The 284,452-nt window shown below is 42.5% G+C and overlaps 23 protein-coding genes across 30 annotated transcripts in view; 10 read left to right on the forward strand and 13 right to left on the reverse strand.

The window, feature by feature from the left end:
- Positions 1–8,951, reverse strand: part of sv2ca (synaptic vesicle glycoprotein 2Ca) — a 31,872-nt gene extending 22,921 nt beyond the window's left edge. Inside the window, exons 1-2 of the mRNA XM_079269898.1 lie at positions 8,852–8,951; positions 2,821–3,622 (exon numbers count right to left, since the gene is read on the reverse strand). Of these exons, the coding sequence (XP_079126024.1) occupies positions 2,821–3,406 (586 nt within the window). The 5' untranslated portion in view covers positions 3,407–3,622; positions 8,852–8,951. The remainder of the gene's footprint in view (positions 1–2,820; positions 3,623–8,851) is intronic.
- A 5,865-nt stretch (positions 8,952–14,816) lies between these two features.
- On the forward strand, positions 14,817–19,749 carry poc5 (POC5 centriolar protein homolog (Chlamydomonas); the record flags this gene model as incomplete). Its single annotated transcript, XM_079270771.1, has 7 exons — positions 14,817–14,874; positions 15,309–15,392; positions 15,787–15,937; positions 17,650–17,757; positions 17,906–18,105; positions 19,168–19,344; positions 19,636–19,749. Exons 2-7 carry the CDS (start codon positions 15,309–15,311, stop codon positions 19,747–19,749), a joined length of 834 nt encoding a protein of 277 aa, XP_079126897.1. The 5' UTR covers positions 14,817–14,874.
- A 662-nt stretch (positions 19,750–20,411) lies between these two features.
- ankdd1b (ankyrin repeat and death domain containing 1B) lies at positions 20,412–29,202 on the reverse strand (the record flags this gene model as incomplete). The annotated part of the gene is given in 18 exon segments (XM_079269638.1): positions 20,412–20,448; positions 20,450–20,553; positions 20,557–20,627; positions 23,984–24,016; positions 24,138–24,269; positions 24,522–24,723; positions 25,119–25,214; positions 25,313–25,411; positions 25,504–25,602; positions 25,796–25,894; positions 26,298–26,396; positions 27,196–27,294; positions 27,518–27,619; positions 27,734–27,838; positions 28,074–28,172; positions 28,271–28,369; positions 28,519–28,619; positions 29,028–29,202. Coding segments are annotated over 18 exon segments (1,851 nt in total).
- LOC306778203 (centrosomal protein POC5-like) lies at positions 22,259–23,955 on the forward strand. Its single transcript, XM_079269639.1, has 4 exons — positions 22,259–22,419; positions 22,722–22,823; positions 23,025–23,195; positions 23,319–23,955. The coding sequence occupies exons 2-4, from the start codon at positions 22,722–22,724 to the stop codon at positions 23,451–23,453; spliced, it is 408 nt and encodes a 135-aa protein (XP_079125765.1). The 5' UTR covers positions 22,259–22,419; the 3' UTR covers positions 23,454–23,955.
- Positions 29,203–30,031: 829 nt separating the features above from the next.
- Positions 30,032–36,225, reverse strand: polk (polymerase (DNA directed) kappa). The gene is made up of 15 exons (XM_079269923.1): positions 36,150–36,225; positions 35,861–36,004; positions 35,435–35,554; positions 35,148–35,300; positions 34,713–34,844; positions 34,418–34,568; positions 34,010–34,231; positions 33,731–33,855; positions 33,339–33,505; positions 33,202–33,234; positions 33,016–33,112; positions 32,099–32,270; positions 30,962–31,948; positions 30,510–30,558; positions 30,032–30,420 (listed from the first exon to the last, which is right to left on the reverse strand). Exons 2-15 carry the CDS (start codon positions 35,987–35,989, stop codon positions 30,339–30,341), a joined length of 2,619 nt encoding a protein of 872 aa, XP_079126049.1. The 5' UTR covers positions 35,990–36,004; positions 36,150–36,225; the 3' UTR covers positions 30,032–30,338.
- Positions 36,226–38,277: 2,052 nt separating this feature from the next.
- LOC306778268 (ceramide transfer protein-like) lies at positions 38,278–55,356 on the forward strand. The gene is given in 19 exon segments (XM_079269721.1): positions 38,278–38,908; positions 39,094–39,228; positions 41,391–41,507; positions 45,644–45,751; positions 46,004–46,142; positions 47,111–47,172; positions 47,174–47,195; positions 47,302–47,459; positions 49,480–49,572; positions 49,741–49,827; positions 49,987–50,079; positions 50,335–50,412; positions 51,080–51,175; positions 51,537–51,669; positions 51,764–51,834; positions 51,911–52,039; positions 52,301–52,430; positions 53,370–53,507; positions 53,697–55,356. Coding segments are annotated over 18 exon segments (1,869 nt in total). The 5' UTR covers positions 38,278–38,818; the 3' UTR covers positions 53,498–53,507; positions 53,697–55,356.
- Positions 55,357–55,621: 265 nt separating this feature from the next.
- pip5k1bb (phosphatidylinositol-4-phosphate 5-kinase, type I, beta b) lies at positions 55,622–86,848 on the reverse strand. The gene is made up of 15 exons (XM_079269604.1): positions 86,694–86,848; positions 76,293–76,391; positions 76,122–76,190; positions 75,188–75,318; positions 72,803–72,920; positions 70,045–70,197; positions 69,328–69,627; positions 63,068–63,270; positions 62,655–62,738; positions 61,782–61,830; positions 61,569–61,653; positions 60,964–61,122; positions 59,452–59,578; positions 57,052–57,175; positions 55,622–56,903 (listed from the first exon to the last, which is right to left on the reverse strand). Exons 3-15 carry the CDS (start codon positions 76,188–76,190, stop codon positions 56,901–56,903), a joined length of 1,605 nt encoding a protein of 534 aa, XP_079125730.1. The 5' UTR covers positions 76,293–76,391; positions 86,694–86,848; the 3' UTR covers positions 55,622–56,900.
- A 1,158-nt stretch (positions 86,849–88,006) lies between these two features.
- LOC306778102 (uncharacterized protein) lies at positions 88,007–90,752 on the reverse strand. The gene is made up of 9 exons (XM_079269484.1): positions 90,658–90,752; positions 90,099–90,147; positions 89,937–90,008; positions 89,612–89,851; positions 89,279–89,308; positions 89,132–89,197; positions 88,733–88,829; positions 88,561–88,629; positions 88,007–88,469 (listed from the first exon to the last, which is right to left on the reverse strand). Exons 2-9 carry the CDS (start codon positions 90,103–90,105, stop codon positions 88,412–88,414), a joined length of 639 nt encoding a protein of 212 aa, XP_079125610.1. The 5' UTR covers positions 90,106–90,147; positions 90,658–90,752; the 3' UTR covers positions 88,007–88,411.
- Positions 90,753–95,623: 4,871 nt separating this feature from the next.
- Positions 95,624–103,517, reverse strand: unc45b (unc-45 myosin chaperone B). Its single transcript, XM_079270640.1, has 20 exons — positions 103,431–103,517; positions 102,799–102,960; positions 102,651–102,687; positions 102,386–102,561; positions 101,998–102,087; positions 101,711–101,878; positions 101,333–101,498; positions 100,993–101,163; positions 100,690–100,861; positions 100,253–100,553; positions 99,970–100,064; positions 99,557–99,698; positions 99,326–99,466; positions 99,090–99,217; positions 98,693–98,759; positions 98,094–98,207; positions 97,860–97,975; positions 97,614–97,731; positions 97,347–97,502; positions 95,624–96,638 (listed from the first exon to the last, which is right to left on the reverse strand). Exons 2-20 carry the CDS (start codon positions 102,958–102,960, stop codon positions 96,366–96,368), a joined length of 2,793 nt encoding a protein of 930 aa, XP_079126766.1. The 5' UTR covers positions 103,431–103,517; the 3' UTR covers positions 95,624–96,365.
- Positions 103,518–105,533: 2,016 nt separating this feature from the next.
- Positions 105,534–118,890, forward strand: kif2a (kinesin family member 2a). Of its 2 annotated transcripts, XM_079269490.1 has the most exons (21): positions 105,534–105,703; positions 109,330–109,424; positions 111,098–111,220; positions 111,411–111,465; positions 111,756–111,878; positions 113,379–113,479; positions 113,638–113,733; positions 114,273–114,327; positions 114,419–114,581; positions 114,763–114,853; positions 114,970–115,033; positions 115,142–115,233; positions 115,316–115,458; positions 115,726–115,930; positions 116,034–116,144; positions 116,241–116,308; positions 116,565–116,690; positions 117,157–117,304; positions 117,423–117,524; positions 117,767–117,902; positions 117,996–118,890. In XM_079269490.1, the coding sequence occupies exons 1-21, from the start codon at positions 105,643–105,645 to the stop codon at positions 118,079–118,081; spliced, it is 2,244 nt and encodes a 747-aa protein (XP_079125616.1). In that variant the 5' UTR covers positions 105,534–105,642; the 3' UTR covers positions 118,082–118,890. The 2 variants fall into 2 exon arrangements, with proteins under 2 accessions (XP_079125616.1, XP_079125617.1); XM_079269491.1 differs by lacking the exon at positions 116,565–116,690.
- Positions 118,891–119,703: 813 nt separating this feature from the next.
- Positions 119,704–123,033, reverse strand: dimt1l (DIM1 dimethyladenosine transferase 1-like). The gene is made up of 12 exons (XM_079271131.1): positions 122,897–123,033; positions 122,138–122,211; positions 121,906–121,992; positions 121,538–121,599; positions 121,355–121,448; positions 121,223–121,272; positions 121,004–121,127; positions 120,780–120,872; positions 120,620–120,684; positions 120,466–120,529; positions 120,243–120,349; positions 119,704–120,129 (listed from the first exon to the last, which is right to left on the reverse strand). Exons 1-12 carry the CDS (start codon positions 122,952–122,954, stop codon positions 120,087–120,089), a joined length of 921 nt encoding a protein of 306 aa, XP_079127257.1. The 5' UTR covers positions 122,955–123,033; the 3' UTR covers positions 119,704–120,086.
- A 134-nt stretch (positions 123,034–123,167) lies between these two features.
- cenph (centromere protein H) lies at positions 123,168–125,932 on the reverse strand. 2 transcript variants are annotated; one of them, XM_079271065.1, is made up of 10 exons: positions 125,649–125,932; positions 124,985–125,112; positions 124,787–124,842; positions 124,660–124,705; positions 124,507–124,575; positions 124,339–124,395; positions 124,183–124,246; positions 123,728–123,779; positions 123,464–123,624; positions 123,168–123,338 (listed from the first exon to the last, which is right to left on the reverse strand). In XM_079271065.1, exons 2-10 carry the CDS (start codon positions 125,104–125,106, stop codon positions 123,246–123,248), a joined length of 720 nt encoding a protein of 239 aa, XP_079127191.1. In that variant the 5' UTR covers positions 125,107–125,112; positions 125,649–125,932; the 3' UTR covers positions 123,168–123,245. The 2 variants fall into 2 exon arrangements, with proteins under 2 accessions (XP_079127191.1, XP_079127192.1); XM_079271066.1 differs by lacking the exon at positions 125,649–125,932 and adding an exon at positions 125,515–125,549.
- Positions 125,933–127,218: 1,286 nt separating this feature from the next.
- Positions 127,219–130,519, forward strand: LOC306778905 (betaine--homocysteine S-methyltransferase 1-like). Its single transcript, XM_079270641.1, has 8 exons — positions 127,219–127,321; positions 127,931–128,063; positions 128,436–128,548; positions 128,659–128,850; positions 129,343–129,490; positions 129,580–129,762; positions 129,963–130,191; positions 130,387–130,519. The coding sequence occupies exons 1-8, from the start codon at positions 127,304–127,306 to the stop codon at positions 130,469–130,471; spliced, it is 1,101 nt and encodes a 366-aa protein (XP_079126767.1). The 5' UTR covers positions 127,219–127,303; the 3' UTR covers positions 130,472–130,519.
- A 2,427-nt stretch (positions 130,520–132,946) lies between these two features.
- Positions 132,947–145,720, forward strand: LOC306778574 (junction-mediating and -regulatory protein-like). Its single transcript, XM_079270145.1, has 10 exons — positions 132,947–133,889; positions 137,173–137,346; positions 140,998–141,148; positions 141,670–141,839; positions 141,931–142,096; positions 142,297–142,466; positions 142,751–142,825; positions 142,914–143,009; positions 143,103–143,637; positions 143,738–145,720. Exons 1-10 carry the CDS (start codon positions 133,065–133,067, stop codon positions 144,043–144,045), a joined length of 2,670 nt encoding a protein of 889 aa, XP_079126271.1. The 5' UTR covers positions 132,947–133,064; the 3' UTR covers positions 144,046–145,720.
- Positions 145,721–147,076: 1,356 nt separating this feature from the next.
- Positions 147,077–168,213, reverse strand: homer1b (homer scaffold protein 1b). 3 transcript variants are annotated; one of them, XM_079270148.1, is made up of 9 exons: positions 168,106–168,213; positions 162,760–162,916; positions 160,232–160,363; positions 158,263–158,355; positions 155,342–155,490; positions 150,230–150,386; positions 149,902–150,012; positions 149,697–149,777; positions 147,077–149,579 (listed from the first exon to the last, which is right to left on the reverse strand). In XM_079270148.1, exons 1-9 carry the CDS (start codon positions 168,123–168,125, stop codon positions 149,388–149,390), a joined length of 1,092 nt encoding a protein of 363 aa, XP_079126274.1. In that variant the 5' UTR covers positions 168,126–168,213; the 3' UTR covers positions 147,077–149,387. The 3 variants fall into 3 exon arrangements, with proteins under 3 accessions (XP_079126274.1, XP_079126273.1, XP_079126272.1); XM_079270147.1 differs by lacking the exon at positions 168,106–168,213 and adding an exon at positions 163,053–163,313; XM_079270146.1 differs by lacking the exon at positions 168,106–168,213 and having other exon boundaries at positions 162,760–163,313.
- Positions 168,214–169,963: 1,750 nt separating this feature from the next.
- On the forward strand, positions 169,964–175,680 carry tent2 (terminal nucleotidyltransferase 2). Its single transcript, XM_079271041.1, has 15 exons — positions 169,964–170,025; positions 170,356–170,524; positions 170,650–170,763; positions 171,410–171,638; positions 171,747–171,861; positions 171,936–172,024; positions 172,133–172,190; positions 172,373–172,439; positions 172,543–172,619; positions 172,800–172,928; positions 173,008–173,051; positions 173,291–173,427; positions 174,182–174,273; positions 174,377–174,456; positions 174,575–175,680. Exons 2-15 carry the CDS (start codon positions 170,400–170,402, stop codon positions 174,656–174,658), a joined length of 1,440 nt encoding a protein of 479 aa, XP_079127167.1. The 5' UTR covers positions 169,964–170,025; positions 170,356–170,399; the 3' UTR covers positions 174,659–175,680.
- Positions 175,681–176,727: 1,047 nt separating this feature from the next.
- On the forward strand, positions 176,728–188,300 carry cmya5 (cardiomyopathy associated 5). Its single transcript, XM_079270451.1, has 14 exons — positions 176,728–176,922; positions 177,811–178,453; positions 178,647–181,496; positions 184,392–184,487; positions 184,640–184,858; positions 184,961–184,983; positions 185,144–185,268; positions 185,384–185,518; positions 185,801–185,947; positions 186,105–186,252; positions 186,492–186,625; positions 186,748–186,847; positions 186,917–187,093; positions 187,184–188,300. Exons 1-14 carry the CDS (start codon positions 176,816–176,818, stop codon positions 187,434–187,436), a joined length of 5,157 nt encoding a protein of 1,718 aa, XP_079126577.1. The 5' UTR covers positions 176,728–176,815; the 3' UTR covers positions 187,437–188,300.
- A 755-nt stretch (positions 188,301–189,055) lies between these two features.
- mtx3 (metaxin 3) lies at positions 189,056–194,860 on the reverse strand (the record flags this gene model as incomplete). Its single annotated transcript, XM_079269519.1, has 9 exons — positions 189,056–191,190; positions 191,304–191,449; positions 191,728–191,885; positions 192,400–192,476; positions 192,561–192,743; positions 192,832–192,924; positions 193,044–193,120; positions 193,573–193,642; positions 194,768–194,860. 9 exons carry the CDS (start codon positions 194,858–194,860, stop codon positions 191,095–191,097), a joined length of 993 nt encoding a protein of 330 aa, XP_079125645.1. The 3' UTR covers positions 189,056–191,094.
- A 1,903-nt stretch (positions 194,861–196,763) lies between these two features.
- On the forward strand, positions 196,764–205,189 carry thbs4a (thrombospondin 4a). Of its 3 annotated transcripts, XM_079270299.1 has the most exons (23): positions 196,764–196,972; positions 197,864–198,061; positions 198,202–198,449; positions 198,617–198,719; positions 198,833–198,924; positions 199,742–199,793; positions 199,899–200,101; positions 200,193–200,330; positions 200,438–200,518; positions 200,604–200,756; positions 200,905–201,009; positions 201,096–201,203; positions 201,331–201,490; positions 202,496–202,614; positions 202,695–202,747; positions 202,824–202,908; positions 203,041–203,137; positions 203,238–203,416; positions 203,659–203,707; positions 203,798–203,994; positions 204,251–204,423; positions 204,519–204,658; positions 204,742–205,189. In XM_079270299.1, exons 1-23 carry the CDS (start codon positions 196,891–196,893, stop codon positions 204,789–204,791), a joined length of 2,865 nt encoding a protein of 954 aa, XP_079126425.1. In that variant the 5' UTR covers positions 196,764–196,890; the 3' UTR covers positions 204,792–205,189. The 3 variants fall into 3 exon arrangements, with proteins under 3 accessions (XP_079126425.1, XP_079126426.1, XP_079126427.1); XM_079270300.1 differs by lacking the exon at positions 200,438–200,518 and having other exon boundaries at positions 200,565–200,756; XM_079270301.1 differs by lacking the exon at positions 200,438–200,518.
- Positions 205,182–227,098, reverse strand: serinc5 (serine incorporator 5). Its single transcript, XM_079270302.1, has 12 exons — positions 226,974–227,098; positions 217,062–217,229; positions 213,312–213,490; positions 212,699–212,781; positions 212,214–212,307; positions 211,401–211,606; positions 211,017–211,109; positions 209,370–209,496; positions 208,782–208,851; positions 208,590–208,626; positions 207,982–208,126; positions 205,182–207,019 (listed from the first exon to the last, which is right to left on the reverse strand). The coding sequence occupies exons 1-12, from the start codon at positions 226,998–227,000 to the stop codon at positions 206,875–206,877; spliced, it is 1,374 nt and encodes a 457-aa protein (XP_079126428.1). The 5' UTR covers positions 227,001–227,098; the 3' UTR covers positions 205,182–206,874.
- A 217-nt stretch (positions 227,099–227,315) lies between these two features.
- cdk7 (cyclin-dependent kinase 7) lies at positions 227,316–234,503 on the reverse strand. The gene is made up of 12 exons (XM_079269585.1): positions 234,401–234,503; positions 234,108–234,167; positions 233,978–234,011; positions 233,815–233,882; positions 233,604–233,672; positions 232,000–232,110; positions 231,804–231,922; positions 231,287–231,386; positions 231,099–231,185; positions 230,854–231,003; positions 230,211–230,349; positions 227,316–229,212 (listed from the first exon to the last, which is right to left on the reverse strand). The coding sequence occupies exons 1-12, from the start codon at positions 234,464–234,466 to the stop codon at positions 229,184–229,186; spliced, it is 1,032 nt and encodes a 343-aa protein (XP_079125711.1). The 5' UTR covers positions 234,467–234,503; the 3' UTR covers positions 227,316–229,183.
- A 9,289-nt stretch (positions 234,504–243,792) lies between these two features.
- Positions 243,793–246,191, reverse strand: LOC306779034 (uncharacterized protein; the record flags this gene model as incomplete). The annotated part of the gene is made up of 3 exons (XM_079270772.1): positions 245,662–246,191; positions 244,244–244,341; positions 243,793–243,933 (listed from the first exon to the last, which is right to left on the reverse strand). The coding sequence occupies exons 1-3, from the start codon at positions 245,879–245,881 to the stop codon at positions 243,793–243,795; spliced, it is 459 nt and encodes a 152-aa protein (XP_079126898.1). The 5' UTR covers positions 245,882–246,191.
- A 6,430-nt stretch (positions 246,192–252,621) lies between these two features.
- On the forward strand, positions 252,622–278,898 carry setbp1 (SET binding protein 1; the record flags this gene model as incomplete). 2 transcript variants are annotated; one of them, XR_013772026.1, is made up of 7 exons in its annotated part: positions 252,622–253,050; positions 266,138–266,547; positions 266,960–268,888; positions 268,999–269,206; positions 269,315–270,380; positions 273,169–273,304; positions 274,015–274,024. XR_013772026.1 is itself a non-coding variant. In XM_079269584.1 (6 exons), 6 exons carry the CDS (start codon positions 252,622–252,624, stop codon positions 274,518–274,520), a joined length of 4,548 nt encoding a protein of 1,515 aa, XP_079125710.1. In that variant the 3' UTR covers positions 274,521–278,898. The 2 variants fall into 2 exon arrangements, 1 of the variants encoding a protein (XP_079125710.1); XM_079269584.1 differs by lacking the exon at positions 273,169–273,304 and having other exon boundaries at positions 274,015–278,898.
- Positions 278,899–284,452: the final 5,554 nt, after the last annotated feature.

The raw sequence follows: 284,452 nt of genomic DNA on the forward strand, positions 1-284,452 counted from the left end.
CAGAGGTCGAGATGTCCTGACTTTAAGGCCCCAGCATGGATTAAGCAGCAAAAACAAATTATCCTACATTTCCTACAATGCAACGTGTAAACCAACATCTTTCAAATTCCGCACCACCAGTTTGTAGTGCGGACTATCTGATAAAAATATTTTATATAAAACCCTGATAGCATTAGAAAAGCGTCATCAGGGTTATTTTCTCCTCCAGAGCCACAGAAGACAGTGGAGTGCCCCTTCATGATTTCAGTTCATGTTGTAAGCATACCCTTTCCTTTTCCATATCAAAGTTGCATTGTAAAAGAATGTTGCAGGAAGTTGTCCAATAACCCAGAAATAAGTCAGCATTTTTGCACTTCTGGTCCCCTTGTCTCGAAGTCAATGATTTTTTTGAATGGGTTTATGGTTAGATGCATACAGTCTGTATTTCACACAAGCTAAGAGATTTTAACATTTTGTTCTAAGATATAAAATAAGTCGGAAATACTTTCATGTATTTTGACTGACAAGTGGCTAAATGAAACTTAAAAATGTCATCACACCCATATATCCGCCTTCATAGCCTTATTGTGTATATAAACGCTCATGCAATCGTGGTTTAGTTTGTTTATAGCCCAGCATTAGATTTTACTTCTGACAATTGAATTAACGCTTAAAAAAACACTTTTATGGTTGTGTAGATTATCTTGCCGAACAAAACGTGCCAGTATCATAAACTACCATTTGTCACAGAGCTTATTATTAAAAACGGGGCAAAAATACCATTGGCTTTTTGTCGCGGGAACCAGTGCAATGCTAACTTCCAGGTTTGGCCTACAAATATCTATTTATCCCTGCAGCGCTATATAGTGTAAGCAGTGGTGTATAAAGTACCCAAAAGCCATACTTGAGTAAAAGTAAAGATACCTTCCTGGAAAATGACTCCAGTAAAAGTAAAAGTCACCTATTAGAATACTACCGGTACTTGAGTAAAAGTCTTAAAGTATCTGATATTTATTGTACTTAAGTATCAAAAGTAATTTTCTGATATTAAATGTACTTAAGTATTGAAAGTAAAAGTACATGTAAATGCTGTTAATAAAAAAGCAAAGGGTCAGAATTGTGAGAATGATGAAGTTTATTCTTTTAAGTGCTGTGGCACCATGACCAAGGACATGGAGCTGTGTTGAACATAATTGGGTTGGCTGTGATCCATCCAGGAGCAACAATGTTCAACATAATATATTGTACATAAGTATACTTTTGCATATACTATGAACTTATCATCATAATTCTCCGAAAAGCAACATGACACTATGAAGGAGTTGTAACAGTGCGTTTATAAGTATGCTCATTCCGACTAGAGGATGTAGAGGGCCAATGCATAATATTATGTTCAGCAAAACATATCCACTTGATGCAGCAGGTCAGTGTTTTGAGAAAGGACACCTGCCAAATGGGCCTGATTTGTACAATAGGCAAAGGTTTTGCTCAAGCTGAATCTGCAATTGGGCGACTGCTGCCATCATAACTCCATCTGATCATCCACAACATGACTCAAATATCAAAACATGATCAATACTAAAGCAGCACCGAAAGGAACAACCCAGTCATTACTTGAAACTGAAACATGTGCTGTTCGTCTTCAAACGACAATTCTATTAGAATGTAAAGAAGCTACAGTGTATAGAATGATTCCATTGAAGTTATTCCTGTTTTAAATGTTTTAGACGAGTCACTAATCACTTTAAAAGAGTGATTATAGCTGATTTAACTTACAGACATGAGATTGATCTTCTCATGTCGTTCTTTATACAATGATATAAATTCATCCCCGTTTTATTGATATCTTACGATAAGTTACTCCTCATTTTTCGTGCGTTTTTCGTGCAAAAGTCCAGCAACATGAGTCTGTTTTGGCTTGTTACATGGATACTGTCTTTTCAAAATAAACTTCCATCTTCACAGGAAACAACTAACGTTAAGGTTTAGGCGATGAAACTACTGAGTTAGGTTCAGGAAAAGATCGTGGTTTGCGTTAAAATATCTACGGAAGTGGCGTTGCTTAAGTACGGAAGTCACGTCACAAATAAATCAACATTGACTTCTCGTTTCACACACGGCACAAACTGCTGCCTCCTGGAGGAAACACCAGTGTTTGTTTGACCCATCCACCTCTCCTCATCCCACCCGTCCTGTGTGGAATGCTACTCATGTAGTCGCCCGCTAGCTTATAGCATGTAGCATCCTGGACATCACTGGGAATCAAACCACCGCGGCTTTGAGAGTACTTGTTTGCAATTGCGCATTAACGTGATTAACCAATGATTTAACGTGCTGCTAGGACCACTGATTCACCAAACCTGCTTGCTTGCAGTCTGTGTTCCACCACAGTCCCCGACGTCGGTCTCATGATTCATTTTGTTCCTAAAGATAGATTTGATTTTGTAGCGAGTAACGAAGGTTTCAGGGGAAATGTATCGGAGTCAAAGTATCAGTTTTCTTTGCAAAATGTAGTGAAGTAAAAGTAAAAGTCAACAGAAATATAAGTAGTAAAGTAAAGTACAGATACCCAAAAAAACTACTTAAGTACAGTAACGAAGTATTTCTACTTCGTTACTATACACCACTGATTGTAAGTATGAAGTGTTTGGGCACTTTATTGTCCCACAATGCAATATACAGTAGAATGAAAGAATAGAGAATCAAGCCATTGGAAAACACTAATTGAAGTAATGAAGATTAATCAAACAATTTAAATTAAATAGGAAGGATTGAATATTTCCCTGTTAGCACGTAGATGCATGCACACTGTGCAATACTCAGACACGAAGGGTCCCTTACCTAGCCATCCCGAGCTGGAGTTGGGCACACACATGTCTGTCTCTGCGCTGGGCAGCACAAAGCCCACCACGAACACCTCCACCCCATCGGACATGAGTGCCAGCCCGAGCACCAGGAACAGCTGCCACTGGAATCTCCCATGACCACACTCCTGGATGATCAGCTCGTACTGTTGGGCCAGCTCCTCCTCGTCCGCCTGTCTCTCCTGCTCCAGTCCCTTACGGTCCCTTGTTGCATCTGACATCGGTTGCCCCAGTGCCACTTGGCCCTCCTTTTGCTTGCTATCTCCTGCCGAGGGGATCCCCTGGTACTCGCCCTCATAGATCTCATCCTCATCATCGTGGCCTTCTGTTGCATCGCTGGAGCCCTCCTCGTTGTCTCCGTCCGGCCTCGGAGGGTTCCGGTAGAAATCCTCATCTTCGTCCCCCTCATCCTGGAATCGGCTGTAGTTGTGGTGGGATGTGTACTCATCTGTGGCGCGGTCCACCACCTTGTTGACTTTCTTTTTTGCATGCCGCTTGGCCTCCTTGACCATGTCCTTGGCCCCCTTAGCCAGGGAAGTCCTGTTATTGTAAGTGTCCTCCATTCTGGCTCCACCAGTAGGTCTTCACGGGGGGTTCAGAGGATACTTAGAAGTAGAAGAAAGAGGGGCAAGAGGGGCAAGAGGGGTGCCGTACACTGACGGGGGAATTGTAGAAATGGTGAGATCAGTGGGTCTTGAGATGCAGCAGGGAAGAAAACTCTTGAGTCAGCTGTCACCACAGGAGATAAACCACAATGACGGTGGCAATCATCGGCCAGGCTGAGAGGGATGGGGGAAGAGTATACGAGACAGACAGATAAATAAGAGAGAACAAGAAGGAGGAAGGGAAAGGGAGAGAAAAGAGGGAGATGTTCATCAGATACTGCTCATAGCTCATCTCTCCCGTTCTATATTCATAGCTATCCCAGACTAACAGGTGACACCCCATAAACAGCACATACCCTCTTTAATCATTCCCTCCCAGGTTTTTTAATCATTTGGAGTGATGTGAGAAAAAAGGGTTTTGCTGTATCGCATTCAGTTTTTATTTAAAATGAATATGACATTTTTAGGGGCGTTTTATGTTTCATAAGTTGGACTTAGTGTTTTAGAGGTTAGTATTTTATACAGTGATGCTGAAACTGCCGACTCATGATCAGCTCTGTGGAGCAGAGGCTAATAAACAAGGCTCTGCCTGAAATCAATTTGCCTCCAATAAAGAGTTGGTTTATTATAATGAGAGTGACGATCCAACCAGAACGGCACTGTCATATTTAATCCGTTCAAAGAAAGGCGGTAAGGAGAAATGGTCATGAGTGGATATGTAGATAAATGCACACTCAGACACAGACTCTTATTAGAAACCCCCACATATGCAATAGCTGTTCTCCAAGGCCTCTGAGTTTGTGTAGGCAGGTGTTTAACACACAAAATGAGTCACACATACTTGTAAGAAGCACACGTAAATAAATACAGAGAGACTCCCTCACACACTTAAACATGCCATGCAGATATGTGAGTGTGTGCTCACAGCATGGATGGGGAAGCCCTTTGCTATCTTGGCAGGCCAGTGCTGATGGGAGGGAGACCTCAGAATAGCAGCGCAAATGATGTACCATGGTTTCATGTGAGTGTCAGAACTGCGATTCACAGTTCATCATCGCATTGCCTCCACATGTTCACTCTGGCTTGGTTATTCTAAAGTGTGTCATAAGACAGAGACACAACCATTATTAAAAAACATTACAAATGATGAAGAATGTAGTCAGATAAATGAGAGGAATCCTATTTCAACTATGTCAAACATTTCAAGACAAGATAGAGTAAATACTTTAAGTAGGGTAGAGATGGTCATAGATGTCCAGTATATGTGTGTGTGTGTGTGTGTGTGTGTGTGTGTGTGTGTGTGTGTGTGTGTGTGTGTGTGTGTGTGTGTGTGTGTGTGTGTGTGTGTGTGTGTGTGTGTGTGTGTGTGTGTGTGTGTGTGTGTGTGTGGTCAGAGCTGTCCAGTGTGTGCGGTTCCCGTGTGTCTAGGAGCTGCTCACCACAGCCTCTAATGAACACTGAAGCTTTGTCAGGAGGACACAAATCACAGGGCCGGCTCCAGCTCCCATAATGCAATTTTACTTGGCAAAATGACACTGCTGATTCAAGGTGACTCTCTTAATCCCTTTTGGCTCATTGGGTGACTTCTGGGGTTATGAGCACACCCTTTGACACATGGACTGATCTTTGTTTAATACCTTAATTGACACCGGTGGTGCCTAAGACACCCTTTACTCCTAAGGATGATTAATAATGACTGCTTATTAGAAATCTGTTTGTTTCCTTTGTCCAAATGCAATTGCTCATTGCTGAGGTACACATTACAAGAGGTTAACTTATGATTAGTGGCATGATTGTTTCTTTTTTTCTCTTGGCCCTGTACAACAATATCTACTGCATAAGATTGCTATCATGCATAAATCCTAGATACATATTGTAGGGTTTCTCAAAACAGTTCTTCTTGAGCGTGGAACATTGTAGCTTCTTGTTACGTGAGGAACTCAGCCATCGACTGCATCTTTGAAAAAAATGAATTGTAATGCTAACACCCTGTTAGTAGCATAGCAGAGTTCAGTGGTGTCACCTAACTAATGCTATTTATTGTCTCAGGATCAGGTCATGTTAGCTATCGCACATCATTTTTCTTTAAAATGAGCAGACACACATACACACATCGGCAAAAGAGGATACATCCTGCCTGTCAGAGAATCAATAGAGTGTATGTTGAGTCACTGTCACTGGTGATGAAGCTCAGAGGACACCCGAGCACACAGACAACCAACCTCACCTGACTGCAGCTGACGAGGGCAATGGGAGCATTCACAACCAAACTGGGTAACCACCATCACTGCCAAACAAGCCAATCTCTGTTTTATTCCATGATGTCTCTAAGCCACTCCATTTCTACTGCAGCTTCTTTATGTTTTGCTTCCCATTCAGGCTTCCTCTTCAGCTCCAACGAATGCATGTTTGTCAGAAAATCGTAATTTTTCCATTTAAAACCCTATGTACACTTTTAAAGTTATTTGGGAGAAGTTAAATGCTTCATGTTAATATCCAGAGTATGTGTGTTTGACCCGCTCAGCCCATTTCAACTCACTCTTTCATTGCTTATCATGAACTCATTAGCCAAAAGCGGAACAGTAATGAAGCTGTTAATGACCTTTCTGAAAGAAAAAAAACATTGTGATAATGACAGTGGTTATGAACACCCTCGGTCTGAAGAATGTAAACCGTAACTCAGTAATTATCAGCGTATAAAGACTTTGTACAAGCAATACACTGTCAAAAGGATGGATGTCATTGTTGCTGGCAATCTACCTTGAGTCCAGCAGTCACCAAACTGATTGCTATGGGCAAGCAGGTTGTTAGAATAGGAAGTAAACAATCAATGCTGGTCCCAGAATTTCAGGTTGCTTGACCCATAAATGCTGAAGGAGACAAATACTTTATATTTTTCATGAGAACTTGAAGGAAAATCGACAGCGCCTTTTTGGCTGAGTGCAGTCCTGTAGTCCAGACCTCGATCCTTACACAATAAAAAAAAATGAATGATGCAAAATAATGAGAGCAGCTTCGGGCTTTCTATCTCTCTCTCTATATATATATATGTACATATATATATATTATTTTATTTAATCTTTTTACAATTTTTGCTGCAATACAATTTTGAAATACGTCGACCGTTTTCTGCCTGATGCTTATTTTAAAGGGTCTGTGCACTGTACATTGAAACAGTCCCGTGTCGTGACAGTGTCCTGCCTTTCAATGACATGCGCAAGCACAGTGGCTTGGCGGCTGGTTTGTTCTATTAGCATCAGAAAGAGCACGTCCAATCTCTTAAGTGGGCAGAGCCGCATGTAATCCCATCAAAACGGGAACCCGTGACCTCATCTGGAAGGCAGAGGCACAACCAGCCCGGGACGTCTTCCGTTTCATCAAGCTTTGATTTGAGTGCTTGATTTCATCAAGCACTGATGCCATTACTGACTGAGTGGTGGGGCAGGGAGAGGTGGGGGGGTATGAGAAGTATAGAATAAATGGAGGCAGGGCAAAAGAATGTCAAAAGAGAGGACAAAATGAGTTGCTTCTGCAAATGGAGACTAGAATATAATGATTTCGAAAAATCTTTCAAAGCACACAAACCTTTCACGTCTCTTCAACCGTCAGAGCTCCACCACCCGTGACAAAAACTTCAAAGCAAAGCTGATTGCACATCATGCTAATGTTACATCATTCAGATTCAAAACAGCTACAGCAAGCTGGCGTCTGCCTTTCCTACCTTGAGGAGCTAGCATTGTTAATATTGACTTCAGTCACTTCTATGCACATCCTATAGCCAAGGAAAAGGGAATTCCCCTGTTTGTATTAATATTGTCAATATCCAAACTTAGATTGAAATCCTAGAGGACACCGAATCTGGATACTGGATACTGGATCCACTGAAATCATGAAAAGGCTGGTGTCTATTTGATCTTTTTGGTAAACATATGGTCTCCCTGCCTTGCCAGACCTCACTGCTGACAGAATACAGGGCCTACAGATACAAAACACAATGTGCCACCACCACAGGCTGGTGCAGACCTTACTCCTTGTGTTGCAATGACGCAATAACACCGATTAGGCAAGGCGTGCAAGGTGCGGCACATTCTGTCAAAAATTGTGTCTGCAATTCCCAAATTCTGGCAGACATGAGGATGACAAGAAGGTTCTTGAATGCAATGTTAACTATAATTTTGGATTTAACTTGCCCCTAATCTGTTAATTCCCTATTTGCCTGTGCATGTCAACAAAATGTGCAGACGGAATCTTTTTCTGAAACTCTTATATTCTGTACATTGTCACTGGAACAGCGTACTTTGTATTTGAAACAATAGAATATGAATTGTCATCCTCTCAGAATAGCCTGTGAGCTGCATACACTTTAGGAAAACGAACAAAATTCCAGATCAGTGGATGCTCGAGATGGAGATGTTGTTGAATGCAAATAAGAGGCATTCTGAATTACAATAAGATTCTTGTTTACGGTGGCAGAAGAAAACTAGAAATCAATGAGAAGTGAGCAAAAGGAATGGATTCTGCAAACTGCAATCACTTACCACACTTTTTCATTGGGTCACATTGAGTGTTAACACAGCAGGACTACTACAGCAGTCTTCAGATTGCAAACAAAGCACTTCGCCATAGATTTCCAGTTCAACGGCTGTGTGCCTGTCAATCGCTCACTGCCTCATGAGGTGCAATTCACGGATGAGTCAGTTGCCTGCTCCGGCATCCTCTCCTCTTTTTGGCGGCAGTATACAGAGTGCTTTAACTGCCCCAGGGCAGGTGGCTGGATTGCACTACGAAACTATGCCAAGGATTTCACTATACATCCTTGTTGATAAAAAGTAAACTATGAGCTTCAATCAGTGATCATCATACACAAAATAACCACTTAAAGGTTACAATTCAAGTAAGAAAATGCAATGATGGACCATATTCATGTAGCCTGTAGCTTAAATCACTAAGTTAAACCCAGATTTACATCAATAATTCAGAGAAGCGTTCCTGTTACCCTAAAATACTGAATGAATTGAATTCCACAGCATAAAAGGTAGCCTAAGGAAACTGGAACTGAAACATGTATTCGTAATATAAGGCAATTATTGTGCCTGCTTTCACTTAATCGTACCAATTTCTCTACTTTTGCAGGAGGAAAATAGTGCACGCTCAGAAAAAACAAAATGCCTGGAAACCATCCCAACTTTTAACAAATGACACACAAACTTGTGAATAAATAATGATGTGTCCCAGTTTCACTCATGTTAGTTGGATATAGCTGGAAATACATGAACAACATGACTTGTAAGTCCTAAGACAGCTAATCATAAAATAGTTTACTGAAAATAAAAAACAATTCGAACTCGGAGGTGTTACAAAGTCAGCATGTTTCAGGGGGAAAGTAGTAATTAGGCTACTTACCGTCATTTATGGCGAGGAGAGTGAACTGGGCTGATAGTTACCCATTGCATCAGACTCCACCTTCGCTTTAGGGGAAAAAAATCTTGTGTTGGGTTTTTTTTTCACTGTAGAATAAGATCAGAGGTAATTGCCAGCGCACGACAGTGAGGGTTTTTTTTCGATGCAGTCCTCCGTCGCTGCAGTACTCCAGGAAAGGAGAGAGCGAAAGAGAGAGAGAGAGACGGTGGTGGGAGGAAGGGAGGGAGGGAGAGAGAGAGAGAGAGGGAGGGAGGAAGAGAGGGAGGAAGAGAGGGGCAGTGTAATCAATGCTTGTATTTCATTGAGTGATGCGGGTAATTCCATCTGATGGAACAATCTAGTTCGGTGACGGAATGACGTGAAACGCTGCAACGCATGAACGCTAAACAGAGAAGAAATGTCGAAATGTAAACAGGCTTCAGCCGGGGAGTCGATGTTTGCGCCCGTTCACCACGAGTGAAAACCCCACTGAATGTATGAATGTGACGGATTATCAAAGCAGGAGAATGCTTAGTACATCTTTTTTTTTTAAAGACCTGGTCTTGCGGTTGGGGGGAAAGTTGTCCGTTTAGGAAACAACTGCTGCTCACTCGGAAAGTTTGTCACAGCTTCTCATGTGAGAGAGAGCGATGTAAGGCTCAAATTAAGATAATGGATCAGAAATTAAAAAGCTTGCCATAAATCACATTGAACCCCAACCCATAATTAGAAAAAAAAATGTGTATTAAAAAAAGAATGCCACCAGACATGTTATTCACTTTACAGTAGATGTACGCACTGCTCCCCTTGCATGTTGTTCACATCTGGATAAATGGTCTCTACTTGAACCCCTAGTGGGGCAAGAACAGGAGGACAGACTATTCAATCAAAGTACAGAGCTACTTCATCCTAGGCCACAGGTGAAATTGTTGGTTTAATGACTAAAACCTGAACATGTGCAATATGCAGTGCTATTACGCCACCTATTCTGAATTTATGAAATCACATTCACAACTCATTTTACACAATAAAACCAGCATAAGTGCTTACATCTGTTTACAGCTTGTGGTCCACATTTACAGTTCAGGAATTATGTTTTAATTTAATTCACACATCACTGAGTTTAATTTGGATACATGCCTGTGCAGTAAGTAAAGCCCTTGATTTCTTGATGCTGTTTTAGCACACCAAAACACTTAGATTCGTTCTATGCCCAAAAATAAAGACCTCAGGGGGAATGATACGATTGAGGAACACCACACAAAGATTATACAATCCTGTTACAATTATTGCATAACCTAACACAGGCTCTCAGAGATAAGTAGGCTTTTTAGATCATGTGTGAGACATTGACTGCCTGTGTGCCTGCTATGTCAGATCCTAACGCCTCTGCAACCTGCGAGTGGTTCCTGGAGAAAGTGAGGGAGGGAAAAGGGAGATGACGGTCTGATTCAAGCACGGGGACATTCAGCCTTTCAGTATTCACATCATTAAAGCCTGCAAAGTATACCAGCGCTACCAGTGAGACTAGTTCTGCTGCAGAAATGACGACCAGCAAACGCTTTGATATATTGCACTCTGTCCACCTGATTCCTTTTTCGCGTTTCGAAAAAAATAAATCTCAATAGCTTCGTGTTATAATGCTTAACATGTAGGACATGCAGTGAACAGTGCAGCCTGGTTGTGCATTTGCTTACAGAGTTTAAACACCAAGACATGGCTCTGACACTGGTAGTGAATCACTGCAAAGGATACTGAATAGGATTGTAAATGTCGCATACAGTGTGCACAGAGAAACACAAAAGCGTGCAATGGCACACACACACACACACACACACACACACACACACACACAAACAAAAGGAAAGGCATCTATCTTTATCCTCTGAAGTTGATGATTCACAGAAGCAGTGACCTAGGGGCTTGGGACACACGCTTTTGATTCAGAGTTCGGAGACAAACCCCCCTCAAGCCTTAAGACTCCATTTACTACTGCTGGAGAGCTGAGGAGCACTTAGCTTAATGTACGGGACAGTAGAATGACCCTCTCACACACACACACACACACACACACACAGTCCACTGCCCATGCAAATGCTTTCTTTTTCTCTTTTCTTGTAAGACTTATACTATTTGTCACATAAACATGCACACAAGCATCAGAGCTGTTCATGAATTTCATTGGCTTTTTATTACCGTGAAAATACAGTAAATGTGATATTCATATATCTCCGAGAATAGCAGTCTAGTTGATGAATCCCCATGGCACAGTAAATGTAGCCTGATATTGGTGGGAGGTAATAAGACAGTGACCATGTTGAAGTGGCATAAAGTCCTGCAAAGCGAGCAACTCAGACCCCTCAATGCCTCGCTAGGTATCCCTCTCATCTTCTCTGTATGAACTGGGTGATGTAAGATGTAAAATATCGATAAGAACATACAAGATTGCATCTCTTACAGCATTTTGCTTTCTTCACATAGATTTGAATCTGCTTTTTTAATATGTATCCTACTGCCTTGAGATCTAAAATGGAGGTAGTACCTGCAGTGCCAGCTTTCCTTAAGAAATGACTCGGGAGGTGAAGGTAGACTGGAACAACTGTCTGCTGCTTATCGTCATCCAGATTATAAGAAACGGATGTGGACACTGATGGTAATTGTTTTTGCCTTGTGGAGATAGAGGCTCAGGCTAACTGATTTAGTCTCTATCTTTCCTCTCAGCCTCCACTGTTCAGCTGCACTCATATGACCACTTTATGCTGGAGTCAGCTTTTATTACACATGGATATGTTACGTAATAATGACATAAATTATGCGCCTTGTCGTCTCTTACCTGGTTGTTAATATTATCTTATCTCACTGTGAACAACGCGGCCGTGATTTTTTTATAAGTGCTGGCAAATTCTGTACCCAGGCATTCTTAAAAGAAAAACAAAAAGACGCTGGTGTCTCCGACAGAGAGATGTGATGGATTAGAGTGGCCCATGGGGGAAGTCCTGGTCCATCAACATGTAATGAAAACTAATTTGAAAACAGCAGGCAGCCATGAATAACTCTAAGATGAGTTCTGGCACTACTGTTTTCAGTGAGAGGTCATCATTGTCTCATATGTGAGAAACACGGGTTGATAACATCACGATTGATGATGGCACATTAGTTGTTGTCTTCAGGAGTTATGGCTGTCTGTAAATACGTCTGACTGAAAATCGATGAAGGGCAGAAACAATTTTACACCAAGTTTGCAATCTGGTTTCACAACTGGGATGCAAAAAGATGAAATGACACATGCACAAAATAATACAACGGGGTACCATATTTTGGACTCTGTTAAAATCAAAATACAGTGTACGAAAAAGTTCCCGAACAAAGTCAACTTGTATAAGCACATTATTTCCAAATTTCTGTTCTGTCTACCATTGCAAGGTCCTGAACAGTCTAACGTACCTGCTAAAATACCAGGGGGAAGAAAGTCAAATGGATTGTGATTATTGTCCTGGAACAGATTGAACAGGCTATGAGAGAAGAATGTGAGCTGAATCCCATTTCAACACACAAGCCCAGGTGCATTTATTTTGCTGAAAGCAAGGGGAAATTTACAAAAGGGATCTACAGAAGGGTTAGAGGCAGCAATACTGCCTTTAATCGAACCACTATCAACAGCTTATTACCTTTGTCTGCAAAAAAAGGAAAACATTATACAGAGTGGGTACAGAATACAGGCCTGTCTCGTCTGTCTGTATCTTAAACTCAGTTCTAAGCTATTGTTTATTATTTCATCTATTGGTGTATACCAGATGAACAGTTGTTATTATGTATTGTGCTGTTAAAGTACTCTCATAAAGCATACATGAACCCCAGTTGTCTGTGCCGAACCAGTTATTGTTACAATAACTTAATAAAAGCAGACAAGCATAGGAAATTTGCAGTTCAGCATCAATGGCACAATAAAAAAGCAGAGGACCGAACAAGCCAAGAAAATCAACCTAAAAGAGAAACTGTGATGAACACATCACCAAAACCTTTCAAAACATGCATCATCTGCTCTGAAATGGAAATAAGTAATCTGTGGGAGCTATGGCTTCCTGGCATTCAACAGGAAACCTCCACTCCCCACAGAGCAGCAAGGATTATCCTCTGTGCCTCACGATGATTCTGGTTCAAATTCCTAGCCTGCGTCAACTGTCAAGACATGTATATTAAAAGGTGTGTGCACTGAGGGGTGTCTCAGCCAGGATTTGCTTGCACTAAATGATCATTCTCAGTTTATTTATAATATATTTGATATGAAATGAATAGTTCAGATCTCTATACTGTGTGATTAGCTGGCCAGCTGTCAAACTGATGTTTTGGGGGAAATCACTGCACTGTCACCACTGTCATGACCATGCATTGCTTATTTTCAAAGTCAGCCTGCAGGTCTTATGACCATGCTGACAGTGAAGTACTCTCAGCACTCAGCCAGGTGGCGAGGAGGCTCCAGTCCAACAGTACTGCTTGCAGCTCTGCCATGGAGGGACCATATGTCTCTTCTCTCTAGAGCAGGGGTCTCAAACTCCCGGCCCGCGGGCCGAATCCGGCCCGCCACGTCATTTTATGCGGCCCGCGAATCCGCCAGCAAAAAAAAAAAAAAAAAGTAAAAAAAAAAAAATGTATTTCTTTTTTTTTTTAAGTTAGACTTGACAATAAAAATATCCCCATAGTCGAAATTATGAGATATAAAGTTGAAGTTATGAGATAGAAAGTCATAATGATGAGATACTTAAACATAGAAGCAGCTCTTTGGCTGGTTACTGTACATTTGAAATGGAAATGTATTGTGAGTACATTGAAGACTACTTTAAACGTGGCTTTAAAACACATGAAATACTTCACGTGGGATTGTGCAAAACGCACCCTTGAAAGGATTTTAAGCTTTGAACAAAGTTATTGTAATAACTTGTTTGATATTTGTCTTTGATATTTTCTTTAATAGTTTGATCTTTGATAGAGTCATGTGGGTTTCTTAACCCTCAATTAAAAGGATTTAAGTTATAATAACAGAAATGTGCTTAAATATATGTTTACATTTATATAACTGCATATACAATATTTTAACACTTGAATAAACAATAATCAAATGCAGAGACAGTTATTTACCAATATGTTAGGAGTAGTTACATTTACACAGTCTTACATTTACAACCGGCCCTTTGAGGGCGACCGTGATGCTGATGTGGCCCGGAGTGAAGATGAGTTTGAGAGCCCTGCTCTAGAGCCTGTCCCAGCACAGCACTGCCACACGGTCAGGCCTATATCCCACATTATGTGTCTTAATATTAAGCACAGGGTCTTCAGGGGGTTGAGACATTGCTGTAAATCAGTTTGTGAACCATTTTCTCCTCTGAGTTTGTCTAAGACTCGAAGTGAACAACAGAAGATGTGGCCCTGGCGTATAGTTTCACAGGGTGGTGGTATTCCCCAAGGACTAATCCTGCCTCTTGGGATCATTTTAATCAGTTAATCTCTATGCATAATGCCAACCTATTGATGAGACACGGTTTGTGAACCATGTTTGCTCCCTAAATGGTCACAACTGACAACTGAAGATTTTCCTGATTGATTTGTTTCATACGTCCTTTATTGATTATAAAACTAATAAATGAATAACTACAAGTTCTCCTTTTATGACTCCTCGAGCTTGAAATGTAGCATATGACACTGATAACTGGTTCTGCCACTGGCAGTCAGACTAATTGTGTGCTCTGTGAACTATTACTACTAACGTAAAGCGGAGACTATTGTTTGTAGTTTGCTGTAGTCGCTTCACACCAGCAGCACCGCTGGTCAGCTGATCTCCGCGTTGTTCCGCTTACCGTTACCACGGAAACATTGTACCCAATCAGAAACGATTTAGCAAGGAGCTCAGGAAGCAGTAGCCAATCACAGAGCATGTTGTTTAACAGTCAATCGGTTTGAAACGGAGAAGCAAGCGTTTTCTAACTGACGGAGTAACTTGGTACGGTGGCCTGCATATCAATATAAAACAGGTAAATATGTGCGCACCGTTTGGCCTGCTGCACATCTGTTGTCTGTGTCAGGCTGGGTACGTTATCTCATAGTTATATTTTACTCCTAGGACTGTAAAACAGCACTAACGCCACTTGCTCCAATGAGTTGTGTATTTTCGTCAGCGTTGCATTCAAAAAGGAAGCGTGTGTCTCTCTTTTGTAATGTTATGTTAACTTACGTTAGCTAGATATTCGTTTATGCGTATGTCCACCAGAAACAGCGTACGTTAACCGTAGAGAAAGTTACACGAGCATATAGTGTCGTCTTGTTTCAATCTGATGTTTTGTAGGTTGATTTAAATACTTTGTTTAGTGTGTTTAAAGAATAATACTTGTGAGAATTTACATTTTGCCTGCCAAATAACTGGCAAATATGTTGTAAAATGTAGTTGTGATTTATTTATTTCGTCTAGATGTCCTCAGACGAAGAGGAACCGACCAGTCCTGTTCTTCCCAAGGACTCTGATCCGGGCAGCTCTGTCTCCTCTGATCTTCAGGTAACTAAAGATAAACACTTATGCACTCTTCATATCGCTCAGATCTGGGAACACGGGGGCAGTGTGTAGCACATCTTCACAGTGAAGTCGGTTTTGGCAAGCAGCGCATGCAATCAGACACGTTTTAAACATGTAGTTTCAATCAACAATTCAAATTTGGAGGTGAAAACAAAGGTAGGCATGCCAGAAATGTACATTTGAACTGCCCTTTGCATTGTAAAACGAAATGTTTTTTAGTATGGTAGATCATTGAAGCTGACGCCAGAGGTAGCTCTGACAAATGAAATGGATGTTTGCAACAGGCAGTTTGAGTACTAACTTTAACAATCACTCTAGTTTTCCCTTCCCAGTAAGTGATGTGGAGCTGACGATCTTTTTGTTTATGGATCAACAGGATGAGTATGAGGAGCTGCTCCGCTATGCTGTTGTCACCCCTAAGCTTGACAGACTCACCAGTGCTCACTTGCAGCAGCGGAGCACCTCACATCTGTCTGCAGAGGGTCGTACTCAGAGAAAAGAGGACACAACATCACTGCGCCCAGCAGGTATTTTGGTATTTTATCTCTGTTGTATGCAAGACACACACTGAAACTGAAATGACAGAATCTGAACTCATAAACTTCATCGAGAGACTGCCCTCAGGAACCTATAGGTCACTTCGTGGTTGAACTCTGAGTTTACCATGTGCCTGGACATACTCAGAGCAGATAAGACTCTTGACACTCAAACCATTCAGGTTGAGTCTACCATGTTTTATTACCGCACCTTTCAGATTTTTACGAGCAGCTACATTCCTGAGGGACACAGAGACATATCCAATTGTTAATAAACAACTTAAAGAAACTTCTGCCCATCGGAACCCTGAGGTGAAACAATACAATTTCCAAATGACTTTGATGTTTTAAGGCAAAATAACTAAGTCAGGTAATATAATAATCTTAGATAGAAATATCTTAGACCTCAAGATTTAAATAAAATTTAAATTAGAACCAATATAAAATGTCCTCACAATCTTCCCTGGTGCTTCTCAAACTCTCAACTGCTGACGATGCATAAATCTTCTGAGCTAAATTTCTTGTAAAAACTTCAATCGTTGGATTTATTTGATAGACGTCAATCAATTATATGAGTCACTGATTCTACCTGGTCACATGCAATCCTTTTCACTTGTTTGTGGTCCATCGTTATTCATTGTACCCTTCATAATATTCATTATTAATTTCATTCATTTTGTTTATTTTGTTGTTTATTCATTTGATTGTGTGCACATAAAATAATAGGTCCCTGTACACCATGAGAAGAACTCCGTAGCAATCCTGAGATTAAGATTTACTTGATTAATATAACATTTTAAAGTTTTCCCTATTTTTTTAAAATTGGGTGGCGTCCTAAATTTAATCTTATGTTAAATTCTGTTAGTTAAGCTAATGGTGTCGTATCGTGGAAGCTGAGTACCATGATTCTTTTATGATAATTTATGGGTTTATGATTAATCATTTTGTTATTGATAATATTTACATATTTTGACATGAATTCATTATTATTTATTAAAACTGCTGCAAGCAACGACGCTACACACTTTTCATGATAAGCCTTTTTGACAGAAACACAACTTGAGCCCTTCCAGAGACTGCCCCCATCAAATGATCAGCTGTCAAAAGAGATTTGGAATCACAACATGGAAGAATGTGGTGTGTGTTTATCAGCCTCATATTTTCAGCTTGTAAACCAGTCTAGTCGAGATGCATATGATACGAGTGTGTGAGATTGTATGCCCTATCTCTTTCCCCTACGATACCCACATCTTAAACAGACACACACACACACACACACACACACACACACACACACACACACACACACACACACGCACACACACACAGCTGCAGCTGTCACTGGAGGGTTTAGTGCTTTAACTGCCATGGAGTAGTGCACAGGGATGTGGAAAGCAGACGGCCGTTGGTAATGATCTCCTGGCTCTCTGCCCGTACTGCTCTTTAGATTGAAGGCTTTCTCGTCCCCCTGCAGGATTTCATTAAGATATTGACATAAATGCATTCCTCGACGAGAAGCCGCGCTCGTCTTATTCAGCATTCTCGCCATCACCTTTTCTGTTCTTAAACCATCTTTTGTTTTAGCTTTTATTTTACCTTTAATTGTACTCACTTATTCCAGGTAAAATGTATTGAAGCAACATTTCCTTTCAGATCTATTTACCATTGTGCCATCTCTCTCTGTATTCCCCGTCTTCTGTCAGATACTGCCACTGAAGCTAAAGATGGGAGGCCATCCAGCAGGAGTGTGAGATCATCACAGGTCTCCCCCTTGATTGTTGAGCCCTCAACACGTTTAAGAGCTTCTCATGGTAAATTGCATTCAAAATACAAAGAAACAATATGGTTAGGTTGCTCTGATATCTGACAGTATATATATATATATATATAGCTGATATGCTTTTCCTGTTTTCTTGTGACATTGTTTCTGCCTGTGTTTCTTTTCTCTTTGCGTTCTAGCTGAGGAGATGGCAGGTCAGTCATCTGGCAGGGTGTCAATGCTCTCAAACACTCCCTCGGACAGGTTACAGGTAGTGTCGGAGAGGTCCAGGCCAAGCAGCCCACACCCACTCGAGTCCGATGTGACAGAGATGTTTATCTCGGAGGAAAACATAAGCAAGATGGAGAACATTCTGGACATGTGGAGCAACAACCTGAAGGTGAATCTGCTTCCTGATACTGTAGAACTGTCCTTTCACAATCAATCAATTAAATGACTCTTTTTGACTGCCTGCTTAAGACCTGACCATAGATAATGTTGCATGGCTATATATAGAGCTCTGACATATCGGAATTATAATAATAGGAGCGGTTTGTTTCAGCAGTTAGAAGCAAAATAGAAGCAAGCTGGCAGGTTTGTGCTCGATAAATGCAAGATGGTTTTACATAAGTGGACAAATCTGTGGAACAATGTCAACAGAGCATTACTTGAGCCTTTGAAGAGCAATCTAAAAGGTAAGTTCTGCTGTTTCTAACACACTTGCATCATTTGCAAAACCTTAAATAGTGCATCGTGGAAAATACTCAAATTGAACTGACTGATATATATAATGATTAGTAATGCATACTTTACATGTACGAACAACTGAAATCTGCATCGGTTTATTTTGACTTCTCCCATTCTCATGCAACAGTTAGACTGAGATGGATTAAATGTAGGAAATACTGTAGGAAATGACAATATACATAGGCAATGGTGAGGAAGAGGTCAGGGATTTAAAGAGAATGTAAAGTCACAGGAAGGCTTATTGAATAGGATGACAGCTCTTCTCTTCATGGAACCAGTGACCTTTTTACCATGTCTCCCAGTGGAATGATTTTGGAGGAGGTGAGTGGCTGGACATGGTCGTCCTTCCTGCCCTTTTCCTCTAATATTGTACACTTCATTCTTACTATTAAGCTTCATTAAGACTCTTTCAGTTCTCTTCTTTTACCTTTCAAATAAGCTAAACATGTTTACTTTTGTAGATGTTGGTTGTGGTTGACCCTGTAGGAATTTAGCTTGGTTCACAAATAAACCTCTAAAGCCATATTTACTCTATAATTACACATCAGGTTGTTGTGGTAGCCCAATTTTAGACCTCTGAAACCCTCAGAGACTTGTTCACACACTTGTTCGTTTAATTTTAAAAATAACTGACGATATGTGTACATATGTTCCTATTTACTAAAGCAGTGTAATTAACACAGTGTGACTGTCCTGCCCTCTATTTGTTAATTAGTCAAATGTGCTGACTGAGCTCAGGAAGTGGAAGCTGGCCTTCATGGAGCAACACAAGCTGGAGATGAGGAAAGAGAGGGAGAGGTATGCAGCCCAGACGGCTGACCTGAGGTCAGAGCTAGACAGCCTGAAGGGGCTGCTGCACACCTACGAGACCTCCAACCAGAGAAAAGATGAGGTGACATCATGTGTATTTATTTGCTGGCTCCTTTACATAATGTGCTGGTAGGTTGGACATGGGTTAAATACCAGACTGAGATTTAATTTCCAGTCATTTTCATTATTGTGAAATTTTAGTGTAGGACTGGGTGGGCTTAATCCATGTCTAAGCTATCTCTCTATCTAATGCTCATTTGTTCATTATGATCCTCATTATTTTGTACATTTAGAACCTGAAAGACAAAGATGAGGAACGCCTTTGTCTGCTTTTCAGATTGACAAGCTTATTGTGTGACGTGTCCTTCCTCAGGTGATTGTGAACCTGAACCAGGTGCTGGACAGACAAAAAGAAAAGCATGAAAAAATGAGGGCCTTCACCCACTGGAGAATCCAGCACACTGAGGCCAAGGAGGAGGTACACTGACGGCATTGTGGTGTTTCCTATTTCCAGTGGGAGATGGAGTCCTCACAGGCTCTTGTATAGATTGGAAAGATTTAGATTTAGCTTTCTTGAGAGGCTAAACTGCATCGTCATTTTAATGCAAGGAGCATATTTACACGACCCTTTGCACATCATCAGTATTTGCTTATTAAAGTAATGTGTGTTAAACATCACACGAGCATCACATGTAATCATCTCATTGATAAACCTCTTATGATCGTCTTTGAATCATCAGTTCGCCATTTAACTAAGGCTGGTGTCTGTGGTCTCATAGTGGTCTCAGAGTATAATTTATGTTTGTTTTGTTTTTTGGAAATGGATGTGAAATTACTGGTTGTGAATGTTTCTGAACATTGCTAGATTACAGTCAGTGCAGTGTAATGGTTTATGCAAATAATCACTCTCTGCATGAGTTACCGACCCACACATCACAATGTCACTGCACACTGAACATGCATTATATGCCATATTTTCTACACAAATATCCCCTCTTACAAAATGTGCATGTGTGAAATGTTGTCAGTGCACCGGTGATCTTTTCATACCATAATGCTTATCAAACTAGCAAGTGCATTTATTTTTTGTCCAAACCGCTCACACAGAGAAAATGTACTGCACCTGCACAAGAACGATCAAGGGTGTAATTACTTCCTTGTGAATATTTTCATGGTGTTGTGGTTCCCCGCTAGGCTCATGCTGCTCAGGTCGCACGGCAGCACTACAACCTGCAGCTGAAGAAGAAGGTGTGGTTAGGCTGGCACTCTCTGATCCAGAAACACTGGAAGGTCAAGGTGGAGCGGGCTTGCCGTGCAAGGGCTGAAGAGGTCTGCACCCGTCTGTCTGCAGAGTATGAGGCCAAGCTGGCAGAGGTAAACAAGCAAGTGAAGGACCTGCATATAAACTGTGTGTGTATGCGGATGCTGCGTTGCTGGATTCATACTTTTCTAATAAATGTAATAAATACATCGAATTTGAACATTTCGGTGAATAACAGCCACACCGCTCTTGAATAGGAAAAACGGTTGTTGTTGGTGTAACAACTATATATTAAAAGTGCAACACAAAGGCATAAGAAATAAACACGTGTTTTTGTCAGAATCGTATAAACTGATAAATTAATTCCTTCTGTCTCCACAGCACTGTGAGGCTATAGAGAAGGCCCAGGCAGAGATTCAGAGACTGCGACTAGAGCGAGAGCGCTATGAAGAATCTATGAAGAAAGCCTTCATGAGGGGCGTGTGCGCTCTCAACATAGAGGCTCTCGGCATGTTTAACACCACAGAGGGACGGCCAGGGCAACCTTCAGTCCATCATCAGCATGGTCTGTAATAGAATAGCCACACAAAGCTTTTTACACAGCTTGCGCATTAAAGGTGCACTGTTATCCTTATCACAAGCCTTATAACTACATAAATAGACGCCTGTTCTATACAACAAAGCATAAAAGCAATAGAGTGCAGGCGTGTGCTATTGACTATTGTGTAGATTTATGAATGAGTAGGGTTCTAGAAGTCATTCACTGGTTCATCTAATGGAGGGATGAGTCAGTGGATATGCTAACTGAGGCATACTTTGCACCGGTTATAATCTTGATGTGGTGCTGAAAGATCATTAGCCCTTTGCAACATTTATTAAATCATGTAATTACTGTTATATAGTAGCATGTTAGGGCTTGTACCAATACAGGATATTTGAGTATACAACTAATATGACTAACAATGAATGTCCAATAGTACTAATCAGCATAGTACTTGCCCTGAAAACTCAAGGCGTTACATGATTATCAGGGTACATTCCTATGGACGCCAGCAAAGGAAAGATTTATGGTTTCATGCTGTTAACACCGAATATTCACACCCTGCGATCAGGGTGTGAATATTCTGTTGTTCTCTGTGCTAGTTTTGGTGAGCACGTGGCTGCTGAAGCTGGATCTCACTGCTTTTAGTTTGTGCAAATGAACCCTAACCTAATGAGTCTTGCAACCTGATATGTGTTTCATTATGTGGCTGTCAAACTGGGGCTGGGCTGCTCGTTGAATACTCGTTTGCTACTCTTTTTGCCAACCAGACTAACACAAAATAAATGTATATGAAGTGCTATTTAGCCTTTTTAAGTTCAGTCTTCTTTTATTTTGTGTGCTGTTGGTTTTGGCTTCTCTGTGATATGTTGTTTAAAAAGTGTTCTCTTAACATGTCTTCAAAGAATTAAGAGAGTATAAAGGTATTAACATTCTGGCAGATATATAACATCGCCATGTTGTAATCATTAGTACTGAGAGCTGTGAAGAAATTGTTCAACCAAAAATAAATGTAAGATGGGAAGGCTTTTTATTCACAGTATGTCATCCAGGTTTCCAAATCAGTTCAATAGGAAAGATTCATCATGTTTGTGAACTCCAGTCCAACATTTAGCACTAAAATTAGTGCTTTTCTGTAATAATAACAAACTTTAATTAAGAAAATATTGTGTTATGTTGTGAGTCTGACTAAATTCATATATGTCTTTCTTTTTGTAGATATTCTGCCTCCCCAGGATGAGTCTGGCTCTGCTACATTGGCTCAACTTCAACCATATCCCGGCGTCTCTTCCACACAGTTTAGTGCAGTCCGCTTCGACCGCCCGGACCCTTCACACAGCCAAGTAGAGGATACGGTGAGACGAGGACAATTTCTAATGAAACCATACATTTATTCACGCACCATAGTTCTTCTACATACCATTGTTTCACTTCCATCTCAAATCTGGGATTGGATCAATCAACCCATCAGTCTTTCACATAGAAAGTCAGTTTTTCAATTTTTAATATGCCGTTGTATTTGCACAATGTTCTTTATCTTTCATTTCGAAATTTTCTTTGTTGTTACTTTAAATCAACTTTTCTTGTAGATTCCACTGAAACTGAAACATGCATATACAGTAGTGGTGTTACAATTGTGTAATTCCATTCTCCTCAGATGGGCTCAGGTGCCCCTGTGTCGAGGGCAGAAGTGATCCCTCCCACTACTGTACTGCACAGCTCCCTCCCACTTGGGGGCACTGCAAGTTCCCACAAACAGGTTTGCATAATACAGACTGATCGGTTGAGTCATTACTAGTGATGATAATGTTCACCTTCACAACAGCCATGTGCAACTATGACTGTAATTATATAATCAATGAAATAGTTATAAACCCAGAATGTCTCAAGTTTAGCACAAAAGAAGTCTCTACGACAGTAAACACAATGATATATGACGCAATAATATTTGCTGTTTCAGGTGAGCGGTCGTGTCATCACAGCCAGTCAACAAAAACCCTCAAAGACTGTCACGGCTCGCATCACTGCACGCACTGACGTCGGTAAGGCGGCACGCAGCAACCTCCAGGTGATGGGTGTGGCTCCGCCCATGAGCTCTGTGATTGTTGAACGCCATCATCCTGTCACACAGGTATGGGACAGAATGCATCACTACTGTATTACTATCTATGCGCTATTATGTGTATACCTTCAGTTGTGTCAAGCTGAAAAACCATGATGAACATTTTCTTCTGTTTCTCTTTCGTTCTTTCAGCTCACTATCGGTCAGGCCACGGCTTCGAAGTTTCCTCGCTCCTCCCAACAGGGCCAAAGCTCCACCGGAGGCAGAAGCTCCTCCAGGACACACACCACCACGTGCCATGTACACTCCATCAAAGTAGTTGACTAACCACACAGAAAGTGTTGCTCAACAAGTATATGCAACTGTCCAAGAAATAGTTACCATGGCATTAGTTTCAAGTCTATTTTATTTTTGGAATGATTCTTTTTTTTTTTTTTTTTTCAGCTTTCTTACATAAATGTGCAGGATTTCTTGAGCAATAGGATTTTTCTCATGAAAGTGCTTCATAGACTCCGGTAAACGTACAAGTAACTGGTTTTGATTATTACCAGCTGGAGTTTAGAGTTTAGAATTACAAAATGGACATTTATTTCTATGAAATAATGTTTTAACAGAATAGTTTCACCTGTGCATGACTTAAAATTGCGAGTATTTATTTTATCGGGTTTTTTTCTATTGTGTGCAACCGTCCAAAACCACAGGTTGATTGTTTTAATAAACCAAAGCCATATGTTACTGATCAAAATAAATTATTTTAACTTCCTGTACAAATTAGTAGTTGAAAATGATGTAAACATGACATTTTTGTCAGTCCATATGTTGCAGTGTTCATCCTCATGAAATGCTGCAGCTCTTACTGCTGGAGTTGTCTGCCTCCATCCGAATCGTATCTGTAAGACAAATTTACAATTTCCACAATCACATTTTGGCACACATCCCCAGGCAGCACACCTATATGGTTATAGACGCCTCAGGATATTTGTTTGGAAACAAATTGTTCACTGAATGTACCTGCAGCTTTCTTGTTCCCTGTGAGCATGAGGCCCTGGTAGAGTTCTTTAGCAGGGTTCTTCTGAGCCAACTCCTCCCTGTGGAGCCAGATCAGCAGCATCCTGTTCCCATGCTCCTGATAGCTCTGCTGACCTGTGGACAAACACACACACACACATCACTGTACATCCAGGAAAACAATTCAACTAGCCTCTGTGCATTGGAAGATAAAATAGAAAAACATAAAGCTGTCCAAAAGATATTCCTTACATTGCAAAATGTTACTCATTCATTTAGGGATTTGAATGCATAACATTTTGGCTACAAGAAGCTCATGTTTTACATTTTCAGAGAGTTGCCAAATGCACAGTCAAAAGTCTGTCCAGGCAGTGTGATTCATGGCACCTGTCCATTGCTCCTCGATGGCCGACACTTGCTCCTTTGTGAAGCCCCAGTGTTCTGCAAGTCTCTTCCAGTCTCCTGCTTTCAGAAGCTTGTACGCCAGGTGCCAGGCCATGGAACGGAGCTGCTTGGTCGAGTTGCGGTGGTCGAGTTTAAACGTCAGCGGATTCTCGCTGTGAATGCTCTCATTAAGTTCTGGGTCTGCCTGAAAGGGCAATTAAATCATGTAAAGGCCACACGCCTCAGAGTCAGAGAGCACAGGGGTATTTGGAGAGATTAATGGAAAGACACGCACATGATTAGCAATATGAATGCCAGAGTTAAACATTTTTTTTAATAATAACAGAATAGGAAAGGATTCAGACAAACTATTATTAAATTAATGATAAATTGCCTGTCAAATGCTTCTGGGTTGCGAGTACTTTTTTTTAAACTTTGGATGCTTTAATGGTATTAGAGGGGATTCAACGAATCTAGATTTTGACATTGGGAAATTAATCATTTCTGATGAATGTAATTATTGATTTCAAGGCCTCAAGAATGGATTGTGGCACACATGAAAACAGTACAAGTTTCAAGTCTCATTTCAGCTTCTCTCACCATCCTCCAGGCGTAGTATCTTTCTGCTTTGACGATCATGTCCACAATAATCACCTCGTCTGCCCTGACTGCCACACCCAGAGCCGTCTTACCCTGCTACTCCGAATCCAACATGCACAACAAAATACAAAAACTTTGTACGAGAGCACAAGTTAACATGCAACTCCAGAAATGGTGTTTGTTAGAGTTCTTACCCTGTCCTGGAGGGTCAGATCCACCCTGGCTTTAAGAAGCATTTCCACGACTTCTATTCTGGCCAGCTCTGCAGCAACATGCATAGCAGTCTGGCACCTCTAACAGTTCATAGGACAGGACAACACAATGCAGAAATCATTTTCTCATATACAGTTTGACTTAAATCTCATTTGACTAGGGACTAGCACACCTCATCAGCGACATTAATGTTGCAGCCAGCCGCCAGTAGAGAATGGATGACAGGGATGTGACTGTTCTTCACTGCCAGGTGGATAGGAGCCTCTAGGTGCTGAGAGCAAAAATGTTCTGTTACACAACATGAGCCTAAAAAATGAACTGTTAGCTCAGGAGAAAATATGTGAAACCACAATGATATGCATCCAGGCCGAGTGTCCGCAGCACAGCTGATGTGTGCATCATCTGTGTTACTAAAAAAACTTTACTGAGAGAGTACTACTGCCACCTAGCTTGTGTTTGCTTACCTGATTCTGGAAGTCCGTATGGGCTTTGTAATCTAAGAGGAGTTGGACAAGAGACGTGTCTCCTCTTTCTGAAACTGGATGGAGAGCGCTGCATTTGGCCTTGAAGAGAGGCAAGAGAGGGAGATTTAGCTGTAGGCCTACTTTAAGTACAAAAACATTATTTACCTTTGATGCTGCCTATCGGATGAACCAAATTAAATACTTTTACACTCATACATTATCAACCACAGGGCACCAAGTCAGCGATTTTAATATTAAGATACAACTTCATTTATCCTGAGGGAAATTACTGTGCAGCAGTTGCATTACAAAATAAGAAGAGCTTAAATATGATGAGTGCAAATGTAAAAGTCTAAGATAACAATAAGGTGCAAACACATTGTATATCTATATCTCAGATTAACAACAGGGATTCGTCAAGGTGGGGTTGCATATAGATATGTACGTTCAATATCAAAGGAATATCTGAAGTATAAGAAGTGTGAATAGTTGCCTATTGTACCATTGTAAGGATGTTTGGGTCACAGTCAGCCTCCAGCAGGATCAGGACACATTCTTCATGGCTTTTTTCTGTAGCCTGGTACAGAGCTGTCTCACCGTCCTGCGAGACAAAAACAAAACCAAAAAATATAGACGTGGTGCTAGATAACCAACAGACACAGAAAAATGGTTGTCAGGTGGACCACAATTTAAATGTGTCTTACTATACTCGCAAAATGTAAACAATGTTTTCAGGCCTATAACCAATTAGGAACCAGAAATGAACCACCCCTGGACCATGAACACACATCTGTAACTTCATAGCCCAAACATTTTTTACATTTGTTTATGTTGAAGTCTTTTTAACATTTGAAATGATTTATTAACGGGTAATAACTCAGTCATCGTTATTCAGATGATATCCATCATTGAACTCCAATCCCAGTTGGAAGAACCTTTGTCCAGAAACATCAACTATAATGTACAATATAATATCATGTAATGGGGGCGACCGTGGCGCACTGGGTTAAGAGGGTCGTCTGGGAACCGGTTCGATCCCCGACTGGGACGTGTCACGTGTCGAAGTGTACCTGAGCAATACACCGAACCCCCGGCTCCCCGGGCGCCGATCAATGGCAGCCCACTGCTCCCTATATACAGGGATGGGTCAAATGCAGTCGTCAAATTTCATGTATGTGTAAATGTATATGACAATAAAAATGGTTTCTTCTTTCTTCTACCAGTCCGAACTGAAGTTCAAGCCAGAACACAGTTTGTTGTTATATGATAGTAGCCAGTACATGTTTGATACATCTTAATTCATCCAAAGTGGAGGCACCATCCAGCAGTGGATTAGCCACTGAGCACACACTGTCACAAGCCAAACCGTGATAGAGATGATGTTTACATTGATTGTGTACCATATTGACTTCATCCAGTGTATCAAACCTCTGCAGCAGCGATTGTACGGCATCCGAGTGGCCGTTCCTGGCAGCTAAGTGCAGGGGCGTGTCCCCGCTCTGGCAGAAGGGAGGGAGGGAGACAACTGGCATCAAAGAGTGTTGAGCGAATCTGAAGTTGCAACACACAAATGTGCACTCAGACACGTGAGCATAAATGGCACACAAACCAAAAACAAGTCCACACACACACACACACACACACACACACACACACCTACACACACACACACACACACACACACACACACACACACACACACACACACACACACACACACACCTTGTTGGCCTTCATGCTGGCCATGTCGTATGGCACAATCAGCATATCCATCATTTCAACACATCCATGCTCTGCCGCCAATGCAAATGCCCGTTGTCCTAACTGAAAAAAAGAATTGATGTACAAACATTTACTTCTTGTACTTTGGTCGTCCTAAATAACGTATCAATAGCGAATGATATGGTTGAGTCATGCAAATGAGTGTCAAGTAGATACCTGGTCATCTTTGTCTAGTTCTTTCATCTGCAGGTCATTAACTATATACTCCACAATGTCAGTGTGGTTGTTGATAGCAGCGCAGTGCATGATGTTCAGTCCTTCCTTCGGTGGAAAAAAGCAAGTTAATGTTGAATCAAGCAGTGTGCATGAGGACTGTGCATTAGGAAATAGAGGGATGTATAACATGGACAAGAGCATCTGAGCTGAGACAAGCATACAAATGTTAGGTTTGTAATCCATTATAATGGAAACGAATTGCCTTAGGGGGGAGTATCCAAGTATTTTTCTCCATCACTTACTGAGAAAAAGTAAAACAAAAATCCTTCTGCTTCTTTACCTTGTTCTCAACCTTCTGTTCAGCCCCGGCCTTCACTAAATATTTCAGGATGTCCAAACTGCCAAACCAGGCAGCCAAATGAATGGGTGCCACACCGTACTGTCAGACGCAACACAACAACAAAATGGGAAGAAGTATTACATAAGCAATTGTCAGTGTCTCAAGTTTTCAGATGCAGGTAATCGAAACCCTCTCACCTTGTCCTGTTGGTCCACCTTGACTCTCCGCTGTAGAAGAAGCAGCACAGCTTCCTTGTTTTTGCCAGCTACTGCATAGTGAAGGGCAGTCCTGTGATCCTGAGTCAAACAACGGCATCAGTATATTGTCAATTAAATATAGTTTTTTCCAAAATCCAAGAAAAGACCAGCCTTTCAATCTGTTTGTGTGGTATTATACAATGCAGCATACTGAGATGCAGATAGAGGGTTTGTCTATTTAGACCCACCACATTCTTTGCATTGGCGTTCAGTCCTCTTGCAAGCGTCTTCATGGTCACAACATCATTCGTCTTAGCTGCTTCCATAAACTGCTTCTCTGTATCAAGCACTGCACAACACAGCAGACGGGAATGCTTTGCATATGGGTTTTTAATATGTAATATACAGAGCAGCATGTTCTTGATACACAACCAGATGATGTGTGAGGAATATCTAATGGCATCTGTGAAACCTCAGCAGGAGCATATACTGGCTGGGCAATGGAGATGAGTGTTTCATGTGCTGTGGTGAAGATTGCCTTGGTTTCAGCCTTGTGCAAATATTGTGTTTCTTATGAAGAAATAGAGCATACAGTGAATAACTAATCATTAACTCCAGCTTCAACAATGTAAACTCAAGGGCTCAGTCTTGAACAAGAGAAGCTTTCTTCAAAATATTGCTCCGTAATCGTACTCATTTTTACATTCTGTTTATTTATTTTCCACCTTTACTAAATCTGTTGTACTTGCATACTCACACATCTCTTTGTTGTCGAAGCTGTTATCCGTCTCTGTTTCGGAGTGCTTGTTCAATATGAAGTCAGCAAAACCCCTCACAGTCTCCTCTCTCATCCACTTCCGAGGGTCCAACTTTTCTGTCTTAGGTTGATGCTTCTTGATCATCGCCCTCACAGCCAAAGCTCTTCTCTCCATTGGGAAGTCGCTTAAATTACCTCTTTATGTGACCAAGACGGATTTGGTTCAATTTAATTAACAGTCCACCAAAAGTAAACCAAACCAGATACCTGAGGAAACGGATCCCACCGAAAATGAGAATATATCCTGTGCAGTTCCTGTCTCCAAATAGACAACAGCAAGCCTTGAAGTGGAGTTCTGCTATTCTCTCAACGCCGCGGGGCTGATCCGTGTTTGCTTTAGCGGCTCACACCCTTGAGAGACTGCTAATGATAACAGAAACTATTGATCAAGTCACACTTCACACTTGTTATACGACTAGTATGGGGCATAACTGTGGCTTCATTGAGATCATACTTTGAGAATGTTGTGCAATGTTTACACAAGATTTACATGAAGCTCTAATAGAAGTTTAACTGGTTTGTAGAGGGATGTTTCACTCGTTACCCATTGCTCTTTAAGAGCAATGTTTCACATTCACACCCGAGGCAATACAGTCTGTTGCTGCTGGTCATTGTGCAGCATGTGTTTTTCAGTTTTTAGAGCAACACTCGTGTTAACCCTACTGTAAACCATTTCTTCAGTAAGCCAACCCTTTAGTAGAGAATAATAATAATAATAATAATAATAAACTGTGGAAAAGCCACCAACCAAAGTGAAATTTCAGCAGAAAAGTAATTTATTTCTTATATAACTTTGATATACACGATAGAAGGATTCTCTTATCTTCATTATTAGACATACACAGTGTTATCATTGGAAAACACAATAAATACAACTGTAAATTACTGCAAATATCTGAATAAAATAACTTCATGAAGATAAATTAAAAAACTCACAGGCACCTCAGTGTCTAATAAATACTCTTATGATCCAGTACGCATACAGTTAAATAAAAACATTATCTTCAGTGAGTAACAGAAACAAGAAATAACTCTGCTTTCCCATCTAGTGTCTGCCTTAAAAAAACAAACAAGGCATATTAGTGCAAATACTGTATAAATGACAGATTTCTGAAGACTTTTTTTTTTATATGGCTTTGTGTGCAATTTAAAACTGCTCAGTGGAGCGGGAGGGGAGAGGTGTTTTCCACTTCCTGACGGAAACTTTCCCAGTTCCTCCAGACGAGGATGGACGTTCTTCGTGCACGACCGTCACCGGAAGAACTTGTCAATGGTGTTGCGAGAACCGAGGCATTTAGCCTTTTTAGAAGGAGGAGAGGAAGGCGAGTCCCGTCTGAAAGTCATTAAAAGACTATTTTACCTACAGTACATGGAATATTAAGAGACAACATGCAGCAACAGTCTGTCGTCAAGCTGTCTCACCTTTTGGTTTTGCCTTTAGTTGCTTGCATTGGCAGGAGACGGCTTCTGTCTGTGAACAGAAACGGACACTCGTGAACATAGAAAGAAAAAACACTCTCCGACGATAACAATGGCATCTACCAAGGAGGTGCACAATTGCGGCACCTCTTCAGGGATATAAAGAATGCAATTTCAGAGGCAGGCTTGTGTAAGAGGAAACTGGGGTGCAGTTCATTGTAGAAAATGAAGAGGTGAGAAAGTGATTTAGCCATTTCCAAAAGCAGGGCAAACGTCTTTTTCTCAGCGGGAATCGATACAAACTTCTCACACAATGTCACTGACAATAGACAACACCGACATCCTCCCAAATAGACATTCCTTCTGTTAACTCCGAATATGTCACACAGCCACAGTTCATAGGCTTTACTAGCAGGGTCGTATCCGTCCTCAGCACAGATTAGATCCACACTCACCTATGGCCTTGCTATTTATCACTGAAGGTGGATTCATGGACGATGATGTCTGCCCCCCCAGCTCATGTAGGACCTCCTGGTTCAGGCAGAGGTCAACGTGGTGGTTGAAGATCGTGAGGTCATCACTGTCCTGGGTCAGCTGACATACTGGGCAGATGAGGACGGGGCCTTTATCATGGCATGACTGAGGCTGTCCCGAGGTGACCGTTGTATTGTCGCCATTGATCAACAAAACCGTTCGAAGAGAATCGTTTTCCAAGTTGTGCTGGTCTTCTTGAGGATCAACTCTGTTCGACTCAAACTCTTCACATTCCTTCTGGACATTCTCGAGGTCCAGGTCTGACTCCGTGTCAGATATTGTGCATTGGCTTGGATTTCTAGAGGCATCACTGAGGCACTGGTCTATGTGTCTGTTGAAGACGTTCAAATCAGTGGTCTCCACCTGCTGGAAACACACCGGACAGGTGAGGCTCTCCGACAGTGTGCCGCCACAGCCTGATGTGGATGTGTGGGCCTCTACGGGGGAAACAAAGTCCTTTTCTGAGGGATCGGAGGCTGTCTTGTGTGCTTCTGTTGAGGACTCTACACCCTTTTCAGCACACGGGCCAGTGGAAGCAACCACAGAAGCATTCTCCCCATCTACTCCCTTTTGTGTGCTTGCATTCGCTGCCTGGAGTTGCAGTCGTTTGGCATGAGCCCTTTGGAAGAAAGACAGTTTGGGTTCCTCGCTAGTCTGACCCCCCTCAAACCCCCTCTGCTTACTCCCCCAGGGTACTTCATCCTGTCTCTGGCACTTCTGCGCAAGCGGAAGACAAGCAAGGGGCCCAGTTTGGAAGGATTGATTGGAGAGATTCTTTTTCTCAAGCTTTTGATTCATTCCTTGGGAAGAGCCACCAGAGTCTGTCTTGCCTGGCTTTAGAAAGCCAACGATGCTCCTCTGCAGGGGCTGTTTATCATCCCAACCGACAAAGGCGGATATTCTTACACCTATGAGCAGAAAAACAAATCGAGAGAAAACTTCAAAATGAATGCCAACTGTGTTATTATTTTCACAGGCAGCGTGTCACGGATCATTTCGATTTATTTCAAGATAGTTAGAGTAATTGATATGCAAGTCATATTGCTGTATCTAATTACCCATGAGTCTCAGTCTGAGAGGCTGGGGGCTTTCATTCTCGATTTCCGTTTTCAGTAGGTCCTTAGCAACAGCAAAAATCTCATCCACTGTAGCAACAGCATACGACAGCGTCAGCGCCCTGCTTTTTACCTCAAAGTTCACGTTCTTCAGCTTCAGTGTTACCGTTTTACCCTGAAGGAAAAGGAAGAAAATGCACAGTCAAATTGATATCAGGGAAAACAGTTGCGGTCATTTCTGTCTGCTGTCAAACAACCTCTTAATTATAAGCATGATCAACGACACTGTGTGGAAAGGCCATACACGACAAACAGACATCTGTGTACTCTGTCATGTCACTTGTCAGAATGCATTTTGTGAGTAAAACGCCACAAAGCGCTTTCATAGTAATGTGATCATCTCTCCCGGGGGGACATTTCCAAGGATGATAGTAACCCTGTCTCCTTAATGGCCCTCCATTTCCTCCAGCTATCAAGGCCACATCAGGGCCCCGGCAGGGGGGTGATGGTCGTGCCAAGCCAACCAGACCTTTCTCCATCGATTCGAAAAGGAACGAACAGGTTGAGGTAATTGTATGAGATTCTGTCTGGAGTAAGGGTGATTCTAGGGAGGCCAAGAATACGTTTTTCTAATGTTACCCTTTTCTCTTGATCCTTTTTGTGGTGTCTATTTGTGTGGAAATATCCCCAGTGCTTGTTTTATTTAGCTTCTATTTGCTCAGTCTGAGCCAATCAACTGGGAGTGTTGAGGCTAGATCCACCCAAGCAATGTCTCAGCAGTGTACAGCGTAACCCCATGTATCGTTGATGTTACCACGACAGGTGACCAAATATGTCTTCAAGACAGCCCACTTGTTCATAAGATATGCACAGAGGTATAGTCATGTTGCAAAATACATACAGCGACCCTGGTTCTCTACCTTAAGACCTTCTTTCTTCATGTCTTCTGCTAAGTCTTCACAGAGCTCCCTGCAAAAGGACAACTGCTCCTCAACGTTACTCAGTTCTTTGAATGTCCTGTCAAGATTCAGTGGGACAAAGAGGAAATGAGGGAGAAGTAAGAGGATGGACACTAATTGTCACTTTATGCTTCATTAAAACCAAACCTTTCTGTGCTCATGCTTTTCCTTTCTTCATGCCTGTATAAAAGCAAAGACAGTGAGCATTATCTCCTCTCTCTCAACTGGACTGTTTTATTTCTTGATCAGTTGTGTTGAGTTTTATCAAACAGACAGTGAAGTACCTAGGTATACATGTGGAGCCCAGACCCAAGGAAACCTGCATGAGATGATGCCAGGCTGTCTCCGAGAACAACAGCGACAGCAGCTCCATCTGCTGGCCAAGATGAGAACAGCTGCTGATGCCAAGAGCATTCAGCATCTTCTCACTCACTTTCCCGATGCCAGACACCTGGAAAGGATACAGAAACACGTGTTTTTTACGGTCTTTAAATATTGATGATTTACTTTCAAACATCTTTACTCCATCTGCCGTACATCATTAGTCACTTTACATCTGTCAGCCTTCAATAATACAAAAACACATGACCGCATTCTAACATCTTTCCATAATTATTCACCAACTCCACTCCAAGACTCTCTGTACACGGTTTACTTTGAGAAATGTGGACCGTACTTTGCGAACTGAGAGATTCTGGACAAAGTCCATGACGGCCTCTCTGGTGGAGGAGAGTCTGTATTGGCCGTTGGGCTTGTTCTTGTCACTGCACACCTTGGCAAGCATCGTGTTTGGAGCAATTCCTGGAAGAGTGAATTGCATGATTGAACAGTGTGTTTTAAAATGAACGGATGTTCTGCTGTCAAACCCAAACGTAAAATGTTTAACAACAGCAAGACACACTGACGAAAAGGGATAGCGTTTCATTAATCCCTTGAGAATAGTTGTTACGCTCACCTGCACTGGCAGTCAGCGTGGTCTTCTGCTCAATGCGGAAGCGCATCTCTCTCACGGCCTCCTCAACGGACGTACCAAACACCTCGAACGCACTACCAGCGGCACCGACGCCTTCAGAGTCCAACAGGCACGGAGAGGTGCTCGGGCTGTCCTCGAACAGGAGCGGAGAGAGGTCTTTTTCCTCTGGCACTGCCACCTGGGGAAGCTCAATCTGCTCTTCACCTTTACAGAAAACAAATGACGTCTCACAACAGCCTGATGGATTTCTAGTGCATGAAACGTTGATCGTGCAACAGTGTTCCCTGTCATATTATGTACACAGCAAATGTGGCAAAAGTTGCAGGAAGAAAACACAACAAGCCATCACAGCATGTAATCATTCAACGTTTCTGCGTCATTAAGTCCTGCCTGTAGCGTCGCTGCTGGCGCGGAAGCGATGTGTACGTGAGGATTCTGGCCAGCTCCGTCTCTGTTCCAGGTGTTCTGTAAAATCCAGATAGGCTTCATCCAGGCTCATGGGCTGGAAGTGAGGGTCATAGTGTGCAAAAACCTCCCGGATCTAACAAGAGTGACACAAATCCATGAGCACCTGTTGGTTTAAGAAAGAGCCACAAAACAGTTGCATGGCATTTGTTTTTTAATGCAAGTTTCAAGAGCTATTCATCTCTTTGTTTGTGTGCGTGTGCTTTGCCATCGATCGTACCTCTTCACTCACAGCTCTGTATTTAGCAAAGTTGTTTGGAACAATAACTAAGTTGGGGCAGAGTTTCTTTGCAATGAAGCCAGGCATGGCAGCTCGAACCCCGTACTTCCTGGCGTGGTAGTTCGATGTTGACTGCAAGAGAAAGGGTGAGATCCAAATAAAACATTTTGAATTTGTCTTGAAGTCATGAAACATTGGCACCGGTTTAAACAGCCATGATTTCTAATATTACAGTAAAGTACAGTTCAATGAATTTAAAATGTAATGTATAAAATACACAGATGAAGACTCATTCCTCTACTGTGATTTGTAAAGATGTAGTTTTGCTGCATTATACTGGGAGGATCGTGGTTAGAGATTTACAATGATCCAGTATGTCATGAATATTTAATTGTTTCAAGAAACTGTGTCCATTTGTTCGATATTTTAACCCACCAGCATGCTCATGGATCCTACAGCCATGGGCTTGTCCTTCAGCTCAGGACAGTCTCTCATCTCCACAGCAGCGTAGAAAGCGTCCATGTCCACATGCACAATCACACGGCTGAGATCACGGCTCTTTTCAAGCTCAGCGGACATCCTCCCCACCTATAAAGAGATTTAATTGAAAAACCGCTTGAGTCGTGTGACATTTAAAATGCAGCCTTTTCATTTCATAAGCACATCAAATTTGTTTTTGAATGACCCGATGCCGACCATGCCCAGGTGAATGCATGCGTTACCTGAGCTTGTGCTTTCTTTAACTGCTGTTCTGTGATCTGGGCCTTTTGTAGCATCATCTTCTCAATGCGGTGGTTCACCTGCTGCTCTTTCTTCACCTCACTCTCATAAAACCTCGATCCCTGCAGGGAAGACGACAAGGACAATCAAGAGTTACAGATTCTGGAGCACATCTATCATGAAAAGCTATGACAGCAATATCTATTTTAGGACTGTGTATGTGATGACACAGGGGATATGGGACTTTCACACAAGGCTGGACACAGCCAGTAAAACTGGACCTCACAGTTCATCTCGTGCACAGCAGCTGTAGAGCCTTGTCCTTTCCAACACATCAGTTATCTTAGTTTAGATTCCTATGTATGGGAGAGTCTTGGTATGCCATACAGGACGAGCAGAACAAGTCTATTTAAGTTATTAGTTCATACCTTGGATGACTCCATGATGATTTTGTTGATCTTGTCCCTGTCAAGACCCTCCATGCCAGCCTTGTTGTCATTGAGGGCCATCCTGGAGAGGAAGCCCTCTCCTTTGGTGGATGAAACCCCATTCTCCATCCTGAAGAATGGATCCTGAATGGGAAAACAGTCTGGTTTTTTTTGGCAACTATGCTCTAAAGTTAGTTGACAAACCTGTAAGATATCGTAGCTGTGTATTCCATTATGTGTGTGCCGTTTCTATCTAAATCAGAATATCAACAGCAAGTCAGATACGAACCTTTTCACTCTGCGCGGGATCAATCACACAGAATCAAGATCGCTCAGCTGTCCAACGTTTATGTCTGTACATGTTTTGAAAACGAAGACGGTTTTGGCGGAACTTCCGCGTACATGCGTCATCACCGAAAAGGGCGGGACTTAGCCTGAATAAATAGATTCGGTAAGATCACATTGCATTCTGAGAACCTTTACGACTACGTTAAATACAGGTTCCATCATGTGCTGGCTTTCAAGCTGTGGACAATGATGGCGGATTTTTACCCCCGTGGACCAGATACAATTTCCTTTTACATTTTATGTCTGAAAATAGTTTTCAGTTTTTCTAAAAGTATTCAAACAGAGCATGTGTAAACTACTGTTAAAGTAGCCTTAGCATCGTTTGAAACACGTCGTTCAATCAATTCATTTACAACCCATCAAATTAAAAATAAAATCTATGGAAGATTCAAAGTTAGCCAAAATAAAACTTATACTTCCGATTTTTTTCAGTAAACATCTTAAACGACTTTCCTGTCATAGTATATCGTAATTTACAGTCTATGGGAGGAATCTCTCGTCAAAGAAAATAATATTCAATTCAATTCAATTTATTTTTGTATAGCCCAAAATTACAAATTAGCCTCAGAGGGCTTTACAATATGTACACGTTTGACATCCTCTTGTCCCGGAACCCTCACATCAGAACAGCAAAAACTCCCCAAAAACCCTTTAACGGGGAGGAAAGAGGAAGAAACCTGTGGGAGAGCAATAGAGGAGGGATCCCTCTCCCAGGATGGACAGAAGTGCAATGATGTCATGTGTAGAACAGGATAGTGAATTACAACACATTCAATGTAGTTACAGCACATTCAATGTATGACACAACCACGACAGGAGGCAACACCTGGTCCAGGTAAACCCGGATACACAGGAACCTGTGAGGCGAGAAAGCACAGAGACTCTGGTGAAGAAGCAGGTCAATAATGTGCATTAATGGTATCGGTAGTATGAAATAGTAATGAGAGTAATAATAAAAGTGATATTAGCAGTTGGAGTCAGCAGGGTCATGGTAGGAGGAAGGACCAGGGTCCAGATGAAACCATGCTCCATGGAAACCTGTGAGGAGAGGAAGCACAAGGACTCCGGGGAAGAGACAAAATCAGTACTGTGCATTAATGGTATCGGTAATAGGATTAATAATGAATATCGTAGTAGGTGTCAGCAGGGCCATGGCTGGTTGAAGAACCAGTGTCCAGATAAAACTGCGGCCATCCTGTGAGGCGAGAAAGCACAAATACTCCGGGGAAGAAGTAAAGTTAGTAATGAGCATTAATGGGACATCAATGCATACAGACGGAGGTGAAGAAGAGGAGGAGAGAGGTGCTCAGTGTAGGAAGTCCCCCTGTAGTTTTTGCCTCTACCAGTTTGTCCATGGGCCGGTCCAAGGCAAGCCAGAGCCAGCCCTAACTATAAGCACTATCAAAGAGGAAAGTCTTGAGCCTACTCTTAAATGTGGTGAGTGTGTCTGCCCCCCGGACTGAAACGGGAAGATGGTTCCACAGAAGAGGAGCTTGATAACTGAAGGCTCTGGCTCCCATCCTGCTTTTTAAGACTCTAGGAACCACAAGTAACCCTGAATCACTGGATCACAGCTCTCTAGTAGGGCAGTATGGTACTATCAGCTCTTTAAGATATGATGGAGCCTGACCAATTCGGGCTTTGTAGGTAAGTAAAAGGATTTTAAATTCTATTCTAGATTTTACAGGGAGCCAGTGCAGAGAAGCTAATACAGGAGTAATATGATCTCTCCTCTTAGTTCTTGTTAGTACATGAGCTGCAGCATTCTGGATCAGCTGGAGAGATTTAAGAGACTTATTAGAGCAGCCTGAAAATAAGGAATTGCAGTAATCTAGTCTAGAGGTAACAAATGCATGAACTAATATTGCCCCCACTGCCCAATTGATTTTGTTACGGTTTATGTTGCACTGCAATCCCTATGACAAAAAACATGGCTTTTAATTTGAAGGTTAATGTGTGTAACTTCCGGTGTCACTGTCGAGCTTGCCGCCGCGCTGTAAGGTACACAGTAAAGCGTGGCTGCAGCTCCTCCCCCAACCAGCTAGTCAGACCCCCGCTATATTGCTAACTAAGCTGCGGAACTACAGCAGCGACACAGATCGTTGCTCGTCAGTTGCAGCGTGAAGTTGGGGTCCTGCGTTAACACGGAGGTCTTCCTTATTAATCACTCTTTTGAGTGGCTTATCACCTGCAGCTAAGAACGCTAACGAGAGCAGTCACACCGTGTTAGTTCAGTTTATGTAAGCTAAGCTAGTTGCGTCGTTTGACAGCTAACGCTAACTAGCTAGTCCCATTAGTATTCGAAGTCAGTTTCAAAACAAAGCCCGCAAAACGGAGAAGTTGAGACACGGCTGTCACCTCCAGAACAGCTTGATACAAAAACAAGCCTGCTACGTTTAAGTCCGTCTACCGACCAAAGATAAAGTGCTCAGAGGATGTTTGATACACTCGGTCAATGCTCAGATAACGGTATTTAGCTGACGTTAAGCTTCAGTTAAATAAGCTGTCAGCTGGTCTGGCTGTGACGAACTTAAAACGAAGGTACGCTTTTACGGGACGAGTTCTGTCAACACATTCAGGTTCAGGTTTTCTTTGAGGCGTTGGATTTAAATGTCCGAGAAGAGTTCATCGTCCGGTTCGGATGAGGATGTGGACCCGGAGTCCGCGCAGCATGTGGAGCTCGGTGGCGTTTTAAGCAAGGTAACGTGAGGTGAACCAGTTTTCATGTTTCATACTGGACAATATCAATAACTTCTAGTGCAGTTGTCTTAATCACGCACAACTAGTCTGAATACATAGTGAACATTACTAGGTCGAATGAATCCCTGCATGCAGATCTAGTGACCGCATAGCTGTCTGTCTTGTCACCTCCCGTGTGTTTACAGTGGACAAACTACATACACGGGTGGCAGGACCGATGGGTCGTGTTGAAAAACAACACTTTGAGCTACTACAAGTCGGAGGATGAACGGGAATACGGCTGCAGGGGGTCTCTGTGCCTCAGCAAGGCTGTTATCACAGTAAGTATATATCCTGGTAGGTACTGCAGAATGAGTTTAGCACCTGTCCAACAATTCAGGGAATAAGACCTCATAAAATGGGCCACCGTGAAGGGCTTCATTTTCTGCAACAGTGCTCCTGGAGTCGGGTTACCTCTCTAGAATGTCTCAAATGTTTTGATCCCGTCCGTCTCTGCCTGCCATTAGCATGGAGTTGAACTTTAAATCATTCAGTCCACGTTCCTCAAAGATAGAAAGGTAAACATTAACTAGTAATGACGCTGCTATTAAGATCACATTGGTAGGGAACTGCGTTTCAGCAGACCGAGGGATATTCTTGCTCCAGCAGTCATTTGAGATGTCACGCCTTCCTCCGTGGCAGTTATAAAAGCGACTACTTGAAGTTGCTGTTCCCATGTGGTTAAAATGTAAGATTCAAACACACACTGTAGAGATCAGACCTGCATTGTCCCAATGCAGTCATCCTGTGGGTGAGATAAGTAGGAATCCCACACCCTGGTTAAATATTCACTGGTCTCTCGAGCGTACCGCCACCAAGTACAGAGGCCAAACAAAAGGCTTTAGTGTGATTTGTGCAATAGGATTGTTTGACTTCAAAACGGGATTAAGGCTACAGTTAGTTTCCTCTGCTGACAGCGGTCACTTGTGTGAGCATTATGCCAATTCCTGTGTTTGTGCAGACCTGAATGGAGCTCCACAAGACGTCCGTAGTGCTTTTGTAATTGTGTTATAGTAGGCTAACTAAGAGTGTACACACTTTAATTACGCACAATCGCTAGTAATTAGAGTAGTGTGACCCACACAGTCACCTCTTACTGCCTTTCCCTTCTTCCTAAATAGAGCCAGTGCTGTCTACATGAGACTGTGGCACGAGGACTCAGGAATGCAGAAACAAGCCTCTGCTTCTCTTCGTGCCTCCACGCTGCGTAGCTGCAGACGCACCACACTGTTGTCACGCAGGATCAAAATGTGCAGGAAATGTTACTGTCTGAACATTCCTACCGTAGGCCTATAAAGTTCACATCAGTTCCACCTCTTGTCAGGGCATTGCTGTTTTTTTTGGTGTCAGTTACGTGTTTTTAATACAGAGTAAACGCATATAAAATGTAAATGATTCTATTTATTGTGTTAAATATGTTTTATTTAAAAATACAAGCATGTTTGCACACACACACACACACCTGTTTAAAGGCAGCTCGTAGAGGAAAAACCTTGAGTCTTTCGATGTCCCTTTTGGGAGGAGGTTATCAGGGGGGGGGGGAATATATTCAGCAATGCTTATGCAAGTGGAAGGAGATTGTTCGAGGCAGAGGTATAAACCGGGTTGTAAAGCAGAGGTTTATGGGCTGCGTCTGATACAGCACAGTAAGGATTTCTCTGACCGGTAATGGTGTGCAGGCTGGATGCACTTGAACTCACCATCACACCTCCTTCTGGTGAAATGTACAAACTGGATGTTAACGGCTGCGTCTAAGGACGTTGTCTCGGTGTCAAAGTGTAAAGACAATGTTTGCATAACGTTATGCAGGCGTGGTTCAGAGTATATGTTGCTGTTGAATTGAATTCAGCGTGAGGTTGTGTCAGCTGACAGAGCAGCAGTAGTCTTGGCTCTACTCAGGAGAAAAACGGGAAGGAGATTAAAGTCAACCGTGTCTCATTTCTTTGCAGAACAGATACCTCCTCGGTGGAGTGCTGTGGTCAAATTCCAATCTCAGAGGAAACAGGAATTCTCTGGTGTGCGGGTGGGGTGCATTGTAGGATGGGGGAGTGAAATAGTTGAACGATTCGGCCGAATAGTAGCAGGAAAAGTTGTGATGACCCAGGTCCAGGCTGAAAGACTGTCTGTTTTTACACAGTTCTGTAGGGTTGCGCCTGCAGACATAAGACATCAGTTCCTAATTAAAATTCCCGTTTTTTTGTGCGTCAGAGGCTTTTCTGTGACTGATGGAAACCATGTGTGTCTAGAATGTGTCATCACTCGTCAGCCAGTGTCACAAACGGACTGTACAGGCTTTATAGTGGGATGTTTGCTCTAAATCCAAGGGGAAAAGTTGCATTGAGTTTTTTTTGTGTTTTGGAATATAGATCTTTTGTTTTGGTGAGTATTCTCTGACGTGCTCTGCCTAATAAGCATTCATGAGCCCTCTCCTCTCTCTTTACAGCCTCATGAGTTTGACGAGTGTCGCATTGACATCAGCGTGAACGACAGCGTTTGGTACCTCAGAGCTGAAGACCCCGAGCACAGACTCCAGTGGATCGAGTCGATAGAGCTGCACAAGGTGAGTGGAACGGCTTCTCTTCCTCCGTAGAGTTTCTGGATCTTTCTCGCTGGCTTCCTTTTGCACCGTCAGACTGCCTTGTGATAAAGTTCTTCATGGGAATGTTGCCTACCTGCAAGCAAGTCAGCGGCATCGTCCTGATCTACTAGTTTATACTACAGATACTCAGTTTGCCTGAATCCAGTCCCTGTTGTTCTGAAGGGTTCTTTGTTATTTTTGTGGTGAATCGGAACAAGTTTCATCTTATGTCAGTTCCTTCGGCTGTAATTAACACCGAGTCATTTTTTGGCAAGTCATCCGCTAAAACCATCGTATTATTCACATTTTTCAGGTATTTCAGTTACATTTTGTGTCAGTTTTGTTTTTTTACAGAACATACAGGGAGTTCTATGTTTTGTTCAGTGAGCTGGGTGTGGCAGGATTGGGATGGACACACACACACACACACACACAGACAGCCCTTCACCCTGGGAATGTGAAGAATCTGTGGAGTGAGGTGCAGGGGGGGGGGGGTGGGATCTCCTGTTATCAAATAGCAGGCAGCTGCTCACTCCATGACATCAAGTGAACATGAACATCAGTGAAGTGTGTAAAGCACAGCAGATAAAACGTGAAAATAATCAGTTCACATAATGCTGTGATACAGCTGGCTGTACACGTTTAGTTTGTGTAAGTCTGCTCTAAAGATAAGATAGCTATACATTTCTTCAGTGTAGTTGTTGTCATTGTGTTCTACTCTACAGATAAACTTAAGTAACCTCAATCAGTACGTTTGTACTGTGACCTTTGGTGAAGTGCAGTTCTTTGTTATCTGTGTTATCTGGTGAAATGTGTGTGTGAGGGAGTAAGAGACAAACGTATATCAGCAGTGCATCTGCCACATAAAAGCGCTGTAGTTGAGAGACCACCAAAGAAAAGAATCACTGTCCTGTGAATTCTCTTCAGGCCGGCTTCTCCACTGAAGGATGGTGTCGTTAGTGCTGCTGGGTGTTGGCAGTTGAGTGTGATTGACCGCCGGTCTCCCGTCCGTTAACGGCAGCGTGAGAGTATTTCAGGTTTCTGTCTGGAGTGTGACCTACAGTGACCTCGGTACGCCTCGTGCAGCCCTACCTGCAGCCTTGTTCTAGGTGAGCGTGTCTGCACTCCTCCCAGCTGGCAAGAGAGGAAGTTGCACCATTGCAACCGTTTTCTGCTCTTAATCTCCATGTTAAGACGGCATGAAACCAAATGTTAGGTCTGTGACTTCTGTCATGAGTTTGTCAGAAGCGAATGACTGTCTTTGTGCTTTAACATGGGTCGAACAGGCAGTGATTTCAGCTTTTGAAAGTGTTGTTTAAGCCACTTGTATAAGCATATTCATATTACCAAATAAGGCTGATATTGTGCGGGGAAAGAAAAGATTCTTTTGCGAGGCCATTTGTGTTTTTATGTGTGTGGGTGTGTTTGTGTTGGTGGTGGAAAAAGTAGTGCTGAGTGTAGAGACGTTAAGTGCAGCTCTTGATGAATAATGAATTTATATATATTTCTTTTACCGCCCATTCTCACAGCAACAAAAATCAAGAGGGACACGTAAAACTCTCCATCAGACTGTTGACTCTTCCATTCTGTCACCGTCAGAGGGGTGATCTGGGAGGAAACCCCTGAATTCACCACTTCGTCAGGCTGCTTGTTGGCACAGTCTGAACAGTATTGACCTCGATCACACTTCACCACGAGATATCAATCAATCAAAAAAAGATGAAAGGAGAGCCAGCTGGATATAATTATGCAGACGATTCAAATGTTCTTCCCTGCCTCCCACTCTCTCTTTCTCCCACTCTCTCTCTTTCTCACTCTCTCTTTCTCACTCTCTCTTTCTCACTCTCTCTCTCTGTCGCTCTCGCTCTCGCTCTCGCTCTCTCTCTCTCTCTCTCTCTCTCTCTCTCTCTCTCTCTCTCTCTCTTCTCTCTCTCTCTCTCTCTCTCTCTCTCTCTCTCTCTCTCTCTCTCTCTCTCTCTCTCTCTCTCTCTCTCATAATATAAATGAGACTCACCCACCCATTTGGTACTTAAGTGGTTTATCACACAGCCGGCTCTGGACAGCCCTCGTCTCTCTCTCTCTCTAATACATCAATCCATGCAGCCTTTCTTTATCCCTCTCTCTTACATGCAAACACACACACACAGTCCCGGGTTGTTTGCTCAGTGATGGACGCTGGACATAAAGATGGACCCGGTGGAAAGGTTTCACATATCAGGGTGTGTGTGGTCCGTTGAGTGGAGAGCATGTTCGTGTGTGTCTTTGAGTCCATGTGTGTTCCTGCGGAAGACCCGCTTCGCTCTGCTGGCGATTTTCTAAGACTCGTCCTTTTGGCTCAGCCTGTCTGTCCAGCGAGCGTCTGCCACTCCTCTGGCTGCTTCGGAGAAAATTACTTTTCCCTCTCTTGTAGCTGCTTTCTTTTTCTTGATGAGCTAAGTTGAGCCTGTGTGGCTTTTCTTCCCCACCTCCTCCTCTTCCCTTTTGTTCCTCAGTGAGGTGTGTCCAGAGAAACCGGACTACTGGATTTAAGCCTCTGAATTGTCAGTGTTGAGGGAGCGTCTGTGCCATGTTGGGGCCGGCAACCCGTCGGGACTGCAGCGGTGTCCTTCTCTGCTTTGGGTGTTGGAATGGTGGAATGGTGGGCTTATAGCACGTTGCCATGGCTTGCTCACTGTCACTCATCACTAAAGTCTGTAGTTAGTATGCCAGTGTTGGGATATAAATGATAAACATGGCCCGTCTTTGCCTTCCTACATTAGCTTGTATACATTAGAATAACTGATGCTTATTAATTGTACTCCACGGCATGTCCGTCATTGAAAGAGATCACTATTACACTCGTCTCACTACCATCACAGCGCTGTGGGTATGAGTGTCGCTTCATGTGTTGTGTTTGGGTGTTTGATCGGCTGTGTCATGCAGCTGAGCAGAAGAGTCTCTGGAGTCTGACAGATTGGTCTTATTGTTGTAATACCCAAAGGCTCTGTTTGTTTAAGGAATTTAAATGTAATAGCAGGACATGTATGTTGTATGTCCTGTTTTTTAGACTAGGTATTTTTAGGGCAGGAGTTTTCTCGTTATATTATTGAGTTTCATTTTATTTTACAATATTCATGCTAAATGTCCCTTTGTGTGTGTTTTGTATTTTTTCTGGTCTGGTTAGTTTGAATTATTTAAATGATTTAATTTATGAACGATAAGACTCGTCCGGTGACTGGTAGGATGGGTGCTGGATCACATAAATATCTAGTGGGATTAAAATAATGAATTGATGATTAATGCTTACATTTATCACATTACTCTTAATATCACAGCAATCATGGGATTGTAAGAATGTAAACAAACTCTTTGACCGCAAACATTGAGACTTTATTTTCTGTTGGCCTGGTCTTCAACAGTCTAATATATGTGTGCTCTCGCTCTAGTTTATCACCTGACTTTGCTCACTGCTCAAGAAATACCTCTGCTTTACTAAACAGGACTAGCACACAGTCCTTTGTTATTTCAACATCAAGAGGAAAGTACACACAAAGGAATGACTAAACCTCAGCAAACATAAATGTAGGCTCATAAGAAATACAAGCGTGTTAAGATCCTGACTCGCACGTAAAACATATATTCAGACTTTAGCTTGTTCCACTATTTCTACCGGTTCAGTAAATGTGTGAAGTTTAAGTACGGGACATATATTGGGTCATGAATTTGCTGTCCCTCTCTCTAGTGTAGTGGCTAATAGTCAACAGCTGCATGTGGGACAAACACAAATATTTAGCTTTGGTTGGATTGGCTGGGTGTGCCTGCACTACGTGCACTGTATGTAAAATAACATTCTGACACTTTGCTGAGTTGGCAGTCTCAGGGATTGCCCAGTCATCATTTGATGGAACGGATGCAGTCGCTGCCTCTCCCTCCCTCCCTCCCTCCCTCCCTCCCTCCCGTTATCTGTGTAGGTGTCGGCCCTGCTGTGGTCGGGCTCAGCATTACTCAGTACTGCTGACAGCTAGGAGTGATCTCTGTCTGGTATATTTATTAGAAGCAGACTTTTATTTATTTATTAATTTGCGATTGTTTCATGTGTTTTGTGCACATACTGATCTTCTGTTCCCTCTGGATTTCAGGCCGAGTCTGGTTATGGGTCAGAAACCAGTCTCAGGCGTCATGGTTCCATGCTGTCTCTTACCTCAGCAGCCAGTGCCTTGTCTGCCACGTCCACATCCTCCTTCAAGGTAAAGACACGAGAGTCTGAAGATGCTCTGCGCTGTCGGATCATGTCAGACTCTCAGTCCCTCACTGAACTATGTCTATCGATACACAAAAGCCCCTTCTGAAAATACCTGAAGCCGAGCTGCGAGATCTGTTGTTTCTTTTCTCAGTTGTCAAATGTTTTGTACTGATGTACAGATGTTTTGTGTGATGACCGTGCCTCGTGGTTAAAACAAGAGAACCACTGCCCTCTACTTCTGTTTCTCTCTGCTCAGAAGGGGCACAGGTTGCGTGAGAAACTATCGGAAATGGAAACCTTCCGGGACATTCTGTGCAGACAAGTGGACACGCTGCAGAAATACTTTGACTCCTGTGCTGATGTTGTCTCCAAAGATGAATTCCAAAGGGACAGAGGTAACCTGTGGCATAAATACACGATTTATTTGGTATAAATACACTATTTGTTTTTTTTAGGAGTTTGTAAACATGTAGTGATTCACTGTGAATAAAGGAGAATTAGTCTTCTCATCATATCCACACAGTCTGCAGATAATTCATAATAATTTTGGGTGACATATTTCCTCTCTCTTTTCTTTTATATTGATATTCTTCCGCACCGATGGGCAGTTTACTGACAGGATAACCAAAATATAAGCCACGGATAAAATGTATGATGTGGAGGAAGGTATAAAGCCGAGTTGATCATATATATTACTGCAGGAAGTTGCATCATGTTTTATTTTTTAAACACAATTTTGGGTATCTGACATTAGTTTGCATAATTGGTCAATGGCACAAAAACGTTCTCGGACATTTTAAACTGAAATGTACAGTTGTAAAACAAAAACACACAAACCGACCGTGTGGGGGCGGGACTTGTACAAACGGGACCGTTTCTCTATCATCATGTTTGCATTGTTTTGAACTCCAGTGGCCGTAAAATGTTCACGCAATCTCAGTATTTTTGAATCAAGATCATTTTACGAGAATCAAGATTACTATAATAAAGTACGGTAGCTGGACGTGAAGTCGGCTGTTTGGCCGGCAGCCGGTGTTTGTGGCACTTGTGTCGTTTAGTTCAGGATATTTAGAGCAGTGTGGACAAAAGGAATTAGTCTTGATGTTCACCTGGCCAAGGAAAGATTTCCTAGATGGAGCTTTCCTTGGCTCATGCAGTATGAAAGTTGAAGGAGCGTGTTTGGCTCATTGAGGAAACAAAAATTAAGAAATTAAGAAAAGTATTAACTCTGGAGGTGTTGATAGGAATGCTTAATCAGCTGTACGTATGTCCAGGTTAAGGTATTTCTGCCGTTTAGTAGTTTGGTTAACTGGACAGATGGATAGTAGATGCATCTTAAACAATGTTGCTCTCTTATTGGTAGTAGAAGAGGACGAGGAAGACTTTCCTTCAACTGCAAGAGCCGAGGGGGAACATAATCAAAACAAACAATGGCAGCAAAGAGAAATGTGAGTTTAACCTGCAGATCATTGCTTCATTTGAGAATATCTGTGAAATGTGGGGCCTTGAAATGACTGATTTCACTTTGAAAAACTTTGTTCTTGTCTGTGCCAGTGTTTCCCCCCGCCAGTCCCAAAAGTATGAATGGAATAGACTTCAAGGGGGAGGCCATCACCTTCAAGGCCACCACAGCAGGGATCCTCTCTACGCTGTCGCACTGCATCGAACTGATGGTCAAACGAGAGGACAGCTGGCAGAAGAGGCTGGACAAGGTGCGGTACACAGTTAGTGAATAAAATGAATCTCACCCGCAGTGTGCTAAATGTCCTGTGACTAATGTGCAGTTTACTGAGTAAGCGTGTCCGCAGCAGTGCTAATTGCGGCCTTCCTTTGTCTTTGAGGAGTGGTTATCTGCCGTCCAATGTTGCAATGGTTGCAGAATGTGAGAACAGTCAATTATTCATGGTGAAAGGGAAGTTGATGGAAAAAGTTACTAAAATACAATTTTAAAGCAACAGAGTGCTGAGTCAGCAGTCAAAGACTGGGGGAAAACTGTTAGTGCCTCAAATTACAAAGTCCGTAACTTGTTTTTATTGGACGTAGCGGGTTTACAGGTAGTTACTGAAAACCAGCCTAAATCAACTGTAACATTAATCGCTACAATGAACATGAACATTTCAAAACAGTCAGACTCCCTTACCACAAGCTCAAATGCACCTGTTGCCCATAATGAGCTTTAATCCTTTTGCTATTTGACCGTTTTGTTTTTGGTTGCGGTTGAAGTTCCCATTACACTCCATTCCATCAATTGATTTATCTTCATCCAGAGAGCGGTCTGTGTGTGTAAATGTTTGCTCTCCAGAGCTCCAGGTACGTACATCCTGATCCGCTCCGCTGATGTTGTCAAACCAGTTCTGTGTGTGAAGGCATGCTGCCCCAACCCTAAAACCTACAAAAGCAGGGAAGTGCCTCAGTTGGTTGGACTACTCGAGTGAAACTACCTCAATCTTATCTGTGTTTGGTTATATATATATATATGTGTGTGTGTGTGTGTGTGTGAGTGTGTGAGAAGTTTAGCTGCCAATGTGAGCAGGGAAATAGAAGTAGTTCAGAATACGATCTCTCAAAGGAACAAGACGCGCCTGCCTCGGACTCATACAGAGAGAGAAGGTCAAAATAAAATGAGCGCTAAGACTTCATGGATCAGTTTGTTGAGCCGTCGCTACAAAGGAGGACAGAGCAGCTCAAATACCAGACGCAGAGATGGATACCTCTACAGACGTGCAGCCTCTTCTTTAAAGTAGGTCTCTGTCTGTGTCTACATGCTGCTGACAACCGGATCCCCTCCTGTTCATTTGAACGTGTTGCATGTCCACAACTTTTACCACACGTTGTCTGTGTCAATGTCTCTTTGTGATTCCTCCAGTGACGGGACACTATTGTTGCCATTGTACTTTTAATCATACTTTGGTTTACTTGCTATCTCGTCTTGCAGTGTGGATAGACTGTCTGTTTCTTGGGCAGAGGTAGTTGGTTTCAGTCTACGTAAAACATTTGATTGTATTTTGATTAACTTGCTGTCACAGAGAGACCAAAAACAAGTTGTATTGCTTTTAAGTAATAGACTGTGAGGAAACGGTAGATAATCCAATATTTGTAGTTCTTCATTGCACAGCAGTGGCCTGTTCCAGTTCACTCGGATGAAGTGTGTTTATTAATGTGTGGTAGGGACTGAGACATTAGGTAAAACCAGTTTGGGAGCACACAGCTGAATGATGTGATTGTTTGTGACCGGTAGACCTCTCTTCTTCCCTCTTTATCAACTGACATCTGATGCGAAGAGCCTTGTCACTGCGACTGAGATGTTAGTTGACTCTGTAACACTGAAGTCCTGCTGTCTGTTGTCTAAATTAGAGGATCAGCTATCTCTTTTAAATGCTGTGCAGGTGTTTTAATGGGCGTTTCTATTTGCACATTATTTGTTGTTTAGTAGAGTTGCACTAACTAACACTACTAGGTCTGCCCCGGCTTAGTCAATGATCAATCAACTCATCATTGGGTCCAAGTCGACTCCGAATTCTTTGTTCATTCGTCATTTTGTGCTTTTTTTATACTGAATGACTTATTTCCAAGAAACGTATGAAAACATCTCCTGTCAACACAAGATTTTAAGTTTTTGATTTTACTGATCTGTCTCTTAAATAAACGTATTGATTAGTCGACTAAGACTGTCTTTGGTCCAGGGTCCTTAACGCTACACCTCTCGCGCTCTCTCTCTCTCTCTGTGTTCAGGAGCTAGACAAGAGGAGGTGGGTAGAAGATGCCTACAAGTCTGCTATGAATGAGATGAAGAAAAAGTCCCACTACGGAGGCCCAGACTACGAGGCAAGATGAAGTTAGATCAGACGAATGGATTTGAAACTGCCAGACACACATCAGAAAGATGTCTTGACTCTGTCCCATGGCTCTTACCATGTGCATGCTTATCTTTCTGCACGCTCTTCACAGCTGTCCTCACAGAGTGCTCATGTTGCTGACATTTGCTTTTCACAGGAGGGGCCCAACAGTCTGATCAATGAGGATGAGTTCTTCGACGCGGTGGAAGCTGCTCTAGACAGACAGGACAAGATAGAGGAGCAGGTCTGGTGAAGATGTAGAAAACAATTACACGTTTAGTTTGGACGACACATTATAGATCTCCTTGTACACACATTACACATACTGTAGGAATGTGGCCTTTCTCTGTCGTCTCTCCTTTATCTTCACCCTCGTACTAATGTCCTTCCGTCTGTCCCTCAGTGCCAGTCAGAGAAGGTCAGGATACCACGAATAACTCCAGTTCCTCCAGGAGACGCCTACTCCACCATCGGTACTCACCGATTTGCCGCCAAGGTGCTCAACACATTTCTCTTGAATGCGCATCTTATTACCATTCTGCTTTTGTTCTAATTCATGACTAGAGGGTGCTACTGTTTGCAATGTCTCGTCTTTTCTGTCTGAAGCTCAGTCCTCTTCCAACCAGTGTGCCCTTTGACATGAAATACTACCTGAGCAGGTTGTGATTGCATCCTTAGGACTGCCACAGGGTGCCTCCTTCTGTTTCGTTCCTTATTCCTTTCTCTTTCATTCTTCCTCTCTGCCGCACAGCCCCATAGCCATTCTTCCTCCCTGTCTTCCGTTGAGCTAGTCAGTGCTTCAGATGACATTCACAGATTCAGCGCTAAGGTACTGTATTGGGTCAACAGCGAGCACCTGTATCTGCACGGGGGATGCAATCTACAGTCAGAGAGAGCATGAGAGTGTCTACCAACAAGTCTCTCCAGGCTTTCACAAACACTTCCTCTGAACCAAAGTCTTTAAAGTATTATGTGATGCACTCAGACCAAAAAAAACCCCAACTGGACAACATTGATATTCCTGGAGGGACTGACCGTCGTCACACCACTGAAGAGAATGATGTTAGTCTAATGCTGCATGACTGGAATGTAGTGAAAGGTCTTCATCTCCTCCTCCTTTCTTCACATCACTCTGACTAGCATACGCAGGCATGAATTCACTGACTAATGCATGGTTAGGATGTTGAACAACACCCCCAAGCAGGATCAAGTGCCGTGTGTTTATTTGGTTCCAGCTCAGTGGTTAATGCCTGAGATTCTGAAAGGGACGTCGTTTTACTCTTTGCCCCTCCCCTACGATGTTATCAAAACCTCAAATACAAGACCTGCACTGGGGCTCGGAGCGTTGGTCACTCAAGATTATAATTCATTGAAGTGGAGCGAAGCAGCCCTGAGACAATGCCTTCTCCTTCTCCCCACGCTGTGTCCTGTTTCAGAGCATGTCCTCAGATGCAAAGAACAGTGACACACTTAATCAATACCCGTCTGTCTTTTAGGTGGAGGAGATGGTGCAGAATCATATGACCTACTCTCTTCAGGATGTAGGCGGAGATGCCAACTGGCAGCTTGTAATAGAAGAAGGAGAGATGAAGGTGAGTACGCTTGTTATGAATCATTTCCCTTGATTCCTGCCTGTGAATATTTAAGTCTCATTCACTTTTTAAAAGCTACTGTCGTTGCAGTAGAAGCACTGATAACTAATGTATCAGCTAGCGGAGGTGGACGAGCGACACAAACACTTTAAAGTAAAGGTATTCATGCCACAGTGTAAAAAGATAATCCCTTCAATCCGTAAAATGAGTTATCAGTACTATAGGGATGCTTTAGTAATCAGTCAGTGGTAGAATCAAGAGGCTCCTTCAAGATGTGTTTTCAGTGAGGTTGCGAATATGTTCGTCGTGATAACATGACTTTCCATTTGTTCTGTCTCACGCTCTGCACGTTGTGAAACAGGTTTACAGGAGAGAGGTGGAGGAGAACGGCATCGTGCTGGATCCTCTCAAAGCGACACACGCTGTGAAGGGGGTGACGGGACACGAGGTCTGCCACTACTTCTGGGACACGGCGGTCCGAATGGACTGGGAGAGTACGTTCACTATTTCAGAAGTCGCCATCGTACCGACACCGTTTGGCTCTCTTTGTTTTAATGTCGTGACCTGACTGAATTCTTCCTCCCTCAGCCACCATTGAAAATTTCAACGTTGTGGAAACGATCTCTGACAATGCCGTCATTGTTTACCAGACGCACAAGGTGAATGAACTTCTTTGATCAGTAATATTCTGCGGACTGCTCGATTGCCGGCTGAACGCGTCTGGTTGTGTTTCAGAGAGTGTGGCCGGCCTCTCAGAGAGATGTGCTCTATCTGTCGGCCATCAGGAAGATCTTGGCAACAAATGAAAACGATCCCGACACGTGGCTGGTCTGCAACTTCTCTGTGGACCACGACAAAGCCCTTGTAAGATTACCACACTACACCTGTCCCTATCATGCAGTAGAGTGAGTGTGGTGCATCAGGCATCTGCTATTAGAGTACAAATATGTTTGATTAATGTCAGCATATACTAACAAATATCCCAGTGTCAAACGAGAGGTTGTTATTGGGCCTTTTCTTCATGTGTAAATGGTAGAAAGAATAGTTTTAGACCCTTTAAGCCCAGTCTCAAAATTAACTGATGTGGCAGCTTGGGAGTTCATTTACATTTTATTTTACTTCCAGCCCACAAACCGCTGCGTTCGTGCCAAAATCGATGTCGCCATGATCTGCCAAACCCTGGTGAGCCCACCAGAGGGCGATAAAGAGATCAGCAGAGACAACATCCTTTGTAAGATCACCTATGTTGCCAATGGTAAGTGCCTCTCCAGCCTCATAGGGGTTTGATCTCCTGTATATGCCCAAGGCAAGATCAGCAGCCAACAGAACAAAGCCTTTCCCTCTTCGTCATTCTAACTTAAATTTGCATACAAGTTCCTCAACATTAACATCCAACACACTGTAAATGCCAGAAGGAAGTGTTGAGCTGACACCTAATCCATTTGGGTCACGCTGTTGATTTATGTCTACAGATAGTCTTAAACTAATATCAGTAAAATCCACCAAATGATCAAACCTTCAGAGGAGAAATGAGAGACAACATTGAAGCAAGGGCTGGCAGGTGGCTTGAGTTTATCCAGTGTGACTGGAACCATTGCAGCAATCTCTTATTACTGCTTGAAGTATAGTTTTATGAATGACGCTCTATGATACTGCTGAGCTCGTATTGTTTTTATTACGTAGTTTTACTCAAATAATTCAGAACAAGCTCAACAGTTATGCTCATCGATCTTTTGTCCAGCTGGTAGCTGGCACGAGAGTTAGACTGCGTGCTTGTGTCTTTGAAACGTCAGTCCAGACTTGCACTTCTCCTGACTTCCTGTAAGTTTATTGTGACGTAGAGCAGCACTGCAGAAGGAATCCTGTGCCAGTTCACTTATAGAGACTATAGGCAGGTCACATGAGTTCATTTGAAAATATACCATACCAGTAGAGGGCACCCTAGACCTCTGGTTGTGTGCTGCATATGAATGCTGTTGGCACATGGGAGAAGGGTGCGTTCAGGGTAAATCTCCTTTGGTTTAGATAACAAACGTACTTGGTTAGGTTTAATAAAATACCTTCTCTGGCAGACGGCCCCGGAGGCAACCTTCACCCATGTGCACACTGTTGCACTGTGAGATTATGACTAATAGTTTTATCATAACTTAGAACTTCTACAGTTTCCTGATCATTTCCCTCTATGTGGCTGCAGTAAACCCAGGAGGTTGGGCTCCGGCCTCGGTCCTCAGAGCCGTGGCCAAGAGAGAGTATCCAAAGTTCCTCAAACGCTTCACCTCCTTCGTCCAGGAGAAAACAGCTGGAAAGCCCATCCTCTTCTGAACACAAAGAGGTAACCAGCAAGCCAAACATTTTAGAACTAAAAGAGACTCAACTGATGGGTAGAACATGTATTACACTGTTAATGGATACCTCTTGAGTGGCACTTACGCTATAAAGAAAAACACGGCAGATGTACAGAATCTATTTCAGTTTTGTTCATTTCTGGGATATTGATTTTTCGTCTCCCTTTTTGTTTCAGGCTTGCGAAGGTTCCACTGGAGAGACTACGTTGTTCACCGTTGGTCCGGCTCTCAATGACTACATGACTCATTCACCTGTCGATTAGAATGTGTTTTCCAGCTACTACGTTCAGGACACTATATCATTCAGGACGTCCCACGGGACCCCTGCTTGTAGAGGAGACTGGTTTTACAGCTTTAATCAATCAGTAGTTGTCATCCCAGCCACGTTAACATGTAACACCATCTGTTGGTCATGGGTACATTTGTATGTAGATTTAAGAGTTTCCTAAGTGGTTTTTGAATTGTTGTTACCAATTATTAGCTTTTTTTTTGTAAATTGTTTTGTACATTTCTTATGATTACATACTTTTTGACTTTTTTGGGTTTGCTTTAATCACTAGTATTACAGCTACTTGTTTTGCTGCTGCTAAAGTTACTACCGTGAGAGAGGGAAGCAGATGTTGACAGGAAGAGCAGTGATCAGGTGTGGACCTCTTCTTTGCCTTCTCCTGTCACTCTAGTGATCACTCTCTTTGCAGTTTGATGGGAGGGCCAGAGCCTAAAGCTTTGTAATCTTTATGTTTCTAGATTGTTATAAAGTAGCTTTCGGGGAGCACCAGGGACACAATGTATTGTACAGAGAAAACCCAAAATGTTTTCAGTTAGTTTAGCGATGTGAGAAATGTGAATTGACTGTTAAATGCTTGAATTTGGTGACAGTAATGGGCTATGGAAACCTGGAGTAGGACCTAAAGAGCATTCGCTAAGTCTAAGGTCACGTTGGACAATGTTTTAGACACGGTTGATCGTGATAATCAAAAATTGCATGTCAATAATGGAGTTGACTGCCGTCTAGAGATGCTAAGTTGCGGCCTATTGTAAGTGGGTATCTGTATGTAATCTCTGCGTAACGCGGTTTCTGACTGATAGTTGCAGATGGCCAGCCATAGCGTCTGATGTACAGACTCCTCTTTCATTGAGAGAAGAGTACATTTTGTACACCCTGGGTAGTTTTTCACCACCTGGAGGCCCCTGACAGGGCAGAAATAATTCAGTATGTGCATTCATGAGTGTCAGGTTTGTAAATTAGTCCCGCTGCTATCGTAAGGATAAGGTAGAATTGTAAAATGTCGAGTAGGATATCTTCTATACCTTAGACTCTTAGTTATATTCTAACATTACATTTCACATGCCACACTACAGTGGCCTCCTGCCCGTTGACTGATAAACTATCCCCAGAACGCCTTAGACACCAGGACCAATCCTAAAGTTCCTGGATATCTTTACTGTACAGCCACCAGATGTGCATTTATCAACAATGAAGTGGGGGAGGGGGAAGGTTTAGCATTTCATATCATCTTACCTCAAGATGTACATTTACATCAATGTTTGATGCCGTCATAGGTTGGGAGTTTTGCAATCAGTTGATCTGCATGGTTGAAAATTTCGCCATCAGATTTTCAGTCCATGGGGTCATTGGTTACAAAGGATCTGGATAATTGTTTTGCTGATGATTACAAAAGCTAGATCTATGAGCAATGTCAGCTTAACAATGTGTTTTTAATTTTGATATTGTCAGTAATCTACACACTTTGTATATTTCTAAGTTGTACATCAGAAGTGTTATTATTTGCACTAAATGACAATGTTCTGTCAATTAAAATTGTTATAAAAGTACTGTTTTAGTGGCACTGCTGTGAAGGTATGCATGTATCCATCCATCACCACTTATCCAGTTCAGGGTCCATAATGGTCAGGTTGACACATTAACACACTAAGCTGCATGTCTTTGGACTGTGGCAGGAAGCCAGAGAACCGATGCTGACGGGGAAAGAACATACATAGTGGGCATATATATGAGACGCTCTCGAATGTTGGGATTACAGAAGCCTTCTTTAGGAGCTAAAGTAGCTAAACAGTAGACACTGAAATTTTAGCAGTTTATTTATAGGAGTCTCTAAATATAAATATGCATTGTCTTTACATTCAGCGATCAAACAATTATTTTCAGCAAATGGTAAAATATTGAGATTTACACAATAAATTGTGTTTTCAACCAACGCTTTATCGTAGAATTCGACATTTATAGTTGGATACGGTCTCGATGAAGAGGTATTGACAGCTGAGGCATGTCTCCTCACTTCTTGAAGAGGACACAAGTATTCAGTATCAAAGGATATCCTGAGTGAAAGCATCTTCAGTCATGACAAAAGCCCCACAAAACTAGTTGCTCCACATCAAAAATAATCTACAATGTTCCTTCACTGTCTATGTGTAGTATCAAGGACTTACAGAGGTGTGCATTTATAGAGTAAAAAGAGAAAAAACAAAAAGTGCTATCACATGTTCAAATCTGTGCTTATATCAGGTAGCCCACCCACCTAAGCAACATCTCCAGTGAAGAAATATTTCTTACAGTAATAACCAATGTCAAAAGTGCCTTTTGATCAAGAGCGAGTCCATCGTCCCTCTGCTTTGTGCTTCATCCACGATCCAGTAACGGTCCTTCTTCACGTCACAGCAGCACAAATAACAGCCCAGTCCGGATGAGGTGGGCTCTTTAACCACGTCACAGTCTGTTTGGCCTCGGGAGCTTCAGAATCCATCACGTCTGTTCATGAGTCTTTTCTCGTCGGTGTTGGCTGTGAGCTGGCTTGTGTCTGCTGTGTGACAGTGTCACATCCCTTTTAAATCAGGGACAAAGATGCCATCATGAATTCACTGTAAACATTTCTCTTCGATCCACAACGTGTGCGGTTGCGAACTTTGAAATGCTATTTTATTTCTTTCTGGTCAGCAGAAAAAAAAACATTTAAATAAATGTATCTACCCTCTCCCTCTTATGCGATATAGTAAATATTTAGATCTTTGTGTAGGCCATGAAAACAGTAGACATATATAAAACTTAATGGCACTGCGTTGACGCACGCTCTGAAAAGCAACACTCAGTTCAGCCTGATGTTCATCACATTACATGATGTCACATGGTTCCTGCAGATGTCCATCACTGGGACTCTGTTGGTGTCTTCTTTTAGTCCATCAAAAGAAGACACCAGTGGAGAATCTAAGAATTTAAGAATTTGTATGTGTTGGCAATATAAGTGGCAACATGGATCTAGCAGCACTGGAAGTGAAGTCAAGGGCCAGCCTGGCCAGTCCAATGGAGTGTGGCGATTGTCTTGAATTGGCAGGAAAAGACGAAGGTTATAAAGCTGCTCTTTTCACTGTCGGGGAGGAGAGAGGAAAAAGGTGATTGTCAATGTGGGTTAAGCCGAAATATGAACAAGCTAAGATAACCAAGCACCAACATCTGAACACCTTATGAGAACGACCCCAACGTGACCTGAAATGACAAACTGAGAAACAACTCACAAAGTAGACATCCAGAACAGATCCGTCATCACGGTCTATGGCCACGTCCATGGTGCTCTGCTCTGAAGTGAGGCAGATAGCACTGTCTTCCAGGGTAAACGTGGAGCTGGATGCAGCGTCCTCTCTGAAACAGAACAAATATATTTTCATATTAACCTGTAGAAGACCCCCCCCTGGGAGTTTATTGTCTGGGTCACAGGCAGTTAAAGTAAAGCAGGTGTCTAAGCAGTGCTTGGAAACTGATGGGAAACATACTCTCCAGAATCAAACCACACACTATTGCAGAGACATCAAAGAGACAAAGAGATGAACCGACCGCGAGCGGAATGGGAAACCTGTCTGCTGTCGGGCCTGAGGCGGCCGAAACTGAGTCTCAGAAATGTCTCTCAGGAAATGAACGAAATCTCCTGAAGATTGACCAGATTTGACCACAGTGGTCTGTCAAAATGAGACCGTTGCTGGGAGAGTATTCACCACGAATGGGAATATGTTGCATAAGAGATACAAACAAACTATTATTCTAGAAAAATGCACAAGTTAAATTCAAGTAATTTTGGTTTCAGCTTATGCAGCAGAAAATGTATTAAAAGTGATGAGTAGGAAGTGTCACGTTTGTATTAAAATATGTCACATTTGTACGACAGAGTGGAGCAAACTCAGCCATCACCTTCTGCAAGAGCAGAAAGGAGCCCTCCAAGCAGCCAATTCAAACGCATGTTAACATCTCTTAAAGTCAATCAGAAAGCTGCAGGTCTGCTGAGACCCTCAGCTCATTTAAATCAAGATTGAAGACTTTTCTGTTTGCTGCTGCCTTTAATTGAACCACATTCAATTCATATATTAATCAATTTCACTACTGTATTCTATTTCTTACACTGCTTTTTAGTGTTTTAATGAATGTTCCTAACTGTTTTTAAATCTCCTTTTCTTTTGCCTTGTGTTTTGATGCTTTTAATGGTTTTATGTGAAGCACTTTGAATTACCTTGTTGTTGAAATGTGCTATACAAATAAACTTGCCTTGCCTAAAATCCTGGAGGTAATTTGATTTGAACTAAATAAGCACCATACAACTTGCAACTTACAAATACTTCAAGTAGGAAATACAGAGAAATCACATGTGTATCTTTAAATATAACTTGACCATCGGGAGACTTGATTGCAATATTGCTCTTCAGCCCTTATTACATTTCACCCACCAGGGGGCAGCTTGAGAGCTGTTTTCCTTGTTTGTACATCAGGTGACTCCCTGATAAAGCAATATGTTTTTACTCTTTTATGACATAACTACTTTTTCAAGCCAGGTAGAGAGGGTAGCAGAGGAGTACAGTGAAGGAGACATAAGAATGGATAAAGCGACGCATGTAAATAACAGCTTTGCTTTAAAACAACCCTAACCTGACTCAACACAAGGTGTTACACTGTAACAGGCAGACCAGCTGTCAGACAGGGATTGTTGTGGGCGGCTATATAGTCGCCACTGCACCGCTTGTCCTCTTTTGTCACAGTCTTTCTGCAGCATAATGGCACGGAGTAAAGCCATGTCAAAGCCGCTGTTTAAATATGTATGAAAACAGTTGACAGAACAATGTCAGCGCAACAGCAGGTGACCGATGAAGAGACGGGACCGGGCAAGTCGCACAATGAAGCCTCAGAGAGCAAGCTCAACCTGACACTGCTGCAGCAGGAGAGGTGAAAGATGGGAAACCCCCAGGACGAAGTGCGCTTCTAGCAAGAGACTAAATGAAACTCGCTTTTACAGCCAGATGATATAGTGTCATAAAATGAGTGTGTGCCGTAGGTGTAATAGAGCCTGTTTTTGTAATACGCTGATTATTATTTCATAATGTACGGTAACATTTCTATCAGATTTTACAATATGATATCAGGTTCTAACATATAAAGGTCTTCAACTGTAAAAACACGATAAATAGATGAGTTGGACAATGAAATAAAGTCAAGCCAACAAAGGCTTTCCAAGTAAAAGCAGATTTCCTGAAAATATTTCTGTACTTCTGGAATCTTTGTTTTTTCCTTGTCAATGAAAGAGACTGACAGTAAACAGCATCACGCACGTCATCCTTTGACTTTAGTGTCTGTATGTAGGCTGTTTATTGAATGCATGTTGCCAAGCCAGCTGAGTCACCTGCTCCATGACGCACGTCACCAATAAGACCATGTGACGTAAGAGGTCTGTGTGTGTTTGACGTGTGTGTTTGTTTTGGGCGTGGCAAATTCACACGTCTTCCTTCTCGTCCTGAAGGCCGTAATGTGTACAGCAGCCTTTCATCGTGGTTTTAAGGTGAAACAGTACACGGTACACCCCTAAAACGACACAGAGTGTCACGATTTCATGAAAGCAACCAGAAATAGTGAAAGAGGAAAACTAGTAGACACCGTACCTCTCGTCTGTTTGCTTTTCCACGTTGACAAAGATGGAGGAGGTGGAGATGGTTCCCATGGAGGAGCCCTCGTAGAAGGATGGGTTGGCAGGGACCAGATCTGGACGCAGGTACGAACCAAACACAGCTGAGGGTAAAAACATTCACATGCATGTGATGTCAGTGAAGCAAAACAAGTACTTTCCTAATTTCCCATTTCCGTCTGTTTTCTGCTGCCTGGTAAACGCGAAGATATTTCCAACGCCATGCGTCCAGTTTGGACCGCAGGTTCTGTTTTTATTTATTTGTCGTCTCCGTTCTCAGACTGTTGAAAGCTCCTACAGATCCACATAGTCATGAAACATCTTTTACGCAGGCTGAGTAGTACTACTCACGATGCGCAAACTGAACTTTTTTTGGATACTCTGTTCTCCTTTTGTTGAGAAGACACACATCGACCAACACTGACATCCACAGCCATAATTTCCTGGAAGACCAAAAATGCCCCATTCGTCAATCAATACGATCAATACAGCACATAGCTGTGGATCGTCCACCAGTAGAAAGGAGAAAGACTTATTCTTGTTATTTCTATGTGCTTTCTGTTGTGGAAAGTTTAAACAAGCCTAATGACTGAGACAAGGCAAGGCATGAGGATTTGATTTAAGTTAATTGATTAAATGGTCCCAATAAAACGGACATATTTCCAAGTATCAACCTCACGCTTCAGAGGAAATCTGATTTTCTCTGCCCTCTTTGAGACTGATTTAGTAACCGTAAAGAGAGAGTCAGGAAGTGAAACTATCCAAGTTGCTTTATAGTATGCTGCGTCACAGCTGGAGACACTGGCGGGAGAGTGCTTGGTTGTACAGAGGACACATGACCCCATGAGTTCTCTGTCTGCTCCACACCCTTTGTTTCTTCCGGCGTGGCGTTGGCTAACACTCCTTCATCATATCAAACACAAAGGTCAGACGCTGTTGCTGATCATGTTCGTCGTTGCAGACACTTTCTTTCACCCCGTCTCAAACAGCTGATTCATAGACCTTCTTGTACTGGCGTCAGATTATGATTATGAGAGCGTGCCTCTTCTTTTACACATACCCTATGGACACACACGCATGCAAATTCTGTTACGGATGGGCTACTACTAACAAGGTGGCCTCGGTTTTCTTTCCATCAAGGCCAAACACTGTATCAACCAGTGACAGCTGGCTCCCCGGGACAAGAGGACAACATTTTTATGGCCGAATGAAAGTCCCTGTTTATGGGCTTAATTGTCTCTAAAAAAGCTCTAATAAGCCATAAAAACTAGGGAATGATTAAGGTCATCACAGACTAGACTAGACACGTGGAGGATAATGGTAAAATGGCAAGTGCATTCATGATAATCATTCAGGTTTTACAAACAACCTCCTAATAATTCAGGCACTTCCATGAACATCCCTGAATGTTGTCAAATATCCAAGATGTGAACTATTAAACTGTCACGGTCGGAGTGAGTTTTTCCTAAAAAGTTGTTGTTTTCTGTACCTTGTCCGTCCATACTGGCCAGGCTGCAGGCTCCTGCCAGCCTGTCCCTCCTGTCGTCCTTGCTCCTCTCATCTGCCTGCAATGAAAGGATCTCCTGTGAGGACGACTTCAGAGCCGGGATGGACGTCCGAGTCCTCTTTGAAGGGGAGAACCGCAGTGCTGCAGAGCAAAAAAGAGCCATTGAGGGGGAAAAAAAAGGGAAACAGAGACACATTCAGGGCAGCAGAGGCAGAAAGAGTAAGAGGAGCAGATAATTGGAGGAGAAAGTGAAAAGAGACGATTATGAAATGAAATCCTTTCCCGTCATCTCCCCCGGACGGGACTTGGCGACAGTTAATAGCACGGCTAAATCCCCAAATCTTTGCCTCAGCCATGTTCATTTCCACAGGGGGGTCCCGCATGGTTGCATAACATTGTTACTATATTTGATGGTAAAGGGAAGTTCCAAAACTACTTCCTGGCTTTAACTACAACCAGGCCCATTACCAGATCAGCTGCTTTTAACTGTGTACTTTTGTTTCTGAATTGCCAAACAACACTCACGTTGTTTTGAATGACCTAGCCACGTGCACACAAATGCGACGGCGATCAACCTGCAGACTTACGCTGAGTCTTTCTGAAGACCCGTGTGCTCATGAACTTGAGGAAGCGGCTGGCATAAAACCCGGGCCGGTGCACCGAGATGGAGTCCTGAGGACAGTCAGAGAAGATGCAGGGCTTTTATTAGAGAGCCACTAGTACACGTAAGAGTATGTTACCAAATAAAAGGCCCATTCATAAAAGCAGCAGTGTCAGATTTGAGCAGGCTATCAACTCACGCCATCGTACACCAGGGCTTTCCATGAGTGTTCCAACTTTTTAATGAACCTGGGGAGAAACAAAACAAGAAGAAGCCTCGTCACAAACATATCCGCTTACCCAACAGCTTCCTCTTTATGCTTGATCAAACTTCAGACTCTTGCGCCTTGGCACAAAACAAACTCAGGTCATTTTTTTGTTAGCATTTAAGCAGAAAATACATCAAAGTTTAATGTTATGTAACGATGTCTTTGAGGGAAGCAAGCTACCAGAAGTAAGGCAGGATTAGCGGAGACAAATTGGCCTATTCATCCCTTATTCCTCAAAGACCCGATCTCACCTCGCCCACTCTGTGTGCATTTAATGCCTCGACCAACCAGACTGACGTACATTGATGCGAATGCTTTTAAATTTCCACGAGTTTGAAAAGCTGATGTGCCAAAAGACTTCCTCCTCTGTCACTCGCCGCTTGTGCTCTCAGGGAAAGGCAAAAATCTATTTGTAAATAAAGAAGACTTATAGGCCGGTGTGTCCATTTAAATCATGTTGAAAGGGGGAAAAAGTCCTTTTAGGATTGCGGAAGTGGATTCCCATCGATGCAGGGTGATAATTCAACATTAAGAGGGCTTGTCATAGGGCAAGCATCAATCGCAGCCTTGGTCAGTCCTCAACTATTCATGCACATTTTCTATTAATTGTCACATCTTTATTGGCCATTGATGAGACATTTTACGACTCAGAAACTGAGTCAAACATTTCTGCAGATCATACAGTCAGATATAAATGTGTTTCATGGCCCCAAAAGTCAACAGAGCCAATCAGTAATCATAAGAAATCACCCGCATTAGAAACAAAATGACAGCAGGTTTATATAATGCCTTAAAGATCGGTACCTGTATGACTGCAGGATATCAATGATACCAAGGAAGATGAGCAGCTTTTCTTCTTTGTGTGTTTTGGCAGGGATGCCACCCATCCTACAACATAGAAAAAACAATCCAGCAGTCAGAGAATACCTACTGTTCTTCTGCAATGCTTGAAACACTGCGCAGATATTTATAAAAGAGGCACTTGCAGTATTTACATTCATATGTCTTGCTGTTAGTACGTGGAGCAGTGGCTGTGTTTGTATTCGTGTCGCTATGGTTATATGAGAGCCTGACTGTGTGTACACTGTCTGAGTGTCCTGTGCGAGGTATGAGCACGGTTGTATAACTGTGTGTGAGGAAAAAAGGTGGCGATTAAGCGACAAACAGAGGCAAAGAGTGGTTGCCCAAATATGCGCGCATAATATGTGCATACTCACGTGTCGTCTGTGGTGAGGGCTTCTGCAGCCTTGCCGTCTCCCTGGATGGACTCCATGGCAGTGGAGTAAAGCACCCTCTGACCCACAGGTCTCCTCCCGTCGCCCCCTGCCTGGCCCAGCTCACCCCCCTCTCGCTGGCTCTGGTCCAGGACATGCACACCCAGCAGCAGGCTGTAGTCCATGATCTTAAAACTCTCCAGCACCTGTAGCAAATTACAAGACGAATCCTTTGATCATGAATGGCACACGTCTGATTGAAATAACAGGATATTTCCCATTTTCTAAGAGCTGTGTGGACCCTGAACAGATTACTCAAAGACGGTAAGTATAGTGATATTATGAAATGTTTTGAAAAGCACTCCCAAAACACTTTCACAGCCTTTGAGGCACTGAAGCCTCAAAAGCTGTACGCTATTAAAAGGAAGTCTCCTGTTGAAACCACTTTTGCGCAAAATAAACAAGGTGTTTCTCCAGAGTGAGCCAAGTGTTACACATTGACCTTCAGGAGCCTTTGCCCAGTTTCCCAGAGACTCTGCGACTTAATGTTTGCTTCAGTGCTCCAGTAAAGCAGCCATGGCCAGTCAAGGGTAGAGCGAGAGAGAGAGGCAAGAGCTTGATCTGGGAACAGGGTCACTGTCAGGTAGCAGTCTTATCTTATAATCGAGACTGGAAAAGTACTGGTTTATAATTCCTGACGTTAATACAAGGGTGAGGCAGAGAAAGAGAGATTGCGTGACTTATCAGAAATAGAGAGGTGAAAGCAACGGGCTTTTGCAAATATCGCTTACTTTCCTTTCAATCCCTTCAGTCAGAGAGAAAAATAATCACATATCATATACCGGTAGCTCTTTATAACTCCTCAGTCGTAAATCTCTCTGTATCAACTGCTTCAATGTGTGAATCAGTTCATGAAAAGCCACAAAGAGGAAGTTGAGCGGTTAGTGAAAAACAAGCTTGAGAAGAAACTGCCAAAACACACTCCACTATCATCTTGGTCTTATCTTGGACATTCTCACTTACACGCCATAAATAACACAATATAAACCAAACAGGATTAGAGGCAATACAAAATACTAATAAAAAAAAAGAATCAAAGAGAGCCTTGACCCAGAATCCAGAGAGCACTGGCCTGCTTTTGTTAAAGAATGCAAGACCAATGTTTTCAACTACAACTTCCTCTTATCTCTCCCTAGATAGTTGCATGGTCAAAGACGATATCATCATTATTAGTAGTCCAGTTTGCTTCTGTCATAGAAACGGCTGGTGTACAAAGTCATAGTCACACACATTCATCCTCAAACACACAAACACAAACTCGACTGAATGACCGACTCAAACAAACACTGGGGCTTTTGTCGGAGCTTTGCCTTTTCCATGTCACAGATTTGCATCCCTTCAGTCAAACTCCCCCAGCATATTCAAACTACGGCCATTCTGAAACACCAGACTGCCTACAGAAGGCCATTACTGTGCATCCTGGCCCCGGCTTCTCCAGGCAAACAATCAAACCATCACAGCAGAAAGAAACAGCTGCATTTCTGTGATTCTGGAAAAGTACTGTGTATATCTACAGGCAAAGTAAAAGAGTCAATAGTCAGTTAGTGGAGTGGAATACTACTGATTCTTAGGGATGGCAGCTAAGTGTTTGGGTCCCTCTGCTCTCGTTTCTTTTCACAGTGAATGGGAAAGGCTAATCCTCGCACTTCTGTTGGGATTGAGCTTCGTCACAGCATCCCCTGATCTTCAACAAATCTCTGATGTTTCTCAGTATATTCCCCTGAAGCAGTCCTCCACCTGTCTATCTCTGTGCCATTGGGGATGTCGAGCTCCCCATAGTGTTCACTGGTGTGCCCCACTTTGCAGTGACACTAATACACAGCAAGCTTTCCTAAAGCTGTGGCTGTCTGTGGAAAAGAACACAGAGCGTCTTATACTCCTTTTGTGAGCTTGCTGGATCACTCACCCCGGGTATATATCACAGGAATGTCTCTGCTACAGTGTGCATCTACAGTTCATGAATGTTGTATTACTTAATTATAGATGTTGTTCCTACCTAAAACCTCATTACAACTCTAAAAATGTAGTTTTAAAACAATTTAAAATGCACTCTCTTTCTGTGTCTGTTCATTCTCTCTGACACTGTGAACATAAACCGAGGACAATAAATTAGTTTTTGGATAAGATTAAATTAGATTATACATGAATGAAAGTATACAATAAGTCACATTACAAGGTGGTATGAAGATCTTTAAAGAGCTGCAATGCTCATTTAAACAATTGATTAATCAATCGACAGAAAACTAATAGGCAACAATTTCGATAATCAAGTTATTTAAGACAATTCCTCAGCGCAAATGCAAAAATCATCTGCTTTTTCTTTTTTGTCTGTTTTTTTCTCTGATGGTAAACTTAATATCTTTTGCTTTTCATTTGTAACAAGAAAGCTAAACTTTTGGCTGCAGTTTTTCACTATCTGCTTACATTTTATAGACCAAGGAATTAGTTGATTAATAGAGAAAATAATCAGCAGGTTAAGCAATTATGAAATTGATTATTAGTTGAAGACCTGTGTAATTAACAGCCATGTTTATGAACATGGTTAAGGATCCTGTTGAAGCCTTACTTACTTCTGACTACAAGGCCAGGGCCTTGGTTTTCTGCTGCTGAGATTGAGAGAAGCCATTGTTGTGACAGGATCCCAAGGTTGAGAAGAGGGGGAGCCATACAGTAAATGATTGTTTATGATTGGCTACACTGGCTGCTATGCAACCATTATTGTCCAAGAATGCATGCCTTCATTGTCTGAATCATTACTTCTGCACTTTTTCGTGCATGCAATGAAAGGACTCCTGTTTCATGAATTCTCAAACAGAGTTATGACGGTACGTAGATGTCATTTGGCCTGGGTTTTCCCCAAACATGACGAGGTCTCAACATGCTGTTAACATCAGTGTCTCAGCAGCTTGACATCATCAGAAGCAGCAATACCACCCTGATGTCCGTCTCGTCAAATCACACACGCACAGCAACGGCACAAACACACACTCACTCAACAATAAACCCTCTCTCTGTCTCGCTCTCTCTGTACAGTAGAGTCCAACATGAATTATGAATGCCTTGTGTTGTTTTGGCATTTGGGGAGTATCAGGGGAGCTGCAGAGTAATGGAGAGAGTAGACTTAAGGGAAGAAAATGTACCCCGTGTTTCCCTAGCAGTGTCCCACATAACAGAAATGTCTGATTCCCTCAAACACATTACTCATCCTCCTCTTTGTCTCATCCCTTTCTGCTTCAACTCAACTCAACTCTGACCCCCCACACTCCTATGAAACAGAATTCCCAACACTCCAAGCTCTGGAAAAATAGCAAAAAGAAACATGTTTCAGAGGCCTCACCACATGTACTTTTATTGGACAACCGTCCACTTCCTCATTCCCCCACACCCTTCACCCCCCTGTTGCTTAGCTTGTGCCGCCCCCTCCTCTGTGTTTTGGTCCGCAGCCTCAACTGGGGTGACGGGGGTTAGCTGCTTACTCATGGAAATGGACAGCGATTCTGCTTAGAGGGCACTTTGCTTCCCGCTCAGGAGGCGAAAGCAGGAAGCCATGACAATAACAAGCTGTACAGCACAGCAGCTGCTTAACAGCCTCACTTACATACAGATATACATGCCATACCATGTACGTTATCCATGCAATATGTGGCACATAGAGGCCTTAGTGCAGACATGTCAAACTAAAGGCCCGCCACGTCATTTTATGTGGCCCACGAATCCGCCAGCAAAAAAAGACATATATATATATATTTTTTTTTTGTCTGTGTGCCGACATTAAAACTATCACAACAGGTGGACAGGAGAGGCAACAGCCCGTAAAGCGGTTTTCCAACAAGTGATTGAGTTGAAAATGATTGACAAATAATCCCAAAATGTCCACGAAGAGAAGAATTGATGCAGAGGGAAGAAAATGTAACGAAAGATGGGAAAGCGAATACATGTTTGTGCTTCAAGGAGAAAAAACGGTCTGTCTTCTGTGTTATGAGGCGTGTCGGTGATGAAGGATACAATTCACATCGACATTTTGACACCAAACACTGAATTTAGCCTCCAAGAAAAACATAAAGTTGTCCAGGAATTAAAAGGCAGACTGCAATCGCAGCAGACTATATTTGCAAAAGTCACAGCCCAGCATGCTTCAAGGTATGTGAGCAGGTGTGCTCCGACCAGATACAGACTTTTACAAATGTCAGTTTGTTAGTTCACGGAAATACTGACTTAGCAAGAGTAGAGAATGTCACTTAAAAAGAAAATAGAGGACATGGACAAAGTCAGCATATTGGCTAACGATGATGAGAGAGCCTTCACCCGAGGAGATCACTTAAAATTCCTCTCTATTTCTGGTAATCTTTCTCGAACCCAACATCACAAGACCCATGTTTGTGATCAAGATACTGTTAAAGGGCTGGAACAGCAACAAGTTGTTGACACACCTTTCCTGGAAGGATACTCCACTTTCCCCAAGAAGAAACACTAAACTACAAACAAGTGTGGCAGAACCAGAAGATTTACTGAAACGAAAGTCATCTCATGTAGAGTTACATTTTCTATCTGATAACACACAAAGAAAAGTAGCGCTGAGAACAGAATAGAAGAGAGCTCTGTTGCCTAACAGGCAAATCTCAATGGACCTACAGCAACACACTGTTCATTGCCGCTAACTCCGTTCCATGCTCCATCAATCACGGTTGTTGATAACACCGAATAATTTAAACATTTAACCTGAGGCTGGTTTAATGGAAGCAATTAAGTTATCTAAATGGTGCTATGCAGGGTTGCCAGGTCTGTCAGGTTGGACGAGCCCAGCAGGACGTCTCTGGGCCTCATCTGTAAGATCTTGGTCAGATTCCACGTTAAATATCACAGCGTTGACCCTACGGAGAAGCCGTGTGTATAATTTGTGTTTGTGTGTGTGTGTGTGTGTGTGCAGTTACTGTATGTCAAGCAGAACAAATGGGATTACAACACGAGGGGCTTTAGGCTGTAAAGCCAATGATAAACCAGCCACCATGAGGGTAAAACACATTAAATCAGTGTCTGGAAGTAACATTGGCATCAGCCATAAAGCTATCCCAAGAGGTTATCCACCTTGTCTACACTAAGAACAACAGAGTAGGAATGTCACTGCACAAACATGCACCAGCCCAAGAGAATTATTCCACAGTTTGACGAGCCAATCAGCAATTCAGCTCTTCTGTTCTGGTTCCTTTGCCTTTTAAAGCTTGGAGGCTTATTCCTTGCCTACAATTGTGGTCCACAAACACGTCAGCAAAACCTGAAAATGTATTGTACATGGTCCTTTAGTCTCTACTGCTGGGCTGTTTTCACAAACAATTTCTCTCACACTGATGCAATGTAGAAAGACAGAAATTAAGTCTGGGCTATTTTCAGATATTTGATTTTGAACGCTGTTTATATTCATGCCTCTAAAAGCAGGGAGGTACTGGTGGATCACACACATTATGTCTCCTATTAAACTCCAAATATCCCCCTCCAGCAGACAGGTCTCCTGCCTCTGCATTAAATTAGGGAAGAATGAAAGCCTTTAGACCGGAGGACTATCTTTGGCTCGAGCTCTGAGTCTCTCACGCTACCAGGATCATGTCTTAATCACATTCAGTGTTTGGAGAGCTGTCATGTACTGAAACATTGCAGCGTAGAGATGGCAGAACAAAGCCCAGTGCAAACTGAGAGCTTAGACTGAACACACAGTGGAAACACACAGCAGTCCTACTGACAAACACATGGGAAATAAAAAATGACATTTTGTGCCATCTAAGATGTGCACACACTGTCCCGAACTGGAACACGATGTAAATAATTCATAGAGGGTTTAAGCTTCCATACTCTGTTACAAGAAGAGGTCAGTGACATCCTTTCCACAGCTATCGCCCTTCACTTCAGTGGATCCCAGGTTTAAAGCAATCTGCTCTAAGCTCTGATACACAGGTCAAAATGTTTAACAAAGGAAAGAGAGGCATGAGAATTCAACAGAAATGGCCTTTTGAGGAAAATATTCTGATAATGAAACAAAAATGACTTGATCCTAGACTTCCTTGTTTGTTGTACACCATCCTCTTATGGAATAACAGTGGCATTCCTGTTGCAGTCCAATGAAAGAAAAGTCCAATGAGCAGAGAGAGAGAGACAAGAATGAGCATGCATATAGAAAATCACTTGCTCCACACACTGCTAAAACCACCTACCCGACAGTCTCTCTGCAGGGTCTTCATCAGGTTGTTGTATGTCTCTGCATCAAAGTAAAGCCCTTCTTCATGCATGTCCTGGAAGTCCAGGTCTTTGTAGGTCGGACAGGCCTTTTCTCTCTCTTTCCTGGACGCTCGTCTCTTGTAGGTGGATCCCTTCAGGTCGTATTTGTAGTGCATTTTGACGGAGCGCGGCAACATATTGTTCATTACCACCAGTCGGATGTTGATGCCTCCAGACTGGATGCAGTACAGTCCGTAGAATTTGGGCAGCAGTGTGCGTGGATTCTGGTTCAGATTCTGTGATGTGAAAGACAGCTCGACTTTTATTACGATCATATTTCACTGATGCTTCTTGGATAATTTATCTTCTACAGTCTAAAGAATTGTGAAGTGACAGCCAATATGAGCGCAGGTGGTCTTAGAATATATTTAAGTGATATGAATGAGTGAGCAAAATGATCAAATGTCTGACTTCTGTGCATGCATCCAGCTTGTCCTCCATCCCCTTGACTGAGATGCTTTTCAATCTGATGGTGCCCTACAGCTTGAGCTCATGAAAACGTTCACTGCATCTGATTTATGCCACCTAAGCATCTGACGAGTGATCTACTCAAATTCAAGCCTCGGAGTGTTCTAGACTTCAACATTCAGACGTGTAGTTCTGCCACCTCACTAAGTGCTGGAGACCTCATGAATCAACTGGAAGTGACTCACCATATAGTATCCAGGCAGTAACCTCTGGAGAAACTTGGCCTCTTTGTGCTGGACGGTTTTAATGATGAACTCGTCATCGCTGGTTAGGTAGAAGAGAGAGCCGCTGGCCCCCGGGTTGGTCAGCTCAATCAGAGGCTCATTTACGAGAGAGTACTGAGGAAGAAAAAACATACACAAAACAGTTGAATAGTTTACATGAAACAGTTGTCAAACTTCAAGAAAACAGCTCCACTTGGAACATATCCAGACATAAACAGCTCTAAACACACAAGACTATAATAAGATGAGACACAACAGACATCTTTTGGTTTTTTTTGTGGTGGAAGAAAAACATCTCTTGGGGTACAAAAGCACCAGGTTTCTGATCAGATACATGTTTCTTTTTTAGTGTCTGCTTACACTATGCGGCCAACAAAACCAACATAATTTGAAAAACATCAATATGCAGCTATAATAGCTGGGAAGGCTTTCTACCCATTTTGGAGCCTGGCCACAAGCGCATCAATGAGGTAAGACACTGATGTTGGGCGATCAAGCCTGGCCTGTTGGAATTAACCATTAAGGTGAGAGAAGGGTATTAGGTCAAGGCTCTGTGCAGGCCAGTCAAGTTCTTCCACATCAAACTCAGAAAACCATTTCTACACGCATCTGACTCTGTTCATAGAGGCGCTGTGATGTTGAAACAGGAATGGGTTTGCCCAAAACGATTGCCACAAATTGGGAAACACATTGTTGTCTAAAATGTAGTTACATGCTGTAGCATTGACATTTCCTTTAGTTAAAACTAATGGGCCAACTCATAAAAACAGCCCCAGAGCAAATCCACACAAAAGTGCATGATTGTCCTCATACCGTTGGCTGTGTAATGTCCAGTGTGTCAATGAAAGAGAGTCTCTGTCAATTTTATTTTTATCGTGCCAACACACTGATGAGTTGCAATGAGAACTGCAGAATAACCAGATCTCTGTCACATCTGGATGACTAATCTGCCAAATGTTTACAAGATCTCCTGACATTTGACTCTTGCTGCTAACAAACAGGCAAACTGTCTAACACGGACATGAACAGAAGCCGAGCGGTAATAAGGAGCAATTACTGCTTGTGCTGCTTCTCAATACAACAGCAGAACAGATCCAGGGCCTTCATCCCACTGTGGCAATCAACTTGTGAGGGAGAGACTGTGAGAGCAGCCAACTGAAGAGCAATGTTGGATGTAAATCAGTGCGTTATGAGAGCAACATGTTCAGCGGAGCAACACTGGAGGCACCCGCTTACCTCTCCAGAGACCCCTCCACTGATGACCGTTTGCAGTCACGTTGAGTTACTAGCACAAACACATCCGTGGTTTGTTGCATTTGCATTCAGGATACTGTGCGTGTGTGTGTTCTCTCTTTCAATTAGACTCTGCTGTAGCCTCTGTCTGAACGAATCATCATCATCTCAAGGAGATCAATCTTTAGCACATCCTCTCTAAGCTACTGTGCCTCCTGCCATCCTCCCTCTGCTGCCTTTAAGTTACATTTCGCCTTGGTCTCGCTTCCAGAGCCCTTTGTCTTTCACTTATGCAGAAATTAATTTGGCATTCAAAAACAAGAATGTAGCTTGTGGGGTTTTGAAAGGCTTACGAAAGGAAAACGGCAACATAACATGATGAAGCCCAAACAAGATTACACAAACTCTAATTTTGTTTGGTTTGTAAGGATGAATAGGCAACAAGGTACAGTATACTCTTTGATGAGGAGCACATTACGCCAACATAAAGTATGGCATGTAGAGCACATAAATGAAGGACTTGACAGGGGTGTTTGAACATCTTTAATAAACAATCTTGCTATTTCTCGGCCCGCGTTTGTGTCTTTGATTGAGCAGGGAAATCACAGAATCAACTGATTTCATTCAGCTCTGGGAGCTGGTTAAATCGTAATGAGGACACACTCTGTTAGGTCAGTCATTACCTCCAATATCTCCACCACCCCAATGGTTTGCCTTGACTTTATCCTCCCATCCTGTCTCTCCCCTGCACAGCTGGTGTGCGGCATTACCCGCCCACTACTCGATCAAATACACGTTGAATTTGATGGCTATTAAGTACGCACTGAGGTGGAAGATTAGTGTTCAGTCAATGGGAAGTAATTCAATAGAAATGTCTCTCGTTTCTGGGTGCAATGGTCAATTTACGTTTTGTATTTACTTACTTGCACACATAGAAACAATGGAACAAAATCAGATTCAACTACTCATGTGGACCGAGCAGAAATAAAGTGTGTGTGGTTCAGTATAGCGTACGCTTGAACCAGACACGTTTTCAACAATGTTAAATGTGTTGTTTTTGGCACAGTGATAAATAGAACTACTTAAAGCAATAGGGAGGGAACTATGCATATTCACTTGCTTGTCGAGAGATAAGATTGATACCACTCACATGTTTCTCCACTAATTATGAAGCTACAGCGAGCTGGCAGCTACAATTTGTGATTTTACGTGGGGTTATTTGTGGGACAATTTCTTGGAAGTGATTTCCTGGCCAGACAACGAGTGGAGAGTTCACTTTCCCAAAACATCAAACTATTGCTTTGAGTCATTTGTCCTGGGTAAAACTCATAAAGGGTACGGTTCTCTAATGTTTCATTGTGTCTCACTCAAGCTGTACGATGTGAATGCTTCTTTTGGGACATGAGGACTGGATTATGAGTTTATGACTGGTGTGAAGGTGGAATAAACAATAACCAGTTACGTCTCAGCTAGGTTTTAGTCTTACCAGGTAGTCGTCTGGTTTGATGCCGAACAGATCCCTGAAGTAGCGGAAGGCCAGCGGGGCATAGGTCTTGAAGCGAAAGTCAGGATAGTGATGTGCTGGGGTCAAGTTGCTTCCCTCACTGGGATGTGAAATGAACAAACAACCACGGCAGGAAACAAGAGCATATATTGTTTCATTAGATACATCATTCCAACACTCATTCAAAAAAGGTGGGGTTAAGAAAACCTTTAAGTCATTCTCCAACCAAGGCAGCACCAGGCGGGAAAGTGAACCCCAACACCTAATCTTTGCACGCGGGCAATTGACTCCAATAAGTGTATCAGTGGGCCCTTGTAATGTGCTCCACTCATGCATGAACAGGCTTCAGTAAAGTCATCTCTGGGAACCCAGATTCACCAGTATTGTGGTGACAATCTGGCCCGTCTAGAGTTCTTTGCCTGGAGACTGAAGGTGGCTCCGATGACTGATGTAAACAATACCACACAACACATGAGCCTTGACTCTGAGAGGGAGAGAGGGAAAAGGTGGAAATAGAAAGCAGCAAACACACAAAATAACCTACATTTTTTGGTTGATTTGACTGGACCTTAAAACCTGACATTCTGAAACGGGCTTTGACAAAGACATGTGTCCTAGGGGAACACAACGACACAGGAGTAAGCATGTCTGATAAGGTTAAAATGAGTCAGCCGTCGAGTCTTTCATGACGTAAAGCAACCGCACTGAGCCTAAAGCTACAAGAAGTGGGTTAATAAAGAGATGTATTTTCCAGGGCACATCTCAATCTGGTTAATATTCAAAGGACTTGGATGGGTTTCTGGGTAAAGAGGCTGCTGCTTTGCTGTTTTATGCTGGTGCTATATTCAGTACTGCGATACAGGGAACAGTCAGGCTCTGCTGTGTAACACGATACCTGTGATTACTCCACAATGAAATCCGACTGCTCTGTTTAGTGTGTGAAGGATACAACAATTATCTTTCATCAATGACTGACAGTGCGTGATGGTAACATACGCCTCGCATGGAAACCATTTAACAAGACAGATCACCTGGAAATATTTCACGCAATCTAATCAGAGAGCCATCTGTAGGTGTGTGTGTGTGTGTTTTGTTTGTTGCGTCTTGTGTAATTATCTTTTTTCTCTAACCATCTAACCTTGATTTTTTTTAATTCAGTTGGCTTTCCCTATGAAAAGCTGGCGCTGAAGATATCTACAACTTTAGTTGTATTTCACAGACATGTGAAAAGGCTTGACGTTGGGTGCAGATTGAGGATGATATAAGAAGCAAGCTTTGAACGATTGATACTCATCTCTGTCGGGCAGACGCAGAAACCAAGAGCAATGTTTTGGTTTGGTTGATGAGCAGTAAAATGTCTGTGTGCGTGCCAAGGCCAGGTTTGCATGAACCATTATGAGTTTGCATATCCGGGTGCAGCATCTCAAAAGGTAAACCACAAAGTATTTCCTTGTTAGACTCCAATCCTCTTCCTGCAGCTTTAGAGTAAACAGTCTGGGATGATCCATTTATTTGGCCACAGACAGAAAAACAACCAAAGAACACACGTTGCTTGATTCTCACCCATTTGTTTTTGCAGGAATCATTGCATGTTTTTCAGGATAAAACATACAAAGCATGTTTTTGAATAGAAAAGAATTAACCCATTCAGGTAACATGAAATTAAACTGTATTTTCTACTGTGAGACTGGTGCTGGTAGGTGACTGATAACTGCAGTATGTGTCCGAGCATCAACCCTGCACTAATGTATGTGTGAATACATGAGTCACACTCTCAAAGAATTCCTGGGTCTGTTTTGGATTGTGTCAAATGTCTCTATAAGCTGATGATGTGATTGTGAAGACAGCCTGAGATGACCACACACACTGACATATGTTTCGCACTGTGGCAGTAAGAGGTAAGCGGATTTCACAGTTATCATCACGACTTATACTACCAGAATTCACTTTGTTGATAAATGATGACGGTTGCAGTTTGTGGTAGCAGCAATAATTTATTTGGACTAGATGTACAGTGCTTGCAGTTTCCACTGAGCAAGATTAATAATAGTTTTAAATGTCTTTGGTGCAAGACCAAGACATATATTTGAGCGGGCAGACAGACAAAAAAGCTTAGTCGTAAGTTGCTTTCCACTCATTCACTTTGCAGTGTCAGGAAATTGTCTCAGCAAAAGAGCCGCCTGTTTCCACCTACACATAATCTGTTTTTATGTCCTCCGATTCACTGGCTCTTGTAGACCAAATAAACTTGAGCTTATGTCTGGCTGCCATTTTGAACGACAATGAGCCAATCAATTAACTCACACGTTTAAACGTATAACTAGTACAAACGTACGTCTGTGTGGGTTGACACTACACAGCACTGACCTGGGCAGAAAGACACTCTCCACCACATAGAAGTCTTGCATAAGCACATCTCTGTCAGGCTTGGAGGTGAGGTTGCCCACTGTGTAGCCAATACCGAGCTGAATGGCCCCCTTCAAGGCCGATGACGGAGTCTAAATGGGAACATAGAAGAGAAAACAACCCATTAGTCAGGCTGTTATATCATACTGTCACTGTTATCCTCATTGAATTCACTAATGGTTGTAAATGTGAAGCTTGAGAGTGATAACGAGGGTTGCAAATGTCTGGCAAGATTCAAGGTGGAAACTTTCCATAGGAATTAATGAGAAATAATGGGAGTACAACGGAAATATAGGAGTTCTTTGCTCCGGCAAATGTCATATGCAGGTAGAAACAAACCTTTTTACCATATTATTAGCAGAAATAATCCATTCATTTGCCAAACTCCTAAATTAGCATGCATATTCTGTACAAGCCATGAAAGAGTGTGCTGCTGTATAGTACAGTTTTGTGGAATGTATTCCACACTAACACCTTAAAACCCTAAAAAGGCTGGGTCATAAACACACAAAAAGACCTGCTAAGTCCCAAACTGAAACAGCAGTAGCCGTTGTGTACAGTCCTTTAATGGTGACGTCTTAAGAAATGCTGCCATGAGCAGTGACGTCTGAATCTGGGTTTTTTTTTTTTTAAAGGAAAGGAAACAAGTGTGACCAGCACTTTACTGATCTCTGGCAGCCGGCCCTGGCAGGGGTCAGGACATTATGTGCTGGAAAAGGACATTTATAAGGACTCATGTGACTCTCAGGCTCAGAAGTAAAATCATTTTGGTCTTTTTGGCTCTAAACAGCAGCATTCCAAATTAAATGTTGTGGAGGCAGATTGACGTTCATCTTAAGAGGAAAATAAAACCATACGCAGTTAAGCTCTTGTATGAACAGTCATACTTATTTACCTTTTTGTATGTTTTCTCTCTGCTTGTGCTCCAAGGCCCTCCCATCCCATTTTCTGTAGAGGTAGACATCTGAAAGGGAAAGTAAAAAGTGAAATTGCTGGTGCTAATGTGACAACTTAAAATCGCTATTTCCATCATAAATTACTGAAAAAGTAAAAAGCATAAACTTACCTTGCCGAATGTAAAGCTGTGCCCGACAAAACAGCAATCAGGGAAACATCTCTTGATTGTCAGCCAACATCAGCAGGCTCGGATCTGCCAGGGGACCCTCTGCAAGAGAACAGACGCACGGGTTATTATTACATAATAATAATAAAAAAACAGGGCAAAAAAACGCCCACAGCCTCTGCATTGAACGAAGCTGATCCAAGTCAAGATGGGACTGAGGATGGGATGGAACATGTCCAGCAGCAAAAAGACCTTGATTAACTGTGATAAGTTTGAGGCCACTTAAATGCAATCACTCTTCTGTTAATCTCTGCCTGAAAGCAAAGGCAATTCATTTCTACTATTTCTAAACTTTCACTGTTAAACTGGCCTCCATATGTGTGTGTGTGTGTGTGTGTGTGTGTGTGTGTGTGTGTGTGTGTGTGTGTGTGTGTTTAGTAACCATCCCAACTCTTCTTATTAGCCTTGCTCTGGAGAACAATACAATCCTGAAATCGAACTGTACAGACGTAGAAAGCACACTATAATTTACTGGCACCTTCTTCCTCCTTCCTTCTAATCTCTGACTTCTTTATTTTGGTAATTCCTTCCATATTCCAGGCCGTGTGTGTGTGTGCGTGTGTGTGTGTGTGTGTGTGGAAGGGTGGTGATAAATAACACCTCATAAAGAAGCAGAGCTGCAGAGTGTGTATGAATGAGGTGTAGCCCTGGGCTGAAAGTGATCCATGTCCTTACAGAGACACAAAAAAACAGACTGTATCATTTCCTCATATGTTCTCCATGAATTTTACTGTACCACTCCCTGTCACGCTCTTGTCACCTGCAGGTCTCAAAGCCAAAAATCGCTCTGCTTCATCTGCGCTTGCGCCGCCATGTCCTCCTGTCACCTGCTCTGTGACCAGCAATCACATCCCCATCAAATCAGAATCTATTGCAAATCTAAAACAAATGCACCAAATATGTTGTAGCCATGATTAGAAATAGTCTTCAAAATGAGAAGTGTGTCTTCAGATACTACGAGGACACACACAAACACACACAAACACACACTGATTCAGATATTAAAGGAATGTACCAGACACGGAACTCTTATCTCCAGACTGGGTCCTAATCTGTGCACCAGCTCTTCTGTTGCTATAAACAAGAGACAACACCAATGCGGATCCATTTTAGCTGGAAGCACAACTCCCAACTACAGATATTTGTTTTTGTTTTTTTGGGTCAATGCATAATTCAAACCTTCTCTATCACCTGTCAAATAATAGTATCCAGTATAGCTTTGTGTTTCCATATTTGGAAGGTACATATGGTCACACAAAACATCAGAGATCATTTTTGTCGTATGATTTTGTGTGACTGGAACTGGAAAATCCTATTATCAACCTTTAGCTGTGTAGCTAGAAATTAATGAGATTATTTATCTTCACCACTGTGCAATGAGGTGTTGGTCCACCTGAGCCATCATACTGTAGGACTGGCTGAGTGCTCTGAACCTGAGGAATGTTAATGAGCCTCCCGGCCTCTCTGGCTCTCTGCTCAGTACTGGCCTGAGCGTCAGTGTTAAAAGGGATTGTTTGGACCTCTCCCTCCCTCTCTCCCTCTCTCCCTCTCTCCCTCTCTCCCTTTCCCTCTCTCCCTCTCTCACCTGACCCCACAACCCAGCCGGTGCGCCAACTGACTGTTTCTAGAACAATCCATGATGGGCCCGCAGCTGCAGTGAGCAACAGCAGATCTGTTGTTCACCTCTCAACAAAACAGAGGCAGACAGATGGTTGGACATGAGGATGAAAATGGATGGATGGATGATCAATAATCAGCCGTGTCTTACCACTGTCAAACACCCTCCCTGCACATACCATCTTACAGGACAACACTGTTACACATATGTAAAACGATGCTGTGTTGCGAGTCACAATTACATTACTGAGAGCCGTAAAATTGCATCTTTGCATGCATTTTCAATGTCAAATCAACACCTCTGGTAGATTGTGAATGTTTTGTGGTCTGGGTGAGGACCAAAACAGTAAAATTACACAACTGATCAATAACAAGGAAACTCTGTACATCAAAGTCTAAATCTGAATGAAAACCATCTAGACCTGGCCTGTGTAGAGGGGTTGAGTTATGCGACTTTGTGAAAGTATAACGAGATCCTAAAGACTCCACACGTTGTGTGTTTAAACTACGTCTGCACAATGTAGACTAGAGAAAAAAAATGGATTGAATGAGAACAAATATTTCCATTTCCATTTCACACAGTTTGGAATTCACGCACAAACACATACACTGTACACAGAAGAAGCAACTGTCCAGTAAAAATGTTTCTTAAAAACACAAAAAACTCACCCCAGCTCTTCCTGTGACTGTGTCTTTGACAAAACCCAGACTTGGACAACACTTTTCAAATCACTTCATCTTTCCTTGTAAAGAGCTTTGTGACTTCTTCTATGAAATAAACTTTGCTCTTCTCTACGTTAGTCTCTCTGTCCTCAAGAAACTCTCTTCCCGCTCGTCCACACGCTATTGTCAGAAACTCTACCACCCTTCAAACAAACACACTTAAGTGCAGATCAAACACTGGCTCTCATGCCATATCTCCTCCATGGTTTCAGGGATGTTGCCAAGGGTGCTATTAAGCTCCTGTGCAAGTCAAATAGCCACACTGTAGCCAAGCAGTCCCGGCTATATGCGTTGCTGAGAGCAGACATAGGCCGTCTGGTATGATAAAAATGCAGCTCCAATGCATCTGAACTGTCGAAAAACGTGTAAGTAGCCGTGGTAACACTCCCTCCCTGGTCTCAGGAGGCAAGGTAACGATAGTACAATTAAAGCAGTAATCAGGCAGCCTACTCAACGATGCCACATATCTGTTTACATACATACAAATAATGATCTCTTCCTATAGGGAGACCTGGTTCTTTGCAATAAGTGACAAAAGTGGAACAGAAATATCCACAGTAGAGCACAACCAGTTTCAAAAAAGATCATGACACCACGGCTGAGAGGCATTCAGTCAAGGAGGCTCCCACACAGTTTCTTTCACCAGGACACAGATACTACACATCGGTTCCTCTTTGCTCTGCTTACTTCAGATACTATTAGATTACAGCAGCAGATTGGAGACATAATGGAGAATCAATAGCAGACCAGCAATGCAGAGCGCTGAGGGCTGGTCTGCTGGGCTTCCATGACCTTCACAATCCCCGACTGTGAGACGTTAGATCAGCACAGATATCTGGATTTGGATGGATACAATCAAGAAGATGCACGGGGAGTCAGCTTAGCTCGGCCTACGGGGGATCGGCTTCATTGACTTAACTGCTCTGATGCTTAACTACAGCTCACAGAAACTCCACCCAAGCAACAATTGACTCAGAAAACTTGTTCAGCTGCATTGTTGTTCATATTTTAGGAACTCGGTCAACATGATAAAAAAAAAAAAAAAGTTAAACTAACAGATGAAATAACTGATTGATGAAGTATAACTGAATTATATTTAAATAAATCCATGAAAATACAAAATTTCCCAAAAAGTACTGTACATGACAAGGCTGAATGGTGTGGAGCAGGAGTCTTTCTGCGGCCTTGTGTAAACACTTTGGTGTGTCAGTGGGAGTACATAAGTGGCTTAGTTACCCCAACCGTGTAAAATAGTTGCTTCTCCGAAATGTGTCATGTTCTTCTATGACTCATATGGCTGGGACGCAAACATCTAACGTGTGGACTCCCCTCCACCAGCCAAGCAGAAACAATCAGTCGTACAAAATAAACAACATGTAGTACTTTACCACCTTAACCTTTACCCTGGCCTTTGTACATATTTCAACAATGAACTGTGTTTTGCTCACAGACAAAAAGTGTGACAGGCAGAGGAGTGAAAAAATGCTTGGTGGGGGGGGGGGGGCAAACAGATTGAGGGGGATAGAGAAGAGACTAACACTTTCATTGTGAAATGTTCAGTCAAGCAGAAATACCTGCTCATCAATGACAAAGATATAAAACAGGCAATCAAAAAACACAAACACACACAAAGCAAATGTGCACATTGTAATGTCCCCACAGTAAATGAGGCAGTAAAACAGCAAGCAGGTATATTTTGGACTTTTTTTTGGTGCGTTCTTCTGTTCCATATTTCCCCGTATCCTCTGGGGTTGTGTTTGTTTTCATCATTCCTCTGAGAGAGACAAGCTGTGCTGCAGAGTAGTCTGCCTGCATGCACCAGGCACCATGCAGCACTGCAGCTGTGTGAGTGTATGAGGAGACTATATGTATATAAACAAGACAAACTGTTTAGCCACACAGGCAGCCCATGTGGGTGTTTGATTGATTCGATTCACAATGTGGAGACAACTTCGCTGTTACTACTAGAGGGGCAAAAATGTAAGTTTGGCCAAAGGGCAGCACCAAATGAAAAGACTGTTTTTGGTCAAACGTTTTAGCTGCATCAGAACATGATGCTGCAAGGTGAAGCATATTATAAGTGCAAGGAATGGGAATTCTTTACAAGCATCATCACACACAGCACAGTGTGTACTGATAATACTCAATCTGAGTTCTTGTTTTAGTGTGAGATATACCACTGGCCAAACAACTATCACCAACTAAATGTACATTTCAAATATTGATGGTATTTGACCTTTTAGCAGCGGCAAATACAGAGAAACAATAGGTGGGATGGGGGGGGAAGAGAGAGAGAGAGAGAGAGAGAGAGAGAGAGAGAGAGAGAGAGAGAGCGATAGTTTTTAAATAGTTAGTTACCTGGTAATATTGACGTGCAAGACTAAGTCAAGGCACGTAGTTTTCTAAGCAGAACAGAAAAGAAAAAAAGCACTATCACTGTAAACACAAGTACATAATCAGAGGATAAAGAGCAAGAAAATGTATATATTGTGTTCTCTAAGACAATATGAATGCAAGAAACCCAGGGAGAGGACTCGGCCTGTGTATTTGTAATTCAGAGCGCGTCTCACTCTAGTTCCACTCTGCATGAAAATCAGTGAGGAGGAGGTCACCCACTGTGTCCAGAGAGTCACATGATTCAACTGAGGGAATGGAGCTGGGTGAGAGAAACATAGAGATGAGTATATTGAGGGAAAACAGAGACGATGTTCTCTTACGACACAGAGGAAGAGAGAGGCAGCCCTGATGGAGCGATACACTACAGCTACACTCTCTGAGCGTGAGACAAGGACTTATTACAGCAGGCTTATTATATTCAACCACCAGTGATATCTACGTAAACTAGCCTCAGCCACTGGAAAACATGACAATGAAGAGAAGAAAAGCGAGTTGAAGCCCAGCTTCATTTACATGGCCCTGAAGTCCAAAGGTCCTCTACTCTACTTTAAGCCACAAGGGTCACAGGCAGGTTTATTGCCTGCATATCGCTTTGGTAGCAACTGACAGTGTTTATTATTCTCATAAGTGGTATATCGTGACGGTAAAATGGAATTAGATCACCCTGTCTTTATTGATCGAAGGTCACAGCCTGCGTAAGAAAAAGACGTGGAATTTCATTCACACTTGTTTGCTTTCATCCGCCTATGTCTTGCTGTCATTTCTCGTACACATTCTCTCACTCTAGCACCCTTGGGTCCCCTGAGTGGACCTCTGCAAGCCATGTCTTTACCCGGGCAGGGAAGTAGGAGGGGTACCATGGGGGGCTCGGCAGAGCCAAAACAACAACAACAAACACCACAACCTCCAAATAATTTGAATTCCTGCAGGGCTGCCAGCCTATTGCTCCGCCTGCTACCCTCCAACACAATTCTCAGCCAATTACTGCTGCAGGCCTTCTTTGGGACATGTTTTCACCCTCTCAAAAGCTAGTGCTAATATGTTACGGGGGCCAAGTAGGGAGGGAATTCCCCTTCGGAGGTCATTAAGATCACAGCGATAATACTGGGAAACTCTGCATCCAGATTCACCTGCTGCAAAGTACAGGAAATGAAGGGCATTTTTAACAGACCCTGACACTTGCATTTGTTGACAGACTTCCCAAGATTAACATATCTGTGAACAAACATGAAGTTAGGGAAGCCAGTGTTGCAAAAACATGGCTTTGACTGACTAATAATGGTCAGATCACATCATCAAGAATTACATGAGGTGCTGTGAATGAGGATTGTTGAGACAATTTCACTTAAAGGTGCATTTATAAAGGTTTTGTTATAAACTCCTGTACCAATGTGAGGGTCCTGGGACAGACGATGTCGTATGTGTACAGATTGTAAAGCCCTCTGAGGCAAATTTCTGATTTGTGATTTTGGGCTATATAAAATAAATTGAATTGAATAAAGCTGTAGTCTCAAAGCCCAAGCAAAGATTTATTTTTAAGATAGCTATAGAAGACATTAAACAAACTCATTTACTCGAAATCGGTGGAGTGGCCCTTTAATTACTCACTTGACTTTTTTTACTTTCAGCATGAGCAAAGCCAAAAACATTGACAGCGATAGCTTATAATGGCAACGTAATACCTCTTTGTAAGGAGGGCCACTGACTGATTCTAAGAAAAGCTGAGGTTACATAAAAGCTGTTTTCAAGGAGTTAACATTAAAATAACAATCATGCTTTGTTTCATCTACACTATCAATGAACCGGTTTATACGCTTTTATTTAAGCTTTTTTATATTCTATCTTTTTACAGATAGACAATTTCATGAGAAGCTATTACAAACTTGAAATTACTTCAATGACCCAGTTACATAATACTTCTTCTGAATCATTTCAACAAATAACATAAAGGGGTGACTTTAAATTAAGGAAATCATTTCCTATTTGTAACAACTGGCGTATCGTTTACGTACTTTCCATTGTTATGGACAATAATATCGGGAAGCTTTCATTTTCTAACCGATTTCATGTCGTCTGGGTGAACATTGATCACAGTACTGTAATCAAAAACAGTTATTATGAAGTCCTGAATGAGTATATGGTATGTGCTGACATGAGTGAAGCCTGGACAATGAAAGGAAAGGACAATAAAAAAGATAACAGAGAAAGAGCAGCCCATGCTGTGCTTAGGTAGTGGTGCAACACAACTTTACAGAGGTGTGGAGGCTGAACCTCATCCATTCAATAGCGTATGTGGGTCAAACTGCCCACTGACCTGTCTCTGTATTATGCTACAACGCACCTTCTTATTCAGCACTGCTTCACACTAAATTCCAATTTTGATGACAAAACTGATCATTTAATTCATCGAGTAAAAACACCAAACATACAGGTTAATGCTTCACAAATGTGGATCCTGGTCGATGATATGATGTGGCCAATATATCGGGCTATATTAGCTTAACCCAGATTCATCAGTATATCTGTCACTATCATCATGTGTCGGACAAGTAACAAGACGTTGAATCAGGTCGATTGACACGATAGCCATGTGGTTAGGATGCACCTCATCAGTGTAAATATCCTGAGCAGTGCGTCCATGGTTTAATTCCAGGGTGGCTTGACCATTCTGTCCACTATCGCTATTAAATAAACTCATTAAAGGTCCCAAAAATTTATGTTTAAAGAAAACAAGACCTTGCATTACAGAAATATCTAAATTACAAATCCTGTAGAGCCAGTGTCCCCATTCATTTTTCCACTGCAGACTAGAGTAATTTTCAACGTACAAAATGTGCTGAGTACATATCTTGAAGACAATTCTTCATCACAAATGTTTGTGTTGAGTGTTTATGTTAAAAAATATCCAATATATCAGATTTGTTTTTATTCACAAATGATATCTGCCACAAAATCCATGATAGACAGACCATAAATCCTTGCTTTTTTATTTCATTAGTATGAATTGAATATTTGCTGGTTTGACATTGTAAAGGCTCAATGACTTATTTAGTAATAGATTAACCAATAAGAGAAGTAATCATTAGTATAAACCCCTAAAGGCCTGGCACTGACTTACTGTTGAAATGACAGAACAGCAGAACACACAACAGAACAGAAACTACAAAACAAACCACTTGTTGTATTGTTGGACAACTCATAACTGCTACTAGTGAAATCACAGAAAACTGAAATTCAATAACTAATGTCCACTACAGGAATTAAAACCAAGTCCTTACAAAGTTGGACGCCACATTTTGTTTTTATATAATGTGTTATACAATCTGTATGGAAACCACCGGCAAAATAATCTCACATCTCATTCTTCAACAAAATGTCTCTCGCTAAAGTGATCTGATTCAAGGTTGCCACAAGTGAGCTGAGACAGGCAACAAGAAAAGAATGGCATGGTGCTGAATAACCTGATATGACGAAGTCTGGAAAGAAAACAAACACTCCTGTCATGCTTTCATTACATTGCAACTGGGACGTAGCCCATCAGCACTTCGAGCCAGAGTACAGCACTGTAGACAGGACAATCAGAGTGGGTGTAGTAAGAAGAGAGGTCAAACTAAACACACACAAACATTATGAGGTGCCGGATTTCATTATCACAACATTTCTTTTATCAGAACATCTCGAATGTAACAAGACCCAACATAAGGCCACACCCGTGTGTGTGGACACAAAGCACATCGGTCAGTCAGACCATTATCAGGAATGAGGGCGAGAGAGCTGAGAACTACTGTTCAGGGCACTGACTTATGTAACCGGCTCTTAATGAGCCTCATAAGCCTGATGTTTTGGTCCTATGAGATCCCATGGAAGAGTGCTCTTTGACCCAAAATCACAAGACTATACCTTACAGATTGTAACTGCTTACCTCTTCACAGGAAAACAATAAACTGCTTGCTTTAAAAAAGCACCCCTCTGCTTTGAATCAGTGCTATCGATTAATGCTCACAGTAACAGTCCAATTCATATAATGACCAGTTTAAGAAAGTCTGGTCCACTGCAGCAAAAGCCCAACAAGAGCGTCAAGAGAGTCACAGAAAAAAATATAATTTGTGTTGACAAGGTTTTGGCTGTACAGTGCTGTGCCGCCACTCGGATGTAAAATATTATATAATGCACAGATGCAGCTCACTCTGACAAGCGACATATCAGTGTCAGGAGAGCAGGCAGCACAGCACAGGAGCTCAGGTGTTGGTCTCAAGGAGAGAGCAGGGGATTTGCATGAGCTGTTTTCCCTTTCAAACATCCTCTGCGGCAAAGCTGACCATCCTGGCTGTTTTGCATGCCTCTCGAAACAGAGAGAAAACCACATCATAACGTGTCAAAACTTCCTTTTGCACAAAGCAATACCCTCTGACCCCCCCCAGACACACACATCCATAACTGTGTCTACTAAAATTCAGTATCTTGTAAATTACATAAATACACACAAGCTCAACAGTTGAATTATAACAATTGCTGGACACTGTTGAGTGTCTAAGCATTTCTCAAAAATCCCAGCATTGCATACAAGAACACCAGTTAGCACTTTGTCTCTTTGGACTGGCGAAGCTATTTCACAGTTGCAGCATGGCTGCCAACTACCAGGGGGAGAAATGTAGCACTTCACTGTCAAGAGCAGTGATAATGCCGTAGGTACTGAGGCTCAGGCCAGTTAACGAAAGGTCCAATTACATCTGGTACGAACACAAAAAACCTGTCACCTGGCCTAAACAGCTGATATTGTGTCAAAGGGATTTAGCAGCTGTATGTCTGCAGACTCTGCACACATGCAGTCTATCATTAGCTTTCAAAAGGTTGACCTGAGACTTTGAGGGATCTTAACACTATCTTTATTAGCGACACTGATACACATCAAGGTTTTAGTTTTTCAGATTTCCATTACTTTTTAAGTTTTGAACATGCTTTCCTCATTTCCCATCAACCTGAACAGACTTCCAGTTTTTCATTAAAAGTGCAAGAGTTGCTGACACACAAAAAAAAAAAATCCTTCCTCATTATTTTAGGAAACAGCAAAAAGTAAATGTTGATACAGCAAACAACAAACACTACTGTGAAGCAGTTACACTGGTTGTGCGAAAGGCTTTACCCAAACAGCAGCAAGAAGAATTGAACAAATGTAGAGTTTAAGGATTATATTCTAATTTGCTAACTCCTAAAACCACACATTTATTTCCACGCCTTAACTTACATTGTGTCGTTTAAATTCGGTCAAATATGAAAACATAACCGTACTCACCTCCTGACCTCTAAACAATAACACAAAGCATATTCTGTGAAGGGAAAAGGAGGCTAGTTGGATAAATTAAGTCTAAATGGTCAAGTCAGTTGTACTGCTTTAAGAGAGTAACACTTTGATGTCCGACCAGAAACAGTTTAAGCGCACCTGCAGTGTTTCACCTGTCGTAACGCTTGAGGACTTACGTACCATATGTACACCTGGACACGTAAAAACACGAACCGTAATGAAGGCTATGTTGAGTAATGGCCTGTCAGTCGAGTTAACTTGAATCTGAACCAGATATCTCGATGTCAAACTCATAGAAACCTTACCAGCAAATCGTCTTCTTATGCGTAGTCGTGTTGAAATATGTTCCCTGAGTGTCTCAGTGGCTGCTGCAGCCTCACAGAAAGCTCCTTCCTCAAGCACTCGATCCCCAACGAATGAATAAATGCGGATAAGAAAAAAGGACCTTCTATGTGGTGTGTTTCCAACACAAGGTGACTGTGAACTGAAGAGTCACTCCTCTGAGAACAGCGAGAAGACCTGCGTGCCTCTGTGTTCCTGCCCCTGCCTCTCTACATACAACCGTTCAGTGCACCACTGGAACCGAACAGCGACTCCAACACGCCCCCTGCTGTCTTCAATTTGTAACATCTTTAAAAGTCAAAAGTCAAAGTCAAAGTAGCTTTTATTGTCAATTTCTTGCATGTCAGGACATATAAGGAATCGAAATTACGTTTCCCACTCTCCCACGGTGGAACATAAAGTGCAAGCACGACACATAAAACACTTCCTAGGCTAGGTAAAGACAGATATCCTAGTTAAAACATATACTATACTACAATAAAACATTCAATACACATAGGAACGTTAAAATTCACGTTTTAGTTCCTAGTGCGTGATATTAAAATGATGGCAGTCTTGTGATACTGAGTGGGACATAATAATGTTCAGTAACTTGTGGTGGAGGCTTGCACAACAATGAAATAAAAGGAAGACTGTTTCATACTTTAATACCTGTAAATAAAGAAAATAAACAAACATACCGCGGGAATGCCTCCGCCAACCAGTCAAGTTGCAGTTTACATCCATGTCATTACGTCATCATTTTATTATATTATACATTTTTAAAAATGATCATTATTTGCACATCAATTATTGACTTGTGCCAAAACCTTGTATGTTGATGTCACATTAACCTTTGACCATGAGTTCATCCTTTAGTCCAGATGGACCTTTGTGCCGAATTTGAAGAAATTCCCTGAAGGTGTTCCTGAGATATTGCGTTTGCCTGGATGGGGCTGACGTGATTTCACATTGACCTGAACCTTTGAGCACCAAAATCGGATCAGTCCATCCTTGAGTTCAAGTGGACGTTTGTGCAACATTTGAAGGAATTATGTTGTGGAATATTTCTATGAAAAGTCGGGAGAAGAGTCAAAGTGTTTCTTATCAATGTCAAATGAAACAGAGTCTGGATGAATGATCAAAGTTGTAATAGTCAATTTATTTGCTTGCAAGCAAAGAGAGCAGTCTCACAGATACATCACGTCATCTGCAAGAGGTGTTCTGACAACACAGTCAGATACATGGACATTTATACTCCTTCCTTTGATTTGGTCACTGTGACCTAATCAAAGAGTTCAGTCACAAGAAATACAGAGTCTGAATAAGCCTGTTTTACCATCACACATCACATATACATACAGAGGGTCATGCTCTTCAGCTGATGCTCAGCAGGAAGTACCGTAATCTAGACCTCTGTGTGTCGCCGTCTTTGAAGACAGAACCAATGCACAGGAAAACAGATAACAAGATAACAGATAACAAATAACAAGACACCTGGATGCAAAACTGATAGAATCATCTACTCAAATAGGTTTTGTGCCTGCACTTTTAAAGACTTACATTCTTCAATCCTAAAGCATAAGACCATGACATATTTTCCCATAACAATTAAGTCAAGGCGTCCCTTATATATAGATGACAAAATAAAACTGCACAACAACAAAGCTAAAATATCAGGAAGAAATGTGGCTGCTGCAGTTTAAGCTCCACGGTCAGGGTGAGAAGGAGAGCAGCCATCAGCCGATCCAGGAGTATCACTAAAGATGTAAAAAGTCAGAATGAGCATATTTAAATCTACATTTACACATTATATGGGTTATATAAGCTGCCTATTTAATGTGCACTAACCTGTCACTGGTTTCAGTCACTGTCACTGGTCCCTCTACAAGCGGTATAGTCACACCACGGTCCCTGAGACTAATTCATATTAAACATGACGACATGTTGGTATTATAATATCACAACAGATAAACAGATGAATGAAAGAGCATTGTAACTGACAATAATATATTTGAACTACCTTGCTGCTTGCTGTTGATTTCTCGCTCTTTGTGCAATCCGACGTGAGCGTATATACCCAAAGGTACTGATGAGTATTATTAGTAGAGCTGAACCACCTGTGGAATCAAGAGATGGATATTTAAGATAATTGCAAAAGAATAATTGTATGAATCAATGAATGCAACACACCATACAATTTTCTCACCTCATGTTAGCATTTGAAAGGCAAACATTTCAACCCTGACCGAAAGCAAGAAGCCCGAGGATGGGAGAGCAAAAGCAAGTTGGATTAATAGCAAAAAGCGTTATTTTATTGAATTCAACAAATAACTTGAATGGTGAGAGAAAGATTTAAAGTTTCTTGTTAAAAAGTAAAAGCAACATGGCCTAAGCAGCATCAGTGAAGCTCAGAACTTACAAACTCCAGCAGCAATGTATCCAGGTCTTGCATGGTCCTCTGTGGTGACTTGTGATGAAGTGGTAGCTAGAGGAAAGAGGACAAACTACAGTCACTGTCAAAACAGTGAGTAACATGATGTAAAGTGTATCTGCAGGAAAGACTTACCACTGATAAAAACACAGATGTTGCTGTGGTCTAGTTGAGAAAACAAGAGAAGTGTTACTATGTGTTATTAGACAGAAGCCTAACCCTACACATTAATCTCATAGGCCTACATGACAGTGAAAACAAAATAGGGTTTTACACGATATCTCCATCTCAATCAAAGTACACAGGTATAGAATATTCAGGTTTATCAAAATTAGCATCAGGGTTTAAACAGGTTTGTGAAACCAATATTTGAGGCTTACACATAAAAACAGGGATACTAATGTGCAGTTTCAAATTGAAAGAACATGACAATGTATATTACGGGCTTTAGAAAGTAAAAGTAAGCACCTGTACATTTTTCGGTCACAATGTAACCGAATTTCCCTTCAAATTCACAGACACCATCTGTATCGATGGAAAGGAATGCCCGACCGTCATGTCGGCAGACAGTGTTGGGGGGTGGAGGGCCTGTACAATCTGTGATGCGAGTGCAATTCATGAGATATTCGTCGTTGCAAAAGATATAAGTCACGTCATCGGCACATCCAGACATATTGCAGAAAAACAGCTGTGCAGATCTGTTTCCACCTGTAAAATAGGGTACACACCTATGAAATATCTCACATGAACTTGTTTTTTTAATCATGAGTGGTGGAAACAAACGAAGACGTACCTTGACTTGCTGTGACTGGAAAGCACTGAGCGAGTCCAGCAGCAAACAGCACCAGAAAGAGGAGGGTCACTTCTGTCAAGACAAAAACACAAACTAAACTGAAGGCTCTCTAATGGTAGACACTTGAAATAGTGTGGATTTGGTCAATTGTCAGAAACTTACGATTCATGTTTAGAGATCAGTGCTGAAAAACCTTTCTGGATCACAATTCCTGTTGGAGAAAAGGTTTCCCATCAGAAACACAACCTCATTACAAACATTAATCTCGACGCGCGTCAAAAAATCAACGCGACCGGTGTGAACGCAGCATCACACTTTGATGTCCGACCAGAAACAGTTTAAGCGCACCTGCAGTGTTTCATCTGTCGTAACACTTGAGGACTTACGTACCATATGTACACCTGGACACGTAAAAATAGGGACATCAGATCCAGAGCGGATCCGAGTAGATTCTAGAATATCAGCGTACACACTATCCTGGCGCGGTAACTCTGCTGCTGTGAATTTATTTTTCGGGCTAGAACAAAACGGTTTGTATCTATGGAAAGGTTATAAAATGTAGATTAATAATATCAAAACATCTGTATTCATTGCTCGCATACATTGTGACGAACTAGCCCGAGAAGGCGAGTAACGGGGGTTCCACCGCCGCCTCGCTGCACGGCACGGAGTTTCCGGAAATGGAGCGGGTGCACAAAACCATTTACGGTTGTTACCGAACCTTATTTGGAACAGCCAAGTAGTCACGATTGAAGCAGACGATCGCAGCTCCATGCAGGTGGGTCAACGAAATTTCTAAGTACACGAGAAGTTTGTTGACTTTCAGTTTTGAGCTTTCAGTTAGCAAAATCATGCGTCTATCATCACTTTCAGAAAATCGATTTCACTGTATCTTGTAGCAAAACGTACATAGAATATGTTGGTAAGTAACAGAAATCCCTATAAATTGATTAATCGGCCATAAATTAATGTTTTTCTGACCCACCCTTCCCGCCGCAAACGCCGGCAGCCTAGGGCGATGCCATTAAAGCCATAACCCCTTTCTGTGACGTCACGCGCTCCTCCTTGGACTATGTGGAGGGTGACCTAAAGCTCATCGACTAGACTGAGCAACTCTTTTCCAATGCTGACCATGTCTCCTGTAGTAACAGAGCAAACACATTCATAAAAATAAAATTTGTCGCTGTCATCTTGAAGATCGGCTTTTGTTTGTGCCAAGATCCAAATTTCATGCCTGCAAGTATAATTTAGAGCAAATGGTTACATTTTGTTTGCCAAATTTGTGATAATCCTCCACATTACGGTGCCATTGCCTATAATACAGATACATGGAAATCTAGTATTCATTAATCCACACGTTTCTACCATATTCACAGTGGAATAACTTTGTAACGCCTTGACCGAATTACATGATATTTGTATTATTTTATTCAGACAAGGCATAGCTATCTAAATAACAGAACCAAACAACTGAAAGATGGATATAAGATTTTGACCTGATGTAGCTAGTAAAAACACGAACCGTAATGAAGGCTATGTTGGGCAATGGCCTGTCAGTCGAGTTAACTTGAATCTGAACCAGATATCTCGATGTCAAACTCATAGAAACCTTACCAGCAAATCGTCTTCTTATGCGTAGTCGTGTTGAAATATGTTCCCTGAGTGTCTCAGTGGCTGCTGCAGCCTCACAGAAAGCTCCTTCCTCAAGCACTCGATCCCCAACGAATGAATAAATGCGGATAAGAAAAAAGGACCTTCTATGTGGTGTGTTTCCACCACAAGCTGTGGTGTCACTCCTCTGAGAACAGCGAGAAGACCTGCGTGCCTCTGTGTTCCTGCATTCAGTGCACCACTGGAACCGAACAGCGACTCCAACACGCCCCCTGCTGTCTTCAATTTGTAACTTCTTCTAATGTAACTTGTAACTTCTTCTAATGGTAGACACTTGAAATAGTGTGGATTTGGTAAATTGTCAGAAACTTACGATTCATGTTTAGAGATCAGTGCTGAAAAACCTTTCTGGATCACAATTACTGTTGGAGAAAAGGTTTCCCATCAGAAACACAACACAGTATTCCTGATTATTCTGTTCCATGACACCCTCTTGTCTTTTCTTTTTTCCATGTTCATTGTCGTTGATACTTTCTCATACATCTTAAATGTTGCCCAACACATACTTAATAGTCTTCTTACTTCCTGCACCCCACCACACCAGTGACTACCTTCCCCTTGAACAAACAACTGTTTCCCGTAAAGTTAATTGATGACGTTTGTCTTCGAAACATTTAAATATAGGCTGACAGTGGACCTCTCCTGGGCAAAGGTTAGAGGACTGTATTCCTATAAATTAAAGAAGATGTATTGTTACTGTCGTGAATATGGCAATTTCAATAACTGGAGGAAATCAAATATGTTTGTACTACTTTTAGAAATACACACAGTTGGCAGTTTATTGTTAAAATATCCGTGATCTAATACAACAGTAAATGAATGGGTTGGACAACAACCTCCTAACAGCCTAACACAATACATTGCATGATAAACTGCAGCCGTCAGACTGTCCCTAAAACACCTGTAACATGTCAGGACTGTTAGACTGCGTCACAATTAGCTAACGTCAGCTTATCTGTGACTTAATAAACTCGCAACTAAGTGTAAAAACACCAAATCTAAACTTCTTCATTGTCACTTTTAAACATTGGGTATAACATCGCGGTCTCCGATGAGGACTGACATAGCCTCTCCTCTCTGCTTCGCCCTCAGCCGGTGGGGTGAGGGCGGAGCAGCAATGACTGCCTCCCTGATGTAAAGTTACGTGTTTGCAAAAAGGTTATGCGATATATTTTTGATATGACGACAAAAGCAGTCTGGTAGACATATCTTTGCATCAACGTACCTGAACAGGTCCACGCTGTCTGACGGAAAGAACAGAGCTGTCCCGTTACACCGCCCGTTTCAAGAAAGCCACATCCCGAGGAGGTAGTGTGATGTTAGATGTGCCGACGCTTCGAAGCGTGTGTCGAGTAATGGAGGGGGCGTTTCCTTGAAGCGCGTATCGAGGCTTGCTTCATTTAGGGGAGGAGCCAATAATGATCACGTCCGAAGCCTCGCTGCCCGGCTGTACCACGTGACTGCTTCGGGAAGTGGTTCAGATTTTGCCGGGAGGTTTGACAGCAATATAAACCCCTCAGGCTCCATTCAAAATGTGGGTTGTTGGTGGAGAGTTGCGGTCAGTTGAGAGTTTGGATAGTTTGGAGAGTTTAGAGAGAGAGAGATAGTTTGGAGAGTTAGGAGAGTGAGGAGAGAAGGATAGGTGATAAGATGGAGCCAGCTCGGAAGAGGAGGATTTCCCCTGTGTGGGAACACTTTGATTTGATAACTCCTAATAAGGTAAGCTACATCTAACTCTATTTCAGACACATTAGGTTTGCTAATCAAGAACAAAAATTCCTGTATCAAAATGTATATAGACTTGCTCTTGCGTTTTTGTGCACGCCAGCATCTTCTGTAGCCTGTGAAAGGGTGTTTTCAAAGGCCGGAGAGGTTGTGTCAAAAAAAAGGAATTGTTTAAAACCAAAAACTGTTGAGAAACTGTTATTTCTGAATAAAAATGAATAAAATGTCCCCTGTCCTGTACATCACTGTCCAAGTTACACAAGCATATTCAGTCCCCTCTTCCTAGTTCCACAAGCACTTTCACTGTCCTCTGCCTGCTTAAGCCCATGCCATTTTCCTAAAGTGACATAATAACATTAATACACAACCTGCCATATCATATGATACTACCATTTTGGGAAAATGTACACACACAGAATACATTAAAAAAATATTTTATTATGCACATATGTCATAATTTATGTACAGAAATTATTTGGTGATCACTACGAGGAGGCTTCGAGGAGGCTTCATTGCGGTATTCCGTGGCAACTTGCAACAGGAAGTGCCTGTACTAGCTGCCGCTGCCACGATTTGAGCCAACTCCTACTGTGCGGTTTTGAGATGTGGGCGGCGCGGCGCGGCGCATCTTCCTCCTTTGTGTGTCTCTGCGACATACTCTCGGACAAACCTACTCACCTCGTGCGTTTAATCGCTGGCGATAGATTTATGGACCATCAGTAAATTAGCCTGCCTGATTCAGATATCAGACAGAAGTGTCAAGAAAGAGGGACAGTGATAAACCAACAAAGACGCCACGGAAAAAGAAACTGTGCCAGTTCTCCACCTGGAACTGTAGCAGATTACTCAGGTGGACCCAGACAATAAATTAGCTTGTTTACTCTACATGAAACAATTATTCAATGACATGTATGCTAAGTTGTACTATAAGTGAAGGGAAAGCTTATGACCTGTTTGGCAACTATAATGTCTAGCATTGATTTTGAATAACAAGGTTATTACTTCATTTGCTGCATCTGTTAGAGCTGTTACTGAATAATAACACTGACCCCTCCACTGATATGATGATATATATAAACTACCACCAAAATTCAGATTGAACAGATAAAATAAACCATAAAATAAGCCATTAAAGAGAATAAGATTAAAAAAGCTTTTAGTCCCCCATCTAACATTTGAATTAGGCCTACAATCTGTTATAATTTCATTCAAGTGTAATCATTATTTACTCATGTCCAAATCCACAAGCACACATGGCAAACACAATCAATTATTCACAAAGCAGTTCTATGTTAATACCCAAACCACATGCTGTAGAATGCTGTATGATATATAGATATGAATGTGAATTATGGACTGAACACTGTCATTTTTAAGGCAACACCTGAGATCCCAGCATGCATTTAGTTAAGATAATGCCACCCGATACTAAGCTCGCTCATAAGATATGAACCGGTTTGCCACAGTTGTCTTTTTAACACCATCAAGAAATTGAGGTCTAAACTGAGTTTAACAAAGATGGAAATAGTAGCCTATGACTGCTATAAATGGTGAGGTCAAATGCTGTAAGGAACCTTTCATTCTTCTGGCTTTACAGCGAATGGCTTGGCTACCAAGGTATGGAATCATAGAACCACTGTGGGGTTAAGATGTAGGTTACGTGTGGAAATGTGAAACAGGAAATGAGAGAGGTTGTGTCGATGTTGCCATCAGTGATAGAGAGAGCAAGATGCTGTTCTTCAGAAAATGTATCAAAAATTACACCTGAGATTCTAACATTTACTTTTGAGTTACATATCTCTCCACTCAAAGTTTATGTATGTGTATATGAAATGGATTTCCAGAGAGTAGTCTTTTTATCACACTCTGTATGTCTACTTTTTACGGTCGGTTGGTCTACAAAAAAAATGTTGTAGCCCTATTAGGCTACAGTAAGATGTTTCTATTGTTATTATGTAATTAATGTATTTATTTACTTGGGTTAAGGCGTAATTTTTGTTTGTTTCAAACTCTGTTTATGCTTTGTTATAGCTCATACAAAATGCTACAATGTCCTTTCGTTTTGTAATTTCTATCAACTGCAGAGTCGGCCACAACCTGAACAGCTACAGATCCAAACTCATATGTCTGGAATGTGGAAAGACAGGCCGACCTGTCGCAAGAAAGAAAGGCCGACCTGTCCCGTTACGCCTCAGGACGTAACGGGAGGCGACTGATTTGATCTGTTATGGCTGTTTTTTGAAATAGCTTCAATGGTAAGAGTCACAGTCACTCCAAATCAACACACCTCATCATATTGGATTTATTTTTATTTTATTTCCAAAGCAGTTATACATTTAGGTATTTGCATCACTGGGTCACATTGCATTGAAGCTATTGAGAAAAGACGTGAATTTTCTATGAATATATTTATATAAAATAGAACAAGCACTAAAATCTATCAGAATAAAACCTAACTTCATATCAGAGAAGCGGCCAAATGTACCCAACTAATCGACCAAATGACGGATGCATGTATGTGCTTTAACATTTAAAGGGTATATATTTTGTCATCTAACCACACAAATGCCAAACTTTGAACATTCATTCACAGTGACAGCTCAGCACAAAATCGAAATAATACTTTTTTTGCATCCTGATGGGAAATCCCCCATGTGCTTATTGTACTGCCCAAGCTCCAAATAAACTGTAAACATCACTGATTTATATTGTGACAGTTTATCTTTAGTTTGGAGCAGGTTGGAGAATCCTTTCATATTGTTTTTTTTTTCATATCATCTTTGTGTCTTTGTTAGAGGGCAGCTGAAGATAGAAGGGGGAGAGCGAGGGGACGACATGCCGCAAAAGGCAACATGTCAAATGTGAACCCATGCAGTAGGACTCAGCCTACATGGGCACATGCTCTGCAGGTGAGCCAGGGAGCCCCATGCTTTCATATCTTTGACGTGAGAAAAACATTTAGAAAACAAGTATTGTATTTCAAGGAAATAAAGAAGATTGTCCATGGTTGTCGTTTGTCTTGTTGCCAGCATTTTAAGGAGGGCTAGTGAATGGTTTGATGAGACTAAGATCCATAGCTTTGACCAGACAGTCGCGTGCAACATCGATGGCATCCTGCCTCTTGGGATTGTCCTCCGCCTTGCCAATCACTGAGAGGATTTCCAGCAGCTCACTCTCCATCAACTTCTTGGCCAGCTCACTGTCGTCCGAGTGGAGCATGTTGTAGACAATCACAAGGCCACGATGTTGTATAGAAGGGTTGGTATGGATACACAACCTCTGCAGGATCTCAAGCCATTGGGTGGTCTGTTGGGAGAGGTCAATCAGTAAAATGTGTGAATGCTGAATCAAAAACGTCAGAAGCTGCTTTTCAGACTTATTTTTGAACACTTGTAATTCCAAACAGTGGAATCCATGAGTAAGTTAGTGTGTGTACAACTGATTGAGTTGTTTTATTAAGTGTAGGAGCCATTGTTTTTGGAGGTTGACCAACAGGGACTCAAAGTCAGGACATTGCAACCTTTGATGGTTCCATTTTGACCATTCCTTTTTGTTAATGTGTCTCTCACAAGTCCCCTCTCACAACGTTATAGACGTTTAATACCAAATCATTGCAGAACTAAACAGCTGTAATGGTAATGTATTGCAATTTGAAAACCAAACGTAGTCTGCAGTAACATAGGTCTGTGTTCAAACAAGCTAAAAATATTAGGCTGCATTGTGAGACCCCAAAAAAGTGCATGACATGCTCCCAAGTGTTATAGAAGTTCATTTTGTTAAAGTATTAAAGAGCAAGAACATAAGGCTTTTGCAATCTCATACAAAGAGAGTGTGAGTTGACCGTGTGTTGACCAGGTTATTTGCTGCAGTGGATTCAGGATCAGCTCCTGAGGGAAAGCTAAGATTTCTGGGCATTTTTCATAGTGGGGCAGACATGCTTTCAAAACAGACTCTGATGTGACACTATCATTTATATTCTACAGTAAAAGCACTACTGAACGCTGTTGTACATACCACCAGGGACAGTTTGTGGCAGAGCTTCTTCTGAGCAGCAGTCAGCATGGCAAGAGCTCCAGCTGCAGCAACCTGAAGGTTGTCTTCTTCCTCGCCACACAGCAGTACTATCAGCTTCAGCTTATCGTTGCCATCCTCCAGATAACGATCTTGGACCTAATACACATAGAGTTGACATTTTCAACGCACTCACACCTGTTGGACACATGTTTCTCACATTAACTATGCATCATCAGGTGAGGTTTCTAGCTGTTGGTCTGTTCTCACCTCTTTACATGTGACAAGGTTGCACATGCATTCAGTGGCAGCCTGTCGGATCTGGTCATTCTCTTCAAACATGTAGTTCTCAATCTCTGGCAGAGCTTTCTCTTTCACAATCTTTACTCTACAAAACAGATGAAGGTGAGAACTCATAATAATGGCAAAATCTGTAAGTTGCAGTGCAAGTCACTTGAAGGAAATAAGCTATTAGGCATCACAGTGACCAGGTTATTAAATGGTGAGAAATGTTACCGTAGTTTGTTACTGTAACCAGCCAAGTTAGTGAGGCCTCTCAGAGCTTCATAGTTCTGAACTCCGTCTTTGTCTGTTTGAAGGAGGCTAACTAAAGGTCGCACCACCTCGTACACCTGTCAAGCAAAAACGACAGACAATTACAATTTTTTAAAGCAAATGTCCATTCCCCTACCATTGCGTCAAAGGGGACTGGCATAGAAATAAACAAAATCACTACGTTGTATGGCTTACCCTCTCACCAGGGAAGGCAATTTCTGGGCTGGAAATAGATGCAATCTTGGCGAGGGCGTGGCTGGCCTTCGTTTTCCCAGCCTCTGTCCCCTCCAGTGCAAGTGGTATTAAAGCCTGCGGGAAGAGCCAGAATAATGGTGGTTATCCAGTTAGACTTAATATTGGGAAAATGGAACTTGTTATGAAACAGTCTCAATTGAATGCCTTGTCAATGACCTGCATACAGTAAGTAGACAAGACCATCAGTGAGAAGATTGGCTATTTCTTTATAGTTATTCTAAATGCTTGACATATTGCTGAGTCTGCTGGAGGGAAGGGAGGCATAGGAGAAGCAGGACTGAGCGGGCAGACTGTCAGACCTCAATACAGTAAAATGAGAGCTTTTCTTAAGGGTCTCTGGTGCTTGGAAACTCCACCTCTTTCGTGCACAGCCACCGCCGAAATAAACACAAAATCACAGTTCTTTGTAATAGCCCTAATGTATTCAGTTAGCCGGGGATTCGGTTGGGGAACACTTGAAAACTATTTTAATTTAATTGTGACTTTGTGGAGTGTCATAGAGCCACACGTGTGCATTGCTTTCCAAACCTTTCACTCACCTTTCCCCCACCTTGGGCTACAATAGTACCACGATCTTTGGCATCCATTGACAATGCCAAGAAAACTCTAAAGATAAAACAAATAGAAAATAGGTTTAACATTCATATAATGTTGCAATTTAAGTTTTGCAACATTTAAGTTTTTAATAAACAAGAAATAAACAAGAACTGATGTATACATTTGTGCTGTAGCTTGCATTCCCTAATCTTTGTCATGGAACATTTGGAAATAAACGAAAGTCACTCTGTGAGTTGTGACTTCAGACAAAAGCTATTTTCTTGGCATCAGCTTGAAGAAAAGCTGGCATGATTCATGATATGTTGTGCCGAGTCATGATGAGATTCCAGTAATTTGTACGACAAGTTTGTTGGCGCATCAAAATGTTTCCCCTCCCACCTCGACAGCAACTCTTTGGTCTGGTTGGTCAGGATGGAGCTGTCTGCTTTGACCATGACAGCAAGAGCTGAAATGATTCCAGCCTTCAGCAGCCTTTTCACTCTCTTCTCAATAAAGTCCTTCTTGTCCTGAGAAAAGAAAGTATACAAAGTGGGTATATGTATGCACATGAGTAACATAAACCTGCTTTACCCATGTCAATTTATAGATTGTGATCTCCTCTCTTCCTCTTTTACCTTGGGGTGTTGCTCGGGCACATGTTGCTTTGAAAACTTGGCTAGTTGAACCAGCTCAGGCAGGATTTCCTTCTTTTCATAGCAGTTGGTGCAGTTAACCAAGGTGCAAGCTACTGCATATATGATTGTCTTATCTTTAGACTAAAACACAGAGAAAGAAGAGAGATGATTTCTAACAAACCGTATTATCAGACATACTCTATTGTTTCTTCCTGTCTGTTTCTTTCATACCTTGGCCAGTTCAAACATGGCTTTCAGGGCAGTCTCGTCCTCAACAAAGTCATCTTTCACGTCGGCATCATTCGTCAGATAAGCTAGACCCTCAATAGCCCACTTCCTTGTTTTTGTATCAATCTTGGGATTACAGAGCCACCTAGAAGAGTAAAAAAGAAAGCAATGATGTGAAGTGGTATGCTGAAATGTACAATGACATTCTGGTGCTGTATACATATTGTAAGGAACTATATCCATTTAGCATCAACATTTGAAAATAACTAATTCAGTGTTTAGCATGTATTAAAAACATACTGATGCAAGTATTTGTTTTCTCACAGATTTTCTACGTATACTACCATTGTTTTTCTATCATCATGGATTATAACCTGCTTGATTCAGTCACTTTAACAGGCTATGTGAGTACTCACTTTCTGCACTGCTTGGCCAGCTTCTCTGTGGAGCCCTCAGCAAACTGCCTTAAACCATAATCATCACCTCCAGCTGAACCCAGTTTACAGAGACCCTGGAGATGACATGGAAATAAGTATGCATACTCACACAAAATCTAGAAGTTATGCTGTCCAATTCATTGTCTAATATGTTCATACTTTCAACTGTGATGTTTTCATAATTCTTTATTGTGCATGGGCTGTGGCCCAACATCATAAAGTTCTATATTCTATTCCATTCTTTCCTTGCTTGCACACTCACCACCAACGAACGTATTTTAATCTTCTCATTAGTGGTCTTCTTGTAGATGTCCTTTAGGAGTGAAACACCGTTGGTGATGATAAATGAGGCGCGGCTCATCTTAGAGGAGGAATGGATCAGCGCCTCTACAGCAACCATCTGGTCCACTTCACGTTCGGAGGCACACAGTGCTACCATCATCTCCATTATGCCTTGCTGTCCAACCAGGGTGTTACCAACATCAAAGGGACCCTGAAGCAGCCCTGAGATGGTGTTGATAGCATGAATGGTCTTGTCCATGTTGTTGGGGTCAATTTTGGATCTGTGGAAAAGGAAGGGAGGACAAGGAAGGAAAAAAAGCATAGAAGATAAGACGTAACTTATGTTGGCTTTGTCTAAATTTAGAAACTCTTAACTTCAATACTGGTAAATGGTGAATCTGTATTTTACGGACGTACTTGATATATTCATTACAAATGTCCCTGAAGTTATCTCTCTCTGGGTCACATGTGAGGTCGTCATAGATCTTGTTGAGTAGCACACTGGCAATCAGCTGTGTGTTGTCTGTCATGGGAAGCTGGTCTGGCAGTTCGGGAACCTGACCACACACTTTGAGGATCTTCTTCAGACCTGCAGAACAAACACATGCATATGCGTATATAGATGTGATCTGGCAAATGCACTTTGTCAGGGCGTCTGGGAAGGAGAAATGGACTTTTGCTCAAACCAAATAAATGACCCGATGCATCTGTCTGGCTCACCATGGTCAATAGTGAAGAGGCTCTTGGAGTTGTCTTTGTTTTTCATGTCAGTGCGCGGTACATTCTTGCTCAGAAGGTTCAGTGCCTGGTCTCTGCCATGGCCAGACACCTTCTTACTTGTAACCATCTCCAACAGAGAGAGGAGAATGGTTTTCAGGTCTTTAGATGTATCTACAGATGATAACAAAGAAAGTATGTCTCAGTCAGTAGTAGCAAGCACCATAGCCACAGCCGCAGCCGTCTTGGGTTTAGTTGAAGATTACAAATTAAGCTTTGAATAAGTCTCTGTGATAGAATCTACTTTTTGGTACAGATGCAGATAGTTTTTATTCTGTCTCACCTAAAACCAAGGCCTCTTCTTTCCCATATTCCCTTTTATCTCCACCAGTGAGGGAGTCGTTGATGCACTGGAAGAGGTTGCATGTTGCCAGTGCAATCTCCTCATTGTCAACAGCCATGATGCTGCACATCTTATCAACGCCCACCATGTGAATAATGGCCATGGCCTGTTTAGGGGTATGAAAAGAGTACATTTTGTGAAAAAAATGAATGCAAATAATAATAAATAATATTATTTCTAATGGCATTTGTGGAAGTTGTACTTTTGAAGTATGATTGTGTTTGGTAAGCTTCACAGTTGTCTCGTTGTCTTCCCAACTCTTTGATTTTCACTTTCACTTTGCTCCTGCCTTGACTCATTTTCTATGAGCATGCTCACCCGAGCTTTGTGTCCTGTGCATATTCCAGACAAAGTGCGAACAGCAGCCAGTACCATCTCTGGTTTGCCTGTCTCTATCATGTTGAGCAGCAGAGGCACTCCGTTATTCTGGAATATCCTCTCTGCTCCGGCATCCTCTCTTGACAGCACAATCAGGTTGTTGGCAGCCTAGACACAAAATAATGTGTTGCACAAGTGAAACCTAAACTACGCGCAAACATGCCACCAAACAATAAAAACAGAAAAGTCCTTAAATGTTTTTAATTCACACAACAGAAAATACCCACTTTTTCCCTCTTGTCCTTTTCCATTTCGTCATCAAGGAGAATGTCAAACATGTTCTGTACCCTCGAATCTGTGGAGAATGTAGACTTAAGCTGTGGAGAATCAAATGAAACATTGAGTCATTTCCAGATGCTGACAGGTCCAAATCATACACATGAATTTTGTTTGTGCTTCAGCATAAGTCCATCTTTCAAATTTCCTTAGCTTCAAAAAAACATGTATTTCTAATGCCACAACCAAAGCAATCTAATCTGATTTTTAAGCCAAAAGATTATTGTTGAATATATGTAGCATTGCTGATTTAGTGTTGCTTAATGCATTCATGTAAAGTAACGAGTGCAGTCTGTAGATGTACTTCTGTGTGTGGGTTTTATTGATTTTAATGCTGACCTTGGCCTGGATGTCTGCTCCCAGCCTGCGGAGTGTCTCCACGAAGGTATTATTCTTTGGTTCAAGGGTGGCACATCTCTGCACATCTTTGAAAGCCATATCCAGTTTTCCTAGTTTCTCAAGAGCTTGGCAACGTCGGTACAAGGCTTTAATATCTGCTGCATCAACATCAATTGCTGTATAAGAGGAAAAAAAGATTATAATAAACATGTTTTTGGTGCCATTGCTGATATTATTTGGTTTGATTCTGTGTTTATTACTCTACCTTTGGATGCATCAGATGCTGCATTGGCAAAGTTTTCCTAAAGAAAAACAGAAACATCCAAATAAAAGTATACATTTGACAAAGAACTTGCAAATATGTTCTAATTGTAATCGGCTTGTTTTTGTGCTGTATGCTTTACAAAACTTACCTTTTTTAGGTAGCATGCAGATCTGTTCCTGTAAATGACAGCAAGCTCTTTTTTGTCCTTGCAGAGCTTTATGGCTTTACTGTAGCACTCAATAGCTTTGTCAGCATCACCTGACTGGAAGTGTTTGTTTCCCTCATCTTTTAACTGGATCGAGTCTCCCATCTGGTAGAAATAGAGTGTATGAGTTATGAAATAAAATCTACAGATCCATTAACTATGGGTTTTCATGTACACTTAATGTTTCATTATAACAATGTCAGTGTCATCAGTCAATCAAATGTAAATGCCTAGAAATCATCAGCAAACTATTATCTTTAATTTAAATCTTCTTTAGCATTAGAAATATTTCTATTCTTACCATTGTTTGTAATCAGTGTCTTGCTGACCCGGGTCGCTCTTTGCAAATGGCCATGCACATGTTATCTCTGACTTTAAATGGCCTCCCTTCAGGCCTTATTTGGGCATGATATTGGACCCCAGTTGGAGCCTTACAACAAATGCCACTATCCCAATGGACAGATACCATCTCCTATCATCTAGGCACAGTCTATACCCCTTATCACAAGTAACCTCTGCATACCTGAATGTAACTCAAATGAAAAAACAACACATCTGTGAAAGTTGTACAGTACCTTTAGGATTGTGTGTTGTCTCTCTTGCTCTGCGTAGATGGTCCGGACCTGTAGTCCCTGTCACAAACTTGTTCTGTCTCATGTAACCTGCCCCCACCAACACCTCGTTTATATTTGTAGTGGATCTCAATGAGGTGGGACGAACTGAGATGAACCATTCATCACACATAGGGGTTCACTGCAAGCACACTAAAACCCCAATATGCAACTTTGTACCAGAGGTCAACATAGACCATGATTTCTTGTATTTCAAAAAATATCCTTACAGTGTCTTTGAATTATTCAAGACTCTATGAATAAAACCTTTTTTTAATTCAAGGATGTCTGTCAGAGTGACTACCGCAAAGATGGTCTGCTCCTGATAAGGTCTATTTAGGGCACAGACAGCTGAGAACTGACAGGGGGTTGGGGGGTGGACAGCTGCAGGACCAGGACCAGAGGAACCTAGTAGCTTCTAGAAAAAGAATGATCTCGAGCCCCATGAGTTGGGGTTAGGCATTTTCTTGTTGTTGTCTGTTGTTTGTGTGTGAAATAGTAAATAATACAAGAAAATAAACTAAAATGTGTTGAACTGGTGGTCGGCTCAGGGTGTTTGTCTGTCTTCTACCCAGTGCATGCAGGGACATCCCACAGTGATGGAAATGGAATAAGCATGCAGACATAAATGTATACATACATTAGTCCAATAATTGATGAGAATATAACCGAATGAAGAGTTACGGCAGGGTGTCATCTCAGTTGAGTAGTTTTACTTTCTACACCAGTCATATTGTCATTTGGCACTTTCTGAGGGTAACAATTGAAGAGGTTTTGATTGGGCAAAGTCAGGCTAGGTCAGGCTACTCTGCTGGTTAAGTGTCATCACCTATCTTGTTATGTTTGACTGGTTGAAACAAGAAAGAGGAAAACAAAACTTTGGTTAGCTGAGGACATATTTTAGTTGAGTTGTTATCCTTGAAAATATACTTCTTTAAAGAACAAAGCAGCTCATGTGGTCCAAGAAAGAAATTGATAAGCGTCATTAGAGATAGGTGTATAGGCTAAATTCCAAAACGGCCCAAATTAAATGTATGACAATTATATGAACATACAATGTTTTTGTCTTACATGCCTGTGGCCAATTTGAATTCATACACATTTTATTCATTCTACGTATTCTATATATGAGCTTAAAGCCAGTGTCAGTGGATGCCTGTCTTCAGATAATATATCTAGGTGATATTCAATTTTTTCAAATATGATGCACCAGTCCTCAGTGGAATAATTTGGGGGTATTTCTCCGGCTACCACTCTTAACATGAAGTTAGGAGCAATTGGGATGGAGACAACGTGAGAAAGTACAGACCATTTGGAACGTTTTCTTTGCTACCCAATTCTTATTGCAGCAGTGTATGGCACCATTCCCGGAGTAAATATAAAAACATATTTTGTCAATGATGTCACACGCTGCAATGCCACAATGCAAACACACTCTTTAACTAAAAGTCCTGCATTCAAACTGTTGTTCAAGTAGAAGTATTATCAGAAAATTGTACTTTAGTACCACAAATATAATTACTTGTTTTGCAGGAGAATTGGTAGTGGTATTACATTAGTGCTGTATTAAGACCCATCATATAATTGCATTAATAATTGTGTGTTCATTTGTAAGCAGACTTTTAATTATGCAGTTGGTTAAGCTGAAGCTAACTTTTCCATTATTTTGGGTAGTTTACGATACAACAATGCATCATATTTATAGGTTGAATGTACAGTGTTAATCTACAAAGTATAGTTGCTAGACCTGAAAGTGTAAAAACAGTAAAAAAAAAAAAGTGCAATATTCCACCTACAGTGTAAAATAAGTATACGGTAACACAAACTGGAAAGAAAATAAATACTTAAAGTACAAGTACGTTTTGCACATACGTTTTGCACATCTCTTACAAGACAGACAAAACTAAAAGACCCACTCAGTTTGCAAATACTACATAGGAGGCAACCTATCTCATATTTTAGTACAAGCAGGAACTCAAGAGTGAATTTAGCCTGATTTTATTTTGAAAACGGACCGGAAGTTATTTGCTATTCTTCATCGCTAACGTAATGCTAGCTCATTCTATTGCCTGCATCTTCCACCTCGACCAAAGACTACCAAACACAAGAAGCTGCATCTACTCGGCACATAATAAGTCTTTAATTCCGTTTTTGTTAATTGTTTAAGTAATGTAGAATGGCGTTGTGTTTTGGGAAGATTGTCGTTGGTACTTATGTGGAGATAAAGCGCAGTGATGGTAAGTTTCACCCTGTAATATGTTCCCGTCGCACTGTGCAAGTTGTCAGAGGATCTTTGTTGCTGTTGAATACAGCAACCGTTGTTCTGGCTGCAGAGCGTAACGTTCACGTTAGCTGCACGAAGTCTGTACTGTTAGCTGTCAGGGCGGAGTAACGCAACATGGCCAGAGCCTTTGAATGAGCTCTCACCTTTTGTTAGCAGGCTTCTCTGCGATTCAGGAGACCTTTGTTGTTAAGCTCTTAATTCATAACGTACGACAACACCAAATGCTTTCAATTGGGAATGAACGACGCTAAAACACTAACGTTACCTAAATGGGTTATTCTGTCATGGAGTTGACATTTAATATTAGCTAAGCTAGCTAAATTGCTAGCCAAAGCTAACGTTGGCTCGTTCAATAGATCGGCACCAACATTAGCTTGTGGTTAGCTAAACGGCTAGCACCGGCTAATGTTACCGGCCGGTGTTAGTACAGCAGTAAGATAACATAGATATATAAAATAATAGATAATAGAGCCACCATCCATTTAGCTAGCTAGTTGACCAGTTCGTTTACCTTTTGGTCTGTAACGTTAGTTTATACAAAATATAATCCATTTGTTCAGGTTATTAATTGTTTACTAAACTAACACCAATTGGTATGGAAACTAACTGTCCAAACATTTTTAAACAAATGGCATGCTATGTATCGATAATGACACCATATACAGACATATCCCAAGATCTTAGTTACTACATTGATTATGTAAATAACTGTGCTTTTAGAAATCTCTTATAACAAGGAAACTTATTTTAAATAATGTACATTTAGCTCATTCAACATTACAATGAAGTGCAGCAAACAGTAGCTAGTGTAAGAAACACTTATGACAGCTCTGTGCTTACTTCCTTACACAAGTACTGCACATTGTAACCTGTGATTACAGTCGTCACTTCAGCCTCATCTGTTTTTAAGGGTTAACAGTCAGAGAAGAAGAGAGGCTGCTGATTGTATTGCTCTTGTGAATGTAAGCTTTATTCTGCCGACCCTGTGTAGTTGTAGAGCTTTGCTTCAGGGAGCCAAAGGTGACTGAAATGTTTGAGTCATCCCTGCTCGTCCTTCCAGGATTAGACTACACCCAGTTTTGCAGTAAACCCTAAAACAACTGATTTGGTTTTGAACAAAGCAATTGATTGAAAATAAACCGTTCAACGCTAGTGGCAAGGGTGTGTGTTTAACGTCATGTAGTTGTTGATGATGATGTCCTCAACTCTATCATCCCTGGGTGAGATGTGAAAGAGGGAGAGAGAGGGAGGTGGTTCCATTTCCCTGCTGGTTGGTGTTTCCTCCAGAGCAGGGATTGCCCTCTCTGGGGGGTTTCTGGCGGGGCTGGTTCAGATTCAGGCCACCGCTCCATCTGTTACAGCCAGCTTCCTAGATTCTGCCATTTATTATCATTGATTTAATAATTTTATAAACTGCATGATAAGTAGAAACCTTTTTGATAGTAGTTTAATCAATAATAAGAAATATAATCTTCAGCCCTGTCACATTATGACACCCTGACTTCTCTATAGAGGGAGAAAGTTACTCTTACCGTAAATAAATGTTGTCTTGGTGATGGCAAGAAGCGATCTTTTGCGTCCCTGGGTCTCACAGCCTCCAACTGCAACAGGTTAGATACTGTGACTGTGACCTCCAATCAGGTTATAAATAGTCTGTTCCATTGATCACCGCACATTTCTACACATTGTCTGGGTCATTGTATTAAAACACACTGTATTACAAAGTATTTGTATTGCACTTTAACATATAAATACTGCCTTCACTTCCGTGTTGTTACGTTCCTCCTAATGTACAAATGCATCAAAATAAAACTGGTCCTTTTTCAGTGCATCTCGTAGAAGCAAAGTCTAATTGTCACAAAGGTATTTGCCCAACATTGAATCGGACTTACCAAAATAAGACTTAAAATAGGTTCATCTTCACCTGAGTTCAGTACGTTTTCATTTTTTGCTTTGTTAAAACGAGTAATATACAATATACCACTCTTCTGGCTGCTGCTGTTGGGTGCGCATGCATGTGTGCTGGTTGATACAACAAACATCTTTTCTAATTCAGCAGAGAAAGAAACTGATCACTTCGTTACATTTCATTCTTTCAAGCTTTGAAAAAGAAAGATTTGACCACTGACTTTAGCCAAAGGAAGTAGCAATGATTTGGAGGGCCCTCTGTTGTCACCGTGAATCCTCTTGAGTGCTGCAGTCACTGCAGCATGGCGTGCTCTCAACACTCCTTAAGTAGAGGCGTGAAACTAAGCAATGCGTGTCCGTTCCAGCCACATTTACTGTTACCAAGGTTTGCTTTGCAACCTACTGTGCCAGGTAACCGAACAAAAATTGATTATTTGCAATAAATGATGCCTGGCTGTCTTTCCACTGTGCAGACCTGGCCGATGTTGGCATAGTTGTTACTGAAGTACACTCAAAAATGTTGCATGCACAGTCAAACAGGTGCCCCCAAGGAGTGACTGAATGGTACCCAACATAATAGTTTATGGGGACCACAGTCATTTCTGATGAAGGGTAGGCTTGGATTGTCAGGTTGACATCATTATTGTTCATTAAATCTGTATGCCAGTATTATACAGGATATCACTGAATGCCTTATGTATGCAAAATTACCAAACTGATGTTGCATTTAAATGTGTAGCAATGTCCGTTCAGATCATGTCACTTGTCATTTTTTGGGTTGCATGTATTATTTTTAACACAGTATGTGTCATACAACAGTGCTGTCTTCTCATCTTCAATCAATGTTGATGGATGAAATGTATGCATATCGAAACTACAGTTGATTTAGTAAGTGTATGAATTACTTTTGATTTGCTTTTTTACGTTTTTCCAAATGAAACTCAAAAAAATCAAAGATGTTGAGCAGTTAGGAACACTAAAAGCATCTTTGCTGGCTAGCTTCCTGTGTCTCTGAATAATAGATACAGGAACATTCTGTTTCCCTGGATCATGCTGGGAATTTACAGCATACAGTCAGATTCACGTGGACAAAGATGGGAGGACTGAGCCGATTCTTTCTAGCAAGTATCATTACACTGCAGAGAAAAGCATGCAGGCTCGCTGCAGCAGCTGTGCTCGTCTCTATTATCAGTGATTCATTAAGCCCTCATTTTGCAGTGACAATGCAATGAGAAAATATTAAATATAATGTACTACATTCTCAAAAACATAACCCCTCTCAGGTTTTTACAACCTTGTTGCATTTCCAAATATAATTGGTTCTAATTTCACAGACTGAGGCACAGATCTGATCAGGCTTGCAGGTGGTAATTAGGACCTTTGTAATTTACCCTACTAAATACATTACCTTGCTAATGCCCAAAGTGAGGTATTAGCGAAATCCATTAAATGCTAACGTGTGTGTGTCAGAGAAAAAGAGATGGAACAAAACTACATTTATATTTACTTATAATTCTTCCCTTATTTCATGACTAATACATGCGGTGTTGAGTAGGACATCTATGGCTTTTAGCTCTATACTTCTAAACATAACAATATTTCCACCATTGTTGCTCCCTGAATGCTGACATTGACATTTGTGTTTCCCCCCCGTCTGTGACACCTTTACAGGACGAATACACCAGGCGATGGTGACCTCGCTGAATGAGGACAACGAGAGTGTCACGGTGGAGTGGATAGAAAATGGAGACACAAAAGGGAAAGAGGTAAATTACCACGTAAAGCACCAGCATGTGCTTCTTTTCATCCACAGCAATAAATAATTCATGCAAAGATGCTTAGGAGCTGTGGTGATTACACTAGCAGCTTGAATGTCCGACACTGGAATGTCCCATAATATGTGGCTTATGGGTCCAAAATTTACTTTGGTGAATATGGGGCGAAAGAATTGGTCAAAATCTTTGTTGATGTTTACTTCTCCCATTGGCGTTAATTGACTGACTCTAGTCTAGAGACCATCTTCACTCTGAACTGTCTCTGACCCAACACAGCCTGTAACTCTAGACATGTGTCCCACATAGTGTGTATCCCACTAGAGATATATATATATATATATATATATATATATATATATATATATATATATATATATATATATATAGTTTCTATAGTCCCACTAATATATTGTTCAAGTGTATTGAGATGTTGTAAACTTACATTCTGTTTTTGCAGTAATTTGGACAGTGACACTGATAAATCAGTGTCTTCTATCACCAGAAGCTCTTTTTCTCTGGTTGACAGATGGCTAACATTAGATGTTGCTGACATAAAGTTAATGCATTTGCAAGACAACATTAAGGCTACCAAATTTGTCATGCATAAATCAGCTTGAATACTGGTCAGTTACAATGTATTTGTGACAAAACTACGGATCACAGATCAACTTCAGTCCGTTACACCACGACCTGCAGCGCCTATAGAAATAGTGATGCGCTCACTTTCCCGTCCTTTACAGCAGTGAATGGTGGATTCAGCTTCTTTGACACGTTAGCAAAGTGAAATCAAATCTCTACAATGTATCTAGAATATGTACAAATCAAGTAAAGGTCTTTCTGGTATTAAGAATACTTTTTATGTTGGATGTTTTTGTTGAAGTTAATATGTGAGAATTTCCTAGAAAACAATGTTAAGAGTGATACAAAAAGAATCCCTCGTGACCCTCTAGCAGTGTGTGCTGGTGTCTGTATCTACAGACATCCGGCCCTCTGCCTGTATTGTCTCTCTTCGTCTTATTTTTCTGTGGACGGTAACTTTCCCCACGTGGGGTCGTAACTCCCGGCCAATAACTGCATGCAGGGTGTGAGGTCATCGGATACTGTTGCTTTGTCCCGCCACTCGGCGTCTTGATACCGAGGCACAAGCATTGCATTCATAAGCAGAAGCTCTCGCGCTCTCTCTCTCTCTCCTCTAATGTTTGCAGAGTGTCTGTCTGTCTGTTTACCGAGGCACACACAACCGCAGAGAGGACAGGATGAAGGGTGCCCTTTGGCTGTATTCATTTAAAATCTTTTTGCAAATTATTAAATATATTCATGAGTGTTACAACATGAACAAACATCACCACAAAACTGCACAGAATGATTATGTGATTTTCCATCACGTATTTACCAAAGAAATTGATTTGGTGAAACTGTTCATATGATTGTTTTGGACTATTTGGACCCACACTATTTTAGCAATAATTTGCATATATCTCTCTCGTACATGGTCACATAGTTTAGTGATTAATGTTACACATCAACGTTTGTACTGCAGTGTGTTTCAAGAACAAAACATGAGACGCTACTTTGCTAAAAGTCTATAAGTCTATTATGCCAAAGATCAGTTAGTTGTCATTCACGTAATCTGTTGGAATCAATACTTCTGTGTTTTTGGACAGATCGACTTGGAGAGTATATTTGCACTTAACACAGATGTGGCTCCAGATGAGGAAATCGCCCCGAGTCCAGAGACTCCGCCCCCACCTACACCCACATGTGTGAAGGTCAACAAAATTGCCAAGGTGAGTACCTCTATGCCTCTGATCCCTCTATTGCAGGAGGAAAAGGTTAAAAACTGAATATAAACAAGATGTATTGTTTCCTTCTTCAGGTCCAGGACAGCTAGATGATGTAAAAGTGAAATTAGGACTCACTGAACCTCATACCTCTTATCTTAGAATATATTAATGTCGCTTTTGTTTTTTCTTGCAGAATCGTCGGACGATAGCCCCCACTAAGAATGACGCTCCGTCCAGGGACAACAGAGGTTTGTTTCATGCTGTTCTCTGGGAACAGTTCAGTTATCTTCTCATTCTTGAATCGCCAATGATCCATACGTTAAACACACCAGTGACCAGTATTATCACATTGCTTAGATCTCACCCGAGAACACCAGTTGCAAAGTCACTCATGGTCAAAGTGATTTTAATAAAAACAAATGAAAGTTTGAAACAGTGAGTACCGGTACATGTTTAATGCCACGCTAAAAAGTGGTGTGTTTGCAGCATGGGAGTCAAAATGTGTCTTTCTTAATCTTTGTGGGTTTTGTGTTTTCAGTGATTCCGACCCGGGCCAGACAGCCGCCACCTCAACAGCCAGAGCCTGCACCACCACCACCACCACCGTCTCTGCAGCCTACACAGCTCACTCAGGCTCAGACACAACAGCAGCTGCTGAATGGTAACGTGATTAAAGCAGTAATTAACCTAAAGCCTAAGCTATGACTATTTTCCAGAAAATAGTATTTTTAGGGAGCCGGTTGTATCATTTGGCCTAAAGTTGAATAATTCTCTTTGGGTTTAAATGCTAAATCCAGATATGGCTTCTTTTGGACGCCAATGCTTTGTAACATTTAGTATTTTAGATCCATTGATCTCTGGGCCATCTGTAAAACTATTAATGTGTTTTTGTTGGCCGCATGTTTATCACAGAATCCTCGCATCACCCGATATCCAGAAAGGAGTCGGGACAGCTTTGTATGTATCGCCTGCATGTTTCCTCTTCCCTCAATGCCTTATGGTGATTATGTTAGAGGTCCCAATAGAAACTGAGAGTCCTGTAGGCTTATGAGGAGATTGTGCACCCAACGTGTTGCTATTCCGAGCTGTGGTGCGGTGGCGAAGTAGCATAAAACGCAATCCATCCAGCAAACAGGCTCTCTGGCTCTCTTCCCTGCTGTCTGATTTCTGCTGAGTCACACACCTGGAGAACCCTGTGGCGCTGTGCGTTACTCCTCAAGGCTCAGACGACATCAATAACCTTCTTCTTTATCATCCATTCCTTCTAACTGCTCGCGGTGACTTGATCAGCGAGGAGGAGGGAGCGGGAAACGCCCTGAGAGACAGAGTCACAATCAGTGATGGTGTTGCATCTCGCTCATACGGCCTCGTCCTGAGCCAGCTCATCTTTTCCTCCCAGATTAGATTTCCTCTCATAGTCTGTTTTCGGGGACCGGAGCCAACGTCGGGTCATGACTGTATCACAGAGCTTCGGCCGGGCGTTACGGTGGGAAGCTGTGGCTGTAGCAGCGGGCTAATGCTAATCAGATAACACTGTTTTATTATGAACCGTGCGAGCGATGTTTGCTCACTCGCGTTCTCTTATTATGGTTGGGATTGACCTGAACAACACTAATCTGTGGGTGTGCGGCACTGGGAGATTTGGAATAAGCTTCTATTGATTGCGGGTTGATTTTGTAATCATACTTGATTTGAAACCACCTCATTTTATTTGGAGTAACTGCAGTTAATACGAGGCACATATCTCGATTACGAGTGAGATGTTTCAGCAGTCTCTCGGTCCAGTCGTGTTTTAGGATGTAGATGGAAGGGATACATGAGGAGAGAAGGTTTAGAACGCACTGTAAGGGCCTGTTGTCGTTATGTAGAGAAAGAAGCAAGTGTTTATACTAGAGGCACTGTGTGCCAGCCACTGCATCGCAGTCTGTGCTTGAGCTCTATTGCTGTTTCTCTTTGTTGGATTCAGCCCAAAGTCTCCCTTCTGTTTGAAAGACTACCACGAGAGAGGAAAGATGCACAGAGGGACAGAGACTGTTCAAGCCAAGCGAAAAGGGAGGAAGTAGAAGAACCTTTCTGGAAGAGACCATTTTACAGATGAAATGATGTTGGCGTGTCCCGTGAAAAGGCAGTAGAGTTACTGTTTCTCTTGTCTTTATGGCAGCGAGGAGGAAGTCAAACTGCGTGAAGGAGGTGGAGAAACTGCAGGAGAAGAGAGAGAGACGCCGGATTCAGCAGCAGGAGCTCAGGGAGAAGAGAGCTCAGGTACAGCAATACTATCCTCCTTCCTAATAATCCAAATAGATTGATGTGGTCTTGATGACCACTTACACTCTTGATATTGAGATGATGCATTGGAATACATAAGAATGATTTACCTGTTGGTGAATAAGCCGGCCCCCTCTCCTCTTGCCCTCCTCCAGGAGGTGGACACCACCATCCCCAACTATGAGATCATGTACATGATCCGAGATTTCCGAGCCAGTCTAGACTACCGGCCCCTGACCACGGCGGACCTGGTAAGTAGATGTAACTTCTCTTCTGGCCGACGTCATCGATGACAAAACTACGCTGATTTGCATAACATGTGTCGGCACATTGCAAGAATATGGCTGCGCCTCATCTACGCGGTTCTCCTGGAGAACAAGCTGCAGCTTAAGACATCCCCCGTGATCCTCTAACGTGTGGAGGTATTTCAAGCAGAGACAGGAAGCAGCAGGACGGCAGCATGTCCTGTGCACTTTTTGTCCTCGCCCATGCATGATGTTTCAGGATTATCAGATAGAAGTAGTCACATAAATTGATTTTCTAGATGTCTTTTCGTCGCCATATTATCTTCTTACATTTGTTAGATTTTAAGAGAAGACAATTGAGTAAAATATTTTAATATTAATCGTGCAAGTTCTTATGTTACATTGATCAAGAATTTAAAAAAATACTCTTTAGAATGATCAATAAATTGCTCGTTAGATGAATCATGTAATCAGGTGCAGCCCTGTTTAGACGTTGACCCTCAGCAACACTATAATGAAATGTTCGTCTTTGTGTCGCCGTCCAGATTGAAGAGCACAGAATCTGTGTGTGTGTGAGGAAACGTCCGCTCAACAAGAAAGGTACGGTCTACCGTCGGTAGCAGCGCTGCTCTTGTGCCCGTCGTTACGTGTTTACTCTATTTAACATGTTAATGCCTCTGCTTTGTTCCAGAGTTGTCCATGAAGGATTTGGACGTGATCACCGTCCCCAGTAAGGACGTGGTGATGGTTCATGAACCGAAGCAGAAAGTGGACCTGACCCGCTACCTGGAGAACCAGACCTTCCGCTTTGACTACGCCTTCGATGACAGCACCACCAATGAGATGGTTTACAGGTTTGTAACAACAAATAGACCAAACTGTTTGTGTTTGCTCTGATAGTTAAACCCGACGAGTCAATCTGATTACCGTAAGGCGTCATTTTGCAGAACTGAATTAACATATTTCTGGTTTGTGTTCTAGCGTGCTTTTCCAGATAGAGTGGTGAAGAAATGTGTCTTTTGTCTCCTCCTGCAGGTTCACTGCCAGACCTCTAGTGGAGACTATTTTTGAGAGAGGCATGGCCACCTGCTTTGCCTATGGGCAGACAGGCAGTGGAAAAACACATGTGAGTCACATGCAATGAAACGAGCACAAACCACAGCACGTACTTGAGATCAACCCAAGAGTTTCTATTGAGAGGTTTGCTCTGTTTTATCACTCTTGCATGTTGTCATGTTTCAGACTATGGGTGGAGATTTCTCTGGGAAGAACCAAGACTGCGCTAAAGGAGTCTATGCATTAGCTGGTGAGTCAGTGAGCTCATTCATTGTCCTCATGTGTTCAAACATTCGTCTGGTTCTTCTGTTATTACGGTTTTGGTTATTGCTCTGATGACATTTCTCTTCTCGTGCAGCTCGGGATGTATTTCTCATGTTGAAGAAACCCAACTACAAGAAGTTAGATCTACAAGTCTACGCAACCTTCTTTGAAATTTACAGCGGAAAGGCAAGTGATGTGTAATGGTATGTTTGTTAGTTTCTTCCCTAAATAAAGCATTGACCGATGCTGACTGTGTCTGCACGATCAGGTGTTCGACCTGCTGAATCGTAAAGCTAAGCTGAGGGTGCTGGAGGACGGGAAACAGCAGGTTCAGGTGGTTGGGCTTCAGGAGAAGGACGTCAAGTGCACGGAGGAGGTCTTGAAACTCATAGAAGTGGGCAACAGCTGCAGGTATAACAACAGAAACGTATAGTTGTTGTTCGTGGTGCAAGACTTATTTTTGCATCTTTGTTCTGCATGAAATAAGTCTGTTACTTATTTTGCAAATGGCTCTCACTAGAATATGACATCATGTTCCTTGTACTGTGTTCACGGCAAATAACAGAAAGTCATGCACACTTTTGGCCTCTTCCCTCCCCGACAGTTGTTCTTGTCTCGTTCTCTCCATCCCTCGTTTGCCGCTTGTTCATTCTTATGTCTCCTTCATCTCACTCCCAGAACATCAGGGCAGACATCAGCCAACGCCCACTCCTCTCGCAGCCACGCCGTCTTCCAGATCATTCTCAGGAGGAAGGGGAAAATGCACGGCAAGTTCTCCCTCATCGACCTCGCAGGCAACGAGAGGGGGGCGGATACCTCTAGTGCTGACCGCCAAACCCGTCTGGAGGGAGCGGAGATCAACAAAAGCCTGCTTGCCCTCAAGGTTTGTTGACATCGGTGGCAGTAGCTCTGTATCAGACTGCTAAGCATTTACTACTAACTGTAAAATACTCCGTGTTTTTGTTGCGCGTCTGCTTTTGTTTCAGGAGTGTATCAGGGCTCTCGGCCGTAACAAGCCTCACACTCCGTTCAGAGCCAGTAAACTGACTCAGGTCCTGAGAGACTCTTTCATCGGGGAGAATTCACGCACATGCATGGTCGGTGAATTGCCTTCACCATCCTGTCTCCGTGTCTTTGTACTGTCTCCCTCCCAGGTGGTATTAATCTGAATGATCTTCTCTTTCTCTGCACAGATTGCAACAATCTCTCCCGGTATGACGTCCTGTGAGAATACCCTCAACACACTACGCTACGCCAACAGGTGGGAAAATGTTGACCAACCTTAAAGCCCTCGGGAACCAATAGAACATAGACAATGTCATACCATTATAGCTCTTTTATTTCCTCTATAATCCCCGGTGACTTTTGTATCGATTGAAATTAGCTGTGCCAATGTTGTTACTGTACATGTCTCTGCCAACTCTCAGTAGTTCTGTCTGACTCTCTCGTGTCCCCACTTCTTTTCCTGCTTTGTTTCCCTCTCCTCCCGTCTTCTGCTGCTCTGTGCCGCCGTGTAGAGTGAAGGAGTTTGGGATTAGTCCGTCTGACATCCCCTTCTCCCAGGGCGGTCAGGGGAGTCGCTCTGATCACTCGCCCACCAATACCTTTGACTATGATGACTTTGCTGCTACCTCTCCCAGCAGGTCAAGCAAACCCCCAAAAGCACAACACAACGCAAGCATACACACAAAACACAACACGACGCATGCTCTCCCTCCAGGTCTTTCTTACCTCATCATGAATCATGATATATATATATATACATCCATGAGCTCATTTCAGCAGTTTTCATGCACGTCATCAGCTGTTCACTGTGGGACACCTCCACTGTCGTCTTATCCTTTCTGTTCATCATCTGCATGACTTGATACTTTTCATCCTCTTCTGCTGCTTCAACTTCCACTTTCATCTTTGCCAAAGCTGGTGGACATGAGCTGTTTTTTCTTTTCATTGACTCCTGAAGACCAGGTCCCGATGCTCTCACCCGGTGCTGTTTGTGAATGCCTCTGACCCCACAGTAGACTTCATACCCACCATCAAACAGCGGCCACGCCCAGCGTGGCTCTGTGCTGTGAAAGAAACGCTGCCAACCAGTTCTTCTCTGTGCAGGGTGAAGGAGCTGACAGTGGACGCCAACCAAGCGATGGACGGGGGTCGACCCAACATCAACGCCGTCAACCAGCTGGAGCTGTTAGACGAGGACTGGCTGAGGATCTCGCCGCAGAGAGACGACCTCAAACTGCTCTGTGAGCAGAATGTAAGCACACACTGGTCTCGCAGTATATGTCGCCTCATAACACAATGTCAATACGCAAAAGATGACCTGCTGAAGCTGCTTCTGGTTCCCTTTCTGACCCTGTGAATACGTTTCCCAGGAGGAGGAAGTGTCTCCGCAGCTCTTTACTTTCCACGAGGCGGTGTCTCAGTTAGTGGAGATGGAGGATCAGGTCCTGGAGGACCACCGAGCTGTGTTCCAGGTCAGACTACGAAAGAAAACATACACAACTCTTTAAATACTCGCTCACATCATTAATCATAAGAACACGGGTACGAACAATGCTGCGGTTTAAGAACATGTCGTGAATTTTAGGACCTTTCCTAAGAACACATTTTAGATATTTGCGATTGAGGCCCATTCTTCTGTGCTTCTGGCATGATTATATCTCTCGCTGCCGTAAACTAAATATGCACTTGTCCTGCATGTGTCCTCTGTGAGCAGGAGTCCATCAGATGGCTGGAGGATGAAAAGGTACTGCTGGAGATGACTGAGGAGGTGGATTACGACGTGGAGTTGTACGCCACTCAACTGGAGCAGATCCTAGACCAGAAGATAGAAATCCTCACGGAGCTCCGAGGTATGACTGAAACACACGTGTGGCGACGATGCTTCCTGCTCCAGCAAAACACTAATCTGTGTTTTTACAACGATTTTTTTTTTTCCCTCTCAGATAAAGTGAAGTCATTCCGCTCTACGCTCCAGGAGGAGGAGCAAGCAAGTAAGCAGATCAACCCCAAGAGGTCACGTGCTCTCTAGAGAGCTGAGAGTGAAGAGGTTTAAGTGGCACACAGAAGCAAAACCACTCCACGTTCAGCACCACTCGGGCCGTCTCCAGCAGCTGTGATGGTGGAATAAAAGAACAGTCTGACGTATCGACAGGCTCCAGGATTTGAAGCATTTATTTTGATCCCTCTCCTAACACTGTTCGTTCACTTCGGTCTCGTTAGAAAACGTAGGAAGGACAATAGTTGTGTTTCCTTCATGGAGAATGTTTAGCCTCCCCTCTCTGTTTTATTAAATTATTTTCTTTTATACTTGTTTGTACTTTCTTTGAACAGAATATTTTTCACCTGGTTTCAGAAGAGATCTTCATCGAACATGTTTTGAAGGTTTACTTTACTAAACCAGATTTGGTTTCTGGTTGCCCTGGCTGACATGTCTGCATGTGCACTGCGATAGCGTACGTACGCCACCGTCCTTTGGTTTTTATGCTGTTGGGTCCTCGGTTGGCATTGTGCTGTTGGGTCCTCGGTTGGCATTGTGTAGTCGTATTATTATGAGCGGTCTCTTCTCTCCGTTCCTTCCTTCTCAGAAAGAAGCCTTTAACCACAGCGTGCTTCTTCCGTTGTTTCCTTCCTGTGTTCCGGAGGATTCTACATGTAGTCTGCTTCAGCTTGTGCCACGTCGCTCTATGTGGCAACTGATTTAAACACTTACTCAACGTAAACAATGTTTTCCACCCATGTTTAACACTTTGTTAGAAAACTGAACTGCTATTAATACATGTATAGTAAAACCCGCTGATCTGCCATCGGTCATGTCTCAGTGTTTGCACCGGATGTAATGCTGGATGAAGAATAAAGATTCATGTGTTTCATTTAAAATGGCTTTTGTGATAAGTTATCCAAACACAAAGGACGGAATAACTTTCATCAAAACCCATCTTCCACCTCCTCCGAGTAGAGACGCTGGTGTTTTCCCCTCGTGGTCCTGGAGATGAGAGGAGCTGGTTTTGAGTACTTTGCCAGATGTTTATATTTCTGTCTGGACAGATGTTATCACCGCAATAGCGTCACAGTGCAACATGCAGTCAGGAAACTCTACTGGTGTGTTTAAAGGAATGTTATGATGAACATACGATACTATGACTGTTATGCATCTGCGTCGCTGACAGCTGTGGCTGGAGGCATTAAGTTTTTGGATTGTCCAGCTGTTCGTACATCCGTTGTCGTGAACATAATATCTCAGGAACACAGAGGGAATTCCTTAAAATTAGGCACAAATTTCCAGACTTTTAATGGCATACTGTTAATGACTATTCATGCAACATTCTGTATTACGACTTTTTTTCACATAATATACTGACTTTTTATGTCTTTGTTCAACATACTATGTTAACTAACTTTTTATGACATACTTCATGAAACTTTGACACTACAAAGACTTTTATAAAACATTTATCGCTATAGAATGATTTTTATGACGTACTATACTATGACATGGCATACAAAACTGAAATTGAAATACAATGACTTGTATAGTATTTGTTGTGGCAGCCTAAGTAACCAATAGTTGAAGCCTTAGCTTGCAGTACCATTTAGTCGGACGGTGTTCACACAGAACAAGAAAAGAGTTACACAGAAACAAAATGTCTGCACAATCGGAATTTATTTTTTAAGGAGACACTTTAAAAAAATCTAGCATTATCACAAGGTCAGACATTAACTGTAGATTGCTTTGATCTTAGAACAATTCCCCATTACAGATCATTTGTCAATGAATGACGACTGCAGACACACTGGCAGGCCACCACACAACCAAGAGGGCTTTTAAGATGTCATTTGCCAAAAGCTGCCCGTGCATGCTCAGGGACACTTCATCTATACTCATCAGGGTAAAACACACACTCAATATGAGCTCTTTAAATGTTTCTTCCATTCCAGACAATCCATTTCTTTCCACTCGTCTGACCACGAACACCCCCCATCATCATAAAGACAGGACATGCCAGGCACAGCACTGTTCTCCATCGCTCTGCCATTTAACAGAAGTGGATCCCTGCAGAGTTGAATGCATGAAGCAGCCTGAGGATGAAAAAAAACACTCGCAATTAAAACTGGGAAAAACAGATATTTATTTTAGATTATTTGGGGGAAAAAAGGGTTTAAAATAAACAAGTAGTAGATGTTCAACTTACACCATGAAGTCATCGATGTCCATGGACCGGGCTCTCTTCACACTGAATTCAACCTCCTCCAGAACACTCTCTATCTTCTTGGTGATGCTGAAGTCTGCCGGCACTTCCTGTAAAGATAAAGCACAAGTCTTTAGACTCAAACTTGCTGAGGAACGATCTTAAAATTGCAGTCTCAAAACACTCGAGAGTCAGACACGACCAAAAGAACTACACTGTGACTCACCACATTCTTTACCGAGCAGTGAATTCTGTAGTTCTTTTCCAGCAGCTGTTCTACCGCAGTGGACCTGGAAATCATAAAACCAATAAGATCATCTGGTTTTATTCCCCCCCCACACACAGAACAGACTTGGATCAGTGTGGCAGTGTGTACTCACTTGAAAGCTGCATTGAGGGTTTTGTTTTTCCTTACAAAGGCTATTCTGACCAGGCCATCCCACTCCTATTCAGGAGAAACGAAAACACAACGGTATACATCGGCAATTTACCTGCTGTTTTTCACAGCATATTGCAACTATGAACAGAGTCAAACCTCACCTGGAAGTTAACCGGAGGAGGAGGATTCTTCGGTTCTATCCGGACGACACTCGACTCCACTTTTGGAGGAGGACGGAAATTATTCTTCCCCACCTGATGGAGGGGAAAACATCGACACTGAGACACAGTGGCTGCAACACCTGGACAATCACCGTCATGATGTTTCTGTTTCCTAAAGAGTCGCTGTTAGAAAGTTAGACGAAGATAAGAGAAGCCACTCTGACCTTCATGAGATGGTCGACACGAGCCAGTAGTTGAGTGTTGATGGACAGTCGGCAGTACAGCTTGTCTCCAGGTGGGGCGACAAGTCGCATGGCAAACTCTCTCTGGAACATCAACACGGCACACCTGAGCAAAAGTAAAACACAGAAGAGTTAAATACCTAACGTGGACGTACCAAGAACACAGTTAACACTCTCAGAGGGCGCCCGGTCGATTCTCACCTGAAGAAAGGTCGATGCAGCAGGAGCTTGAAGACGAACGGCGACGAAATCTGCCAAATTAAGAAAAGTCAAGTTTGAGATGAATGTACTGAACGACACTGAAACAACCGTGTGGCGGAAACGTGTCTTTACCTGGTACGGTAAATTAGCCACACACACGTCAAAGAATGGCAGATCTGCCTTTAGTACATCTCCAACTAATATTTGAAGTTTGGCCTGCATGGGTCTGTTGGGAAACACAAGGTCCTTTGATTAGATCGTGTATTCACTTTGTATTTAATCGCAGATACTTTGAGTGCTGCCGTCTCCACTCACGTGCACTGTACTCTTTTCTGAAGTTCAGCCACTAATCTGCCGTCTAGCTCACAAGCCACCACCTGCCGAAAGAGCAATTTCTGTTACGACTGAACAGTGACAACGATTGTATCACTGCGGAGGAAACACGGATCACAACAGAAGAGGTGAACGACAAATGTGAGCTGGACAAAACTGTTAAAAATGTCAGTTAGAAGCACGTTCAACTTTGCAAGAATTTGAATACATTTGACTGTATATAAAGCTAATAAGCAGATTGTGAATACTGATCAAGCAACATGCAAACTGCAGCTTTAGATAATGTGGCTAAGAGATTGTTCAATCAGAGCCACCTTTGACAAGTTCACATGTTTGAGATGAGCTCTCACCTTCTTGGCTTTTTCTAACAACTTCACGGTCATGTTACCAGTACCGGGTCCCACCTCCAGGACCACGTCTGTCGGCCTCAGGGCAGCCTGAAAACACAAGCACCGCCATGGTTTAGGAACGCTGTGCATAATGATCGTCCGAGTACAGTTGCTGACAGGATGTTTGTGCAGGTGTGTCACAGATGATCTGTGCATTGACTCCTCAGTATCAGAGTGAACTGGTCCAGCGTACCTTCTCAATGATCCCATTGACAACCAATGGGTTCTTCAGGATGTGCTGACCGAGGCCGGTGTTGAACATGATCCCTGCAACAGACGGGATTGGGGCACTTTGAGCTGAGTTTGTGTGACGTTAACAAGTAAAGCAGTTCATGGTAAAATAAGTAGATGCAACTCTAAGTCTCTCAATGTTTTGTCCCAGGAGTCAACATCTGTGTAGAGCGTGAACCCTGGAACGAGAACAGTTGTTTTTGTATTTTGTTTCATTGTAATACTGTTCAATGAGTTAACTAATACCATTGTTATTTCAAAAACCATGATTTTGTATCTATATCGAGCTGATATTTAATCTACAATTCAGGATCAAACTAATACCCAATTAGTAAGACCCATAACCCGAGACTTGATTGGCAGTATGTTTGACATGAACTGATTATTTGGTGGACACTGTTTGCCGAAATAACCCCGATCATCTCAACAATTCAGCAGTAACCTTTGCGGTGCATGTATGTGCATGAGAGGGTGAGTGGATCCTAGTTAAATAACGTCTTTTTTCTATTATTAATAAACGTTAAACTCCCGTAAACAAATGTTGAACGTCAACACAGGAGATTGATGTGACGGCCACAGGTAGGATTAGTGTTGGTCTTTGACACAAAACTGCTCGATATGTGTGACGTTAGCAGCGACATGTTGACGAACTTTAAAGCCCAGCTGACAGTGAGATGTTTGCTATCATGCTAATGCTAACTTCTTCTTCGTGGACATCTACCTTGGTTTTTGACCTCTTGGTGCTGCCTGTTCTTCTTCTCCGCCCTGATTTTAGGCATTGTGACTTGATTTTTATTCCAGCTGAAGATTCAGAAATCCAAATGTGTCTGTCCGCAGTAAACACGTGCAGCCTCCCGTTCTTCTTCTTCGCTGACAGGATATGCAGTAGGTTTGGAATCTCTCCTGCTTCCTGTTTCGCCCTCTAGTGGCAGCTGGACGTCATCTACATCTACATCGCTTCATTCTTTTTTTTTTTATTGATGATATTACAGTACTGGTTCTAGCAATTTTATTGATTATTTATTTGACAATATAATACAGACACACATATGCAGTAAATGATTCATTCTCTAGTCAGAAATGGGAATTTCCTCCAGCGTCATTGCGATGTCTCGTAGTTTGGGATCATCGAGCCAGTTGATTTTACAGGCCAGGAGGATGCCCTGAAGAGAACCACTGACATTAATACACTCCCTGCAAATGTCACTGTAGGCATCAACCACTTCCAAACATTGTACTGACAGACATTCTATTTCATTTAAACTTAATTCCTGTTCAGTTTATTTACCCGGAGGACGTTCTGTGTCATGACGGCCATCTTTTTGTATTTCTCCAGGTTGGCCTGGCCTTTCTCCAACACAGCTTTGTACTTCCCTGTATCTGGGTTCCCCGTCTTAGACATCAACTCATCCATCTCCTTCATTTTCTCATGCGTGAGCCGCTTCATCTCTACACACACATACACACACAAAAACAATGTCAGCAAACTGGACCGTGGAAAAACTAAATCAACATCTAATTGTACTTTTCCGTGATGAACCACATAACGCACCGAGCCTCTTCTTCTGTATTTCTGTGATTTCATCTTGAAAATCTCTTGACTGCTGTTAACAAAAGGGAAATCGGTTCAGAATGAATTATCTCTATTTCTCAGAACACTATTGATGTATAAAAACATACATTGAGTCAATCTTCATTTAGATGAATAGAACTCTGTTGAGTTTACTTGAGTGTATTGTTTTATTCAGTTTCTGGTACCAGGAAAGCATCAAAACTTTAAGACCATCACTCCCAGAATAAATCCTAAACTGTCTTAAATAATAAGGTCATAAAGAGGGGCATAGCAGCATAAAGCATAAACAGAGTGCCACTTCCTCTGATGTCAAAGCACAGTTATAAAACCATTTCATATTTACAATTGTTTAAACATGGTAATGTAACTGCAGACAAACATTAAATATATATACATATATATATATATACACAATGGATAATGAGGCTGCTTACTTGCTGAAGTTGTTTTATTTGTGAACAAAGAGCCATGCAGCGATCATTCACAGCTTTCAGGGCACTGAGAAAAACACAAGTGTATGACCCAATTATCAAAATAATCAAAAATATATATGTTGGTCAGTTGTGTCAATATGTTGTGAATTGACTTACACGGACTCTGAATCATTCTGTTTCAGTTTTTCTCCGATAGCGTGCCACATCTGCATTCTGAAAGACACCCGTTCAATCAATGGTTGGTCAAAGTTTAGTTATTATACTTCTATACACATTTTATCGTGGAAAAAATCACTCATCAAAAAGGATTAGACATCGGTTTACCTGTGCAGTGTCAACGTGCTGTTATAACTAATTGTCTTGACTTTTTCCAGCTCATTAACATAATCTGACCTGTAATATTAATAAAAATATATACGTTAACAGTACACAACTTTAAATTGACTCTAATCTCACAGGATAATTATGAATACTCACAATTCTCTCTCATCTTCAGATGTGCTGCAGGATATCTTACTCTTCCCTATAACAGGAAACAATATTAATGCTTTGTCTGTGCACTTACTGACACTTCAATATGATGGGAGAAATGCCAGTTATATACCTGCTTGTAGCTGTACTGCCATCTCAAAGCACTGGTTGGACATCTGTTGTTTTATTCTGAAAACAATAATTTCCACAATTTAAAGTAAGATTCTAATCACTGTCTTGTGACAAGAGCTAACATGCTGTCATGGAAGTTTGATCCAAGTGGATGGAGCATTTAAACAGGGGTGTGATTCATCAATAATAGATAGAGAACCTCAGCATGTCTGCAGGCGGGGTGTCTTTCTGTCCGGTGGAGCCGTCAGGAGCAGGACCATAATTCAGAGCCACAGCCTCCACCGTGTGGTCCAGGTTCCCCATGTCCTCAGATAGGTCCATCACAACCTGTCGGGACAAATCAACTCAGACATGTCAGATCACCTGGGTTGATCCAAGGAGCTTCACCATCTTAGTATTGTTGACCCGAAAGAATGAATTACTACTCATGTGCTACAAAATGAGCTTAATATCCAAAGTTTAAAACAATGCAAAAACAACCACACAAAGTGTAACTGTAACAGTCAGACACGAATGAACTAGTTGATAAGAAGGACAACGGTGAGTGACTCACTGAATTGTAAATAAGTTAAGTTTATGTATGTAAAAATATACTAACCTGCAAAGTACGTGGTAACTATAACTGTCAAATATGCAGCATGAAGTAAAACGTCCATTATTCGCCCGTGATGGAGTGAAAGTATGAAATAACAGAACAAATAAATACTCAAGTAATAACAACACAAGTACCTCGTAAAACGTGTTACCTCGGTACACAATCGACCTCCGATAATCCAGAGTAAACAAATGTTAACACATTTCTATACAACGTAACTTGGACTATATTGAGGAGTTCACGAACGGGGAGGGTTGAGACATCTTACCTTCTCTGATTGAGGTTAACGTTGTAAGTAAATCAAATTAAATGAAGACAGCGGTACTGACGTTGTTCTCCCAGTGCTACCGACTAACGTCAACGTTATTCAGAAAGTACCTCCTCCTCTCTGACGTTACACTTACGGTACGTTGGATTACAACTTCAACAATAACTTCACAAATGCTTTAAGCAGCTGTCACATGCGAAGCATTGTTTACCAAAAGACACTGACGTTGCACTTATCAATTGTATCACAGTTAACGCACGGACGTATGCATCGTTCACTGGTTTTGTTTACATCCGTTTTCAGAGCGAAATCCCCGCCAGGAAGTGACGTCAAATTTCGGGTCCCCTTAAATTAAGCAGCGGCCCCTTGAGGCGAGATGTTTGTTGACGTGGACAAATTAAATGGAGCCGCTAATGTTTTTTTACTGCCTTGATAATTATTAACCTACTTGCATAGCGAGATAAAGACTATTTAAGACTGTTTTGTATGGTCAACAGAGTACAAAGGTAGATTAACTAGTTATTTATTATACAGTGCAATGTCCAAACCTTCTGTTTAAAAGATTACAGATTTTGATCTTTCCAAACTGGATATGGTATTCTGAATGAAATAAAAAATATGTATGACATTCTCACTGATTAAAAACATATTCATAAGTTTACAACTATTAATACTAAAAATATAACAACATTAATATGCGAATACGCTCATTATTAACAGGCGAGGCAAACATCTCAAACAAGACAAGAATCTACAATTAATTAGCATTTTTAACATTGTCACCTCCGTGTTTTAGAATGCTTTCCTTAGTGCAGTTAATGAATCAATCCATACATCGTTGACTGCCTCCAAGTTAACAAGGAACTCTGACCTGTCAGTTCTGAATAGTGTGTGAGTTATTCTCCAATCTACTAGACTTATTATTCAAACATAAATAAGGATAGCCTCATGCACAGTGTTTAATAATAGACTCGAGAATAATAGACTGTATCAGACTTTTACAGTTTACGCTGTGATCATTTGATTTGATTTGGGCTAAACTGATTAGAATAAAACCAGGAGACAAAAAATGATTTCAATTGGGCAGTGTGCAGCTGGCATGACCCGGAGGTATGCCATACCGAGTTATTGATCACTTGATCACAATATATAACGTGTGTGTGTGTGTGTGTGTGTGTGTGTGTGTGTGTGTGTGTGTGTGTGCATTCAGGGTTTTTTTTCTGACAATCCTTTTTTGAAAAAAAGCCTTTTATATAGATAATAGGTTACGCAATTGTATATTATCTCTTAGTTTTATTCACTGTTTTTTAAAATATTATCTTTATGTATTCCTGCCATTTATGTGCAACGGTAACCTCTGCTTTGAGAGAAGATATTTTTCATTGATTAACATATTCTTTATGCATGTATCCTGATTTAATTAAGTGTCTGACTGACATATTATACATATCTTGGGTACTGGTAGTTTCAAAGTCCCTTTAACGTCCTGAGAAGAACTACTGCCTCCACTCCCCATTCCGCTGCGGGACCAGATGTACAGAGCGCTCTGAGCCAACTCGTGTCAGTCACTGTTGTTTCTAGCCAGTGGGGGAGCTTTGATCGCAGTTGCTTTTAAAGTTTTGCAATAAGCTTGTCGGACCTGAATACTGTCTACAATGGAGAGCAAGAGGAGGGTGAGTGAACGGAACATAAAAAGGTATCTCGCGATTTTACAGACGGGGAATTTAGTGAAGCTGGGGGACATGAGTGAATCGTCGATAATCCAATATGATGTCAACTTCACTGGCACCGGGGTTAATAGACCCGAGTAGGTAGGTCTACTCTATTCCCGTAAATTGTGAACATGGACGAAATAACCGTACAGCAAATTGTAACCGTTAGTCCAAAGAACGATTTAATGCAAAATATTAATGTAAAGTGTTGTTTTTTTATGTACACTGAGCTACGATGTTTATCACACTGTTCATACAGTTTTGCCATTCGTTTTCTATTCAGATATTTTTAGAAATTGGTTGCTGAATAAATGCCTGAACATTTTTAGTAGGGGAGATAGGCGGAGTATGGGTTTGTAAGCAGTAAGGAATTATTTTTAACACGTTGGCCTATAATTCAATATACATTGTAAATCTGAATATCTAAAATAATTATTTTTAGACTGAGCGAATATTTTTACAATATCATATGTTTGCGCAATGCGCATGCATGCTCTTTATGTATACAGTAACTATGCATGTGTGTGTGTGTGTATGTGTGTGTGTGTGTGTGTGTGTGTGTGCATTCAGGGTATCTTGGAGCGACTAAATGCTGGGGAGGTGGTTGTAGGTGATGGAGGTTATGTGATGCAGCTAGAGCGACGTGGCTATGTGAAGGCTGGACACTGGACACCCGAGGCAGCTGTTGAACATCCTGAAGCAGGTATAAACCGCGCACGGCCCCAGGGGCAAGCATTTGCCCCACTTGCACTCTCTGAATGTTTAACCTGTCACCTCCAAGTTTCCATTAATGTTTACACAACAGACTATAAATGGCACCTACATTGTGTCTACACAGAGACCACTCAGTGTTCCTGCAGTAATAGGTTAGGCCCCAAGCTTCCTGTTGGTCAGTTCGTTCATGGTAATTTGACTGAACCTTCCTTTAGGAGTATTACCCTGTAATCCGAATATAAACTTAAATAATAACTTGTTTTGACAGCGGCCTCTCTACAAGAGATGCAATCTGAATTTGTGCAGAGTCTATCTCTTTGCACAGAAGCCACTCCTCTGTCTCTCTCTGTCTGTCTGTCAGTGCGGCAGCTGCACAGGGAGTTCCTGAGAGCAGGAGCCAATGTGATTCAGACATTCACCTTCTACTGCAGTGAGGATAAACTGGAGATCAGCGGCAATGTCACCAACATTACCGTCAGTACAAAACCATTCTAATTAAACAACAACATTGTTCTGTTTGCATTACTTGATGAATATGACCCAAATATCAGTCTGATAGTCCACTCTGCTCTTGTCTGATCCAGGGGGCTCAGATCAATGAGGCAGCTTGTGACCTGGCCAGGGAGGTAGCCAATGAGGGTGATGCATTGGTCGCTGGCGGTGTGTCTCAGACTCCCTGTTATGTGGAGAGCCACAGTGAGACTGAAGTCAAGGCCATCTTTAAGAAACAGATGGACGACTTCCTCAAGAAGGACATTGATTTCTTTATGGCGGAGGTATGACTAGCAAGAGGAATAATTGTACATGTTTTATTTACAAGGGGAATAACTATGTATATCGATTGTAATGTGCTGAAAGTTTTTTTGATCTCAACAATTAATCAAATGATTGTAATAATAATGATTACCAAACAATGGCTAGGCAACTCTATGCATAATCTGTTCGCATTTCTTATCCCACTGCTTTGCTTCTGATAACCTCTGATAAACCCATGTGCTACCTGCCAAGTCATCAGTGACATATACAAAACGTCAGCAGCTGGTAAAGAAGGTTGAGCATGTATGCAGCTAAAGAGACAGATATATATCTTTCCCATGGGTCGGTGGAGACTAGACCTTAACGAAACTAAAGTGAATCGTGACTGTGTTTCTTTTCTTAGCACACTGTGGTAAAGAAAATAATGAATTGATAAATTGCATTTTAAGTGCTTTTGTTTTTTACTGCTTCTTTTTTTAAGCCAAGCTTTATTGATTGCATTTTCTCTGCAGTACTTTGAGCATGTGGAAGAGGCAGTGTGGGCAGTGGAGGTGCTGAAGACCAGCGGTAAACCAGTGGGTGCAACACTGTGCATCTCCCCTCAAGGAGACATGCAAAGAGTCCCACCTGGAGAGTGTGCTGTCAGACTGGTCAAAGCCGGTAAACTGGCCCTCTGTGATGTGGTACTTCAAGTCTGACTTTGTGTTTCAGCTCCATAATCGTAATATGTTTTGTATGTTCATGTGCAGGAGCTGACATTGTTGGGATAAATTGCCACTTGGATCCTCTAACATGCATTCGTACCGTGAAGTTGATGAAAGCAGGATTAGAGAAAGCGGGTCTCAAAGCTCATCTCATGATCCAGCCACTGGGCTTTCACACACCTGAGTGCAACCACACTGGATATGTTTCGCTTCCTGAGTTCCCCTTCGGTCAGCATTTTCTTTTGTGTAGGAAAAAAATAAATAAGTGGGAAAATTGTTATTGTTGATCAGAAAGCAAACTTCCTATATTTATTGTAAGTATAAACATGCAAGGTTGATACAGCTGTTGTGTTGCTGCCACCCCATGTATGCAGTTTGAAGAAAGAATCGATATTTAAAAAAAAGCTAATATTTTATTCTCCTCTCAGCATTGGAGACCAGAGCAATGACCCGCTGGGACATCCATCAATACGCCAGAGAGGCTTACAATGCTGGAATTCGCTACATTGGTGGCTGCTGTGGATTTGAGCCCTACCATATCAGAGCGATAGCAGAAGAGATGGCTGCAGAGACAGGAGTCCTCCCACCAGCTTCAGAGAAGCACGGACTCTGGGGAGCTGCCCTGGAGATGCACACTAAACCCTGGGTCAGAGCCAGGTAGGACCAAACAGAACAGTTGCTGCTTTTTTACTTAGATTTGGCTTTGTTTTTACAAAAGACAGCAACCAGTAAGAGGTGACATTTACACAAAAAAATGCTATAACAAAGGAGAAACAGGATAACTGTGGAAAGTGTTTGTTTCTGCTCTGAACAGCTGTTGATTTGCAACTGATACCAAAATGTGTCTTATAGGTCTCGTCGGGAATACTGGGAAAAGCTTTTACCTGCTTCTGGACGTCCCAAATGCCCTTCCATGGCCACACCAGCTGATGAATAATAAGGCTCATCAATAGCAGGAATCAAATATATTGGACCACAAGCCTGTTTCTCTATTGCAATGCTCTGTGTAGTAAAATAGGTCTATGCTGTATTCCATATGACTGACCAGATTTAAAAAATCTCATAACTGTCAACTATCACTGAAATTAATATATTTTACATAAAAACAAAGCTTGTATTTTTAACGAATCACTGCATTTATTATTTGTGAGACAAGCTTATCATATATGTTGATGGATTGCGAGATTCTTTATGTTAATTTAAAAAAAGATCTGTAATATTTCTAACAATGTTCTAACAATGCCTCACACGCGGCTCATTTCACGTTACTCATTACCAGCCTGTGACTTATATAACACTGAATCAAGTCAGGTTAAGTAAGGAGACCCTTGTTTGACCTTTATTCTGATTCAGCCACAGTAATAATGAAAATAGTTCATTTACCACTGCGTCCTCACCCTCAAGTTCACAGAGATTAGGAGAATTCAGATAGCTGAATTCAGAGTCCAAAGGTCGTGGTCATCCTTTCGATTGAGTTTGTCAAGTTGTTTGTCAGTTTGTCAGCACCATTAAGGAAAAAAAGTACTGGCCCTCTTTTCATGACACCTGGTGGAAGGATGGAGCATGGGCCAAGGAAGAACCCATTACATTTTTGGAGCGTATTGCCCTTCTAGGTTATTCATTCACTGGTACTTGTGCATTCCTTAAATTATTTACCTATTTTATTCAATTACATAGAAGTAGGAAGCTTTACTGATGTATTTCAATTACTCTACATTTGTTGCGGCGCATTCATACTGAAAATGGGTTTCAACAGTGAATTTATGGTTAGGTACGAACTAACATGTGTAAGCCACACAGCCTCAAAAGCACGAGGTTTAACTGAGATTTAAACTTGGAATGCTGGATTCAAAGTCGAGGGTGCTAATACACAAAACCAAGAGCATATCAAAGTCACTTTAACTTTTGAGAGTCATATGCTCTTCATTTGGCTTTTAAAAGTTGCCAAATGAGATGAATTATATGCTAAATAGAAAAAATAACGTGTAGTCTAATCATGAATTAATTGTGGCTCGTATAGGCTAGGCCTACTTGTAATCAGTGGCTGATCAAAGCAGATTCAAACTATGTTAGAACCCATTAAGCATTTACCATAGCGTCATTATAAGTGATGCACCCTGGTGAGAGATGGACTTTCATCTGTCTCAAGGCTGTGAGGGGAATACAATTAGCCAATTCTGACCTTTGAAACAGTCAATATGTGGAAACAATGAAAACTCAACTGCCCTCTCCCACACCTAATTTTACCAGATGGCTTGAGACATCTTTCTGTGGATGCTTTACAATTTAAATGTCACATTTGAGGAGCATTTCTATTACATTTGTTTCAGGATTTTTAATTTTTGTGAATTCATCTATTTTTGGAAACAGTTGTTTTTGGACAACATCTTGTCAATAATACATTAACCTTTATAATGACTGGTAAACTGGTTTATATACTTCATGGCCTTCAGCAGTAGATTTTTTTTAATGAGATGAATGCACGTGAGTTAACGCCATCACGTCGCTCATGGTACTATGTCACAAACTTTTTTTCTGTTGCACTATATCAACTGTCGTGGAAAAGTATCGTTGAAATATCTATTATAATAACGGCTTTATATATTTGTGCATTTTATTAATACGATTGCTTTATGAAAGCTTTATGTGAATGCATATTGTTTTCGATGCTGCAGCGACTCTGCAAAGCGTCCCTTACTGCTTAACGTCAGCACGTCTCTACGTGCCCTGCTCAAGTTGAGATGCTAATGTTGCCTTCAAATGCTCCTCGGACTCACGATCTCAATCTGCTCTTTTAAGTATTTTACAAACTGCACCTTAACTGTAATTTATTTTCAATGTATCTAATAATAGTACGGTTTATTAAACGGGTTATGGTAACAGCAACAATATGGTGAAGGCTGGTAAAACTGTAAAAAACCTAGCTTGGTTTTTTTTCTCTCTGGAAATTCCGATATTTCTTACAGCACGTGAAGCCAACGTTATTATTTTGCGTATGTGGGCTTCTTGGGCAAACGATGAAGAAAACATGGTGATGTTATGAGTTTGGAGACGATGCTAACCTTTCAGAATATATCATTGTAGAACAAATATCCTTGCCACGCGTTTACATGCCTCAGCCTGCTGTACTTGAACAATGTACGCAGCTGTTGTGGGGATGGTTACTTTGAGATGAGAAGAGAGGTCTGGAGCCGAGAGACCGAGAATAACGGAACACAGCTGACCTGGTAAACAAACACTCGCATGTTATGTGTCAGAGTTGAGTCTTGTATGGTGGCACAAAGCTAACGGTTGCAGGAGGTTGGGATAGGCAGACATCCAGTGGGCCAGAGGATGTAAAATGACACCGCACTGCTCCAAATGCATCCGCTTGAGCGAAGGCGCAAAATATCGGAGAGAAAACAGTGTTTGCTAAACGCTGTTTTATCACCCTAAACACATAACATTTCACTGTATCCGGCTCTCAAACAGTGCCAACGGAGGGTTTTTGTCGGCGCGAGCAGTGCTATTGTTTGTGTTCCATCGCAGACATGTCCTTCACGATGGAGGATAGTGTGGAGTCGGGATGGGTGGCCGTCCGACCAAAGGCGTTCGAGGAGAGGGAAAGGCATAAATTTGTTTTTATCGTCGCCTGGAATGAAGTGGAGGGTAAATTTGCCATTACGTGTCACAACAGGACGGTGCAGAGGAGAAGCTTTGGTAGGGACACACTACCGACTGGTCAGGATGTGGACCAAACAAAATGGCCCGAAGGTCCCGTCAGAGATAAAGTATCTAAGAGCCCGAGCAAAGGAGTCAAGGAGGATGTGGTTCAAGGATGCAGCCCTAAGGAGTCTGCGACAGCAACAAAATCAAGTGCTGTCAAAATTCAAACTGTGACGAAATCTGCAGCATCTCCCATTAGTCCCGATAACGAGGTGCTCAAATCACTAAGAGAGGACGTCTTGTCCCCCTCACTGGACAGCTTGGACCTGGAGGAAATGGACTTTCTGTGCAGGGAGGACTGCAGCTGGGCCGGACTCTTCTCCTTCCAGGACCTCCGGTCGATTCACCACCAGCTGTGCTCGGTGAACTCGGACCTGGAGCCCTGTCTCCCGGTGTTTCCGGAGGAACCAGCCGGTATGTGGACGGTGCTGTTCGGCCAGGCGGAAGTACCCGAGACCGAAATGGATGAGCTTTGCTACAGTTTACAGATGTACCTCGGCCACGTGCTCGATACGTGCGGATGGAAGATCCTTTCGCAGGTTCTGTTCACGGAAAACGACGACCCAGATGAGTACTATGAGAGCCTGAGCGAGCTGAGGCAGTCCGGCTACGAAGAGGCGCTCAACCGTGCAACAAAACACCTGCAGGAGGTGAGTGAGTTTTAGTGACAGCCCCCCTGTGTATCTCCATGACTTTATCAGCTTCTATTAACATAGCCTGTGCTTTATATTTCTATGTCACTCACAATCACACAGTCTGTGTGACCTCACCACAGTCTCTCTGCTGTGCACCAGACCAACTGGGCTGCTTTAGGCTTTGCAGTACCAAAATGGTTTCGTGGAGGTGTGATGCACCATTCATTTGAGGTGGACAGGTATTACATGAGCATACTTAATAGATTTCAACCAATTGAAAACAAACCAATGCAGCATAGAGAAGAGAAACTGTGTCGAGGATCTTAACTTACCCAATCACTAAAATAAGTGTATTTTGCATTAATTATATATTTTCTTATTTGGGAAATGTTAATAAGATGAATAATCTTAGACTAATATGATATATATATATTTCTTCACACACACATTGTCTTACTGTGTGGACCATCCAGTAAATGCATGTCACATCACACATTATAAAAATGAATGGCTGCAACAAGGCACACCACAATCTAACCTCTATCAGCGAAGAAGAGACAAAAATATACAGACAAGACCGTAAACTATTGCACACAGATGAGACAGCTGACAGGGATACTGTCTCCATCATGTTTTCATTCCTATAAAATAATTATCTTGGTAATTCAGTGGACAGACCAATTTAACTGGATCGCCAGTTAGAGAAAGGAAGAATTTGTCAAATTAGGTTGTAACTAAAGTAAGTTCTCTGAGGAATATTAAACTCTCAGCATGGCTGCTGCCTGCTGCTTACACAGCTGAAAGTCAAGTGCATAAACAGACACACACACATACGCGCGCACACACACACACACACACACACACACACTCACACACATCAAGCACTTCTTTCCTTTTAGAATGAACCTGTTGATGTAATGCGCATCCAATGTGACAGCACTGCTGCTCACAGGTTGCTACCTAAACCTGTCTCATTCACTGCGTGGAGGACAGTCACAGATGATTATAAAGGAAAACTCAGGGGAGCGTGTGCGTGTGCTGCTCTTTAACGGAGGCGGGGTGGTACTTTTTGGAAACACGTTTGATAAAGCATATATCTCAGCAGGATGAGCCAGTCACAAGCAGGGCGGGATGCCACCAAGATGTACTGTCAACATCTTGTAGTGTCCTTATTATTCATCGGTTTTAGTGGTTATTTATGAATAAAGACTCAAGTAACACACTATATTTAAATTTGTAATGATATTGAGTCACTGACTGTAATATAGGATGTTATATATCCGATGTCTCTTTTGTTCTGTTACTGTTCATTGCAGAAATGCACAATAATTTTTCAACAAATCTATGTATCAGGATATAATTGTCATAAATACTGATAGATGTGTTATTACTGTAATATTTTTAAAAGAGCATATTTATTCAACAGCATTCAGTATAAAAACAAAAAAAACAAGAATACATACATATAATGCGTATGATGTGTGTAAAAAGGCAGATCTTTGACGATCTGTGGCGGTGAATATTAGTTCTACATGCATTTTATGAATTGTTGTGAAATATGTCTTGAAGTTATAATATTCATAAACATTTCTGTGAAACACTTAAAATAAAATCAAAAAATAGCACTGCTTTGACATGACAGACATAATCCAGACACCATACCAAACACACTGCAGGCCTGCTCCTTTTACACATCAGCAACAGCTGATTGATTCACTGCTCTTAATATAAACAGACATTCTATTGATACTCACTGGCTCTCACATAGTTCTACCAACCGATGGGGCTCGATTGATGCCGCCTTGACTTATGGAGCCAGAGAGTGCAAGAAGTCCTCTGAGAGATCAGGTGAGAAAGAGCATTAATGGAGGAGTTTGCATTCTTAGCATCACGGCGTCACTGCTGACCAAGGTCTCTCAGGTCTGCTGACCAGTTGCTCCTTGTTGTCCCTCGATCGAGGTCGAAGCACAGAGGAGACCGGGCCTTTGCAGCTGTAGACCCTGAACTCAGGAAGGAGTTGCCTCTGCTTGTTAGGCTGGCCCTGACACTGCCTGTTTGTAAATCCGGTCTTAAAAGACATTTTCATTCTCTGGCTTTTAACTTATGAGAGCTTCCATTCTATACTACGGTCTTTTGTCTTTTAAACATGTCATTTGTGTAGCTGTATTCTGATTGTACAGCACTTTGGTCAAATGTTTATAAATGTGTTTTAAAATAAATGTAGGTTGGATTATAGCGGACGGTACATCAACGTGTATATTAACTGTCTTTGCAAAAGTAAGAAAGAGTCAAGAGACTACATCCATGTACAGTGATGAAAGCGTTTCCTTTTGGCAGTGAAAAGAGGCTGTGAGCAGCATAAACGAATCACCGCCAGTCCGTTCTACACCCACTCCCTCACAGTTCAGAAACACACACACACACTCAAAACAAAAAGACAGAAAACCAGAGGCAGGAAACTTTGCGTTACTGCCCTTCCTGAGAAAAAGCAGCCCAAACTAATTTTCTGAGTGTATTCATTCTGAAGATGGAGGAAGAGCTACTCATCATATTCAGCTCTCTAACATGGCAAATGTACTTACTGTACAGGAGCTTATTCTAACACAGTCGCAGTTTGTTGTGTTGTAGGATTGTATATATACACACACACACACACACACACACACACACACACACACACACACACACACACACACACTGGCCTATTGATCCTCCCTCTCCATTTGAGTTAAAGGCTATTTCAGTGCTTGCTGGTAGCCTGCAGTATTGTTCACTCTGGCAAAAATGTGTGTATTGATCTTATTCCCAGCAGCAGCAAGGACTCTGCTCTCTCAGCCATGAGACTGCACCCATACAGTATATACTCCTGTTATTTACAGCTTCACAAAGGATCCTCTTACTCTCACGGCAAGTTTACATTCACTGCAGACGGACACTGAAAGATGTATTGAAGAATGTTCTTCTTCTTTGCATGCTTGTGAGGGGTTGATAACTGATCTTCTGACACTGCCATTATCTCACTGTCACACAGATGTTGGCCTTCTGCTCAACTACATTTTTCTGATTTGTACGTAACAGACGCTTGAAAAAATATACATCGTATTATTATTAATCAAGGTGCTTCCAACTATCTTAATGTTTGTTTGTTTGTTTCACACTACATTCAATGTGGACAACAACGGATGCCTTATTAACAAGGCCTTACATTACAGAGATTGTAATTGATCTGTTCTGATATTCTGAAAGTTGTTTTGTTGACAATGATACAATTACCTTCCTGTGTGTGCATGTAATGCAGCTGCTGGAGAAGCACAAGACCGTGGACAGCATGGTGGAGCTGTTGGAGCTGTATAAGGAGGAAGATGAGACCTGTGGAGGACTGCTGGAGGCCTCCACACAGCTATACCAGTACCTGCTGCAGCCCTTCAGAGACATGAGGGAACTGGCAATGCTACGCAGACAGCAGATCAAGGTAACAATTTCTACCAGATAAAACTGCACAGAAGGGGGTGAGGCGTCCTTTCTATTCGTCATATTTTAGGGGGATTTGTCTCGGTTTGGGCCCAAATCCGTGGACCCAGTAATTTGCCGAAACGTCTGTGGCATACAACCAAGCAACTCAGTTCTCACACACAGATGGCCAGCTTATTTCAGAAGTGAAAAATGGTGTTTACTATTGGTGACAAGATGAGCAATATAACTAAAAAGTTAATATTTGTAATGTTTATGATAGTTTGACCCTATAATTTGAATGGATTATTTTTTTCTAGGAAGACGGCAACTATGCAGCCAGGCCTAGATTTAGTGATGTATTTATCTACAGGCACCAACATGGAACGGTCATCAAACACAATGGATCGCCACAGGAAATTCACATGTCTCTTAAAATAGAGTTTGCTCTGTGCATGTTTGACTGTGATGTGTTGTGAAATATGAATGCTCTTGTATCTTGTGATTAGATGTATAATGGCCAGTGAAGCAGTGGGAGGGTGATGAGATGTGTCTTATTGCAAAGAGAAGATGGAGGCTGGTGAATGGATGGGTGGAAAGAGGGGAATAATTATTGCAGTGCTGTTGGCTCATTTATATTTAGCTCACTGACTCATAATGAAAATACTTCAGCATCACATTATTATTTAACATCCATCAATAAAGAAGCATATTGACATATATACAGCACACACACACACACACACTTATATTCTTGTGTTCAAAAGATCCGGGACACTTTTCTCGTCAGTCTACAATAACATGCTCGGCATTGCTGGAAACTCCGAGCTCTCTGAGTCACTTAAACGCTGCATGAGTCGAAACACACAACGTCCGCTAATAACGGGGAAATGAAGCACACTGATGTAAATCTATGTTCCTGCCTAAAGATTGAACCGAATATTGTGTTTTTGTCAATAACGGCAGATTGTGATTACTTACAGTTCCACAGTGAAGCTTGGGCCAATGGGAATTCGCAGTGAGTCTCAGAGAGGAGTGCACATTCTTGTCAGAAAGGGTTTAATCAACAATCAACTTATCTTTTCCTGAACCTAACCAAGTAGGTTTGTTGCCTAAATCTAAGGAGATTTATGGCAGAAGGCCCTGAAGGTAAACTCCGTCTGTCTGCGGGAGGAGCTACCTTAATCAAGTTAGGCTGACTTGCCCTGTAGAGAGCTCCGGCTGTTAAGTGATGTTACATTAATTACGTTTTTGGGAGAAGTTGTAGTAAAGAGTAGTTGAAAACATCCAGTGGCATCATTATCCATGGGGCCTTGGTTTTAATGACGATATTGCCTTTGGAATTTAGATTATTTACTAATCGAGCATAAAAATCTTATATTTTTATATAATGCATCTCTATTTGCTTTGGAATAATAGAAATAATCTTATTTACAGTGGATTTATATTCCATGGTTTCTTACCATTCGAAGAGCCCATTACTGATTCATTTTGGTTAAGTTATTTTTGTTGTTTTTATTTTAGGACTAGGGCTTAACATAGCCACAGCTAGTTTAAACCCGGCAAGCTGGCATGTAGCTGATTGATTCTGAAACATTTTTTCAAAGAAACTTAAGAGATTTGTTATGAATTAATTTGACCATCTCGTGTGTGTGTGTGTGTGTGTTTGTGTTTGTCTGAAGGGGCTTCGTAGTTGGCCTTAAACAGCAGTGTCTGAAACAGTTGTGCGCTGCTGCCGTTGGGGGTTGAGTGACATACTGTGAGCTGGAATGGAGCCCCATGGATCTCCAGTTTCCCACAGTCTCACATGAATAAGTCATGTTGTGTGTGGTCCTATAGGTTTGCTGCAGGATGATGCTGTGCTGGTACACTGAGATCAGCAGGCCTGCAGCAGACATTAGGAGATGGAAGGCAGCGTTAGAGAGGGGGGGCTGAATAAATGTTCCTAATTCCAGTTTCACTTGGAAGGTGAGACACATTGTGAGTGTAAACAGGGTGTTATGTCATTTATTAATATAAGTGAAATATTGTAACAAAAGAGGGAAATAATTAAATTAATATTAAGTATTAAAGGAAAGGCCAATAAGGCAGATAGAGCTTGAGTTTGTTTCCTCTCTATAGGAACAAGATGTTTAGTTAATGACTGTCATTGTCTATTTCTAAGCTAAGAATATTGTTCTATGATGTCATACAATTTCCACCTCTTATTGTTGTATAATTTAGAAGCTTCAAGCAAATTGTAAAACATCAGGTCCTACCGAGATTTGAACTCGGATCGCTGGATTCAGAGTCCAGAGTGCTAACCATTACACCATAGAACCACATATTGACGCAGGGGGGCGTGGAACTTTATATTGAGTCCTTCCGAGCATAGCTTGTAGTATCCGTAGTTTCGGCGCAGCATGGCTTTCTGTAGCTCTTCTTCATCTGAAATCCTATAGTTGTGGGTTTTTTCTCTCGCTGTACGGAGGTGTGTTATAACAGAATGCTTTTCAAACTATAAGTATAATAAATAGTTTTAGTGAAAAAAATGTGATGTGATATGGGGAGGGGGAAAGAAAAGACGACAATGGTGTGAGCTGTAAAACAGTAATTTTAAATTGACAAAGTAAGAGGGCCATTGAAGACAAAGAAAGAGCAAAGAGGATTCTGCTCTGTCAGACAACAAGATGAAATGCTGATAACAAACTATAAGATTAACAAAGAAAATATGATAAATATGCAATATATATTTTTACAGCAATCATGAATCCCACACTTATAATTGAGATACCATGTTTTTGGAGAGCTACAGTAACGCAAATCATCAGATTCCAAGCTAACAGGTCTAAAATTAAACTTTGTAAAGCAATGCAGAAATTAATTTAAAACCACAGGAATGAGCACTGGCAACCTGACAGCAGGAAATCGCAGTGGTAAATGATACTGCTGCACTGCTGAGTAGTGCAGGGTGAGCTGAGGTGCAACGATGTTACTCCGGGTCAGACAGGGATGCAGCTCTGTAACCTTTGCTGCTTACTTATTCTCTTTGTGTTGATTTCGCAGATTTTTGCTCCGTGTTGATCAGTGAGGATTTCGTCTGCATATGATTAACAGAGACACTGTGACGTCATATTCCCATTATGGTCTTAAACGTCCTTCATTATCGTCTAATTAAGTGATAAAGTGTGTTTATGTGTTGAGCAGTGGTGAAATTATTCATCCTCCTTTTATCCTCAGGAATAAAAAATGTCAGAAGGCATTTTACAGTTTTAAATTATTTGCAATATCAATCTCCCATGTAAATGGTGGTTGTGCTTTTATAAGTTGGTTGAAAATTGGTTTGTATGACATTGGTTTGTATTGACTACTGTCATGTAAACTACCATCTAATGACTCCTGAGTATTCACATATCTACCACAATGGTGTGGAATTTTATAAATGTGCCTCTAACAGGCATTGGCTGTACTGTCACCTCAAATTATAAAATTGTATACCACGATCTCCACATCCACATCCATGTTTTAATATCCGCATTAATATATATAACACAGGTTGTACATATTTTTAGTGTGTATAATTTATATTTCTTGATCTTTATTTTTTCACAAGATAAATCTTTTCCATACTCCTTCACTGAGGCCTGTCGTTCGTAGCCTTGCTGACATAAATATGTTCATCCTCTCTAAACAGATTTCCATGGAGAACGACTACTTGGGCCCAAGGAGGATTGAAGCTCTAAAAAAAGAGGACTTTGACTGGCAGAAGAAAGCTCAAGAGGCCGTCCTCAACATCCAGGAGTTTACTATAAAATACTTTGAGATCACTGCCAGAGCCCAGAAAGGTACAGTATGCCATCACTGTCACTGCCAATGTCAAGTCAATACATCGGCAGAGGACTGACTTTGAATCATCACACACAGCGCACACGCACACAGTGGAAGCATTGGCCTGCTATTGACCTGTGTGTGGTTGTGAACGCCAGGGCTAATGTGATTTAGTACCAATGAGGAAGTGCACACAGCCATGGTTTGACAGGGACAGGAGGAAACAAGGACAACTTATTGATCAAACAACTCTGCCAGCGGATTGTCTCTGTGCAGAGTTACTCCACACTGTGCCGCTGCTTAACTCACTTTTTCCCCACGACTGATTGGTCCATTTATGATCTGACACTTATTCGATAAACAAATCAGGTAAGTGAGTGATTTCAAGTGAAAGAAGGTGCTATGTCCAAATGTGGCCAATAGATGTCTCCCTCTACATTACTGTGATAAAGCGTCACTTTTAACTCTGTGGAAGTTTCACGCAGTCACTGGCCATTGCCTTTTCTGTTTGTGTGTGTGTGTGTGTGTGTGTGTGTAGGGGTGTATGAGCGTATGAAGGTGGACCAGCGTAAGTTTGGTAAATCTTCATGGACAGTGGCGGTGGAGCGCATGGAGAGACTCCGCTACTGTGTCGCCAAAGAAACACTGCAGCTCCAGAGAGCCAGGGAGATCTGTCTGGAGCAGAGGAAACGCACACTTCGAGAGGAGGTGTGGTAGTCACACTCAACACCATACAAAACACACAAACACACGCACGCAGGCTTTTTTTGGGTTGAGTTTTTTGTCCCGTCCCCTCCAGATGCAGAGTCTGTGTAGCAGTAAAGATGCCATGGCCCTCTTAGACCACATGGAGACACAGTACTATGAGCGCCAGCTCCAACTGTACGACATCCAGGCTGAGATACTGCAGTGTGAAGAGCTGCTCCTCACCGCTCAACTAGACAGCATTCGCAGACAGATGTCAGGTATTTGGGCTGAATTCACACGCTACTTTGAGTCCTGACAAGACACTACATTTCACAAATGATTCTGTTCTGTTGAAAGTGCAAGAACCTGCTACAAGACAGTCTGAATGAATACTTTATGGCTAGTGTCTGTCAAACACACGAGAGACCTGTACTTGTGGATCCACACAAGTCTTTATATTTATAAATGTGTGTTTCAGAGTTTCAAGATGAGGTGGTGTACTATGACACCTTCGAAAGTGCAGATGATATAAAAGAGGACAATACTGCAGAGAGAGAAGAGCTGCGCAGACTTCAGGTCAGCGGTCGTCAGCTGGAGGCGAGAAGAGGGCGCATCACTGCCAAGCGCTCCTATCTGAGGAACAAAAGGGTGTGTGCACTTCATTCACATTTACAATTTTTTGCATTCCCAAAGTGTATCCAGTATTCTACACACTGTTGGTGCATTCTGGTGAAAATGTGGAATGGAGTGTGTCGTCTGCATTTAGTTTGATTGGGTTTCATATCTGAGCAGACGTGACCCTTGACCCCTGCTATATCACAAAAAAACATATTGCATCAAGAAACAGTTGTCAGTTGTCAAAGAGTTGTCAGTATGTACGATGCTGTGTCGATGAGTGTGTTGACGTTTTCTTTCCTCCATTCTCTCTGCAGGAGATCTGTGTAGCTAACCATAGTCAGAAGCAGCAGACGCGTCAAACCATCCACAAGGACTCCATATCCCACCAGGTCTTACATGTAGATGCTTTTTTATAATAACATGACTACTGTAAAGCATTGTCAGTAACATTCTCCTCTAAACCTCTACATTTGTCAGCTGAAAAATGAAGAAGAGGAAGACGAGGAAATGAAGAATAGCAGAGTTAGTCAGGAGAGGCAGAGAACTCTAGACAGACTACGCACTTTCAAGCAGGTATGTGCCCTCCTATTTTCGTAAATATCAATATAACACTTTTCATTTTTTTCTCACTGATCGACTTCCCTGTCTCGCTGTGTCTTTGTTTAGCGGTACCCAGGTCAGGTGATTCTGAAGTCCATTCGACTACGCGTGGCCCACACCAGAAGAAGAGAGCGTGGAAGCAGCATGGGAATGAGTAGTTTGAGTGAGAGGGAGGAGCATGTGGACTGTGTCCAGCCGAGCGGTCACCTGCTGTGTCTCAGTACCAGTGTGCAGACGGACCCCAGCTCCACACTCACCACTCAGCCCGTCACAGTCCTCACAGCATCCCTTCCTCCTCTGCCTGTGCCCAGTCCTGTAGACTCCTCCTGCTCTCCCTGCTCCCTGTCCTCACTACTGGCATCCCCCATGTCCCCTCCTCCTCCACCTCCTCCTCCACCTCCCCTGCCAATTAAGGAAGAGCTTTTGCCTTCTGGGAGCCCAGCCCGGCATGGGCAGAAGGTTGAGGGGAAGAATGCAGCAGAAGAACTCTCCCTCTCCCCACTTGGTCCATTTATGCCTCGCTTCTTTGACAGCAGCCAACTGTTGAGTGCCCGGAAAAAGCTGAGGAAGACTCCAGAGTTTGACTCCGACAGCAGAAGAGGTACTGGAACCATTTAGTAGTAGTACCATAGTAGGCTCTTAGATTAGCAAGTTACAGTAGCCCATCACAGTTTGTCTCCCTCTTCTCTTCCTGTATGCAGTCAGCTCGCCCATGGACGAGGTGCTAGCCTCCCTGAAGAGAGGCACCTTCCACCTGAAGAAGGTCGACCAGCGGTCTCTGCTTCCTTCCACGGATGACGATGACCCCAATAGCATCCTGGCTCAGATCAGAAAGGGGGTCAAACTGAGGCGCGTCCCCAGGAACGAGAGAAAGGACAATGGAGAGCTCCCGGCCTCCACCGACCCTCTGACCAGGAGCATCCATGAGGCGCTGCGCCGCATAAAGGAGGCCTCACCAGATTCTGACTCAGACGACGACGGGCTGGCCGCCCATGACTGGGATAGCTAGGGTTCAACCCTCAGAAGCAACAACTAATACACACACAGATGCCTGTACACTCTAACACTGAACACACTGTACTGTAATGTACTGTAAAGTGCTGCGCTGTACTGTACACACACACACACACACAGTTACTCATTCACTCACACTTTAGCACACACAGCCCAGTCACACGTAGTGACGATGCCATTGCCCGAGTCATACTGAATATCACCAACTGCTCCAAAAGGCTATGGAACCCGTTCATTTGTTTTTCACACTACATTCACCATCATGACGGATATCATTCGTGTTTTTATTTCTACTGTATGTTACTGTGGTTTTATTCCTGTATCTAGATTGTGATGTTGTAAAGCTCTGCACTGGCCTTTTGTGGCTACATTAACATTCAGAAACGGCACATAACACATTTACGACTGACAGTTATATGTGAAACTGAAAACCTCATACAAAAAGCTATTTGTGCCGAGTGTGAGATGTGTGATTTTTTTCCACTCGCTCCAAAGCATAAAAGTGAAAAACTTTAACTGTAACCAAACTACGTAATGGGTATGATTGATAATTTGGGGTCATGTGGGAGATTGAAAAACAAATAGAAGATCCTACGGAGATTTGAATTGGATTCAATGTCCAGATTTTAAACCATAACACAATCACCTCTGCTGAAGCGCTCTTCTATTTTCTACTAATGTACTATGACTGAACCACACTACTGTATGCTGCACAGCTGGTTTTGTCCAGTCACATGTGGGTGTTAGTGTCCGACAGGACCACTGCTTGTCTAATCTGACTCTGCACAAAGACTGTAAATCCTTTAGTCCGCCACACCAGACGCGTGCCCCTCCCCCGCTCTTGTCTCCTTGCGACCTTCACCAACCCCAACTCTCACCGTCTCTCTGGGTGAGAAAAAAAATGCATCAACCCATCTGTTCGACCGCAACATATGGCCGGGCTGGTGGGAGATATGGAGATTCACAGTAGGTTTATCATTTGGTGCCGAAACCAACAACATCTCTGAGCAGAAGCTGGCCCACCTAGTGTAGGAGAGGATTAGAAAGATGAAGGGTCACCTGCAGAGATGCAGAGGTTCTTCAGCGGGGTGGAGGTCATGGTTAGTGTCAGCCATCTTGGTAAAGTGTGGGCAGACTTGGTTGGTGATTCCCAAACTTCGTATGTGGGATAGTCACGGCAGAGCTGTGAAACTATTCACTCTCGTTTGAATGATGGATGGTTTGTGGGAGGCTAGATTCTCTCAGCGCTGTGGGCTGAGGAGCAGGCGGGCGTGATGGATGTGGTTTCTGCTTCCATCTTATTCACTTACTCCTCTCCTCTGTTGCGTATTTTCTAATTTCTTTCACAGCACTCAGTGGGCAGAAGCACACAGTAGGAGGTCTGTTACTCACAGTGCGAGAAGTGAAAACATGTTCATGCACACATGGACTCGCACATTAAACTCACAGCCAACATGTGCAGAGACATTTTAGTGGCAAAGTGAGTCCACAGCCTCTACCCATAAGTCTTACATGAAAGTATTTCAGCTCTTTCATGGTACATTGTACAAACTCTGAATCACTTTATCTGTACAGTAACAACTTTTTTTTTGAATCACTGGTGAAACATATCTGCTGTAGATGAGTGTTTAAAAGCACTGAACATGTGAAACTGGACCTACAGGTGTGATAGAAGGACAGTATGTGAGGACCTGTGGGGAGGTTTAGCAGCAGAGGAATTTACGCTGGCATACATGTTAACATGAAGCAAAAAGAGGTGAATTCATAAACACATCTCAGAGTCTGAAACAGCCTCGGTATGCACCGTCTCAAAACACTTAGAAGCAAAGATTTGTGCTTTTTCTCTCGTTATTGTGTTGAGAGACGTTCTCGGTTTAATCATGAACGGGCACTAATGTAGAAAGAGCAGGCACGGACGTATACGTCACATTTATTCAGCTTGAAAATAGATCAGTGCTCAAGACAGTTTATTGTTTTCCTGGCAGACCAACCCTGAGGCACTTTTACATGTCTCCTGTCACTGTCAGCACTATGTTCGTCTATGGTGTCCTCATCATGTAGCATGAGTCAGAGATCTAACCCTGACCTGACTCTAAACTTAGACCTAACCCAGACCTTACCTGACTTGATGTCACTACAACTGATCAGGGCAGTTTCCCAGAAGATGTCAGCGCTAATGTTTACGTTGCTCCACTAAACAATGACCAACAAAGTGCTCACAATTTTGGGAAACTGGGCTCAGAATGTGACACCATGGCCATGAATCAACTATCTGTCACCTGGCTAATCTTAGAAACACACTGTTATGTTTCGCGCTGATCTTTATCTATAAATAATCTTAACACAGCTAATTGTCAGCTAACTGTAATTTTACATTGCATTCCACTGCTTTGTTTGAATCCTGTTTCTTTCCAAAGCATTTCCAGCCAAACCTTTTTGTGATGCGTTTGCTCCTGAACATTTCCTATGGAGACCTGTTATCCACTCAGGCAGACGATATGACCCGCTGCCTGAATACGGCAGTCAGACACTTGAGAAAGTGCAATATCAATATGGAGAAGTACAAGCAAAGGGATGAAACAAGTTAATGGGTTATAATGAGTTCAGATCGAATGCCTAAAACAATGGACTTATTAATTGCTGCAGTTTAATTTATTCAAACCTTTTTTTTTTTCATTTACAACCTTGCTCCTGCTTTTGAATAAAACCCTGTGAAGCACATTTTGAGATCGTCTGTTTCACTGTTGAATACTTTAGTTAATAATGCGTTTCTTAAAAAACAAAGAACAGAAGCAATTTGCACACACTGAATTCTGCTGTCTCTGTATTTGAATATAAAACATAGCATTTCTCAGTTCACAGAGGTGTGTTCTCAGCCTGGTTGGGCTGTCTTTGTTGGAATTCAACAAAGGATTTAGTTTGGCTGAAGCACCAACAGGTGCGTCTCCCGATTGTTTTTCACCAGCATTTGGTAAATCCTTTCACCTGTAAACACACAAGTCTCACCAATCTACAAACATCATAAGCCTGAGGTACCTCTTTAATATCATGAGTTCAAAATTACTTTAAATAGTCAAAAATATTGCCAGTCTTCTCAGTCGTCATACCTCTAAATACAATAATAATACCTACATTTAAATACCATAAATTACAAAACAGGAGAATGAAAAGCTTCTTATCCACTACTGTACAAAGGCATTCATTAACAATAGCATTAACATCAGGGTGTTCCATCTCTGTCATTCGACCGTCAACGTTAAACCAGAAAGAAAAAAAATGTGTAACTTCCTTTACATGGGTCTTATTCCAGTGTATTAACCTGTGTAACGAACTACAATATTGGCATTAAATAATTATGCTGTGCTAGTATTAAATGCAAATCTCTTGGTATATAATGTAGTTACAACAGTGTTAACATAGTGCAAACAGGGCGCTCAATTGAAAGGTAGAATAAGCCGAATTTCATGAGAGGATATCGCTTTTTAGAAATGTCAAGATTTTAAAGAAATTCATTTTCAGATGCAGTTTTTTAGATTTTACCGGTACATGAGCTGCTTCAGCAGTGTATGTTTCAGGACAGAACGTTTAACACTATGTGTTTACATTGTGTTGTTACGCATTTTAAATATATATTGAAGAGGTTTTCATTGTTCACCTACAGAATATATACTCAAAAATAACGATGCAATACTTTTCCATTGGTTAAAACACAACAATAAGCCACTGCAGGGCGTTACTGCATTTGAGTTATCCATCCATTCATTTACAATGTCATGAGTGGAAAGTTACCTTATACAGTTCTATAATTATATCATCAGTGTTATAGCCTGTGTAAAAAAAAGAAAGAATAGAAACTGAGTACAGTTCTATATTCACCCGTGAGGAGTGAAAATCTGTGGCCAGTTTCACTGACGGTGGAGATTTACGAACACGTAGATGACACTCTGTAAGCCCTTCACTAAGCACTACTTCGACCACACAGGTTCGCGGTCAACAGTAGTTCACTTTCTGTCGGACAGGGGGGGGGGGGGGGGGGGTATCAGCTGAGTTGCATCTGACCTATCTGCATGAGTCCACTGAGTAGAGTACCTGATAGAGTAATATAGAGGTGTTGTATAGAGCCTGTCTGGTATTGCTCAGTGTTTGTGTGTGTGGGCCTTGATGTCCAAAAACAGGGTCTTTCTCTCACAGCACAAATCACACACACATATTATATACAAACATGTGTCAACGCATACGTGCTTTGAAGGCAACACGTTATGTTGAAGGTCAGGCCTTATTTGGGGACACACGCCACACTGAGTTTGGCAGGAAGACAGGTCAGGTGTCTGCGACGGTGGAAGCAGTCTGGATACAGGAATTCTCAAGTCAGGGCACATGCCCCCTTAAAATTTCAGTGTGGCATGAACAATACCTCTGCAAGATTCAATAGTCATCTATCATGTCAGATTTTAAATAGGGTGTGGATACAAGCAGTCATTCTGGATAAGTAAACAAAACTTCATTTCCCAGCAGCCCTGTGCGCCCTGGCCTACAGGTAAGACCGATTCGTTGAGCCAGCCTTTAGTGTTCTGTTGACACTCCGCTGGCAGCCCGTGCTCAAACATGGGACTCTGTTTCTCTGTTCAGCACTTCTCTGTACAGTAAGTCACTTTGGATCAAAGCATCTGCTAGTTAGAGGACAATATTTTGGGGGGATTTGGCAGCTTTGGCGCAGTTCTCTGAGTCTTAACAGCAATTATTTCCACATGACTTTCAACATTCCCCGGGGGGGCAGTTTGGAGAGGAAGAAAAGGGGTGTGTGTGTGTGTGTGTGTGTGTGTGTGTGTGTGTGTGTGTGTGTGTGTGTGTGTGTGTGTGTGTGTGTGTGTGTGATGTTGTGATGCTGCAAGCTGTGGTGCAGCTCCCTCGGTCAAACAGCAGATGGCACTGCTGAGGCACAGAGCTCAAGTTAACTCTTTGAGAGTGTGTGGGTGGTTTGGGGGGCAGTTGCAGTGTGCCACAACATGCACCTCCACCTCTGAAGAGATCAACTCAACCAAGGTTACGCCTACACCAGCCAAATCAGAAGGCAAGATGAGGTAGCACCTGCGTTGTCTTGAACTACAGATGAGACTGCGGTTGGTTGGAGCTCGATGCCGCCAAGGTAAGTTGGGGAGTTAGCTGCCCTTTTTGAACTAAATCAGAATTGGGGCAGTGTAGTGTCTCAGTTTTAATGTGCGTGGAGTGTAGGAGGAAGGTGGGGGCATGGTGGGTTAAATCAAAGTGTGTGAGTTGCGGGTGTCAGTATGTAAATGATCAAATGGCTCTGTCTGTGAAGATTAGGCAGCTCAGTCTCTAGCTGGCCTCCTCTATCAGCCGAGCCAAGGTGTCTCTGAGCTCCGTCAGCTCAAAGATCTTGCCGTCCAGCAGCTCCAGCAGCGTCCGCAGGCTCTTCCTGAAATTCTCCTGCTCCTCCTGGTTCTCCTCCAGCCGCTGCTCGGCCCCCGCCAGCTGCTCCTCCAGCACCCGACCGCGCAGCTCTGTCTCCTGGAGAAGGAGAGACAGCATTGTTGGCAGGTTTGTGTCGTTAGGAGGTAAATAATAAGTGTAGGATGTGCTGATTGGGAAACAGCTACATGTTCAATGCATATTTGTATCGCTCACCTCAAGTTTCTGGGTTAGTGTGTCTTTCTGCTCCATCAGGTCGTTCATGTTTTCCAATTCCTCTTTTAATTTTTCCATTTCCTGGAGGACATAAAAAGCAGATTAAAAGGCTGCGGAGCATGAATGTAGAGTGTTGTTGCATGAGCCAAAACATTTCAAGCAGGGCACTTCCCCCAATCACACACACACACACATGCAAACACACATCTTCTCTATCCCTTAGTGCATTCTCCAGTTCCTCTATAGTTTGGTTGAGTTCAGTCTTCTGGGATTTCATCGCTGGTGTTTGGTTGCTCTGACACTCGAGCTCCGTCACCTAAAAGGACAAGATGGAGATCAAGATTTAGATCCACAGAGATACGGCAGATGGACACAACAGAATCATGATCTCAACCCATCTTTTATTACCAGACTACCTCTTCTTTATTCTCCCTCATGCCAACAATCATCTGCCCTCTCTGTTTTTTATTCCCTCCCATTTGATATGAATTAATTAATCACACAAGCAAGCAGTTCTGTGCCCCATCCCTCACCCGTTTGTGTAGTCTCTCGGCCTCTTCCTGGTAGGCGGCCAGTTGTTGTTTCCACTGTTTGACGTTGGCTGTGGACTCCAGCAGAGCTGCAGTTAGCTTGGCATTGTTCCCCTTTAGGGCCTCCAGCTCAGCCTCCCAGTGTTTTGTCATGGCAGGGCTACAGAACACAGAGAGGTTCATTCCTGTCAGTTTACCAAAAGCAACATAAGATAATAAGTGTTCATGTTTTCATGCTATGGATGTAAGATGTGGGATTCTGAAAGCGCATGATGTCTGATTCCACAAAACTTAAGTTGTGAATGTGAAGGTGTATTTTTCTACAACATATTAGAACCATTATTGTTTGTAAAACATCCATCCATCGATTATGAGAATACAGGACTGTGGACACAGATATGTTTTAAGTCTCTTAGTGGTCCTGTTGGCTCTTTGTGGTCATTTTGCATCTATTTGTGGTCATTTTGAGTGTTTTTGTGTATCTTTGATTCACATTTAGTAGGTTAAGCCTAGAGCCACACAACCACTCAAGCTCCTAGGCCTGTACTGCTGGGGACCATTCAAAAATCCATCCATCCTTCCATCCAGTTTTGCCCCAGCACTAAAAGCTAACGAAGGCTGCCGTGGGCACTCAAATTGGAGGTCACCACTTCCTGGCCTGTAGCTGTGAAAGCAGCTGTCTGCCACACGAGTTGTAATCTGAGATTATATCGTCAGACTGGCTGGAGCCTAATCTGGTCCAGCTACTCACAGACGAGAAGATGAGATGAGAGATAAGGGAAAAAGTGATCGACTTGCATGATGGAGAGGCATGTGTGGGAGAAAGACACTGGTGAAAGAAAATGTTTGCACATGGTCTGGGTAGTCGATAGTTCGGTAGAAGTAATGCTGTCGTGTAATATTAGATATATGTACAAACTCAACTTTCTGGAGGGAAAATGCTTCCGCTGTGCATCTCCCCTGTTAAATGTGAGCATTGCAGGCATTCAGTTAAGATTTTAATAATGCCCACTCGCTGTCTCTGACATAATGTCTGACTTGAGTGGGAGATTGTATGAGAGACCTAAACGCTGTTGAGTACCGACACTGAGTCAAGTACCTTTGAAAAGAAGCTCCTACTCCCACATACTTCACAGTAATTCTTCACAGCGGTGGAAACAGATCCACAGAACAACACAAAAGCAAGCTTGGCTTGCTCAAGAAATGTTGAGGGTCTGTGTATGACCCATGACAATGTTGTTTTCAGTTTCCGCCCCCTCGCTGACACACACACACATACATACTCACACTGCAGCAGTACTCCACTATGCATACACCCACTCTAAAGTGTAAAAGAGAGAAAACCCAGGACTAATTCACGCTGGACTCCCACGGTGCCTTCGGTTCTTACACAACAGCCACCCCCTCTGTGAGTGCAAGTGTGTCTGCGTGTGTGACGCATAGGAGGGAGACGACACTTCATCCTACACATATCAACTGACACACAACCACTCACACACACGTGTGAGAGCGATGCTGTGGAGCGATGCTGTCACCAAGGCACACAGCCACGCCAATGTATAAACCCCACACACACCAGCTCGCAGAGCAGGAGAGCAGGCGAGACGTCAAGATGTGAAGATGGAGACAGACTGAGAAAGCAAGCGAGAGCGATGGAGGGAGAATCAGAGGAGAGACAAGAGTGCAAGATGTTTTGACACTGGTGTTTGTCTTCATTAAAAGAGTCTGGCTGAAAGGTCTCAGGGGGCCACCTGGGCACAATTCTGGCTGAGGACAGCAGAGCAGAGCTGAAGGTGTGTGAGAAACACGGTGGGTAAGTTAGCTGCTACTGTGTCAATGAACTGCTGCTGATTGTAAAGATGATGTGGCTATTTACTCAATGTGATTGCCTTATCATGAGGATTTTATTCGCTAATGATATTTTCTAGCTGCTGATAATTATATAATTTTGTTATAATTGCACTTCTTGTCATGTAAGAGCCAACTGTGATGTTAAACTGTAGAAACAATAATTTTCTTGCGTCAGCTTGAGATTGTTCGGCAATTTTGCAATGTTTTTGAATACTATAATAAAATAAATTTGAATCACAGACTCTAAAATTCTGTATCTGGTAGAGAAGATTGCATCTATTTTACAGATTCAATTGGATCCGTTTTTTATCTGTTTTGTGAGAGTTTATTCTGCTACAACAGACGTGACGAGACACAGCACAGGACCAGATTTTGTGTGGTGTCAGTTTACTTTCGCATTGTATTTATTTAGATTATTTAAACTGGTTTTAAATGAATTCATACATTTTTCTAATTGAATTTACGATGTATTTTGCTGATTGTACACACTGCCAACAAGCCATGACCCTTGAATAAAACATCGACACTCTGTTTTTGGTTTTGCTACTTCCCAATGTAAAGTATAACTCTCCTCCCAGGCTCAATACATATACAAAAACACAAAACATAAACTTGAATGCGTGTCCTGACCGCTGTGCGTCGTCAGCTCGGTTGTTCCTCCTCACAGAGCTCTTCAGCGAGCAGGGAGCCAGAGCGGTTGCCATGGCAGCACTGGAGGAACGGAGGCGCTCGTAGACACCGGCACCGTCTCCGCTCACACAAGCCTACCACAAACCCACCGGCAGACGCCTACATCCACGAACACCAGAAGACCATTCACATACAGCCGAGGCAGTCCCAACAAAAAGTCTTCCAGTATTCAGAAAACCAGTCAAAATGACTCCACTGCAGACCTGCCAAACACACCTACATCCTGCGATATAAAAAATAAACTTCTCACAGCCCTGCAAATGGCTGCATCTCCTCCTCCTCTCTCTTCCGCTGCCATATGCACCCACACAAACCTGCCTACACAGCCCCACTAAGCAGCAGAGTGGTGTATATGTTATGAATATAAGTCTTCATCTAATTCCAGACTCATGGCAAAGACAAAAACCAAGATCATAAAGGTCCGGTGCAAAAAGACAGCGCCAGTGTGTACATATATGTGGGTCTGAACCCTCATGCCTAATATACAAGTTAACACGTTCAAAATACACTACAAACACTTTTATTCTTTTCTTTTGACTATAAAATAAACTACAAGCGTATACGCGTTACACAAATTGACAGACAATAAATTCGAACTGCAGCTTAAGGTTCATGAAATGCTGAAGGGGCTACAGTACAAGGTGATAGACATGTGAGATGATGCATGTGTAAGATGTTAAATGGAAGAAGAATGAATCATAGAGAGAACAGAAAAAAAGAGGGTTATGTGGTGAAATATTTGAACGCTCCTAGCATCTACCCTCTCTGCATATGCCTCTGAGAGAATGTGAGAGGTTTGCTTGTTACGTCCATGCTTGCCATAGGGAATGCCGAGAGTCGACCCGGTCTCCCACGCATGCAGCATAAATAGACACATCAGCAGCAAGGCTGCAGCAGGCAGTGGGTGTCCTCTCTACATTCTGCTCTCACTGCACACTCAGATCTGTGTAGCCTTACCGAGTTCATGATGTAGCGGTAGGGATTTATAAGCGTTTGCACTTGAGCTTGTCACAGCTTTAGAGACTTCAACAAACAATTAAAAATAACTCCGTCGCAAAAGATCTCCACAATGATGTTTAAATATTTAAAAAATTTTAAGTCTCCTCTCAGACACCCACCGTTAAGCAAAAAAAAAAGAATGATAATACATTAAGCCATTGATTGATATCTTTAATTAATAAGAATCGCAGCCAGAGAAATAATGAAATGAGATTACAGCGATTTTACAAGTGAAAAGACCTCGGTGTACAGTCGACGACAGGTGACAGTAGATAAAAGGAACATTTCCTTTCCTGAGAAAAAAAACTCTTCACTCGCTCAAATGATTCAAAGTCATTATCCGTGCCCTCCTGTTCAGTTTATTTGTTGTAGCGTGTGTGCAGTGGGTGGATGTTTAGGTATCAGTGACTCATGTGCAGACTTTATACAATACACTCTCTGTCGTTCTCTCTTTCCAGCTTCTGACACACACACACACTCTCTGTGTGTCCATCTGTCTTGCTCTTTCTCTGCCTCCCACTACCCACAGTATGTTATATAAGTCTTACATAAACGCTTCATCGACACCTTTTTGGTGAACCACACAGCCACACCTCTTCAGAAAGCCATTATACAAATCAAAACAATTTACATGTCACTTTGACCTTATTATCTAACACAATCTACTGTAGTATGAACAATAAAAAAGGAATATGAATTAACCATTTCAATATTCAGTCAACTGACAGGACACAAAAACAGCAGGAACGTATACAACGTAACAGTGGTGCTGCATGCATAGAAGTGACACCGTCACATATTCCTTAATGCATCAAACAGTCAAAAGATTTTAATTTGCATTTAAAAAGATATTATTGCATTGTAGTCGGCAAACATATAAATAGTATAATAAATAAATGTGAGATTTTCCTTTTACCAAGCATGCTCAGATTGGACAAAAATATTAAGTTGAATAATTCCTCTTTCCCGAGAAACACTTAAAGTAACGTATTTTGCTGGTCCATGTGAAGTGACAGCGTGTGATTAGGAATGATATAATTCATTGCACCAATATTCCTCCTGACTGGAGTGATGGTGTGCTGTTTAACCTCGTTTGTTAGCAGTTAGTAAACAAGCAGTGCACCAAGTTTTGTAAAGAAGACCCTCCCTGTTGCTGGCCTGCATTCAGGCTCTTATTTTTGGAGAAAGTTTGTGCCTGAACATTTTTTGTTTTTTGCGTAGATGTCGCAGTAGTCAGGACTTGTAATGACGTCCCTATCAGAAAGAGCAGACCCGACAAGTCTTATACTGCTCCCTAGAGAGGAAAAACACGAGAGAGCAGCCGTGAATAGTAGTTCACTACCATGCTGACGTGCAACATAAATTGGTGCATGCAGACGAAAAGAAAGACATGGAAGAAGAGGGGTGAATAGTTCTGTGCCTCAGACAGAAAAACAGAGAAAAGAATCATAATAATGAATGTATTTTAGTGTTCTTTGAGTGTAATCTATGAGAGTATATGGTCAGACTGTTACACCTGTACTGTGGTAAGCATGAGAAGATGGGACAGTGAACACATCACCATGCGGGATGTACCTGTGTGCAAAGGCCAGTGCGTTCTGAGATGGCTCTGGACGGGTGTCTGAGTTGGGAGTTGTGTCGCAGATGTCATCCGTGCCGTTGATGTTTTCCATGGGCGGAGTCACAGGGGTCAGTGGTGACGAGAGCTCACCTCCTGGAGACTCCTACATGTGAAACAAAGTTGTTCAGCTGTTACTGCCAGTTAGACATCAAAAAATGAATAAAACACGATTTAATTATTTTAATAATTTTATTATTCTTCAAATTGTGAGTCGTGATCAAGGCACGAAACTAGGAATGCACGTTTCTGACTTAATCAGTCCCGCTGCCGATACTTGGGCTTTTGGGTGTAGGCCGATCCTAAGTACCGATCCGATACAAGTGTTTAATTAATAAGCTGTGTGTAGTGACTGGGATCATTATTTTATGGTCAGGCAACATCAGGCTCAACATTGCTTTCCTAACTTTGTAAATCAAGATGCAACAAATAAATACAGGAGATATAAATATACTTAATTGTTATTTATTTAAATATTTGTATCCAACATTAGATCTGCCAATTGTCACTGATACCTGATTCAGCTATTTGATTGAGTTTCGGATCGATATCCAATATCAGTATCTGTGTATCTCTACACGAAACAATTGTGTTTTAAAAGCCCCAAAACTGTCTTGTCAAATTTAGACATTTGTGACATTTCCATATAAATAAATCGCTGTATGATTCCCTCTAATGTCAATAATATTAACTAGTAATGATTAAACCTCGTGAGGTCAGAAGAAGTTCTTAATTGCATTTACACAGCCTCAAGCTTACTGGTGTGTTTAACATTACCAAAAGCAGAAACAGTGATTCAAATAGAGAATAACTTGATAATATTAAGCATGAGCTAGGACCACCACTTCAGGGCAGAAACGAACAACTATTCTCATAACTAATTAACCCGTCAATTATGTTTTACGATTCATCGATTCATTTTTACACGATAACATTTAAAGCCCAGAGCTCAAGATCACGTGTTTAACTGTCTAGTTTTGTTAGCCCAACAGTTCAAAACTTAGAAAATAGAGAAAAACAGCAACTCGTATTTGAGAAGCAGAAACCAGTGGAATTTTGGATTTTTGTATCAAATTATCAAAATGGCTTTCATTTCATTTTCTATAAATGTACTAATTGTTAAACAAACAAATAATTTCACACAATGTACAGAAAAGTACTTATAATTAATCACTACAATTAATTAACTTATGTTATATTATGAAATGCGTAATAATTAACCTGAGCGATGTTTATGTATTTTAGGGGGGTTGAGGTCTCTCACACTCATAAAGCTCTTGCTCTGGTGTTAAAATTGTAAGCGACTTAGTGAACAGTTGCACATGCCTATAGGCCGTTAAATAGCTTATAGCACTGGGAAATTGCAGAATTACAGATTAATGCTTATCTTTATATCCCATACAACCACAGAATTATACGAGAGACAAATCATTTAGCTGCTGCTCGCACATAAAACAAAGCTATTAAGACTCGGGGCTTGAGCACGATACAGTAGCACAATGGCACTGCCTGTATGTCTCTAATGGACAAGAAGGAAGGGGGAGATAAGAGAAAGAATATAGCGTAACAGTTTGCGCTCCACATTGATTAGTATACCATTTAATAACTGTTCCCACTGCACGTCCACTGGGGTCTGGCCTATTGGGACCAGCATATAGCATTTAGCTCTGTGTTTTCTCATCTTGTTTTAGTGGAACAATTCCTCTCTCATATTTTCTAGTCTCTGTTTCTTGTATTAAGAGGGGAGAAAAGAGAGGTTCTGGAGGAGAAAGAAAGCCAGCAGGCAGGTGGGTGAAACCGTGACTTTCAGGATGGTGAAATAGAGCAGCCAGCTCGAGTAGAGCACTGCAGGCTTATAGCAGGAAGGCTGCAGCCTTTACGGGAACAGCAATCCCTCCAGTTTCACCACCGAGGTAGTGGCCAGCGCACATGCACTCTTCAACCCCTGATGAGAGCGAAGCTGTCCACTTGGCTTCATTAAAAACATCCTCCCATGGGAAGCATAAGGTACAGTGGCATTTCATGGGGGCCGCAGCATTAATAGTACAAGTAATAGACCGTAGTACAGCGGGGGGGTTTCTCCCCTAGCCTCCATAACGAACAGAAGAGGACACGAAGCCTGTTAACAGCCTTTAGATTACAGAACAGATTTCTCTGGGGATTCTCCTCTGAAACAAGCTAATTTTCTCGCAGATGCAGTTACACATGCCCTCAAACACTCAGTTGCTATCCCACACAAACAAGTAGCTAACATATAGGCTAATTATGCTCCCCAATTCATAGAGAGTCCACAGACAGCTTTGTCTTTTTCTTATAATAGGTACATACATGGGTGGATACATGAGAAACTGTACCATAATATTTTACTCAGCTACGTTTATTCAACAGATATATTTACTGGTTATTGTTTGGCTTTGGAGTTTTCTTGCAGTATTTCCCCTCTAAACTTCAAAGATGATTTAGAGGGGAAATACTGCAAGAATTATAGATATTTAAATAACTTTTCTTTTGATACTTTTGTGCTGTAACTTAAGTATTATTTCGAATAAAGGACTTTAGTGGAGTATTTTCACATTAATGTGTTGGTCCTTACTAAAGTAAAGGATCTGAATACTCTTCCACCATTAGCATCATCTTTTTCAAAACATTTTCTCCTTAAAAAGGTATTTTTTTGTATCTATTTTCATGAATTTGCCTCTACGCCTCGTCTGAAAATGGATCAAACTAAACAACAGCAAAGGGAAAAAATATTCTTTGGTTGACCTGTTCACCAGCTGTTCATTATACACACCATGCCTGTGACAGGAGGAGGTTAGTAGGCTGAAAAAAAGGTTAGGAATTAGGGGGAGGGGGTTAAGATGGTGTGTACTGAACGTACCTGAGAAGGGGACGTGGCCATGTCCATCTTTTCTTGACTCTTCTCTTTAGCGAGCCGTGCTGCTTCTTTATACTCCGCAAACTTCTCTGCAAACTGGACACAGAGGACAGCCATAAGTATAAACTGTAATTCATACAATACTGTGGTTTAATCTGTGTAGGAAAGCCCTATGTGCATGGACAAACACACACACACACACACACACACACAGATCAGCGTGTAATAGGTCAGACGTGAAGGATAGGGTAAATCTGCTGCCAATAGAGACACAGTTGAACTTAGAAAAGATGGCCCTTACCCATAAAGCCTCAGCAGAAACATGAGCTAACTAGCTCACCGTTAGTGACCTCTATATCATAGACATATACACACACACACACTCACAGAACAAAGTAGCCATTGTGGTTTCCTGGTTGAGTTTTTGTCTTTAATCAGAAGTTGTTGGGGGCTGAAGTTGATCTCCGGGGTTATTTTCGTCAAGGGCAAAGATCCATCCAGCGATCCTGAAGCAGTAAGGTGAGCTCAGCTGAGGGGCTTTGAGCAAATATAAACATCCTGGCATATTTCCCCAATGTCCCTTTGGGGTGTGGTTCATCACCGACACGACTCCCACAGTGTTACAGAGTAATTTAGTATATCCAGTACTGCAGAGGGCTGAGTGGCGAGGAAATCGAATTGACAACACTGAAGCCGGTCTTGTGTCTACTATTAGTGGAGTTCCAATAAGTAACTCAATATCTTTTCACTTCAGTGCAATATAATAGTTCTGGTCCAGTGATCGAAATGCCGTAGTTTTCAGTGTAAGTGCTCCAGGAGTGTTTGGCACTGCAGTTATCTGAGAGGAGAATCTGATTATTTCAAATTTAGACCATATAAAATACTTTTAACTGGCTGTTAAAACTGCACATTGATATACGTCAGACATAGTCCCTCTCAACACGAGACTCTGTGAATCAATCAAACCAAACACGCTGTACATTTGAAGACGTTTAATATATTTCTTGATCTAAATGAGACTTTGTAAAGAAATAAAGCTTATGGTAACATATCAATGTACACTGTAAGCATACATCATCGTCACAAATCAGAGAAAACAAAACCATTGAAATATAAAAAGTAATTTAAAAAAATGGCTTCAAATGTAGCATGTTTGGTTTGACTGATCCACAGTGGTAATTACCATGTTGAGAGGAACCATATCTGAGGTCTATCTATATGCAGTTTTAACAATTAGACCATTTATGTGGTCTAAAGTTGAAAAAGAAAACGGATTCACTATTAGAATATTACATGTTCATTCATTCATACAATACATTACATTCATACAATAGGAAAATAACTTTACTCCTTTATTTACCTGGAAAAAAGACCAGAGTGTGCATATTGTTCTATGGTAACTGACGCCTTAAAGTCACATAATTAGACACTCCATCAATTGGTAGCTGAGGCCTGACAATATTATTAAAGTCCAGTATATGATATGAATCAGGAAATGTCTTTGATTTCAGGACATCACAGTTTATACTATTGAGTTTGATGGTTGTGTGTGGGGGTGTGTGTGTGTGTGTGTGTGTGTGTGTGTGTGTGTGTGTGTGTGTGTGTTCTTCTGACAGTGGGAATGGTGTAAGCCTACCCGATTCACGATAGAGCTTAATCATACTGCAGAGGAGAGAAATCACCACCTACTCTCTCTCACACACACACACACACACAGTGAACACACAGATATGCACAACTTTCATAAACACACAGAAAAAAGCCTCATTAGGGCTAACTGCCAAGCAGATTCTACACCTTGAAAGAAGCTATAGCAACTGGAATAAAAAGTTGAAATACCATCCTCTCTCTGGGACTGAGGGAGAAGAAGAAAAGAGAAGCCTCCCCGTGATTGATGTGTGGTTGGTGTGTGTGTGTGTGTGTGTGTGTGTGTGTGTGTGTGTGTGTGTGTGTGTGTGTGTGTGTGCGGTACCTTGGCTAGATGATGCTCAGTGGAGAATCCCAGGCCGTAGACAGTGTTCGCTCGACTGTCCGCCCACTGGCCAAACTTCTGTGAGGTCTTTGTGAACGTCATGTTGGGACTGATGGTGCTGTTGATTATTGCCTGCAGGACATAGGGAACCCACTTAATACATATTAAATCAACTTAATTTCTGCAGTTTCATGTGTGTAAGGTCTATGTGTGAGTACTAGAGAGAGGATCAAATGAAGAGCCAAGGACAATTTTTAGCCCCAAGTATGTGCTTTTTGTATGACTGAATGAAGATTACTCACAGCACAAATCAGGACTACAGATGAAAATATCAATTAAACATTATATTTTTGAGAACACACAATTGACATATTGCATCTCTATTTAATCGTTCTGTAACTGTTGGTATTAGTGCCTTGATCATGTGTCTTTCAGACTCTCCAAACAGTATTGTAGTGCCAAAACACTGAGCCAATTAGTCAATTGATAGAAAATGTATCGCCAACAATTTCAGTAATCAAGTTATCATTTAAGATGTTTATCAAGCAACATGCAACATTCACGCTTCCAGCTTCTTAAATGTGAAGTGTGTGTGGTTGAACAAATTTATATTGTGTGTGAATGGTCTGTGCCGGGAGATTACATCATTTATCAATTCGTCAAAAAATTATAATTCATCATAGTTGCAGTCCTATACTTCATCAGAACAAATAGTGCTGTTTCTCTGTGTGTGTGTGTGTGTGTGTGTGTGTGTGTGTGTGTGTGTGTGTGTGTGTGTACACAAGGGAAGCCTGAGAGAACAGTATATAGCTTCTGGTCTGCAGCAGTGCAGCTCACAACCACCAACACAATAAAATCCATGCATGGATAGCTAACAGAGGGCAGCTGAGTTTGACTTTAAAGCCTTCAGCTGTGGATTCAGTGATCCATGGTTAGTTAGACAAGACCTACACCAACATGAGCATGTACACACACACACACACACACACACACACACACACACACACACACACACACACACACACACACACACAGAGTGATGGCAGAGAGGCACAGCGGCAGAAACATCTGATGGGGAGATACTAGGAAATGAGGTGGTCGTGGAAAAAGTAAAAAACTGAATCTGAAAGTTGGTGAACGCTGAAATATTGAGAGCTTGAATTTCAACTGTAAGTCTGGCAATATTTTACATTTTCCTTATTGTCAACAAAACCCATGAAAAGACCAAAACCGACAATGTACCGATCCTACTAACAAGTATTGTATGTGTATCCAATGTGTAATTTAATCCTCTGTGCCATTTACCTGTATTGTTGTCCAAAAACTATTACAGACACATCAGTGAGCCACACTGTTGCACTGGCTGTCACATTGCTTTGAAAGGATAAACCTGGACTCCCCAAGTTCATCTAAAGGCCCATTATGGGCATTCTTGTTTTCTTTGAGTCAATCCCACATACAGCACACCGTTCCGCTGCCATAAATACTTCATAACTCACTAAATTTGCTGCTGAAAATAGTCATCAACAACTGCACTATTTACTCCTGTTTGAGAAACACATTTTATGAAATGATTGAAGCTTTTCACTGGTTTCTGAAGATTAATATCTTCAGTCGGAACCAATGGGCTTGAGCGTAGTGCAACAGACAGGATTGTGGAAGTCAGAAAGTATTGAGAGACGTGTTTGTGCCTTCAATAGATTCGTTGAAAATAAGATTTATTTCTTTTAATTTACAAGAGCTCAAATATAAGGATATCTCTAGATCTTATATAATCCAACCTCCCTTAAATAACACTAATGGAGAACAAATTAATGTCTGATCAATTAGCAGTGTTATGTAATGCTTGGCTTTCTGGTTGGAATCAATACATAACGATGAGTTTGGGAGGGGTAGCAGTCTGTGAGTGTGTGTGTTACACAATAGTTGAATTTAGTGATCAACTATCTACTCCCATCGGTCCATCTCGATCCCCTACCGTCACACTTTCCTGTATTTGCCGCTCTTGTTATTTCCTCGACCACACATTCTTCTCACTCTGTCATCTGTTTCTCTCATTTAACTTCACCCCTCCTCTCTCCATAACTGGCGAGGACTGGTCCGTGCCTATAAATCACACCATGCCCAGCAGAAGTATCCCTCTCGGTTCTCTAATAAGAATATCCTGAGACAGAAAGTGTGGACTCTGAAGTGCAGACAGGCACAGACATGCGCACACAAACACAGTAGTTGCATGCCTACGCACAATGAAACATGAGCCGTCAGTCTCGGGACAGGTTTCAATGCTGATCTCTTTTAAGGTGCGTTAGCACATTAGATTCCAGCGCAGTGCTTATTAACATCATTGACACGCAGTAGATCACAGTGCCACTAAAATCTCCCAGAGTGCTGTTTGACATCTTAATAAAACCTCGTCAGTTGGCAGAAATTAAAAATCACAATGGATGCAGTATGGGAGGCAAAATCAAATCTGTGTTTTGTGTGCGACAAAAGTTTGTAAGGTGTAACAATCAGAATCAACCGCTCACCTTGGTGCCATCCAGGCTGATGATGCGGTAGACATTGCGCGTACTGTCGTAGAAGTAGGAGACCGTGACGGCATGCTTGCTGGTGGGCAGCCAGTTCTTCTTGGTGTTGGGGTCAATCTGGAAGACGTGAGCCCTCGTGCTGTAGATGGGCTGCTCCCTGAAGGGGACGAAGAAGAAGTGGTGAACCTCCTGGTGCCGCAACACCAACGTCTCACCAAACCCAGCGCCAGCACTGCAACTCCTATTGTCCACGGGGGAGTCAGATCGTCCCGGCAACCGAATTACCAACTCACCATCCTCCATAGTTACACGAAAGAGAGGCTGTCAAAGGACGACTACATGTACTCATTGTCTTGTACTCTATACATGGATAACAAGCTAACTGAGCCGTCAAACTACAGCAGAGTTCCCGCATACACGTTAAGTCTAAAGTTCATCTCTGACATCACCGCCGCTTGTAAATCAATACACTAAACGCATGCAGCTTTTCAATAGAAACTCTGTCTTTCAATCTTTGTAAGCCAGCGCCGTCTCTCCATGCTCCGATATGGCAACGCCTGCAGCACAGAGCGAGGGTCACACAGGGGAGCACAGAAGGGAAAGGAGAGGGTTTAAGGCTAAATATAGACAGTAGGCTACAGTTAACTACCAAAGACCCACCCCACAGAGCTGCAGTTTCCACACAGACAAACATAATGCATATACAAACATGCACACAATATGGCCCAGAATCATGAATCAGTATTTACGTGTAAATGTGGATTTGTGTCTCTGTAGCTCAGATCAGTAGATGATCAAAACTCCATGATGGGCTCAGTTTAAGATTACTTAACTCCTTATTGACCATTATATGACACTCAACCCAGAGTTAGGATTAATCACTATTAATGTTGGAGATTATAATATTTTATGATATCATATATCGTCATCTTTGATTTTTAACTATTCATTCATGCGCCACCTTCACCCTTTGTCTATTTATCCCTCACTCCTCACTTAGCTCTCACCATGCCCTCATATATTCCAGCATTGTTGGGGCTTCTTGGGTAATATCTACAGTCAGTACACACACACACACACACACACACACACACACTCAAAGTGCAGGGTGCAGAGGGAGATATTCTGGGCTGGCAGTGCTGGCAGAGCAGGAGATAGAGAAGTGCTTACACTGCACTGAGGGGGTGATGGGGGACATCAAAGGCTTGCTGTATAAATGAATATTAAAATTCAGCAGCAGCACCCCTCCTGTGTGTGATTAGCCAAGACTGGGAAAGAAAGAAAAACATGGAGACAGGGGGGGAGAGAGAGAGAGGGAAGTTAGACAGGAAGAGAAAGAGAATGATGGGGAATGTGGAGAGTATAGGAAGTCAGAGTGAATCTGGGATGATTAATGCCGCTTTACAAAGCTGCTTGTGGAGTGCTGTGCACGAATTATCATAATCATCGACAGCAGTGTAAGTGGCGGAACTGTGAGTCATTTCAACTCACACCAGCACAGCCTGTCCGTATGATCCGTGCAATAGCCGCTTGGCAACTGTCATCGTTTTTCATTGCTTAATTTGATGGAGCTGAGGCAAACTTCTTGTTTCTCGATGGTGTTTGTACCAAACGACACCCACCAGTTGTAAAAAATACTAACTCCTACAATTGTACTTTTAAAAGACACAATAAATAATGTAATGTGATTTCAGAGTAAATTCTGCTTTCTTAAAAAATATATCCAACAATAATTCTTTTGCTGATTTTCCTTCCTCAAAAACAGCCATCTCCATAACGCGAAAGGCATCACTCTCCTCACACATGCTTCCCACTATAGAGTGACTCTGGTGTGAGCCAATAGCCAGAGTTATCGGTTAGGGGATTGCATAGAGGTCAATTCAGAACGCGTTGATCCTCTTGCCCTCCAGCGTTGAACTCCGGCAGTAGCATGTAGGCTGCATGGCAGCTACACAGAGGGAGCAACAGGGACACAACAAAAGCATGAAAGCCTTAGAAGGCTGTCTATCTCCCATCAGTGCATGAGAGAAGTGCATACACGAGTGTGGATGTGAAAACAAAAGCTGCACACCCCAATATAGGAAGGGGGGGCATGATCAGAGGAATCACAGGATGAGGAGACAGGAGAATAGAGAGGAAAAGTAAGCGGGTAAGCCAGGGGGTAGTTTCAGTGGGCGAATGAGTGGTAGGACTGCAGGAGAAAGGGTGGAGGAGGAAGAAAAAACACAGAGGAGAAAGAGGAGGAGGTGTTTAGAATGCAGAGTGTATGGTGTGACACAAGGGCAGGTGATGGAACATGAATGTTAAAACAGAGAGAGGCGGCCGGCAGGAGGGATGAGAAGAACGAGAGGTGATGTATAGAAGAGGAGGGAGCTCTGAGAAGAAGATGAAGGGAGTGGGAAGCTCTAAACTGCTACACAGCGTGGTATGAACAATTATGTGAACTGTGGTTGCTCAAATCTGAACTTTCAGAAACCCAATAAGAGTTGTTTCAGGAAAAAGCATGTTAGTGCCTATGAGTAAGTGTGCTCTTGCTGATGAGGATGATGATAACACTCATGGATGGATGGTGTAAGAGCCATATCATGCAAAGAAATATACAGTATATTGTGGTACAGTATACTACATACATATAGTATTCAAATTTTTTAACTCTTATGTGAAATTATGTGTTCTGGGAAACTGAGTATTGAGTTATTGTTGTTGCTCATGTTGACATTGTGGTACTAAAATGTTGCTCTTTTTAAGATGGTCCTTCACTATAATTGATGACATCATGTCCAATAGTTCATTAGACTGGAGCAATGAATAGATTTAGAAACGTTTCATTTTTCACAGTAAACCTTTAAAACTTTTATACCGGTTAAAGGTTTATTTCATATCAAATCACAGTTATTGTCTAAGACAGGTTTTAAATTTCGAAACAAAAAGCAACGTTACAAGTGGACTGATTTGGGGACAGATTGGCTGCTCTGGGGTATGTTGTGAATAAAAGGGTAAGTGATTCTCATTTTCCTCTTGTGGTGTCTAGCAATACTAGTTTATATTTATTTGCCCGGGTTTTGAGATATTTCTGTCTCCGTCCCAGTACAATGAAGGCAAATAAAAAATACATCTGAAAAAAATTTGACAGGGACATTTTTTTTCTTGAAAAAAAGAAGTCCCATGAAAACTGTTCAGTTAGTGGATTTTGTAGACCACGATATAAATTTAAAAAATGGTGTTATGGATGTAAATATGCAACAAAAGCTTCCTGCATGGCTAGATACCAGTTTGTTTTTTACGTTAAAATATAGGTATTAATCGGTGAACAACACTGTACCAATGCCTACAGGGCATTTCACAATAAAACAAACACACACACACACACAAACACATCTGCAGTTCCAGGAGTTGCAACAGGTGTGTCCTTTAGCGCCTCTTGTGCCTCAGGGGTTTAATGCACAGATGTAAACACTCAGTCTTTGAGTCACAGTGTGTAACCAAACAGCTTACACAAGCATGTGCACATCATTTTATACCACAAAAGGCATTTTCTTTTCTACTTCAGTGTGTCCCCTGTAACCATACCGCTGGCCCTCTTTCTGCAAACACTGACAGTGAAACAGAAGCATATTCAAACGGCCCTTCTCAGGATTTTGCACTTTCCCTTGCCACCTCCACCCAGCCTCTCTCCTGGAGTTTTCTTTGTTTCCAGAGTTCATTAATTCAACAGGGTAGAGCATGAATGCAAGTAGATCTTATTTAATGTACGGTAGTGAGCGCTCAGTAATGAGAGAGCTCTGTGTTGTTCCATCTAGTGGGAGCGGCTTCGATGACCTAAAATGTGCCCGTGAACACACAAACCCACACAGGCAAAGACAAAGACAAAGACAGGGAGATAAACTGAGTCCATCTGTTCATTAATTGTATTAGCCCAAGGAAGTGAGAGCACACCAGAGAGTTTTGACAGGCATCTCCAGTTCTCGCTCAACACTAATGTTCTTCTCTTTGCCATCATCATTAGAGACACGTGGACGGAAGTCTGTCTGAAATCTGTCTGTGCCATTACAGCTAGACAACAGATATGCGCTTTCATCTCATCTGCACATAATCAGACTTCAACACACACACTGTATGCAACATAGTGCTTTGAATCACTGTACACAATGTATTTCACTGCGAATTATTTGAGTCATTGAGTCGCTTGCGTAACAGTAACTTAGTCACCAGTATGGCAGAGCCCAGTGGAGAGCTGAAGCTGAGTGGGAGACTGCTGAATGATGTGCTGCCCACACTGTAGGAGGGCAGAGTGGGGGCCTGGGAAGCCTCCAGTGTATTGTAAATAGTTAATGCAGGAGTTTTGGCTGATGCCTTGAAATGGTACCATGCCTGTGCCATGTTGTTAATCTCCTGCTGTGCAATTAATCACAATGAACTGCAGGAGACAGCCGTTAATGAACGAAATGGACCGCTGAGCTTGGGGTTAGGGGAAATGCAAATGAGCAGTGCTGTACACTGGGCAGATATTTTACTGTTGGGTGCCTGTTGTTGAGGAGGTGTAAGGTAGCGGTCACTGTGCTGCCATAGAGACAGGAAGCCGCTTTCTGTCACTGGAGCCTTGTGAAGCATTGTAGCTACTGACATTATACTGTTCCCAAATCTTATAGAACAGGACCCAGAACAGGATAGTACATCAGACCACAGAACTCTGAAAGTATTTGAGAAGAATTGCAGTTTTTATACGTCTTTCAGAATTACATAACTGTCTTTAATGTAGGAGGGGAGAAAACAGCAGAACAGGGAGACCAAGGAAAACAGCATTTTCTAATTCACTCTCATTCTCTCACTCTCACTCTGTTCCAGTGTAACTATATAATTCAAGTCTTGCTTCATTTAGGTGAGAACACTCAAACTCCCATATTCTTCCACTTTGGGAAACATTGCCGATTAGCTCCCTATTTTGATCCTTAAAGTTTGACGATTTGGTCACTTATGCACCAGCATTTGTGAGCCAGCATGTTGGGCCTAAAGTGTTTCTGTTTTACCAAATGGAGCATATTCAGAGGAGAAAGAGGAACATGTTCATGTAATGTCTTAAAATGTGTTGTTTTAGTGAGCAACACATCAAGACCGTCAGAAGATCACCACTCAACTACACAGACAGCCGACCTGAGATATCCACCGTCAAGTTCATTGGACGTCATATAAGACAGAGAGATACATTTTTACGCATACGCCCGGGTCACTGTGATATGCGTGGTGTGGTTTCCATGGGAGAGAAGTTCATAACATGTGAAGCAGGCGCAGCCGATATAAATTCAGAAAGAAATGAAATGGACCCCTTTGTATAATAAGCACACTTACCCCATTGTTATGGTTGACATGGATGCGATTACTGATCCTTTTCACTGGCAAAAAAACGTATCTCGCAGGTTGGCTGCTGCGTATGAAGGTCTTCTCTCTACACGACCGTCTTCAATGTTTCACCGTTGGTGCGTCTGCAGGAATTTGATGACAACTGGTCCATTACCCTTCCACTGTCACCGCATGAAATCACACATATGTCGTTCTGCACATGGCACTGAAATCAGAATTTGTCTCTTCCTTCGGCGTTGAGCGTTTGGTGATGGAGCAGCAGTAGCGCGGAGGGAGATCCAGCGCGGAGTCCAATGGAGATCCGACAGGCGTCCTGCTGTTGTCGTGTAAAAACTACAGATCCTCGCTGGAAGGGTGGAGAAGCCCTGCTGCCTTTACTGGGAAAGACAACCCTCATTTAGCCACTTGATAACGCACAGAATCATACTGTCCGCGCGCGTCTCTCTCTCTCGCTCTCTCTCTCTCTCTCTCTCTCGCTCACAGTCTACACCCCCACTCTCTCGCCCAGACTACAGCTATTCCACACAGCTTTACCTCTGCATTTCTATAATAAACCGATTTCTGATGTCGCTATGACTAAACCAACTTGTGCTTATGCAACATCATTCATGCCTTTTCTGCTAATGCACGTGACAAATGCCTGCTCTCCTTCTCAAAGTTGGTGTGTGAAGTCGTTTGCATTGATTAAAACATCCTGTTTCTACGCTGTAGCTGTATGTGCTTTATTGATCTCAGCCTATCCAGACCCATACGCGTACCCGCCCCCCAAACCGCGTCACATCTGGTTGATGCATCGCTTCCGTCCTACTCAGATCACTGTCAGTATTGAACTGCCTACGTCACGACACCGTCCTCCGCAGTGACGTCACTTCGTGCTCAAGGGACTGATGCCAGTTGATGCTTTATAAGAAGTGTATTGGTAAGTGGCCTACTCACCAAATACTAAAATAGTCCAAAGCTGCAATAGCCTATTTGTAAGTTCCCTCCCTTAGATTTCTGAATCTACATAGATCTAATGTAATGTAATCAGCATTTTGGTTTAAAATGACTGAATTATGCACCCTTAAGACCACATTATAATATTATACATTTGTTATTTCTTAACATCTTATTCCTTCATAATCTCTTATCCGGGTATATGAGCTGTTCTGTGATTTAATAATTTATTTTTCTAAATACACAATTGGTTCTATCCAAGTCAAAACTTATTTTGAGGCAACATCTTATTCTGAAAACGTTATTCTGGAAATTGGAGGGGTAAGCTTAGTCAGTATAAAGATGTTCATATATCATGGATAAAGTCAGCCATTTCTAGAATAACCTAAGTCTATAACCAGAGAATCTGAAGACTCATTTATGATCCAGGAGCTTGGGTAGCCTATATGGAGTCGCTCCACAAGGAATGGAATGATGATGGACACAGTGGATCAAAGAAATCACAAAGCTACAGGGGTAACAGTAACAACCCTCATACAACATCCAAAAAGTGCCAGTATAAGTCCTAGTGTTTTCTCATTACTCTTATCTAATCCATAGTGGACTTTTAAACAGGAAACTCAAACTAAAATAGAATAAAAGCATGTCATGTTTACAACATTGGGAAAATCCTTTTAAATGTTTGGATTTTAACAAGTTACTCCATCTGCAAACAAGTAGAGACAAACTGACATGACTACAGCTATGGTGATTTTACTGCCAACTGAGCTTTTCCGTTTCATAGCTTTAAACTGCACATCCAAATTAAACTAATTTGGATACAAATACTTTTGCCCTTGGGGTAGATTCCTCTTTACCTCGCGTGGCCACGTCCCCTTTAAATCCAGTTCCATTACGTCATGGCATCAATGCGGAAGTAGGTTCTCAGGAAACTAACACCTTCAGTTTTGTTTACATGTGTCATGATATTTGGTAAGTGTCACAGAGTTCCGTTTTTGAGTTAAAAAAAAAAGCAGTTTGTTTTTAAACATTCAGTGACATCTGTATATAGCCACAGTCTTCAAACAAATCTACAGTGAAGCAGGTTGAATCTTGTGATAATATCGTTACTGATAGTTGCATTAACGTTAGCTAGCGTTAGCTCGGACGTAAGTTTCGGTTTCCAGAGAAAGTTCTCGTGACATTAACGAGATTCATTGCTGTTGGGTGATGAGTTCAGTACTGGTGGTTGCCAATAGTTATTCTGTATTTGCGGACACTAACGTTACCAGCCGTATTATCGCTATGTTGTCTTGCTTTCAGGAAATCAGCGGAGTTAAGGCTGGAGCTCTGTGAAGAACCGCAGCATGTTTCCCCGCGACGCCGTACCGAGACAGCGGTTAGACTACCGAGAAGGCTTGTACCCGTCGCCGCCAACACTCGTGCCCCGGTGCTACGATTACAACCACCAGCGGCTGGCTGGTGTCAACAAGTGAGCCTGACGAAGAAACCAATTGCTGTGGTGTGATAGACATCAGCTGCGTCACTAAAATACTACTAAATGGTTAATTCTGCGCTTCTGTGTACTGTTCAGTAATAAGTGTGTTTGTGTGGTAGCTTCTCTGTTCCTGGACGACAGAGGTTTCCTCCCTATGACTGGAAGCCCAGACCACTCTCCCCAGTCCTTCCTTCAGTCCCTCCTCACACACAAATTATGACCAATGGGCGCAAGTATGATGTTTCACCATTTATTCATGACTGAATAATCTGTAATTTATGAACATCTACCTTCAGCTTGTCTTGTCACATGTTTCCGTATTGTGGTGGGAAAATAGAAGTACGAACATATAAACATCAATTTAATGGTGTCTGGGAATAATTGAAGTTGTATTTTATACTGAGAGATGAAAAGTACAGAGAATACTCTGACATTGTTAGTGATCTCACATTGACTGAGTAAACATTGTGGTGCAGTTACATATGAGTATATATATATATATATATATATATATATATATATATATATATATATATATATATATATATATATATATATATATATATATATATATATATATATATATATATATATGAGGTAATCAACTAATGTTAACCAATGTGGTGATGGTCTTTTGTGTAACTTATGATGGTATGTCATATTCAATCAGAGAAATGTACACCATCTTCTCTAACCAATCACGATGTTCCAGCAATAGGCATATGTCTCCTTGAAAGCATAAAGATGGACCGTTGGAAACGGTATCACTATTTGTTTTAGTTGCTTGCAAGTTTATTCTTGAGAATAAAACCTTGAAAGACATATTTTCTATTGAGAGTCTTGATTACAGAATTCCCACCATCATCGTGTTTCTTGCAGGAGGCAGAATGAGGACTACAGCCCCCACGTGGTGAAGCGGCAACGCCTTGACCCCCCTTTAACTCGAGCCCCTCCCCCTCGTGTTCCTGGCCAAGTGGTGGCAGGGTCATCAAGATCATCCTTTGCTGGTTTTGATAGCTCTTATCACAGCCCAAGCACCCGTATCCAGCCTCAGGTCACTGCTGCCCCCAAAAGACCCAACATCTTGCAGGCCTATGCGAAGGACAAGGTACTGTATTTTTAAATGGGCTTAACCTGCAGCTTATGTACATCCAGTCTGACTGTGTGCATGCAGGTCTGCATGGTTTAGTCAGCGTACATGTGTTTGTGTCCTCAGTTAAGTGATCAGATGGTGGAGATGTTCGAGGCGTGCCAGCAGCAAACTTCCGATTTGGCCCGGAAGGAGACGTGCCGAGCTCGGCTACAGAAAGACATACAGAGTGTCTATGCAGGTGTGTAGGAAATACAGTTGCGTTTGCTCTGACTTCTTGTTGCGATCCCTATTCACTGAGCGCGTTTCTCACAGTGGCACGGCTTTACTTGACTGGATCTTCAATGAATGGACTGGGCTGCCGGAGCAGTGATGCTGATCTGTGTCTGGTCCTCACGGGAAATGTGAGTATCTCTGACTCTGCCCTGTATATGTCATCCAAAGTGAGTAGGTGTATTTACAATCATAGATATGCACTTTCACTTAAACACCTGCATGTTTTTCTGTTTTAGAAAAGACATGATCCTATACAGGTACTGTCTGTCCTCCAAAGGTTCTTCAGGTCGCTGTGTAAGTAATAGTAAACTACATTTTTAAATATATACAAAATCATTTAGAATAGTTTATTACACATTTTTTGCTCTTCTCAAATGCCACAAGGTGGAGCTATTTACCTAGTGGGAAAAAGGTTTCAAGTTCACAATAAATTAAACTAAAACAACCAGTAATCTCATGTTGGCTTTGATTTGTAGCGTATGTCGAGAAGACTCAACTGATCAAAGCCAAAGTGCCCATCCTCAAGTTCAGAGAGAAAGGCAGGTAGGAGCAAACGCTGTTTAAGCTTATTTATTTTTCTATACAACATCAACAGAGTCAGAGAGATGTTTTAAGAAGACTCTTTTAATACTTCTATCCTCTTTAGTGATCTGGAGTTTGATCTGAATATCAACAACACAGTGGGCATCAGAAACACATTCCTTCTGAGGAGTTACGCCTATGGTGGGTGAGACAGTCCACAATACATACATTTTTATGACAAACTTTTCAAAGTTCCTTTCTTCTTTTTTTTACGTCGGCTCCAACTGTGACTGATCACTCTGTTTATTATGCCAGCCGCACATTTGACACTTGAAATGGAGACATAACCTTTTCTTGTTTTGACTTTGTCTTGTCTCTCAGCTGATCTCAGGATAAGACCCATGATCCTTGTTGTCAAGAAATGGGCACGGCACAATCAAATCAATGATGCCAGCAAAGGAACGCTGAGCAGCTACACACTTGTGCTGATGGTGCTGCACTACCTCCAGAGTCAGTACAGTCATACACACAGAATCTTTTTTTCAGTCCCCTTTGTACTCTGTAATTATTGTGATTGTTTTCTTTACAGCTCTCAAGGAACCGGTCCTTCCCTCTCTACAGAGGGACTACCCAGTAAGTGTCTCCATTGCTTTTGCAATTCTATTCGCAGGTTCATCACAAGAGATGCAACCTTAAGTCAGTTTAACAGCCAAATCATAGGAAATGCATGAAATGTAAATTGCCCTACAGACACACGTCTTTCCATTGTTAGCCCTCTAAAAAGACATTTCAGCATTACTTTGCTTCATCCATCACAAAGAAATGGCAAAAGGTGCTCAGTCTTAAGTCTTGTCCTGTGCCTTGATTTTCAGGAGTGTTTTTATCACCTCATGGACATTAACATGGTTCCAGATGGACCCAAACACATCCCCCGATACATCTCAACAAACCAATCCTCTCTGGGAGAGCTTCTCCTGGGCTTCCTCAAGTACTATGCTACAGACTTCAGGTATCTCCCACCCAAGGACATCACATTACTGAGTGTAGTGTTTCAGATGCACCCATGGTTCCTCATCTCCTGCTCCTCTTGCCAACTTATTCTACCTCTCTAGTCCCCCCCTCCCTCTCCTCTCTCCTTCCTCTATCCTGCATCCTCGTCTCTGGTTTTATGTTTCTGGGTGAGGGAAAGGAGCAGGTGGGACCTTTGGCCTTACACAGCACTAACATGACATACCATGCTCCCTGTGTTTGCAGTATGTGTGTTACCGTGCCACGCCACAGTTGCAACGTTGAACTAAACCTCGCCACACAAACACGTTGATTTCTACATTTCACAGTATCAAACCGGTCACAGATGTTGAGGGTTTTGCATGTGCTTATTTTAATTTTTTTTTACTGCTGACATTTTTCAAAAGCAAAAGTTTTTTACGATGGACCTTTTTTCTACCTTCGTGACATAAATTTGTTTCAACCAACACCTATCAATAAGCTATCTAATGTAACTGAAATCTACCATTAAGGCACATTCTTCTTTTTGACTTTGAACATTGAATTTTATGCTTTCAATGAGGCTCCAATATTTAAGACTTAAGAATTGACAGAATCTGAACAAAACTTCCCCCTCGTTTGGTGACAGTTAAGTGTGCATATTTTGTAGTTTAGCTGAATTTGCAAAGCTACTAGTATGGTCGTTGAGGACCTCGGTCATTTAGTCTAATGAGCACTAAATAATGCCCTTGCTTTTGTTTTTCTGTGTCTTGCAGGTGGGATAAGCAGGTGATCTCTATCCGAGAGGCCACAGCTTTGCCCAAGAACAATTCTCAAATGTGGAGAAACAAATACATATGTGTGGAAGGTAAACTTTTCAGTGGAACTAACAGGCCACCACTAAACGATTACCAAGAAATGTCCCCGGTAATGTTACATATCCAGAGTTACAGCAACGCCTTGTGTTTCAGAGCCGTTTGAGAGAAACAACGTTGCCAGGGCAGTCCATGAGCAGATCAAGTTTGATGCCATCAAAGCAGAGTTTGCCAAGGTACATGCCAGTCCTAATAACTGCTCTCTTCATTATGTTTTTCCTCCTCCAAGCCGCTGTGGGCCAGCTATGAGTTCTTCATAATCATCCTGCTTCCCATATCTCTGTGTCTGTGCAGTCATGCCGGATTCTACAGGACAGGAAGGACCTGAACTCGATCCTCCCAGTCAGAGCCATCATCAGTGAGGAGATAAGGAGATAAGGGGCTCCTCTAATTAGAACAGCGGACAGGAGTCTTCTACCTCAAGACGGGCCTGTTCCCAGAAATAAAGAGACGTTTAAGATGTGCTGAGAGAGGAGCTCTGCTGCCTCCGCACCTCACAGCCACAAAGAATCTGGGACTCTGAATGCTCTGGCTGCCTTGGTATTGCCTTTTAAAATACCGCACTCGACTTCAAATGCTTTGCAGACTTGGCCATATTATTCAAACATTTGTGGAATGGCACTAGATGGCTCTGAGATAATAATCCTGTCACATTAATTTGCAACAGAGATGCTGCACTGAAGCATGATGACAATGGTCAGTGTTACAAGAGATAGTCATTGATGTTACACACCCCCCCCCCCCCCCCGCCAAATTGTGAAAGGCAAAATAATACCTGCAACCTGCTCATATCTAGCTTAGATGGAAGCGTTTTCCTCTGATCTCAGTTTGTTATATCCACATTGTTAGAGCCATACTGCACCGTCTTGAAAGTCGGTAATTTGCTTCTGCAACACATATGCAGAGTATACACAGTATATTGTCTTCAGCCTGTGTGGACCAACTTGTAACATCAGTCTTTTCTATTTTTCTAGGTCAGTAGTCATACTTTCGTGGGTTTAAATGGCAGACTTTTTTTTCTTTTCTACAGATGCATTAAATACCGTTGTTTTTCATTCTCACATTGTTTAAGTTTAATTCCTCTGAGAACTGTTAATTGAGGTTGTGTGATGTTTAAGTTAGTGTCATCGTTTAAGTGACTCCAAGGTGATTGTTAGAGGGCTGTGAAGAGACCGGTCTGAATGTTGTAACTCCTTTATCATTGGTCCTGATGTGTTGTTTTCTTACCTCTGGACTGGTCGGGCTTACTGGATTTATTTGGACAGAAAATAATGTTCATCTCTGACTTGATGCATACCTTATCTGAAGAATTTCCACTTCAAATTGTTTTTCCTTGGTCCTTTTTTGTACATTACGGACTTTTAAAGGTTTATTTAAAAATTAAATCTATAAAGATGTGATTTATTTATTTCTTTTTGCTTTATATTTTTGAGCTATATGCAAAGCCTGCTAAATTCTTGGCTATTCTAATACAAGTTCCAAAATCATCATTGCAGCAGTTATATTCAGATATGTTGACTTTGGTGGCATCTTTATTTTATGGGAGGCAACAAGACTTAAGAATAAACACTGGCTAATCTATCACACCATTATATTTGAAACCCTCGCAGTTAAAAATCACAATCAGAGATTTCATCCACAACTAAATGCTCAACCTGGAACACACTTTCACCATCAGCACAAATACGATCCCAATCCCATCCAATCCACCTAGTATACCTAATATTTTAATGTCAGGTGTCATTTTGTTTTCTCAAGGTAATGCAGTTCATCAGCCATCATCGGGATCTCTTACATCATTCAGTAAGTTATAAGTGCTTGTGATTCACAGGCCTTATAAAAAAAAAATTAAAAAAAAGATAAAACTAAAAGTTGCTCCTGGAAAAACGCACCTTTTTCAAGTGTTCTCTGCAGCCTCCCTCTGGCAACTCTTGTGTTGATTAGTTTTTGTTAAGTGGTTTGACACCCAATTACACAAAGTTTTATGACTTCTGCATAGTGCCAGCACTGCTAGGGGATAGATGCCTTACAAGACGTGTGTGTGAGTGGCCCCGTTTAGTGTTGCCACCGGCAGCAGGGGGACCAAAGAGGTTACTGTTTCAGCACATGGCCTATATTTAACTAAGCAAGGGGGATTTTGATCTTAAAGTCACACTGGCTCATTCAGCTACAGCCACTGGCACGGACCACCTTAAGGATGATTTAAAAAAAAAAATTTCCTAAATCTATAACAATCTTTTTATGATACATTCAACATCCAACAACTTCTTAGTTTAAGTACACCAACAGCAAACTCTAGACCTACCGACTCTCACTGCTCCTCTCTAGCGCTACTCCCCTCTTTTCATTCCCCACTCAGTCTATTTCTGTCCCTGGCTGAGTCGGATGGACTGCTCCCAACTTGGAATGACACAAACAGGCACACAACTTTCTTTTTCGAAATCGGAGTGGCTGAACACACCTAGAGGACTCTAAAATACACAGAAAAAACAACATTGGGGACTACAAAGGGAAGAGCTGGAGGATACAAGCAAGATGGAGGAGTTTGAGAGTCTGGACTCGGAGGAGACAGAGTTACAGAGTGAGGCTTCAACGGCCATCAGCCAGGACGATGACGACGAGGTGGAAGAACTGAAAAACAGGTTATTTACATACTTGAGCTGGCTTACAAGCAGAATAACCTCAGATGTAGCTCACTTTTACCTTTGTGTAAAGTGGTGCCTTTTCTGCTTGGAGATCTTACCATGAAATATATTGACTGGAGTCGTGAGAAACTACTTGTTTACTTCGGTCAAACATTTTGCTTTAATGACTGAATAGAGAAGTCGTACATCTGGAGAGCGTGACTGGACCAGTGCATCCAAGAGACACAAAGTTAATGTAATATATTACATGACCATCTGTTAGGAATTGTCAGATAGGCACTGCAGAAAAGCTCTATTCTAATATTTGAATGAATTCACCGGATCTTACATCTCATTTATCATGTCTCATACTTGGTGCTCTAGTTTTCCTTGCCATGCCATGTCATAAATAGTAGAAGACACTGATATGTTGGATGCATCTGGGAAGGCCAGGCATCTCTTCTCTAATATTACATGAATGACGCTTTGGGACGTCACCTTGCTGGAACCCTGCAGGGCTTGAGCTGTATTGATAGCAGGTGAGTCAGCTCAGAGAAAATTATTTTATCAGCTCATCACTCACATTGACAGCCTAGCACCAGGTCTGGTCTAACGCCGGAGATCTGCACGTGTCAAGTGATCATCTTGAGAGTGGATCAGCGGGTGTTATCGTGTTTAGATTTGCTCAGTCGCAAAACGTGAATTGGTGGTGGTGGTTTCCATGCTGGCACACCTTGCACAGATATGTTTTGATTTGATTAATTGGTTTGTTCTCTGCTTGCATTCCATGAGCTGTGCCAAAAGGATCTCCTCTTGCAGACTGTTTAGTCATGCCCTCTCTCTTCTCGGGAACTGCACAAACAGCCTGCTTTCCTTCTTCTAACTGTCCATTTCTCGCTCTTCCAGTCTGCGAGAGGTTGTGCAGGACCAGTCTGTGAAGCCTAAGTTCCAGTGCCTGATGGTGGATCCATCGTTCTCCATGGTAACTGTTCAGAGCGAGGACAGCGGTATTGTTTGGGAGACGGCCTCTAGCCGCTGCTCTACCCCATGGGCCTCTGAAACCAGCTCCATCTCTGAAGCATACAGCATGGATGGCTCTGGAGCTGCAGGAAAGATCACCATCATCTTTGATGAGGAAAAAATAGTCCGTAGGAGGACGAGGTCTGGAAGGAGCAGCAGGCTCGGGGACAGGCTGAGCCGACCTGGTAGTTCAAGATCAGCTTCAGCCCTGGGAGTAGAGAGACCTGAGATGGCGGAGATTTCTCTTCCCAATGTCAAACCGGAGAAAACCAACACAGAGCCAGACTTGGAGGAAATCAAAAACAAAGATCAGCAGCTGTTTAGTTTGATTTCCGAGGGTTATGAGATTCTCAACATCAGAGTCCCCTCCAAACTTCCCACTGTGGACGAGGAAGAGAGCATAGAGTTGCAGGACAATTTGTCTTATTTGGACCAGACTCCGAAGATCAGGTCCCAAAACAGAAAAGACTGGACACTGCAAGAAAATCATGCCCTGCCACAGGAGGGGGAATTACTGGATCACCAAGAGGTATTTATTAATTTCTCTATACAATGAGTAGTTTCAATAATTAGGTATTTCATTTCCAACACTAGTTTTGGATTAATTTGGTATTTTCTGCCATCCACAAGAAATTACTAAAATATTAATTTGTCTAGTAGAATGCTGTTTTAAACACTTAATTGTCCTCTAGATTGACTTACTGATTGTGATCTTTCCTCAGTCGTCAAAGCAAGACTCCTCTCAGCCATCAGCGGACACAGAGCTCAGACACGCACCCACTCAGAAAGAGAGCACTGGCGACATAGACTACTTTGAAAAGTTTACCTTGGTTGATGTGGCAGTTCCTGGAGAACAAGTTCCAGAGCTGCAGGAGGAAGCAGAACAGCCACAGGCGAAGCCCACAGTTGAGGAGCAAAAGCCAGCTAAGGAGGCCACCACAGACAGCCTCTCTGCATCAGAAGACTCCTTTGTCTTTGTTACGGATGTGGAGATAATGGGGAAACACCTTGATGAGGTCTTCTACGGCGAAGGAGCTCCTGCTGATGCATTGCAGCAGAGAGAAAACGATGAGGTGGAGAGTGTGATGAGAAGGAGACGAGTGAGCCACAGATCTTTAAAGGAGAATGGTTCAGTGTTGTTTGGGGGTGAAGACACCGTCCTCACACCCATTTTTCTCTCGCCTGGACCCCCTAAGATCATTGACCAGATCCTGCTGGATGAGCCTACTGCCATGTCCTTTATGTACTCAGACCTTTACGAAGATGCTGTAGGCGAGAGGAGGAAGAGCGACGGGGAACACTCTGAGGCAGAGAGCGTGGCATCTGAGAAGACTTATAAGAGACGTTTTTCAGATTCAGAGGAGGCAGACGGGTACCTGGAGAAGTTTATTTTGAAGGATGAAACTCCCACAGTGGAAGTTCTACCAGAGTCAGTGGAGGAGGAGAGGGAGGGGAGGATGATGTGGTTACAGAGTGAGTTTGACATGACAGGATGTCTAACAAGAGTGGTCATAGAAGAAGACAAGACAAAGACAGAGGAACCAAAGACACAAGAGGTCGGTGTTGGAGATGGGAGCGAAGATTTACAATCAGCCACATTTAAAGGGAAAAGAGAAATAATTACTGAGATGAAAGACATACAAGTCACCATGGTGACTGAAGAGCAGGCTGTCAGAGAGGCCTCAGATGAATCAATTCAGGTGTCCAAACTGAGAGAGGATCAGATGGAGGATCAGGAGGTACAGAGAGATCAGACTGAGAGCAGCATTAATAAACCACTAACTGAAACTCAGCAGGTAGACAGTAAAGTAGAGAAAACAGAGAGTGAGGAGCATCAGAGAGAAGTGCCAGCAGAAACAACTGGTGTTATTGAAACTGAGCAGCCATGTGAGACACAAAAAGTGGTAGAAAAAACAGCTCAGGTGGTTTTAAATGCCGCAGAGGAGACAGCTGTGGTAGCACCTGTAAGCAGTGAGGCGTCTCACCTCATCACTGAGATGAGTTTGTCTGAGGTGGCAGCTACTGACACCAAGATGACGGCCGATAATGAGAAAGACTCAACAGAGGTCACAGCAGAGGCCTCAGCTGAAGTGAAAGAGACTGAAAGACAGGAAACGCTCACCTCTACTGAAATAGAGAAATCCGCTGAAACATCCGTGTGTGAGAAAAAAGAAGCAGCAGAAGTTGTTCCTGGGGATGGTGCACATGTTGAGGTCATCACTGACTGTGATTCTGCAGTACATGCGTTAGTGGAGGTGATTGAAAAAGAGATCCAAACTCAAGTTCAGATTGATTTTCAGGGGGCAATAAGTGTTGAGACAACACATGTTCAAACAGCTGAAGGAGAGGAAAAACATGGCGTTCTAACAGAGGAAACTACAGTTGAGAGAAAGTCGCCTGAATTCATTACCGACGGTGATCAAGAGTCAGAAGTTAAAGCAGAGATCTCAAGTGAAGTAACCGAACCTGCGATGTCAGATGAAGTAAAAAAAGATTCAGATAAAACAATGATTGAATCCACGCAGCATCAACAGGAGGAGTCAGTAACTGACAGTGAGCTGATAACTGAAGCCAAAGATAAAACACACACAGAGGACACTCGGACTGTTACTCAGGGGATGGTGAATGTGGGCGATGAGTTAATCATCCTTGTCCCCAAAGGACAAGCTGTAGAGATGGACTTAGAGATCGGTCAGTTATCAGAGAAGACTTCAAGTGATGCAGTAGCTCTCTCTGAACCTGACAGCACATGTGGACGTCGCTCACCTGAAACCCCGACAACATGCCCAGAGACTCTTCAGGCACCGAATGAAGAAACGATGACAGCGCCTCAACTAGAAGTAAAACCAGACGTAGTTCTGGAGGAAGACGCACTACCAAGAAACGAGTTAGACAGTAGGTACACTCCTCCAGCACCTGTGGAGGAGGCCTACGCAGATGAGCAGAAGATGAAGAGGGACTTTGAGGAAGACGAGGGCGCATTTTCCCCTCTGAGGAGCTTTACTTCCCATGAGGATTTGTCCGGGCTACACAGCGAGGATATTAAGTCAGGAGCAGCAAACGTAGAACAAAAGGCAGAGATTCACAAGGTGGACGATGCCCCAGAAACAAGCATTGTTACAGAGCATTCAAGCACAGAGATTGATCTGCACAGAGAGGATGTAGAACAAAAGATGGAGCAAGACGAGGCAGTTGCAGAGGCTCCAGAGGTGACTGTTGACGAGCTTGACTATGAGGTAATATACAAACAAGATGCCAAAGAGATGCCGGAACCTGAAGCACAGAGAAATGCAGAGGAACCAAAGCCCGAGTCTGGCCAGGAGAGAGATGAGAGGATGGAGACGGAGGAGGAGAAAGTCTGTGATCTGTCCCCAGATGATGAGGTCATAGAGGCCGACTATGAGATTATCGATGCAGAGGAAGAGAGTCAGGCTCGACTGGCTGCTGAGCTGCAGCAGATGCACAGGTTCTGTATCACCTGTGGACGTCTGCTGTCAGAGGACGACTGTGTGTCTGGAGAGCATCACGGCCACGAGGTTACTGCTGTGGACCAAGCCTACGAGGAAATGAAGGTAATGTACTGGGTGAATGGGAAGTTGGGAACGCATATTAAAATTAGCTTTGGAGTTCATATTGATGGTTGTCACAGCTTTTTAAGCCCAATAAATAAATATATAAACAGAACTGGATACAGCGTCGGAGGAGGGGCCCTATTCATTCCAACAACAGTAGCTCAGTGGCGCATGAAGCAAACAAAGTTTGACTTCTGAGTATAAAATGAAAATCGGATCTTGCGCATTATAAAGCCCAAAGATCATGCGCACTAGCTTTTTCTTTAACCCCGCCTCCTAGCCCTCGGTCCAGCCTCCTTCTCGGATTCATTCACATGAAGGGAGGAAGCAAAATAACTTGCACAATTTACAACGTTTAGGACCTAATGATTCAAATAAGAGCTGTTCAAGTATTTGAGCCGCTGATTAACACACGTCTCTTTCCAAATGTAAGTCTATGCTTAGTAAACATGCACAGTATTAGTAAAAAGATCAATGCATATTACATATGGGACAAGTATTGAAGGGTGTAGCAAAATGTTAATAGGTTTAAAGTACTGACATTTTGAGAGCAAATAAACACATTTCCTTTTTAGAGCAGATGACATGGTTTTTTTCCCGTTTATTATGTGTCTCTAACGGCGTCCCCCAGATGTTTCATCATCTGAGCAGTCTCCCGCTGCAACAACGCAGCAGCGTTTCTCATTTCTGATGGCAAGCTGTAATCAAATAGGAGTTTATCATCATACAATTTACCAGCATTATTACAACACACGGTTATGATCACACACACACTTTACTGGCATTAGTTTGAGTCATCATATCATAAAGTGCTTCTAAATTAGGCCTTTATAACTTTTCCGTTCATGCTGGCAGGCTGAACGCTGCAGGCTGCCATCAGGCTGAAGCCAAGCACATTGAACTGGTGATGTAATGCTCCGCTTTGATCGGTGAAAAGGTCCAGTGTGACATCATCAAGTGGAGACTGATATGTGATCTGCTCACACATTGTTCTCCCTCGCTGTCCCCATCGGTCAGTACAGGGTCAGCCAGCTGCTTTTTTAATCTGAATTAATGTCACAGCACCTTCTAACAATTTAAGATACATATTTTTGTTGTCTTTTACTTGCAGTTTTCCAAAAATCAGGCCACTTTTTAACCTGAACGCTCATGCCTTAGACACTTCATTCATAGGAGAGACTATTTCATGTTTTTCTGTAATCTGTGATGATACGTTAGACAACGTGGGGGAAGTGACACGTGTTTGATGAACAATTATAGTAAAGAATCTCACATATATATCAAACAAAGAATGATCAAATGTAATTTTCAGATTACGCTTGAACCAGGTCTTGTACATGCATGTTGTATTTATGTGAAATTGTGACAGCTCTACTGTAATTTAGACAAAGATTAAAGGTATAATACAAGTTTTACTTCAGCATTGAGAAGTGCTGTCTATTCAGATACTCGGCACAGAGAGGGAAATCGGTCCCAGTTTACCAAAGGAACTTTGCAAAACTTGGTCTAAATAATAACAAAAGAGAGGAACTTCCATCTCCTGTTTACCTTGACCAAAGACATCAATCAAATTCCCTGAATAAAAATCATATTTCAGATAAATGTTGGTTAAGTGTGAAGACTAAGTTCGGTAAAGTTGTATCTACTAAGTGCAATGAACATCTGGTCCCTCAAAGGAGAAATTAATTTCTTATATTTTTTTAAGTCTCTCTTATTACAATACTACCATGCATATGTACATTTTAAGAGTTATTCTGTACTGTAAATGTCTGTTCTGGAGTAAAGTAGAACATGATTAGTTACAACAAATAGCTCTTTCAATCATTCATATATATATATATATATATATATATATATATATATATATATATATATATATATATATATATTTATTTATTTATTTAAATATCAACTTATACGCAGGTGGTGCAATATTGCTCCACCTGTGTACAAGTATAATGTCAGCAACAAATCCCCTTCTGCCCAAATCGACAGACGAGATCTCTGCAGACTGTGCCTACAACTGAATCTTGTAAATATACACAACTGCCTTTCTCGGTGTGGCCTCACAAAAATGAACCACGACAGAGTAGAACTCAAGACAATTAAACAAAAATGATCGACAATAAAGTAAAACGCGCTATCGACACATATTCTAGTTTCAACAGCAGTGTAAAACGTAACCAAAGCAGATAACGCGGTAATGTAAACACAAACTCCACAGCGGCTGCAGGAACTCTTACTGCAGCAAATAGCAGCGTGCTCAGCATGCTTTTCACACACTGCGAAGCGCGCGCACACGTAGTTGCCGCAAAGAAGTGTCTGTTGTCGTTCTCATCCACCGTTGTGTTGTTGCACTCACCTGTCTGAACTGCACCGCGAAGTCCTCCACAATCTCCCCCAGGTTCAACTTCTCTTCTCGTCCATTCGTTATAGAACCAGTCTGAGCTGAATGAGGCTCAGCCCTCACACACAAATGAACGGTCTCAAACAGCACGTCAGCCAGGCCCAGCATGCCCTTGGGTCATCATGTGTGTGCAATTTAGCATGCGCACCTTAAGACAGGTGTAACGTGTATTAACTATGCCGAGGTGTGATAAGGCTAATTATAACCACACCCCATGTGCAATTCCTTGTGATTGTTTTCTCGAGGGGCCCCAGCACGTGAACGCGAACATGTGTAACAATCATTTCCGGAGTGTCTCCACTCTGGACGGAGCTCTGCCCTCCTGAGGCCTCAGAGACACCTGCAGCTTGTTCTCTGGTGCTGATTCATCTCTTTTTTCTGTTCTAGTCTCAAAGTAAAAACGACTTTGTTACAGTAACGAGAGTGAATGTAATGCGTTACTTCGAGACCAGAATTGTACCTGCAGGTGTCATTTCATTATTTATCAGGAGAAGCTGGGTGACTGGATCTCAGAGCTTCAGGGGAGGTCAGAGAACATCGAGGACCTGGTGTCTGAGATCGAACTGGCCTACAACTCTGTCGAGGTAAAAACTGTTTCCATATTTAAATACTTTCTCTTTTTAATATTTGCCATGAGATCGGTTTATAGGCGTCATAACGCATTAAATGACAAGATGCACACTGTTACATTTGTAAACATAATATCTCTGTTTTCCTTCCCTCTACTCTCGACCAGGACCAGTGTGTGGAGAGCGAGGCAGCGATGCAGGCGCAGAATGAGGAGATGATGGCTCTGGTGATGGAGCAGTACAACGACATGTCTGTCAGCATGGAAGAGGAGAAGAAGGCCAAACTGGAGCAGCTATACGACCAGATTGTCGCCTTCCAGGAGAGCATCGACACCGCCAAGGCCACTCTGGAGACCACGGCCAGAGAGGCAGAGACTGACGCACGGGTGAGTGTTGGGGATTATTGATCGGTGGTTTCGTATGCAGCCAATAATCAGGGTTTATGTCAAATTTCTGATGAATTCCTTTTCAATCTGTTCTCCCACTAGTCACCTGAAGACATTAATGCAAGGTAATGTGATTTCAGTGAATGGAGTGTGAGCCAGTGTGGTGTTCTAATACAGTTTGCTGCTTGACCTGCAGAGCTACCTGAACTCTGCTCAGTACATACCTTTTTTTGACACTGACCTGTGGTTGTGGCCAAAGGCTAAAGGCTGTGTATGTGTGGTCAGTCTCAAGGCAGCTCTGGACTCAGCCATGTCACTGGAGCTGGGGCCCAAGGGACTACTGGTGTTCGAGGACTACGCCAGGGGCAACACTTCTAGCCCTCACCTCGCACAGCGCAAGGGAATCCCAGGTAGCTCTGATATAAACATATCTTTGCAGATTCACCTGTTATCTACAAGAAGTATTGTGCCATGTGCATATATCTGTAGCGGTTAATCGTGCACGTCTCCTGGTCTGTGCCTCAGTGCCTCAGAGGCCTACGCTGCAGCCTCAGGAGCCAGGCTCAGCCACCAGCACCAGTGCCACTGTTTACTGGATGGTCAACCCTGGAGATGTCATAGACTGCTTCCAGGTTTACTGCATGGAGGATCCACAGGGAGGTAAATACGTTCAGGATGGTGTTACAGCTGGAAAATGCTGCCCATCCTATTTTTAATCACCATCTTCTTCAGGTAAATTGACAGAAATTAAGTTTAATGGATAATTCAATTTTAAATGGAAAATTCTTATTTTTGTTGATTTAGAATAGGTGTTTTTGTACAAATATACATTCTATACTATCTTGTAGTATTTATAGTAGGTATAGCTTTTGTTGATGTGGCGTTTGTGATTTACTAAAGACATACAAACAGTGCATGTGCTGTGGCTGCTGTTGTCCACAGCTGTGTCAGAGGAGTACCGTGTGACAGTGAAGGAGAGCTATTGTGCCCTGGAGGAGCTGGAGCCTGACAAGACCTACAAGGTGTGGGTGATGGCTGTCAACTACACAGGCTGCTCTCTGCCCAGCGAGAGACTCTCCTTCAGAACTGGTCAGTCCCCACAACGAAACGACAACTTTGTCTGACAATGGAAAGCATAATTGCATTCTTCACTGGTATTTTGAAGCGAGTTTAAATTGGTCATTTTTGTTACATCACAGCATCTACATTTTTGTTGTTGACCTGACGTGTTCTCTCTTTGTGGCAGCTCCGTCAGTGCCAGTGATAGAAACGGAGCGCTGTACTGTCATGTGGGATTCAGCTACACTGCGGTGGAGCTCAGAAAATCTGACTCCCGAACAGAGTTACACACTGGAGTACTGCCGCCAGTATGAACTAGAGGGAGAGGGGCTCAGGTGAGTGTTTGTTTTAACCAGATAGGGACACATATAGAAAAGTGCAGTCATTAGGAAATCCAGTCAATTTGGTTTAAAACAAAGTAAAAATGATCTGACATAAAAATATAAAGACATAATCATACTTCTTGCCCAAACTAGCAGGACATAAAATCTACAGTAAAGTATTTTATACACCGTGGTTTATTCGTTTAATCTAAACGTGTGCATGTATGTGGGTGTGTGTGACGTACTCTTAGGTCCATCTCAGGTATCAGAAGCTGCGAGCAGAGGGTTCTCCTGCAGCCCAATGAAAACTATCTGTTTTACATCAAAGCTGTGAATGAGTCTGGAGCCAGCGAACAGAGCGAGGCTGCCCTCATCTCCACCAAAGGTAACAGAACACTCACTTAAACTGTCTTTGTACTTCCATTTGTGCGTAACATTACACAAATACAACACAAACACAATCGACACGTTTACACCTTATTTTCTCTTACCGGTAACTGTTTTCAGGGACGAGGTTCCACCTGCTGAAAGCCTCAGCTCACCCCGCTCTGGAGCTGTCTGTGGACCAGACCACCCTGCACTACGACACACCATCAACAGACAAACAGTGAGGTTCAGTCAGCTCCAACCACTTAAGCTTTTAAAGAATATTTGTAAACCAGAGTTTGTATTCTAGGTGTCCATCCATCCTGGGTGAGCTGTTGCCGGCACAAGGACATTACTACTGGGAGACCCTCGTGTCAGGAAGCACGGCTTACAGGCTTGGAGTGGCTTACGACACAGCCAATAGAAACAGCCCACTGGGTGAAAACAAACTGTCATGGTGTTTGCAGTGCATCCCTACACCATCGGGGTATGCATAACCCCCCCCCCCCCCTTTACAGTACTTCCCTTCGCTATTCTGGTCTAAACCCTCCTTTCTTTGCTCTCCCTGTCTGTCCAGCTGCAGGTATCAGCTGCTCCACAGTGACATTCAGTCCAGTGTGTTTGTGATTGAGGTGCCTGAGCGAGTTGGTACTCTCCTGGATTACCAGCTCGGTCGCTTGTCTTTCTACAATGCCCAAAGCGGTCAGCTGTTGGGCACTTTCTGCCAGCGCTTCACCCAGCCGTGTCACCCTGCTCTGGCCCTGGAGATGCCGGGCAGCCTGGAGGTCAGCATGGTGCCGGAGGTGCCGGAGTTTACCAAAGACAGCTAGCTCTACTATCGGCCTCGCACACTGAGGAGTTTACAGTTCATGTTGGACTTCATTGGATTTGAATGATCTTAATGTATAATGATTAAAATGACTTACTGCCTGACTGAGAAAACTGCAGATAAGACAAGACATAAAATACAGAAACAGATATCCCACAGTAAAAGCAGAGGACATGTTTCTACATACATGCCATTCTTCTATGGGTTTGTGTGTTTATGTTCGATCAAACATAATCAACAGTGCAATTATTCTCTAATCAACAGGAAATCAATTCAACGTTTATCTCTTTTGCTAACAGCAATGTCTTGTCTAATATCTTATCGAAAATGTTTTGTAAATACCCCAAAACAAAGGCAGTGAACATGAATGATGACGGTGTGAAATACTGAAATTTAGTGCCTTCAATTTGTTTCACAGGTGAGTGTCTTGTATTGTATTTTGCCACAGGAGAGGTGAAATGTTGTGGATATAACACGTGCTGATGGGATTGTTTTGTACTGGTTTGTAAATGTTCTTTGATTTACTCACGTTCCGCTTTCTCCTCTTTCTTTAAACCCTTACTTATAGGTACTGTGAGGTGAGTAAAGGGTCTGACTGCACACTTAAGTCCAACACTGAATCATTACTGAGACAAACAACAGTTAAAGCCCTTTGGCGACACAGAGTTTATAGTGCCGAGAAACACACTGTGGGACTTTTAAACTATTTCATATTGTGAATTTGTGTAAATAACCTTTGTAAACAGATGTGATCTCATCTATATTTTGTTATGTGCCACAGCAGCAAGTGGCGATGAATTGTTTTCCTTTCTTTGTCTTGTAAACTGATTTTAACATCAGCTGAATGAACATATTTATTTTTCTATTTGCTCAACTGGACTGATTGTTTTTAGCTTCCTGACCTACATTCACCACTAGAGGGCCTCAGCACTCCATTAGCTGTAATATTGGCTCAAAATACATTTCTGCCACCAATCCTGAATACTTCTGCTGAATCTATCGTGCAATTAAACGTCCAGATTGCTTTTGATGACTTGCAGCTACTGTATTGGGAGCCATACACCTCGCTGACAAAGCTACATGGTTCATGTCATTTTTCAAATGTTGCTAAACTATTTTTCCAGGCAGTCCTACTGTTTCCCCTCATCTCTGACACCTTTCCTCATTTCTGGGGAAACGGAGCGGAGGGGAGTGAAATGAAGAAGAGGGGTGTGGGGCAAACACATGCTGCTGGCTTCAATGTGACCCGTTGGACTGCTTAGCTGGAAGCTGAAGGACAGCTCTTAGAGAAGGGACAGCTTCATTTTACTGGGACTGATAACACCGGATTATGAAGAACATTTTTTATTGTAGCTGAACTCAGGGAGCAGAGAGTTAAGACCCAGTCTCAGTGCTGCAAACTGTTTATTTACCTCAACAACGGAGTTCTTTCACTCAATTAGATTTACTTTTCAAACTCAGAAGAACAGAATGGCAATAGTGTCGTTTAATCACCGATATTAAAAAGATAGAAACACGCAAGATGTTTTTTGTAGCACAAAATTGCCAACATGTCATTATTTCCCTTTACCACACCTATTAAATAGCCAGCCAAGAGAAGTCTCAGCATGAGCCTCTACCTCCAATAACTTTGACAATATCTGATGTCAAGTATGAATCATCTCCTTCCAGCTAAATTACTCTCATTCTTTCCAGGTCTAAGGCCAAAAACCAAACAAAGAGCTCACTGTCCTCCCAACATCTAAACAACCATACAATGGTGGGCAAGGGTAAAATCTGCTGTCACTATTCCTGGAAAAACAAGTTGCCCAATAGATCGCCTTGTTGCTTCGCCTTAGAAGATGGACGTCTCTTAAAGCACAATATATGACCCAAACCACTCTCGTATAATCTTTTAATTAGGCTCCAGTTGACTGTTTACAGGCACATTTCGTGAAATGATATAAGTTTATTTAGCTTCGTAAGAAAAGACAGTGGTCGTGGTTGGATTATATTTGTATTTCAATTATATGATGACAGTTGTTACCAACCATCCAAACAGGATGAACAACAGTAACAGAAATGACAAAAGATAATTTGTGGCAATGTATGAAAATTATGAACCGTTAACATTTGGACAATTGCACAAAGACACCAGCAGTCACGAAGGCACACTGCAGCCTTATGGGCCGCACAAGCCTGATTGTTGTCCGTCAATATTTTGTAATTGACAACACACACACACACACGCAAACACACCAATGAATGCTTTTGTTTCAGGGTATGGTGCTTTAAAGGGAATGTAACCATAAAATGTTGTGTTTGGAAGTTGCAGAAGCCCAAGTATCTTGAAAAGTATTAATACTTTTAGACTGAGACACTAATCACAGAGTAGACACAGTTCAGAAGTGTATGAGCTGTGAGGATATTGGGGAGCATGACATTAAAAACAAAAAAAACATGAGGAAACTCATTTTACAGTTCAGTTTCTGAAATTCAAATGGAAAAAATAAATTAGAAAAGGCAGATAATGAGACATTCCCAGATGGGACAGACACTTTAGTTTTAACAAGGTGTTAAATAGCCGCAGCAAATGACAACACGGCTGGAAAGTCTAAACAAAATAAATGATGTACCTGTTAGATTGATTGTGGAAAAACTATGGCAACAACTGTGAGTGGATTGGAAATGACAGTTATCTTGCAAAACAAAGAAACTATAATTGAAAGACGCACTGGTTTCGTGGGTAAACTCTCACACAAACACTCATTAGTTCCAAATATTGTGCATGAATAAGTTACTAGAGTGTGTATGAATCACCTCAGTGTATCTAGCAAAGACTGTGAAGATGATGATGATGATCAGCCCTATGAGAGGAAATCACAAGTAAATTGCATTGATTTCCATCATGAAAATATTTACAACTATACAAGCTATACAAAGCAGAGGAGATGAGCAAAACAAAATACGTGATTGTTTTTTCCTAGTCATGACTGTATACATACTGTACATAACACTAATTTAAATGTCATTAGAATTTACAGAAGATTTTTACAGGAGGTGAAAGATCTCAGATCACCATCATGCTAAAAAGAAAACTGATTTATAAACTGGAGTAACATAACTAAACACATCTTCCCATTTGGTGCTCGAGCACAACTCTGCACCATGTTAGTGATCAACGCGTATTTAACCAACTTCAATATCCTCATGACGCAGGTGAGGAAACACATGTCACACGTGTCCTATGGTGCATGAAAATTAAAATACATATTTCTTACAGGAAACAAAAGGATCAAGTGGTTAGGTGGTCACTTATTTTCCCTGCTGGACTTTTACTTTCCTTCAACTTTCTGTGTCTTTCTCATCAAACGCCACTTCATAGAATTCCATCCATAACCACATGCATGAACTCAACCTTTTTCTAAAACCTCACACATGCACTTTTCCATCTCTTTCAGACCAACATCTTTGAAATCAATCATCACTATGTCTCTATAAAATAGCCTCTTTAATAGTTATACTTCCAATAATTATTAGGTTATTTTCCATTCAAACCATATTTCCCCTGGATGACATTTTTAAAATATTTTTAGGATGTTGAGTCAGAACTGCAGCTTTCATCTACCGGCTTTCTCTCCTCCATTCTTAAGCCTGGATCAGGGTTGACGGGTCAGGGGTCAGGCAGGAGTAGAGCTCTGCTCACTGGCCAGACTGGGTTTGGGATCTGGTCTGTGGGGTTTGTGCTGAGGGCTGCTGCGAAGGTTGTCATCCATCTACAGTACAGGATGTCCAGTTTAGTCAGAGCACACATGCAGAGGCAGAAAATAAAACAACAATGATTCATTCAGTGACACTATATATACTTTTAGTACAGCTGAGACTATACCTGCCAAATGCAAGCATGCACCCATGCAAAGAGACGATAAAAGGAAAGCAGAAGCACCTTCTCTATCAAGTTGGACTCTTTGTTTACAAGCTGAGTTAGTTTCTGGAGGTTGGCATCCATTGTTTCCTGAACAGGTGGGGGGGGACCTGGAGAGAAATGATGCAAGCGGACACCCACAGAGAAGATAGCAGCGAGTCAGTGGAAGAGGAACAGCGTTAGGCTGATGAGCACCCAGAAACAGAGCAGGTACAAAGAGCAAGCACGCCGTGAAACAAAGATGTGAGAAGAAGGGAGATGCTGATGATGTTAGTAGCTTTGTGTGCTTGTGTATGGGTATCATGTAAAATGTCCCCTTTGTATGTGTGGATTTCGCCAAGCTAAAGACCAAGAGTGCGAGTATTTCCAGTGCGTGCAGCGATCTTACAAGGGTGGTCCGAGCTGAAGTAGACGCCGAGGATGTTGTCACAGAAGCTTGTGAGGTTATCGAGCTGTCTGAGGTGGCTCTGCAGAGGGCTGCTGGGGAGACTGGCTTTGTACATTGGAGCCACAAAACCAAACACAAAGGCGTCCAGACTGGTCGGCCTACCAACAGAAACAAAAACAAATTATAAACACACAGAGACAAGCGACATCGGGCTATACGACACATCACATGTAGTTTTACTCATTCTGTCAGTGATCCATAAATCCTGAGTTACAATTGATATTTTTGTCTTAATAAAAACATTTTCTGTGTCTGATTTCTCTCAGAATTATTCTGAAATACACTTCAGAGGACCCATTCCCTCTAATATGATGAACATCAACTTGACAACTTCAATACTATGAGAGGAATCTACATTCATAGATCAAAATTTGGCCTATTATTGTGATCAATTGTAATAAAATGGCCAACTGAAGATTTAATGAATAATATGTACAATAAATAATTAAAACTTACCCAGACAAAGACTCTGAACAACACATTAAATTAAATAAAGAAGAACATCCATCCCAACATTTCAATCCCAATTTTTCATCTGGTCTGTCTTCTAATAGCTTTGCACATGCATGTGATGCACATATGTGGTCCATCAAAGGACATTAAAACACTCACAAGTTGCCAAAGAAGTAGTCTGCCGTTCCCAGTCTGTATGAGAGGAGATTCAGGCACTCTTTAGCATCACTGTAGATCTGAGGCAGCCAGAGAGAAAGAGTTACAGTCTACAAAGAGTTGACGCAACATGTGACTGATGAATCAGACGAGTAACTGTTTACCTTTCCCTCGACCTCAGTGATTCTGTGTAGCGGCGCCTCTCCTTTCGTTAGGAGGATGCGGGAGAGGGCGGTGTTGGCATAGCGATTGGGGACGAAAAAGTTCAGAGGGAATGGCGAGCGTGAAGCAAACCATGGCCGTGTCAGATTGGCGTAGTTTTCTGCATCCACCCAGAAAGTGTGCAACTGTGGGACACAAAGCATCACTCTGATTAAAACCATTACTCACGGATTAGTTCTCGTCGGGGATCAAGCAGAGGAGAGACGGCGTTACCAGAGCTGGTCGTAGTTTCTCTTCAAGCAGAGCGATGTACGCCATGGTGTCTGCTCCTTGTCGGGCTGTCAGTTCATAGTCCGCATTAAACTTCTGGAAAAAAGAACAACCACATTTATCTACTGAAGGTAGATCTACTGAATCTGCTTAACGGGTTTGGGGACATAATGACCAGGTGACGGACAGTGAGCAGCATTGGAATTCACTGGTACCTGTTTTCTCAGGAAGTTGAGAATATTTGTCGGTTCTTGAACTGCAGAGTCTCCACACAGCAACTCTGGGACCGTCGCTGCAGGTTGAACGACAGGAAGAAGATATTACAATTCAAGACAAAGCTAGCGTCTGGTGTTGCATCTGCATTAACGTTATTCAGGTCTTGTAATCAACAATATATTGAGTACACACAAGTTAGATGAATTCACTCCATTGTGGAACCCAATCAGATGCAGAAAAACATTAAATCCAAGCGTTAAATCTGTGTTTTCCAAAGGAATTTCATGACTTGGCCAAATAGAGTGTTAGTCGTCATGTGGTTTTTAGTATGCATTGCACACTGTTGTAGAGTGGGCTCCTACATTATTACATACATATAATATTGATATATGTGCCAAACTAAAATGTACTGTATATATTTAAAACATATTCCTATCAGTCAACCACATATGCATTGTATATTAAGCAATTGCCATGTGGTGTCTGGACCACGCTGTTGTGCAATTCTGGTGTATAGCTGCAGCCCACCTGTGAGAGTTTTCCATGTCCAGTCAATAGGAGAAACTGTGACTTTTGCCCCAGAAAACTTGGCGTAAGCCTGAAAGAAAACACACACTTCAATCAGAAAAGTGGTTTTAAAAAGAGGAAGGAAAAAAGAAGCAAACCCATGAGCAAGAAAAAAAAGGAAACTCACTAAAATGAGTTCAGAAAGATGTATAACTAAATCAAACATGGTTTCCACTGCCAATTATTTTCATTATCGAATAATTTGTTGATTATTTTTGGGGGTAAATGTCAAATAACAGTAAAAACAGGCTTTTACAAATGTATGGAGTCTAAGTTGAAGTCTTCAAATGTTTTATTTTGTCTGACTAACAGTCCAACACCCACAAAATGTCCAGTTTACGATCAATAAAATAGAGAAAAGCAGAAAACACATCACTGGAGGAGCTAGAACAAATAGAATGTTTGTAATATAAAATAACTGAAACATCGAATTGGTTGTTTTCAGTCGATTAACCATTTCACTGAATGTCTGTTGGTGACCAGGACCATCCCTGACTAACTGACACATATATATACATATATATATATATACACACATATATATATATACATATACATATATATACATACATATACATATATACATATGTATATGTATGTATATCACTGACTAAAGTGCTATACTTTTAGGGTGACACATACGTCATCTTTGAGTCAAATGAGTCAAAGTGTCACCTTGTGGCAAAAGTAATAACTGCATAGATTCAGTGACTGAGCAGCAAACTCCTCACTGGTCATGTTCTGAGAAGGTTACTACTAGATGGGTCATCGTTGATAGTTAGCTAGGGAGGGTAATAAATCATAAACAAACAATATGAATTAAAACCTCAGCCTCAACAAGCTGACCTTGAAGGACCACAGTTATGTTCCCAGTGAGAGTGACTTCTGACCATGCAGTCAGCACAGTTACGTTGCTTGCTGGGCAGTACAGAAAAGGGAAACTGGAAATATAATATGTTTAATCCTGCAGACCGAGCTGAGCATGAGCAGCTAGCTTAACAGGCAAACTGCAGGAGGTAAGTTAGCATGGAAGCTAACCAGAAATACACAGAGAACGCGCAAAGACAACCGGAGAAGAAACATTCCGTCTCGAAAGGATGGCTCGATATAATGACCGTATGTTTTATTCATCCATTCAAGCTGACGACAACGTTACCTGGACTATTAGAGACTCGGTGTGGACAGAAGGCAAACCCCAGTCTCCTCCCCAGCATCTCAGCTCCATGGCAGCCGCCATGTTTTGATTCATAGAAGGAGCTGGTGACGTCACTACGTGTCATATCGTAGGTGAAGAAATTAAACAGGTGGTGGATGTCAAGTGCTATGATGACGTGTATGCTTTTTTTTCCAGAAATCTGTCTCTGGCTTATGTTATTAAACTGTAATGTTTTATTCTCAGTTTGTTAGGATGATTGCTTCACTTAAAGGGTCATAAAATGGTAAGTAATGATGAGGAACTAGCAACAACTCAGCATGATGCACCTTATGAGAGGGGGCAAAAAACAAGTAAACATAACGAGGAAGAATTTGTCAACATAATACAACATGGACGAGAACCTGTAATAACATCAATGACAAATTTAGACTCGAGAAATTCACGACAACTGGGCAGCACTCGATAGAAAACTGCAGAACAGCTCCTAATAGACCTTGTGGTGAGACTGTTTTGCCAAGCAAAGTCAATTATGAACTCTATATTAATGGGGAAATTGTGCCCTTTCAGAATGTAGTCTATTTTCTTATTTTCAGCAACAATAGCATGATGGACTGAGAGTCGGACTGTTGAAGGCTGCCAGGTGTTTGGTCCAGACAGCCAGACACAAACGGATGCACGTTGATGATGCTCTGTGGGATGGTGAATGTCTCTCCTTGGCTCAGAGCAGCAGCTGAGATGTTGAAATGTACTTGAGGTTTGAAGAGAAAGTTTTAAGACGAGTACCAGACATCAATCATGAAATGTTTCCAGGGTCCCGAGTCCAGCCCTCTTTGTCCTTCCCTTCCCACATTCTCCTACAGATGGAATTTAGAAAAGGTTTACAGAGGCATGTAGAACAATTTAGATTAAATTAAATTTAAATTAAATATGAATTGAAAACATCTGGTATACAGTTATTCAATTTAACTGGCTTGCTGGAGATGAGCTCGGAGATCAAATACACATGACACAGGTTTATGATGTTTGTTAAAAACATTGTCCAGCTGGAATCAGGTTTTCCTCCTTGAAGACCAGGTACAATGCATTTCAGACATTTGTCTGAGTTGGTTGACTGTGTACAAGCTGATTTAGAGTACTTTTTATGCTATTATATTATTAATCCGCAAAAGATAGTTAACATAAAGACTCAAGGAATAAAAACGTTATCATGACTCTCAATAAAATAGGGTTATAAATGCATAAAAATGCTCACATTTAGTTCATAAAGTATTACATTACATATATTACATTATTTTATTTATTTTATTTATACAGCAGATTCAAGCGTAAATACAAAGTGATTTCTAGATTAAAAGATTTACAGAATAATACATTAAAAAAATTGTCAGAAATCCATTTATGTTCTGAAAATGACATGTGCAATGTATAACTGTGTACTCTGCTTTTGAGAATAAACACAATTTACAAAAAAAAGAAATCCATTTATGCCCTTATGCAGACAAAAGTGAGAGCACATCAAGCAGCACTGGGCCCATACACAAACACATGGAGGTGCAAGTGCAAAATAAAATAAATAAGTTCATTTATAATTAAGTAAGATGTGGAGAAGAGAAATACGCTCCTATAAAGCAGATCAAATTGAAGTAAAGGAAATAACCACATAAACAAATAAAATTCAAATATATGAGGTGATCTCAAGTAAAAGTAATGTTGTACTCTGACAATCCTTTTAAGAATAAAACAATGTATAATTCCTTATTTATTTTTTAAATGTGCATGTAGTAATAAATGCTCCAGCTTTTACACCATAGTGACTATATATGATTTATCATTGATGAAACTATAGCAAAGGGACACTCCCTCAAACTATTAAAATTGTTCCTACACTGTGCCACTTTCGCAATAGAGTGCAAGGACACTCCCCTTTGCTTTAAAAGCTGTGCCTGTGTCCACAAAACCATCTCACCTCTGCTGAGATTTGGCTTCAACATCTGGACTTTCTTCATTCTGTGTTAAAAGAGGCGATTTGATCTGTGATAGGCTTACTGATCCACAAGTGGAAACTCAATTATTTCTTCAGGAACACTGCTTCTGCTGAGGTGTGTCTCGTACTGCAGCACTAAATGATGGATGTGTGGGCCAGAGCAGCGGCTCTGTCTCTGGTGCTGCAACAGCTGGTGCTCACTGTCACGGCTCAAGGCATTAGTAAGTACTCTTCACCATCTATGCCCCTTTGGAAAAAATCATTTTTGTGTCTGTCGATCAACACATTTCAACTGACTTTCTTTTCCTAACAATCTGTTGTCTGGTCTTAAAACTTCTAATCTTCAGCAAGCCTGCAAATAACAAGAGTAATTATCCTAATTTCTTTGCCTTTTTTTGTGGTTCGTAGAATTTGCCATCCAGGATCTCGTAACAGTCTGACCTAAATGAGTAAATCAGTTTTAGATGGTAAAGCAACACTAACTGCCATCTGAGAAAGTGCATGTGCAAAACTTTGATTTGCCCGGAATCCACACGCAAATGTTTCCACATAATTTCCTGCCACTTTGCATTATTCTTGAATTGAACTAACGGCTGTGTGCAAGTGTTTTTGTGTATGTGTATATGTGTGTACGTGTCTTTGCGCGTGAGTGTGTAGAGAGTGTGGGCAGTGGGTTTGTTCCAGTGGAAAGAGTTTATTGCTGCTCCTTTCTGCAGCTCCAGTCTACCTCTCTATGAAACACAGCAGGACACAAACATGAATGTGCACTTACACACAAACACACACACACACACACACAGGTATACTGTCACACATAATAAAGTACAACAACTGACTCAGCAGTAGCAATCCGTAGTACACTGTGATCCATAGCCGACACACACTGAAAACTTAATAGTGACAAAAAAGAAACCCAGCACCACCAGTGTACCAGATTAAGTGCTTTCAGTTGGTCTGTGAATATTACCCTTAGGACTTAAGGCTATTGACTGACTCTATTGTGTGTTACCCTTACTGTCTGTGTTAAACTGTGACTTTTCTCTGTCACAATTATGATTCAATCTGTTAACAACCGTATAATGCAGGTTTTTAACAATGCTCTCCTGTGTTAGTCTATGACCTGCTGGTGTCTCCAGACTGCCTGCCAGACTTGCTCCAAGGAAGCCTGAAGAACAAAGGGCGAGATGAGGCGTTCCTCCTCTCTTCCTTCAGGCTCCACAGCAAGGCCCCCACCTCTCTCTACAGTGTCATCAACCCCAAAGACAACACCAAGTACCTGGAGGTCAGCGTGCAGGCCAAACTGAGCAAGGGTGAATTATTCTATTGAAACACATACGGGTGTTATACAGACTGCATTATCAGCTATCTGTCTTAACTTGTGTTCTCCTGCTGCCTTTCACTGCCTTTCACTGCCTTCCTGTCTTTTATTCTCGCTTCTCTCCATCTCTAGTGACCATTCGTTACCAGAAGACTGACGGACGATTTGTCACAACCAGTTTCAACCACGCTTCCCTGGCAGATGGCCGAGATCACCATGTGATGCTACATGCCAGAGGTCTACAGGGCGGCCCACCTCGCCTCAACATCTATGTAGACTGCAGACTGGCGCACAGTTTGGATGATCTGCCCGCTGCATTTGGGTCACTCCCCCCTGGTCCCAACAAGGTGGCACTCAGGACCCTGCAGTCGAGTGCACAGGTGAATAAGAGGCTTACAGTTGAGAGTAATTTCATATTTGTTGGCAGAGATATAGGCTGCATAAAAAATTTGTAAAGCCCCAATATTACTGTATAAATACTGTTAGAGCAGTGCAATAACTAGACATGCCACATGTATATCATGCAGTTTGTTCCTTTCTTTGCAAGGATGAACTGACAGACTTGAAGCTGGTGATAGAGGACACCATCGACAATGTGGCAACTCTGCAGGACTGCAGCGTGGATCATCGTGAATCTCTGCCGCTGCTGAGTGAGAACAGTGTGCAACCGACTGCCTGACATCACTTCATCATTAGAACTTAAACCGGCTAGATGCGGGATGTGTATCTAATACTCTAATTCTGATTGGTGGAATTCATTCAGGCATCCAGGGAGGCAGGACGGCACACGACCAGGCCACCATGGAGGAGCTGAAGAGCATGCTATCTGAGATGAAGGAGCTGCTCCACAAGCAGGTATCCCAGCTATGAGTCCCAGACTTGTGTGTCTCACATGGGTAACTAGATGGAAAGAGAAAACACAACAATTAAAAATTGTTCAAGATGATTTGGAAAAATAAATCAAAGTACCAAAGTCTTTCAACATAGAGGTCTATAAACAGTCCAATAATGTGTTGTTTGCCACCTGTTCCTTTTTTTAAGACCAGGTTGATTCTGAGATTAAATTAAATGGATAAAATAGAAGAAAACTTTCTTGGAAAACGTTGGGTAGTAATGTGGACAGGTCCCTGGTTGTTTAGAGTAGTTACCTACTTTAAAAGTAGAAGAATGTCGGCTGATTCACGACCATTTGGAAATTCATTTTTCCGCGGGATAAGATTGGTTTTGCAATAAAATCAGCAATTTGTTATGAAAAGGGAGAATCCAGACTGTGAGGACCTGCTGGCGGTCTCTTGTTGCAAGACTTTATGTATAACCTCTGCAACAGACAGCTGAGTAAAAGAAAAATTCACCCACGCAGCAGATAGACGTGGATGACATTCGAGGTTAATTTAAAGCAGAGGATTTGTAAAGAGATAAGGCATCAAACAGGGAGGCTGAGGCAATGAAGTACTTGTTATATAGTTCAACATCTCAGACTTATCGTGCACATTGAGAGAAACAGATCACCAGAGCTTGCCTTAGCAGACACACATTTTAGTCTCATTCAGATTTTCAATAGGTATTGACATAAGATTGTGATTTGCCTCCAGTGATATAAGCTGTAAAGTAATAACACTATTACCCAAAATAGTTTGTCCCGACTAACACTTCTTCACTGTGTTTCTTTAAGATTAAGGAGACAACCTTTCTGAGGAATACTATCGCAGAGTGTCTTGCCTGTGGTAAGCAGTACAAAAATCATGATCATGTACTGTAGAGAGTATTTAGATGCTGACAAAGTGACATTTCAACAAGGTGCTTTCATATCTGGCTGTGTGTGCCCACAGGTCTCGGGGGCAATCCAACCAACACAGGTCCGGCTCCAAGTCTGCCGCAGTTTGTCATGCAGCCCCGGCCTCTGACTCAGTGCCCACCTGGCACCTGTTTCAGACAGAACATGTGCATCCGTTCAGAGTCTGGGGGTTTTCACTGTGCCCCCTGTCCTGATGGATATACAGGAGACGGGGTGCACTGTGACGATGTGGATGAGGTATGTATTATTTGTTTCCTGGTATCCGACTCTGCAACCAGTAAGACTAGCAGTAATTATCATTTGACCGTGTTTATTTTGTATCTCTTAGTGCCAGTTTAATCCATGTTACCCTGGTGTCCGCTGTGTAAACACTGCTCCTGGTTTTCGCTGTGAGAAATGCCCTCTGGGATACAGCGGACCAGAGATAACTGGAGTGGGAGTGTCCTATGCTAAGTCCCACAAACAGGTAAAACAAACACTATTACTACACTGCACACAAAAACATTCCTACTGTTGGATATATCTGTGCCCGTTGGCAGAATGTGAATTCTATCTTCTACCTGTTCTTTCCAGGTGTGTGACGATATAGATGAGTGTCTGGGCCCGCCAAAGAATGGAGGTTGCACTGCCAACTCGCACTGCCACAACACTATAGTGAGGCCACTGTAACTAGAGTATGGTTATTGTCACACTCTCTTAGCAGGAGGACTGGTTTTTGACTCAGTATTGTCCTCACCAGGGCTCCTTCCGCTGCGGAGAGTGTAAAACTGGCTTCACAGGTGACCAGGTGGGAGGCTGCCATGGTACCAGGCTTTGCCCCAACGGTCAACCCAGCCCCTGTGACACCAATGGCGAGTGTGTCGTGGAGAGAGACGGCAGCATTAGCTGTGTGGTAAGGATTTAGAAAATACTGAAGTCATATTCGGCTGTATACGTGCCACTGGGTCATGAGTGTGAATCACTAAAGATTGTGCTCTTCCTCATTACATCATCTACATAAAACGTCATAACATGACTTTTTCTTCTTGTGGGTGTGTTAGTGTGGAGTTGGTTGGGCAGGTAATGGCTATGTGTGTGGAAAGGACACAGATATTGACGCATATCCTGACAATAAGCTCCAGTGCAGAGAAAGCAACTGTAAGCAGGTATACCCCCTACCCTTTCTTTTTGCATTTATTTCATCCTACTATCATACATTAATGCTGTGTGTGTTTTCCTGTATTTTCTCCAGGACAACTGTGTCTTTGTGCCAAACTCTGGCCAAGAGGATGCAGACAGGGACGGGTGGGGCGACTCCTGTGATGACGATGCAGACAGTGATGGCATTATTAACGTAGATGTAGGTAACCTTGTTCCACAGGACCAGCAGACAAATGTTGATGGGCTCCAACATTTGAATGAACAGGAATTTAACTCACTCACTTGAGCCCCTGCACTGTACAGTAAACACTTTATTTCTGTGCTAGGACAACTGCTGGCTCGTACCTAACGTGGACCAAAGGAACAGCGATAAGGATCTTCTTGGCGACGCCTGTGACAAGTGCAGAACAGCTGAAAATCCCTCACAGAGGGACACCGATCAGGACGGGCTGGGAGATGAATGCGATGATGATATGGACGGGGACGGTAAGTGTGTTTGTTATTATATAACAGTCAAGTTATTATTATTGTCACATAGTTTTGTGATTGCTGTACGTCACTGGGTGTAATTGGAGGGGCAATTTTTTGCTAATGGTCACATTGAATGAAAAGGTTGGATGGTCATTACTGTGGGAGGTGTAGTAACTGCGCCATTAATGCTTTTATTGCATCAATTAGAGGTAATATATGGAGGAACACATTGTGAAACCAAGTGACTGATAATCACATGCCACAACTACCACGTCTGTGAGGGCTATCCAAACCACAGTCGGGACCAGACTGTCTAGACAAGAATACAACCTTTGCCATCCTGTTTGGTGGAAAGTGTGGGCATTTTTGTTGCTTTCACTGGACTGGCAGCACTTTATCTGTTCAAAACATCTCCCTGGTTGTGTCTGTTTCCAATTTACATCCTCTACCAGTTAGATCATTGGCTTTCATGGAAACAACTCAAGCCTGGAAGACTAAAAACACCAGTAGAAAACAGTGTTAAATGTTAAAATGTTCCAACTGGAATCGTAGGCGTAAAACCCTCTCACATACTTCACTTGATTGCCCTTTTCAAGCACCTCTCATTTGTTCCTTTAGAAACACAGTTTTAACTTCTGGTCTTTGTGTGTGCTCACATGTTTACCTTGGCATGCTTACGCATGTTGCATGTTGGGACTCTGTTTGTCGATGTTCGTTCCTTTTGGCAGAGCTCCAACCTCTTGATCATTTGGTTATGTCTTTAACTTTAAGGCTGGATTGCTAAGCACTTGGTCATGTCTGTCTCCTCTCTAAAAGCATTTTTCCACAGTAAGCCTCCGCCAGGCATTGAAGGCCACTGGAAACAATTTCACCTTCTTCTTCAGCGAACACTGCCATCTGGTCATGCATTTGACAGACCGTGTCTGCAGACTGTGTTCTGTCAGGCTTTTTTTGATTTTCCTGTCAACGTTTTTACACATGACGCAGAAATAAAAAGGCCTGAGCTGTTGATGTTTGCAGGCTATAAGAATATCCTCGACAACTGCCAGCGTGTCCCCAATGTAGACCAGAAAGACAGAGACAACGATGGGGTGGGAGATGCCTGTGACAGCTGTCCTGATGTTGCCAACCCTAACCAGGTAACAAACCAAACAACATCCTAAAAAAAGTCTCTGCTGTTGCTACTCTGACCAACCGTGTTTGTTTCGTCTACCTGCAGTCTGACTCAGATGATGACCTTGTAGGAGATACCTGTGACGACAACATAGACAGGTAGAGCCCTCTGTCATGACCAGTGGTATATGAATGTATACAGATGTCATGTTTTGACCAATCTCCTCTTTGTCAGTGATGGTGATGGCCACCAGAACACAAAAGACAACTGTCCCACAATCATCAACTCCTCTCAGCTGGACACTGACAAGGATGGAATGGTTTTTATCTCCTTATTCATACTTTACTTCATTCATTAGATTCATCATATTTCATTAATTCCTCTCATGCATTCTGACATATAGGTGGCTCTGTGTTTACCCTGCTCCAAATGTGCGTTTTTATCTTGATAGGGAGATGAATGCGACGATGACGACGACAACGACGGCATACTGGACGATGATGACAACTGCAGACTAGTCCCCAACCCCGACCAAAATAACACAGATAGTTAGTATCACGTCATGTCTTTTCCTTGGTGCGTACATGCATGTGTACAGTATGTGTTTGTGCTATGTGGTCCCTACTAAGCTGCATCCTTGTATTTCAGATAACAATGTTGGAGACGCATGCGAAGGAGATTTTGACAAAGACAACATCATTGACATAATTGACCACTGCCCAGAGAACGCTGAAATCACCCTGACCGACTTCAGAGCCTATCAGACCGTCGTGCTGGATCCAGAGGGGGACTCTCAGATTGACCCCAACTGGGTGGTCCTGAATCAGGTAAACAACAGCCAAAGTTCAACCCCCTTTCCTAGTCAGCCTCTGTCACAGTAACATTACAAGTCTTTGTATAAAGCTCATACCTGTTCCGTCCATATTCTTTAGAAAATGAGTATAGTACTGTACTGGTAGTACAATTTAGTTAAAACTATGATTCTTTTTGTTAGAATTCAACAACAACATATGTAATGAATCCCGTAGTAGGACAAATAAAGTGAAGCTACTCTGGTTTGTCCTGACAGGGCATGGAGATAGTTCAGACCATGAACTCTGACCCTGGCCTTGCAGTCGGTAAGCACAGAATACTTTCCTGCTGTCTCATCCACATCTTCTTCAGCCTTTGCCTCACATACATCGTGTCCTTCTTCTCCACATCTGCAGGCTACAAAGCGTTCAGTGGGGTTGACTTTGAGGGAACATTCCACGTGAACACGGTGACGGATGATGACTATACTGGTTTCATCTTCGGCTACCAGGACTCCTCCTCCTTCTACGTGGTGATGTGGAAACAGACAGAACAAACCTACTGGCAGGCTGCACCTTTCAGAGCCGTTGCTGAGCCGGGAATACAACTCAAGGTAAATGGCTGCATTTCTATACACATCCACACACCGGTGGCAGCGAGCTACAGTTCAAGGTGCTTGAAAGGCGCAATTTGATGTTCAATGTCTTGCCCAAGAACACTTTGACAGGAGGATCTGGGGATTGATCTGCCAACCTTGTGGTTCGTGGATGACCCACTCTGCCTCCTGAGTTACAGCTGGGGGAAGAGTATTTACGTTGATCATCTCTTCTTTCCCTCTCTTATTCTATCTGTCTCTTTATTACTACCAGGTAGTAAAGTCAAAGACGGGTCCTGGTGAGTATATGAGGAACTCCCTCTGGCACACAGGAGACACCCCTGATCAGGCCCGGCTCCTGTGGAAGGACCCCAGGAACGTCGGCTGGAAGGACAAGGTGTCCTACCGCTGGTTCCTGCAGCACAGACCACAGGTTGGATACATCAGGTACATACATCAGGACACCCTCCAACACTCGGAGACATACACACTCTCATACTGTGCGGACTGACTTGACTAATTTCACCTCCTGTGTGAACCAGAGCGCGCTTCTTTGAGGGTTCAAAACTGGTGGCGGACACAGAAGTGATAATTGATACCAGTATGAGAGGCGGGAGACTGGGCGTGTTCTGCTTCTCTCAGGAAAACATAATCTGGTCCAATCTAAAGTACCGTTGCAACGGTGAGTGTCTGCAAGTTAGAGGCAGTCAGCTACATAAACTTCAAGTATGCCCAAGCGTTTCTTTTTCTTTCTCATCACCACAGATACTATTCCTGCTGACTACGAGGATCTCAATGCCCAGAACACAGAGTGAAGCCAGAGAAGCGGAGCGATCCATTAGGAAACAACTTAGCAGAGGAGCAGCGCTGGACAGCTGTAAACAAAGAGTTAGAGAAAAAAAGATGATGTGAGAGGGAACATGGAGAGTTTTGGTGATGGTATTTTAACTTTGACATTTGAGCTAAACTGTAACATTGGGCATTATATACTTTACTTGTGTTTAACTGAAGCCAGTACACTCTTGTATAAATCAGCAGGTTCTATGTTTATGCAATATCTCAAATGCAATTCTACTATTTTTGAATGTGTTGGAAGTACAATAAATTCTGAACATTAAAGAAAACATCTTTTTTTTTATTTTTACGTGAGATCATTGTGTTATTTATATGTATGAGAGAAATCTTCAGCAAATAAAGACACCACATGGCGTTCGATGGCTGTTTTATTGAAAGAGTGTGAACAATGAACTGCATGGAACCCACGTCTCTGTATTTCAAACATACATCTTGGTCCAAAAGTGTTCATGTACGTTATGGTAGTACAAAGCCTTCACAGTGGGTCATGTCATCTGATTTAGGTTTCCGTTTAGATTGATATCAAAGCTGCAGAACACCAATGGATTTCTACATTCATACCAAAAGTAAAAATGCAGAATAGTTTCCAAAACAATGAAGTCACCTGACAAGATTTGCATGTACGTGAAACATAAACTGAATGAATGAATCCACAGATCACAGGACTTAAGCCAAAATGTACTTAAAACTTGTTAGTAATACAATCAGACTAAAAGGACATTCTGATTTATAGATGAATGAAAAACAAAAATGACTTGCAGTTGACAATGTGCGATAAATTGTAAAGAATCTGTTACACAGGAAAACAGGCGACGGTTTTTGTGTGAATTTGAATTCGGCAATAAACTCAACATCCAGTGTTGAATAACTTGCTAATAAAAGCAATTATGCTACCTTATTCTTACCACCATTATGAGATGACAAATGTAATAAAAGCATTTATAACTGTACAGAAAACAGCTGATTTAAGTGTCTGCATGCAAATACCGGTACTTAATGTTCCCGGTTATATTTTTCTCTGTTACTGACCAAACAATCCTGATAAGAGCAGTTTGTTGTTTTCTGACATCTACCTTTGGCAAACATTCCTCATCTGTGACACTACAGCTCCTCCAGAGAGGCAGCCGCGGCACTCCACCCGCGTCACTCTTACATAAGGCAGGTTGATTTGAAGCGCACCGCCCTGTACAACAACAACGACGACGGCAGGAAATGTGGTACAGATGACATGGATTTTCCTAAGAAAATTGCTCAAAGGGAGCACTGACATGAATAAAATCTGAATTATCCTTGAAATCTAAGTGGAAACTTCACAACACTGGGTATAATATTGAAAAGGGCTTGTTCTGTTGCATAGAAAACTTCTACAAAAGGGAGCAACATAACAAAGCACAAACGTACACCACTTAGATGTGAGCCTGAGAGATGAGTTCTTAAACAGAGCCGGGGACAAATCTATTTCAATTCCCACCACATTCCTTCACAAAATGATTTCTGATTACTTAAGACACACGTAAATAAACACATTTTCTCTTGTAACATCTCTAACCTGAAATACATTTGTCCCAAAACTTTGCTACAACTTTATGGTCCAACTGAACAGAACTGAAATGTCTGGCTGAGAGCAAAAGCGAGAAGAAAAACAAAAAAAAATAAAACAGGCAATATTTACAAAATACACTTTCAAATCTGAAATTATGAAGGAATCTATAGGGGCTGGATGATACTCGTGTTTCACAATGTAATTTAACTCCCATGATTCTTTATGTAATTTCAAATCTATAAGCAATACAAAACTCCATGAGTAAACTGGTAGTAAAAGATAAATTTACCATCACGGTATCAACATTGTAAAACAAAGTAAAACACCAGCATATAAAACAAAAGGCAACAGATAATCCTCCATTTTGAACGCTGAGGGTAGCGTGGGGTTTGTGTTTCAAGGTAAGAGGGAGGGGAGGGGTGGTTGTCCCTTGGCTCAGCGTGAGAGCTTCTGCCTGGCCACGTCCCAAGTAGCCCGACTCTAGTTTAGTGGTGGGGCTCTCAGGCCTCAAAGCGCCTTGGGCAGACCATGGGAGCGAAGAGAGTCGACATGTAGAAGATGAGACAGACCCAGCAGGAGACCATCTTGATCCAGAACACTGACCAGCTCCCGTCTAACAGCTTCTCAATCTTATGGCCATCAAAACTGCAAATGTAAGCACAAAACGAGAGAACTGAGCAACGACTACGAGACTCATCAACAGCTAAACGGTCCACTATGTACACCAGCTAGATGATAACTTTAGTCTGTCTGCTTTTTGATGTTCGTAGCAGTGACTTATTTTCTCTCTCTGAAAACAGCTGGCGGAAACAAACGCTGCGAGAGTGAAACAAATCTGCAATGAGCTGAAATATGCTGTAAAGCTCCATAGAGGGAACGGCAGTCAGCTGATTATTCCATACATGTTGGCCACCATTAGTCCACAGTCATTTGATCCATGGTTATAGCAAAAATATTGATTGCAGACACTTTAACCTAATTGAGACAATACTAAGGACCTGCAAGCTTATCCTTAATCGTATCTTCATTAGAATAAAGTCACTACAGATATTTTTCATATCTGACATTTGAACTCGTCATAGCAGGAGAAGCAGTTATAACTAATAACATTAACAATGGCTCATGCAATTAAGTGTCCCAGAAAGCCACACCAGGACCCTTGGAATGGTATTATCAAAATGGAAAGCAGTCATTATTGAAATAATTAAATATCATTAATAACACCTGTTATGTTAAGTCAGTCAAAATGTTTGCTGAGAGATAAGTTTGTTCGCGAAAGGAAAGAGATTTTATTGACCCTTATTTTAGCTATTTCATACATGAAATAAAGTAAAATATTGATTCATCAAGTATTTTTGCAAATGTATATAGCGTCAAAAAACGCCTGCATGTTGATACTGTTACTAATTATATTTCCAGTTGACCAAACAAATATTCATCCTGTGATTGGAGAATTCTACATATATTGCTTGTTCCAAGTTGGTTATTATTTATTCTGCACTTAATGAACTGAGTGAGGTCTGCTTAGTTCAGTCTGATCATCCACAGTGACTGTGGTACATGAGCACACCCATAATGTATACTGTATATGTCCGAGCATCACTTACTCGAACCAGTTGGTGACGGTCATCATGACGTACAGGGATCCCAGGAAGAAGACAGAATGGAAGTAGGCGTAGCTGTAGATGGTTCCTTCTCTCTCATCATACGTCACGTTTTGGCCTCCACCAGTGTTGTTCTCCTCGCCGTCATCTAAAAAGCACACATTAAAGAATTCAAAGAGGATGTGAGGGAGCGACACTTGTAATGTGAGAAAATGCCTAATAAACACTGATGTCATTCTGGACTTGCTTATTTAAAATACATGCAACTCCCAAATAGCATATTTGTACAGGTGGAAATATAATTCCTATATAACTATTGTTTATTTCCAGCAGGGGGCAGTGTCAGCCTACCCACAATTCCACTTTGCTTTTGGTCCTGCTTCACTCTGTCATACTACCCTCCTAGTAACAGTGACATCATCTATGTTTGCTGACCAATACTTTCTCACCCTCCTCAATCTGGCTGAGGAATAGCAATGAGCATAGCCCCTCTGTGTGCAAACACTACAGCTGGGTGCATATGCATACACACTGAACAGGCTGGAGTGGCAGGGGGGGGGGGGGGAAAGCCAGACGAGACAGTGAGGGGACATTTTTTTGACTTTCCTCACCTGTGTCATCTCCAAAACAGAAACAGCAGCGAGCTCTCTGCAGGATGAAGAAAAATGTACAGGTTACCACCAAACTGGAATACACGCATCTCTCTCGGGTCTAATTAAAAGTGTCTGGTCAGTGGGGTTTTCAAGTCCTGTTAATCTGTTTAACCACACCCCCTGGTGAGATCTGAATATTTGTGTGTGTACCTCAATCTCTGGCTCACAGTTCCGACACACTCCGAGTGCTGCAGAGCTTCGCCTGGTGGTGGACGTCAGGCTAGAGGGAGGGTGGAGAAAAAGATAGAGATACAGATGGAGGGAGAGAAAGGTTGGAATTCCGTCACAATGTATTTTTCCATTAATTTGAAGTTTCAGATTGCTGCAGAGTCTAATTCCCTCTCCTTCAGGGAACGGCCACAATAGACATGATGCCTCCACTTGATGGGAAACACGTGAACAAACGAAAAAAATCCATCGTTCTCTTCTCTCACACCCTTCGCTTAGCCACAGCCAATCATGCACTCCCTCTCAAGAGTCACAGCCAATCAAAACAACCCCGTCTCTGTCGCTACAGCCTGCCATGAAATGCATTACCGTTATTCAACATTGCAGATAACAGAACTGCTGTTTATGGGTTTGGCGTGTAGCCGCTACATAATCTCTCAACTCTCAAAATTTAATGATATAGCACTAACGAGAGATATGTTGTAGGGAAACTTGACTTGTATTTGTCTAGACATTGAGATCAGGAAAAAGGAGAAGCAAGGTGTGTGCTTGCGTGTGTGTGTGTCTTACCAGGAGTAAAGGATGCAGCCAAAAAGGATAATGGTTCCAAAACCGGTCACAATCCGCTTGTCGCTCTCAGTGTCAGAGTTGAAGGAAAACATACAAACGGTGGTGTTCACACCATCTTTTTCCACAGCTAGACGTAAAGAATAGAGACAGAGATGGATGAGGCAAAAGACCAAGTAGAGGGAGTATTGTAAGGCGAGGGGATATTGTGAAAGATGCAGTGAGTGTGTGTGTGTGTATTTTGGTACAACGTATCGAGAGCGGGAGGCAAAGGGAAAATAGAGAAGTGCAACTTACAGTAAGTACAAAAGCACCAACAGCCTCAATAACAGCATACTTGAGTGTTACTTTGGAAGCATGTGCTGATATTAAATATTTATGGTAAGATTATCTTTACAATCGTGTCTCAGCATAGGATATTATCTTGACAGCTGCTGTGGAAATAGGAGCGCTGTAGGGATGGAAATGTACCTCACAATCTACAGAGTGATTTGTTTTAAGGATCACAACTTTCTCTGAAGCTCCAACTTGTTATCTTAGTCATAGAGATATGAATCCCTTATCTTAGACAGGCCTCACTGTATTGTACTTATAGGTTTATGTTTTTTACACTCGAGTGTAACACAACAACATTTAACAGAACAGATGTGCAGGATACCTTATCTGTATTGATAACATTGAACACTTGACTTTCAAATCTGGGTCCTCAGCCGTAAAATATGATTTCTGGCTTCTGAAATGTGCTTTAAATGTGTTTTATTGTCTCCATTATTTTTTGGTTAATTTGAACCAGATGACTTGCAACAAATATCTATTATTAAAAGTCACATGTTATGATACGAGCATAAACATTTTTGTAATTTCTTCAGTTCTTTTTTTAAACTTGCAAGCTGCATCTTGAGTAAACTGTCAAACCACTGATGTCTTCATCACCACCAATGAAATACATGCTAATCTTAAAACACCATTAAAAACACCGGCCACTGGAACAACTAGTTGTTGTTTTTTGTTGCCATTTTTAAAAGGAGCAGTGTGTAGTATTTGGTGGCATCTAGAGGTGTGGTTGCAGATTGTAATCAAATGAACGAACATTCGCTCACTCTTCCCTTTCCAAGCCTGCGGTAATGTGAGCCGCCGAGTACAAAGCTGTGGTAATGCCGCTTGCCCAGCTCAGAGGACATCCATACCATAATAACTCTGCTTTAGGAGCAATGGATGTCAGAAGGCGACTGGCGGTGCATTGGTTTCACATGTGTGTCTGAGAACTACCATGGCCTTCAGGTAACGTGAGAGGCCCTCTCTAGAGTCAGTGTTGGGTTTGTCCGTTCCGGGCTACTGTAGAAACAAGGCACTGCAACATGCCTGATGCCGTGAGGAGGCCCTGCTCCCTATGTAGATATGAAGGACTCGTTCTAAGCGAACAAAATCACAAAGATTCTTATTTTCAGGTGATTATGCCCGAATGAAAACATAGTTATGAATTGAATGCTCCAAATCTGCTAATAGATCCCCGAAAGGCTACACAGTGACCCTTTAAAAACACACTTCTCTAAACAATAAAAGTGCACTCAACATATATAATACCCGTTGATCGAACCCAACAATGGCACAGGAACTACTAGTTGGAGATGGGTGTCTGGTCATACTCACTTTCTTTTGGTTTGCTGGAGAAGGCTGAGAAGGTGAGGTACATGACATACAGACTGATGACTCCTGGCTGCAGCAGGCCTGAAGTGGGCTGCACTGTAGGGATACAACAAAGGTAAATAAAGGATTTAAATATCACTGGCTATTCTGACAAGAGACTCTTGAGTCGGTGCAAATGTATTTTACAAAATAGTGTAAGTATTGGAGCTAATGGTATTACTTATCGTTACTTTCCATCATCATCTCAAATGTGTTGATATTTGTGAATTACTCTTTGTGATAAGCATTGTAGCTCTCTATAAATGGCATCTAAATGCAAATGCTCGTATTTTTCATTTGTATTACACAGTCAAATGAGATAATGTGCTTGTGTGTACAGGTCCTCACGTTTCTGTACGCATGGGGAGATGGCCAACAGGGAGATAATGAGGCACAGGCTGCCGTTGATGCCCAGATAGATCTTGTTATATAAACAGTCCTTGGTGTAGAACACGCCCATGAAGACCAAGGCCGCCACCGCACAACTGAACAGCATCAGAGTTACGAAGGCCAAAGCTGCGTACCACATCGTATTATCTTTCAGTCCTGAACTCCTGCAGACAGAGAGAGAGAAAGCAAACAGAAAGGAAAAAACACAAGATGAACAAGGGTAACGCAAATTAAATAAGAAAAAGAGATCAAGTGAACAGGGGGAGGAAAGGAAGAAAACAGACACAGGAGAGATTGGCCTCAAGAAAAATTCAAAGAAAACAGAGAAAGTTATGTTGGTGAGTTATTTCTACAGTTTGCGGAGATGAAGAGACAGGTTTATGGTTCTTTAAGTGCTTTCACATTCATTTGATCTGGTCCGGAAATTCAAGGTTTTACTAAAAAACTAAATGGGCACAAGTGCACATAGCAATACTTGTTTAGAAGTTTGGGTTTACTGCATTGGTTACTAAAATATTAGACGTTTTTTAAAACAATCTGCTGTGTTATGTGTGTGTTTGTGTGGGAGGGGAAAGGAAGTGCAAACTCCTAAACCTTATGCATCCTGTAATTCTAAACAGGGCCGGCCTGCTGACAAGCCTCCGCCCACAACAACACAAAGCTACACGACTCCCTCTTTCCAAACCTTTTTGGATTTACCCAAGTGAGCTGAACTCTTTGAGTTACCTGGACAAAAGAGACAAAAGCATATAGAAGACATGTTGCTCTCACCAGTTTGTGTTCCATCTCTGTGCGAACGCCACCAACAGCTTGAGCTGGATCAGCAGGAAAATGAACCCGCCAGCTGCTCCTATGTAGCGCCACACTGTGGCATTGAAGAGTGGGAGAGACGGGGAAATTCTTTTAGAGATAAGACGACCTTACAACAGATATCTGCTACTTGTTGCACTTTGTGTTGCGAGATCATATTCAAACTACAGACAGCGTGGCAGGTTCATTTAGTTTGACTAGAGGGCAGTGTATTTGAGTGAGCTTGGGAAAGGATATGGCTAATGGAAAAAAAACAAACATTACTTGTTACTTCCACTCTTTTCTTATTACTTTCCTGAGTCTTCCAGTTTTTGCCACAACTGAGGTGGATTTACAGTACATGCATTTATGATCTATAGTATTATGAATGTTACATATATGACGAATACGAGCTTTAAAAATAGATGACAGCACTGTAGGTTTACTATTGAGTGTGTTCTCTTTACCTTCCAGAAAAGTTTCCTCTCCCGGGATGAAAAAGGCTCCAGCGCAGCATCCCACCAGCACAATAAACTTCGGCAACCAGAACCTGACATTTAAATCAGTCACAGCGTTAAACGTTGTACATTTTATAAAAAATAAAAACATACAAAACTATTACACCTGAGAGAACAGATTCAGCGTGACTTAGATCAGAATTATAATGTACGGTGTTAGGAAGAGACATGCAAGAAATGCATGTGTAATTCAGAACATTTAGTATAATGAACCCAAAAATACCAATACTAAGGTGCTTATGTTTATGACATAATTATGCTGAGAAAATCTATTCAGGGATCACCTGTAATGCTGCAGGATACGGCTGTTTGCTTACAATGTCTTGTGATTTTTGCTGTTCACATTCTTAGAAACTGAACCGTACTAATGCCGGCATTAATGAAAACACGCATGCGAGTTATGTACCTACCTTCAGCCAAGGGTTAGAATTTATTTTGCTCTTGCTTTAGAGCTCACAAACGAGCACTATACATTAGCAGCCATACATTATAGGTGAATATAAATAGTTTAAATGACTGATGGGACAAAAGGTGTACAGAAAGAGGAAGAAGGCCTTCTTACCCGTTATGCACGGCCGCCCTCCAGCCTGTGCTGTTGTTGATGCGTATGGTGAAGAAAGCGAACAATAAGAAGAAGCAGGCCATGCCGAAGCACACCTTGTAGACAGCAGAGTAGCCAACCAGAGTTCTGCAGTTCTCCCCTGCATTAATCCTCTCACACAACTCATTGTAGAAGGGGATCTGATAGACAAAATCACAAACGCACAAAACACTCAAATTAGATCATCATGGAGTGCCCCCCCTCGCCCACACACACACTTACAAACACACACCTCTGCTCATGTTTGTCTAGTACGCGGCCTCAGAGAATAGGCCCAACAGCTTCTATTCTGAGCGTCACGCCTCTAAAGGAGCAGAAAGAGAGAACAGGCAGCAACAACAACCCCTCTTTCTCTCCGCAAAGCCTTCTTTCATTCCTCGTTCTCTGCAGGCTGTTAGAGGGGCCTTACAACTAACTGTCAGTGTACACAAACAAAAGACACCGATGAATAAATTAACCGCCTTTTGTCAGCAAGTCAGAGGGGTTGGGGAAGAGCGAAAAGCAGAGAGCGCATGAGCACAAGAGAAAGATTGGCAGATCCGTCTTAACATAAATATCCAAAATGTGTTTTTGACCCACAGTGAGCTGCATAAACAAGAAGAGCGGAAAACTGGGTAGAGTAGATAAGGACTTTGTTGTGGCCTTCAACAGGAAATTGGAAGTGCTTCAATGGCCCAAAGCCAAGAGAAGAGACGACCTTTAAAAGATAACAGAATGGAGGCTCAAATATCTATTCCCTCCTCTGATGCCCTCTGACTGTAGATACGTGAACCAAAGTCAAATGCAAGAGCTGCTTTCCAAACACAAATCAATTTCTGAGAGAAATACAGACACTTACTTTCAGCTGGCTTCACTAGTTCACTCGAGTATTTTGGTCACTGAGGTTGTACACACGGGTGAGACGCCAGCGGATTGAGTTGTCATCACCTCAGTGTGCACCCCAGTCCAGGCCAGATCACAACATAGAGTAAAAAGCCCATTTTGGAGCTTTTGTCTGGCGTTGAGGACCATATTAGCATGTCCATGGTGTCGTGATTAAGAGGGAAGGGGGCCGCCTGTTTCAGACAGCTGTAAATCTCTGGAGAAAAGACCAGCACTCTCATACGCACAATGGCTGCTCTCTTAGCCGGGACTTCCCACTGTGCTCAGTGTGTGACTGGCGGTGTGCGTGTAAATGCGTATATACGTGTGTGTGTAACTCAGCAGGCTATCAGAGGCCATTTTGTGCCTGGATAGGCCCGTTTACAGGGTTTTCCTCTCACAAGGAGACGCACAGTTGGGAGTCGTTTTCAATACTGTACAGTAAACACTGCCGGAGAAAACAGCAGAAGAAGAAGAATGGGGAAAAATAGCCTGAAAACCTCGCAGTCAGTTGGCGGTATACTTCCCAGGCTTCCGAGTCTCGTGAATGCTGATACAGCAAATGCACTAGTGTATGGTACCTCGCAACAGGGAAGTAATTTCTCAAGTGCAGATATTCATCTATAAATATTAACTCAGACAAAAGAGAAGGATGGATGAGAAGGCGATGTATCACTGCAGTCTCACCAGGATAACTAACGATATTGTATCAGTAGCCACAGAGGCCTTCAAGTTCAGTTGGAGTTTTTCAGAAACAAACCACAGAAAAAGTCTGATCATTATCCTGCATTATGTTGATTCAAAGATGTAAATTTTGGGGGAAAAAAACACATGAAAGCCTTAAAGATCAAATGAGAGAGCAGCAGGCCTCCTGTGTGTACTTCAGAGGCTATGTGGGCGGTTAAGAACGAAGCACTACGACCCTGAACTCCTGCCTCCTCGATTATGGCCTCACCACTGAGAAGATACACGTGGGATCTCAAGGAGAAATAGTGGGATGTCTGCTTTGCCTGCAGCAATGTAATAAATCTTTAATTTTGCCTGTAAGCGATGACATGGTAACACTCGTACATTCTCCGAAATGTTATTCTATTTATGCCACAGAGCCAAACACAAAAGTTGGCTCACCTGACAAGAGAACATCCCATTTCAAACTATACGCGTGGAGAGCGAAGCCTACAAATTCATTCTCGCTCTCTCTGTAGTGGAGGAATACAATGAGCCTCGACCTTATATTGATCTAATGTCCTCTCTATTACCGGTTATTAACTGTTGGGAAAAACTAAAAACGAAGGAATGTTTTGCTCCAAAGGCCCGTGTCCTCATGTGAAACTTTGTGTGAACGTCCTCTGACACCAAGTGTCTCAGCTGGTTTTGTGATTATGTCTCACAGATGACTACTTGATGAGCATTTCATCCGTTTGTCCGAAATAAGAGAAGATAAACCTGTTGAGCATGTCAGTGTTTACGCAGAGCTGATTTGCAATCATGACGTTTCCTGATTAGGACAAGATGACCTTTAACAGAACGAATTCAACGTCTCCAAAGTGATGTTCCAGACCTGATGCAAATGACTCTGTGCCAATGCATTTGTGTGTTATCATAGTGTCCAGAACTTATGCAAATGACTCTGTGCCAGCACACTTGCCTGTTGTCCTCAGTATATATGTCAGAGACAAACCTCTGAGCAGCCACTTGACTCATATTCTGTATGTGTTCAACCCTGTCTCCTCCTTCAAGAATAAATGTCCTGTTTAATGTTAATTTTTCTAACATTAACTTACTCTATATGTATGTCTGGAGATCACAATAAGTATCTGCTTACGTGTCTCAATAACAGTCAAGATCTGTCAGGATATCTGACAATAGAATAAGTATCTACATCTGTGTAGCTTTCACAAATTGTATAAATGGATACTCAGAGAGCAGAAAATTGCTCTCTCAGCCTGAAACTCTGTTGAAGGTTGATTGTTGCCGCTTTGAAGTGTGGCAATTAAGACTCAGAAAAACACTCTTGTTTGTGAGCTCTATATCACAGGATTTCTGCCACATTTCTGCCACTTTTCCAGTTGTGCTCCATGTCAGCATGTGTTTCTGCATACTGCACTCTACTGTCTAATGGCACAGGCTACTGTTGGCTTGGTTATTATAGCCTCTGAGCCGACCCCCACTCTTCTATTCAAACAACGGAAGAATTAAGACTTAAAACCTTGGAACAAACCTATGACATTATTTTAATTGTCACATTATTTCCGAGAAAATCCACAGATTTTGTAGTCTTGACAATCAATAGAACCCTCCGTGTTTGTACAGTTATTAAAAAATAATTTTCCTGTCACACCTGTGATAGACGTGCCTGATAAACAAACATCTAACTGACTTTTATTTCCCTACTGTCAACAGCAACTGGGCTAAAACCCAAATCATAACTATAATAAGCCTTATTAATGTAGCACCTCAAGAAGTCAGCAGGCATGCTGCTTCCTATATAACTCATGAGCTCCAACCTGAGTTGATCACAGTAGATCTCATTGTAAATTATCAGCAGTCATCACTTTACTACAGAAGCGTTTATCTGTTGGAGGCTTTTAGGTCTGAGAGTTTCGGAGCCACTCAAGATGGAGTAAAACTGGACTAGGCATCACTCTCCGTTTAAAACGACGCTGTTATGGAGCACAGATGAGAGCTTTCATTTCCTCTCTGTGCTGTTTATACCTTCCTGTAATTAACACTTTCAACCATCTATTCCTGTAGATTATATTCCTAAATATACCTGTAATTTAAGAGCGTGTACATGTGTATGTGTTGTGGTTAGAGTGATACTTTGCTGTGTGTGATTTTTGTGCTTACCTTTTCTTTCAACTGGTCCTCCACAGTGGGGGACATCATGATGACACAGACGACGGTGACCAGCACGAAGTAGAGGGCGTACATGATTCGGGTCCCTGTGGACTGCTTGATCTGGGGGCAGCTGCCACAGCAGCACGAGCAGGCCGCTGATCCGCAGCAGCAGGCCAGCTGCACAGAGAGAGAACAATGGAGAAAAGAGGGAGGGACGGGCAAAACATTACCGTATCAATTTCAGAATTTTCCACACGTTATAAGCCATCTAATAGAGACAATGTATTTACAATAGACATGGATAAGGAGAGACCGTGTGTGCGCATTTTGCAAACACCTCCCTCAGCTACAGAGGATACAGATGGAACCCATAATTGAGTTTAGACAACCTCCACAAAAAAAGAAGGAAAAAACCTTGAAAAGGAAAAGAAGGGAGGAACCTCAGAGGAGCAACAGGGGAGGGATTCATCTTCCAGGATGGAGCGACATGCAATGAACAGAATATGGACAGAAATAGCAGTAGTAAAACACGACAGTTGGTTTAACCTTAGAAGCCAAAACCAAAGCGCTACAGACACTTTAAGGCGGCGCCTGAAGGTGTCTCCTCCTCATGAAACACTATCAACACTTCTATCAATTCAAGGCTACAAGTTCAATGTTACAGTATCTAAGAGGACTGCTGTACTCTCCGTGGATACTTTGGTGTTTGCAGATATGGTGAGTTTACCTTATGAAATGCAATATTAACTTGACACCCCTTAATTGTAAAAACATTGTAGTAAAAGGTGCACGGTCAAGCATTTAGAGCATCTAATAGTTTTTTTATTGAATTGTTTAAAAGGTTGCAGCCATTGTGTCAAAATAGCGGCACTATCTGATGCCTTCTGGGACATTATCATCTTTCAACTACTGCAGGTCTGAGGCGGAAGACAAAATGATGGCAGCGTACTGGACAGGGGGACACTAACATTGAAGACATTCGCCTGAGTGTCTCTTTGCTCATTCATGGTTTCTATCCCGGTCTCCTTCACAGTGCCAACTCTCGGTCAGTGCAGACAGTGAAGACTTGGCCGAAAACACACACAAACAGAGTCCTACTCTGTTTCTTCTGACGGGCCTTCATACAGCGGGGCAGTCTCTAAAAGACGGCCCTGTGTTCTATTTAGGAAAGCGCAGGATCTATAATTATACAGTATAGCATCTTTCTGTAGCCGCCCCACCCTGCTTTAGCCTCCTACTCCTCGCCTGCAGAACGCACACACTGCTGCGATGAGAGCTGAACTGCTGTTGTGGTCTACCATTGAGGTGTGGCCCACTGTAAGGCTACGTTGGTGCTGCACTGCTGGAGGCCAACACGCACCATTTTCCCCTTATGGGATGCAACTCATACTTTGCTAGTGAAAAGGGAAGACGAATGATTTAAGAGCAGTTTTGAGCTAGAGGGAAAACCAGTCTCTAGGAAGACATTATGGCATTAGGTGAGAGGCGGGTGTTGGGGAGAAATGATGTATACTTCAGATTCTGTAATAAAAGTAAAAAAATCAACGTCTCAGTGAATACAAATTTATTTTATTGAGCGCTTAAGAGAGAAAGACTTGTGATAGGAAATGTAGTTGTGCTAGTACATTTCTACTGTGATTTAGTTTATGTGCCTTACTCACTAACAAAGCTATATGTGACATATGATTGTGTACTGAGGAGAGTGGTAACAACAGGACCATCTCTGCCTTTGCTTTGATAAGGAGAAGTAACCAAATGGGGGTTGGAGTTTAAACAGAGAATGTTTGGGTGTGAAGATTCCCAGGGGTAATCGAGGGTAATAAAGAAAGATCTCTTTGGGTGACAAGGCTCAGAAGAGGAAGGGGGTGACTGGAGGAGTCAATGGGCAGCTTGAAACTGCTGATCAACTGTTGTAATGTAAATACCTGATGGTCCCCCCCTGCTGTGTGCTGAGATGCTTAAGAGCAGCAGATAAACTGAACTCTTGGCTCATCCTCTGCAGACTGTGTTGCAGTCAGTAAGACGGTGAAGCCTTCTCTGCGCAGAGAATAAATACTTTGAAGACAAACTTCTTCTCTCAATGTTTCTTGTTTCAGTATTATAGGACTCACTCGGTACTATTGAATTGTTTTTTCCACCACAGACTCCTACAGGAAAATCAGCAAGTTAAGAGAGGCTCTCTGTCCCTCAAGAAGATCCCATCCTCTCACACCAACTTCACATTATTTGGACACAACATCCCCCTCAGTAACGGACTCAAACTGGTCGCTACATTGTGATGGAAGATTTCTATGTTAATCGGGAGAAGAGAGTTTTTGTTCACAAATCAATAAAAAAAAGTCTCAACAAGATTCAAAGTTGTCTTTGTCCGTTTATTCGCTTGCAAGAGGGAAGTGAATACCACAGCTACGTATTCAGTAGACTGTGGCAAAAACTTTGACTAAGTACAAGATTCAACATCATTTTATACAGAGAGGCCCCCTCCTCTAGATAAATCATGCATCGGGGAGTAGAGGTATTTTGACACAGGCTGTCTTGATCTGCTCATTATCTAGTTTCTGCCAGATGCGTTCAACTGGGAACCAGTTGCGGTTTCAAGGTAAGATGAGACTTTCAACTACAAGTTCCTCATTACTGCATTGTTTTAACCACACGTAAGTTTCGGGTTCACAACATGGACACATAGTCGTAAAATATATTTTACCATTACAACATCCACATAATAAACACAAGAATTCTTGAGTTATGGCCAAAGATGTGTTTTATGAGGTCACAGTAACCCTTGACTGAACGCTCAAGGCGTTCCCTTAATGCATCCAAGTAAGATCAGTTCAATTCGCCTCTCAGTCATAACAGTAATCTTAGCCCATGTCTGTGGGTCTGTGCCCTAAGCCGGGGTCTGTAATCTAGCCAGCATGTACTGATGCAGTAAAGCCAGCGTGCAACATTGTCTGATGTGTGGCGTTCCGCTCCAGATGCCAATAATGTGCGCTACGCTGCAGACTCGTGGATCCACACAGGCACATGGTCAGGATCAAGTTATTCTCTGCCCACATGGTCAGGATCAAGTTATTCTCTGCCCACATGGCTCTGCCTCCCTGCTCCCTCTGTCCAGAGGATTCCCTGACTGGCTGTTCTTGCCTGGAGCTGAAGAACGATTAGCAGTGGCCTTGCCTCTTTGATGCAAGCTGTGTGGTGTTGATTTGCTAATTGTCGAAGTAGATTCCCATGTGAAACCAAACTCTTTATTATGTTTCAATGTATGAATTCTAAATTTGACACCCTCGTGCTATCTGGACAACAAACACAAAGACTTATTTGATGCCAGATCAACAAAGATCACGTGCAAACAATTTACCTGAGATACCACAGAAGAGTGCGTATAAACAGACTTCTAGCCTTGAATCTAAACCGAGTTTTAAGCACGTGGCCCCTGGTCTCCATTGACTACGTCTTAACAGGATGAGCCGTTTCCCTTTTCTCTGCTGGACACTAATATGTTTCTCAATTCAGATGAACTAACCACAACAGACTGAAAGTAAGCAGAAAAAACAACAAAATGATTTAAGTCGTGAGTGTTTAAGTTTCATGCACACAGTTAGGGGGGGCCGAACTGATGCAGGGAGGAGGAGCCAGGAGAGGGGAATGTCTGAAGGAATTCCACCAGACACAAATCCAAAAAGAGTATCCATGGTAACCAATGCTGACCCTACCCCCCCCCCCCCTCCGCCGCTGCCCCACCAGCATGTCGACAGGTGGCCAGCGTGTCTGCAGTGTACACCCCTACTATAATACCAACAGCAACCCCCCACTTGTGTGTCATTTCGCTATGGCCATCCGTCAGAAAGATCATCATCACATGCTGCAGCAAACATGGCACTTTGACCACTTGCGAGGTATAGTCTCGCTTTACCCGACTTCAAATGAGCCAAGTCTCTCACAACCCTCCACTGAAGGCCACAGGCCTCCCTACACTGTGACTGTGGGACTCTCGAGAGACAAAGACTCGTCTCTTTCACACTCCGGCTGAAGCTCTCTGTTTCACTCCCTTCATCTCACTTCCTCTATCCTCCCCCACCCTGTTACTTGGGATGGGTATTGCTATCATCTCATCTTTCTTCCTCCCGTTTGCCCTTTCTTTGTTGTCTTCAGCTGCCCTTTACTCTAAATCACTCATTCCCCAGCTAGCTGTTCTAGGGGTCGGGAGGATGACCATATTGCTCAAAGCCCACACACACACACAGGAATCAGCCATACATAGAGAAGATGGACAATGGACACAGCAGTGAGAATACCTACATGACATTCAACATGAAGCAAGTGGTTGCAGAGACAGAATTATTCAGCATGACCTCAGATGGTTAAACAAGGACTCTGACCTACAACTGGATGCTTAATCAACAAATGTGACACAGTCCTACATATAGTCAAAAAGACCACATCTGTGACCCGTTTATCAGAGCGTTGATGATGATTACCATGGTTTTCCCCCTCCATTCTCTACCGTCTTATTATCCTCAACCAAGCAGTGATCAAAAGAATTGCAGTATTTAACAAACAGGAAATGACAAGGGAAGCCGAAATCAAACAACTGGGTTAACTCAGCACATAGCCAGACGGACACGGCTGCTTACGCAATACAAACAGTCCAATTGCAAAATAAAATAGGTCACTCACTGTATCACAGTAGGCACAGGGAATGAGAATCAGGAGAGTTAGACAGATGCAGAGCTAGTTAAGGGATTTCTCCTCCATCAACCAGCCTAGTCTGAGCCTAGTCTATTCCTACAGGGAATAACCTAAAAGAATAAAGTACTGTTGGTCGTACATGTGGCATTTCTGAAAGGAGTATTTGGCACCAGACTAAAGAAGCAATCTGTTCTTCCTGTGGCTGATGGGGATTTTCCATTACCAAGATTTAAACAGAGGGAATTACTTTCATCAGCTGATTTAAGATATTGACTTTATGTTTATCAGTAGTGAAAAAGCAAAACGTTTTCAGTGGAAAAAAAACCCCAGACAGACATGTCACATGACTGATAGCTGAGATGAGCACTGTCAAAACAACTTTACAACTCGACAGTGTGACTGCTCAAATACATTCATTAGTTCCCCGTCCTACTTCACCATAGAACATTCTGCCTTACATAAGTAGACTATGCTGTGGCTGGCTGCTTTACAATTGAGGGAACTACCTGTTGGTAAGAGCTTAATCACAGTGGCCACTGTGGATAAAGTTGGCCACAATGAATCATGACAGACCAACATCTCAGTCGAAACTGCAGAGGGTACACACCCTCTAACCTCAAATTACAACAATGGGTTGAAGGGAGTGAGGAGAAAAAAAACGAAACGAGTTAAAAGCGAAAAAAAAAAAAAAAAAGACACGAGGCAGAATCTTTCTCATACTTCGGTTGGCCCAAAGTCCAGTCAAAGACTCCATTTCCTCTCATGTTGTGACTGACAGCTCCACTATTGTTCATATAGCTAGGCAGCTGTATACACACAGCAAAAATGTATCACTGCTCTGTTTCCTATACACAAAGGGAAGTCTTTGCTTCTCTCTTGGCAAATACAGCCCCTAGCTACAACAAACAGAGAGGAACTTAAGTCCGATGGAAATAAAGGAAAAGACAGACAAAGAAGAAGGTACAGTGAAGAGCTGAGAAATAAGGGCAGAAATGAAACAATCCTGTGCAGAAGGAGTCCCGTCACAAAAACAACCAAAGGAAACAGACCAAACAAGAACAGGGAAGACAACAAGGCAATATCAGGTCAACGGGCACAGGCTTATCCAACGCCATGCTGTGTTTAGCAAACGGTCTGTTTCACTTCCCAAAGTGTATTGTTCACTAGTGTGACGCTTCAGAAAGCAACGGTTGAACACAAGATAATGTGCTTCCTAGCCACAGCCTTACTGTTGGCTCAACTGAGGCACCATGCAGAGTTAGCTGGCATTTCAGACGCTTACATCAGCACCCTCAACCCTTGCTCACAAATGCTGAATTACACAGACAAGACATGGGAAGATGTGACGAGGAGGAGCTTGCGTAAGACGTTATGGCTGCCGCACGGCAGTTCAGAGGCAGACAAAAGAGATGAGAGATTGCCAGTGAGGTCCCTGTGGGAAAACAAGCTCCTGCTGCTGCTGACCACAGCTAAATTCCTGAGGGGGTGCTGAAAACAGCAGACATGTCTCACAGGGATACAGTTGACCAGTTATTCTCTCTTCTTGTTTGTGTGGACTGGTACCAGTGGTGTACAGTAACGAAGTAGAAATACTTCGTTACTGTACTTAAGTCGTTTTTTGGATATCTGTACTTTACTTTACGATTTATATTTCTGTTGACTTTTCCTTTTATTTCACTCCATTTCGCAAAGAAAACTGATACTTTTACAGGAGGCCGCAGTTTGTGCCGTGTGTGAAACGAGAAGTCAATGTTGATTTATTTGTGACGTGACTTCCGTACTTAAGCAACGCCACTTCCGTAGATATTTTAACGCAAACCACGATCTTTTCCTAAACCTAACTCAGTAGTTTCATCGCCTAAACCTTAACATTAGTTGTTTCCTGTGAAGATGGAAGTTTATTTTGAATCGACAGTATGCATGTAACAAGCGAAAACAGACTCATGTTGCTGGACTTTTGCAGGAAAAAACGCACGAAAAATGAGGAGTAACTTTTCGTAAGATATCAATAAAACGGGGATGAATTTATATCATTGTATAAAGAGAGTGACATGAGAAGATCAATCTCATGTCTGTAAGTTAAATCAGCTATAATCATTCTTTTAAAGTGATTAGTGACTCGTCTAAAACATTTAAAACAGGAATAACTTCAATGGAATCATTCTATACAATGTAACTTCTTTACATTCTAATACAATGTAAAGAAGTTACATTCTAATACAATGTAACTTATTTATATTCCAATAGAATTGTATTTTGAAGATGAACAGGACATTTTTCAGTTTCAAGTAATGACTGGGTTACTTTCGGTGCTGCTTTAGCATTGATCATGTTTTGATATTTGAGTCATGTTGTGGATGATCAGATGGAGTTATGATGGGAGCAGTCGCCCAATTGCAGATTCAGCTTGAGCAAAACCTTTGTCTATTGTACAAATCAGGCCCATTTGGCAGGTGTCCTTTCTCAAAACACTCACCTGCTGCATCAAGTGGATATGTTTTGCTGAACATAATATTATGCATTGGTCCTCTACATCCTCTAGTCGGAATGAGCAGACTTATAAACGCACTGTTACAACTCCTTCATAGTGTCATGTTGCTTTTCGGAGAATTATGATGATAAGTTCATAGTAGATGCAAAAGTATACTTATGTACAATATATTATGTTGAACATTGTTGCTCCTGAATGGATCACAGCCAACCCAATTATGTTCAACACAGCTCATGTCCTTGGTCATGGTGCCACAGCACTTAAAAGAATAAACTTCATCATTCTCACAATTCTGACCCTTTGCTTTTTTATTAACAGCATTTACTTGTACTTTTACTTTCAATACTTAAGTACATTTAATATCAGAAAATGACTTTTGTACTTAAGTACAATACATATCAGATACTTTAAGACTTTTACTCAAGTAGTATTCCAATAGGTGACTTTCACTAGAGTAGTTTTACAGTAAGGTAACTTTACTTTTACTCAAGTATGGCTTTTGGGTACTTTATACACCACTGACTGGTACAGATGTTTGGTGAACGTATTTACCTGAGGGGTAATAGTTGTACAAGTCGAGTTATTTTACAGACGGACACCCGTGTTGGCGTTTGTTGCTGGGCTACAGATAAACGTTCAGGATTTCACAATATTTGTTGATATGGGAAATCTCATTACAGTCAGCTGGCATTCTTAAGAATTGCAGAAATCGTTTTACAAAAATACAACGGCATCAATCATGGAATGAATATATTTAAAAAAAAAAAAACACCAATAATAAAAGCAATATCTTGTCTACCATTCCTCATTTATCAAATACCTTTGGCCCTTTGCAGCACCCTGAGAAAGGCAAGACAGCCAAGGCCAGAAATGTACAATGTCAAAACAGTCTTTTTGCTCACACATTCACAGGCCAGGGGGTAGGTGCTTACTCAAGGACACGTTATCAGAACGGCTACTTGCTGGACCAGTGTCCTCTGGACATATGTGCACTGCCAGCGTTGCCTGAACCGTAGCTGTGCTGCTTGAAACACCCACATGGTTTCAGTCCTGTCCTACACTTGCAGCGCTTTGGACAAAACTCAACATTAGCAGAAGCCTACCCCCTATCCCATCACAATATCATGGCCTGCATCCCTGATCCCACTTCGAAATTACAAGTGAGCTGCTCCCACGCCATCCGGCTCCCCTCTCCCAATCTAACCCAAACAACGCCCACCCTCCCTTACGTCCGCCTCCTAACCACAGGAAATTAACAGACCACACATCGATTTAAGCTACTCTAAAACTCAAGAGGGGCACATATATGCATACTCAAAAAAAAGCTAATTACACAGTTTACACATAAATAGAGATGGCGACAAAACTAAATGGGGGTGCCTGTGACAGGGATTAGCACCAGCAGCATACAAAAGACCGATTTTATTGTTTGCCCTTCTTAATCCTTCCCCGTTTCCATCACCCCGTATTTGAAAAGAACAGGAAATAGAAGTGAGCTCCCTTAGAGGAGGGATGTGTAATTAAATTCCTGACCAGACCAGCTCAGCAGTGGTAACCCATATGGTAAAAAAACAAAACACTGAACCTCTCCTAATTTAAATACAAATCACGAGCTTGTTGTCCTTTCAAAGCAATTCTGCAACTTCATGTTATTACAAACATGAACAATGAAACCACCAATTAGTTTAATTACTGGCTAATTTGGAAATTATTTTCTTGATGTATAAAAAGACACAAAATGGTTTTATTCCTGCAAACAGTCAAAAACCCAAAGAAATGAAATGTACATAGAAAACCAGGTAATATTTGCAATTCAGAAGCTGGAACTTTGCTTTAACAATTACCTTAACAATAAATCAATCAATACTAATGATAAATCAATTATCAAAATTGTTGATATTCAATCGAAACATGAAACTTATTGTTTCAGCTCCAATAGCAGCCATACTATTTACAGTGGTGTGTATAATATAGTTTATTGTAAGGCATTCTGCAAATTCAAACTGACCTCAAACATCTTAGAAGTGAGTCTGCCTTTTACAATTAATTCTGCAACAATAACATAATATCCATAACCAATTAAGAAACACAATTGAAACCATACCATTTCTATAAGGCTGTTTAACTGAGAGAAGAAGCGCCAGACGAGCTTGTAATCGCTTTGGCCTGAAGTTTTTGAGCTGGGGAGCGAGATGTTCCTCATTGGTTGGAAAAGTGCAATTGTGCATTACTGAAAAGAAAACAAGAAAACCACAACGCAGACGCCTTTTCACCACCTACAATTACGCAGACAATACGCGTCTGACTCTGTAAACCCAAAATGTGTCTCTGTTTCCGTGCAACACATCTGTAAGATATGACGTTCTGATAGCGGGTACTGTAGGTCGGCTGCTCCACGCGGTGTGCTGCGGCTGCAGTTTTAGCTCGTTGCCTCGTCTCTCTCTTTGTCTTCCAACGGCGATAACGTCACTACAGTGAAGTTATGCCATCATTTCAGAGAGGGTATTATAATATCTTCATATTGTTAATGAATAGCAGTGGCTGGTCTCGGGCATTCAACCGCGACCTGAAAACGACTCGCGTTAGCAGACGATGAATGGCTACAGATATGATACAAACAGTGGAAGAAGACCGAAGTCGACGTTACACCGAGCTTAACGCTCCTCTGTACCGCGTCACGGCATCATTCACAACCGTTGACCAAGAAAAGAAACAGCGGTAAGACGGTATTTGTTGCTCACCTGCTTGACACAACACCGCGTACACATTTTTGCGGGGAGACAATAAATAAAATCCGTTGAAGAGTGTGAGGAGCTCACTGCTTCAGTCGCTTTCTTCCTCCTTATGAAACCACCACCATCACACCCGCGCGAGAACAACGCGCCTGCCCCCCCCCCCCTTAATTCCTCCCTGTCTCTCCTCCCACTGCACATCACCAACACAAAGCCAGATGTCACAAATGAATTGCAATAAAACCGTAAACACATTAGAAGACCAAGGAATGTTAAATGAATGTGGAACAATTTTATGAGATTTCACACGATTATTCAAAAACATCTACAGTACACAAGTCTATCGAGGGATCTGGAGCTGAATATGATAATGCCCCACATCATGTAAATTATTTAACACCTATTGGTAGTAGGCAGAACATTTTCTATCACCTTTACGTCTGGCTCACATTCAGCACCTTCATACGAAGCAGTGTGTTCAATTCATTTGTGGAGCTGTTTTTATTTGCTGTGGGATGAAATGATTCCAACAGCTGGGGAGCTTATGGCTTGGTAAGGAATATGAATCTGTGTTGTTTGGCGTTATGTTATTGTGTCATGCAAGTGCCTATCTTCAACATCCTCCAAATTACATATCGTCCTAAGGGAGACCAGTAAACCGGTCTGTTTTGGTGAAATTTACAAAAGGCTTGGCAGTTTTATTCATGCCAGTCTTAATCATCCCACTGCAGGTCATGCCATATGCTGATCTTGCTGATTCAAACATATGAGCAAATATGACATTCTCCCACCAACCCTGTGCTCATGTTCTGTAACAGCGTGTTGGTTCAACAGGGGCTTTCATGGCCACTGCAACGGCCTTGGAATGAGGCTGAGCTGATAAGGCTGCTACTGTAGCTCTCCATGACTGTGCTGCTATTTGCCAGATCTGTCATCTGACCCAGTTACCGAACACATACACACTCACTGTAGCCATTCACCGCCACCACAAAGTCCTTGTGTCCCTTCTCAGTGCTGTATTGTGAGCATTTATGAATACAGGCACAAATCACACAGGTTGCCTCCTCTCTGAACGTATGGGACCATAACCGCAAACCCTCTGTGCCCAGATCCAAAAAGTGGTCACACTAAACAAGATGGTCAAAGGTAAGCATTTATGTTATTTTTTTTAAAAACTAGTCAGACATCGCTTCAGGGAAATTAATGCATGGTCTCATTGTGAGAACTGAAGCAGATGACATTACACAGAAAATAGCACTGCTATCTGCACTGCTTTTGTTAAAGAATTTGATTTGGTTAAATATAAAGTGCGATTTTTTTTTTAATTTTTTTAATCTGCGACACTCTCATTCTCTTCCTCTCTGATACCGTTTGACAGGAAACCAAAAGGGCAGCAGAACACCTGCCAGAGCATCAGGCCTCAGACATGTCAGACTGCGTTGAATCACAGTAACGTTGACGAGAAAGGACAGCGAGGGAACGATATGCCGAGCAACACGTTGTTGAATGAAACTGTCAAGCCAAGCGTCGCCCTGTCTGCCCTGAAGAGGCATTATGGCTTATGCCACAGAAACACACCTCAGTCCCTCCGACACATGAATAAATAAACCACGAGTATAATTATGACCACATATATTCAACAGAAGAAAAAGTAGACCCTGTGAGTTCTTCAAACATGAACTCAGTCTGTATGAGGTAGACGGTACGGACGGTATTGTGTGGACTCGGACAACTATTTCTAATGAATCATATATTCCAATGTAGTTCCATGCTGAGCTCAGGTCGTCAAGACCACAGAGTGAAAATCCCACATATGCATTTGCACCATTTAAATTTCTATACATGAAATAAATCAGGCTTGTTTGTTTGGTTGTTCTTATTTTCAGTCACATAAATATACATATTACAACAGGCTCCCAGAGCTGAGGCATCATTGTTACAATGAAGGAATACCAGACGCTATTGACCTCTGTTGTACAGCACTCGATGGGGGTGCTACAGACAGCAGCACCTTCGACCGAACCGTAGGCACAATTCTCAACTGATTTAACAGCTGCTACCACTAAAATGTCCTAAAGTCAACCACATCTGAGCCCTTTGGTCTCTGCGCTGGACTTCTTCTTTTGCTTCATTCCAGTGGACGATCCTGTGAGCGATGCGGGACAGCTGAGCCACGGACTGGTGTGAAGATGGTGATCATCCGATTACCAAAGGTCCCATCAGAAAATGAGCTTCTTCTTCATCACAGCTGAAAATAACACAAAGACTGTTGTTACAAAACATATTAAGAAACACTTCAGAACAATACAGCGACATACTGTAGCTACACTGCATGTTGTTGTGGAATATTTCCTTCAAAAGTTCAGGCGTGAAATTGGTTTTATCCAAAGTGTTTAACATAAAAACAGAGTCTTGATGAATGATCAAACTTTCAAAGAGTTTGCAAACAGAGAACACAAACACAACCACGTATTGCAGTGAACTGTGAATATGCTCTAGAGACGCAGAATCAAAACAAGGTATTTATACCGGCCGGCACAGAGGAGACAGATAACACACAGGAGACGAAGGCAGAAATGTTTCGTCTAACAAGAAGCAGTTGATTGCAGAAAGAACACGTCGGTCGTTTGTCCTGAATAAGATAGAAAAGTGACCTTTGTACCAGAACAAATATGTCAATGTGTTCAGACATCCAACAGCAACACATCGCAAGTAAAACAAGCCGATAATGACAAATCTGCAAACATCTAAAGTTTCTGCGTACTTTAAGTATTTGGAAATTCTCTCTGTAATATACTGTAGCATACAGCATAGCGTACAGGCAACCCAGACATTTTACAAACCACAGGAGCTGGAAAAGCTTTGAACCTCCCAGTAACACCAAGGTCCTCCTCCAGTAAATCATAGCCTACCACAGTCCACTAAACTGTGTGTGTTCTACTTTGCTATATTCTGAATTTCTAACTGCAGTTAAATGAGCAGCCAACACCCTTTGAATCGCTAGGTTCAATCATCGTGGTGTGCATAACCATGAGAGCACAGGATCGGTTCACTCGGCTAACATGTCACAACATGCTTGATGTAGGTTTGGTCTGAGTGGGATGTTTTAAAATGTCCGGCTCTAACATTCTGTGGCAGACACCGTTTAAACCATGATAATATTGACCGGCTTTATTTGACTTTGGAGGTACTTGGTGGATTAACAGAGGTACAGATAGCAACTTTGAGCTAATATGTGTGGATTACTTGTCTCCAGGCCCTCGATTTTCCTCTTGAGCCCGATTGTTTCCTTCTCCCTCAGAGCCTCAGCTGAACCGTTGGGTCGGGGGAGTAGTGGACCAGGAGTGGGACCAGGTCGATTACTGAAGTACTTCGTTTTCAGAGCCTGGAGAACAGACAACAGTATAAATAATGTCATCACCTGCTGATGGGCAATCAGTCCTTACAAAAGTACACTGCAAGTATGTATTTACAAGACTATCTTCTTGTATACGTCTATTTTTGTCACCTTATTCACTGAATGTCTGAAAGAAATGCCAAAAGATGTAGGAATTAACCGTTTCCAAGAAAAGAAAAACATTGTTTTATTCCTTGTATCTCACTCTTTGTTGTTCCCTTCTTTCTGTTTCCAAAAGAGCTCTGTAAAATGCTGATCATTGGAAAATGTGTAGATTAAAAGACATCTGGATACTTGTCCTAGACATCATGTTGATCAAACTCACCTTTAGGGTAATGGTTTATTGCAACACATCTCTCAATATCTCTTAACTTAAAATGTAAAATGTTCCTTGAGACTTGTCGTCTTCAGTGTCTGCATACATTTAACAACAGCACATTATTCCTATAATGAGAGTATGAGAAACGCTACTGTGCTTCAGTGGTGCGTTACCTGTGTAGCTGTGGTCCTCGTCAAGGGGTTAAAGGTGAACAGGCCCTGTAGCAGCTCCAGTAAGTCGTCTCCAGCTGCACTAAATATATGTTCCAGCGGTGTCCCAGGAAATATTTTGAAGGACACATAATCTGGTAGACTATTCATTCCCTGCAGACATATAGGACAAACAAATTAAACAAGGGACTTCACTTGTGAGCAAAGCCAAAACATCCATCACTGGGGAAAAAAAACAAGATACTAACCGGCCACGTTTCTTCTGTAGGCGTCCCAAGAGCCTCAAAGATCTTTGTCAGCTGGTCAAGATCTGAGTCTCCAGCCAGGAATGGTATCTACAGCAAAGGAGACATACAGAGATGTAAGCAAGGAAGCAAAAATAACAGCATTCCTTGTTACTGTATGAATATATATCTTTGAAGTGAGGTTTGTGCACCCGAAGGAGTAACTCTGCCAAGATGCATCCCACTGCCCACATGTCAACACCAACACCGTACATCCTGGCACCAAACAGGAGCTCAGGGGAGCGGTACCACCTAAGAAAAGGATCAATAGACAGAGAGTTACTTTGTACAACTCTTAAAACAGGCATTACGTATGCTACTCCTCCAGAGAGATTAATCCTGTTGAACTAGAATGACGCCTACAGCACCTGGGAAACCTCGAGATTCTTTAGCCACGAGTTCTGCTTGAGTCTAACCATCTATTATAGAATACGTGTCACACACGTCTTACCTTACCTATGTGTCTGAAATTAAGGTGAATTGAATCAACCAGTCTCAACTGTACCGCCTAATGACAGACAATTCATTTCATGAAACTAAGCACATGAGGATTCATTTATCTAAATTGATTTAGTTCAGGAGATTTCCGTTAAGTGAACCAAAGAGACAAGGTAATGAACAGATAAGATCTGTATTCGTCACACAATCAGATGGACAAAAAGCACAGACCTGGTAACAACTTGATGTGTGTACACTCTGTTGGGGCTGCCAAACGCTTTGGCCAAACCAAAATCAGCCAACTTCAACACTCCATTGCCGTCTAGCAGCAGATTATTGGGCTTCAGATCCTGTACGTACAAAGCAGCAAAATGTAAATTACTGACTGTGTGTGTGTGTGTGTGTGCGTGTGTGCGTGTGCTCTTACCCTGTGTAGGACCCAGTGGTGGTGCATATACTCTAATCCCTGTAGGGTCATGAGGATGTAGGCTTTGATGTTGGCCGGAGTCAGGACTAGGCTGGTGTCTTTGATGATAACCTTAAAAAAACCCAAAAGAGCTTAAGTAAGGCCAGATATCTGAAAAGTAATAATCTTCATCAATTACACTCTGGGCTCCACATTAAAAATGACTCCTACCAGAGCAGACAAGAGAACCAAAGACACCATGGATACATCTCTGACGACGTAGACACAGCCACACAAGCCAAAACAGATTCAACCTCTCACGCAGAATCTCCATTGTTCCTCCAGCGCCACCATCACTGACTGCACTATCCTGCCACTTCACTTTATTGGCAATAAAAGCATCAAAACATCTGTAGTTGATAAGCTCATGCAGCCAAACGCAACCTTGTGGCCTAAAAATAGTCTTTCAGCACCGGTAATAAGATGAGCATCATATTTCATCCTCATGTCCGTCTGCTGCCTGTGAGACACTAACGGCATCAATTCGCTGCGAGAGCCAAGAGTGGAGTGTTATTGATTTTGTTTTTGAAGCGTAGTTATCTTGTTTTGCATCGTTCTTTTAGAGCCTGATATATTGGTGGTGGGCGCCCATCTGGAGCCTCGTATGCTAAAACAAACCAGAGAAGGAAAATAAAAGCCTCAGTGACCTTGCAGAACCACTTAATGGTTAAACGGGAGCACTCACGCTGCTTTCTTAGTCATCCGGCTCCTATTTTCAGTGCTGCTCTGTACGTCTTCTGACCTTACACCCCTCAATTACAATCTTTTCATCTATTCGCTCATTCTTCGGCCAGCTCAGCCAGTCACAGATAGAAAGCTGAACATAGCATCAAACTAAATACTGTCAGAGTTGCCACACACCTAAAGTAGATATTTGTGGGGAAAAAACAATCACTAATGAAACCCAGCTTTTAAATGCTCTCTCCCTGATCTCAATTATGAGGGAAGTTATAAAGACTGAAATTTCCATCGGGTGGCCCGCTACTGGGATCATTCTTTTGTGTGCAAGGACACCTCAGGCTTGACTTAAACATTGCTTTCCTACCTCTGGAAAACAAAATGTAACAAAGAAATGCTTTGATATAAATTAGCTGAATTGTTGTTTATTATTTAAATGCTAAATCGTACACCAGCTACTTGGTAAACAATCCTTAAAGTTAACAGGAACCTCAATGAAAGTGTAAAATGTTTTAATGCTTCAACAACTTGGTCAAAACCTAAACAGGAATTAAAATACCAGTACCGGTATATAATGTAAACATAGAATTTATTAGATTGTCACAATTATCACCAATACCCAATCCAGCAATTTGAGTCAGTATCGGCCCGGTATCAGATATTCGGTGCATCCATATCAATGACGGACAAACCCTCAGAGCTTTACTCTTTTAAGTCTTGGCTAATATCTTTCCTGATAAAAAGTTATTCAAGACACACTCAGAAAATGCAGTTTCTCAATGGGTTATTGTGAGGGTCTGCATAATATTGCACCATGTTATTCCGGTCTATCCCTTGAAAGAGACAGACGGACAGAGAGTTTCTGAAAAGGCAAGAAAGTGTCTCACCTCCAGGTCTGTTTCCATGAAATCAAACACCAGGCTGATGTTAGATTTGTGTCCAAAGGCATCCAGCAGCTAAAAGCACAAAGTACTTGACATGTTAATGCTCACTTCAAGTTGGTAGAATACTTACAACATGGTCGTTTTTCTTCACAAGTAATACTATTTACATATGAATAAGATTAAAACAATTCTGACACAATGGATGTTAACCCACCCCAATGATATTTGTATGATGCAGTTCCTGCAGCAGTTTGATCTCTCGAAGAGCAGTCCTGTTAATACCTATTGATTAAAAATCATTCATTAGGAGGGTGGAAAACTGCACTGTGTGGTGAAAACATTACATGTGTGCTAATAGCCAGTCAGAATTGAATTACCATCTTTAGCCTCAGTTCTGTGGCCAACTTTAATCTGCCAGAAAGAAAGAAAAGACAACAGCTTGGTGTTTACCGTCTGCATAGCATACAAATGCTGACAGATGTCTAAATGTAAGCACATTTATTTTACCTTTTTAATGGCAACTATGGTATCAGTCGTTTTGTCCCTGGCTTTGTACACTGTGGCGAACTGGATGAAAGGAACAGAGAGAGATAAGTACAGAAACACAGCGCCCGAATGTATATTTATTTTACAGCACTGATGCTATCAGCACAATAGCATGAACCAGCAAGGCTTTGTTGACATTAACAAAGCTAACATGCTTTCCACACAGCCACTCAGAACCCGCGAGGGGAAGAACGTAGACAGATATTAGGACTGAGATAACTAATTATTGCCGAATGAGTATTGCCTCTTCCTACCTGACCCTCTCCGAGGAAATCCAGTTTCTCGTATCGTTTGTTTCTGGATTTTACATCATGCGCCATGGTGGCTAACTGTCAGTTTCACGAGGACACTTCCTGCCTAGTTAAAGGTCCGTTTGTTCTCATTCCGGGTCAAAGGAGGTTTTGTATTGACCAACACCGCCACCTAGCGGTTCAAATTCACACTGAGAACACTACATCAATTTGGATAGCAATATGATCAATTCCACTTCATTTTTAGGGATTGTTCTGATTGTGAATATTTGTATGCACTACTGTGAGCAGAACAAATAATAAGATGATATCAAAACTAAATGAAATCATAATATATCGATAATATTCAAATATTTGCTTAGTACGATTTCTTAAACAACTAAAGAAAAATAAATCTCAGCTCAAATTTGATCTGTTATCAAATTACTAAAAACTTGGCAAACTTATGAAGCAGGTTTATATTATATCGTATTACATATATCATATAGCGTTTATTTTTATGACTATTACTACAACCACTACAAATAAGAATATTAATACTGTAATTTTAATACAGTGAAACAAAATCATTTCTTAATTATTGACAGAACCACAAAATGAATCTCAACTCAGATCGTATCTGTTCTCAAAGTCCTGTAACATTTCACAGTTAGGATGCAATATGCAGTACTGTTCCAGACAGTTTGCCTTTTTTCATTTTTTTTTTAGCAGTTACCAGTTTGACATTGGTCTCTTGGGAGTCTCTTCTGTCAGTTAGGAAGGTTTTGTGATCCATGCACCGCTGAACACATCTCTACATCCTATCTCCATACATATAGATACCCTCCCATCCCACAGGATTAGGCACGGCTCCTCTCCTTTGACCCTCCCTGCCTCACACACACACACACACACACACACACACACACACACGCACACACACACACACACACACACACACACACATGCACCGTTTCTCTCTTCCACTGACTTTCATTTTCATGTTAAGTTTGACAAGAGGAGTGTGAAGGATCAGCAAGCCTAATACACCCCTCAGTCTTCCCTCAGATGCCTGCACGTTCATATCCTGACAGATGTGACTGACAGGACCGTATGTGCCCATGCAACCATGCAGAAAAGAGGAGAGGAGAGGAGAGGAGAGAAGAGACTTTAGCAGCAGTCTAAATCTTTACTGGCATTGTATCATCAACCTTTAGGGACGCACAGGCGGCCTAAACGTGGAACATAACTGTCCGGTGGCGGACAGACCTACTTACATCATTTGCTCTAAAACAAATGTGACATCTTGATATCCTCTTCTAATTCTTGTTATGAATTGAGGGCATTCTTGTGCTCATCCCTCTCAGTCTCTTGCTGAGGCTGTGGATGAGGAGAGTGGCAGCTGAGTTATGGAGGCATAAGTGATTCTGGTGGCGTTTACACAGTTTTTCACAGTAAATCTCATGATAGCATGGGTAACATTACACACAATAACTCACTCTGGTTATATGTCACATTAGCAGATGGTGATGCTGTTGAGCTAGTGTGTGTGCATGTGTGTGTGTGTGCATGTGTGTGTGTGTGTGTGTGTGTGTGTGTGTTTAGGCCTACCTCTGTTTGACGGGCAGGAGGAGAGTGAAACCACAGGGCTGTTTATCAAACTCATAGGAAGTAGGTGTTGTTAAGCGAGGACGTGTCGCACCACCACATCCTGCTGCTGGGAGGCAGCTTCAGACGGGACAGTGTTCACACAATGTACAGCAAACAACAAATGCAGGCCAGTTGTTTTTAGTGTGTTTGTGTGTGCCTGTGGTATGTGGCCACTTCATTCAACACTGTACACTGATTGTATAGCCATGATAATCTGGCCAGTTGTCTTTGAGAGAGTGGAGAGGAGGCCTTCAGTTGGTCCCTGACAATGTTTTATTTTTTTTACAGTTAATTCCCTCTTTGCATAACCCTGTCCAACACTAGTTCTGTCACACACACTAACAACTGACAGATTTGATTAAACCACCACCACCACCATCCACAAACCATGCATATCACATCACAATGCAGAAAACAAGATCTGAAAATCCAAAGGCCATGTCTGAAAGAAAGCAAAACCGTCAAAAGCTTCAGTCTGCCCTAAGTACATCTAAAAAGATTAGGATGAATTTCGGACACGATTTTGGTTGTTGTACATTAACCTCCTCTTTCTGTTTTAGTTGGTCATATTGCTCCATTAGACATTTTAGCCGGATTACTTGCCCTCTATTAGGAAAAAATATTGGAAAGATAAGGTTAAAAAGGAATTTCGATACACTGACTGAATGTGTCGAGGGGAAAAAATGATTCAGCGCTATCGCAGCGATCCGTATCATACACCTGCTACGTCTCTGTCTGCGTTTTACTCACAGAGTCTCAGGGGATGTGGCAGTGTTCTCTCATCAAGGGAGTTTTCCTCTTTGTTTCTGTTTCTGAGTCTCTCACACAGGCCCACACAAACACGCACGCACACAAATGCAGCTGTATCTGACCACATGCACAGTTATAACACAACAGGATGTTGTAGGGTGGATGTTTGAGGTGTGAAGGTTCACACAAGTCGTGACAAACAATATCTGTTTCTGAGAACTAATTATTGATTGTTCATGTGTAGAATGGACGCCTTCATTCTTAATATGTTGCTTGTTTTTTCCTTAGTAAAGCGTAAAAGCCAGGATTGAACCCAAATGTATCTTCTGACAGTGACTTACTGCAACCACTCACAGTCCACAACATTATTCACTTTGCTCATTTCACATTTATTTTTTTGCAAATGTCTGTCGTGACAAGACAATACAAAAGCAGAAGGACAAACAGAAGGACAACCATTATCTTCCTTGCTGCCGTTTGTTTACAACCAACGCGGAGATTCATCAAATTGGTGCTGTCAGTCCCGGGCTCCATTGTTAGACGCCGGAACTGTCAGTTTGAATAAATATTAGGGCAGAATTTATTCTTTTTGCTCCCTATTGTCTTCCTCCAGCATCTGAGGCATCAGCATACACCAGGGCTTGTGGAGGACTTCAAGATGAGCCCACTTGATAGCTCGGCTCATACAGAGACAACATTATGATAATGTCCCTATAAGTAGCAGGGGGATGGGCGCAGTGTCATCTCTTCACATAAACAGAGCCAGCGGGGAGTCCGCAGTCAACTGCATTTAGGGCTGTCTTTGTTGTTGTCTTAGCTTCCATCTGCGTTGTTGTTTTGTTCTGGTCTGCATCTCCTCTCAGGCGTCGTTATCGCTCTCATTAGAGGAATTTCTATCTCAGCCCCAAATGGAGAACAAAGTCTTCCAATAACTTTTTCTCTCCCTTTGTTTGTGTGTGTGTGTGTCTAGCGTTGTATATGCAAGTGTGACTGCATGTGCAAACAGCAGGTGTCCACTTTAGTCCTTCAGAGAGACTGTACACTGTGTGCCGAGCAGTTCTGTTTTAATGAATTGCTGAGTGTTGCCTATATGTTCAATTGTTTTGTCTTAATTACTGGTGAACAGTAGGGAAATGCATTTGGGGATACAAATAGAGGATGTGTGAAATGTGGGTTCCCGATAGCCCGAGTAGTGTGTTATCCAAGAAGTCGTTTACTTCATTAACCCAGCCAGATCACTGAGGCCTCAGTAATCAACCTTGTCACACGTCCCATTAACTTCTCACTCTATCAGCATGGCCCTTGCTCCTTCTGACACACACACACACACACACACACACGCACACACACACACACACACACACACACACACACACACACACACACACACACACACACACACATATGCACTGTTTCTCACATCTGTATCTGCAACACACAAGGGCACGCTATCACACACACAATTGCTTGTTCCTTGCATGCTTTCATTGTCTTACTCACGGCGACAACCTTTACTCCTGCACGCACACACACACACTCACACACACACGCACGCACGCACGCACGCACACGCACGCACACGCACGCACGCACGCACACGCGTGCCCACACACACACACGCACACACACGCACACACACATGCACACTCTCTTCCTCTCTCAGCTAACCCCATTACCTCTGTCAGTCCCAGGGGTCTCTCAGCGCTGATGAACCCTCTGCTGCCCTGTGAGATTAGTGGACTCCCTGAGAGAAGCCCCTTCATTGATTGAACGTGAGTCTCTCCTGCTCACAATGTCAGCTCAAGGTTGGCATGTTGACTCTGTCTTTCCCGGCGCAGTCAAGTGCTGTAGCTTTGTTATGAATACCAGTGTATTATTATTATTTAAGCTCTGCTGACTCCACTGCTTATATTATTCATAAAGACAGTCAACCAATTATTGACATTCACCTTCAGAGCCTCTCTTTTCTTCCTTTCTAAATCCTTCTCTCCAGTGGCCCCACTTAAAACATTTGCCAAAGCATTTATTAATTGTTAAAATCAGGTTTTTTCTTCACTTCTTCATCTCAATCTCCTTTCTCCCCATCGATGAAACCACAGAGGAACTGTTGCCACATAAAAGCCTCGGCATTTGGTAAAGTGGTTTGAATGAGATTCACTTTTATGTATCGCAAATCAGGCATGGGGAAGCATTTACTTTGCATCCCACTTGAGGGAGTGAAGATGTTTCAGACAAAAAGGCGGGGAGACATGAAGGAATGGGGCCAGCTCTCCGTCTGTATAATAGAGAGTTAGATAAATGGCTGGATCAGGAAGACAGATTGATCTTTTTATGTTGAACTTGATGAACATGAATGATGCAACAGATTTCCTGTAGCGGTGAATAGAGATGAAAGGATTATCTAGATATTTAGATCATTCAGACAGGAGCCTTGCCCTGCTCCACTGTCTCCTTCTTCCCCATCATAATTCAATATTTACAGTTTAAGCTGGAAAACTGCTCCCTCTTGGCTGCCTGTATCTTGTATCCATGGCAACAGATTCAAGAACAGAGTGCGGTCTGTATCTTGCCATGTGTGTGTGCGTGTTTGCATGTGTGTCTATGTGTAATGTTTACTGATACACTGCAATTGATTGGTTGTTGGGGAGCAGCTGTTGACCCATCACTCTCAGGGGTCTCTTTGTATTTTTGCACACATCCCAAATCAATAGACACACACACACACACACACACACACACACACACACACACACACACACACACACACACACACACACACACACACACATTCATTTGTTATTCTATACTGGTGCAGTCTTAGAATTTATCTCCAAAACCCTACAATCCCCATTAACCGTGAGCCTGATTTAAATTTTGAGCTCAGCTTACAACCCAAAACCCAGTTGTAACTCTCGTTCTTTATTGAACATCATTCCCTGAAATAACCCAGAATTATCTTAAAAGCAAGGAGCAATAACGATAATAATCTCACATTAATTGCATTTTGACCTCATAAAGATGTAGTTCAAATGCACACAAACACACACGCATGCAGTAATACAATAGTGGCCCCATGCCCATAAGTGAGTGAATGGGTTATACAGAGTTGCTGTGATGAAAACACTCCCAATGAGCAGAGACTCTTTATACACACACATAACACGTTTGTGAATCTAATCAATGTGCCACAGCAGGGGAAGTGAAAAGTAACAACACCCAAACCACTGATGGCATTGCACATATTTGAAGTTTGAAACTGTGCTGAGTGTTTACATGTTACTGAGCACACACACAATCACAAATACCACCCCGGCTAATGAAATACCTCCCGGTGGGTGCTCAACACGTGGGCATGCGCACGCAAATGCACACCCACACTCACACGGCGGGGATGAGAAACAGCTCGTAACTGTGGGGCACCGAGAGGGAAAGGTCATCTGACATCATTTGCATTACTTGTTAATGTTAAAGGATGTTTTCCATACAAGGAAGGTCAAGGTTTGCATGGAGATGCAATATAAACACAACTTCTGACAATGATGAATTACTGTAATGGAACAACTGTGGCTTGTTCAAGGTTGGTTGATGTGGGTTTTCCGCCCTGCTGTAATTTGACATATTAAAGGGAACGCACCAGCACACGGGCACACCTTAATCTACCTTTATTCGCCCACTCAACTCCGCTCACACACCCTCCCTGTCTTCTTCTGAAGCAAACGAGTGTTGTGGCAACTTTTGTCTCAGTGATCACACATGTTAAATTGGACTTAATTACACTGCGCCTGTCAAATAACATCATCTCAAGTCATCCAAGCAGTTTCGGTTTATGGGCAAACCATTAAGACAATGGTGATCAACGTTATTTATAGGTTACCCCACGGGTTTGCAAAATGTTTCATGTCAGAACTTCCCTGAGGATGTGCAATAAAACATCTGATTCGATTTATGTTTTTAGTAATGACTCAGCAGAGGTTTGCATGGCTGTCTCATTGTAGAGGAGAGAGTGGAACCACTGATTATTTTCTTTCTCACACTTTAGATCCATTCTCTTTAGCTGTCTGTGCTTCAAAACTATTAATTCTGAGTATGATAGGCCTATTTTGTGATCATCAGTTTTGTAGGATGTTATTCATTCATTTTATGTATTTACATTTGAAGAATTTTAATCCACTGTGTGTCTACATTCATATATAAATTGACAATTTAGCAATAAGTGTACCGGTAAGTGTTTTGTTAACCTTAACTATTCTTTTAATACTTAATCTAATTCTGTGTTAATTCTGTGTGAATGTAGAATGTGGTGCTGCTATCTTGGCCAGGACAGAAACTTTAAGCTAAAGTTAAGTGAGGACCAGGGGCAGGCTGGCCATCGGGGATACCGAGGGAACCCCCGGTAGGCCGACGGGGTTTGGGCCGGTCCAATACCGGACCACCTCCATCATCAACCGGCCCTCGCTCTGAGATCGCCGACCCCGACTGTATTCTATGCTTCACAGAACACGTTCAATTTGAAGGAGTATTTGTTGAAAATGTGAGCCATTCAGTCCCTGAACCCACGCAGTATCATCCGAGGGTTTTTATAGTCTTAATTGGGATGAGTGGACAAATAGTATTTCCCAAGCCCACAAACATAATTATTGAATCCGTATAATTACTTCAAAATATATAATAATGTACAATTTGTGGACTGTGAAATCTTGGTGTGGGTGCTGTTGAACACTTATAAAAGTATCTCTTACGTAAGAGAAAGCAAAAATACGAATACATTGGTGAATCCCAGAAATCAATGGGTACTAACAAAATAAGAACAAATCGTCGATACTAACAAAAATAAGGAAATTCGTTTTTTTGTATGGCATCCTGCATGAAGCCCAGTGACTGTGGACACAGAAAAAAAAGGTTCTTAAATGGTTCTTTAAAAGGCAGTGTGGTTCCACGAAGAACCATCCCCTACTAAAGAACCATTTTATCTGTTGGATGGTTCTACATGTTTTTCATGTGGTTCTTTGGGATATTAAATGGTTCTTTGGGATATTAAAGGGTTCTTAATTCATGTTTGAGTTGTTGAATCGTCGAAAGTCATGAATGACAACATAAACCACCAATCACGATCATGAGATATCTGTCCGTCCATCTGTCTGACTGACCACCAACGTCTTTTCAAACCAGTCGCCCGTAACTAACGTGGTCGTGTAAGGTAAGTTGAAGCTTGGTTATTACAGGCAAATTATTGCTCTTTTTTGTCATGTCACAGCCATCTGTTATCCGAGTGTCTGAATAAGCTAAGGTAATGTTAGACTTTTAGTTTCAACAATCCTTAGGTTGTTGAAACCGTTATGAGTTAATTTCGCATGTATTTCGTTTTGTAACGGTAACTTCACCCTTAGTTAATTGCCTTTGTTTGTCTGCTAGTTGGCTGAAGCTAACACTAGTTAGCTAAGGTTAATTCGTTAGCCTAGAAATAGGGTTTATTGTTAATTAATTAATCACAATGGCCAGAACTAACTGGCCTGTTAAGCATTCCAACTATTGTTCTTCGAATCTTTATTCAACTTCTTCTATTTCTTCCATCCCACCTCTTCTTCTCCTTCATTTTTTAAGCTACAGAAACCGTTCAACGATCAAAATGTTCAGCTCTTTAATGACATGTATTAATATAGTTATTATAGTATTATAGTATTATAGTATTTAATATAGTTTTGATTTCTAACGGTGGTGGACGAAGTCTAAAAAATACCTAAAAGTCTATAATTCAATATGTTTACGTATACTAAAGTTACATGTAGAATCACCTCGCTAACAATGTACTAACGTTAACAGTATCCAAAGTAAAAGTACTCACAATGCAGAATGTCTCCGTTCACAGTTCGTGTACATTATTATGATATAATATTAATATGTTTTCATATATGTAAGCATTTTAATGCTTGTCAACGTGGAACCAGTTTTAGAGACTTTGTATACATATTGGTCCTCATATTAAGTACCCAGTAAGTACTTTATTTATACCCCATATGTACAAAACTATTACACAGTACTATGTAGGTTTATATATATATATATACCTACATAGTACTGTGTAATAGTTTTGTACATATGGGCTTTATTTTCCTTTCCTGTTCGTTGTTTTTGCGGTGCTGCGGGCGTTCTTACGGTTTGGTGCGAAAGGCGTAGCAGGCTGAGCTATGGTGGCCGTGGGTATTTGTAGGGTGTGGCCGGGAGTGGCCCCGTGGAGGTGTGGCCCTGCTCCTGAAATTCAGCTAAGGTTTATCTCCAATTCACTAGCTTAGGGCCCCACCTCGGCGATTCGATCGGCAATTAAGATGTACTTTTGTTTTATTACATGTTCACGTAAAACATCTGTGTTTAGGAGACACAAGCGCTGCAGAGGAAACAGCAGTGGTACCAGGAGAATCAGCTAACCATCGTGCTGCAGGACAAGGACGAGTACCAGAACTACTGCTCTGAGAAAACACGACGAATAAGTGTCGCCAAGAAGCGCCTCAGCATGTACTTACACACACACACACACACGAACAGACAGCGTTTAAGCCCAACAGCTAACGGTGTGTGTGTTGATTACTAATGTGTTTGTTTCAGGCACATGGAAGCAGCTCCTCTGGAGTACCAGAATCTGGAATGGAGGCTGAAAAACAACCCTCGACTGGCTCCTCACCTGCTCAAATGAGCCACACACCTGCGTTCTTTTTAAAACTATATGGATTGTGTATGAATTCTATACATGTACACACTTTCCTAAAGAGCAGGATTTATAAATTCTTCTTAGCACATGAACATTTTGTTTTTCTGTTTCCCGTGTTGTGCATCTTTATTATACAGTCTGTGTGAGATGATTGTTGAAACAAAATCTCTGTGAAAACCATAACATTGTTGTTCTTAGTGTCACATTGAGAAGTCATCTTCTTCTTGAGTTCATCCAGTTTAACAGTTTATTTGAATGTGTGCTGTTGAAATGGCTCATTAAACACACAGTAACTCAGTTGACTCCATGCCAATTAAAGCTCATCTTTTTCTGCACACGTCTCCTTCTTCTTTGTCTTCTTCTCTTCCTTGTGGAAGACTTTTCCAGCCGACTGGTTATTCAAGCTCAGCTTGATGTCGTCATTCAGCCCCTGGTCCTTCAGCCTCTGTTTGAGCTGAGAACAAATACAAAAACATTTACTTCCTGAATGTCGCTGACCGAGAAGAAGTCTTCACTAAACGCCGTTGTTCATTTACATGCTGCATCCTTTCTCACACTGTCCTCATGTGGAAGCTCTGCTTTAGAAGAACTCTGGTTCCCACTAGAACAGCTTTGTTGTTTGCATGTTCTTTGGACACAAGTCTACCTTCAATAGTGACATATACAGGTGTGCACTGCACACAGCACATTTACATTGTTCTTAGTAGTCCACTCAATCACATGCATCACCTGGTTGTTCTGTTTTTAATGTTAGAAAGATGTACCTTCTTCAAGAGGTCCTCCATCACCACAGCGTCATTCAGATCCAGAGACGAGCTGTTTTTCTGCATGAAGTCAATGAGGCTTTCAGGTGAGGGGTCCCCTAGAGTAGAGCAACAAACAAGAATTCATTTTCAATAAAAGTCAACTTAAAATCATTTTGCACCAAACTTGAAAACTCTTCATATTAAGGAAGATCAAATTTAAGATGGCTAGCAAACAAGGCAAAGTGTTGTTCAGCAATACAGAGCAAACATCTCCAGATTGATTACATTCTATTCAATGCAGGTTTAAGTCTAAACAGAGAATAGTTTTTAATTGTGCAACAGAGCTCTACTTAATACAGAGACTTTCCCTCTGTTACTGAGAGACAAGAATCAGTTCACCACAGGAGATGGACGAGTTTATTAAATGGAACTCAGTCAAAGGACACAAAATACTTTTATTTTTGTATTCATTTTGTATTTGTTTGCATTGCTCTGTCATCTGTTTAGGCCCCTGAACCATATTCAAGTATGTTAATCAATTCCCTGCATTTCACTACTGCATTTTATTTCTTACACTGCTTTTTAGTGTTTTAATGAATGTTTGTAATGTTCCAATGAATGTTCTTAATTGTTTTTAAATCTCCTTTTATTTTGCCTTATGTTTTGATGCTTTTAATGGTTTTAAGTAAAGCGCTTTGAATTACCTTGTTGTTGAAATGTGCTGTACAAATAAACTTGCCTTGCACTATTAGAGGTCGTAGCAGCAGAAGTTGCATTAACAGCAGTATAATATTAATTATTTTTGCCTTAAAAGCATCTTAAAATGTAAATCCTTCTACATAGGTTTTTACTTATTCATATTTTATCTGTATTGATTCATGTGCTCATGTATTCTAGAATGTGTTATGTATTTAATATTAAACAGTGTGGGTCTCCATCGTTTGGGAATAAATGATGATTAAGCAGCTGAGGACCTTTCCCGCCTCATATTTCTGAGAGGTATACGTGTGAGTTTACAAAGAAGGACCATAGATGTTCAAATGCAGTCTGACATTCTCTGGTATTAGACTATTATCTGGTCAATGTCGCAGCAAACTGGTGTAACGACTGACCCAAACAGGATTGACCAGGTTTCAAGCCTCTGATTTGGTAAAACTCAACATCTGTTGAACTGCCAAAGCAGCAAAAGTAATATATAAACATTTAATTGTTGTTGTCTCAGACATTTGTAACCAAAATGCATTATTTATAATGATCCTACACGTGTATCCAATACATATTCATGTTAAAAATAATTATTTCAAATCACACTCTAAGGTTCTGCAGGCTATGCAGGCATGCATCAGTATTTGTTGAAAAAGGTGCAAAACTTCACGCAGTCCTTACAGCAGTGACTCAGTCTAAACAGCAGGCTTTTTGCCAGATGTTGCTTTCACCCTTTGTATTACAGTCCCACAGGAGAAGGCCATGGGATTTAGGGGAAGGTTGCAAAAGGAGACGCGCTGAGCGTGTTTGCTGCCAGCTGGAGGCGATGTCGCTCCTCCTCTCCTCTCTCTCCTCTCTCCTCTCTCCTCGCTCCTCTGCTCTGCTCGGCCACTGAGCTTTCAGTCTGCTGGGTGAGATCATTACCAGACACCAGGCTCCGGGACCTGACATTCACCGATCGGAAAAGCAAAGAGAGAGAGAGAGAGACAGAGAGACAGAGAGAGAGACAGCGCGACAGAGCGAGAACCCTGATCCGATGCAACCGGCGAGGTTGAAAGCGACCCAAACCACCGTCTCCTGCCTCGGCTCCTCAGTCTCCCGTACTGACGGATGATAGCGCGGTCTGGCTGCTGACATCTTCCCGCTGGATTTGGGCTTGTAGTCGGATGCGGGCTTGTTTTGACTGCAGTAATAGTCCGACTCCCCCCCCCCCACCCTACCAACCGAGTAGCGGATTTGCGAGGGATCTCAGCGCTGTGCAGCTCCCCGAGTGACCAGTGATCCTGCAAGGCACCGGGAGACGCTCTCTGCACCGCCGCGGCTCCCACCGCACGAGTCAATCCGCACGAGCCTCTAAAGATCTTATTTCTGTGAGGATTGGACATATGCGCCAAGTTTCCAATTGGATTCCCCCCCCCCGTGTGTCTACCTTGCTTCTGTCATCAGATCGGCTGCAAATCCTATTTTCGTTTTTTTTTTTCCATTCCTAAGCACCGTTGACGCCATTTTCCTCGGGGTTTTCTGTCACAAAATATATACCTACATATATTCTGGCACCGTTTGACAGCTCCCCGGGAGGCTGTCATCCCATCCGTCGCTTGTGTAAAATGTGTCTAAATGGATTGTAAATGATCTTGATGAAATATTTACACGTTAGAGCCGAGTGTGTGACAACATTAGACATGGGTAAGTAGTCCCGGTTGACTCGCCACATTCCACACCTGAATACACCTTTTCTACAAATGTGTTTCATGTTTTTATAAATGCTAATAACTCACGTGTCTGCTTTTCATGTTTGCTTTTTACATGCTACCTGCACCAAAGTAGTTTGTTTAATATATATTATGCTGTGTCTCTGCCGTTTTTATTGTGTCATTGACGTGAAATATGTGCAATTGCTTGTAGTTACATGGCAACAAATTCCGACTAAACATACGCACGCGTGCACATACTTAGAGCACCACGCGCACAGTCACGCACGTAGACACAGACCGCCCAAAACAATGCTGTACCACTCAGTCTCCATGCACACTGTGTAATACCTTGGTAATTAGATAGTACTAAGATAAACATCTAATTAGGTCAATGGGGTGAAGTGTCCACTACACGTTGTTCAAGGACCAGCTCAACCACGGCTGTTCACACTTAGTTCAAATGTTGTTCTACTGGATCCAGCACCTTCATAGTCCATCACATAGCATCACAGTCTGTGGCATGCATGCATGAGAGAGCCGATGGTTGGTCCTCCTTCAGTCTGTCAAGAGTTACGTCATATTTAACTGTATCCTGCAGCATATTTGAAATATTTCTGGTTTGGATGGATCTACTTGTTCTGGTCGAGTTGTGGAGGCTGGAGAGGGACAACTCAACTGGCACATGAATGATGTCAAGTGCTGTGGAAGTTGCTATTTGAAGCACACTCAGTATGCGAGGAGTGTGTTTCATTCCTCACTTTGCATTCAGTCGGTTTTGTTTTTGAAATGTAGCACAAAGTCCACGCACTGTAGCGTGAGTACAGAGATGCCAGCGTACATACAAATGACATGTAGTGGGCTCGGTGGAAGCCAGCGCTCCTCCGCTCTGGTTACGTTTAGCAATAGCTGATCACTTTCACGTGGGGGGTCAGACATTTTGGCCATGCTTTGGCTGTGTGGAGAAAGATGATGGGAGAAAGTGAGAAAGTGAATGACAGTATGCCAGTGTTATCAGCAGCCCCCCCCCCCCCCCCCCCCAAAAAAAACCTCAGCCACAACCACAGCACCATGAAGATAAATAGACAAGCCCAGCTGAGGGAAAGTGTGGAAAAATGTTCAGGGAATGACGGTGTGGAAATGAGCGCTGGATGAAGAAGAAGAACAAGGGCATGAGAGGAGGCAATTGTCAGAGACGTGCGTGACTAGATGTAAAGAAATGTGGTTGAGGGATTGATCGTAGAGGTGATTCAGACTCGGACAGAACCATTGATCTTGTCTTGTTGAAACTCCGGCAGCATTTTTGTGGTGTAAAAGTATGAAGTAGACTATTAAACCCCATATTAGGTAATGAGATTCCCATGCCACCTTTAAATGAAAGCATGAGAAACTGATTAGGTGTATCCCCTTCTGAGCTGGATACCTCGGGTCGAAGTAGGATCACAGAGAAGGGGAGGAGGGAATGTGAACGGGATCCAAGGACAAATCTAACTGTTGGCAGGCTCTCTTAGCAGAATATCAGCACTGGAGCACCTTTTGGCAGAGCACACAGAAAGAGGGAGGGAGGGAGGGAGAGGAGAGGTAGGAGGGTAAAGGAGAGAGGTAGCATGGAGAAGAGGGGAGAGAACAGAGGTTTGGGGAGGGGGTGAGGTGAGGGGAAGGAGGAAGACAGTTGGGGAGAAGGGGAGGTGTTTTTGCTGACAGCCATTTTGTGGCTTCTGCTGCAGTTAAAATGGTTTAACATTCATCTGCTTCTGCGGGGTCGTTAGGTGAGGATGGTTTTAGTGCTACCTGGCATATGGCTCATCCAGAGGAGCGTGTGCATGCGGGACTGCACAGAGCGCCTGCAAGGCCATAATTGTCGATTACGGCATGGTACTTTATGATTGTCCTTCTATTTGCCCTACAGCTGAACACATACGTGTGCCATCCTTCCTAAGCTGGGGAAGGGAAAGGGTTTCATTCTGTTTTTCAAATCCAAATAGAAGTTCTTATCGTGGTCACTTAAAAAACACACTACTCTGTGATGTGGACAGGGTAAAAAGATGGCTTCGTTCACCGTGCTGTGCTCTGAGGCAGAGGACGAATAGACTTCCAGTTTGAAAACTCGTGCCCACTGGATTTGGAAGTATTAGAAGGCCGGGGCCATTCCTTTTGATTTGTCTCCCACCAAAGATTGGATCCTTCGAGAAACATTGGTTTACGTGATTGCCCCTTCACTAGAGGGGCTGGAATAAAAGAGAAAAAGAGATAAATGAAAAATGAAAATGGCAGACAGACAATGTTCATCATCCCTCCGAGATACTCATCTACAGCCAGGGATGGCAGAGCCTCTACTACACTCTCACATCAAAGAAAAGGAGAAAAAGAGACTCTTCACCTTGTGCAATCACACGGGCGTTTGGTGTGCTGGTGGATGTGTAAATGTGTGTGCGCATCTGTCTGCTAGTGTGTATGGGCTATTTTTGAGTCCACCTCAGGCACTGGGCTGCTGGGTATGCAGCCTTAAAAGGTTGTGTTTCTGCTGCCATCTCTCTCTCCCTCTCACTCTGTTTCTCACTCACACTCGGTCATCCTCTGTTTTGTCTGTATCATTCGCCATCTCTGTTCTGTCCATCTGCATTCCATTGTCGATGCTTTATCATAATTGATTTCCAAAGGGCAAGGCAACATGCTGGAGGAGCGTCTCACTCGCAGCCTCTCACATCCAGCACAGCGGATGACCTTATGCTTTTTTTGAGAGGGAAGCTGGTTAACGCTCGTAGTTTTGAGAACATAATAAAGCTATTTATGCAGTGAGTCTGGCCTCTCACAATCACCCTGCTGTCTGAGGCTAGTCGAGGTGTGTATGTGTGTGTGTGTATCAGTGTGTTTGCGTGCAAGAGAGAGAGAGGAGACAGTGAGGCTCAGGCTAGGCGAGGGAGGCCCGAGGAGGGGTCAGACTTACATAAACTCTCAGCCTGTCTGCCGGTAACAGAGAACTAACACAGCTTTGGGCAGCAAGCAGCAGGGAAGGAGGAGGAATATGACCCAGCTAAGTGGTTTACACAGTAATGGCCCAGAATGAAGAATGTACTAATGCATGACACCATTTTGTTGTCATATTTGTGAGAGGAGTCTTAAAAGCGCCACCCAAAGTATAGCGGTTTCATTTGTGTGTGTGTGTGTGTGTGTGTGTGTGTATGTTGTAGTTGGCAGCTGTCTCTTTTTCCTGTCATTGTCCGAAGTCACATGACAGACAGGGTGGCTTTCACACATGCCATGAGAGCGAGTCACCAAGCTGACATTAGGGACTGGGAGGCTCCTGGAGGTCATGTGGGTGCTGCACGACCAAGTTGGGACTGAGCCTGGACTCTCTATCTGTTGGTTATCCCTGTAAAACTTTGAATACTAAAACGTTACCGAGGGACCTCAGTGGTGTTTTTTTTGCATGTTGCAGTCCATTGAATGCAAATTATCTACACTGTACATCACTTCTGACTTTTTCCCGAAGTGCACCATATGTTTTTGGACTGATTTCCAAACTTCCAGGCAGCCAGTGGTTTCTATTGGTCTTAATGGGGTATGAAAATCATCTGGTAATCCATCAAACGGAACGTTCAGCCTCATCTACGTGCGCGTCAGTGTTACTGATTGATGTAACCCTCGCCGTCCTGTTCATGCAGCAAGCAGGGGCTGTTTTATAACTTTTTAGTCAAAGAGTTTAATAAAGTATAGCTCTGACATCTGAGATTTTAGTTTCCAATATTTGTTGTCTTGACATCAAACTCAAAAGACAAACAATGACAGTGTAGAAATAAATGTATTACCATGTGAAAATAATACAAAATAAGGCAGACTTGAGACTCAAGTTCCTTTTCATACTGCACTTAATGAATGAAAATCAATGACTTCTAGGAAAGTTGGAAATCAATCTGAAAAAGTGTTTGCATGCTTTGGAAAATGACTGGCAGTGTAAAGCTGGTCGTGTGGTATAAGTGACTTGGCGTTCACAAGCTTAAACATGCAAAACCACTGTATGGTCCTTTAGGTCCTTTTCATTCTTAACCGCCATGGGGTTACCATGGCGGTACATCAATAACCCTTATGAGTCAGCTTTGAAACACTGTGGTTTCAGATTGGCAAACTTTACGGCGAAAGAGAGGGTTTAGTGGAAACAAACCTTTTCATTTTTATTTAATGTAGCATATGCAGAAGTTAAAATGACTGACCATTGACTTTGACCTCAGGGTTGGACGCTGTTTATGTGCAGTCTTCCACTTAAATACCGCTGTGGACTATGATTATTCCATCACACTGTAAGCACGGGGCAGCATGGTGGTACAGTATTTCGCGCTTTTGCCTCACAACGAGAAGAGTCTGGGTTTAAACCTGGGTTTACTCTGGTTCCCTCCCACATGCAGGTGAGGTTAATTGGCGACTCTAAATTGCCCATGTGAGCCCTGTAATTGACTGGCGACCTGTCCTGTGCCTAACCTCTTGCCCAATGTCAGCTGGGACCCTCTAAAAGGATAAGCGGGTGTAGCTGCATTGATGGCCTGTAAGCATGTGCTGTGGGGCCTGTTGGGTATTATGATGGGATCAGCTGTTAGTACAGTAGCGGGGGCTGGTACAAGAGTGCACACTCACACACAGATCTTTCAGAATGTCAGAGAGTGTATTAGCAGAGTGTAGGAGGTGGGTAATTCTCAGTATATACTGTAAACCTTTTGTGCTCTCGGGTTTCTAAGTATTGTAAGTCTGCAGTAAGCTTTTACTTGAGTCATGTCCGCAGGTCGGGGTCTAGTCTGGGTTCACATCAGTGTAAATGGTGTCAGTCTAGGCTCAGTGTGAGAGACAGCGTTCCCCACTTCCAGCTCAGTCATGCTTCATGTCATATTGACTGATGGGATTCCCTGGAGCTGTAGTGAGACGTGTACGGTAGTCCAGTGTTTGTTTTGCTTGCTTTCTGTTTATACGCCTGTGTGTAAGTAAGACTGTGTAAGTACATATGTGTGTATGCGTGTTGATGCACTGTAAGTATGTAATATATATCTGCGCCGGCATGTGCAATGATCCGAAAAGGAAAACCTGAATCCCGTGAGAAATGGCTACCACAACATTTTCTCTAGAGAGCAGAAATAGCAGCAGGGGTGCATAAGTGTGCTCTGCAACACTGTCCTTTGTATTAATGTGCAAGTTTTTCATGCATGTGTGTATCAATGCCACTGCATGCGTGTGTAAAAAAGTTCAGACTCTGGTTTTTCCAGACCAGCTCGTAAACCACATCTGGGGAAAGAATTTAGATTCCTTCCCTCTGTCTTTCTCTGCTGCCTTCCCTTCTCCCCATGTGTGACTCCCTCCTCCTTCCCTGCTCTGGTGAAAAGAAAAGAAAAACAAAAGTCAGCGTCTTTCATTTTTTTCTGTCTTGTGTCCTCGGGCTAACTTCAGCCTGGTTTAAGAGCAGTGACGAGGAACGTCTTATTTTATCACTCTAGTGTCTGCCCGACTGTGCTTCAGATCTGTCGTGGGGGACAGAACGAAATGCAGGGAGACAAGATTAGCAAAGAGTGAGTAAAGAAGAGAACAGAGAGGGAGAGGGAGGCAAGTGGTAGTGGGTGTCAAAAATGAGTTTATGCAAGGTACAAAATGCAAATCAGAGCGCTGCAGCATGCCCCCACAGCTCTGTGATGAGCTTGTGTGTTTGTCTACATACATAACAGGCAGCTGATGATGTTGATGACAGCAGACAGGCCTGTGCTGAGCTGAGAGGTAGCACTGGAATGGAAGCTATATGTGGATGACAGGACTCTGTTTTAGTGGCCCTTCTTTTCCTAATCGTATAATTCACCTGCTCTCTTTGCAGGCTGTCCCTGGCTTCGCTGTGTTCCTGTGGGTCCAACCCACCCCCAGTAGCTGACTGACAACAACCAACCAGCCCGACAGACAACTGTTCTCTATCTTCCTATTGGCTGGCTGCCACAGCTTCCCCCATCCTGACTGGCACTGGCGGGAGCGTGGATGGAGCCAAGGGACCTGGCTGGCTCGGCCCGACCCAAAGAGGCGGAGTTACAGGGAGGCAGGGTGGGGCCGAATGAAGAGGCACAGGAAGGAGCAAGGGCCATTGGTTTGGCGCGCAGCGATGATGTGATTAACGGTGCCATAAGTGAAGGGGAGGGGCCAGAGGAACAGGGGGAGGGGCTTCTGGAGGAACAGGAGTTCTCCATCAAGGAAGCAAGTTTCCAGGAAGGAAGTCTAAAGCTGAAGATTCAGACCACCAAGCGCACCAAAAAGCCCCCCAAGAACCTTGAGAACTACATTTGCCCACCTGAAATCAGGATGACCATCAGACCTCCAGCTGGAGAGGGCAAAGGTGGGCGGCACGGACGAACAGGAGGCGGAGCAGGGCGGGGCCAGAAAGACGAAGAACGAGGACCCCCCAGAAAAAGGGTAAGTCCCCATCTCTGGAAGCACTGCCCCTCAGGTCTGATGTTAGTAGGTGTGTAGGATGTCCTATACAGTATATTTTTCTTAAGGTTGAGTTTCCACTTTTCTATCTCAACATCTTTGAATTGACCACTCCCTCTCTCATACGCTCCACCTCTCTCTCCCTCTCTCTCTCTCTCTCTCTCTCTTCCCCCCCCCTCTCTCCCTCAGTAGCTCGTTTCCCTGCTTGGTTACACAAGGTCAAAGTTTGCTGCGTAATTGAAACCAGTCGTGGCTACCTGAGATCACACAGTGACACACACACACACACACACTAGCACAAGCACACACTCACAAGAGCTGAGAATAGGGCTGACATAAGCAAGTGACAGCTGGTGTCTCCTCTCTCCATTTGTGGTCATATACACCGAGACCTTTCCTGTCTCCTCTCCTCTCCTCTCATCTCCTCTCTCATGAAATCAGCCTTTGTGGGTCACGCCCCTTCATCCCCCTCCTCCATCACACCTTTTACACACTACACTGATGTTTCGTGTGTGTAACACGTGTGTATGTAAAGGTCCTTGGGGGAATCTCGTGTTTGCAGTGTGTGTTGACCTACACAGTGGTGTGTGTGTGTCCAAACCTGACAGCCATCTCAATGGCACTGAGCTCGACAGGCCCAGCAGGATCATGTCAGCGTGATGCTGGGACGCGTTTTGTTCTGTTGTGCTTCAGTCTTGTGGTTCTAACTCAAATTTAAAATGAAATTACATCAGATATAGTTTATTTCTGCTACGCAAAGCTAATCATTTCTTCTAATGAATTACTCTAAACAACGTTCAAATAAAGCAAGGAAAACCTGTTTTGGTTGAATTGGTAAAAAAACCCAAATAAACCCAGTAAGCCTTTGCAGCTGGTGACAAGAGGTTGGAAATTGATTTCTTCATAAGCCGAAGATGGTTGGAAACAGCTGCTCTACATGAATGTATGTTTGGTTTTAAAAATAATTGGAACATTGGTTGAAATCACCGACCAAATCTGACACCTTGTGCCAGTCTGAGCGGTGATTCAAATGTGTAGTTGCAACCTAATTGGAAGGAAAGCACGGAGGTGTTGCTTTGTCATATGGGCAGATTTTGACGTCACCCACAGTGTTAGCGAGTAGTCTGCAGGATGTCTCACCACATAGTGGCTTATGAGTATGTCCGTCCTGCTGTCATCTTTCTGTAAATAAAGTATGAAGAGGCGTGTTTAATCCATGAGTGAGCTGAGTGAGCTGAACCCTGCACTCTTATATTTGGGCAGCCATTCCTAATCCGCCATCGGTCCCCAATTAGAAACTCACTGCTACAGTATGATTGACAGAGGTTGTCATGGTGACAGGGGTAGCAAGCTGGTCTCTATTGAGATTTGAGGTTTGGGGGTGGGGTGGGGTGGGGGGGGGGGAGTGGAGGATGTGTTGGTGTTGATCCAGATCAGTTTCAACCCCTCATTCCCTACACTCTGTCCCTCAATCAGGCCCCCCATCCCCCCCCTACATCCTTTTCCCTCCATCCACCCATCACCTGCCACCCCAAGGGTGTAATACAGGCAGGCTCACTGGAGAGGAACGGGTTAAAGAGAGAGGCTGGGCTGCTTTCTGTCTCTCTGGCTCCCTCTCATATGTGTGTATGTGTGTGTGCGTTGAGGTTAAATACTCTCTTTGTGGTGTGTGTGAGGCTGTGTCAGAAGGGGAGGGGAGGCGAGAGGGGGAGCAGATGGACAGCCTCTCTGCTCTCTGCTGTATTGTGTTCACATCTACTCTCTCCCTCTTTCTCTCTTTATCTTTTATCTGTCCCTCTTTCTCCGCTTTTCCCCTCAGTCTTTTCTTCCCTCATGTCTTCCTCTTTTCACTCACTCTTTTTCACCACTCTTTTCTTCCTCTTCCTCCATCTCTCACCCTCTGTTGTCTTGTAGCAGATGGCAGCGTGGGGCAGCAGCAACAGAGCATAAGCCAGAGTTTGAGCAGGAGATGGGAAGAGGGGAAGGGGGTTGTGGAAAGAGGAGGAGGAGGAGAAGGGGGGGGTCAGGCATATGGAGAGCCTGGTTAAGGGGCCCCCTCAGAGGGAGTGTGTACGTGCGTGTGGTAGTGTGATGAATAGAGAAGGGGGAGAGGTAGGATACAATAGATGTCCATTAAGACAGAGATTTGACTCTAATAGACAGAGAAGGGGAGAGACAGACAGACAGAGTAGGCAAACATGCAGAATGGTGCAAAGAAAGACATGGAAATGGCGCTCTTTTGGCAATTTTTCTTTTGAAGAATTTGCAACTTCCAATCTATGACTGATAGCAACGTCAAACTTTCTGTTACTTATGTAGCAAAACTGGCATGTTCCAGCAACAACAAGAGTAAAAATAGATGCAAATGGGGGTTATGTAAATTGATCACAACTGACTAATTCAGCAGAGACGAGGCAAAATTGGTGCTTGCACAGTGTAAGAAATTGTATGGATTCAAACACTGGCTGTGTGTGAAATCACTCCCTATTTACTATGTCGTGCACTTTATTCACCCCTCGTCATTTTATGTGAATGTCCAGCATGTGTAGCATTTAGTGTCCTCAAAATTCAAACAATTGAATGTGTTGCATTTTATAGATGAAATAACGTCGTACCAGTGATGACATAGAGTGAGGATCTCACCTTAAAGTAAACTGCTGAGTGTCCATTATGAATGTGGTAGTAACAAGGTAACAAGGGAATGATTTTGGTCACAAGAAAAAAAGGATGTAATTTCCCAGTCCTAAAGGTAATCTCACCCACCTATCATCTTCATAGCAGGCATCTATAACCAGGGAGGTCAATGAGCAGACGCCTTGTGTCAGGGGACAGACCAGTACACACACACACGCACACACATGCACAAACACACACATAAAAGGGATATGATGGGCTCCCCTTCTCTGTCTCCAGCTGACATCACACACATGCTGAATGTCCCCTCACACACAGCTCTTTGTCTGGGCACGCTGTGTGTGTTTGGAAGATGAATGTGTGTGTTCTAACGGATTGGGTCCCGGGTCAACCACTGCTGCATCACTCCTCCAGACACACATGCCCACACGCTCACACACAGACACAGCTATTGATCCAATGCCTACACATGGGGGAGCATGGGCAAGCTAAAATGCATCCTCTCGCTCACACACACACACACGTAGAGGGAAAGACACACACAAATCATGTTGAGCAGTGATTGCAGTTAGACAGAGTGTTTTCCTGGTTATCTGTCCAGTTCTCTGGATGTGCCAAATGTGGCTCTTAATCCATTTCACTATCTGTGGGGAGAGATAAGCCAGAGCTTTTCCAGGAGTACAGGCCAGGCTGTGTGTTGTTGTTGTGGTGTGTGCGTGTGTGTGTGTGTGTGTGTGTGTGGGTGGGTGTACATGTGTGTAGTGGTGGGTCTACGCAAAACCCTGACGCTAGACACACTTATCTTTTCTTGACAGCCCCTCTGCTTGGTGGTCCCCCTGGCTGTGTGTGTGTGTGTGTGTGTGCTGCTTGGTGGTCTCCCAGCCGTGTTTGGGATTATTATGTGTTCGTCAAGTGCATTCATAAGGAAATTAATGCTGCCACAGTTGCCACGCCAAGTGTGTGTGCATGCTATACGCACGTACATGCGTGTGTGAAATGGTTAGCCTTTTGATGTGAGCTTTTTTATCCCTGGCTGGGATGGCGGTTGGTGACCTGGGGGACTTGATGAGCTCATAAAATAGGAGTGTGTGTGTGTGGTGTGTGTGTGTGTGTGTGTGCCTGCTTGTGTGTGTGTGAAGCATTGTGCTTACCCACAGAGAGCAATCCTTGACTGATTCATGAAAGTGTATGAACATGAAATGATCACCTCTAACATAGCCGACCAAACTGTCACATTGGAGTTATTTTGGTCTCTCTCATTCCGTTGAAAAAAAGGCTTTTATTTTGGTGTGTGTGCGTCCTCAGTGTGCAGTCTTTGAGAATATGAGCTGGGAATGCTTTAAGGGGCGTTTCCCTGTAGTCGATGGGGGATGGGACGTGTGTATATTTGTGTGTGTGTGTGTGTGTGTGTGTGTGTGTGTGTGTGTGCTTGCACGTTGGGGAGGGGTGAGTGATTTAGCACCACTGAAACACCAGCTGTCCATCTGTGTCTGACCCCCATACACACCCTGTACACACTTGAAACACACACCGACACCTGCACACACACACACACACACACACACACACATCTCCTCGCATCTAACCTCTGATCTGCTCTTGAGTATCTCTCAAACCTGAAGTAAGTCGAGACAAAACACAATCTGTTCATCCGTCTTTCTCCCACCAAACCCACACACAAATATAGACACACACTCTACATTACACTATGCAAGATTGCTCCCTAATCAGCTCTGCAGTAGTGCTGCTGCTGCTGCTGCTGCTGCTGCTGCAGTGTATCCACAATGAACGACTCTGCAAGGTCACTCCTAGTGAGCACACATACATGCACACACCCAGACGCACACAGTCACACAAAGAAACCCTGGAGGCTGGCAGAAGAAGAGATGAACTTTGACCCTGCCGGACATTCAGAAGTTGAGGCGATAGCTGGACTCCACACAGTCGTGTAAGCTTGTGTGTCTGTGTGTGTGTCTTCGTGTGTGTGTGTGTGCTGTATTGTTTGTTTGTGCGAGTGGGTCAGGGTTGAGACAACTGGAGTCTGGCCTTTGCTTTCTTCCCCTCGGGGCTGGATTTGGTGTCTATGAGTGTGTGTTTGTGCTGACCATTTGGTTGGAACTGTAGCTAATTTCTCAATCAGACACACACATACCATCTTCTCAATCTGTCCCAAAGGTCAAGCCCTATTCATTTACTGTTGTGCCCAGTCCCAGTGGGTTGCTGTTCCTCTTTGGGCAGATGAAGGCAGAATATAATAGCCGGTCCAGCTCAAGTTACAATCTATTGAAGATCTGAAGCTACTTGCACTTCAAGAAATGCCATTGGCTCAGTCAGGGAGCAGCTTCCAATGAACATTATAGCATTTTACATTGGCAATGAATAATTCGCTCTTAAGAATTGTAAAAAGATTCACAGGATGTTTTACAGCTGATAATGTTTTTTACAATAATATGTAGTCATTCTTAGAATTATACAAAACTAACCTTGTGTAGTCAAGAGAACATCGCCACCCTCTATGGCAACATCATTGTAAGTGTAGACTCTATAAAAAACTTACGCAGGCCTGAATTTGTTTTTTGGACAGCGGTTGACTGACTCACGTAACTGTGGGATTTGTTGGAGGGCGGCCATGTTTGATGTCCTCTGTGGTCACGGATGATGTTGAGTCACAGCATCATGTGTTCCTGGTGGCCGCTTTGTTAGTGTGGCTCCATCATGCCTCTGCCCCTGTGGTTAGTCAGCGTGCACGCGTGTGTGTGCCTGCGTGTATGAGTGTGTGTACGAGGAGAAGTGTATTCGGTGGTTTTGAGAGGAGGTCCAGCAGGGATAGAGGGCGATGTTTGGTGCAGGGAGGGCAGAAAAGGGAATGATTGGCGTCAAAGGAAAGGAGAAGCAGGCGCAGAGTATTGACTTTCACTGTGTCTCACTTGAAGCGTAAGTGTGTTTGTCAGTGAAATCTGATGGCCCCATCAGCTGTCTGGGTCGCGCCTGTCAGAAGGTGTGTGTGTGTGTGTGTGTGTGTGTGTGTTTCTGAAAGCATGAGAGATGACAGTGGAGAGGTGATGTCCAATACTCCTCTTACAAAAATCCTTGTTAACATTTTCGATGAGTTGGTTTCAAAACATACTGTATTCAATCAATTAATCAATTTCATTTGAAGTGCAGAATCACCATGCAGCATGGTCCCAAAGCAAAATCCCCACTACCTGGTATAAAACATTTTATATTAAAAACATCTAATCATACAGATCATTGAAAAGCTGCTGTGCCGGAGCTTTTAAGACATTTGCGTGTCATTCGGCCCAGTTTTTCATGTTTTTGCACCAGGCTTTGTGAAATAATCAGTCTGTAGTTGTGCTGTTTATTTATGCTCGTTGTCTCTTAAGTATGGATGCGACATGAATAAATGATATAAATGTGTCTGTCTGTCCTTCTGTCAGTGTGTCGGTCCCTTGGGGCGGCTCAGACTAAACAAACAGCTGTGTTTATGAAGCAGGGAAGAGCCACAAGGGTCTTCTGTTTAGTGGTCCATTTCAACACACACGCACACATATGCTCACATGCGCACACACACATACACACTCCCGAATGCCCTGTACTCCTCATCTTTTACCTGCCCTGCTCTGTTGCGTTTTTTGCCCTGCTCTCTCTCTCTCTCTCTCTCTCTCTCTCTCTCTCTCTCTCGCTCTCTCTCTCTCTCTCTCTCTCTCTCTGCCCCCACTGCTCCTCAGCGTAGTGCTCGCTCGCTGGCTCGCTCTCAGACCTAGAGGAATGCCACTCCGTGTGACCTTTCACCTACAACAAGGAGGGGTGCCGGTTTAGACAAGGGAGCGAGGGGGCAGCTGCAGTCATGTGCCCAGGGCTGGAACACACACACACGCACACACACACACACACACACACACACACAGCCAGGCTATTAGCTAGAATACACACGCTCTAATTCTAACATCGTTTTGTAGGCACTGATGCAGCTCTGGATGTGGTGCACTTCTTCTCCCACCTCTCGTTGTGACTGTCGGAGAAAGTTTAGGATGCTATGCTTTGGTCTCTGTGTGTGTATGTGAACGCGAGAGTGGAGTGCAGCCTAATACAAAGGCGTTATTGTTGGTACGAGGGGGCCTGAGGGGAGGCAGGCAGTCTGATTGGTTAAGACTATTGTGTCTCACTTTTGCTCATTCTCCCCGTCACTGAGGATGTCATAAAGTGGCTCTCTAACGCTCTCTCTTGCAAGCTGGGGATCATCTGAGGACTTAAGATATTCACAGACAAAGCAATGCAAGTGTTACTTTGCAAGCTTTAAACTTGCAGTGCAGAATCAAGACTCATTTTTCAAAACAGCAATTCATAATTATGACAATTTCCTGAAGCCCAAGGTAGCATCTTCAAATTGCTTTTCTTTCCAGCCAACAGTGATATTCAAGAGTAAAATTATAAATCCTCACATTTGCAAAGCTCATAATAGCATGTTTGTCATTTTTGCTGGATAAATGACTGAAACGAGTATCGGTATTGTTGACACACTATCTGTTTTTATAAAACTATAAAAGACAAAAACAAAAGCTCATTCACTTTCTGCCGATTTATTAATCAATTACTTTCAGCAGCACACTGTCTTTGTGTGTTCCCTGCATCAAATTGTAAAATAGAAAAAGTATTTTTTCACGTAAATTTTTTTTTGTGTAATAATAGAGCATCATATGACAATGGAGACACCAGTTCTTGAGTTTTGAAATCCCAAATATGTACAGAAACATACAGGTGATTTGGTAATTAATGAATGCGAATCACCTCAGCAACGAGACAACGATGCGTTGGAGTGCATTATTTTTGATTAACTAGTCAGTGAGTGAGGCTTCGCTGTTGCAGACCACGGTTTGCCAGAGAGGAAGTGTTTAATCTCAGCACAGCTTCTGTCTTGAATTACCCATCATTCCACACAGGAAGCCATCCCTTAGGATTTAGAGCAGCTCATTGGCTGTTAATTGTTTCCTGTTGCACAGAAGTGGTACGATTGGGTCATATGGTGCACAGAGCACTGTGAACAACACGTTCCTTTGGTTTTGTACTGTCTACTGTGCACATGCATGTAGGTTTGTGTAATTTACTTAAACAGCATTCAGTCTATTCATGAAACCCTCCAACTTGTATTACACTTGTTCTTATGCTTCCCCATGGAGAGCGATAGGATGTGTGTGTACGTGTCTCGCTGCTTGTGTATATTTTCTTTGTGTTGAGCATGCTGTCACTGGAGGTTCGGGCCACATCCATGAAAGGAACAATTGGTACATAATTGCTGTAATAATCGCGATGAAAAAACTCTTTTAATGTGGTTCTTAGTGCTATTCACAAGCAGGACACACATATGCCCGCCCGCACACACCATTAATGCTAATAGCGGGGATTAGATGTATACTTTGTGTAGCATGTAAATGTTTCTGTCATTACTGAGCCGGTGAAAACCTCCAATTGCACCGTAATAACATGCTTCGGTTCAGCCAATCACAGGCTTTTGTTCAGATTGAGTCATCTACGTCTGAGCGTGTCTGAAGAGAGTGTGACAAGGAGACTCTTGGGTGTTTCGCTGCTATCTTTAGGAACACTCCAATCTGAAGGATTACCGCTGTGGACGTAGGAGGGAACATTTTGCTTGCGACCTACTGCTGTACAGTTATTTAAAGGACAAATGTGCTGTAGATCGAATACTTGATCATAACCGGCAGGGAGGGAACATAACAGCATGTAGAAAAGAAAGTGCTTCAGAAAAAGTTTGATTTTGGCTTGAATAATCAAGCCAGTTTCCTTTAACTGTATCTGTAGGCTGAACACATAGTTGTAGAATTGCAGCATTAGTCCAAGAGTGGAAGTTTTTTACGGAGCCCAATTTCCAAACTTTCCCACCCAACTTTCCCAGAAGATGCTTTGTCTGGCACAGATGCCACCAGATCTGAGATAGAGTGAAGCATTGGCAGAAACGGCGCACGCTGAGTGAAAATAGATCTACAGACACACACATTCACACAATTTTAGGCAGTGGGCCCTGATCCCAGTGATCCACAAACTGTCCCACCTTGACACCCCCTCATCTTTTCTCCCCCTTCTCCTCCCCCTTTTCTCTCCCCTGCTGTGGGTCTCCTCGGGCGCATGAATGGAAGTCTTTATTCCCGGGAGAACTGGTGGGAAGAACGAGAGAACGAGAAACATGGATGAGGGGGGTGGCAGGGAGGGAGGGGGAGGTCTGTGAGAGTGGCCACAAGATCAACACAGTGCCTCTTTTCTCCTCCATCGCTTTTCCCTCCTTTTCTCTGCATCCCCCCGTAAACCCCACCCCCCCTCTCCCTCGCCTTCTACCCCGTTTTAAGTGCTGTGGACACAAAGCCGTGTTAGTATTCATGGTGTTTGTTTGCAGAGGAGCTGTGTGTGTCTGTGTGTGTGTCTGTGTGTGTGTGTGTGTGTGTGTGTGTGTGTGTGTGTGTGTGTGTGTCCTGAGCTGTCACAAACACAGATCACAGCAAAGCAGCGCTCTGAATGGAGCTGGAGAGAAGGGGGGTAGGGGGTAGTTCCCACAGGGGAGAATGGTCAGCTCCAGAAAAGAGAAAAGAAGAAGAAAAGGAGGGATGTGATAAGGGGGGGGGGGGGGCAGTGCACAAGGCCACAGGGGCAGAGGGAGACAGCATGGGTGTCAAAGCCAAGGGGTGTGTGTGTGTGTGTGTGTGTGTGTGTGTGTGCGTGTGTGTGTGTGTGTGTGTGTGTGTGTGAGTGTTGGTGACAAGCAGAGAGAGAGAGAGAGAGAGAGAGAGAGAGAGAGAGAGAGAGGATCATATCAATCATAATGTTTCGGAGGGAACTAGTTGTTAACGGGTCGAGGCACCTCTCTTCTTGTTTTTCTGCTGGTCCTCTTCTTCCCTCCCTCTCTGCCGCTCTCATTCTTTCAGTAACCCCCTCCCTTCCCATTTCTCCCTCTCTCTCTCTCTCTCTCTCTCTCTCTCTCTCTCTCTTTCTCTTTGTGTGTCTCTCTGGACAGCTGCCCAGTTCCATACACAGGGAAAAATGAAACACTCTAACCACCGGGCGGGCAGCCAAATAAAAGGCTGCGAAAATGTATTTGAAGGGCAGGGTGTTTGTGTGTGTCTGTGTGTGCGTGCATGGAGTTTGTGTATATGTTTGTTGGTGTACATGTGTGCTGGGTTGTGAGATTTGGGTGTGCCTGTTTAGGGTGTTCTTTCCCAGTATAATGGTGCAGCCAGGGTGCTCTGTGTGTTTATGTGTGTGTGTGTGTGTGTGTGTGTGTGTGTGTGTGTGTGTGTGTGTGTGTGTGTGTGTGTGTGTGTGTGTGTGTGTGTGTGTGTGTGTGTGTGTGTGTGAGGGAGAAGTTCCACTCAGAGTTTCAGTTTATTCAACAGTGGAAAACCAAAGGCTGCAGGAGAGGAAAGGACAGGAGAGGCCGTCACATACCTCCCCTCACATGAAATTGGAGTTCAACTTTTTACATCCAGATCTCCTTTTACATCAGCCTGCTAAGTGCAAACGTTACATTCAGACACGCGCACACATGAATTTATCAGTAAATATATGCTGACTCATTTGCAAAGTGCCTTTCAGTTGGGTGACTGCAGCACTTAGTCACATATTATCCCTGACCTTATCTGACGGTTACATCACCAGTGGAAAGGAATGTGCAGCTCCATATCTGCCTGCATTCGGGTGTTGGAGAGCCTGTGTGTGACTGGCACCGGTCCATGTTGTTACAGTGCTGACCCAGAGGAAGACATCCTAGAAATGGTTGTTGAACTAGCTGTGGAGTACGACCCTTAACCCCTGAATACAGCCCTGAGAGCCTCGAGTGAGGGAGCGTGCATCAAATGGGTTCAGGACTAAACATGCCTTGGGTCTGTTTTCTGCTGGCCTTTCTCCTTATCTACATTTGATCAGAGGGGAGTTGTAGAAGAAGGACAGTGTGGAAAAGGTTGAAGCCTCACAGCTATTGTGCTTGTGGGCCGCTCCAGGGTCAGAGTCCATGGCTCGTGCTGATTCTCCTGACCGCTGCCCCCTGCTGCAGGCCACCAGTAGCACAGTCGACTATGTACTCAGCACATGACATGACAGGAGCAGAGTAATGTACTGTATGCACAACAGAGAAATATCTGAATCAATATGTTTAAGCACAGTGTTTTTTTCTGTGGCATTGGTGAAGCTGTGTGGAGACTTGTGAGTTTTAAAACAAATGATAAGGACAACAACTTCAACACAGTGATAAACGGGCATTTTAAAACATGCAATAGTGACTTAGGTTGACCCTGTCTAGGGAAGACAACGAGAATAAGGAGTTTTTTTCACACCATGATTACTACAACAACCACGGGAGTACCTCAAACCATATGACCACGATTTAGATCAGCTTGTATGAATAGAAGAGTTTATTTTTCTTGGAGTGTGAGAGGTGGAGAGGAGCAGAGAGGGGGAGAGGGGAGGAGAGGGTTGTTGAGCGGCGGAAACTAAGAACAAAAAGCTGAACTGGTGCCAATAACCCAACCACAACCAGCGGGGGGGGGGGGGGCTCCCTATTTCTGTTTGTGCACTTCTATCTCTAGGAAAGATGTCCATGCCTCCTCTTTTTATTATCTCTCTCTCTGTGTGTGTGTGTGTGTGTGTGTGTGTGTGTGTGTCTGTCTCACTCTAACCACCTCAATCTCCCTGTCCGTCTCTTTGTCTGTGACCTCCTTGAACCTGAAACAGCAGGTATTCTAGGACAGGTTAAATGAGAAAGCATGTGTGTATCAGGTGTCGGTCATCTTATCTTTCAGTGGACTCATAGCGTCTCCTCTCCAGTGTCACTGTGCACACACACACGCACACACACACACACACACACACACATTCACACGTATACACTCAAACATACATCTCAGAACTGAAAGGGTACCACAGCAGTCAGTGTTCAGGAGATAAATGAGCGCACATGTATTTTCTGCCATGGTTAATCATTTACGCCGCTCAGTGTTTGCTTGTCTGTGTGCAGTGTGTGTTTTCATCCATGTGCTGGGCATTCACGTGTGCTATTTTGCGCTTGTGAGTTTGTGCAGCTTGCATCTGGCTGACAAACAGCTGCTGCAGCCAGTGTGGAAGTACAACATTAGTCTAACTGCCTTAATACTGATGGGGCTGCAGAACGAGGGAGAGAGGAATGGATAGTGATAGAGAAAGGACTCGAAAGTGGCTCATGAAATGAAGGCAGAACAGGACATTGGCAGGATCAAAGATAGAAGAGATTAATTGCTTGTTCTTGCAAATATGTGCACTGTGATGTGAACTGTGTACATTTTATGTTCCATTACTGTGTGTGTGTATAAGTGTGTGTAAATCTGCAAAGAGAGAGAGCTAATCATCTGGCACGGTGCCGATCCATCGAGACTAAAATTGGATGCCTGACTGTGTTACATTAGCATTTTATGCAGGCCAGGATTTCATAAAGCCTTTGAAACGTGTACATCTACTGTATGCATGTGTGAGTGTCTGTGTGTGTGTGCGCATGCACGCCTGTGTGTGTATGCTGAGAGGTAGGCCTGTGGTTAGGTTACATCTCCCTGCAGCGCAGCAGAACAGTGTCTTGTTGCGTCATACTGAGTCTGTTAATAACAGGCTAAACCACAAAGGCCATCCGCTGCTCTATTTCTCATCTTCCAGCAGTGCGCTTATTATGCAGCAGTGATACATTAAGCTGGGTTATATTGTCTAATACAGTATATTAAGCTTTTATATCTTCAATTTTACATGGACAAATGTAAACCGGTTACTGAGCGAAGGTTGACTTCAGATTTGAGGCCCATCACTGGAAAAATGTCTAGAAATTGTTCAATAGTTTCAGGACATACATTGTATAAGCAGTTTAGAGGTTGGTCAATATGCTGATGATTGTAAGTTACAGTTGTGAACAGTGCAGGAGAGTTATGTTATGATGTTATATCATTGTGGGACACGGCTGAGCTAGCCTACTGTGTTTAATACCGTGTGCAGTCAAACACCCGCAATTCCATCCCCCCCAGCTCTCACAGCATGCTACATCCTTGACACAGGAATTTAATTGCTCTGTAAACAAGCCTTTTGTTTGGTTTGCACACTGTTTGCTCATGCACACAAGATGTATTAAAAGCTTCAGTCCTGCTGCGAGTGTCATATCTGACCACAACAAATCACTGATTTGGAAGGTGCTGACAAAAAGAAACTGGATGCAGAACTGGATTCTGTGCGACACACTGTGTGTATTGTCTATGTGGGGATAGGCTGATGTTATGAAGACATGAAATAGAGTATTAATAGTTGTATGACCCCATCATTGTGATGTCATTTGTCTATCCCTGCAGCTATAAAAAGCTGTCTCGTGATTGCAGTTTGTATGTAGTAACCAGTCTTTGTTTCTCTTTTCTCTCATCCCCAGACATACGAGCGCCAGTTCAGAATGCCTGAGCAGAAAGAGGGAGGCCTGCTGCAACTACTGGGAGATCACACTATGCCCAAACACCAGCTTCGCGGCTCCCTCCCTCCTGCACACACACAGCAAACACATCACACCCTCACACAGCAATTCCTACACGCTCATGCACATCAACACCAAATCAATCCAGAGTGGATCGCGTCTTCAGCACCTTCTGCATCCCCGGCCAATCCTGCAGATACTGAGCCAGCCAGAGAACTGGCAAGAGCCAATAGGAGCTCTTCGCTTGATCCAACCCAACCTTTCTCACGAACAGCTACACGAAGCCCCTCACCTCAGAGATCCCTGACTCCAGACCTGCAGTTGCCAGTGGTTACAGATGCCAGTATTCTCAACCTGACCTCTCTCAGCAGGTATGAATCGTTCTCCTGTGAGGTGGATGTTATCATGATCCAAACATAAATACTGTACACTGCACTGGGGATGGGAGAGAGTCGATACAATGCTGTATTGTCATATTTTGTGGAGCAATATTATATACTTTCAGGACAGTGAGTCTTTTTTTATTTGTCTCATTTGCTATTACAGTGAAAATTTAAAGGGGGAAGTGAAAACTTAATTTCATTTGGTGAAACAGACACAATTGTGATTCACGTTAGGTAATAATTGAATTGCAGGATATCTTATTGTATAACACAATAAATACTGTCCATGTCAGGTCACACACAAAAAATGTGGTACATAGTGTTTGTGAATTAGAAAACATGTATTATCTCTCCCTCCATTCCACTTGTCACCATTCTTTCTCTGTATATATCTCTCCAGGGGGAGGGGGTTGCAAGAGGTCAGTGAGCAGCTCTTTGGAAACATCAAGAGGAAGTACGGCAGGAAGGACTCCCAGAGGACGCTCTGTAATCCCCACAGTGCTGATGCACCTTGGGGAAGACAGCCAGAGAAAGGATCGGAGAGCCCGACTAATTCAGAGGAGAGGCAGAAGTACAGGCAAGAGGAGACAGCCGAGCGGGTCCATGAAGATAGAGAGGAAAGGAAAAAAGAGGAAAGAGAGCGAGCGATCGTTGGGAGGAGAGGAGATGAAGAAGACAGAGGGATGCCCTTGCTGACAGAGGAAGGGAAAGGAAGAAAGAGGCGGAGGAGGCCTTCTTTTGACGAGTCATTTTCTGCAGAGGAGCGATTACAGCAACGACAGGACTCTGACACTACAGAGAAGCACCAGCCTGGGGCCCCAGAACCCAAAGTAGCACATAAGATGGAGACTCAGAAAAACGACTCTCGACTCACAAGTCTCGCCGATGTCAGTAGAGAGCGGATAGAAAAAGCAGAGAGAACAGATAAAGGCGATAAAAGAGAAAAGGGAGAGAGGGTAGACAGGGCAGAAAGAGGAGAGATAGTTATCTGCGGGTCTGGCCCAGAGTCAGCATTGAGTGCAAATAGAGTGAAAAAGAACCCTGTGGGTCGTCCTAAGATCAGCACAGACACCCTTAAACACAGAGAGATGGCTTATAATCACATCAACAAAGCCAATCTCAACACGAACCCTAGACTCCCTAGCCCAAACCCCAGCCCCAGGGGCAGCATCAGTCCGAGCCCGAGAGCTAACATTCGCACCAGTCTCAGCCCCAAACCCAGGGCGGCCTTGAGTCCTAGCCCCAGCCACAGCACCAGCTCCACAGCCAGTTCCAGAACAACCAAGGCCAAGGACAGATGGTCCTACCTGAAAGCTAAAAGCCATGCCAGCCTCACATCACCCCAGAGAGACAACCGGGGAAGCCCCTCGACCTTAGCTGACCCACCCTCAGCCTTCCCCATCACCCCCTCTAGCCCCCTCTACACCAACACTGACAGCCTGACCGTCCATGCACCTATTAAGAGGAAACGAGGACGACCCAAGAAACAGCCACTCCTAACAGTGGAGACCATCCACGAGGGCACCTCCACCTCACCTCCAAGCCCACTGGCACAGGAAACCTTTGCAGGGCTAAACCGTAGGATGAAGACACACACACTAAACACATTAGTGCAAATGGCCTCCACGACCACCAGCGACAATTCTAATAGTCTGAAACTAAAGCGTGGTAGGGGGCCTTCCAGACCAGTCAATAAGATGAAGCTTGGGAAAATGCAAAGCATCCTGAATGAGATCCTTTCAGGTTCCAGTCAGAACGGCACTCTGGCTCTGAAATCATCTTCTGCCCCTGTTACCTCAGCTATGAGTGCCATGGCGTCCACTATTGAGGCTCGGCTGGGAAAACAGATAAATGTCAGCAAGAGAGGAACCATCTACATTGGTAAGAAGAGAGGGCGGAAACCCAGAGCAGAAACCCAAGGCTCCAATCCTCCCAAAACCACTAGGGACAAGCCCCCCCTGTCTGTCTCCATATCCAGTCTCTATGAGAGCCCTGTAGTGCCTTCGGCCACCTTGTCTCCCAGCTCCAGTGCTCCATCCTTAAGAACCGGCCACTCTGATGCCACTATGCCCAGTTTACAGCCCATCTCAGCCCTGCCCTCCAAACCACCAGGCAGGAGCTTCCTCTCTGGCGGATGGAAACTGTCTCCTCCACGCCTTCTGGCTAATTCACCTTCCCACCTGTCAGAGGGGGCATCAGTGAAGGAGGTGACCCTGTCCCCCATCAGCGAGTCCCACAGTGAGGAGACTATTCCAAGTGACAGTGGGATTGGGACAGACAACAACAGCACCTCAGATCAAACTGAGAAGGGCTCCGCCTCTCGACGCAGGTACTTTTACAATCTTGGACTTTCATTTGTACTCTTTTGTTGATTTGTATTTCAGATCACAATTGTGGTGGTTTTAATGTGATTTAATATTTCATGTTGCGTTCATACAGGTACTCATTTGATCTGTGTGGGTTTGAGGCTGCGGAGGCAGCAGCCCTGGAAGCCTCCAACAGAGGAAGCAGAGCACGCTGTGAACGGCAAGTAACTGCTGGTGACAACTTCCTGTCACAACAGGAAAAGAAGCAAAAACATCATCGACGGAAGAGGAAGTGCCTACAGAGTCGGGATCATCTTCACTTTCTCTCTGAACTGGAGGAGGTAAGAAACACGATAATAAATTCTGTGTGTAATCTTTGACCAAGCACTGTAATGTGCATGTATATGATGTATTTTTCTAAATATTTCCTTTTTTCTACCTCCCTGTAGGTTGTGGTAAAGCTCCAGCAGCTCCGAGTGTCTCACCGACGATACACCTGCTTCCCCCAGCAGCCATATCCCTCCATTTTCCGCCTCAACTTCCATCATTACTATCCTGTTACCTACGACTCCTACTCCTGTGACTCCAGCTCGTACCTCCGCAGGAGTGCCGATCTGAAGGCTAAGAGGAGACGCGGCCGTCCAGCCAAAGCCAGCGAGCAAATCACATCGAAGCTGCCTTTCGTTCAAGGATATGGTTATCCGCTGGCAGGGGGAAATTACTATGCAGCACCGTATGCAATGCCTTACGCACCTCCTCTGAGTCTGGGCTACTTTCCCCCTGCTCCCCCATTTTACCTGCCCCACCACTCGCTAGGACCTGCACCCCCTTCTCCCTTCATGAGGCCTGCTGTCCCCCCTCCTAAGGCTTTCCACTCCAGTGGACACTCACAACTCCAACCAGGGGCCAAGCTTCGCAGCGCCAGTGGCCCACTCCAGGGGCCCTCTGTAAGAGGAGAGGGCCTGGGATCCCTGGGCAGTGGCAGTGCAGGTGGTATTGCTGGGGTTCGCCTCCATAAGAGGAAGCACAAGCACAAACATAAGCACAAGGACGAACCCCTTCTTTCACTGCGAGATCGGCAGGAGTTGGGTGGGCTCTTCAGCGGAGCAAAGACCAGTGCACGCCTTAGCATGCTGAGTGACAGGAGGGACTTGGTCAGTCAGGGCCCTTCAAAGCATCTGGAGAAGCAGAGGGGCAGCGGTAGAAGCTCAAGCCTGGGATCCAGCTTAGGGATGTTTGAGTCGGAGCAGCTGTCCACACACTCTCTCGCTGACAGCCAGTTCCACTCCCGTCAGACTCGACAGCCAATAAACAGCTTCATGAGCAGCTACAGTAGCCAAACCCAGCGGTCAGAGTCAGCTTCTGACCTTTTCTTGGGTTCACGGGAGGACGAGTGTGGAGGGCGGAGCCGGAAGACGAGGCTCGCTGTGTTTGGAGATCAGGGCTTACTGTCATTCCAAACTGCCAGGCAGGAGCCTGGATGGATGAGCAACTGCTCTGGTCCCTCCCACAGTGGTAAGAACCACTTACATCAGATTTACCTTTTCATTTTTAACTACACTGTGTATTTACAAAGGAGTGCATTGCCCCTTCGCCATGATTATGAAGCAAAACTTACTTACTTTGATGACGTGTTGGAGGTTTGAGGTTAGCCCAAACTGCAATAACCACCTGATACTTGCTAGTCCGTATCTAACCAGTTCACTTATGACTATACTTCCTGTAGCTCCCTCTCAATTCAAAGCATCAGCATGTTTGGCTGACACAAACAGTAGTTTAACACAGCAATGGACCTCATTACAGATCTGATTGCAAGGCAAAGGAGTGCAGATCATAAAACAGTGAGATGACTGTCTGTTGGAGAAAAGTAGGAATATATTAGTGAAACAAAACTACTATTGACTTCTACCGTACACGGGATGTAACCACTGAGAAGTCATTATGTGACCACACAGTTAGCCTAGGAGTTTAACATCATGTTGAAATAGCTTTGACATGGATTGCTACGTGCACATCCAGTGCTCCCTGCAGTGAGGGAACACTGGATGAGCATACTGTTAAGCACAAGATGCTGCACTCGCGCTTTACTGTTTGCATCTTGCCGTTACAAGCCAGGTAGATATAATGTTAACCTGCCAACGCTGCAGAACGTTGAATATGGCCAAATCAGGAGCACGTTTGCAAAAGTAATTGCTGCCCACCATATTATTCTGTTCCCTCGTGATAAAGGGCTTGTTATTTGCTGGCGTTGAGACTTAATCACATATTTAGTCAGAGTTAACAGGATTTTCCCTATTTGAAATGTAGATGGCAGCATACTCGTCAAGGTGATTCCTATTTATAAATACGCTATGTTCAGCACTATCAGGACTTAAAGCAGACAAAGAGGCAGGGTAGCCCCGAATTCTCACTTCCAGACTAATGTGTATTTTTGGTACATTCTGTATTCTGCTGTCTTTGAGCACATCTGGCTGGGGATAGAGAGAACGTAATGCATGGATGGAGACGACTATAATTCACCAATCTCTCCTTCCTCCCCTCCCTCCCTCCCCCCTTCCTTCTCTCCTGCCAATGCCTTTGCCAGAGATATATTATTCACACAGTGTGATTTATTTTCTACAGACACGCCGTAAAAGGCCCTTGCCTGTGTTAAAAGAGCTGGCTGGCAGCCAGGGGTTTAATGACTGGGGCCTAGTCCAGTGGTGGGGAGGAGAAGCCAGGGGCTCAGTCAGAATACACCCCCCCACCCCAGGGGATCCAGGACGGATGACTCATATACACACTACCCCCCCCCATCCCGTGTGTTCTTATTCCTCTTCTACCCTCCATGTCCTTCCCTTCTCCCCCTATTGCTGCTTCTGCAGTTCTTGCTCCTGCTTTCCTCCTTTGCCTCTCTCCCACAATCCCCACACTCAGACTTCCCCTTGTTTCTCTTCCTCCCCCTCCCCCTTCTATCTCTCCTTCCTTCTTCCCGTTCTCTTTCTGCTTTTTCCCTTGGCTCCCCTCCCCCTCGTTCCCCCATTACCCTCTCTTTTCCCCATTCTAACTGGCCCTCCTCTAGCATGACTTACTGCCTCACTTCACAGCTTTAGCCCAATTAAAACACAGGCGGCCGTGCATACATGCATACATGCACACATATACACAGAGTTAGATAGATGCCCATGCACATGCTGATACGAATGCAAAATTAATATCATTGTCTTAGCGTGCAACTGTGCGTCTGTAAACCATTCTTCACTAAAACTACTTTGTAGTGATTTGATTTTGTATGCATGTGTGTGTCTGTGCTTGTGTGCGTGCTTCTACAGCAATCAGCAATCTCACATGCATATTTGCATGAAAGCAGGTCATCTTCTGCTGAGTTAGTGAGAATAATTGTCTTTGTGTCACAGGACCTGTTCAAACACATGCATGCACTTTCATGCAGAGAAACACTCTCGCTCAATGATATACATCGAGGATGACTTAATCCTGTCTGGAGCCAGCTCTGTGAGCATCTATCTCTGTGTAGTAGTGACTTCCTATTCCACAGAGAAACAGGTCCTCAGTGCTATACGGCCCCTCGCACTGCTGAAGGTCACTGGTTTTATGTTCCGTGTATGCAGCTCATAAATTTCTGCTACTTGTAGTGTGTGTGTGTGTGTGTGTGTGTGTGAGACAGAGAGAGCTGAGCGTGTGCACAGCTCATAAACTACTGCTACTTAGTGCTTTCTGCATAAGACTAATTTCACTGTCTGCCATGAATTCTTGAGCAACAATAGAGTGAGATGTTCCGCTGAGTTTTAAATGGAGGGCGGTCAGGCCTCTCTGTATTTTCCCTTTCACTTAGTTAATTAGCAAACACCTTGCCATGGAGCTATACACACAAACTTTACATTTTCCCTTCAACATTCTGATTTGGTTTCTTTAAATGTAAAAAACATTGTGTGACAGAATCACAAATCTGTATCTGCTTGTTGTAAAATATTCTAGCCCAAGATGTCATGTTTGTTGAAACAAATAGGTATATTCTTAATGTGTTATGCATCACCATTTAAACACCTTGCAACCCTGCTTGGCCATGTTTGTTGTATAAATTCAGGGCTTTTCTTGTTTATCGCAGTCACTATGTGTCTGAGCACTGCAGAAACCTGCTACATTGAATCAGCAGGATTCTGGAGAGAGAGAGGAGAGGAGATGGTTAGGGAATGGAGAAATAGCAGTAAAAGCTCAAGAAAAAAAAAGACCAGGGATGTTTTATGCACACTGCTTAGGGACTGGTGGCTGATTGTGCTTTTCCTCCATTTTGGCTGTGGCTCAGTCTGAGCCCCGGGAACAGTGCCCAGGCAGAGAGGAGGGGGGAGCTACGAAACGGGACAGAGATGGGAAACAAAAAGAATGACAGCGACGGACCAAGACCAGGAAGCGGTTTCTGAAATAGAGAAGGAAATGAAATGGTGCAGTGTTACTTGTTTAATTGAACATTAGAGAGTAGCATGTTGCTGCCTATGAAGAGTAAAGTGGAAAAAAGAAGGAGAGTGATGGGGAAACGGGGAAGGAGACAGGATAGAACAGCAGGTAAAGGGCACACTGCCCAGTTCACCAGTGTGAAGGAAACAATATGGCTCCAGTTTCTTCTGCTCAGCCATTCTGAACTGCTGAATTCATTATTTGTGCATGATGGGCATGTGCGTGCATGTGTGTGTTTGTATTTGTGTCTGTGTGAGGACGTGCATTAAATGTGTCGATATGTGTTTGGCTTTTTGGCAGCCTGTGCTCCAGATGCGCAGGGTTGTTATTGTGTGGCATATTAAATGGTTGAAGGAGACATTTCGGTGGGTTTCCTGCTGGCAGAATTGGATCTCCTCCTCTCCCCTCTCCTCTCTGCTCTGTAGTAGACAATTACAGGATAGGATCTGCTCTCCTGGCTCAGCTGGGCTTTGAAAGGCTTACATGAATATGTCAAAATTAGCAGGAAGCTCTTGAAGCAAAAAAGAGACATTCTCACCATGAGCTAAATTGGCTTGATGTCTTTCCTGGCCTTTCCAAGGCTGCCCATTTTTACTGACATGCTAGCATAAAAACACCTTTTTTCTTAACAGACTTTAGTCTATTTATTTACCTTGTGGTGTCTCACCTCACTCATACTTACTCTCTCCTCTCCCAGCTGTTCCCAGTAAACGGAGGTATAAGCGGCGCGAGGTGGAACAGATCCAGAAGGACGTGAGGAGGATGCATTCTTTGAACTTTGAGCATGTGCAGAAGATCCTCCGTGCCAAGCGCCTGCAGCGACAAGCCAAAACAGGAAACAATGTCGTCAAAAGACGGCCTGGGCGGCCCCGAAAACAACCCATAGAAGAGTCCGAGCCGACTAATAGGAGTGTGGATAATCGGGCTGATGGTCGGGGTTTGGACATGCTGGCCGGTAGGAGAGGGGACGGGAGAACTCAGGGGATGCCTGTCCTGGAGAGGTGTGATGACCTGCCAGGTAGGCAGAGCCTCAGGTCAAGCTTGAACCCCGAGCCACTGGAGTTCTCAAATCACGATTCCATCTCAGCGACAATTGAGACTGTGGTGCATCAAGCGCGATCTGTGCCTCCACTGGCCAAAGGGGGGAAACGCAGAGGCAGGGGCCACAGCAGGGACGAGTTATGGGCTCCTTCCAGTCAGTAGACCTGCAGGAGAGAGCAACTCTGTAACCAAACAGAGAGCACTCGTTGGAGTCAGATGCAGTGCCCTTCATTCTGGGACTCCCTGGTGCACATTGACTTTCTCCTGTCTGATTTGTGAGGACTACAGAGGGTCACAGGAGGAGGGAACACTGACGGTACCATCCCTCTGCTTGCTAAACCCAACCAGACATGAGCCTTTCAAGCATTCATTGGACCTTCATTTGCAATGGCACTATATGGTACTGTTTGATACTGAATCTGATGCTATAAAAGTGTGTGGTACTTATGATAGTGTAGGATATTATGTGATTCTTTATGTATCTGATACAGTGATGTGTATGGTACTTTATGATACTGTATCTGAATGTGGCTTTAGCCATATATTTACCAGCAAAGGGGAGGGGGAATGGTTAATATTAAACTGTGCAGCTCTGCTTATTTTTGCCTTTCTGTGGACGCTTGTCAAAGACGTGGGATAAAACAGCAGTAATTAAGCCACCTTACCCATTTACTTACCCCTGTGTATTGCTCACACCCTTATCTGTACCTTCTTGTTTTCTTACTCTCTCTCTGAGGAGTAACTGATACTTGCTGGCACTCTTCACGCCTGTCACTCTCCCCAATTCTTTAGCTCTCCCTGGTCCCTGCCGCTCAACTTCATCTCCCTTTATCCTCTCATCTACTCCCAAATCCTAATTTTCATTTCCCCGTTGCTTGTGCTCCCTGAACCTACCGCGTGTCTCATTTAATTCTCCCTCCCTGCTCAGGCCTGTCCTGAGCAGTGACATTTAGGCAATATGGTGGGTGAGACTGTCCCAGACTGTACATAGAAACAAAGTCCACTGTTGCCTGCCTTGTACAATGAGAAACCAGCTCATAGACATGTATACATGACATACAGTATATCAAGTAGAATTGTTGTACCATAGACAATGAAAGTTGTGTATTGTTTTATAACCAAAAGCAGACATGGGTGCGACTCAAGACAAGTTTGTTTTCAGACAGAAAGAACCACATATGTTCATTCATACACTCATTTATGTGTTTATATCCAGGGGGCATTGCATACAGGAAAAATATCAGGTGTGTTTTTGATAAACCTTAAAATTGGTTTATTGCACTATGAAAAACCATACACTTGCATCAATCAAATGCAGCACTTACATGCTTGTTCCAGCCTTATGTTTTGGCCTTCAATGGTGTGGATATCCATTCCAGCGAGCACGCATTATTTTAATCAATTTGTATATGCAGGCTGCGCAGCCAAAAGCGTCAAATCGAAGCCCGAGTCTGAATTGTGATTGGACAGTTCAGCTGAAGAGGGCTCACAGTCAGTGTTTTGGAAAAGCGAATCCCAGTCTTTCTACCTGATTTGATTGAACATGATTTTCAATCCATATCCTTGGAAATATTTTTTTGAAAGTAAATCCAGTATTTAGATTTAGAAACCAAAGTCTCAGTATTCAGTGTGAGGATGTATTATTTAAAATAATCTAAATCAGAGTTTGACAAACTCTCCACCATGTTGGCACCAATGTAAAGCATCCCTGTGTGCACTCTAGAATGTAGCCATCTTGAATCTTTGTGTCAATATGTCAAGCCTTTGTTAAACTCTATCTACAGCATCTGTGGCTTTGGGTAGTGGTTGGTATTTTCTCAAATAAGTATTTCAAAATATAAGCAATGGATCAGTGTTCCTTTGGCAACTTTGTTAAAGTTTTGTTTCAGGAGATTCCGTTTTCTTTGGGTTAGGGTGGGATTCTCAGCTGCAGCGGTTCAACTTGTGCCTTATGTTTCTTTCTCTCACCAGTTACATTTTGACCTGAGAAATATCAAGTGGCAAAGAGTGCCCCCCCGAAATTGACCCAAAATATTCATGATTGTGTACATGACGTGTCTTAGTCATCAGAACCCTGACACTGCCTGTGTCCATTCAAAGCTTCCGTAGTCAGCATCCTCTGTCACCAGCTTCCGCCTAGTCTTTTTGACCCACATCATCATAACAGAGCTAGAAGGGCAGGACAGATCAATATAATGTGATATTACTGTGTTGAATACACGCCATGCACTGGCCTACATTCTGCTTTGCAGCAGTGATGGAAACAGAAAGGTCCACTGTATCAGATGTGTTTCTATCCAGAGGTATTGATTGTACTGAATGTCCCAGATATAATTGAAGATCGTTTGCTCTGCCCAGTATGTAACCTGTTATTTGAACCAGATGACTGGTTATGTACTTGGCAAAGGAGGAACAGAGGAGGTTGTCATGGAAACCCCGTTCTCCTACATTGTTTGCTATGCATCAGGCCACATCTGGCAATGACCTGAAAAAGGAATTTCTGTTCTGGGTCCACCCTTCGACAAAGAGAAACAAGTGGTCTTATTTACTGAATAAAATGAATTCATATAACAAGAGTTGTGAATAATACCAGTAATAATTTGTAATAAGTTGTGCAGAAAGTGACTATCATTTCATGAAAACTATAGTGACTGCAGCTCTATGCAGTACAGCCTTAACCAGATGTAAAACTACAGTATTGGAAGTGTTTGTTGTAAATAGTGTTAGTATGTCCATCCTGCATGGATACCGGTTGGGCTCGGCTATGCTGGGACTGTCTCCTAAAACCACAGTAGATTCTCTCTCTCTCTCTCTCTCTCTCTCTCTCGCTCTCTCTCTCTCTCTCTCTCTCTCTGTAGTAAGACTGCTCAAGACCCAAGGAAACATACAGAAATTACTTCCCTAATTGATTTTCCTAATTGACAAATTCTGCTGTACTTCGACAGTCATCGTTCCAGTCCGTTAAATTACACAGAATGCTAAAATAGTTTGCCTTATCACACCTTCAAAAACTCTAAGAGGATAAAAGCCTCACTGTAGTGTACTCGGACAAAAATAGGAATCCCCGCTGAAATGCAGCTGTTTTGCCTGCAGCCAGTTGGGGCAGTGCAGTAGCATGGAGAGTAAGCAAGAAGGTTGCGTGTGGGGAGAGTTGTCAGAGGAAATAGCCAAAAATACACTCGTCCTGAATCTTGCTTTGCTTGATGACTTTCGGTGGGTCTGCACTCTGCTGTGGTGAAGATGAGGTCTAGATGTGTGGTCCGTGAGGTGTAGAGACTACACGCTTGGCAGCTTACTCCATACTGTGGTCAGCCAGTGGTTTCTGATGTAAGAGTTAAAGACCCCAGGTGTTGTCTGTCCTGTCTGTCTCTTCTACCAGCCAATGCTCCGGTGCCTTCTAACACTGACAAGTATTGTCCTAATCCAGAGCTTTCACTCGTCACAGACTGCAGAGGGGATGTGACTGTGAATAGGGTTCAAGGTCACTGTTGTTTGGTACTTAGCAGCCAGAACCAGTCTGGTCTGGACCAGTGGCTACAGGAGGCCCCTAAGCACTGATGTAAGGATCTTTTACCATGTCTTTGGTCCTAGCATCAAGGGCAGCGCAGCAGCGTTTGACCTTAAATCAGTGGTTGCTGTGTATTTACCGAAGTCCACACTCACCAGTTCACGACAACAACTAGAATGGGATATACTGGCGCCTAAATTTTGATCACCCCCCCCCCCCCCATTCCCTTTGTAGCATGCTGTGATGAGTGTCCTACACATGGAGTGAGGGGGTCACGTGAGACAGAGCCTCATAAATGTACATGTAGTCATCCTCACAGCATACGTTACAGTTCTAAGCTACAGTGTTGTTCAAAGCTGAAAGTGCAGATGAAGCATTGAGAAAGCCAATAAATGTACTTCTTTAGAGCACAACGTGAGCTCTTCTAACAGTGTGGGCATATTTTAGTTTGTATACATAGTGTATTTGAACCTTTTTCTAGAGTGGGTTTCCTTTATTTGCATGCTCAACTTGATTGTATGCATAAATATTTTAGACAAGCCGAAAGTTGAATTTTAATTGAATTTGGAGCAAGACTTGTACATTGTTTGATATGTTTCTTTTTGTAATGGATTTTTTAATTCATGAAGCAATTTTGTACATTGTATGAATATTAAAAACTGCAAATATTTGACATATAGAGTAAATAGATGCGCATGTATATGCATATATCCTTCACAGTATGTATGTGTAAATGTACACATATATTTTGTATTTGCATTTGCTGGCATATAGATATATGTCTTAAGCACATATATACATGCAATATATGTGTATATCCATGTCCGCTGGCATGCTTTTGGTCATGTTTATCTTTCATGATCTTGTAGGTTCATATTTTGTTTTGTTTTTATTTCTCTTTCCTCAGAAAGAAAAGCTCATTCTTTTGCTACCCTTCTATTGGCTGGCAGTGTTGAGCACTTATTAAGAAGAACTACAGTTGAAGTTGTTCATGTTATCCATTGTGTGAAATAATAAATGACTTTATTGACAGCTGATGGTGGCACATATTTTCTTCTTTCTGGTAAAGATTGGTTTGGATTTGATATTCTGATCTCCTTAAAACTGCTTTGTCACATGCCAAGATAAGGCTGGTAAGTTATTTTGTGACGAGAGCCAGTTGAGACTTTGTGGCTATGGGTGTGTGTGTGTGTGTGTGTGTGTGTGTGTGTGTGTGTGTGTGTGTGTGTGTGTGTGTGTGTGTGCAGCATGCATGTCAATGATGGTCCCAGTCAATGAGTACTAACCTGCAATGTGTTAGCTTGTTGCGGTTAAAAGAGAGGGAATCCTCTCATTCGATTATGCTACAGCCTCACTCAGTCACACACACACACACACACACACATACCTACACACTCTTAACTCTCGTACTTGTTCATTAGCCAAGCCTACATCTCTAAATCCTGCTTGCACTAGCCCATCAGTGTCTGTTCTATGTGGGCTGGGCTGCAGGCTGCTCTGTTATTGGATGGAGCTGAGTGGGAAGTGCCCCACCATTGGCTGCTGCCAACTAGTAAAATTCTTCTGTTACCATGGTTGCAGGGTGAGCTGCCCAAATGTGTCTCAGTGCAGTGGTGCTGATGGAACCGTTGGCACTACCGGTGCTATGCTGAAAAAAAATCCCTCCGTCTGATGGAAGTCAGGGCTGCACCCAAATCACTCTCTAATGATGCCTGTAGATGAGCCCCACATGGCCCCACTTCACATTGAGCACAAGAGAGAGGATGAGATGTATCACCTGTGATCACAATGAAACACATGCCGCATGAAGGGTGCACTGTTCAGCCGGAGGTACACTTACAAGGGGAGAAACGGGATCATCAATTTGATGCGCAAAACGTTGATTTAAACCAGGTTTAGTTGTAAATTACGTTTCTGTAGTTTCCTGGATCCGTTGCAGGGGAATATAAAATATTACATGAAATATAAAGAGCACATGCATATTTAAAAAAAAAAATCACACTGCATTTATATAAAGGTATAATATATTGCACCTGGTCTATAGGTTGAGCCCCCATCCTAAACTGAAATTAAACCGTCCCAGCTATTGTTTCGCCTTCTTGTTGCTCCACGTTTGTGCAACATCTTTTCAAACTGTTCAGCTTTATATAGCCATAAGAATATTATATTAATGTTAATGTTATGTTAATATTATTAACAATATTATAGAATCGAACAAATCGTGTATTCTGTGACATCTGTGCAATGCAGAAATACCTCCTATATGCAGATCATATATCCTGTTAGAAGTTGCACCTGAACACATGACAAAGATGCACATACATTCTGTGCCGATGTGACGAAAACAAAACTAGCCACCCCAAAATGTGCTGCCAGACAACACAAACACGGCATCATAATCATTTTCCTGACACTGTCACTGTGTTCTTGTCACATTATTGCTCGTGGGCTGAGAATACAGGTGTGTCTGTAAATCTTTACTGGTGTTGTCAGACTGTACTGCTCATTTGTTTGTGGAGGTGAAAAGGTTATCAAACAAGAGCCAACAAGAGGCAGCAGTGCTGGACACATTGTGAAAACGACAGACATTTAACGACAGCCAGCTGCATGCCGAGCATCGCTGCCAGCCACGAGTATGATGCTCCTTTGGTGGAAGCTTTGAAGTGTATCACAGATGAAGTGGGTGGGCCTTTGGTGATTATACTCTCAAATTGTTGAATCTTCCTCCCAATTTCTGCCCACTTCATCAAACCTGCATAAATCAGCATTTCACCTCAGCATATGTCCTGGAAGCACATTATGGAAGACAAAAGGACAGGTTTGTGGAAATCCATCAGAGGCCGCTTTGTTGCTGGTTTCTGACCAGTTTTGCTGACAAAGTATTGCAATTCTTTTCATACCGACAGCAATCTGAAGTTGCTGTTAACTGTCATAGTTGTCCGTGTTGACTTTTGGCAATGAATCTCCATCAAATACACATACTGGTATCTCTTGTTACATTATGGTGAGCCCTTTGTGTGCACCTCGAGATGTGGAGAACACTATGAAGACTCAGAAAGTCTACAGAAGTGTCAATGCAGCACTTATGTGCCATTTATGGAAAGTATTCTTTTTCTGTTGTTGTTGCTTTTCAGTGTAAAGACCATCAAACTAGTCCTATGAGCGCAGAACGTCATCCCAACGTCACCTTTTATTTAAAAACATAATTTACTTCTTTCCTCACTGTGACTGTTTGATTCCTAAGTGCAGGACATATGCAGAGTACAAAAAGAAGACTCTCAAAAGTGACACTGGTGCTGGCGACCTGATACCCGAGTGGTTAGGGCAAATGCCCAGAGCAGGTTCGATGACCAGGCCATTTACTACATGTCATTCCCTTGCTCCTTTTCTGCAAATTTCCTGTCTCTTTCCGCTATCACTGTCTAATAAAAAATATATTTATATATTTCTTTTTAAAAAGTGGCATTGCTTATACTGCATCATTTTAACCAATTTCTTCGCTAACTATTCATGATTATCTCCAAGTCTTAACAATTCAAATTTGAGTCAGGGTGCATGAGTGAGTGACACCCAGGCCACTGACAACAGACAAAGCCATACATTTACAAGAGATAGTCCTGCAGTGCAGGACAACGAACCAGGAAGCCTGCCATGTAACCGCCCAATCTATCTCTGTTGCCGGTTTCAGAGGATGACTATTGCTTGTGTTTATGAAGATGGATAGAGCAGGCAACACTGAGCTCCCTCCTCTCTCTTTCGCCACTGCACAGCGATGGGAGACACCATCTGGTGGTGAAATGTATCAATGCGGCTCAAAGCCCTCAACACCCTCATGTCACATCCACAGAACTGAGAGCATCATCGCTAACAGCAGTCAAGTCAGTAAAAATGACAGGCAGGCTACACGGATGCAGTTTTCCAGTTTGAGATGGAGACAGGTGAAATGTCTTTTATGGATTTGAATGACAAACAATCTGAACTATGACCTCGAGCAGTGAAACCTACACACTCCAGTGCTTTATTCATCTCTCCGCCGAAGGGATCGGTGCAGAAATGACTGTAGCTGAAAGTCGGTTACGTCTGTGTGTGTGGTGCATACAAGAAAAAAAACCCCAAAAAAACACCAGTGATATGACAGAATGTGTTCTGCATGGAGCTGGCCACTGTTGCCACGGTGACAGTGTGACTCATGGCAGTTTGATTTGGATTTAGAGCGGTGCCCTGCTTTGTGTGTGAGCGTGTGAGGTGTGTGTGGATGCGCATAAGTATGTGTGAATATGTACCTATCTGCGTATACGTAAACACATGCATGTATGCTTATATCTGTGTGCTGGTGGGATGAGAGAGAAAAGGGGAAAAAAGGGAGAATTTCCTCTCTACAGCAGAAGGGAGTAATTGTCCACCTCTCGCATGTCTCCTTGGTCACAGTTAGAGCTTTTGTTCGCAGATTGGCTCTGCCTTAGTCTTATTAATGATGCCAACACTTAGGTAATGTGCCTTTTTGATGAGAGTAAGCCACTTCATCTCTCTATTCAGGCTCCATCTCGCTCACACACTCTTGCTCTCGCTCTCTCTCTTTCTCTCTCTCTTTCTCACACACACACACACACACACACACATACACACACACCTCCCCCGCAATCCTCCTAATAAGCTGTCTCTCTGTCTCCTGTAATTTGGCAGATGAGTCTATTATATGATACAGTCATATTTTATTAATGGACCCCCGTAGCGAACACACACATCCCTTAGTGGATGAGATTATGCGATGCACAGGGAGCGTGTCTCCGTGTTAAAAATGATTTCAACTCCTCGGTTAGTTTTCATCTGCACTGTTTGTCTGCTGTGTTGTTAGTATTGGGCTGGAAGGCAGAACCACAGGCATGTCTGCTGAAGTTGGCACTGTTCCTCCACACTTCATTACACTTCCATCAGCTCAGTGATAGCATGGAACAGTGCCGCTTCAAAAGGCCGAAAGCGGCAAAACAAAAGGCAACGTTCAATTATTGAGTTAAAGTTTTCGTGGAAATATTCTCGTCTCTCTCTCTCCCCGTCTCTCTTTCTTCCTCAGCGTTGTGCAAATAATTCATCCCATATGTTTCAGCGGTGCCAGGCATTTCAAGCTCTGTGGTGAAGTGCACTCCTTCAACACTAATTTGCTCAAATGCTTCAATGGTATGTTTCCCAACAAATGCAGTTGTTTTTGAATATCTGCAGTGTTATTATAAAGTGTGCTTTTTTGTGTGGCTAATTTCATCTATATATGATCCTATTGAGCAACTAGAGCAACGTTAACATCTTGATGTTAAGTAGGTATAATGTGATAATTTAGCATGCTAACATTTGCTAATTAGCACTGAACACAAAATACAGCTGAGCCTGATGGGACCATCATTAGTTTTACATGTATTTAGTCATAAACCAAAGTGTTTTTTAAATGAAGATAAAACTTGTCCTGAAGGGGGGACATGAACATGTGAACCAAATGTCATGTCATTCAGTCTAATACCTGTCAATCCATTTTACTCAAAACTACAAATGTGAACCTCATGGTGGCGCTAAAGGAAGGTCAGGGGATCATTGAAGTTATTGGTATTCTTCCTCATCACGAAGATTTTAGAGATTATTCATTTTGGAACAAAGTGGTGGACACATCGAAACATATTGCAATCCTAAAAGCTATGCCTTTTAAAATATACACGTTTTTTTTTCTTTGTGCAAGATGCGGATTAATATTAACTTGATTATATCTGTGATTTACCATTTTCTGCAAAGAATTTGGAATAATCGGCGGGGTTTGCTTTAATGTCAGCAATTTCTATTTCATGTCCACTCTTGGTAAGACAATAATCAGTCTCTCTCTCTCTATCTCTCTCTCTCTCTCTCTCTCTCTCTCTCTCTCTCTCGCTCTCTCTCATACACACACACACGCGCACACACGCGCACACACACACTTTGGCCAGGAAGATTCTGCGTGTGGCTTGAATGATGAAAGACGCATTCCCCCACAGCAGAGCTTTCAGATTTGCATATTGATATCATCTTTTCTCAGTCAGGGCAGGTATGTATGACATGAAGTAATTTTCCAACAGTCTATTAAGCACCTTTGTTGGATGTTCTGCATTACAGTAAACTAATCATTATTCAGCATTTACATACCATCCTAATACAGGACAATGTCATATCTCAAAGGGCTTCAAACATATGTGGAGGAGAGCTGACTGTGAATATAGACTTCCTCCAAACGAGCCGTGGCGAACAGTAAGCAAAGTCAGGACCACTTCTCTTGTTGTCTCGTCTTGTTGTTACAGATGAAAGGATTTAGTTCTTTATCAGACTGTTCTACGTAGTCTTTCTTTCTTTGATGCTTGCAGTGGCTTGTCTACTTCAAGGTGATATTATCGGTTGGATTTAGCCAGGAACTGAACAGCAGCAATAGGATGCTTATTGCAAAACCTGTATGTTTGTGCATGTGATGTTATCCAAACAAATCGTCACATTTCTGAACATATCTGCCGACGTGCACACGCCTGAATGTGTGCATTTGGCATTTGTGTGTCTACTTAATGAAGAAGAGTGAAGCTCT

This window comes from Melanostigma gelatinosum, assembly GCF_949748355.1.
Source record: "Melanostigma gelatinosum genome assembly, chromosome: 6".
NCBI classification, from domain to species: Eukaryota; Metazoa; Chordata; class Actinopteri; order Perciformes; family Zoarcidae; genus Melanostigma; species Melanostigma gelatinosum.

Bases quoted from the DNA above. Each gene is read 5' to 3' on its own strand.
- LOC306778203 (XM_079269639.1), top strand. From the start codon at position 22,722: ATGGGCTCAGGTGCCCCTGTGTCGAGGGCAGAAGTGATCCCTCCCACT. The intron at 22,824-23,024 runs GTTTGCATAATA...TTGCTGTTTCAG, and splicing joins CTGCAAGTTCCCACAAACAG to GTGAGCGGTCGTGTCATCAC. The intron at 23,196-23,318 runs GTATGGGACAGA...TCGTTCTTTCAG, and splicing joins GCCATCATCCTGTCACACAG to CTCACTATCGGTCAGGCCAC.
- polk (XM_079269923.1), bottom strand. From the start codon at position 35,989: ATGGAGAATGGGGTTTCATCCACCAAAGGAGAGGGCTTCCTCTCCAGG. The intron at 32,271-33,015 runs GTAGAGAACCAG...CTTTTCCTTCAG, and splicing joins TGAAGAAAGAAGGTCTTAAG to GGTAAAACGGTAACACTGAA. The intron at 31,949-32,098 runs GTAATTAGATAC...TTCTGCTCATAG, and splicing joins TCTCAGACTGAGACTCATGG to GTGTAAGAATATCCGCCTTT.
- pip5k1bb (XM_079269604.1), bottom strand. From the start codon at position 76,190: ATGTCTACCTCTACAGAAAATGGGATGGGAGGGCCTTGGAGCACAAGC. The intron at 75,319-76,121 runs GTAAATAAGTAT...GTTCCCATTTAG, and splicing joins GAGAGAAAACATACAAAAAG to ACTCCGTCATCGGCCTTGAA. The intron at 72,921-75,187 runs GTCAGTGCTGTG...TTCACATCCCAG, and splicing joins GAGAGTGTCTTTCTGCCCAG to TGAGGGAAGCAACTTGACCC.
- LOC306778102 (XM_079269484.1), bottom strand. The intron at 89,198-89,278 runs GTAAGTCTTTCC...TCTTTCCTCTAG, and splicing joins CATCTGTGTTTTTATCAGTG to CTACCACTTCATCACAAGTC. The intron at 88,630-88,732 runs GTAGTTCAAATA...AATATGAATTAG, and splicing joins AATCAACAGCAAGCAGCAAG to TCTCAGGGACCGTGGTGTGA.
- unc45b (XM_079270640.1), bottom strand. From the start codon at position 102,960: ATGGGAGACTCGATCCAGTTAAAAGATGAGGGAAACAAACACTTCCAG. The intron at 98,208-98,692 runs GTGAGTGAAAGG...CTCTTCCCGCAG, and splicing joins TAGCCCAAGGTGGGGGAAAG to GCTTTAATACCACTTGCACT. The intron at 97,976-98,093 runs GTAAGCCATACA...TTTGCTTGACAG, and splicing joins TTGCCTTCCCTGGTGAGAGG to GTGTACGAGGTGGTGCGACC.
- kif2a (XM_079269490.1), top strand. From the start codon at position 105,643: ATGGCGTTGTGTTTTGGGAAGATTGTCGTTGGTACTTATGTGGAGATA. The intron at 111,879-113,378 runs GTAACGTGATTA...TCTTTATGGCAG, and splicing joins ACAACAGCAGCTGCTGAATG to CGAGGAGGAAGTCAAACTGC. The intron at 117,903-117,995 runs GTATGACTGAAA...TTTCCCTCTCAG, and splicing joins AATCCTCACGGAGCTCCGAG to ATAAAGTGAAGTCATTCCGC.
- dimt1l (XM_079271131.1), bottom strand. From the start codon at position 122,954: ATGCCTAAAATCAGGGCGGAGAAGAAGAACAGGCAGCACCAAGAGGTC. The intron at 121,993-122,137 runs GTACGCTGGACC...TTGTGTTTTCAG, and splicing joins TCAATGGGATCATTGAGAAG to GCTGCCCTGAGGCCGACAGA. The intron at 121,449-121,537 runs GTGAGTGGAGAC...GTTTCCCAACAG, and splicing joins CAGAAAAGAGTACAGTGCAC to ACCCATGCAGGCCAAACTTC.
- cenph (XM_079271065.1), bottom strand. From the start codon at position 125,106: ATGGACCTATCTGAGGACATGGGGAACCTGGACCACACGGTGGAGGCT. The intron at 124,706-124,786 runs GTATATAACTGG...TTCCTGTTATAG, and splicing joins GGCAGTACAGCTACAAGCAG to GGAAGAGTAAGATATCCTGC. The intron at 123,339-123,463 runs GTAAATAAACTG...GGTTCTCTTCAG, and splicing joins TGACACAGAACGTCCTCCGG to GGCATCCTCCTGGCCTGTAA.
- LOC306778905 (XM_079270641.1), top strand. The intron at 128,851-129,342 runs GTATGACTAGCA...TTTTCTCTGCAG, and splicing joins TTGATTTCTTTATGGCGGAG to TACTTTGAGCATGTGGAAGA. The intron at 129,491-129,579 runs GTAAACTGGCCC...GTTCATGTGCAG, and splicing joins TGTCAGACTGGTCAAAGCCG to GAGCTGACATTGTTGGGATA.
- LOC306778574 (XM_079270145.1), top strand. From the start codon at position 133,065: ATGTCCTTCACGATGGAGGATAGTGTGGAGTCGGGATGGGTGGCCGTC. The intron at 141,149-141,669 runs GTACAGTATGCC...GTGTGTGTGTAG, and splicing joins CACTGCCAGAGCCCAGAAAG to GGGTGTATGAGCGTATGAAG. The intron at 142,467-142,750 runs GTGTGTGCACTT...TTCTCTCTGCAG, and splicing joins CCTATCTGAGGAACAAAAGG to GAGATCTGTGTAGCTAACCA.
- homer1b (XM_079270146.1), bottom strand. From the start codon at position 163,062: ATGGAGGATGGTGAGTTGGTAATTCGGTTGCCGGGACGATCTGACTCC. The intron at 160,364-162,759 runs GTGAGCGGTTGA...TATGTCCTGCAG, and splicing joins TCAGCCTGGATGGCACCAAG to GCAATAATCAACAGCACCAT. The intron at 149,778-149,901 runs GTGTGTTTGCAT...TATGTCCTCCAG, and splicing joins CACTAAGGGATAGAGAAGAT to GAAATGGAAAAATTAAAAGA.
- tent2 (XM_079271041.1), top strand. From the start codon at position 170,400: ATGTTTCCCCGCGACGCCGTACCGAGACAGCGGTTAGACTACCGAGAA. The intron at 170,764-171,409 runs GTATGATGTTTC...TGTTTCTTGCAG, and splicing joins ATTATGACCAATGGGCGCAA to GAGGCAGAATGAGGACTACA. The intron at 172,929-173,007 runs GTCAGTACAGTC...TTTTCTTTACAG, and splicing joins GGTGCTGCACTACCTCCAGA to CTCTCAAGGAACCGGTCCTT.
- cmya5 (XM_079270451.1), top strand. From the start codon at position 176,816: ATGGAGGAGTTTGAGAGTCTGGACTCGGAGGAGACAGAGTTACAGAGT. The intron at 186,848-186,916 runs GTGAGGTTCAGT...TTTGTATTCTAG, and splicing joins ACACCATCAACAGACAAACA to GTGTCCATCCATCCTGGGTG. The intron at 187,094-187,183 runs GTATGCATAACC...CTGTCTGTCCAG, and splicing joins TGCATCCCTACACCATCGGG to CTGCAGGTATCAGCTGCTCC.
- thbs4a (XM_079270299.1), top strand. From the start codon at position 196,891: ATGATGGATGTGTGGGCCAGAGCAGCGGCTCTGTCTCTGGTGCTGCAA. The intron at 199,794-199,898 runs GTAAGCAGTACA...GTGTGCCCACAG, and splicing joins CGCAGAGTGTCTTGCCTGTG to GTCTCGGGGGCAATCCAACC. The intron at 200,331-200,437 runs GTAAAACAAACA...TGTTCTTTCCAG, and splicing joins ATGCTAAGTCCCACAAACAG to GTGTGTGACGATATAGATGA.
- serinc5 (XM_079270302.1), bottom strand. From the start codon at position 227,000: ATGTGTACGCGGTGTTGTGTCAAGCAG. The intron at 208,852-209,369 runs GTAAGACACACA...CCCTCCCTCTAG, and splicing joins GGCTGCATCCTTTACTCCTG to CCTGACGTCCACCACCAGGC. The intron at 208,627-208,781 runs GTACACACACAA...TTCATCCTGCAG, and splicing joins ACTGTGAGCCAGAGATTGAG to AGAGCTCGCTGCTGTTTCTG.
- cdk7 (XM_079269585.1), bottom strand. From the start codon at position 234,466: ATGGCGCATGATGTAAAATCCAGAAACAAACGATACGAGAAACTGGAT. The intron at 231,923-231,999 runs GTAAGAGCACAC...TTGTACGTACAG, and splicing joins ACCACTGGGTCCTACACAGG to GATCTGAAGCCCAATAATCT. The intron at 231,004-231,098 runs GTTAGTATCTTG...ATATGTCTGCAG, and splicing joins CTACAGAAGAAACGTGGCCG to GGAATGAATAGTCTACCAGA.